Source organism: Calonectris borealis, chromosome 10, assembly GCF_964195595.1.
Source record: "Calonectris borealis chromosome 10, bCalBor7.hap1.2, whole genome shotgun sequence".
Classification (NCBI taxonomy): domain Eukaryota; kingdom Metazoa; phylum Chordata; class Aves; order Procellariiformes; family Procellariidae; genus Calonectris; species Calonectris borealis.
In genome coordinates, this window is record NC_134321.1 from 8608457 (window position 1) to 8896814 (window position 288358).

At 46.4% G+C, this 288358-nt stretch overlaps 3 protein-coding genes across 13 annotated transcripts in view; 1 reads left to right on the top strand and 2 right to left on the bottom strand.

Moving 5' to 3' along the window:
* Positions 1-39306: 39306 nt before the first annotated feature.
* Positions 39307-42636, bottom strand: SNTN (sentan, cilia apical structure protein). Its single transcript, XM_075158447.1, has 4 exons — positions 42527-42636; positions 41858-41892; positions 40954-41093; positions 39307-39488 (listed from the first exon to the last, which is right to left on the bottom strand). Exons 1-4 carry the CDS (start codon positions 42634-42636, stop codon positions 39330-39332), a joined length of 444 nt encoding a protein of 147 aa, XP_075014548.1. The 3' UTR covers positions 39307-39329.
* Positions 42637-48984: 6348 nt separating this feature from the next.
* On the bottom strand, positions 48985-159687 carry SYNPR (synaptoporin). Of its 3 annotated transcripts, XM_075158449.1 has the most exons (8): positions 159351-159438; positions 159205-159270; positions 105150-105222; positions 104019-104117; positions 79443-79567; positions 61061-61259; positions 51747-51938; positions 48985-50999 (listed from the first exon to the last, which is right to left on the bottom strand). In XM_075158449.1, exons 4-8 carry the CDS (start codon positions 104079-104081, stop codon positions 50733-50735), a joined length of 846 nt encoding a protein of 281 aa, XP_075014550.1. In that variant the 5' UTR covers positions 104082-104117; positions 105150-105222; positions 159205-159270; positions 159351-159438; the 3' UTR covers positions 48985-50732. The 3 variants fall into 3 exon arrangements, with proteins under 3 accessions (XP_075014550.1, XP_075014552.1, XP_075014551.1); XM_075158450.1 differs by lacking the exon at positions 79443-79567 and having other exon boundaries at positions 48991-50999; XM_075158451.1 differs by lacking the exons at positions 104019-104117; positions 105150-105222 and having other exon boundaries at positions 159351-159687.
* A 113613-nt stretch (positions 159688-273300) lies between these two features.
* Positions 273301-288358, top strand: part of CADPS (calcium dependent secretion activator) — a 223783-nt gene continuing 208725 nt past the window's right edge. For all 9 annotated transcript variants that reach the window (XM_075158710.1, XM_075158712.1, XM_075158703.1 and 6 more), the window contains exon 1: positions 273301-273672. In XM_075158710.1, the coding sequence (XP_075014811.1) occupies positions 273301-273672 (372 nt within the window). The remainder of the gene's footprint in view (positions 273673-288358) is intronic.

The following is a 288358-nucleotide window of genomic DNA, read 5'->3' on the forward strand; positions in this document are numbered from 1 at the left end:
AATTGACTATTATGAAATACATCATAGTTCCCAAAATAGATGGTGGAACCCTTCCTTTCTCATGGTGATAAACCAAAGCAGTAGAGTGGCAATCATAAGGTTAAAGAAGCTCAGATACTTTTAATATTAACAGGGAGGGTGGAATCTATCCACCTGGATCATCCTGAAGTCCGAGCAGTCTGTTGGGAGGTAGGAAATACGGGTTTCAACCTTCCCAACAGGAGAAGAGAACTGAGTATGCTCTAAGCTTTTCTAAGGCAGGGAGGAAGGAACAAGGGGCAGTAGTAGGTCATGTCACTACCTGTTAGCTATGTTCTAAAACACCTGTTAAATCTGGTCTTCCAGTAGTTTGGGTAGAGGAACACGTTTTGGATCTCGCTCAGACTGAGTCGTAAGCATACGTGGTTGAATTAAAATAACGATGTTATGCAGGATAGAACCTCCTCCTCAAACTAGGTGACAGTTGAGGGGGATTTCCAGGATTGTGACTTTGGACTTCCATAGTCTAAATGCCGTATAATTCCCACTCTCAGTGCGTTGGGCTGAACAGACATATCTGAGCTTGTTTTGCTTGCGTTCCAAGTTTGCTAAAGGCAAGCCAGCTGAACGAGAAGTCATACAACTTCAGTAGTGCAGTGCAGCCCTGGACTAATAAGCTGTCAAAAGTCTTCTGGTTCACAGCTGGTCAACTCAGAACACAGGGGAAGCTCGGTTTTGCCTGACAGAGCCTGTGTAGACATGCAGTACTTCTCATGCACTACAGATTTTGCAGTCCGGAGGAGGGGGGTAAGCAAACAAAAAGGATTTAGTGTTAAAAATACGCTGTCAAAAAGTATTTACTGTTCTGTGTTTTTTCCCCTCCTAACAACAGTGAATAGTAAAATATTTTGTAAAGCAGCAATACTAAATTATTGCCAAATCAGGGAGGAGTCACTTTCATGAATGTATGAATTATGGAGATCATAAATGACAAAGCCTCAAGACACTTTTAAAGCATATTAAAGCATTTTTTGTGGTTGAAAGGCCCTCTGCGAACTACCTGGATTGTATTTTGGTGCAGAGATGGATGACATTTACCAGCTAAAAATGGTCTCTTTAACAGCATTGTCGTGAAAACCTAAAATTTTTCCATTCATTGTTTTACACAGTTCTTTTGGAAATTACTTGGATCACTCAAGTATCTTATCTCAGAACTTGCTCTGCTCTGTATAGAACCCGACCAGAAACCTGACCAATGCGTGAGTTTGTCCCTCTGGTAAGGAATACATACGCAGAAACAAAACTTGTACGGAAGAGAAGCAATACAAAATGCACGACAAAATAAGGAGTATATTCTAGTTTGAATTACAGTGATGCAATCTTGAAAAGAAATCACTGCCCTAGAAAATCAAGTTGCCCTAGCGCAATGTGGCAGCAAGAGGGTGATGTCACCAAACCACCTTGGAGAACAACCAAAAAAAAGTGACATCAATTCATTGCAAATGCAGCCTCAGTGGGACATCCGAAGTCTTTGCTCCTATTTTTTTCAGTATTTATACCTCTAACCTCTTGAACATTAGATTTGTACCAAAAGAGAAACAAAACCAAATGAAACTCTAATACCAGGCAACATTTAACCTGCTCTGTTACTAAGCCCCAAGTTCTAGGTTTGAATCTGCTGCGCATATGTTGAAAACAGATATCTGCATCTCCTTTAGTCTTCTGTTGAAGTTTTCTTTGTGTTGTATTTCCAAGCACAGATGATAGTCACTGTTTGATCCCTGCTTGGAAAGCTGTCCTGCTATGATGCTGCTTACCTGCATTGACTCTAAATGTACACGTATAAAAATCTGTACCTATATAAACTCAGGATCTCAACAACCACACTATTTAAATAAGAAATCTTTCCTCTTCTTAGGATTTGCCTTGTCCCTGTCTGAGCTGAAAGTTTATTACATGCCTAAATGCTCCACCTTAATGCCATTGCCTTGTGGATGCAAAAATAGAAGTGGCAAGAGAGATGCTGAAGTGATAAGCTGACATTTTCTATGGCAGGACTTGTTTTTCTGTCCTCTCCAAACAAGAAGGCAGTAGAGGGAGAGTGGAACATTGGACAGAATTGGTAACTTGGGCAGAATTTTTTAAGAGAGATTTAGCAAGCTCCATGGAGGGATGGAGGAAGGAGGAGAAAGAAGGTCATGGTGACACACTGCCAAGTGATTGATATCTCTGAAACCATGGTAATTTGAAGACAGCTGCTGCCAGCAAAGAAAATTGCAAAAAATACATCCCGAAGATTTATAAGATAGAAGTTATTAATTATTTTAGATACTTGTCATGTAAGTTTTCCAGCTGTCACAGCTGACTTGTACCATTCTTTCCCCCACTTCTTTTCTAAGGTCTCAGAAGGTTCTCCTTTTTTTTGTGAGTTTAAAAAAAAAAAAAAAAGAAATTCAGAAATATAGGCAAGTACTGTTAGTTTTGCTCTGGGAACGCGTGTGATTTTTATTTCCTAGAATATGTGCATTAGGGAAATACTATACTAGTGTATGAACCACTTAAAATATATATACACAACAGACCCCAGGGAAAGCAAATTAGCAATAGAGAAGTGTTTTAGCTTTCATGCTTCATCCTGATTGTCAAACGTGTTCTTGGGTTACCTCAGCCTTCATTTCCCAAGTCTATTCTAATAAACGTTATTATCTGTGTTGCAGAAGTCCCTAGAAGCGCCACTTGGAGCCCAGGGTCCGCGTGTTGCTAGGCACTGTGCGAAGGCAGAATAAAAAGGCTGTTCCTGCCCCGATGTACCAGGCAGCACCGCAACAGGCGGGAGGCAAAGCCAGGCTTGGAGCAGAGCGTCCTGAGCCGGGCACGCACCGCAGCCTGCCTGCAAACACCCCGATGTTCACCCTGGCCTGGCGTGATTCACCTGCCTGCTGGCAGCGGGCAGGACGCCAGCAGGAGCTGGCACGGCATCGCTGCACAAGGCTGCTCACTTACGTGCCGAAGGCGCTTGGGGAATGCGACACCAGGGCTGGGGACCCGGCACATTCCCACCGATGGGCCTCGGCATCCTCGTGTCGAGGAGTTTCCCAGGTATTCGAGTAATCCTAAAGCCGTGGTCTTTGTCCAGGTTAGCAGAGTCCTAAGGAGGAGGATGAGGGGCCTTAGAATCTCTACGCACAGTGAAAAGATGGAGGGCTTGTTTCGTAGAGGGGGGAGCTGCAGGTCTGTCCTCGCTAGAAGCAGAGGGCTGGTTGTGTTGGGCAGTCGCAGCGGGTGTTGCTGGCTGAATGGCTGGTATTAATCGAGGAACCCACAAGGAAGGAACGCTGAAGCATTTTTCTACATTTGATACGTTTGTGTTCCGTGTATCTTTTGTGTGGGGCCACGCGTTTGGATTACATAAACTAGCGCAGCTCCGGGGAGCCGGGCGCTGCCGGGGGGGTGGTGCTGACTGACACCCCCGGGGTGAGGCCCCCGGGCTTACTGACAGCTCTGAAACTCGTACCCGGCGTGATTCATGGCAGACAAGCGTCTACACAAGTGTGGCAGAGGCAGGATGAGTTCGGCAGTGTTCGGTTTCCGCCCCGCTGGCACAAAACTGATTCCAAATTTCCCCATTGCCATCAGCACAAAACTCCACGCTCCCGCCTGTTTGACACACCGTCCCCTCTCCCCGCGTCCCCGGCGCGGATCCCCCCTCCCGAGCAACAAAGCCCAGCCTGAGGCCTCGGAGGACGCGAGGCGCGGAGCGCCGGGCCGGCCGCCGCCGCCCCCAGCAGCCGCCGCGGGCCGGGCCGGAGCCGCTCCCGGCGGCGCGGGGCGGGCGGCAGGGGGCAGCAGAGGCCGGCCAGGCCGCCGCTCTGCCCGCGCGGCTCGGCCTCCCCGCCGCCGGGGCCGGGCCTCCCTTCCTGCGAGGGGGGCGGCGGGGCGGGCGCTGTGACTCGGGCCGGGTGCCGCAGGCCTCGGCGTTCGTGTGTTCATCGCTTCCCGGCCCTGCAAGTCCTTTTTAACCCCCCTTTTTTTTTTTTAGGTTTCTATTTTCCCCGTGCGGACAGCCCCACCGGTGTCCGGAGCGGTTAAAAACCACAGAGGGTTTCCTCCGCTCGCCCCCCGTGCTTGGTTTTCGGATTCTCGCCTCACCTACCCTGATTCTCAAAGCCTCTCCTAAAACGCCCAAAACCACGTAAAACACTGCCAAGGAGCAAAAGGTGCAATGCTGAAACCTTTGCTCTTTGCAACACCCGTGACGTGACACGAGCAGACGGTAACCAGGACTTCATTTTCCTGCTGACGTTAAAGAGCACCGAGCTGCCCTCCCACGCACGGGCAGGAAGAGCGGAGCCTGACAGAGCTTGCAGCAGGGCCAAGCACCCTCCGGCGTGCGAGGCTCTCCTGCCTCCAGCACACCCGGCAGCCCGAGGCCAAGGCGAGAGCCGTTTCGGGATCATTCGATACCGGGATGCTCAGAATTCGCAGCACCACGGTGAGAAACTTGGCAAAAGTTTGCTGAAAGCGTTATACTGCGTGAGAATGCCTAAAATAGACAACAGCCCAGACACATGCATTTTTTAATTGCTCTCACATTAAGGAAAAATAAAAACCAAACCAACTAAACAACCTTTTTTATGCTTTGCCAGTTTGCTTGCAATGAAAAAGTCACCACCGAGAGAGTTCAAAATGATGGTTTATCTCCAAGGAGGAAAGGATTGTGCTCTTCTCGACAAAAAACTGTTTCATCTTAAGTACGTGCTGGAAATAACAGCGTGTACTGCATGTAACAAATAGGCCCCACTAGTAGCCCTTCTGGAACAAAAACCAACATGTAATTTAAGCGTTGGCAGGGCAAGTCGTCTGCAGCCACCTTTCCAACAGCTCTTACATAAAGCAGTATTACACTTAAATCTCCCTATATGAACATAAGTGAAATTCATCTTTACACTGAACTTGCTGCACCAAAATCCCCATGCATTAGCTTCTATTCCAAACAAAATATTTTCCCTAAACCGTTCTATTGTTGCTGAAAAAACTCCCAAACGACACTAAGCTTCAAAGCTGAAACCAAAAGTCTCTGGTTCTTACCAAGCTCAAGAGACAAGTTTAGACACAACACATGGAAACAACCACCACTGTCCAGAGCAGCTTCTCCCAGATACATTCAGGAAACTTTTACAACATGGTGGAAATACGGAGCTGGAGATGTTTTAACTTATTTGACAGGAAACCTGGAAAATAAAATAATGTCTTGATTTCTTTCTTTTTCTTAGTGCCTGTTAGCATCGGTATTTTTGACTCATTCTGCATGAACTCACAGAAACCTTTTGGATCAATTCTGCTTCGCTCTGTTATTGTGACTGCTGGAGACAGGAAGGGCGATGGAGCACTGGGGCCACCACGCCTGCCATCCGTGTCATTAGTGTCCCCAGTACCCAGTGAGGTGCAAAACCCCAGCGGGAACATCTCCCATGGTGGGAGCATCCACTACCTGACTGCACATCCGCGAATGCCCTGGTGTTGGGAGACAGGTTGTGCTGGAGCTTTTCCCCAGGCTGGCTGATACACAGAGGTTATTTTTCAAAGCTTGTAGAGCTGTGTGAGATCTCTGTCCTTCTGACATACCAGCGTGACATTTTATTGAGGTGACTTGAGAAGTGATTGAAGGCAAACTGATGGTCCTGATGACAGAAACTTTCCCTGGGAGACCTGTGCCCCGATCAAATAAAATGTGAGCATCAAAACTATTTGCTGGTACGTAACAGCAGTGGGATTCACTGAAAGAATGAAACAACTTCTGCGCCTCGGGACTCAGCCTGTCAGGGGCACATATGCATTCCGTTTCTCATATATAAAAGCAGGTTCTTCCCAGCACTCTTTGGCACATTGACGGAGAGAACAAAATCCCCCAGACCAACCGTTCCCAGCCCTGCAAAAACCGACAAAGCTAAGGGAAGATTTCTTCCCGTACGTTGCGTGGGCTCTGGCAATGCCCGTGGGTCCCTGCGCTTGTGTACGCGGGGCAGAGGGTGGCAGCGAGGGGGGCGGGGAGCCGGGCTGGCCGCTCGGGCAACGCTCTCCAGGACCTGCCTGGGTGTAAGGGCTGTGCTGAAGAGCTGGGGGAGCAGCGGTGTATTTGGGGTGTGTTTGGTTTGATTTTTCAGTCCTACTCATTCAGGAAGATGGTGTAAGAGACAGCAAATCCCTCTTTGAATAGACAGATTATATTTGTATTTAACTTGTGCTTAAGTTCTCTCCCTTTCTCCTCCTTACTGTCTAACCCATCAAACCTGCCAGTTGCTTCACTAAATACACCAAGCAATGACAAAGGGTCTCAAGGCACGTGAGGAAAAACCCTCGTGTAATCTCCTTGCTCCAATACAGTAAATAGCCAGCATATTTACACCACAGAGAGGTGTAAAAACAGGATTTGTGTTCCACTGCAGCATCTCTCAAGATGCAGATAGAGACGTTCCCTAAGCTTGATAGGACTAAACCCACACCCCAATTCTACAAGTGCATCAGCTAACACTGGTATGCCTATATCATCCTACACCCAATAATGTAATATGCAATAAAACAAAACAGTTCACCTGTATTTCAGGCCTCTCACATGATGCTGATTTGCTAGACACCGTATAACGGCTGCAGCTAGCACCCAACAAGCACTTCTCTTTGGGGACAGAGTGGTGGCAAGTCTTACGAAGAAAACAACATAGCTCTTGTGATCTGGGTAAGGGGCTGTGCTGAAAACAATGCAGGGAGGTTGCAAAACCACTCAGATAAAACAAAAAAATCAAGTGAGAAAGAACAAAAACATCATAGCATGGTTTGAGGGCAAAATCCTAAGGAAAGCAAAAGGGTTGTTTGGCAGCACAGCATTTCTGCAGAGTTTCGACTGCAGGACCAGCAGAAAGGCAGTGTTGTGCAAGCCCAGCCTTGGCGACGCAGCGGGGGACCGCGGGGACACTGCTTGCCCAGCACGGCAGAGGGGTCTGCCCGGAGCTGCCTGCTCCCCGCTCCCACAGGCTTGGGCTTTGCCAGTGTTTACTTGGCCTGTGGATGCTTTTTAATCCGATGTCATGGGTTTTTCAAGTGTGCCAATTCCTGCTGTAGCCTGCTGCCAACTGATTGATGGTTTATGCCATTAACAGCGCCTGAGGATGAGAATTGCTAAAGAGCAGTGGGAATATTTACTTTCTCCTGCTAATGCAAGTAGCAAGCAGAGGACTTCAAAAACCCTGTAACCTGCATGCAGTTAGCTGCAGACCAAGCCTGGCTGTGACCAAAAAACTGCAGGACGCAGCTCCGTAGGGAGAAACAGCTAAAATACAACAAATCCTCAGGGCAGAGTGCTCAAAGACAGACCATAGCATTAAACCACTGCATTGCCTACAGGGAGTGACCATGTAAGGGATGCAAGCCAGTGGATTTGTTTTCTTTGAAGAGCTGAAATAAAAAAAAAGAAGCAAAAAAAGAACGGAAAAGCAAAGAAAATTAACTGTGAGCTGATTGTCCCTGCCTTATTCCCATTCTCCAGGACTAGCCCTTTAGCCTCTCTATATGCATGTATACGCACACATGTGCACACGTACACATGTCTCTGCAACTGGAAACCTTGCAGACTGCTGGGTACACTGTACAAAAGCACTTCTGGAAACTTAAATTGGTTAAATCAACACACACATCTCAATGGCTCCCATTTTTTTTGACCGTGGCTCAAAGCCTTGCACCCATCGTTACCACGGCTTCTCGACTGAGCCAGCCCAGAGCTGCCTCCGCTTCTTCCACTCCCGCGCCTCCACCAGCGACACAAACACAGAGCCACAGTGGAGGAGTAACTACTTATTATTATTTGTCTTGACACTTGGGGAAGCATTGGAAAGTTTGGCTACCTTGCTATTTCACATTGTCCTGTTATTACCCATTGTCAAACTTCCTCCACTTGTTTGCTTTACAATTACTCATCTCTCAGGGGAGCAGCGGGGGAAGAGACCGGGCACGCGGAGCAGAAAGCAGCAATTTCACCCAGAAATAATAGTAACTGACCAAAATGAACTGATTACATGGATACGTCAGTGCAAATGAGACAAAAAAGATTCCCAGTTGTGTTATCTCCAAATTGCTACCTGCCTGTTGCTGTGCCTGTGATTAGCCGCATCAGCTGCAGTGGGCCGGGTTCAGCACCCGGTCCTTCTCCCGCTCATTAATTTCAGCAGCAATTCCCAGCAAGTGCTACAGGAGCAGGTTATGTGTGTTCACTAAAATGCTGTAAAGCTCCTTGGATGCTGTGCTTAAGCCAGAAAGACACTGAATCGCTCTGAGGTGTCTGTTCCTGGGGCTCCATAGCCGAGTAGCTCGGGGTGTGCACTCAAGGGACCTGGTGTGCCTGGGCACACTGCGGGGATGCTGCATGTCCCTCCTGTCCCTTCCTGCACACCAGGTGACCTGCTCCTCTTTACTTTTTCTTAGCTAGCAGGTAAAGGTAAGGCACCTGAACCTGCCTGGTGTACAGGTTCCTTCAATGATTTAGGCTGCAAAGGATCTTTGGAGGTCTCTAGTCCAACCTTCTGCTCAGACCCAGCTTCAGCTTTAGGCCAGGTTGCTCAGAGCCTGGACCCGAGTATCTGAGTGTCCCCAGGAATGGAGGTCCCATAGCTTCTCTGGGTCCCACTTCCAATGCTCAACCATTCCCATTGGGAAATTTTTATTCCTTGCTGTCCAATTGACTTTCCCTCTGACCATTGTGCCGTTGCCCCTGGTCCTTGTGGCTGTGGGACAAGCTGGGCTCTGTCACACAGCTGAGCAGCGTCGCTGGGATGTGACCTCCCCTCGGCAGCCCCTCCCCAGCCCAGCCACGCTCTCCGGAGCTTCATGTGCCAGGATCTGGCCACCAAAGTTAGCATGCAATTCTGCTACTGCTCATTTAGACAAAGCATTGAGCAGGTTAAAAAAGCCACTCTATCGGTGGTGCTCCAGTTTTTTTACAGCAAAATAGGAGATGAAGAGGCAGGGTTTCACATAAGATGGGAACCGAGCTCTCAGACAGCCTTATTACCTCCTTGCCATCAGCGCAGCCACCCCGGCTTTCCAGCAGCCGAGGGGAGAGAGCAACCCCGGCGTTCACCGTGTCAGATCCCACTCTGCCATCAGCCTGGGTGGCTGAAAACCGCACCCCGAAACTTTTCTTTCTGGAAGCAGTTTTGCCTGGAGAGTCGCCTACTGAGCACTCACGCCGTGCATCGCACCAGCACGGTACGTTCCTCCCTCGGCAGACTGACGTGATGACCATATCCTTCCCAATAATATTTTATTTGAAAATCCTGAAGAAAAATAATTACTCATGCTCCCCATCAGAAAGCCAAACAATTACAGTGGTGAATGATGTTGTAGAAGTGCCTATAATTAAGGAACTGCCAACATTTTAATTATAAACTAATACCTTCAGTGACTGACAATCCAGCTGTACAGCAGACCCATTAAAAGCGAGATTGCCAGTTCCAGAGTTATAGACCAGCAATTAAAGTTTTAAGGAGTTTTTTTGTACTTCTTGCTTATTAAGATGTGTTTCTTGCCTATTAAAAACTTTGGGGAAATTTCAGTAAAGTCCTTATGTTAATGAGTAGTGGGCTTTCCTTTAACTTTCAAGGATTCCTCTGCCACAGCATGGGGTGGGGACATCCTGAGGCCAGCAAGTGTCTGGCTAGGCTTTCTCCCATCACACAGTGCTGCTTTAACATTTTCCATCTTCAAAGCACTGGGCCAGTTATTGCCCAGTACCACCGAGGAGCTTTGCTGAACTCTTTAGAAGGTTCCCTAAGTACCAGTGGGGATTTATTTAGTTATTACCTAAAATTTAAAAATACGTTTTAAACAATAAAACTTCATTAAGCAGAAAGAGGCTAAGAACTCACCAGTTTGCAATATCAAAAATATGAAAAACAAGATGAAGTTTGTCCCTTCCCCAGCTTCTGCTTCTGAGCCACTGCAGAACCAAACTATGGTTCACTTTATTTTTTCCTTCATTCAGGAATTCAGCCAAAGCGTTCAAGCTTTGCAGACACGGAGCCCCTCCGGACTTGCCTGTCCCTGCCAGGGCTCACACACTCCAAGCCCGTGCTCGACCCAGCAGCGGAGCAGGTCGAGGGGAGCAGAGCACCCAACAGCACACAGCCAAGTGGCAACCAGCGATGGGCCCTGAGCGTACAGGTACCAAACACACCAGCATCACCTACTCGGTGAGTTTTCTGCTGAAAACTTTCCTACCCTGCAGCAGCCACTGCACATCCCAGGGCTGCCATGGAAATACCCCCTGGTAAGTGGTGCTATTAAGTCAAGCTGCTTCAAGCCAAGTCCAGGCTGAAAAAAAAGGATAACAAAAATGACAAACTCTGATTCAGGGGAGTCTGCACAGACCGTGGCCGTTCAGTTGGCACAGCAGTGATCATCCAGACATACCTCTGCTGACTTGGATTTTGCTGGCTGGTTCTGGGACAGACAGGCTGCAGCAGAAAATGCTCAGGGCAGCCGAGGTTACCTGCCGGCAAGGTAGGAGTGGGCAGCTACCTCTGATCTCCCAAGACCCGGCAGTTATAAGCCGTGCTGCCTGGCTTACACCGCTAGCCTTGCCCTCGCTGCAGTGGGGACAAAACCCCAGCCAGGGCATGGCCCCTTCTCACCTCCCTGCCTTTTCCAGCGCGGGTCTCCAGTGAGGACCGGTGTGCAGGCTTTTCCCTCATCCCCTGCCTGGGGACACACAGGGATGCTCAGGCTTTGCACAGGGACATTCACTGCTTGGAAAATCACCTGCACTGGCATGCATTTCGGAGAACATATTTCTACCCTTCAGGTCTGGCTCAAGGGAACGGTCCCTGCAGAGCTCAGCTGAAGCAACACTTGGGAATAAAAACCTGCTGAACGAGACGCGCCCGTGTCTTAATTACACAGAGCCAGTATTCCCAGCATCGCCGACACTTGCACTGGAAGATAAGGTGTGAAACCTGTCAGGTAGGGAGCTTACCGCAATGCTGCCTGGCGCAGGGGTCCCTCCGGCAGGCGACTCTGGAGCCCCCGCTCTCACCCACCGCCTGCTGCCCGCCACCCTGGGAGCATCACACACCCCAACAACCCGCAACATCGGGCTGGGCGGCAAGAGAAGAGCTGTGACTTAGGCAAGGGCAAGGCATCGACCCCAGCTACGAGAGCTGCCGGGGCAGCAAGTTCACTTGGCCAACTCATTCCCACTCCTTCAGCCCCTGCATCTCAGCTTCATCCACCCACCGCTGGCTCCCTGGCTGGGTGCGCCTGCCCTCCCCGGGCACCGTGCCCCCTTCCCCTCCAGTAGCTCACTCATAAAACAGCAGAAGCAAAAACTGTGCTGTTTGCAGCAGCCTCTCAGCCTCCACCGGCTCACAGGGCAGATGTTCAAAGCTTTTAGATGCTTATGTGTGGAGAGAGCAGCACCTACCGGGACGTTTAGAAATGTCTTGAGAAAACCGTGAGACCTCCCTCCCTCCTTGACCACACTGAAGATCCCGGTCAGACCTCTGCACTCAGGCACTAAAGGGCCTTTGAAAAATTTTGGCCCGTGGGCTGTCATAGGGTGGAGGCAACGTCCTTACACCGACAGCACCTGCGGCGGTTCGGCAGGAGTGCACCTCAGAAAGAGGGGGATGGCCCTTTGCAGAAACAGCTATCGCTGCCTGGCCTCATGTGATTTTAAATGCCACTATTATACTTATTCGTTTCCATTACTTACCTTTTGCATATATATTTTTCTAAACCTCAGATTATTAGCCACGATTTTCTATGCTTAGGTACCTAAACACGCAGGGTGTCCCAGGCTCTTTACCACACAAATACCTGAGTTTGATCCAGGTGCAACAGAGTAACTGCTGTTGGCGTTGTGCCCTGAACAGGGACAACACGTACACGTGCCGTTATCTGCTGTCCATGGACAAAGCTAACCCCAGGGCTCGGAGCTGGACTCCTCCAGGAAAAATGAGAGTCCATCTCCCTCCTGCAGAAGAAACGCACTACAAACGCAAGCTTCTAGCAGGTACTAGTGACGTTTAAGCTACGATAAAATACTTTTGTTTCCTGCTTAAACGTTATGAACCATGATTTGACACCTTTTCCATAAGCTTTTGAGGAGCTGTGCTGAACATTAGCAGGAGGATTAGCCTCAGGGCAGGGCATGAGCAAGGACAGAAACTGGGGCTTGTTCATCACTCAGACGATCGCTTCTCATTCCAGGGCTAGTTATGCGAGATACTCATTTGAACTGGCAGCAGATTTTGCATAAAGACTTCTCGGAACACCAGTCAGCCCCAACATTTGCCATGGAATTTAGTTTTCATATTATTAAAACCTTATAATGAAGTTTTCCAGTGCAGATCTTGGTTCAAGCTTTGCTACAGTGCCATTCAATCTGGTATAGAATACACTCGTTCCAAAGGGTAAAAGGAGGAATATTATTACTGTTAAGTGCCCTGTGCTTGGCCTTAACTTCTTCACAGTATAGGACACTAAGAAACTTTGGGGTTTTGTCCATAGGATTTGCAGCATCTTTCTATTCCATGTAGGAATAGGACTGCCTAGAGCTTTTATGCAGGAGCAAAGCATTTACTGTTGATGATACTGGAACCATTTCTATGACATTTTCTTCATGTATTTATTTTGTCCCTAGCTAAAAGTGTTTCAGCTAGCTCTCTCTTTATAAAGATAGTTCCACCAAAGTGGTTACCACGCTTCAGAGAACCCTCCTTGGACATGTTGCATTTCCCTTCTGAAACCACAGGCACTGCTGAAAACAGCTTCTTCCCATTTTTTTCTAATTAGAAGAAACCATCCTGAACCCTGAAGTTGAGTCTTTAGAAGACTGATGGCAAACCCTGAATTCATTCGCTTTTCGGCACATACAGCTCTTCAGGTGTTACATGGTTCTTGGCTACTTACTTTCAGCTCTTTGTTCAAGCCTCCTATTTCATATTTAAAAAAAAAAAAAAAGTCAAGAACAAACCCTGTGAAAGGACTTCTTTTCCCCTCTGCATGTGTCTCTGCTGTTTGCATAGGGATGCCTTGCAAACCTGCCCTTGGCCACTTTCTCTCCGCTTATATCTCAGCAGTGTTTGGAGCAGAGCTCCTCTAGCATCGCTTCCCGAGGAGCTCCTCGGCTGACTCACCCGCGGCAGCCTAGCAGGTTCCTGCATTTGCTGGGAAGTGACCCACAGTCCTGAGTGAAAAAGAAGAGCAAAAAACAGGAGAAAGATTGCTGTTCTTTGCTCGCGCTGTCTAATTATAGGTAGTACTTTTACACACAGGCACAAAATGTTAATGTCAGGGAAGCACATTTCTGTCCTGTATCTTCCCTTACTTACTCTGCGCTCTCCTTAGGATACAGGAGAGAGCAACTCCTACATGCAATTTATATATATCTGTAGATATGTGTGAGAGATTTTTAATAAAAAGAGGATGGCAGTTGCCACAGGAAATTATGAATACATGCATATATACGCACACGCAAACACGCACCCTGAGCCTTTGAGACTTCAATTTCTTGAAGGAAATACTTTTAAAGAAGGGTGATGCCCCTCTGTTCACTCTTGCTCAAACCAAGAGCTCAGCAGTGAAGAAGGGGGTGAATATGCCCCTGAGCCCTCCTCACGAGCTCTGATCTAAGAGAACATGTCATTTTGTGACGTGGGCATGTGAAAAAGTTGTCTTCGAGTAAGCCATAGCACAGCTACTCTGGAAAATATGCATTTATCCTCCAGTTACTGCAAGGTAGGATGTATGGAGGGGTAACTACTTCACGTGGCAACTGTGAGCATCAGCTTTCCTCTACAGGAGGGAAGAGTGGGGTTTCATTTCTACTCCACCCTAAATGTAGCTACCAAAGAAATGAGGCAGCTTCACCTGAGATCTAGTCACTGACAAAATACGTTAAGACCCTTGAGCTTTTGTTTTCCTCTAAAACTCCTATAATTGCTACATAAATAGTCAGTTTAGTGTAGGATGGTTCAATCAATCTGGCCCTGGGAAAATGTTAAGTAATAACAGTTTTGTGCAAGCTGCAGATTAGTGTCTTTATTAAAAACCTACATCAAAGCCCATGCCTAGTCCGGTCTATTCATGCTACTGCTCTCATTTTAAACATGCTCATACATCGAAGAATCCTGACGGATTGGAGCCGTAGGAGGTAAAACAGCAGATTGAGGAGGTTACATGTATTTCTTTACTAATGGGACTGATGATGTTCAAAGCTCCCATAAAATTCAGCATGAAGAGCTTCCTAAGCTCAGGGGTTTTATAGCCTTCATGATCATTCAACCTTTAAGGAGATACAAAGAAAATTTTTCTCTGCCTCTCTCTGAATATATCCATCTCCTCAGGAGCAAGTGAAAGACTTTTATAGACAACTTGATAAAATTCCTGAGACAGCTCATTAATTCTAGTCACTTCAGCAGTGACTTCCCCACCACTTGTGGCACTCAAAGAGGTTATCGATTGCCTTAGAAAGAATGAATCCTATTCATTAGCTATTTCCCTGCACTTGCATATTAATATTGTCTGGCCTTGTTAAATATAGAAACCTATTCTCTTTTAATCCATTTTTAACAGGCTTTTTTTTTCCTAGGGGTAGCCACAAAATAATTGATAATGAGTTATCCCACCTCCAAAAAGTTCGTGAAATTCCCCGAACAGCCTCCTGTTGCTGCTGGGGAGCTGGGGCGGGCCAGTCAGCTCCGTGGATATTGTGCTTGTACCCCTGTTTTGATGGGGAATTTAGAAACTTCTGCACTGCACACCCTCCACTTTGTGGAGACATAATTTAATCAGCAGAACTTTTAGCTCTGTTACACATGTGCTTATAAACAGGATCCAGTGGTGAGAATAAGAAATAATAATCACAAACGGTGCAAGGGGTAGGTGTGAAGGACCTTGCAGCAACCCCTTATCCTCTCTGCAGCTCAGCTTCACACAGCACAACCCAACCAAACACCACCGATACTCTCAAGTAACTCAAAACCAGAAAGACTTGGCAGCAGCAGCCAGTAGCTTGCTACCAAATATATCTTTATTCTACAGGGTAAAGAGAGTTCTGTTAATTTATTTGACTAAAATGAGAGCTGGTTGAAATCTCTCAGCTGTGTTTTGTTGAATAAGGTTTTTCATGTAAACAGAAATTTTGAAGGACCTTGGGGAGAGGAGGTGTATTGAAGAAAACGTTGCTTTCTTGGCAACAGAAAACTTAAAACTTTGGAGGTTTCCATGAAAATGAGACTTCTTGTGCTGTTTCCTACATAAAGAACAGTGTAATACCCTGAAATAGGAAATGGGATTTTCCAACTTTTTTATCAGCTTCCAAGATCAATAGCTTTACAAGAATCTAACCAGATTCAGAAATCCAGCACAAATATTTCTCTCTTGCATCTTGCAATAGCAAACTATTCAGCCAAAGCGGATACACAAAAACCTAGCAACTAATTTGAGCTAATTTGCTTGTTCTGACGAGGCTGCATGAAAAGAACTGGAGACAGAAGAATTACAGGGGAACTCTCAGATATTAAGTGGCGGCCAAAACCTCCCCCTGGTACTGGCAACGCACCATAAACCAAGAGCAGTTCAAACCCATGGCTGCCGCTAAGCTCCGGGTTGTTGGTGTGGCTGTGTTTTCAATATTCGTTATAGTGAGGAGTTTCTGATGAGCTCTTGGTGCTGTTTATAGCACAAGCCCAGGTATAGCTCATTTTCCGAGAATAACTTTGGCAAAAAATCAGCATCTGTTGCAGCTTTTTTGACAACTTATAATTACGGTTGGAACTGCAGCCAAGCCATTTCAGACAGGAGAGCAAGTAATTTCCCAGAGTTATCCACTGGGGCAGCGCCCTCCCCATCTGAACACCCGTGGAGAAGAGAGCGTTCCCACCGTTCAAGTTCCTGCAGAGTACGTGCATGAGGGGAAAATGCACTTTTTTTTCATTTAAGAAAAAAAACCTTCCCATTTTTCTATCCTTTACAATCTCTAGTCATTTTCTGTGTGCTAAAAATACACCAAAAATCCCAACTCTCAAGTAGTGTTCCTGCACAGCAGTATTCTGACTGTGGAACCTGGAGTCCTCACGTGCCCACTGCTGTGTGCCGGAGCCCCGATGGCGAGCGTTGCGCTTTGGCGTTTAATCCTGCACTCTGAGTGACCGCCACCTTTTTTATACTGACTCGACACAACACAACCATGACAAAAGTCCTTTTCCTGCTCTTTTAGGGACTGACTTGCTTCCCATCCTCAGTACCTGTGCTGGACGCTTGATTCACACCAGAGACTGTTCAAACGCTATCGACAGTGGACCAGGTCCTCTGTGTTTTCAGGAGCCAGCCCCTCGTGGAACTGCACAGTCGGCTCTGGGACAGCAGAGCTGGATTCGGCATCCTTTAAATCAATGCTGACTTCAGCGCCGGTACAGCTGAACCTACCCCCAACAAATTTCACCGCCACGTTGATGCAAGGCTGACTTAAATGAGATCAGAAATGTGATTCATCACTTTTAGAAGCCACTTTGCCATGTTTTTCAAGAATCATGACACTCTCTCAGCTGAATTTTACCAAGAAATCAATTATCTATTAGCTCTCACATTTATCAAAATGGGTTTCCAGTGACGTAAATCATCGTCACCTTACTGAAGCCGGTAGTACCAAGCCCATCTGCACGAGCCGGGCAAGTAGCTTATCTCCTATTAGGATGGATGGCAATATATGAACCTTGTACAGCTGACAGACATTTATGGAGGATAATTATGGAGACTGCAAGAATATCAGTTACTTTGACATGTTAATGGTTTCTTTTTAATTAGATATACAGACACAGAGGTGATTGCAAATAATTCAGTTGTTGCTGAGCTAACGTGTCTTTACCAGGACAGGTCCCCAGATGTACTTCATTCTGCGCCAAAGAGCAGTCCATCAAGTATGGGGAAGCTCTTCAAGCAAGACCAAGGCTGGGAACACCATCTGTGAAGTAAAACTGAGCCCAAATGCCTTGTTTACCACAAACTGCCCCATTCATGGTGGTGTCTAGCCTGACCCAAGCCCACCCCTAGCTGGAAGCAAGGTGGATGTGGCACATGGCAGCCAGTGCCACGGGGCTTGGGTGTACACGGGCTGCAGCAGGGAGAAGAGGAGAGATATTTGGGGGGGGGTGGGCCTGGCAGGTCATGGTGAGCCAATTAATCCCACACATGTGGGACGTACGCATGGGACATGCCCAGTTGTGCATGGTGCACTGTGGGTCCAGGAGCTGTGGCAGTCACGCCTTTAATTATTTAAACCAGAATAAACAGCAAAATGCTTTGATTTTGTGAAGCTGGGGGGATACCTGTCAGTATTTGGCAGGGCTGGAGCAGGCTGCCAGGCACCACCTCTCCTCCGAGGGGATGGGGTCCTGGGTCCCTGTCCGGGGGACAGCACCGGTGGGCACCCTCGCCTCTGCAGGAGGCAGCGCTTGCCATGCCGTGGTGCTCGCGGGGCAGGCGGGACTCCCGCCCTCGGACCTGCCGCTCCTGCCTCGGCACTGCTGAGGATGGAGGTGGCTTTGAACAGCAGATTATTGCTTCTTACATACTATTTTCAGAATGCAATTAGAAAAATAAATAGATAAATGCTCTTTTGCTTTTGAGCTCAGATATGAATACCTCAAAGAATTACCTTGTCATTACATGGAATATATGATTCCAACCATGTATATTTTTAATAACCACCCAGCCTTAGCAGCATGGCTTGCTTTGTCAAGCTTTCAAGGTCACTGAGGAGTTAGTTTATGAGGATCCAACTGAAGTGGCAGGTGTCAATGTATATGAAATGGTGGTATTTGTATATGGCGACACAAGGTCTTTCCGTACAGGAATATTTTTAATGCTAACTCCTTATTTTAAAAAAATCCTTTCTGCAGACCCATCTTATTTTCCTATCCTTCATATCCATAAGCCATATTTCACACAAAGTTCAATCCGCTTCCTAGAAAATTGGCCAGCGAAGCAGCTTTCGGCGCCCTCTCCAGACACTACAGCTGCGATTCTGTGACCGACCATCTTCCCCACACTCCATTTCCCCAGGAATTTCTTCCTTGCGGTCTGCAGTGAATGCCACCGTGTAAAAAAGAGCAGCGAGCTGTGAATTGGTATTTAATCCCTTGTTTCTAGGAGTAGGATGCAAAGTTGGCTGGATTTCCAGAATGGATGCTGGCTCAATTTTCCCAGTGTCCCGTAGCAATCCCGTTGGCCCACGTCATCCTCTGCACAGACACCATGACTGTGCATATATGTGTGAGTGCAAAACCTAGACGTGTTTCAGCTTCTCTTTTTTAACCTAAATGAGGATAATGGAGCATGGCGTGGAAGATCCTGGCTTCGCTGGGATTTAAGGAAACTCAAAACTCCCCTCATCCCCCTGCCTGCCTCCAGCAGTCTCCAGGGAGAGGAGAAGGGGAGCCACTTTATTTAGCATCAGCCATCCTTGCTCAGAAAGACAATTTTCTGTCATCAAGACATACAATTACTACACGTGGCATCCATAAAAAACAATGCCATGTTTAGCAATTTGTAGCATTAAACGTCAAAAGGAATTTTCTCTGATGGAGTTTGACAACTTTGTCCAAAAAAAAAAATTAAATTTCTTTAAGCTGCGAATAGTCTTTAACGGAAGCAGATTTAAATACAAACTAAAGTTCCCTCACACTGTGCTGTAAATCACAAGGGAAACATAATTCATTTGCAGCAGTTTTTCAACAAGAAAACTTGGCAGTCTTTCAACAAGTTTCATAATTGCTCTATTTTAAACTTCAGCTTGAAAATGCTCAAGATAGCTTTTAGTTTTATTGAAAGGTTAATTTCACACCTACAGAAAAATATCAGCTTTCCATTAGATCTAACAGAGTGTTAAATGCGAAAATTACAGTCCCTTCATATAAATGTGCATAGTTTATTGCATTTTTAACCCATCCTGCTTGCCCATTCTTTCCCGGCAGAGCCCAGGCACAATAGGCGGGCGTGCTGCCGCCGTGGGCACGCCGGGCACGGCGCCTGCCTGCCGCGCCGACACCGATTGCACGTACTTGCGTATTATTCCCAGGCGAGAGCTGCAAGACAACGGCAGTTGTCGCAGTAATTCTGGTGCTAGCTATGCGGGGTGGTGGGCCTTAGCAGCCTACGCTTGAAAAACACTCAGTGTGGAGGGCGAATGGGGACATATCCCCGGGGGAAGTGTTGAACAAAAATATTGATTCTTCACAGATTTATGCCAAGGTGCCTCAAAAATCACCATTGCATCTCTGGGCTCACCTTATTGTTAGAACAGTGCAAACAAGGAGGAGGCAAACAAAAAATTTGCCCATCTCCCTTCCCATCCCGTAAGGTGACTTTTCTGCTGGGGCGAGACGTGCCATCGGGGCCAGCCTGCTCCCGCGGCCCCTCTCGTGTGACCGGGCAAGCGCAGCCCCGCTCCCACTGGAGGGGTCAAATCCAGGCGCAGAATTAGGAAAAAAACAATAAAATCTTTCTGGTGACCCAAGCACTCGGTGCAACGTCCTGTCCCACCGAGGTGTGCTGAGCCCGTTGGTCATTCGGGGTGGCGGCACGACCCCCCTGGAGCACTCCTGGCTTGGTTCTCCAGCCCTGAACAGCTAGAGGAGCCCCAGGAGGACACTTCTAAGCATCTAAGGCTAAATATCTTGCTGTAATTATTTTGTGACACAGCCTGAGCTTCAGCCTCCCTTGCCCTAGACCAGGGTTTGAGAAAGTCCCTGCAAACACGACGCTTTCTCGATCTGCATTTTGCAATCTTCGCTTCCCCAAAACCAGCGCTCCCCCCCTGCTTCTCAGCTCAGTGCTTCCCAGGGTTTAAACACACATAGCACTTGTAACAGTAGTTTCAGTTACCCCTGACACATACAGACACTTCATGGCTCCTGAAACCATAATTCCTCCAAGCAACAAGTGCGTGTGTGAGCGTGAGCGTGCACGCTGCCGGAGGGGGCGGAGGAGAGGCAGATACAGAGGAGCGAGTTCTTGCAGCCATATGCGCAAGGAATGCCATTAGGAAAAAACATAGCTTTTGCCTTCAAGAAACCTATGATTCAGTCACTACTTTATGGGGGGAAAAAAAAAAGTCACACTGAATTTCATTTAGGTATTTTAAGTTCAGTCTCACCAGAAACTATTTGTCGAGGGAAGAGGCAAAGGGAGGGGGTTAATTAATCCCAATGAATCCTGGTACCATGGCTCTGTGCAAGGCGTATTTATGATTGCATGGTGCTCCCTTGAGCGTGAAATATGGCTCCATCTTTGCCAGGGGCTCCTGCCTGAGGAAGGCACTGCTCGGGGCAGAGGGATGCTCCCGGGGGGTCAGGGGACGAGCAGAGCTGCCATCTCCCCCCATCCAACCAAGCGAGGTGCAGCGCACGGCCACCGGCACGCCAGGGTGCCGAGCCCCAGCTCAGCTGGGATTACAGCACATGCGTGGGCTGCTGCATCCCAGGTTCCCTGGGAACAATTTAATCACTACTTGCAGACAAAGGATTAATGCAATAGAAGAAACAGGTTTATTGATTGCGAGTTACATCCCCTGCTTCCCTATGCCAGCGCAGGGGGAGGCAGCGGGGCACAGCCCAGATGCGAGCCTCAAAGCACCTTCTCCTCCAAAGTACCCAGTCTCCATCTCATTCAGGAAGAGCTCTTGGGTTTGTGGCAGTTTTGGTAATCAGTAGCAATTTTTGTTGCAAACTTTAGATCCCCAAGAAATAACTGGGGGCATTTCTTGCTCCAGAGCGCTGGCCCCGAAGCGAGTCAAACGCTCCTCCCTGCAATAGCAAAGCAGACCTTGTGCATGGCAGAGACAGCCAGGCCTGCAAATAGCTTGGGCTGGGCTCCTCACGGGGCAGAGGGATTTAGAAAACAGCTTATAGAAGCAGCCTTCAACCAGGTGTCGAGGCATGGAGAAGCCAGTGCTGAAGCAGGGCTTCCTAAGCCGTGCTCTGGGCGAGGTGGCACCTTGCCTTTTTAAGGTTGGCATGTCTGAGAAGTGAGGCACAGCCCTGAAAAGGAACTGCCAGAGAAGGTATCAGTGAAATAACTGGGTTTTCTTTAGCTGCTTGCTTTCTTTTTAAAATAGGTTTCTCGTTCCTCCCCACAATTATGAAAATAAATAACTTGGATGTCTCGGATTCTCTTGTCTAGAAACAACAGGAAAAGTGTAGCTTATGAAAGAAGCTGCTGTCTTTTTAAAAATAAGCTTCCTTTTAACATTTGCAAGTTATCAGCATTGCAAGGATCCTGGCAGCGGGTGAGCCATCCTGCAGGAGATTGATGGGCAATTGCTGAACAAAGGCTTGTGCAATTCGGCTGAGTTAGTGGAAAGTTGAAAAAAAAAAAAAGTTCAGTCATCAGTGAGAGCACCTCCAGGCATCCCTCTGAATGTCCCAGGTGAGCACCATCCCCAGCCAAAAGGCAGATAACCTTTATGCTGCTCTCTGGCATTCAGTCTCTGGCCTTTAGAATCGCTGCTTTTCCGATCTTCCCCATGTAAATCATCACACTTCCCCTTTTTATGATATTCTAATTAAGAAAACTGTGGTAACAGTAACTAATTATGTCCATAACACATTTTGAAGCGCTCTCTCCGCCTGTCAACACTCAGAATGGGAGTCTAAACTTTGGCAAGGGTTCCAGAGCCAAAAAAGGGTCTGGAGCAAGATGCCACAAACCTCCTGTCATTAATCTTAGATAAAGAAGTTCCTATGAACCACCAGCGATTCGTTTGCCATCAATCTCTGGGATCCTTGTTCAGCTTTTCTGGTACAGCTCAGTTACACTCTTCTGATCATTCGCTCTCAAGCATACAGTCACTGTCATTTCACTATCCCATTTTCCTGAATAAATGATACCTGTTTGGAAGGATTGGGTATTAGGGTGGACTACAAGCAGTATTTTATCTTTTAGGAGACTCTGAACTACACCAGTCCTTTAAAAAAGTGCTAACAGATCAGTGTGATTGAAAAGCTTCTCCAAATACACACAAAACCATCAGGTTTTGTCACCTCGCTGTTTCAGCTGCAACATCTTTCTCCCAGCTCGTGGATCTGCTCAGCGCAGCGTGCGTGCAGCAGAGAAAGCACGGTCTGGGGAGCCCTTCTTACTGCGGTCAGAAGGGAGAGCTTCCCAGAGCCCCAGGAGAAATCAAGACAGGGGGTTCCAAGGTTGGGGGAATACAGTTGCATTTTAGCATCATGAGACAGCAAAGCTCTGCAGCCCATTTAATAGGTTGAGAAAACAAACACGCACATCTAAATTCCACAAGTTCCAGCAATTAGCAGAGACTCTCACATCTGCTTTGTTGGGACATCACCAGAGAGGTGGTGGCCGGTACATCTGATGGGAGGCACCTCCAGCTGTTGTCATTACCAACAAGCCTCCTCCGTCTCCAGTTCCTCCATCTCTTCCTCCACCAGCAACATACCCAGCCTGGAGCTACAACTCCAGCCTCCCCCCTGCCAGCCCCCCATCCCAGTCCTAACTGGGATGCCTGCCCCCTGCTTCCCACCGCCTTGCCTCCCCCACCATCAAGCACTGCTGCCAGCTGGAGCCCTGCAGGCATCTCTGATTGCCTCCATAGGGGATTTTCGTATTTAAAATGATGGAGAACAGACTCCTGACTGTCAATCAGTAGCGAATAGGGGGGTTCAAGTCCCCCTATAGCATCTTTGACCAATGCGTTTATACCATTTCCCCCCCCCCCGTTCAATTCATCTAACGCACTGGATTTCATATTGCAACAAGAGATGTAAACCGTTTGAATGCCACAGCCGTGGGCTGTACCTGCATCATCAAAGGAAACCCATCATCTTGACGAATAATGGGTGAAATCTGCAGGTATCTGGCAGTCTAGATGGTAGGGAGTGCCTCTCTAGAGAGTTTTAATATTTTAGCCATGCCAGGCCTGTGAGTTACAGCTGTTTGCAGTGAGTAAATTGATTATGTAGATTCGTGTGGTCTACAGAATACGCGCTATCACAAAAGGTAGCATAAATTTATGTTACAGTGCCAACAGCTTGTTTTATTTCAATGCCTGACAGGTTACAACTGACATCGAAGAGAATAGTGATGAGCAGCCACTTTGCAAGCCCTCTCTGCAAAAGGCAATTGTATCTGACAGCGGTACTGGTGGACAAACCTCCACAGTTTTCAGCTAAGCTGTTACGATAGGGACTTGAGCAGCTCTGCAATGCGGTTTCAGATAGTATCTGGTAATGTGCTTTGTACTCTCCTGAGCTTGCTGCAATTAGAGATGAGTTATCGGTCATTTCTTTTGGATGAACTTGTACCATGTCTGTGTAACACAGTAGAGTCCTACTTGCCATTTAGAAAGCAAAACGTATTAAAAGGACTAGATAATGAGCCTATTAACAGTGCTAATTTCACTTATATTATCAGGGTTAAAAAACTCACAGCTATTGCCAAGCCCACGAGTGCAATTCAGCCTCCGAGAAACAGCGAGGGCGAATCAGATCACAGCAAAGAGCAGTGGCTGGGTTGATCAGGGCACCCCAGCCAGGTGACGTGGGTGCTCCCCACATCTCTCACAAGAAATGAAACCCCATCCTTCTGTGACACACAATGCACCATGGAGAGCTGCAAACTCAGACCCCAAACAGCCTGGTTGGATTTCAAGGGTGTCGCAGCCAAGCTGCCAGCACCGTGCGTGGACTGGGCTAATCCAGGCATCTCAACCAGCCTGTTACACTAAATGCTGTTCTGTGTCCACACACTGCAATCTCTGCTCATGGGCTGTAGCGTTTGCCTGTAAAGTGGCGACAACACTGGGATGCAGACTGACCAACACAAGCTTGCAAAGCAGCAGTGAAAAAATATTAGCCAGCGCAAAAGTGAGTAGTTATTTCCTTTGATGTTACTTGGCACACACAATGCAAATAAAAAAGCTTTTTTATTTCGTTTATGCCATTCCAATGTGAAAATAAAATGTTGCCGTGCTAGAACAGCAGCCCCTTACTCCCACTGCAACTGCAAACGAAGCAGGTTACACCTCCGCTCAAGAAGTTTCCAATAGCAGTGGTGGTGCTGGGCTTGCCCAGAGAAGACAGCAGGTTTGAAGGTTAAACCATGGCCACAGGTTTAACAGGGCCCCGGGCTCACACGGGACAGTTTGGCATGGCCAGCAGGCTGCAAAGGTTGATCTGTCACTACACAACACACCTCGAGGGGTTTCACCTTCTGATCCCAGGCCACAAGAAAAGGAATGACCAGGTGGAGTCTCTCCCAGGGCAATTTTGCACTAAAATGCAGGTATCTCCTACAATGATGTTGGTGGGGGTTGGAATAGAAAAAGTGAAGGAAAAATTAAAAGAAGAAACCTAAGTTTCAATTGAAATGTATTTAATGATTAAAGGAAACTAAAGAAAAAAAATCATTTTTCCCCGTAAAAAAAAAAAGTGCCAGAACATTTTCGTTTCACAGCCAGAAAGTGATCTCTGCTTTTTACTGAGGAGCTAGAAATTTGCAGAATGAGACAACTCTGGGAAGTATCACTTAGTGGAAAAGCAAAATTTTTGCTAAGAAGCCATTTCTAGGAGTTTTAGCCATACAATGGGATGCAACACAGCATCTGCTCCTTTGGCAAACTATTGCCTCACATTTGTTTTGGGACATCAACAGCTTTATTCATTATTAAGGATTATTCACATGCCAAGGAAAGATTGGCATTTCTGAGAGATGCTCACAAAATTTCCATGAGTTTTAGCACATGCCTCCTTGTTCAAAGTTTACACCAGAAATATGGCATCCACCATCCTCTTGTCCTTAAAAATATTTCTCTCATTCATCAGCGCATGGTTTAGATCAAAACCAGAAGGCAGGAACAGTTCCAGTCTGATGGATACACATCCAGAAGTGATGAGTTGTTGATCACTTAGACAAAAAAAAAGCCAGCAAATGCTTTGTAAATGAACTGCTTATTGAGAAGATGATCTAATTTGCAGCTCAACACCTGGCTGTGTCAGCTCCGTATCGATTGCTGCTACCACCTTACTGATGGATGGCACCTCTCCTTGAGGCCACCGTGCTGCTGTAATGATCCCGCTCCTTGCCAAGGCATGCACATGCTGGAGACGCTCCCCCCAGCTTTGTGCACGCGTGGGTAAGATAACAGTCAGAAAGATTATCAAATCGTAGATAAAACCAGACTGGCCCTCGTCTGTGATGAGCTGTACATGAAATATGGGTTTTTCTTAACACAGATGCCCTCGAACTCTTCCATCACACCCGAAGGAAAGCCCAGCTCCTCTGTACACGAGCCCCTGGCTGCCAGCTGCCTGCAAGTTCTACCTACAGCAAAGCTGGGCAGGCACAGAGAGGTTTTGCCCAACCACCATCCCCATGCCTGGCAGAGCTGGCAAGACAGAAGCATCCTCCATAGGGAAACCTGGCCAAAAAACCAGCAGAGTGGAAGAAGTAACTCTTCCAAAGATGATAAGCAGCTGAGCTCCATAAAAGCCAGAACTCATTCAGAAAAGGCAATGAGAGACCCTCCACGAGCAAGCCACAGGGCTGACCCCTTCCACACAGGGTCCCAGAAGGTCCCATCTGCAATAACCCCATCCCAAGAATTCCTTTTAAGTCACAATTTCACGGATCTTTTAAACCCATATATTTGAATATTTTCATGTGTATGAAGGTCTGCTTCACTATCCTTTTAGGATAAGCCAGTTAACTGATAACCTCCACCTATAAAATCTGTCTTCTGGCTGCAGCAAGCATCAAGACATGGACAGAATCAAGGCAGCACGGGGGTACGTCTGCGTAACTTCAAGCTTGAGCCGAAAGCCTGTGTTTGTAACTCTAAATGCTTGTATACACACCTCGGTCTGATTTACCCGTGGAAACAGCTTATTTGGGAACAAATGCAGTGATTGTAGCCTGCTCCCCACACCCATTCCCATGGCTGCTGCAGGACATCTCAGGCATCTATCGAGTAGCCACAGCTCCCAGCTCAGCAAATCGAGCCAACTTGCATCGGCTGTGCTTTAATGTGCTCATCTGCACGCTGCAGCGGCTCAGCAGCTGCTTTACAGCTGATTGAGATGTCTCTGCCTCTGGCAAAGGGGAAAAAAAAGCCTACAAAGCCACCCTTTTTGTGAGTTAGAGCCCAAGCACGCACTTATGTCAGGCTCCAAGTTCATTCACTTCATCCACTATGTAGGCAAGGGCAGTCTTCTCCCCCTCCACGCAAGTAGCCATATTAAGTGTCTCCCTCGACTCACAAGGATGCTCCCTTTGCATCCCTCACCCCCAAAATGTACCTTTTGCCAGGTGACACCATTTATCAAGCACAGTACGCTCCCTCTTTCATCGGGTCAGGCACAGGAGCTAGTATTTATAGGCTTTCATGGGTCTTGGATACCTTAAATATCTTTTTGTTACTATATACAGATCCGAAGCCATTTCCAATTTGGAACAGAGCCAGTTGTAGCACGGCTGCATCATCAGACAGGCTTAAAGTCTGCGTTCAACCCTGCAGACAGCCCTGCCAAAAGCTAAGACCCAGCGGCAGCGTAGGAAAGACGCACGTGCCGTTAGGTCTCTGGAGGTACTCTCTGTGTCGATGACCACCTACTGACGTTGCTTACCAATTATTTACATAAAGGTGCATTTATACAGGGAGGGCTCCTTTACGGAGCAGTGCTATGACATTTGCACATACGATTTATTTAGACAGTTACTCCAGTATTGCAATACAAACAGAAGCTGCAAGGCACACCAGGGGTGCTGGGTGTTTGAGGCCACCGAGTCCTATTACAAATCCTGTCCCAAAGTAACTCCAGTTTTAGTGTGGGGAGCCTGAGACCCTATAAACCAAGACATCATGTCTAAAGTTACAGGGTGCTTTCTGCATTTTTCTAGCAGATGTCTTAAAATGAGTTGTTTGAAGATACAATACTGCAAAACCTAGGTTATTCATGTTTATATTAGGAACCATTTACCCTTCAGAAGAAGCTGTATTACAGAGACAAGGGAAAAAAAAGTCATATATAAGGTGGGGGTAGAACCTGTTGTGCATGAGACACAGATTTCTGCAATGATTTGTCTGGGTAGACATTATTTAATTTAGTGAGATATATTGTACTCAAGTGTTTAAATTAGAAACCTGCTCTGAGCTGAGGATCTTTGATTAGACAAAGAAGAGAACAGTAATCACTTGGAGCACTGCACACAAGGGGCGAGCAGCCACTCAGAATCCCTAATTTGTAACTTATTTATGCACTGCAAAGCCCACACACCTTAATGGTTTAGATATTCTGCTTTATGCCAAGTGACTAAACGCTCCTTGTATGAGCAGACAGCCACTCGCAGGCAGATCATTTATCTTTCAAAACAGCGACAGAGCAATCTTGTCCTCTCTGGTTGGAGGTCTCTCTCTAGGCACAGGCACCTCGAGGTGGCTCCATTTCAATATGCATCATTTGAGAGCCTGCTGCGGGCAAGTTCAAGCAGACAGCAAAGTTGTAAAGTTGCTTCTCAATATGCAAACCGTGATCGTTCTTGTATGCTGTGAAAGCACCAACACGTCACCATGCACAGTGACCGCAGGAGAGCTACTTCTACAAACCCAGTAAGAGTTTCCTTTGTCCCAGCAACGGACCTCTATTTATGTAGGCTATGCATGGAAAGCCTGAGCCCATGAGCTACCTATTCAAATACATCAGGACCAAGGTAGCATCTCCCCCCCCAGGCACTTTAACCTGGCCTCTTCCAAGCCCAGTAACAGGAGCATGGGGCTTCCTGACTTGTCTTCAAATCTAGATCTTTCCCTGGGGTTGAATTGCAGATGCAGGAGCTGAGAGCTTCTTCCCTCAAGCTCCAGCACCGGGCAGTCACAGCTGCTTGCTGCAGGACCAGAGCCCTCGCAGCAGGAGGATGCACTCCTTGGGCAACCAGCGCGGGAGGACACGGCATGCCGGAGGATCACCCTCCATGTCTTTAAAAGAAACCCTCCAGAGAGGAATAGTGTCACCACTCAAGGACTGATAACACACTGGTGAAAACCAGGCAGACTAGGAGAAGAAAAAAAAGTATAGTTGGAGCGAAATAACTCTGCGCCTGTCACCTCTGGCCTAACATCTCTGACTCCACCACAGAGCTGATCGTCTGAGCTTTTTTTTTTTTTTGCTACACTTTTGATAAGATGCACTGCAAAGCCTGTATTGCGCTGAGCTAGAGACACAGAAAAACACCCCCACGATCTCTTCAAGAATGAAAGACCCCTGCAGCGAGCCAGGGACCCACGCTGGGGTCTCGGGGTGCCCGGGCTCATAGGACGCACCTCTGTCCTGTGCACTTGGGAGCAGATTCCCACCAGCCTGCTCCTGTCTCACGAAGATGATTGCTCGCAGTCCTATCACAGAGGGAGAAGAGAAATAAAAAGCCACAAGCATCTTCTTCCGAGGCAAGCACAGATACTGCTGTTATCTTTATGGCGATTTTTAGTGGCATCAGCACGCACCATGCTCAGCAGCACAGTTGAAATCTGTTGTGTCTGGGATCAGCAGACAGATCTTTGCCTGCTGTCTTTGCTGGTACATTAGCATGTCTTACATTAATTCATCAAATTAAGAGCCCTGCAGTAAAGCAGAGAAAACTTGCTGGAAAAAAAGCATGTTAAATATTCCACGCAATTTTGGTTTGGATACTTTGACCAACAGCATCCCTAGCCTGCGGTGCAGCAGTCACACAACAGTGTCCCTAGGACAAAGTCTGGGCAGGAGGCTCCCTTAGCACAACGATCACAAACAGCCAGGAGCTGGGCTTGTGCGTCCTGAAGCGTACGGAAGGAGAGGGCTCAATACAGTGGCTTCAGGCGACGCGATAAGTTTAATGTAAGATATTTGTTCCAAATGACAGGTGCTGGGGCAGTTTTGTGGCTCACTGTTAACAGAGGCAACCACCTATGAGCAGAGCACTGGGAGCTGGGATTTGGCTGGGGTAACACACATTTAAGAAGAGCACGTGGTGTTGTGCTATACTCACACACTGAGATGTAACTCCAGTTACCCCAGTACAGGCACCATTCATCACCAGTCTGTCTCCTCGAGCTCCACCAGCAGCATGGCAGTCCCAGGCAGGTCGCTTCCCAGGGACTCCCTGCTCACCCTTTCTCGCCCCAGACCGCAGGTTTGGGGGTTCAGCTGGCTGGGTTTTTGTTGGTTGCTCCTTGAGTCAGTCCTCTCACCACAGGGGAAGATGTGGGGTTGTGCCCCTCCTTGAAACCAGGTTCACACAGAGCATCTCCAGGACTTCTGTTATTGTAACTAATATAAACCCCTTGTATTTTTGGTCTTGTATTTCTAGACAGGCTCCCAAGTCCCAGCCTTCCCTTCGTCCCCAAGGAACCATTAGCTAATGAATAATTGAGAGACCTGATTTTGGAGCAGTGTCTCGGAGCTCACTTGAGCGCGCATCACGTGGGACCCGGCATTTGGCTCCCACCGCATGCACCTGTGAAAGGGGGTCTCTTGAGAAAGAGCTGATGACTTCTGTGGTAATTAGTGTAACTGCGAGATGCAGTTACAACGCAGCAGTGTGTTACAGACAAAATGGCAAACCAGCAAGTCTCTGCTATCGTCATAGCCCCCCTTCCTCTGCCATCTCCCTGTAAACTAAGGGGCTATATTGAAGTGGAAGAGTTTCTGAACAATGACACACACAAAAAAAAAAGTGGCCCATGCCAGGAAAAACCCAAACCTTCACAAAATTTTTGGTACCTTTTGGATTCTAACTAGCAGGAGAGGAGAGAAGAAAAATATTAAGCTATGAAAAAGGCTGCTTTGTACTCTTTACACCCTTACTGCCAGTAAACTAGTACTCTGATCACAGATTAAAAAAAAAAAAAAGTTTTTTGAAGATCTCCCACAGATGCTAGCCACAACTGCCAGTGGTGGAATGACAACCCCTCTTCATTAACATCAATACCAGAGACATGAGAGAAACAACAAACATGATACCGGGTGTTAAGAGAGAGCCCTGGGGTAGGGGTATGGAGACCCATTAGCTTCAGAAGCTGGCAAACTGGGGGAAAGCTTTGTCAAGAATAGCAGCAGCAGCAGGGAGGGACCAGGATGGCTCCTGGCAAAGGAAGGCACCCTCGCACCAGCACGCAAGAGGAGCGGTGACCAGCAGAGTGATTGCCTACTCCATTTAGCAGCTTTTTAATGGCAAAGGGCTTTTGACAAAGCCCCTCTCCAAGGCACTTAAAGCTGCTAGGATGTCACAGGATGAGAGGGAGGATCCTTTAATGCATTAATAACTAGAGGGATAAAAAACCAAAATCCACAAGGGTAGGAATAAGCCCCAGTTTTTCCACAGAGGAGGAACATACCCAGGGATCTGTACTGCTCACTGTAGTCATAAGCAGCCTAAAAAGTCATTTGGAAGCAAGACAAAGTTTGTAGGTGAGATAAGTCAGGATAGTGAAAACTGGAGGAGATTTTATATATGTATACTCACACAGAGAGATATTTTATAAATAGCTTATATATCAATCACTATGTATTATAGATATTACATACATAATATATTATAGCTTGTGTATATATAAGCCAAAATATATTATTCCTAACATATATATTTTATATATATACACACAAGCATATATAAGCTAATGGCCACCCCCTTGGCTACAGTCTTTCCCTGGGTACTGGGCACCAGCCACTCTCACAGGGCAGATGTGGGGGGAGGCAGTTAGCAATACCGAATGCAACACAGCAGCATGCAGGGCTCCGCGCAGCAATGACAGCAGAAGCATCCTAGCAGCAAGTTCAGTGCATTCCTTCAGAGCAAACTAAGTGCCAAGCCCTGAGCCTGGGCTCCACTATGGTCCCAGAAGCCAACCCCTCCTGTTCTCCCCTGGGGCAGCACACGCAGCCGGGCTGCATCAGCCCGTTTCTATCCCAGCCACGCAGCGAGTCAGGCAGGCAGACAACCAGGACGGCTGCTCTCCGCCGAGAGCCACGCGAGAGTTTCCAGAAGAGCCCGTAAAGGCAGCGTGTGTTTTTATGAGTCATTACAGAGACCTGAGATGTTGCAGCAATTGGTACCATGGAGTTTAAAAACATAACAGTTTCAATTCATTTGTTTATTAGCTAATAATTCAGGCTCTAGTCTATTATTTTAACAAACTGATTGGGTACTTCAATTGATCTTGAAGTACCTGTTGGTCCCTGTGAGCTCATAGGACTCATTAGGATGCATACATCTAGCCAGGAATCTTGTTATGAAATAATTGTCAATAGCAAAACGCTCCCAGGTTGCAGGAGAACACGCAGATGGCGCACGTGGCTTCCAGCTCAAGGGGACAATCCTGCCTTTCCTAAGCTCTTGGCGCTTACAAAAAGAAGCAGCAAGGCCAGACTGGACCTTCTAAAGCTCGCGGGATGCAAGCTTTGTGCTCAAGACAGCTTCACAACTGAGTCAGGTCAAGGACGCCAACAACCCCCCCACTCTGATTAATACCAGCATTTGTTTTCTTGTATATTAATAAATCTCTGATGCAAGGAGACATTTTACTTACCTGTAAAGCAGTACAAACCAGCTCTCCTGTCTGCTCAGCCTGAGAAGTCCAGCACCCTGACCTCTCTCCCAAGAGCTCTGCAGAAGAAGAGTGTTTTCCCTTTATCAGAATTTCTGAGCTGATTTGAAACACTCAGCAGCTGAGAGCTCCCAGTTAAATGCCTAAGAAAGAGCTGCTAAACATTTTTCTGGGCTAAAAAAGGGAGAGAACCAGAGCTAAAACGTTCTCTTTTGAAGGCTCTGGCTATAACAGCTCGGGGGGGCAGCAGGCATGTCCAGAGCATGGCTGCCACCCAGTAAAGTTAAGAGCCAGTTTCCTTAGGATACTTTTTCCACCGTGTTAGATGTATGTATCCAACATCATAAGAAAAATGGTCACTTCAGAGTTCAAAAGTCTCCAGACTCAACCTTGAGCTTCCATCAAGTCCAAAACCCACTCTCCTGTTGTATCAGTGACCTTTTTGCTCCCACCGAGGAGGTAAATCCCCCCAGACCCTGCATCAGGCAGCAGAGACCTGCCTCCTCCACCACATTCCTGAGGTGCTGCCTGCCTGTCCTGGGGCATCAGCATGTCATCCACATCCCAGACCTCCAACAGCCACCCCAGCATCCCCAGCCCCACTTTGCACCCATGTGCTGCCCAGGGTGCAGGGCCACAGCTCTGCAGCACCAGTGCTCCTCAACCTGAGTCCGGCATCCCGAGCTCAACATAGCCTGGGATTTGCTGGATGAATTCAGATGCATGTGAAAGAGCCTTCTTTTTAACACAGTTCTCATCATCCTCTAACAGGGGTAAAAAGTCTGCAGTTCACCCGCAGTCTCAAGGGCTAGAATAAATATTGGAGAAGAATTAAGCGTTGCTCTTTTATTTGATGCGCTTACCCGCTCTTTCCCTCGCATATACTTGAGCACTCCCAGCATTGCTTCTCCTCACGATGTATTCAGCAGAAGGCTTTAGGTGCTCATTAATTAATGCCTAATTTGTGTGGGCCTCTGCTTACAATTCTTATGCAAATTGCTCTCAAATTGTGTTCTGTTTTCAGCTGAGCTGCTTCTCTCTGGCACTAGAAAGCCAGAAGAGGAAAGACAAATTGAGGAGTATGTGTGCAGGTAATAAAGCTTTTCTCTTCCTCAGAGGCTTTGCAATAACCTTGGGTCATGTGTACTAGAAGCATAAATTTAGAGAAGAGATAAAGAGCGCTGTAATGGCTGAGTCTTGCAGAACATGCAAGTTAAGAGCTGCTGTTGGAAAGAAACTACTGATAAATGCTCACTGATGTGTTAGTTATTAATGTGATGTTTTTATATAAACCCTTCTTCCTCTAGGAATATCATAGATTTTTACCAGAGGAGAAAAAAAGAGCTTTTTCCGTATAATTTAATCATTGTGTATGTTGCCCGGTATTAACACAGCATTTGACCACGTCTAGTATGATTTGTTTTTAATTTGTGCTCTTTATTACAGTTTGTTGTAGCTGCCTAATTAAAGTTTGTCAGGGAAGTAATCAACCTTATTTCCATAGTGAGATCAGTTTAATAAGAAGCTAATTTTGCAATTTATTTTCATTAATTAATTAGGCAAAACCCTATAAAATTCACGTAGTGGGGTATAAACCCAGGGAAGCTGTGACACCAGCTACAGTGTCCAAGGAAAGAGGGATATTTACTTGTTGACGTTCTGTCCCCGATGTGGTTTTCGCCCCTGCCAGCTTTAGAGAAGCAAACTCTGTCATATAATGCTAAACCTGGATGTCTCTACTAGTGCATGTTGTCTCCAAACCAACCCCAAAAGAGCATCATGTGGGGATGGAGGCAGAACAAGATCAAGAGAAATCCACCAGCAGATGTGGGAAACGGGTCAACATCTGTACGCAGGCTTCCTCCAACAGCCCCAGATGTCAAAATAAACCAACCTCATACTCCTGGGAAAAGGGACCAAAGAAATGGTGGGAGGATTCTCAGGGCCACTGCTGGAGGAGAAAGAAAGGTCTCAGGGACGGGTTGTAGATCTTTCTACTTGTCCCTACTGTAGGAATACTTGGACCGTTTCCAGTACTAGCCAGCTTTGTTTTTCAAACTCAAGCAGAGACCTAGCATACATCAATTTATCCAGTCAAAGAGTTGTCCTAGCTTTAGCTCCCTTTCCAGAGAGCTCATATTTCGTTTTGTAATATTGACTAATACTTAACAAGCCATGCAGTAATCACATGCAGCAAGGCAAGACTTTCACCAAAGATCATTTACCGTGATGCTTGTTCTCCTTTGCTCCGGTGATGCTAGGGTGCCCAGAGGCCAACTAGCTGCTGCGTGCAGGAGGTTGCAAGGGTGTAAGAGCTCCTGGTACCCTGTACATCACTTATTGATCATCTCAGCACAAGCAGGGGCTTGATTTTGCCCACTGATGAACTTCTGCATCTGTTTGGGCTGCAGGTTTTACTGGAGGGCTAGAAACATGCCCATTTGAGGAGCTGCTTCTCTCTACCCGAGAGGTCCTGGCCTCTCATCAATTTCAGCAGCAGCTTCACAGGAGCATGTGCTGTGGTTTGTGTTTCTCTGGACATCAAGATCCAGCAGATAGCAACCAAGAAAGCTGGATCATGGCAAACGGAATAAGATGAAGAGGAAATCACAAATGGAAATTCGTCCCTTGGCTCCAGGGGTTGCACTGCGGGTGTCAGAAATGTGAAGCTGCCACCCGCCCCTGCAAGGGGCTGCAGCTCGTGCAGGATCGTGAGAGGAGCCATCACCTGGGGGACAGCTCGGGCAGCGGGGGTCCCTGCCGGCTCAGAGGTCCTTGGTACTCTAGGTCTTGTTTGAGACTCAGTGGCTCTTTGGCAAACCATTACACACTCATTTGTATAAAACCCAATTTGTGTTTTGGCCCTTGTGGATTGAGGAGCCGATCACCACCTGTGATTCTCTGTGCAGGACATCCTTTCCAAATTGGCCTTTTTGGGACCTTTGAATGGGCGGAACGATGATCAAGGTACTACACCAGATATACACAACCAGCCTCTGCTACAGACACCCGGCGCTGGGCTTGGGCCAATCCCATGAGTTTCTTTATGTTCAGTTTGGGGGATCAGGGTTTCAGCTCCTCTGTACGTGCCGGGTGCTGGGACTGACTCTCGTTATGGCTATGCATAGCATAAACTCGCTCCTCCAATAACAATGAATAAAAGATGGGTCCCGTGGCTCTGAATCTAAGTCTAGTGGCTGTTTTGTATGGTTGGGGATTAGAGAGACAGCCTGATACATCTGGCTGCTGAACATCATTTGCTCTTCACCTGTGCTGGAGAGGACTCAGAACTAGAACTACAAACACTTGTGGGGTGAGGGAACAGCAGATGAACAAAGTGAGGAGAGAAGACACAACTTCACTGGAAACCTTGTAAACCACTGACCGCAGTAAAAGTCAATGCAGGAATTAAAAGCTGTCAGTTCAGAAAGCCATAAAAACATCTCTTCTTCATCTAGCTTCCCTGACTGAGCTTGAAAGGAAGAGATTTTCTTTTTTCCAGGAGGCGTTTCAGAGTGCTCCTTTGTGGCTCACAAACTATCACACTTCGGAGAGAACATAATTCTGGGACAAAGCTTTTCATCTGCTCTGTAGTGAGCTCCTAAGGGGATGCACCACGTAGCACCTTTCTGAGTCATTCCAACACTCCTGAAGCAGGTTTTCCTACCATGTAGCCACAATTTAACTGCTACCTTGGCGGGCTATGATGCAAACCTCTCCCTCTCTCTGCAAAGTGACCTGCTGCAATAACCACTTGAGTGGATGTAGCAAGCAGCTGCTGAGAAGCTTTCATGGGCCACGACACATGGAAGTACCGAGGTGGGGGTGTGCATCACCAAGTGTGTGCAACCAAGGCAAGTTTTATTTCATGTGAAAAAGTAACACAACACTTACTTTGAAGGAGGAGAAGAGACACACAAAACGTCTCTCAGAGTGCAAGGTTTCCTCAGCATCCAGGCTCCAGTGCCCCAGACAGGAGGTCTTACTGAAGGTGCAATAACAGCGAGGCAGCTGGGGACCGTATTTCTCTTTCCTGAAAGATTTATGCACAATTGCACGCACAGTGCGTGTGGCCCTAGGCTCCCGGCGGAAAGCTCAACGTGCAAAACTGTGCCGTGACTCACCCCTGAAAGTCAGTGGACTGGATGCGAGAGCTCCCCTTGATCTGGGAGAGCACCTTAGAGATTAGACTAAAGCCAGATTTTCAAAACCTTCCAAGTCCAGCCAGCCATAGAGTTAAGGCCAGATATGAAGTAAGAAGTCATGGGGAGAAGCTGTAGTTGTGCTAATTAAAGTATGAGAATGAACCTGCCTTCCTGAGCTGGTATTTGGAAATGGAAGCTGAAGATCTGAGGCTGAAGCTCTCTCTGACCCCCTTTTCTCCTCTGGCAGTCATTTGAAAGCTCAGGTAACTGCAGAGATGACTCAGACTTTTCAGAACAGAACTTCAAACTTAGATCCAAAGTCTGCAGAGCCTCCCAGGGTGGCTATTCACACCTGCACAGTGTAGCTGCACAAATCCGAAGCCAACCCCGAGCCCACAGAGGTCAGGTTTTGACTAGCTGCTCTTCATGCTGCCTTCACTTTTAGGGAGTTTCAGCTATTGATATGATGTTCACACTTGTAGAGGCAGAGGAGCCTGCAGATTTCATCAATTTAGCTGCCTGTTCAACTCCTTAGCACTTGCGTGGGCTCTGCTATGAGAAATCGATGATGAACTCCCATCGCTTCCAATAGGAACAAGCTAGGAACAAAATAAAGCACAACAGTAGCCTTTTAAGCAAGCTTTTAGCCAGCTCCCTGAGGATGCAGCCAGACATGCTGTCTACACCAGATCAGCTTCAAAGCCGTTAGCTGAGAGTGCTCAGGGCAGCCACAAATAGTCTGAGCTAATAAAAGAGCATCTTCCACAGCCGAGCTGCAAACTTCTGCCTACTCCTAACTATAAGAACGTGCTGGGGCTCTTCCAAGTGCGTCCTTCTGCTTTTGAGCATCAGGCAGGACTTTCAAGGACTGATGCAGATCAGGACTTCCAAATCCCATTCACTTTGTTCAGAAACTCTTGCGGAAACCATCACAGTGCCTCTTGGAAAGCCGTGGTCTTCTGTGCGAGAAGCCCAGTGTAGGCTGGCATCCAGTTCCAGCTCTGGTACATGCACTGAGCAAGGCACTTGGTTTTTCTGTGCCTCCGATTCCTTCCCTACCATTTGAGTATTTTGCTATTGAGCTGTTCAGGAATTGCTTCTTACTTTGGATTTTCACTGTGCTTAGCACAAGGGGCTTTTGATTGAAGCCAGGGACTCGGGATGTTAGCTCACAACACACTGCATTAGAAGAAAAAGGGCTTGCATACGCTGAGATGACAGAGTGAATTCATCTGATAAAAGGCTCATAAGTCATTAATTCAAGTCATGCAAGATTAAGAAACATTTCCGCAATAACAGAAACTGTGTTAGGGCCCTAGCAATTTCAACGAACTCTTCCTTAATTGGCTTCACAATACTGTTCCTTTTGGCTTTTTGTTGTGACAGAGGGATATTAGGAAATTTATGCTTTCAGAGTCACCAGTGGCTCCCAAACAAGCTTTTCAGGGCTGTGCTGTGTTTTCTTTACATTAGTAATGGGAAAGCCTTCTAGGGACTCTCACATTCAATCCATCTCTCTACCCCAGAAAAGGAGCATCAGCTGATTTTTTAAGCTTTCACAGATCTTCTGCCTGGCTAAAAACCAAGGGGACGGGGGGAAGAGACTGAGCAACACTAGAGACACGTTATCAATATGAAGCTGTGATACCTGCATGGATGAGGCTACCAGATTAAGTTCTTGTTTTGATCTGGGGTGCTTGGTCAAGGTCCGCTTCCTCAGAGGAGGGATGGTCTCCAGGAGAGGTTTGCCCTCCTCATCCATCCCTGTGCTCCCGTATCCCATCTCTGGGAGGTTTGACGTGCACTCCATGGGGGCAGTCATCCTCACGGCACGGGGCCACCGGTCCCTCAGTGGGAGGTGTACGGGAGGGACATCTCCGTGAGCAAGCAAAGGGACAGGAACAGCTGCTTGCTGGTTTTGTCACTTCTTGCCGCAGGTTTGATACTGCCTATTCTTGCAACCCACCATCGGAGCAAGGGACTTGGCTAATAGGAGTTTTTATTTGTAGGAAGACCATTTGTGAACGTTCAGCCTCCAGGCCAGGCCATGTCCTGGCAGAGGTTCAAACCCCACAGAGCAGCACCTTACCTGCTGAGCTTCATTTCAAAACCCACCGCATCCATTTGCATTTCTTCTTTCAGCTCCATCCCATACCGCACAAAGTCACAGACCTTCCCTCTCAAAACAACTGGCTGCCGGCCTCCTACTGCAATGTGGCTTTCCTTTGCACCAAAATCCATTACAAAACATCCTCTTAGCTTCTGGAAACACTAAGAGCCTTTTTATGTCAAAGAGTTAAATCTTGTTACTCAGCTGGCATTAATTTCCCTCTTTTAACACCAAAGGCTTTGATCCCTTCCTATTTAAAAAATTATGCACCAAAGATAATTCATTCTTGTCTTCTCCTTTCCAGACAAGGAAGAAGAGAAAATGAAAAGGGTTGCGATGTTTTGCTGGCTGGCTCATCTTAACTGTCTTGGTAGAGGCTTGTTAAATTCTTACAGAGGATATTCTGTTCCTGGGGTGTGAGACTACTTTTTGTGCCCCAAAGGGATGTCACAGTGGGCTAAATGTTGGCTCTGAGCCAGGACCTTATAGGTAGGAATCAAAACAAAGATTAGGATGATGAGCATTTAATACTGAGGCTCTGGCCCTAACCAAGCCCATGGCTGGGTAGCCAATATCAGCTCCAATACAAACACTTTATTGGCCACCCTTTTTCCCCACCATCCCTAGTCTGGATCACTTCTTAGCTTCTCTGGTTTCTCCTTTTCACAGTTTCATGAAACAACAGACTCAGCTGACTGCCGTGTTTAACTAAGTCATCCCTTTGGTCACGCAGGCACAGCACTGCCAAAGATGCATTGCAAACGCTGGACTTGAAATTCCTGCCATAGTGATCACTCAATGAAGAGGTCAGCTGGAGGAGGAAATAAAAATAAATAAATGCTCCTTTCAGAAGGGTTAACAGTGGGTTGGAAACCACGCAGACTAAAGTCAATGTTTACCGAAGGCTGCAACAGATTTTGCGGTTGCTGCCAATTGTGAAACCCATCACTGGGATCACTCTGCTCAGGGCTGAAGCACCCTGGGGTAACTGGGAGAGCCCTGGGGAGCTGACCGGCCATGCCACCCATGCTGCTGCCCCGAAGGGAGATGGGGCTGCACATTTTTGCAGCGGTCTCCCCATCATCTCCCCACAATGGTGCGGGAGATGATGGAGAGGTCTGGGAGAGCATGGGCTGCCTTTCCCTGGCATTAAGCTGGGCTGGGGGCTGCACCCAGCTGCTAACTGGTGCTGGGGCCTCGGGACCCACCAAGAGCCAGTCAGCACACCCTCCCAAAGCACGTACGTAGCGAACATGAAGCCCTGAGCACCAACATTTCACTCCACAGACCGTTTCTACAAAGGAGTGAGTTCAGCCAGGTTTGGACAAGACTTTATTCCATTTAAAAGGGACCAGCACAGGGTATCCAGGCACTCGGTGTTATCTCCGTGTGTGGTTCACTCCTGCTTTCCTTATAAAGTGCCAAGCCATTTCTTCTTTTAAAGCACTGATCATTTTGTGGTTTTCACATTTTTGATCTCCTGCAGCAGGTCAGACATTAGGGTGAGACTGACTAACAAGATCATGAAATCTTCAAAATCAATTTTATTCTCCGACTCCTCATCCAAGGCAGAAATTATTTCCTGGTATTTTGGTTTGTTTTCTTGGCCCTATGGAGAATTTTAAATGACAAAAAAAGAAAAATATTAAGCATGAACTTCCTTTTTTATTGCATCATAAAAAAAAAAAAAAAGACAAACACATATGTAAAAATTCATGTATTTTTCTATCTTGCCATTCAGGTTTTTATGTCTACATTCATATTAGTTTTTCTAAAGGTATCCCAAGAAACTCAAACAGAAATATTACTGCAATCAGACAGGAGAACAACCAGTCCCCAAAGTTTCCACCTGAATCCAGAATACATCTTTTAAAAGACACCAGTCATGACTGAAAATCTGGCAGTGATGATGATGTAGCTGGTAACTGCTGGAAAAAAAAATGGAGTCCTGTGCCTTGATAAAACCGGGGAGAGGAAACAACCAACCAACCCTCCTAACCTTAATGTTCAAGACAGGTCCTCAAATATATACTGTGAAGGTCTCAGAAACTGTGGATTTTACAGACATAACTTCAGTAGCTGCTATTCTCTGTCCTGCTGGACATTATTATTGGAATGGAAGGGATTATTAAAATTATGTATCATGTCTGTTATTCATATTTCTTTATGAAAAAAAAAGAAAAAAAAAAGAGTTCCAGGATATTTTTTTAGCTTAATAATCTTCAAAACATCTCATGATTCCAAATTTGATTGGCTATTGATATTTTCAAGTCCTTTTCCATAAGGTGCCTAGTTTCTAATTTGGTACCAATTCCCCCTCCCCAACCAGTCATGTGATTTTGTTATTCTCGGAAGCACAGGTATCGTCAAGAATGTCTTTACTCCTAAACATCTCTCTCATTTACTTAGTTGAGGTCTTTTTACTAGTCCTACATAGCTTTTTCTACCACTTGATAAAACTCTTTTGTTTTTTTTTTTATTTGGGGAGGGGAAAAAAAAAATCTGCAAGAAGTTTACAGCCACGAGTGCCGATATAGCTGTTTTTCACTGACACGCCAGGTGGGTGACTGATGGAGAGGTGCTTCCTGCTCCCCTTCTCCCACGGCCCCACCAGCAACCGCAGTGCATGCAGCTCTGCAGCACGGGGCTGGCTCTCCTGGTGCTGGGTCAGTGCTCTGGCAAACTACCAAATGCTTCATTAAATGCAATGGCTTTCTTCTCTTCATAAATACAGTCTCTTTTCATCATCTGAGGATTTTTTTGTTTGTTTTGGGTGGGTTGTGTTGTTTTTTTTTTTTTTGCAATTGCCCTATTTTCTTTAAAAAAATGCAAGCACCCATGTCAACCGTGATTTATTGCTGTCCCCCCTCCTTTACCCTTATATTAGACACAGGCTCAACATAAAGCAACTAATTTGCCGAAGATGTTTGTACCAAATCACTGACGTCTCACTTGGGATTACACCTGGACTGATGCCTGCCCAGCTGCAGGACAGAGCCCGCGGTGCCATTCCTGCACCCACAGCGCCCGCCCAGTGCCGGCCCAGCGCCACCCGCTCACCCAAACCCCCTCACCTGTATGAAACCCCCAAACTGGGTTTGCAGCAAGCTTTTGGTTTCAGCTTTGCTGAGCTTGCCCTCGGGGTCAGCAGAGTTGTTATACACCAAAGCCACGGTAGCAAAAGCTTTTTCAAGGTCTGAGCCTTTTCCTAGAGCTGGCGGAGGGGAAAGTTGTCAGCCTATCAGAAAAAGTGGCATTTGAGATATAATTGAAAGGAATCTGTCAGAACCATCCTGAGTGGGTGGAAATCTGTGTAGTTTCATTAAAGTTAATGAGACTGAAACTGTTTATACCCACAGAGGACCTGGCCCAGATTTTATTTGGAGTGGGCCAGCAACATGCCTCACGTCCCATGGAAACACACCCCGGGAGGAAGCTTTCGATCGGAGCTGGGGCAGTAACGCGGGGTGACGCACGAGACCCATCTGGTCTACCCCCACCCTGGGCATCCAGCCAGGACCTGCCACGCCACGGAGACAGGCCACGCTGGCCATTTGGACTCCCAGGAGCCTGTATCAGGGAAAACGTGGCCCATTTGGGAAGCCTGGCTGAACAGAAATGCCCACGTCTGAGCATCAGCGCCGCACTTCAGTGTTATGGTATACTTGGGATTTTGGCTGGATTCATTCCCCGCACTCCTGAGCCGCATCCTAAAGACTGCGGACTCACGGCCTTCAGTTAGCATCAGGTACCACAGATGTTTTGGGTTGTGATTTTTTAACGGAAAGGCAAGCAGAAGAGGAGACACGGATCAACGCGGGAGCACATTGCACAGGGACCCACGAGACCCCCTCCTCTTGCACCGGCTGAGGGTCTGCACAGCCTCCGCACCTCTGCTAAATCACCAGGTTTTACTGCACTTGGGCTGTGGCCTTGGAAGACCTGAACCCCCAAAAGGCAACAAATGGGTCCCCTTACCTTTTATTGACGCCAGCTGCTTGGCTATAGGTATGCTGGTAGTGAGAGAGAAGAGAGGCAGAGTTATCACCTGGTGAATTGTGTACATATATATAGTTTCTCCATGAGTGAGCTTGCTCACTTCTGTTTCATTTAATCCCCTTGGAACTCAGGGCTTCCCAAGGGAGACTGGCTTTCCTTTCACAGCGGAAAGGAAAATGGTCTTTACAAGCAGCACACATCATCACACAGCTCCTAATTCTTCAGCTAAGCAAGTAGCCTGCATTTGTTCTTAAAGGTGCTTATTAAATAATTTTAAGAGAGGGGCGTTGCAACATCCTTCAAGTAATTTCTTCAGAACATGAAAGAGCTCCAGAAAGTTGCTCAGTTTTAAGCCCATCCCCAGGGAAGTGCAGAGGGGACTGTCATCCCCCACTCACCAGTGCTCCCAGTTTGGAGCAGACATGTAGCTTTTATTTCCAGCAGGACTCACACCTGTGAAAAGCACCTCCCTGCTTTCTATTAAAACTTAAAGCCTGCTTACTTTTGCTAAAGTGCTGGAAACTAATTACAGAGCAGCCAACACACAGCGGAAGATTTTGCTTGTGATAGAGACAAACACATCCAGATAATAAATTTCAGGACAAATGGCAGATCACCAGAGATGCAAAGAACAAAGTGATGACTTACCGCTTGGGCATGCCTGCTGCAGCCGAAGGGCTTTTTTTGGTGGAAGCAGGAGCTGGCTGATTGACCGAGTACTGCTTCGTGCTGGGAACGCTTGCTCTGCAGCCACACATCTCGAGGCCGGGGTGTTTGTGATCTCTAAGCAACTCGAGTGATAGCAAACAGGTGAATTCAAGCTCTGCCCTGTGAAAGCAGCCCGCTTGCAGCCATGGCCTATCAATAATGTAAATGCTACCTGGTGATCACGGAGCCAGCTAAATACATCGGTCTAAAGCAGTCCCTGTAAGGCAGCACTGCTGGGTTGGCAAGTAGTGTGGCTTTTATTTGAGGTGAGAATTTGACAGAAACAAACCAAACTAATGGAGCCTGAATCCTCTTAGATCTGTAGAGATGTAACTTTGCATCAGGAATAACTAAGACACTGAATCCATTCAGCTATATTATCATTTTAATGGGAAACCTTTCTAGCGTGGGCTAATGTAACTTGCCCCAAGCTATGAAGTGAGTTGTTCCTATAGACAGTCAGAAACCAAGCGTTTCCCAATTCCTGACCCAGCATTTACCCTAGGCGAGCACGCTCCTGCTCTAATATTTATTCCCCCAGCGCAGTGCAAAGAGATCTGTTCTTCCTCTGAGCCGCTTGCAAAGCAGCATCCAGCACGGAGCCTCTGCTTCGGTTTCTACCCGAACAGATAGTGCCTGCTTCCAAAAGCAGCACGGAGCCATATGGCAGAGCAGTCGCGCATTAGAGGAACTGGAAGGGCTCCGATGAACTTTGTTATTTATTGGCATGGATATCGCTATTAGAAAACACACAGCTTGTCACGCTGCCTGTCTCTGTGCATGGTCTCCTTTCTGCGGATCCTTTGCCTAGAGATGTCTAGACAGGATAACTTTGACCTAAAAGACCAAGCGGCTGTTTTAATCCCAGGGTAGCCTGTGAATAGGTAGTGACTTCAACTACCTCATCCAGCTCATCGTTCCTGGTGAAAGGATACAATGCTGACGTTAAAACTACTCAGGATGAGACTTTATGTAACAGGACACGCAAAGGAGACTGCAACAGATGGCCTAGAGAATTAAAATGTTTTCCTCATTTAGTAGAAGCTAAATTACTGAAGGCTAATGAATAAGGATGTTCACCACCTTACTGTTCCTGGATTTTAATTATCTTAAAAAGCATGGGAAAAGAGAACCTTTAATTTTCCATCTGAGAGTGTCATTACTCAAACAATTCGGAGCCTTTTTCTGAGAGGTTTAAGCTGTCTTAGATCTCTGGTGCGTTCTTTAGGACTGGCTCATGAATAAAACAGAGCCTGTAATTGCAATGACGCAGCCAAAACACATATAATCAATGCTCATTATCCCATCAATTAACACACTAAAATTAAACAAGAATTCGGGCTTAGTAATCTGCCATCAGCTAAAAAAAAAGTCTTGATATCATGTTGAAGTGATAATTCCCTTTCACATCTGTTGAACCATACAACACAGCATGAAAGGCCTTACATCCCAGTTAATCCGCAGAATGGTAATGTTTGGTCTTAGCGTCCAAGGTAAAAATGAGAGGGAGAAACAGACTCTGTTGCATGTTTATCAGCTACAGGCAGTGCTGTGAGCTGGCTGCCAAAGCCAGCCCTCTGCATTTTGGGCTCTTTCCACCGTAGATCAGATTTCAGCTCGTTTTTAGTCTAACCGACTTTTGAGAGCCTGAGCTCTAGAACAGGTGATTTGCTTTGCTGGGGTATTAACAAGTTCAAGCAAGCCTGGGGTACATTATCCCTCTAGGATATACTAATTAGTGTATGCAGGAGCGTTAGTGCCTAACAGATAAAGGGTAGCACAAGGATAACCCTTGCCTTTGCAGATGATCGGCTTTGAAGACAGCAAGATTTTGGCTGTATGTGTTGCTCGAGTATTCTGGTCAGCAAGGTATGCAGGGAGCCAGGCCATCTGCTCTGTATCTATTTTGATACACGCTATTTATGTTTGAAATACCCAGGTTCTTTTATCGGTCAATTTTTAGCAAGTTTCACATGTTAACAATATTGTCTGTAAAAAAATAAGCAACCTGACACTTAAAACTGCAAAATCTTTACAGGCAGTTCACTTAAAGTAATTGAACTGCAAAAAGCCGCAGTCTCTACTTCACTTCTGGTCTTTTCCTCAGAGTTTTCCCATCCTTTTTTAAGTACTTTCTGCAATTTAAGATGACTTACGTTGCGAAACATTTGTGTGTAATGGAGCCCTGGCTCCCTTAGAGCTGACCCCAGAAGGCTGGGCAGGGGCAGGCGTGGGCATGCCCGCGGCGGCAGGCAGAGCCCAGGGCGGAGGCGGGAGGGAATACCTAAAACCGAAGATGCGTTCACGCCATTAGCCACTCAGACTTCATTTCTTCAGTGAACTCTTCAGCAGCTGCAGGAGAGGTGCTGCTAATTTGCACCCAGGGAGGTAATAGCTTGATTTCTTTCTGACCTGAATATGGTCATTTTTATCTTAGATGATACGTCTGTTTTTTTCCAAAGGGCCAAAACTGAGAAGCCCCCCACTCCATCTTAGCCCAAAGCAGGACTGGCTGCCACAGCCTTATACTATTTTCCTCCCGCTCTATCCCTTTGAAATCAATTACTTAATGTCAGAAAAGCCAGCAGAAGCAGCAGGTCTAATGTGCTCCCTGCAGTTGGTCTCTCAACACCAGCCACAACCCGTGGTGCCCCTGCACTGTCATTCCCCTCCTGCTCGGGCAAGCGGGCTCAGCCCCCTGGGGAAGGACCTTCTCCTCTTCTGCACGGTGGCATGCAAAGAGGAGGCACCACCCAGCGCGGGTTAAGGGGGGATTTAACCAGCTCAAGGGGTTGATAGCCGTGCTGCTGCAACAAGCAGTCTGCTTTGAATAACTGTAATTAGCTAATGGCCACTGTACCCCTCTGGTCGCAGAGCCAAACCGGCTCCTGCTCACCAGTAGCTGGTTTACCTGTGCTAACATACTGCTAAGCATCCAGAGAAAAACCAAAACCTGAACCCCTGCATTTAGTCCAGGAGGTAGGGAACGCGAAGGATAAGTAAAATCCCAGGGTGAGTGTTTCCTACCCGTTTTTTTCTCCATCACCATGCCTTTTGGTGTGGATGCTGCTGCTGCTGGGGGATGGCAGAAGTGACGTGCTGTGTGTCCCAGGAACATTTGCCTCTTGGCCATCACCATTTTTTTTTTTTAAATATCTCTTCATAGTCGATTGGATTTCACTCAAGGGTGAAAACTGCACCAGTATTTATCTGCATCGGTCGTGCTGGACGCAGTTTGCTGACCGGTGCCTGACGATTAACCGGTGCCCAGCGCTCCTCCGGGCAATGCAGGGCGCTGCCCCGCGGGGCACGCTCGGCCGGTCTGTGCAGGGGTCGGGGTGAGGAGCAGACCCGGCTGGGAGGCACCGACAGGTCAGCCCGTCTCCCCTACCGCACACGCGGGAGATATAACTCAGCTCAGCCTGGAATTTAGCTCTGGGGTCACGAATGATTAAAGTATTCATGAATCCCATTGCTGAGACAGAGCAGGTAAAATGTCGTTTAAGAAAAGCTATTAGAACTGTGGGGAAACATCGTTTGTCATCTCATGTCCAGACATTTTTCAGACGTGGTACAGCACTGTGGCCAAAATGTGCTGGTGCCTCATATGGGGGCTGCCAGGGGGCGGGGGCTGCGGGGATCCCCTGTGTGCAGGCACCCACCTCCCTCGGTTTCTTTGAAACTCTAACGGATAAGGGATAAGCCCAACATTTTTGGTATGATATTCATTTTCAGAAGGAAGCCTGACAATACTATTACCAAATAATTTTTCCTCTGAGAAATGTTTTATTACAGGACATTTAGACTTTAAAAAGGTAGCTATAGTCATAAAAAACTAAAATCTTATTAAAGAAGGACACAATAAAAATGTAAGAAAAGAAGCTGGTAGCTAAATGCAACAAATGGGATGCCCCCCCAGTGAACTATTAAAATTTCATATCAAAATGCTAATACTTTCATACTGAGGATGTATGGCATTGATGAATGATGGGACAATCAGCACCAGATATTAATACTAAAATACAGATTATTGCTGCAGTTAGAAAATTCCAGGAGGAAAAGCTCTTGGGTTTAGTAGCAGGAGGGAATAAAAAGTAATCCTGAAAAAGAATAGTTAAGTCAGGGAGAGCATAAGCTAAGTAGCCCATCCGTTCACATATATAAAGATTTTGATTAAAATCTGGCTTAAAACTAGTAGACAGGACTAAACACTTATGACATGACATAGCATAATATGAGAAGAACTTTTTCAGAAAAGGATGAAACAATACGTGGCAGTTTATGCAGTAGTTCTTTATCTGTCTGTAATATTAACTGTGAAACTCTGGAGATATTGTCAGGAGCAGACTATAGACAAGTGCAATGAGTGTTCCATGCGACTGCCTCTTTCATCAGTACTTCAGAGATTCAGCCAGGAGTAATTCAGGGCTAGAGCCCGATTTACTCACTCAAATTGAGAGCATATACAGATTGGAAATAATTAACCTAATCAGGTCAGGCAATTGCAATATGAATTCATGCAACAGAGCACAAACTTTCTCCAAGTCCTGGCCATCACCGAGGCTCTGTTATGGGCAGGTCAATAGCCACGGTTAAGGAGATTTGATCAGTCATTGGGCAAGTATCACACAATAAAAAAAAAAAACTTGTCAAGTAGGGGCACAGCCCTGTGGGCTGGATTTGCATCTAATTCATCCTCGTCTCCTTGATGTGCTGGGTGGGGAGCAAAGCAGGCTGCAGAGCCACTGGGTACCCGCAGTGGTGCTCCCTGCCCTCTCCACAGAGGGGATGATGCTGCAGCTTTGCAAAGTGCATCCCCTCCCCAGTCAAGAGCAATGGGGAAACCCCAAAACAGCGCGTGAGCATGCCTCTTCCTTGGCCTCTGAGGCACCTGGAGAGAAAGTCCTGTGCTCCCACCTCCCCTGCCACACTCGCAGAGGTACCTGCCTCTCCTCCACAGCTCTACACTTGATAATGCAAATAGGCTCCCATCTCCGGTAGCTGAGAAAAGGGCTATAAAGAGAAACACATGGGAAAACAGGAGGGACAGCACACAAGATCAAGGAACATGTTTTTTCCCAGGCTGACCTAGTTATTTAACTAACTGGCAGAGATACTCACTAATGATGAAGTAGGAAAGCAATCAGTCTGCCAGCAGCAGTTTCACAGAGGATGCTCAAGTTTACTTAGCTATTTGTCTTAGACCCAGGAAACATCAAATACAGTCTTTTCCATCTTGCTGCTCAATACTTTGCTATACAGTCACTATTCCCAGTTCAAATAAACTTCAAATTTCCCAATGATTGCTAAAGGATGTGATAAGACTTGAATCCAGAGGAACACGGAGGAAACACTCCGATACATTTTCTTATATAACACAGACAAGTGCATATATCATTTTTGTTTTCGCTTTTGCTGCTGCCATACTATATTAATCTGAGAAGCTATAGATGAAGAGATTTTTCATCTCTCCTAATTCACAGTGAAGACTACAGTCCTCAAAGGATAACAACCAGCTCAACTGTTCTGCATGGCAGCACGGAGCTAACGTACCTGGCCAACTGGGTAAAGCAAAGGGCAAGTCTTTCATGAAAACATGTGCCTCTTCCACTACTTTTGTCAACTCCTCCACCAGCTCTGCCCTTCATGAGAAAACCTTAGATTTTGAGTTCTGCAAATAACACCCAAAATAAGTCATCGTCGTAATTCTGTCCCCAGTCTTGTATTAGAAACTGCCCTTTCTCCAGGATGTCATCCCCTGAGGGTTTGAAAACTGCAGTTCCTGTGCTCACATCATTACACAAGAATTTCAGCTTCTTTGAAATGCAGGAATGAACCTAAGCAAAACTCAAGCTTCTTACCCTCAGCATTGGATAGAAAAGTTTGGAAATGGGACCCTGCTGATCTAGGTGGGAAAGTTGATGAAGAAAAAGCTAGTTGACACAAAAACCTATCTATTTCTAGTGGAGAGGCTTAGATGACCCAACTTGGGATATTCCTGATCAACTAATACAAAGTGGATTTTGTTTTTTTTTTTTTAAAAAAAAAAGAAGGTAAGTAGGACTATGTGGGCAGGGGCATGAAGAGCATATATCCCATCCCCATCCCTTGCCACACACAGAGATTTCACTTTCTCCTGGCTTGCCTATATCTAACTTTTTCCAAACTTAAAAAAAACAAGGAACAGAAGAACTGAAAGTCAAAATGAAATTTTTCATTGACCCAGAAAATTGTATTTTGCTCCCATTTGGAATACCAGAACATTTAGATATTCTGGTTTGTCCTCTCTACAGCTCAAACTTGGCTTTCCAGCAATCCACAGAACTGGGATAGTTAGCGCAGTACTGGGCTAGTCCTACTGACAGGTGGAAAGAGAGGTAAAGAGGCAGGCAGGTATTAAATTGCACAGTTTTAATATTTTTTTTTAAACTTGTGATACTGACCTTTAGTGACAAGTGTCTGTAGAAGTGTCGTACTCCACGTACATTAAAACAATCCTCATAAAAGTGTTGGAAAACAGTGAGAATATGACCATAAGGTCAAGCACAGGAATAGTTATTTATCTTTAATAGTTTTCTTCTTAGTTATTTTGCAGTGACATTTTACTATCAACATACTCTGAAAACATGCATTGTATGCAATAACTTTATTAGGGTCAAATAGATATCACAATATAGATTCATCCACCGAGTAGCCATAAATTGGTTACAACAATCATAGAAGAGACTAAGCTGTTTTAAGCTAAGATGCTTTCAACATTACAGCTCATACAATAAGGTTATATACTGATACACTTTGATTTAGAAATGCAGATGATCAGTTTTGATTAGTATATTGTGCTTCAGGCTTTCATTTGTGTCAGTGCGTCCCATATGCTGTAGTGAGGAAGGGCTGAATTTCCCAAGGAGAAATCCGAACGGGCTACAAGTCTGGCTCTGGCTATTTTAGGATGAGTTCCTCTGAGCCTGGGTTATTTGGTCAATCCAGTTACATTCTCCAGTAGCACCAAGCTAGCGCTCAGAGCAGCGACAGAACAGAGGGATATCTAACAATCTTGAAACAGCACGGATGGAAAGGTTTTCTTAATATAAGAGGGGATAAAGGAATATTTATGCTTTGTAAGGTCACAACAATACATGAGGTTTTCATATTTTGCTGTATTAAGCAACAGGGCATTTTCACGTGGTTTTGTATACTGATATCTGCACCTCTGTTATCTTAGTTAAATAAATACCTTTGTAAACATATAACACAGTTACTTGGTCCTTATTTTCCACAGCTCACGTTAAAAGATTCACAAAACATCCATAGAAATAGTGATTTATAGAATGAATACTTAGCTGAGTTAAATGGAATAAACATTGGTCAGGTACCATATATGCTACTGAATGCCATTTCAAGGAAAAACATTTTAGTTACAAAGCATTCAGAACTTGGGTAAGCCATATATTCAACTCTGCAAAATATATAAAAGATGCATACTTCTTTTAAAGGTACATTTAACAAAATGTAGTGGCAGAAGTTGAGAAGTTCCATTTACACAGTCCAGACATTTGGTAGTATGAAACTGCTTATCCATGCACTAAATTACGGATGACTCAATTAACGGAAATAATAGTAAAATCTTCTGAAACAAAAAGGTATAACCAAAACAAATGCTCTGAAGAGTCACAGACAGGCAGTTTTGAAAATTTAGGTGCCATGTTACATGCATGGATATAGAGAATAATCTGTAGAAATAATAGTAAACCACTTTTGTTTTTCACCAAAATGCAGAAGGAAATTCAATTATATTATGCGTATTAAATACTACAGACTTGAGGCTACAAAATGCTTCTACCATCTTAACACATACAAAACTACCATAAAGTTATCTCTACAGTACATACTACAACACTGACTCCAGGTCACCACCTGTGATGAGCACGTCCCCTGTATCTGGCTACTCAGGGTAAAAAAGGCCAACTCCAGCCCACCGGCCACCTCCCATCTGCCTCAGGAGGTAGGCTTAGATCTTCAATTGACATTAAACACCATGTTGTAGTATTAATTTATGTAAAACCCTTAAAAACCTGGCGCCACTGAAACTTGAGACCTGTTAAACTCTCTACGTGTGAGGGATGCAAGAGCTTGTGCTGCACGAACCCTAAATTTGATTAGCGAAGGAGGTTGGCCCACTCTGGCCGTAGCTCTGGGACTGGCCGTATTCACCCACCTGGCCGTAGGAGCCCGGCTGGTTGTAGCCACCGGCCGGCCCATAGCTGTCTTGGTTGTAGCCACCTTGGTTGTAGCTGCTGGACTGCTTCTCCATGGTGTCCGGAGGGTGCCGCTGGCCCGAGGAATGCCAGCCCGTCTCCTTAAACACAAACCAAATGTTGCCTGCCCAGAGGATAAAGTTCAAGAAGCCAAAGACCTATGTGGGAGAAGAGGAGCTCATCATCTGGCAGCCGCGGTCTCACAGCCCAGTCTAATGTTTTGGACCCTGCACGGTCCTGGGAGAAGTCAAAGCTGCTCCCAGTCCATCCTTCTCCCAAAACCTGCTCAGCTTTGGAGCAAATTCCCAAATTCACCTCCCTTAGCTATAGCTCACAAGGTGCCTGTTTTCCTTTTTGTTTCCAAAAAAAGGTTGAGTTTTTAGGCCAAAATAATTTTTTTTTCCTTGAAAACATAATCTAGTTTAAAGAAACTGTGGAAAGATAAAATTGAAAGAAAATACTTTAAAAGAGAGAAATCAATTGCTCCGCTGGCCTAAAGTAATTTTTGTTTTTTAAACATTCTGAAGACCAATTTTATGGGTTTTTTTGAGGATTTTTAAAGGAATCTGTAAGGCACAAAACCTTTTTTTCCTAAAGGAGCGCACAGACCCCTTTTCAAAAGCATTGCAGCTGGGGCAAGTTAAAAGCAGACAGGCCAACCAATGCACTTGGACAGACACTTTGCTTTCTCCCCATCCCAACCCTGCACGCTCATCCCGCTGCTGCTCCACGGCAGAGAGCTGTCATGATTCACGCTCTGCCCTTCCCCGCAGCAAGACTGTACTTCCAATTAAATCATTTCAGCTAACTGGTTTACACCAGCCGATTTAGGTCAATACACGGGTAAAAGAGATGAAAATACGTTTGCAAGGTAAGGGTGAAAAGTGGTAATCAAAGTCACTTACAACCGAAGTGTTGAGGCTTGACATAACGGGGCTGCGAACAGGCAAGCATTTGTTGGACTGCTGTTTGCAGGCAGACATCAGTAATAGCACTTCGTCTGGGTCGGTCGCAAGCTTTACATCTGACAGTCCTTTAGCCCAAGCAGATGAGCTCACTAGCCACAAGAATGAGAAGACCACTGTCACAATGAAATCCTAAAAGACAAATTAGTTAGAAGCATTATACTGGTGTGTCCGTTGGGAAGAAAAAAATATTAAAAATCACCAGAAAATGGAAAGCTTGCGTCAGAGGAGAGAAGAAACAAGAGCTTGTTATTTCGTGGAAGGTTGTGATTACTGTCGTCACCTACAGAGCAAATTTTCAGAAGTGCTTGATGTGCCTAACGGGGCAGAGCCCTTCGGTTGCCATTTGCATCTCCGACCCCGAGGCCAGATTCCCACAGGCGTGTGGCTGGTACCCGGGATGCTGAGCTGCCTTGGAAATCTGGTCGTTCATGGCACCTGGCTGATAAGTTGGGATCAATTAAAAAAATATAGATGCCTGGAAAGGAGCTGGGCCCTCCCGAGGACTGGCTCTTGCCCCGGGTGCTCCTACAGACACAGCCGGGGTGGGTTTCCAATAGGAAGCGTTTCCTCCCGCGGCAGCATCTCAGGGAGAACCTGAAACTGGCTAATCCTCAGCTACCAGATGAGGAGTTTTCTCACCAGCTACAGGTAAGGCCAAATGTCCCTGCTCTGCACGAGGCGTGCAGCCGCTAATTATCACGAGTGAACAAATAAACAGCAAGACTTGCCAAGCACAGAGACTCCTCAGCTCCTCTCTGTCCCGCTAAAGAATTTGCTCTTAATTCGCATCCAGGGAAAAGAGGGGGGAAGGGGCGGCGGTACCTCCAGGATCCAGCCCCTCCGAGCAGCTCCGCTCTGAACCACTCTGCTCACTTTTCCCTCGAAAGACTCTCAGGAGCACGCACAGGCATAAACTTCTCCTTGTCTTAGCCAGAACAAGTGGCCAAGTGACACTGTTGTTGTGTGGGTTTGGGGGGAAAGGAGGGAGGAGGTGTGATTTTTCAAGCTTTCTTGCGTCTTGCTAAAACAGAAGAGCCTTTCTGCTGTCATATTTCATCCCATCTGTCAGCCCACAACAGATGGTAGAGGTGCCAAAGTCTAACATACCACTGACTGCATCGCTGCGTCTTGATATCCCACCTCCCATGGAGGCTGCTTCCCCTTCCCCCTTACAAAGTAAAGGTGTACATGGAAGGAAGAGAAAATGCTCATTAAGAACACAGCGTTTCGGGTTGGTATCCAGAGAAATAAGCGATCCTTGGGAAACATCATTCTCCTCTTCTACAAGCACAGCTGACATTTGGGGAAGGAGCATTCCGTGGCACCGCAGGGATGCAGGACAGGAGCTTCTTCCACGATGGAAGATGCACCAGTCAATAAACCAGCCACACAAGCGAGCCATGAACAAAGGATTTCTCCGCTCACGCAGATGGGATTAAATTAACTGTGCTTGGACGCTTTCCCAAAGGATACATCCTTCTCTTTCAACAGTGCCACAATTTGTTTTCTGCAGGCCTGTGTCTGCCGCTGAGCTTTGGGTTCTCTGACCTCCCTTCATGCTGGTCAAGTGGGCTTTCTTGAGGTGCATGAAGCCCAGGAGCTGACAGCTATCTTAACACCCAAAGCGACTCTGGGCAGGCAGAGGCATATAGCCCAGAGTAGTTTTTCTTCTCAGGGAGATTTCCAGCAAAAGAAATTATTGTATCTTATATGTCCTAGCAGTAACTGAATGAGAAACGGACTCCTAGAGGCAACAGTTCAGTTGCAAACATTTCCTAAAAATTCCAGCTGGTAGACACACCAGATATTCACTGAGTTATGGATTATGATGGGATATGGTCTTTATTTGCTATGAGGCTTGACATGTTATCTACCTGGATGCCAAGTCCCCATATAGGTTCTGATTGACACAATAGGTCGGGACACACCAGAGTTTTGGGGAATACATTTTTTAAATGACAAGCAATACTCTCTCAACGCCACCACACTATTCGACTTCGCAAACTAAATCAAGCTCTGCAATCAGTGCATTAGCAATAACAATAAAATAAATGCATAACAGCAGGTAGAAATTTGAAGCAGAGACATATTGACCTAAACTAACACAATGTAGGAGCTTAAACTCGCTAAAAAGAGGGCATTTTTAGAAGTGAGCAAAATTCTTCCAGCAGGTGACAGCAGCAGAGGTTCAGACCTGCCATTGAGCTCGCAGATCCTGACCCCATGTTGGTGAGGCATTTGCACACCTCCTGACACTAATGACTGCAGTCTGCAAGAGTCCCTCACTTTCCATCGCTAGCAGGTCATGTCTTGGGCTATGAAGTACTGCTAGGAACATCCCATACCACTGTGCAGTTGAGGGGCTGGTCCTAAAGAGGCTAAGTATTTCATGTTGTTTCTCAGGTCTTGCCTTCTCCGTCTCACCCATCCTCCAGCCTTTGGCCGATTTCCTCTGCTCCCCCGCACCAGGGTGTCCATACAAGCCCAACCCTGCCCGATCCTGCCCTCTCTGCCTCTACTTCCCCTATTTGAGAGCAGATCAGAGCCTTGGGGAAAGGATCCCCGCTCCTGGGGGGGCTCGGATCAGCCCTTTCACGCAGGAACTCCCCAAAACTGTAAAGCCTGGCTGGGTGCAAGAAACACACCCAGCCAAAAGGGAGAGATTGCACAGCGGGACTCGGAGAAGAACCCACCCAAACCCCTCCACAGCCGGAGGACATGACCGCTCCCAGAAACACGTTACAAGGCCAGCAGCTTGTCAAGAAGACAGGACAGAAAGGCTAATGAAACACAGCGGGTGCTCTCGCCGAGGTTACATGGCCAGACTTGGGCTCTTGGAGGATTTGTTCTGTCTCCTCTGCGCTGTGCAAGGAGCAAAATACACGACTAGAGCAAACTCGTGTCTTCCTATTTATTTTGAATCTTTGCTAACCTTCAGCTTTGGCTGGAACTTGAACTTCTCTTGTTTTCAAGTGGGTTTGGATTTCTGGCTGAACATTTTCACAGCTCTGGGTGGAACAGAGTTACAAGATAATGACATGCTGAAAATAAAAGCGAATTTTAAGCTAAGCTGTTCTGTGGCTTAATGTCTATCTGGGGAATTTCTCCTTGGTAATTAAAGCCAGAGTGTCTGCATACTAAAACAAATCTTGCATTTGAATGTTTAATATCCCCATAGCATGGGTGATTTTTTTTTTTCCTTTGGAACAAAGTAATTTTTGTAGTTGCTCTCTTGAAATGGCTTCTACAGATCTCTTCAGTGTGTATTGTTGTATGCTTACGCTATACTAATTGCGAAGTTTCTTTCTCAGATCTCAACTGAGATACTTTGGTCAGCCTACAGGTGCCTTTGGGAAGGAGGCAAAATAGGAACGTGTAGGAGAAAGTAGAAAACAAGATTTAAAATGTGCTGAATATCCAAGGAGGGAGTTTTTAAGAGCCTGAAGTATGTGTAACAAAAAAAAAAAAATTCTTGCTGCCTTTTTCAAATTGAAACTTGCTATTAGTGAGTTTGCCAAAAATGCCTGCTTGGAACAATTTTATATATTATATGTTTTAGAATAGAACTGTGAATGTGCCTTTTCTTTTCATGGTAACTGAAACATTTCTCCTTGCTATCAAGCTACTGACTTTTGCAAAATGCCCGTCTTTGGAGGGGGCAGTCGCTGAAGTCTCCCAAGCACGGTTTCGGATCCCCCAGTGCCCAGCACAATCTCACCCAGCCAAAAGCATCTGCAGAAGCTGCTTCTTCGCTCAGAAAGGGGACGCGTTTCGCCTGCTCTGAGCCGGTCAGTGGCTTCAGCAACCCCCGGAGTGCTGTAACACACGTGTCCTGGGCGCTCTCCCTCCCGGCCAACGTGGTCCAAGTTTGGCACCATGGCCCTGGGCTGTTATGTTTGAAAACATGCAAAATCTCAGCTCTAGCCTGGCCGGAGGGCGCCTGGCATCCCCGCCGCGCTCGCGCTCCCTCCTCCCTCGCTGAACCGCAGCTGCTGGCCCCGTAACTGGCTTCCACGAGGGCTTTCAGTGCCTCTCCACAAACGTTTCCATCCACTAATGCTCATGCTACAAAACCTTTTCATTTGACAAAACCTTCTTGTACATTTACAGCATACAAGGGAGCAACTCCTCAAACGCCAAAGCCTATAAACCCTCCCAGCCACAGCCTGTCCAGCCCGGCGGCACTGCCAACAGGTTTTATGCACAGCCACGCAGGAGCAGAGGGAGATTTCTTTACCCCAGCAGGGGCAAACTGCTCAGAAGATTTGCTTTCACAGTCACAACTGACCTAAAAATTCAAGAACCACCCCAGCAAGAGCCATTGCCCCGGCCCCAGCCCAGGAAAGTGGCCAACAGCAGGTTGCTGCAGGCAGCAAACACCTTCCTACAGTGGCGTTTTAGCTCTTTTTTTGGTTTGAACAAGGTCCCACCCCAGGTTTTCTACAGAATGAAGCTTTGAAAGAATTACACGCCTCTCATAATGGTGTACGGCTTTGTGACATTGCTTCTGGCAGGGATGTGCGGAACCCTTTGGGAAGCACCAGTGTGTACAGCAGGGTCACTGTGGCTTGTGTTTCAAAAAGGAGATGACAAAAGTGGTCTGAAACAGCTCTTTGAAATGCCAGGAATTATTCAGGTTATTCATAATTTCATTTTTTAACTGCAATGGATTCAGTCTTTGTTTTTACAGATGGCTCTTTATTCTTTTCCTGCCTATTTTCTAGGAAGCAGGACAAAGGGGAGGAAATAAAACATGTTTAATCAAAGCCGTCTCCAAATAACAGACTAGGAGTGTACTTAACGCACTTGGTCCGCAACATATGTAAAGAACCAAATGCCTTTCTGCTTAATGTGATTATTCACAGGACTCCAGCTGCAAAGGAAAGATCTCATCTTCTTACATGTAAGCATCTTTACGCGCTGTAAGAATGAGATTATCAAGTAAACACTATAAAAATGAAGTATCTCTTTTCAGGGCTATGTCAGTCACTTTTCCTGGCTAAATAATTTTATGCTTTTATATTAATTGATTGGAATACTAACGAAGTGATTTACATTTATACATGAATGCATGTGATTTTTCATGGCCAATCTATAACTTCCCAAAGACAAATCTGAAGGCACATAGAGACAGAATTGTCAGAGTGTGGGTTTTAAATAGAGTACATATGGGGTATAGAAACTATGGAAAAAATAAGAAATCTGAGTGATGGGTACTGATACACATCAACCATGACTATTCTTTCCTTTATTTTCCCACTCCAGAGATAGATGGAAGCATCTACCCCTGATCCCCTAAAACTTCAGCACAGAACTAACTGTTGGGTGGGTTACTCTCTGCATGCAAGCAGCTGCAAACATACAGATCTGAAACCGGGCATCAAGACAGAGGTGCTTGGGGTGGCAGTCCCAGGGTGCAGCTCATCTCTGCTCTCACTGCAAACCAGCCATGCCTCCCCAGGGTACATGGTGTTACACAAGTGCAAATCAGCTTAGGTTAGGCTTAGAGATGCAGATACACGGAAAACTGGTGAGATTTTGTACATCGCATTCATTAAAAATCTAAGTCACCATCTCCAATTAATTTCTTTAAAACGTTTCTGGCTCTTGAGCACTAATCAGTCATTTGAGAAACAGGCTTGCACTTGTTGTAAGTGCCGAGGCGAGCCCCCAGCTTCTCGCTGCACACGTGCATCAGGCGGGAGTTTGCAGCGAAATTAAAATCACAGTTGCAGTTTGCAGAGCTCAGAAACACATCGCACATATCTATCAGGTATTTAACCCCAGGTAAACTGCTCCTTGTTCCTTTAGGAAATGGGAATCCAAGGTCCTCTCTTAGGTTTATCTATCTCATATGAACCCCCCCGAAAGATCTCTCCATGGAGCCATGGAGGCAAGCGGAGGGCGCACGTGGCGAGGGCTCGCTGCTGACAGCCCCGTGGGAAGGGGTGACTCCCACCTCCATCACAGACCAGTTACACAACTGGGGCCCCGTGCGACCAAAAGGAAGATTTTTATCCCCAAAACCTGACAGGCAATGTTAGCAACAGACATGGCTCACTGCACAGTGAATAAAACATGCCGGTGCCATCCAAACAGCCGTGGAAGGAGTTAACGGCTTCTACTGGAAATATTTCCTTGCCATGATGTCTCACTTCACACTGAACATTAAAATATTTTTCCACAGTTAAAGTGATGCTTCGCTGAGATCTCAGCACATGCAGTTGGGTTTCCATATATTTGTATAAACAAGGTAAACTTGAAACGTTTGTGACTGAAATTTTCTCGTGACTTAGTGGCCATTAAATTCTTTATAGTCGTATATTGTGCATCCAGTCAGGCCACTGCAAGCTGGTAATGCATTGATGGTGCTCTGACTGCCTGTGCAAGGGTTTTTTGAAAAAATTTTAGAATTTCAAGTGAAAGTCTTTTTTTTTTCCTCTCTCCACTTCTCCTGTCATACTCCTTTTTCAAATCCTGAAAATTTGTCAGGAGGAAAGGCAGCCAGCTCTGAGAGGGTGCCGCTTAAAGGCAGATGTCATCCCAGACTGAGCACATATCAAGCCAAGAGGAAGTACAAGGCTTAAAATGAGAATCGTTTTAAATATGAGATTGTGATCGGGCACTGCAGCAGAAGCAAGGACAGATGAAACTATCATCTTCTAACTCTTCACTGAGAGGCAAAAAACTGGTAGTCTGGAAACGGTGCCTGACACACGGTGACGGGGAAGGAGCGAGGACTGCCCTGCCACCTGCACCGACACGTGCTGCGCGACTGCTGGCTGGACTCAGGCGTGCACAAAGCACCCCAGATTTCTGCAGCACTTTTCTTTGGGAGGAACAATCTCAGGGATGAGACATACTCACACATCTGATTTGATATACGTGTGATCTTGCTGGGTACATCAGCTCAGTGTAGCATCTGCCTGGAGCTGGAGGATGCATCGCCTGCCTGTTACATCCCTTAGGTGAGCCCTGCAGCTATGGGAAGCTGGTTTTCACTCTTGAGTTTCCCTTAACCCTTGAATTCCTCCTGGCTGCAGCTGCTTGCTTGTTCTCTGCCTGGGGCTGTGCGTTTTCCCTCCATCTCCACTGCACAGCAGGACTCACACCCTGTCCCAATCAGGCTGTGATGTTGCAGTCATTGCAGTGGGCAGAGACCAGCAGGGACATTCTCCACGTGAAGAAGAGTCTTTTTTCTAGAAATACCCAACACAACAGAGCTGGCAGTGCAGAGGAGATGCTGGAGCAGATGTAAGCTGAGCATAACCCTAAGCCACTTCCCAACACCACTGACTGGCAGGAGCTGCTTTTGCTGTAGAACACACTCAGAAGCATCTTTATATTTGAACAAATAAGGTCATTTAGGCTTGGTTTAAAGACTGGGAAATTGCAAACAGTGGCTTTGGTAATGGACAACGGTTAAATTTAACCTGTAGATTCAATTACAATCCATTACACAGAACAAATTAAATCAATGCCACGCTAATGCTGCAGCGGATTGAACCGTGCATCCTGTGACAAACACGACTGCAGCAGCTGTATCAGGAAAGTCCTGGACAACGGCAAGCAGCCACATCACAAACTGACATATTAGTATTATTTTTTTTCCTCTTTCCTTTTTCTATTGCTACACAGGTTAATGTGGTTGGTCAGAAGAAAATTATTTTCCACATGAAAATTAAAATGGCAGATCTCTGCAACTAATCCTTTGATGAGACAGTTTGGAATGAGATGTTACTTGATGTCAACTGAATCAAGCAGAAGCAAGGCACTTCGTGTACTGTTTCTGTAGGGACCTCTTTATCTTGCCTGTTCTACCTCTCCTCTGTGAAGATCTCCCCTCCTTTCCTCACCATTTTCTAAGGAGAGAGAAAAGGTCCCAACACCCCCGAAATGAAGAGGATTCGTTTCCTTTGTTATGGAATGAGAATTTTTCCTTCCGTATCAATTCATCAGTTTTGAACTATGCAAACTTAAATAAAACAACTCCCATCTCCTTGCAGCAGGAAAATCTTTCCCTCAAAACCCTGTGATGCTAAGATAACCTTCCCACAGTTTAATCTTTTGCTTACTGTTACTGTAGTTATTTCGTTTAACAGGTACAGCCTTTCTGCGCTCGTGATTTATTTTCCTTTCTATTATATTTTTCTGGTGCTCTTTATTGGCGGCTTTCAGTCACTTAAGGCACAAGTCTCAGCCAAATGTCTGGTTTCCGTCAATCGTAAACTTTACCTTTTTCTTTAGCTTTTCTTTCTTAAAGCCAGAACTAACTCTTTCCTTAAATTGGTCCTCGCTACACTCCCACCGCCTTCCCTTTGAATTGCTCTTCACACCAAGACTTCAGAGAAATATTTCCTCTACCTTAGTGCAACCTTATCCTCGCAGCCACGGAGGAGAGGGTTGCCCGTGGAAGGGGGAGTGTGAGGCAACCCTACAGCCCGCAGATGCAGAGACCTGACCCAGCTTCAGCGCAGCGGAGGATCAGCACACAGCTGCCCAGCAAGACCAAGGGTGCATCCCACAGCATGATGCACTAACAGGTAACAGACACTGGAACCAAATTGCTCTCACTGGCTTTACAGTCTTGATTTATAAGAAAATGAATGCACAGCAGCACTTGCTTTTTATCACAAGTCTTCAGGAATCAGTAAAAAGAAAAATAAAGACATGAACAGCCACAGCTTGATGGGTGCATAGAATGATAACTGGAAAGCGAGGAGCCTCATAAACCAGTGCAACTGTGCTGGGAGCTCAGGGTAATACTGGAAAACCAGCCACGTAATTCCCCAAAGCAAAATCATTTGGCTGAACCCAGCAGTAATTAGCAAGAAGCAATCTCCCTGGCTAGGCTTTGGTCAGGGGCACGTTTCATTTGTCTGCTATGATCATGCCTAAGATCTCCTCTTCCCTTTTTTCCCCACCGATGAGGCTCTGCTGTCACAGCCATGTGGCTCAGACCCCAATCCTGCAACCACCCAGCTACACGTTCATCATCACTGCAGGCAGTGGGAGAGAAGCGGGGAATCCCACAAGTATATACAAGATTGGGACTACACTCCACCTGCATATAGTCCCTGTTACCCGTGATGTTAAAAGTTTAAATCACCATTAAGATATAGAAACAGGTGAATGCAGAGATGCTTTGGGCATTGGGCCACTTGGATGTCCCAGAACATGCCACAGCCTCAACCACCAAAAAAGCAAGGGGTTAAGACATACGCCTGAAAACGCTGCAAATGCACACTTACAATTAGAGGCCCTCTGTTGTTTTCACGGTACTTGTTCTGGAAGAAGATATAAACCACGGTAGCAGCCAGCGAGTAGAGGAAGGCGAAGACTGCGATGGTGACGAAGAACTCTGCCGAGGAGGAGAAGTCCCCTATCAAGGAGAGCTTTTCTCGGCGTTTGCCTTCACAAGTGGGAACATCGAAATTCACTTGATGCAACCTGGAAAACATCCCAAAGAGCAACAGGTGAAGTATAGAAAAAGGAAACTGTTGCCTGAATAAAGATATAAATAGGTTTGCTCTGTCTCCCTATCTCATTCCTGATGCACATTGATCCCCTGCTTGAATATCTGGCCCTATAAGTAGTCTTGTGGGCTGTGCTCTTCAGAGCTGCTCGTACACATGAGGTTACTTCCATGTGAGCATCTAGGTGAGACTACGGACCTGAACACATCTTTTAATCAAGCTCAGAGAAAAGTTGATGTTCCAATGGTTTGGTACAACCCTCCCCTTCCTCTCTGGGGTTTTGCCATGGCAACAACTGAAAAAGGATGACATGAGAAACAATTTGATTCTCGAATTCTGACAATCAAGGCAGCAGAAAACAGGTCTTATCCTCTATATTAAGGCCACAGGATATTTGTATTTGGAAGCTCATAACTTATGTAAAATAGCTTAGTGCACAGCTATCTGTGGCTGTTAGCCCATGGGGCCGTAAGCCATATAGTGCCTCTACATTAAAAGCTTTCGAAACCAAGCTGCAGCAGAAATACACGACTTGGGTCAAAGAAACAGCCCGCGTGCCCTGGTTTAAGCAATCAAAGCCCTAACCTTGTACTCACGCACCGTTTGCAATCAGCGACCGAGCTAATAGATTTGTGGTTCTGTCTGGCAGCTGCTGCCAGACCCTTCTTTGCTCTAGTAATTTTAATTTTGATTCAGAAAGAGAAGGGGGATCCTTGGAGGGGGTACTTTGGCTGGTCCTGTTGCATGGCCCAGATTATCAACAGCGGGGACATGGGGCCCGATGAGGGATCACGCTGTGCTGCTCTGCACAGGGAGAGCAGAGGGGACGAAGCCAGCAGCAAATTAACAGCAGCAATTAAAGAAGTTATGATCTGGTGCAGAGAAAGGATGAAGCCTTCTGGGAGACATTCCTCTGCTCAAGAGCAATTAATGTGTGCAAGAGCGAGCCAACGGCAGCAGCAGCCATGAATATATGACTAAATAAAAAGTTAGGTCCCCAGAGGAAAACAAAGTACTCGCAGTAGAAATCACAGAAGACGGATTAATGGACGCTGGAGGATTGCATGACTTTTTGCTTTTCCTGGTCCAAACTAAATGTACCCGAACACGTAGGCAGAACCTTTTCATCGGCGGTTGATGCATAACGCCGGTTATTTGCCTCAGGCATTTTCTTCCCTGAGCTTCTGTCGCTATAGTAGGGGTGGGATGAAAACAAGAGATGCATCTGCCTAGATTGCGGGGATGAGCAGCGGCTGACTCGCCTCCCCTACGCAAACACAGCAAAGTCTGATGAAAACTGTACACGAGAGAGACTCTAATGCTCATGATCAGACACTTTCCTGACTTGGTTTCAAAGCTTCCCGGCATCAGTGCCCACACACTTTTTGTCAGGGCTTATTGTTCTTTCCTAAAGGGGGGGAAAAACGGGGAAGGAAGATTTCCTAGTGCCTGTCATGCCAATTCTGCAGCTCAGAGAGAAAGTGGCTTTGTTTTATTCATCCTTAGGATTATGGAAAGATTTGAAATGCATGATTTGCATGGTCAGAAAAGAAAGCTTTCCCTGCTTTCCTCATGCACAGCTGCTTGGGCGCTGTATTGACACAGAACAAAACTGGGAACCCAGTTCAAAACCCCCTGAAAACAGTGGCAGCCTCTGTGGAGTTTTGGATCAGGAAGAAACTTAACCCCACCCCTCCTTCCCCAGGGAATGCAATGCTGTGCAGCCAGAGCCTGTGCCCACGGTCCTCCTCAGGTCCTATCTTCAGGGCTTGAGCCTGGGTTCAAGCCAGGTTCCACCTTCTACCCAGCCCAAGGGGCTGCAGCCCAGGCAGGGAGGACACCTATGATGGTGTGCAGAGCCAGAGTTGGGGACCAGCCTGTCCTGGGATGGTTCATCCACTGACAGACTCAGGGTCCCCCAATCAGCCCAGACTCTGCAACTCAAAGGCATTCAAGGTTGGTGGTTTGGGGTTTTTTTTGTTGTTGTTGTTTTTTATTGGGTTTCTCCCCACCCCCTCCAACCACCAAATGCTTAAGTAGCATTTTCTGGTTCTTAAATAATTAACCATGTTTGCTGTGTTTGAACAGCCACACTCAGGTACCGCAGCTGCTTTTTAAGGGCCCCACTGCGGGGTACACTATCTGCTTTTCCAGCTGAGCACAGCGAGAAGGTTCCGGCCCCTCAGGGGAAAGCCAGGCTTTGCTGCGATGGTGGGAGCTCCACGGTTTTATGTTATCACCTCACACTGCAAATGGGCTTTAGGGAATTGCTCTGGCCCTCACATTGCCTTCACAAGCACTATGGAACTGAGCTGAGCTACATTAAACACAATCCGATTACTTTGGGGGAAAAAAAAGAACAAGGCAGTTCTGCATGCATTTTATCGTGTAAAACACGTCTTTAGGGTGGTTGGGTTTTTTTCTCCCCTGAAGTCCTGAAATAGCACACTGGGCAACGCATGGTATTGCAAGTAGTAGTTCAAACTCCTGCGCATACCACAGATGAAATAACTTAACGAATGTTTCTATCAAGATTTAGACCAGGAGTTGCTGCTCACCCCCTGCACCTCCAACTGGCCTCAGTCACCACAGCCCCATCCTAATCACCAGCAGCCCACCAGCCTTTCTGAAACATGGTAAAGTGACTGAGATCACTTTCCCTTTCTATTCCCTGTTTTCCTGACTGCACCTTAGTCCTGAATCGTGATAAGCCAGAAAAAAATGTTCATATATTATATTAACATCTCACTCGCATCTTCCCAGCAGTGTTTTTGTGGCCAAGCATCCGTCAGTGATACCAGATCACAGAAGCCTTCTTCCGTCAGGTTACTTTTATTCGCTTGCTTTTCTTTTTAGATTTCCCCAGCCTCTAGGAGGATGTGCAGTAATTGGTGCCTCTTGTGGCCACCTCACCTCTGCCCAAACAACCGAGGTCTCAGTTGTGCAAAGGGCCCCAAAATAGACCGTGACTCAGACCTGGGAAGAGGAGACGGTGGCAGGGAAGAGAGGTGAGTGAACCACGCCCTGGGGCGGTTAGGGTGGATGCTGACTTCACAAGATGCATTTGAAAAGTTTCTTTAAAGCAGGGGAGGATCAGTGACAGAAAATCCAGTTTTACTAATCGAAACCTCTTTGATCTGGAATGGCATCTCAGAGAGAAAGCTCTGATTTTTCCACCGATGTTGCTGAGTCAGCCTTTCTGGGGGCAGGATGGCTTGGTGATGATTCACAAAAAATTAACTGCCTCTTCCTCTGCCTCCCACTTTTGATGTAATTCTACCTGTTCTGCCTCTTACTTCCTCTGACTTACTCTTCTTTCATCTTCTCTTATTTCTCATTCTTTACACCCCACCTTTTCCTTCAAGACATCCTTGGCCGGTGTGTTCCTTCTGCTGCTTCTCTATCTCCAGCACCACCCCTGCATTTCACCTTTGCCTCTCCATTTCCTAAAGAAAATCAGGAGCCCCGAGAGTAACCCTTTGCAATCACGCCCTTTGCATTTTGTTAACATCTGAGCAATACTGTTGGCTGCATTAGCAGAAGTGATTTTCACTGATTGATGGACAATGCAAATAAGGAACACTTCAGCAATAAATTTACCTAATTAGGGAAAAGTAATGAAAAACCTTTCTCCCCTAAGTTCCTCCAAAAATAAGCTGGACAGTGCTTTTTGCTTTGTATTATGCTAAGTATTGTTATTAATTCAGAAATAAAGCTGATGACTCAGGAATGTGACCTTGCACCCCACGCTCAGCAGAGCGGCGCTGAGGTCAGCCTCTCTGCTCGTCGCTGCCGACACCATCCTCTTCGCCTGCTGCGTCTGTTTGCTAACAACAGCCACCATTGCCGAGCCACCCAGGTCTGAATTCCCTCAAATTCACTTCAATCTGAAGCGAGTCCACCAAAGGCAGTCAAGTTTCACTGATGAAGTCACAGTCATTAAGGGCTTCTGAGGTTTCTTCTACCATTTGGCAAACTTTCCATTGCCGTGGGAAATAGGATGACGAGACAGCCGTATTGTCTAGCTTGACAAGATCAAAAGAGGGCAGGAATGTTTTACAGTGAAAAAAAAGAATTTTTACATTGTTCCACAATAGCGAAGAGCAGTTACATTTTCAGACACTAATTACCCCTGCTCTGAAAACAATACATGGAGCCAGACATGCGGAACAAAGCTACAGCTGTTACATGTGCGTGGGGGAGCAGAAGCTGTGCTCTCTCCATGTAAATGTGAATTTGCCTTCCCTTCCTGAACTTCCCTAGTACAACATTCAAGCCACAATTTGCTTTTAATTATAGCCCCTCTTTTCAGCCCAGTCTACTTGCTGATCCTCGAGCACAAAAATGGTCAGAGCCAACAGCCCCAAAGACCCGTCTTGTCCCATGTCCCACTCTACCAGCAGACACAGAAGAGCCCAAGCAGAAAAGTTCGCACCAAGTGATCTAATCTTGTCTGACTCACGAAACCTCCCCCTTTAGCAATGCACACAGGGCTTAGGTTGAAACCAACAGAACATGCAATTAACGGCAACTATGTGCTCAAGTATTATTGATGAACCGGCACAAATTTCCTCTCCTGGGCTTTGATCAGTGCCTGGATTAATATATAATAGATAAAGTTCTGCCTCCAAAAATTCTCAATGGGGGTTAGTGTTTCTCCATTCCTTTACTAGGACGTGGGGGAAAAACAGGCAAAAAAAAAAAAGCTATCTGTTTTGGCAGGTTGTCCTGTTTTCTGGAAATAGCATCTTGTAATCCACCCCCCCACCTGTCTACGACATGCTTGAGCAAAATCTGCAACACCCACACACGTGCTTGCAAGAATCCAAAGATCCATTATCTTTCCATTGGGCTTTATTTCCCCCTCACTTGTTTCTGGTAGTCAAACTGTCAATTGTATTTACTGTCTGCAAAGCAATGAGAGAAATACACCACTGGAAATTAGTTATTGCAGGTAGCACTCGTGGAAGAATCTGCTGTGAAATGTTTATCTTGGCTGATAATCTCCAAAACGAGGGAAAAATGAAGTTTCAAAATACAGTAGTGAAATGCTAAAATGCACAGGGCCCCTTAGCAAGTCAAACTGCTCTGGCGAAGCACAAGAACACGACAGGGGCTCATCTTCCTTTCTCTGGGATACGAAGGCAAGGCATTTCTTTTCATTAGCCCTGGAAACACTGCGGCTCCCTCTTTTCGGAGGATTATGCTGATGTGCTTTCACACCAGTGCCTCCAGCCAGTCCCTGGGCAAATGCCCCTTCTCGATGTGCCAAATATGGATTTTTTTGTAGGTTTAGTGGAAGAACACTAATAAAGGGGAGCCTTTCCTCTCACAGCAGAGCTCATCATTCCCATAAGACTTCCCTAGAGATATTACCTGCATGAAGAAAAATACTTTAAAAGTAACTTTTAATACTCAGGTGAAAGCAGAAATCTGCCTGAGAAGGAAAGGTCTTTTCTTTAATGAAATCGAGGTCCATTGACTCTTCCAACACTCTTCACAGCCTGTTCTCAAGGAGGAAGCAATGCACACAGTGCTCCTCACTGCAAAGAGCATTTCCTCCGGCGCTGGGCATCCCCACATGCTCAGTGCTAAATCCTGGCTATCTGAAAGGCTGCCCAAACAGCAAGGAACGGGCTTCCTTCCAGCCTTCGGGAGGGTGGATGGAGCTGAGCTCTGCAGCTTTCTCCTCCTCCTCCCAGATCTCCTCTCCAAGGACAGACTCCTGGGGGGGAACCCTGCAGCAATGAAGGCATGCTACGAGCTCTCGTATACACCATGAACTCTTGCAGAGGGAGCCACTGCTAAGCAGGTGCCCTCAGTCCATATTTTTTGCTAATTATAACCATTATCCAGTAATTCCCGTAGGATCTGAATCTTTGCACCCAGGCATCCTCGAGCTGTTAAAGTCAGTTTTTTTGAGGCAGCCAGCCTGTTAATACCACATTTGATCTGCTTGAAGTCATTAATGCTCAAGTTCTCTCCAGCACTTCGAAGTCCAATAGCTGAAATGTTAATAGAGCCCCGGACAGCTGTGGGGATGCGATGGGCTTAGCCCAGCAGTGGGACAGCAGGTACCATGGAGGCGACCGCTCCCTGGCCCTTTTACACCCGTGATGTTCTGGCAAAACCAGAGTTTTCCACCCCTTTGCTAACAGTGACAAGACTGTTTCTCACTCCAAGCCTGCTCTCTGACAGTTCTTTTCCAAAGATGAAGAAATTACCATTTACTCAAGCATTCCCGTCCCCCACCTTTCCCACTGCCCATCTGCCACAATGCACGTCCCAGCGCTGCCTGCATATGCCACAGCCATTCGAAACTGAGGTGCTTATCGATATTTCCTAACTGTCCCAGCCATTTTCCATACCTTACTTTACCAGCCCCCAAAAAGCAACACCAGACTCCCCAGCATTCAAAGGTGCCTTCAGCACCCTCCTTTCCTTGGTCTCCTCCCCTTCCAGAGCAGCCGTGCATTAGTTTCTACCACATACCCATCCCTACGAAATCAGTTTATTTTTCTCTGGAGACAAGAAACAAAATTCTCCAGCTGCCTCAGCAATCCAAGCTTGGTCTTTTGTTTCTTTGCTTTCTAGAGGAAGAAAGAATACAGTTTGCTGATCAAAGAGTATTTGAAAGTATTTCACTTTGAACTTCTGTCCTCTCAGTGAAACCTCTCAATTTTGTTCCATAAAATATCCCAAAGCCCATATCTCTCTATAATTATTCAACACTACCAGTAGTTTCACACAAATACATACTTCATCTTGCAAACATTTATTCCTAACTCCTGTCCTGGACATTTGAACATCCTAAAAATCTCCCCTTTGTCACAGCTGCCTTCATTGGCTTATACCCATCCAAATGCACGTCCAGAGCAGCATCACCAAAATACCTCAGAAGATGCTGCTGGGAAGCTGACCAGGAAAGCTGTAGCAACCTATATTCTTCTCTTGTTTATGTCCAGTCAAAATAATGGAAAATATTCCCCCCCCCCCCCCTTTTCAATTTCTTAACTTGTCAGATTCCCAGTCCTCACTCGCACATAGTGTTGTGCAAACATTTGGCCAGTACTATTTTCCTACAGTACTGTTTTTAATAGGACAAGCTGTCAGCCACAGTTGCTGTCTCAACACACCACATTGCGTACGCCGCACTGGGAGAGGTGGTAATTCCTCCAGCGCCGGCAGCTCGGAGAGGGCACGCTGCGATGCCTACCAGAGCAACGCAACACGCGCGTCCTCTGCCCCATCCCTCTCCACCTCACATCTCTTCTCCCATTAACATAGCAAGTCAGAGACCCTCTGAGGTGCTCAGGTCTCCAGGAAGGGAAGCTACAAAACCCTTCTGAGGATGGGGTCTAAAGACATTACTGCAATAGGGACAACCCCAGCGGTGGTGGGGAAAGGGCACCAGTGCCGCGCCTGCAGCTTGGGATCCTTCTTGCAGGACCTGCTCCCAGTGATTGCGTTCACAAAACTCTTGGAAAACAGCCTGCACAACAGCTTCATCACATTCCCGGAGGAATAAACGTCCCGGACGCGTGCCAGCCGTAGCAATGAACCTCCCCAGACTGTGCGCGTAACAGTAATGCAAACCCTAGTACTCCACCGTAGCACCAAAAAGGAAATAAAACGGCTCATTATAGAACACGCGCCGCTGGGAGCGCTCGGAAAGCTGAGTGGGTGATCCCAACCCCACTTCCAAGCCTACATCCAGACCCAGATTTATCTCCCAAGATATTTTTACAGCTCTTCTCAGAAACACACGCTTTTCCTTGCTGTGCAAGCAGAGCATAGCACTCAAAGACATGCTCCGCTGGTCTTTACAAACCCAAATATCTTCTCAGATTGGGCACTTACATTCTCTGTGGTACAAACTGGTGGTATTGCTCTCTGATTTCCCTTCACCGCACTATTTTCTTGGGGTGAACTGCTTCCTAGTCACTGGGAAGCTTAGCTGCTACCTCTGAAGGAAGGTAACCCTTGACTATCTTAAAAAGAGTCATCGTGTCCAAGGAACAATGCAAATTAGGAGGCGTGGAAATGCCACGGGCATGCATTTGCATTGCCACATACACAACTGTCCAACGTTACCTGGACCCACCATGAGATCCTGACTGAATCCGTAGCTCTGATGTCCCTCCTGCTGCCCTCTCCTCTGGACAGACACGGGAATCAGCTTCCAAACTAACAAGCCTCTGTCAGAGCAGAACAAAAGCACCCATTTGGAGAAAAATCTACAAAGATCTAAACATCTAGCGATACAACATAAGCAATAGAAAGCATAAAGCAAAGACCTAAAAAACAGTCATTGAGTCTAATAAGACTGTTTCTGAGAAGTGGGTGTATCAAACCCCTGGGCAGTGCATTTGTGTGGAGCAACGTGGGACTGCCGAGCCCCCCTTCCTGCACCTCAACATGCTCTGCTGCTGCTCGCATTGCTTCATAGCATTCGCACCACCTCCAATTCACCTTGCCTTCCACAATCAAATGGGCTTCATGAAAAATCAATCCAAATTCTTGGGCATCACCTGATGTTCAGCCAGAACCACCTGAAAGTATAAATCCTTTGCCCTGGGAGAAGCAGATTCACATACAGTTTAATCTAGGTCTATAAATCCTGAAAGCAGCAATTTCACCTCCAAGACCAGCTGAGATAAATGCAAGAGTAATTACAGAAGATGCAGCAACATTTATTCCTTTGCATTGTGTTTTAACATTAACTTTGTATTTTCCCAAGTATATTATCCTAAGGTACTTAAAGCATTCAAATTAAGTCCTCTGCAGAATTTTACAGCATGACTCCAATAAACCCCCCAGTCAAAATATTTTCCTTCGAAGTACACGTCAAATCCTTTTCTCAGGGAGCCCGTGGGCTCACTCGCAGGCTTAGCAGCACACAGGGCAGGAGCCAAGGCAGACCTGCGGGTCCGTTGATGGACCTGTGGACAAACTGCCGGCACCTTCACACTGAACAACCATGAAGTGTCACTTCTGGGAACCCAGAGAGGACAGTGAGAGGTACCTCACTGAGTGGGGCTATGCTGGATGGGGTTGGATGCCCACCCTCTTCAGAGTCTATTGAATAAGAAGAAATATTGCATTAAACTCTTGGCAAATAAATTCATGTAGATGCCAGGTGCGAGAGGAGACCAAAGACATCCCACGTATCCAGTTCCCTATGGTCCCGGGGAAACCTTCAGGGCTGCTGCACAGCGAATGCGCATTTGGGAGCAGGGAAAAGGGGAGGGACGGGTGTTTGATCGTCCCCCAGCTGGATCACCACACGCCATCCGGGGATGGGATCAAATGCCAAACAAAGCAAAACCAAAGGGTTTCTGCTTTGGTTGCTTCTGTACTGCAGCCTGAAAACGTGCAAAAAGAAATTTGCAAGGGAAGTTGTAAAAAGCCTGACTTTTAGAAAAAGCCTTTGCGGCAGGCACAGATAAAACACCATCACTGCACAATACCGCAGAGACTAGTCATGAATATATATTAAAAATTCAAATTGTGAAAAAACTGCATATATTAACAAATCCAAAAGTGACTTCTACTTTAAGAACAATTTCAGGCTAAAGTATTAATGAAGAATTTTTCTGGCACCAAAACAGTGTTAAGCATAAAATATAGCCTCTATGAAGCAAAATAAGCCAGTCTGGATCAATACCATCCAAATTCATCAAGAATCCAATTGTTTTGAGTGCCAAAAGAAAAGCTTCTACAATTTCACAAAGATTTAAGCAGCAGCGTTCTCCCTTCTCTGCAGCAGACACCATCTCCAGAAAATTGCTACCACTTTCCTTCCTCATTTACTTCCCAGCCAGCTGTCTGTCCTTGAGCTCTGTGTTCATGCAATGTGCATGGAGGTTCGTAACAGAAGACAACAGCTGACCAGTCTGAAGAGATGCAAAGCAAGATAAGCCTCCTCCATGGCCCCAGTTCACACTCAAAGATTGCTTCAAGTTTTAAGGGATTAAAAACTACGAAGTAGAAGCTGGAGAACACTGAGGATAGCGGCAACCGAGAAGACCTCAACATCCGGAAAAGTCATCTTGCCTGCAGAGCTGCTGCCCCATGACAAGCCTACTGGCTGGAGCAATCAGCCTCTCCCTGGTTGTGCAACAGACTGGGGACTTTACTTTTACAAGTGTTGGCAGCCAGACCCCCTTCTCTGACCTACTCAAGCAGCATATCATTGCGCACAGCCCAACACACCAGCGGCATGAATGAGCAAAGACTTTGCCACCCTCAGGCTGTGGCTTCTTGGCTGCGCACGAAATAGTTCGGCACAGAAGCTAAGCCATTCAGACCAGCTAGCAAACTGGGGGGGGCGGTGGATGATCTCTTCCGTCACATGACACAGTGCATCGGTTGTGCTAAGGACCATGTGCACAGCCTCCAAGAGAAGGTGAAGATGTGGCTGTTATCACATTTCTGGTGGTTTTCTATAGATCTCATGCAGGAACAAAGCATCAAGTGACTGGAAGCATCTCCCAGTCCCTCTCTTGTACTTGCATTTATCCACAGTTCAAACAAAAGTGCAAACTGGCAATAATAGCCAAGCAATAGCCAAGTTGCCAATCTTGAAGATTTCTACAAAGTGGGTTTTGAAGACTGTAATTGGGGTCAGGAAGAAGCACTCAAAACTAGAAAAGCCACAGAGTCATCCTTATTTTTACCTGTTTTAATCAGACCAGCAATGATTTCATCAAACTCCCTGGCAACAGGAATTAAATTGTACATTGTACTCGTGGACAGCCACTACTGCAGACCATGGCTGTCCAAGTACAAAAGCACAGACATTTTCTCCCATCCTACTATTCTTTTGGTCAAAAAAAAACCCCATCCCACAGGAGCAGAGAGAAAAAACAAAGACAGTATTCCCAGAGCCAGTGTGGTCCTTGAAGACCCATGGACACTGGAGAACACTGATTTGCAGATTTTAATTACTTCAGTAGCCTGTAGCCATGCACAAGTAAACAAAAGTCATATCAGGGCTCTGAATTATGGCATTCACTCTCTAATAATAACTAGAGCTGGTTACAAAAATGTGAAATACTCTTTCCTATTAAGAACTATGTTCATGCAACGCTGAAAAGAACTATATTTATTCTGCAGTCCTAGATCACCTTTTTTCCATCCCAGGAGACAATGTAAGAGCAAACAGCTCTAACTAAGCCAACAGCTCATTGATTACAGCGCTCAGCTTGGCTATGCGAGCTTCACGTTCAGGTTGCTTATGGACTTGCTTCAGTACAGAGATTTCATCAAGGCCTTCACCGCCAGGGAAGCCATGTGCTGGGGCCATACTTTAAATAGCTCAGAAAGTTCTTGCAGTCATGTCACTATGGAATAAAATCTTTTTACTGGCTTTCCATTGGAAAAAAAAGATTTTGAAAAAAATGGAGATGCAATTTTCTGGACAGCCCTATAAATTACCTGAATGTACAAATCACAACTAAAAAAAAAAAGGTCTGTATTTCCTAGTTAAAAATACATCTTAATGCTTCAGTCTGCTTTGCATCATTAGGTCACATTAAATATGAAGAGACTTTTGTGAAGGTGTCACAATTAGAGATATCTGTATCCTGAAGGATTTATTGCCTGAATTTTGCTCAGCAGGATGCAACATTAGGCTCCTCACTCGCATCATTTCCAGTTTCCACTAACAGTAGTTAAAACCTAGAAGTCCTTGTTAGGCAAATCTACTCAACAAGAGGCCAAAATTAGGTATAAAAAACGCACTGCTGAGATCAGGGTTTGAAACTGTTGCGGAAGGAGATAATTAAAGCCATGACCGAGCCCTTAGTGCCCATCCTAAAGAGCCAGTTTATATAATCGGGGTATTGATGAAAATCTCCAGCTTCACTGATGTGTTATTGAACACCTTTCCTTGTCAGTTCAGCTGTTAACCCCAGACAGGCAGTGCTAGATGAGGTGGTCACAGTTTGGCAAGAAAGGGGACTAAATTGATGCAGCTTTCATGGACCGACCGATCGCAGAGCCAGAAGGGACCACTGCGACCATGCAGCCTGTGCTCTTCGCTGCTGAACCTCACCCGACCATCCCTGCGACTCCTGTTTGTGCAAAAGCACAGCTTTTCAAAAGGCACCAAGTTTTGATCTAAGGCGTTCCAGGATGGAGAGTTCTCCCTTCATTAAGCTGGAATGGGTCACGCAGAGTTTAACCAGCACCTCTCACCTTCCCAGGAGCTCTGCCAAATCTGCCTGGGAACCGGGGCATCTACATTTTGACACAGAGCACACCTGGAGCTAGTGCAACTTCTGCTGGCTTGCCTTTGCTTCCCTCTACCCACACAAGTGTTATGAGGCCACAATTTGCCTTTGCAGAAGGGGCATCTTCTGTGTGATGAACACGTGCAAAATAAAACATGAACCTTAGGGAGTTTAACTGACTAGATGACTTTATTCCTTCCTATCTCCCACCCTCAACTGGTACGGCAGTTGAAGACACCTGGGAGGAGAGCCTGCCATAGTTGCCTGAAAGTCAGCATTGCAGGGAACTACTTAGTTTAATGACTTCCTATTTATCAGCAGCTCCTGGTCTCCCAGCCATAAGAGACATTTATAATCTTTTGGCCAAAATGTTTTCCACTGAGTTCTGAAGCAAGATTTACTACGAATGGATAATAAAAAAAAAAGAAGGCTAGTACACTCTGGCACAGAGATGTGCTGATATTAACAGAGGCTTTTTCCAAAGAAAGATAGTTGCAAAGCACAAGGAGTTAGCTACTTTCTCCTTAATTATAATCTGTAGCTTCTAAGTAGGCAATTTCGATCTGGCTGTCATATTTCAAATGAAAGACTAGCCTACCCATCGCATGCAGATGAGGCGAGGCGTACACTTTAAAGGGTGCTCAATGGGAATGTCTTTATTCAAATGAGATGCTTAGAGAGTGAATGAAAAGCTCCCATAAAATACAATTTCCTTTTCCTTCAGAAGCAAGGATTACTTCAAAAGACAGTTTTACTAGCACACTGGAAAGATACTAATAGGTGATTTAAAATAAAATGGAAAACAACATTTGTTTTGCTCACTGCTGTGATACAAAGACGTGCACAGACATATTCTTTCACCAGGCTCTCACGTTAGCACCACCAGGCAATCCCATTCTCTCCCACTAGTAACTATGGCTCAATTCTCCTACGCACATTCTTACCTTAACCATTGGCCTAGGTGAGACTGTGTTTAAAATTTAATCATGTGATCTTCTGGGCCAATATTTTCCAAGTAGCTTGCAGGATGAAAGCCACAAGAAAAGGCAAGACATACTCCAAATAAATTCCCATGCGGCATTTAACTTGGGGATACTCTGTGTATGTAGGCTGGGCTAAAGCACCTCCAAAAGCTAAAAGCAAAGAGCTTCTAGCTCAGGATCTGCCTCCAGACTTAACAGACAGCACACTTATGGGATTGTATTGCCATGCTCCTCCCTCCCCATTGCACGGCAGACCCGTGCAGCCCAAGCCCTCCGCTCCTGGTGCTCACCCCTACCAGCATCACCCTGCAGCCAGGGTCCGAGCAAGGCATTCCTCCCTTGGCCAGGACAGGGATTTGCAGAAGTGAGATAACCACAAAGCAGCAGGTGATGATATTAGCAGATAATATCTCTGGCTGGCAGTGTGCTGCCTGTCAGTGCAGCACAGCATCATGAGAGCATTTCTGCTATGCAATGTTTCATTTAAATCAGTAGCTGAAGTCCAAACATTTCAGTGCAATGCCAGTTACAAGAAAAACATTAAATTTGTGACATGAACAATTATATAGCAAAAATCTTCAGTACAGACTCGGTAAGTCAAGCCTGACAACTGAGCTGGCAACCAAAAAGTTTACTTTTAGGAGGATTGATTAAAAAGCAGCTTACAATGATGAATAGCAGCAACAAATACGTGCACAGCAGGTATATTATTCAACCACTTACTATCAAAGTAAAACCAATAAATAGCAACGTACATGATAAAAATGTTGCTGGGATCAGAAGAAAATAATAAACAAACAAATAGGACCTTCACCACGACCCTCATTACAGAAAAAATATTGCCTCAGGGCACTTGGATGAGTGACAAATATATTCTGAAAGGGTGATGGACTGCAAGAGTAACAAATAATTCCAAGATGCTGATTCCCCCCCCTCCAAAGAATCATTACTGGGGTGAGGGTCAAGTTGATGAACATCCTAACGTGTGCCAAATTTGCAATAGATACTGTACCAAGCACAGATCCTAACGCTGAGAAAAACTGCTGGTGTGGGACCAGAGAAGTTTTTTCCATATATGAACTTGTAAAACTTTTGAAATACATATACAGGTATCCAGAAGAAAGGCTGATTTGTGTTTTAAAGCATGAAGAGGTAAAGAAAACCTTTGCGGTAAAACTAGAAGCAGGCAGAAGAAATGAGAGAAAACTTCAGGTGATTATTTGAAATGGCCTTATGAAGATCAGCTTGGACACGGAAGAGTCTGGCAGGATATGTAGAAAAGCGTGGCAGAGCTCCAGGAGACACTGCTAGGGGGTATTAGGGTTTGGGCTACAGGTTTCTTTGCACGATACAGGGTGACTACAGGGACACAGATCTGGCTTGCAGGAAGCTTAAACAAATCGGTGTACTTGTAGATGGGAAAAGCATCCACCTTGCCTCCTATTCCAGGAGAGATGGTGGGGCCAGGTTTGGGTTCAATTACTCAGCAGTGGTGCTGGAGGGACTCCTCTGCGGTTACTGCACCCCGGGAGCACAAGCCCAGAGCAGGAGCCCCGGCACAGGGTACCCTCAGACGGGGAACGGCTCTGCCTCCCCACGCTCCTGCCACACGACAGCCCCACGCAGGTACCCGCCACATGGGCTTTTCTCTGAAGGGATCGCTTCTGCCAGCCCTGCATAAGCACCACTTCACCAGATTACTCTGATGGTCTCCTCAAGTGATTAATGTACTTATCTGTATTTCCTCACCTCTCAAAGGGCAAATGAATCCAGGTCCAGAGTTAAACTGGGAAGAGAATGTGATTCTGGCAGAAATGAGAAGCAACCACCTTGTGCAGCGGGTTTCTTTGGGGTTTCTTTTTTGGTGCTACACAAGTTCCTGCTGCCAGAGTTACAATGGCAGTAATACAATGCAGGAACCAAGCACAACTATCATCTTACCATAACTTTAATAACATAATATTAATTCTTTCTTGATTTTTTAACTGTACCCTTCAAAACTCCCTGTCTGCTGGAACTAATGATTCCTCTTGAATTCATTTACATTGTTCACTGGAGACTTTTGCAACTTGTAGGTTGCGGCTGAGAAAAATCTCAGTAAGAGGGTACGGAGATGCTCCTCGGTTTGCAGGAGCATCTGGAGCTACCTGCTGGCTGTGGAGTGCAATGCTTTTTCAGTACATTCAGGACTGTCCTGGGGCTACATGAATCACTGGTTTGAAGTCTGCTTGGCAATCGGTATGTTTTAATCACACATCCCCAGACCCCATCAGCACTAGGTTTGCCCTCCTGCATCCTCCCTTTCTGTACCTAAGGTGATGGGCCCCAGAAGCACATGGTCACAAGTGAGATGTCCCCCTCGTTCAGTCTGGAAAACTCCCTCCCCGTTCTGATCTTGCTTTAATGGCAACATTTTCAGGGTCCTTCAAACTAATTTCCAAAACATCCAAGTCCTCTTGCTTTTCCAAGCTGTCCTGTTGAGCCGTACAATTTTGTTTACTTGCTTAAAGCTCTTGACACTTACTCATCAACTAGCCAAGGTCTAGCAGTTCAACTTCTAGGAGAAGAAAACAAAACCTCAAACTCACAGCGACAGGAATGAAAGCAGCTGCTAGCACAGCTGCATGCTTTCTTCATTTCAAGTCATGCTGGAAGGCACAGCTCAAAAAGCAGCGCTCAGGTATTCGACTGCTTCAGTGTCATTGCTGACAGCCACAACAGCACTTCAGCGTCCGATGCTCGGCAGCATCTCTCCTTCCATCTACACCTCCCCCAGCTGTCAGCCAATAATCAGAACTCTGAAGGCATTTGAAAGGAAAATGCCACGTGAATATTATTCAGACCTGGATGCAAGACAACTGGTGGGAAATTCATCCTACCTACACAAAGCCTACATGCCCATGCAGGCAGATGAGCTTCAGGATCACAGTCTTGATGAGGGAGCCCGAACGTAAAATGCGTCTGCCTTTCCCAAGGGTATCAACTGCTCTAATATGAGGTATTACCTTTCCAACTAAGCTCACTTCTGTTTTTAGAGCATCCCCTCTCCAATCTGTCAAAGGAGCAGTGGAGAGAAGTGGAAAGAGCAAATGTATGAGGAAGTCATGGGAATATTTAGATGAAAGAGTAAAATTACACCAAGTTCCACAGGTAGCACCAGGCCAGATTTTCCAGGCACACGTCTGCTACCCCACGTAGTCTGTACATCTTTGGACACTTTTTGCACGTGCCTCAGTGTGCACGCAAAGTGCCAAATTGCACAAAAATCAAGTATTATCATGCTTCTCCCAAAACACCAGCTGGCTAAGTGTCATCTCCTTTCTCACCTGCAAATTACAGGTATGTTGCACCATGTGGCCAGCCATTCTGCCGTACCTGCCCTACACCCAACCTTCAGGTGCAGGTTCCTCCTATGTCCCACTCTGCTCCGAGCACACCCAGCCACAGCTGGGAGCCACAGACAGTTCAAGGGCCAGCTACAGCCTCAGTTGGAGCTCTTCTGCAAAAAAATCCTTTTCTGCACCATCTTTCCAACAGGCTGGAATGCTACAATTACCCAACAATGTTTGCAGTTTTCTAATAAGCAAGACTGGGAAATTGCAGATCCAGCCACATCCTTCTAAACGCAATGGTCGACATGCCTGGTAAAACATCAGAAGATGCTTGCTGGCTACTTCTCTCCATTTTATTAACTTTTTACATAAAGTACTATTTTATAATCATGCAAATTAAAAGCACTTTACTGTATGGTGTATTCTGTAATGAATGCTGGAGATATGACCTATTTGGAAGTGAATCATTACAAATTCACATAACTCAATTTTCAGGATCTATTTCATACATACTATACAGAAATGAAAGAAAATGCAGGCAAGTTCAAGACAAAAAATAAACATTTGTAATACCAAAAAATGTGACTCTTTGGAGTAACAAATGTGTGTCAAGGAAGAAAAACAGTTCAAGGAATCAAATTCAGTTTCCACTGTTTGGAAGATGCTGTATTTTAGAACACATTAAAGAAGTAGATGCTATTACATCTGGTCTGTGCATAGCAATCATAAGCAAAACAGCATGTGATTTCCCAAGGAAGCAAAATAATTTTAGAGTCATAGTGTACTGGGCTTGAGATTGGATTATGCATTCTTTTCTTAATCATCTCAATTCCTTAAAGAAATCACTTATACAGAAGTGAAAGGTTTCTAGAGTGGACTTGACATCTTTAAAAACAAAACTGTGGATGTTCTTTTGAAGCAGGATCCTAAATGGCATGAATATTTATATATATTTATATATATTTTAACCTCACTACAGCTTTCAGACTTACTTAAATAACATAAAATCTGTTTTCCTAAGTCACTAGGCTCCAAGGTTTAAAGTATTCAGGCACCGAGAGATGCAGACAGGCAATTAGTAGACTTTTCAAAAGCATTTCAAAATTATGGTTCAAACTTGTTTTGTCTTTTGCTTCCCCTTCCCCATGGAGTGGCTCTTCCAGGTTCTTGCTACTCCAATGGTTGGGAATCCTCCCTCATTTCCAGCTTAGTTAATGGCTACACCACAGTTAATGGCTACTTTATCTCAATTTTTTTCTTGGGCCAATGTGTTTTTATTCTTTTTCCTTCCCTGCCGTTTTCCAGCCCCTGAGCTGTCCTGGCCTTTACAGGGCTCTGCATGCCCACAACTGCTCTCTTCTCCTTCGCTGAGCTCCCATTCCCCAGCGGTTCCCGCGGCCCCCAGCCACACCAGCTTTAGCCAAATTCATTCCTCCTGCACACCCAGAGCCTGAACAATACTGTGAGGAGAATTCAGGAGCCCCAGACTGATGCTTAACCAAGAGCTGCTATAAGTGATGGGAAACCCCACTGAAAATGGGCTTCACATCAGCCCCCGAATGCCTGCCTCCCTGCAAACGAACCGCCACGCACCAAACCGGGTTACCTGAAGGGGTAGGCAAAGGCTATGTCAATGTTGAGGTCACTCTCTGACTTGTTTGCACAGTCCACACTGAGGCGCAGTCCTCCAGAGTACCCACCGCATGTTGCAAATGCAAAGATTGCAAAAAGCTGTCAAAAACAAACAACATTTTTTATTTTATTTCGTTTCAGCAACCACCACAAGCAGATCCGTGCAGCAGCTCTCGCTGCAGCACCAGCCCCCTCGGGTCAGGTTATCCATCACTCCATGCACTCAAGGCATTGCCATACATTACTCCTGCGCCCTTCCCAAACACCGATATAAAGAACCACAAAACGTGAAGCTCTGTTGCCAGAGGTAGAGAGAAACATCACCATTTGTCTGTGCCAGGCATCTCAGCCCTCCCCTCCTGTCCTGAACCCCATTTGGGATTCACAACCCAGGCAGCTATTTAAATCATTCTCTGACAGGAGAGCTTGGACAAGAGAAGGATGAATATTGACTGAGCATAATGAGTCAGTCTTAACCCAAATAAAACACTGGCAGAAGTATTTATAAGGAGCAACCAGGAGTAGCAATAGTAGACCAAGACAGTTCATGTGGCCAACATCCCATTACATGGCAAAACACAGAATCGTGCTGCCCCTCTTCCATTTAATGTATGACTTGCAAAAAACACAATGATTTTTTGATTATTTTTCCTAAATTACTACCATAACCCAAGATGGATACAGAGGTGCAGTAAACTGACACTCAGCAAAACAGAAAAAAAATCAAGACGTAGGATAAGCTCAGGCAAACCGGACAAGAACAAAGAGCTTGAGTGGTTCTGATGCAAACCTGTAGGGCATCTTAATCTTCCAGGAGAAAAAGATGAAGGAGGGAGTGTGCAGGCCAGAGACACATCAGCATTTATATTTATATCAAGGGTTCAAACAGGAATTGAAAACAGGAATGGGTGTCTTAAAACATCATTGATGCAGGCTTCCTTGACCTGAGCAGAAGTGGGGACAGCTTATGCACTTTTAATTGAAATTAAAGGACAGGCTAGATTTTGTTGACTGTAGCACTATAGACCTGAAGTAACTCCATCAGCTTTAATAGAGTTACTGAGATCTACAGTGGGGCAGATATGGGAAGTGACAAGTAAACCCCTGATCCCAGTCACAATTAAATGAGGTAAAAGCCAGTAACACAGAGGAAACAAACAGTGCACACATCTGGAAAAGAAAATGTGTACTTGGACACTGAAAAAATATACAGCAAGCAAATGTAAATGGCAAAATAAAGGACTGAATGATTCAGTAAAAGCAATATGGAAATATAATAAATAGAAAAAATAGAGCTATCCTTGCTGCACAAGGCTCTGCAAAACATGCCATTAATCTGAGTTCTCCCAATTGACAGCATGAGCAAGGCCAGGTGTTTCAGCAGCCTCCTTGGACTTCAGCTTTGCATGTGCATCCTTTCCCCAGACACTGCCAGGTTACAGGGGCCACTCCTGAGCTGGGGTAGGGACAGCCTCCCCGGCCGCGAGGTGATGTGCTGAGCAGAATGGAGCACGGAGAACAATAGGAGAACAATGCAATCCCACCCTGCTACTCACTTCCAATGTGACTAGGGCATATCATCGAGGATAGATTTGCAAAGGTATTTAGGTGCCCAATGATAAAAAATGTTGATAAAAACTTTGATTGAATCAATTCTTCATGCTGAGCTGGCTGAAAAAAAGGAAGGCTGAACTTTACTGTGAATTGACTTGTTAAATATGTGCCATGAAATAAAAGTTTCTACTATAACTTGAGTAGTGTTCCTTCATCCTAAATGAGACACTTGCTCTGTAAACACAAGAAGTTTCTGCCCTTACATGTAGCACAACACTGAAAATCAGTATTAATCATCTCTGTTTAATTTGTGAGGCAATGTCAGAAAACAATATATTAAGGAGAACAGGAGAGATTAGTGCTGACCTGCTTTCTGGCCTAATTAACAGAGTTGCGAATGCAAGTGTTTTGCAGATACATAGGAAGGCACGAAGATTAATGTCATGATATATAAAGAGGGAACTGAAGGGCTGTGGTGTGAGACAAACCTGCCATAAAGGAAGAGCCACCACCTCTCAGCATGGGGACAAGCAGAGGAAAGACATGCAATTGAAATGCATCTCCTTTAACCAAGTATTGGAAATCAGCATAAATGTGTGCTACCATGTTTATTCACCAAGACCATGGAGCCATGCCCAAAACCACAGCTCAGGCTATTCCTTCTCAGAAAGGATGTCCTCCAGAGTTGCTAGTTTTTCCTCTCCCCTATCGAGAGCGTCTTTGACAGCAGACTCAGGCACTGAAGTCTCAGTCCCTCAGACAGTTCAGATCTAGCCTCTACTTACCCTTTAGCCCCACGTTCTGCTCTTAACCAGAGGCTTTTCAGATGCTTTCACTCATTCAGCAAAGCCTTCAGCCTCCTTCCTTTCCAGCCACACCAGGGCTGCCCACCAGTTTCCATCCTTGCTCAGCACACCCTCTGCTACAGCCACCCAGGCAGCACCCACAAGGCAGCTGGGAAAGGGAAAAAGACCCAGCTGGAGATTTTTATACCGAACTTCAGCCAACCTGAGCTTGGCTCTCTGCCGTGGCTGGATCAGATGCTGCTAACGGCTGGGATCGCCCAGCTGCCAGTAACGCCCGGCCGGTCCCCACAGCTGTGTGCCGAAGCCATGCAGCACCTTTTGGAAGCATATTTATGTTTTGCATTGCAGGACAGCAGGGTGAGGGCTGTAAATCTCTGGTATTTCCCTGGGGTATCTTGGCCAAGCAGCAGGCATAATTCTCCTCTCGCCCAAGCAACCTTCTCCTACCTCTGCATTTTTCCTTTTTTTTTCCCCCCAAGTTTTGCTGCTTTATGTTGTCAGTGGAGCGCCTGGTGCATTAAGCCAAGATTTACTCGTCGGTTTTTGTGCACGCTGTAATTCTGTGGCAGTTGCAGGAATGCTGTAAACACCACTGTATTTTATTATAGCAGGATTTGTGTAAATGGCAGTTGTAAACCCCATAATGGGAGCTTTATGGGCCAGATTCAATAAAACCTCCATCTGCGAGATAATTTTATTGAATCTGGCCTCTCTGAAATTGAAAAGTTTATGGAGAAAGGGAAAGCATTTCCCTATGTTCCTATTTACTCTTTGACTATAAATCCACACTCAGCTCTAGTCCCATCTGCAGCGTGCATGCATATCGCTTTTCCCCTTCATATTAGATAAATCTCCCCAGCACAGTTACCTCCGGTTATCACATGGCTGCTGCCTCTCAAGGCTCAGCCCCGAAGGCCAGCGCTGTGCCCAGAGGAGGAGCAGCAGCCGGGAAAAACACGGTGCCCTTGAGGCAACAAATCTTTGTTGCCGTGGCCGTGCTGGGCTGCTCCTGCCCGCTGGCACGGGAGCAGGGCAAAGCCCAGCCGTCCCCTGCGCACCCCGTCCCTCCTGCAACAGTGATGCAACGGGGACGTCGGTGCCTTTGCTCCTGCCTGGACCCTTGAGGGAAATGGAAAATGCCTGTCCTCCGCCTGGGTCAATGGTCCACCGTCCATGTGGGCTAACAGCCCGCTCGTTTGATGTGCGCTATCGAAGCAGTTACCAACCCACCCGATGAGGCCATAGACCGAAGGGAGGGGGAGGAAGGGACATTATTTGAGGTCCCCAGCACGGACCGGAGCAATGCACATCTCCCATGTCCAGTCCAGCCTGGCTGGAAGATCACCCTTCTTCCACATGGTTTCACACACATCTCTGAAGCTCGCAATGCCTTTCCGTATGGCATCCCATCCCCTGCTCCTGTTATGGTGATATTCCCTCTATGACCTTGCAGCCTTGGCCTGCGCTATTGGTATATTTTTGTAAGGAAGTCAGGTAAATCCCATAGTCTAACTAAATCAACAGAAGTTGTACTTATTATGGTACCGTGCAATAATAAACAGCCTTCACTGTCAAGTCAGATTAGCATGTTTTAAAGATCAATTGGCTCCTTAGCACACTGAGAAAAAACAGCAAGATAATTTCCAGCAGAGCACATGCTTCTCACACCAGCTCCGGGAAGACAAAGGTTCATCAGCTGATTTACAGGATCAGCTGGAAGCCCTCCTTCTTCTGATGCCAGGCTTCAACGCAATGGCAATGGATCCTCTAATTCAGTATTCCGGAGCTGTCATTTATCCAGACTCCAGACTCAAGGCTGGTCCCTTCGTCTCCCAGCCCAACCGTCCTCAGTGGCCAGGGGCTCGGGGCGTGCGATGCCCTGGGGGAGCTGAAGTCCCAGCTGTGCATTAAACAGTTGGCAGCGCCTCAGCACGCAACCTCGGACATCACTCATCCCACCATGGAAAGGAAAAATGGGATGATTTCCCGTTGCTTCTCCATGTTTGGCTTTCCAACAATTCCCCTCAATGCCTGCTGAGCAACAGGCTCGCTGTGCGCAGCAGAAGGCGGCAGAACAGTTCCTAGGCGAGCTAAAAGGCATGTTACAGCTAAAACAACCTGTTAGGCAGATAACACTGTCATTTAAAATTGATTAAACTTTTATATAAGCCATTTATTTTTTCCGAGAGCATGTCTGCCCCGTGTAGCAGCCTTTGGCAGCTCGCTGGCAGGCAAGACAGAGCTGGCCTGGGGATGCACCCCAAATCCCCCCCAGTGCAAAGGGGAGATCCCTGCTCTGCCTGAGGGCTCCTGTGGTGGCCAAAGACAGGCTGCGAGGGACACGCAGCTCACTACATGGCTTGGTCTTCAGTGCTTTCACTTCGGGCTGAGGGAGGAAAATGGCAATCAACCTGCTGGACGCTTTCCTGGAGAGGTCCTCCCCCGCGCCCCCACTCCTGCCCTAACATTGGAAAGACGAGGGGACCTCCTAACACTTTTAAAGAGCCACCTGAAATATTTGAAACGCCTACTCTTCTATTAGTCATTTTACACATTCGAAGTGTTTTACAAAGACCTATTTTTCTGGCATCATTTCTGGATGTCAGACTTCCCTTTCTCCAGATCACCACAATAAAGAGACTGCAAAACGTTTGCCAAATGTTATATTGCTTTACACTTTCTGCCGCTCACTGTGGCCAACGGCGCGTGTGAGAGCGGGGAGGGAGCGCGCCGCTCCGAGGGCCCCCGAGACGTCCCCCCCGCAGCCAGCATCGCTCACCCAGCAGAGTGTCTCGTTAAACTGAGATTATTTATTTATAAAGCAGAACCAGTAATTGAACATTATTATTAAGACTGTAAAGGGAAAGTTCGAAGGCACTAAATGACTGTACGGGAAAACATTTACTGCAGAGCTGATGGCCCAAAATATGTCACCAGTGAAGGATTAGGAAGCACTCTCTCCTCCAGGTCTCTGCCTGTTTCTTTTTTAAAATCTGGCATTTTTCCTGCGCGGATCTGAGCTGCAGACTTCCTGGAATCACTTCTCCTACATACAAGCCTCTGTGCACTGGAGATTATCAGATTATTGACTTTGGGATTCCTAATTATATCAACTTGACTGGTTGATGAATTGGAGGTGGATAGCACCGCAGCCGACGCAGTGCTGGGGGGTAGGCGATGACTAGCAGGAGTCATTTTCTTCCAACAGCTATACAGGGAGAAAGCTGAAATATATTCTGCTCCTGCTGAGAAATAAACCCTAAAGCAATCGTTCACTAATTGCTGGGATTTAGTGTGCCCCCTTACAAATAAACAGCAGCATTGCAAAGAACAATCCCATGCCTGCCCAGACCTGGTCTGCATGGAGGGGAAAGCCCAGGGATGAGGGAACATCTCAGAGTTTGGGGCTTGAAGAACGACATATGCCCCATCTGGGGAACGTTGTACGTCTGCCCAAACATCGACCCCAGCGGTGCCTCAGTTTTAGCACACTGCTGAAGGACCACTAGAGTGACTGTCCCACACCAGGAGGCACTTGCAGACATGGGCACCTCCAGGATGTGTGGCAGCTGGGAAAGGGCTTTTGGTGTCACCGTGCTGGAGACGAGGACATACAACCTGTCCAGCTCTCACGCAAAGCACCTCATAGCTTTCCCTTGGCTATCAGACTTAATGTTTCCAATGCCTTCTGAAAGGGGAATGGAAATGCAGCTACAGTTCTGCTGGAGGAAAATCTTCACATCAACAATTTTGCATGGTTTTACATTGAGCTAAGCACATGAGGCCCTTTCTTATGCATGCTGTGTGGCAAGGACGGCCATTGCTGGACGACCATGTCCTCCAGCCCCCGAGGCCGGTGGGACCCACCTGAAGGAGACCAACCTGCTCCAAGACCTCCCCACTTGGCTAGGGTCTTCGCCAGGGCATTTGCAGCAGCAAACCTCTGTTTTGGATTTTAGGGCACCCCGCAGAGAGCAGCCCTTGATGCCACTGGCTGGACGGAAAGACCTGATCCCGCAGTGGGCAGGAACCCTGCAGCATCCTCTGTTTAAAGCACAGCATTTCATTTAATGCTCCACATTTTTAAAATGAAAAAAAAAATAGTTAATTTGATTCTTAATGGAAAGATTTATGGAAATGAAACTGGGATATTTTTAGTGAGTAAAGATGATGTTAAAATAATTTGGTTCTACAATACTTTAATCCCAAGGAGACAATTTTCTCTCTTTTTCTTTGAAGAAAACCTTTATCTTTTTTATTCATCTTTCATTGGTTATTCTAAAAATCCCATTTAGCTCCACCACATAATGGTATGGTAGCCATTATATAGTAATAGAATAAAACCCAACTGTATATGAGAGGATTAGATAGCCATTCGCTGAGGTAAAGAACATTGTTCCTCCAGATGGCCAGACGGAATCTGTGTAATGCCTTTCCTATTTATTCAGTTCAAAATGTAATGCAAGCTGATGAGATGTGTTTCATCCAGTATTTAATGGGTCAGCCATAAAGTTGAAAGCTAATGCTAAGGTTGGCAGCATGCGTGGAAGAGTTAACAAGCAGAAAATAAAGACATATTGAGAGCATCTCTTCTTGCGTTCAGTGAAATGAAAAGTTGTCGGAGGACAAAGCTAGTTACACATGTGGGGCAGAGATGCTAAGCTCTTCCAGCCCCTCTAACAACTTGTCAAAAGCTTGAGATAATCAAAGACATTTACAAGAACCTGAGGGGTTTTTTTTACTTATTGTATAAATTGCTTTCTGCACGTGGACATTGACAGATTGGCAACAAGTCTTCCACAAAACAAAATACACCGGTACTTGCTGCAGACAGATTTAGGAGTACCTGGGGTAATCACTGGGTGTACGCTGCTTCATTTGGGATGTATCACAGAGCTGAGGTTTCGTTGCATTTTCAGCCTGCAGCCCTTTTTTCCCCCCCAGCTGTAGAGCAGTCTGGAAGCTACAGCTCTTCCTCTGCAGTCTCCACAACTCCACATTTGTAGCCTCTTCTTTTAAGGAGGTGGGAGCACAAGTTGGACAGATTTATTTAGATTTGTACATATGATCCCTGAATAACTCATGTTGTGACATATATCACTTCAGCAGAGACATGTGCTCCTTTTTGGGCCTGAAAACTTTTCCAGTCCTAGACTGCTAGCAAAAAAGACAACCGTGGTGGTCTCTACCGGGATCCACATTGCAACAGTGCCCAGAGCATCGCAAGTGCCAGCCCAGGAGAGCGGCCACCCCCGGCCTGGGTCCCCTTCCTCTTGCCCCTGCCAGCCATCCCCCCGTGTGCCCACATCGTCCCACGAGCTGCTTTGGCATCAATCACCTGTGACCACCATGGGCAAAAAGCAAGGAAAGCCACGGTCAGGTAGAGGAGAGGTTTTCTAACAGGTGATTTTAATTCTTATTTTATTAACAGGTAAGGTTCGGCAACCCAGCAAACACTCAGGTTCATGCATAAATGTAATTCTGTTCCTGCTCCCTCTTGAAAACGCAGATTTTGTGCAGGCTTTACAAGCTGATTATATGGGATTTATTGTGTAAGAAGTGTAAACATTTAATTATAAAATAAAAAAGGTTGGATGGTTGCTCATTTCCTTACTCACTTGGTGGGTTTAAAAACATCTGGGTCTAAAATGGCCCATGATCTAACATAAATGCATACAGAGCATGATCCAAGTTATTACTAAGTAGGATTTACTCCCTCTAATAAACACAGGAATTTACATTACGGCTGAATGACATCCGCACATGGGAAGCACTCTGAGAAGGGAAAGTGCCCCCCGCACTTAATGTCGCTAAACCCCTGATGGTCGATACATCCTCAGGGGCTCAACGACAACCGAGACTACACCATACCTCCTCCGACGCAGCACTGGATGGCAGGGGACCGCAAACCCGGCTTGCAAAAGCAGTGCTGTACACGATGCACACACCGTCTGCCCCAGGCCGGGGCTGGGACAAGGCACCTCTCCCAGCCGGGGAGCCCAGCCCCAGCACTCCCAGCATCACCACCAGGCACCACTGGGCAGGTCGAGGCCCCTGGCAGCACCGTCTGATGACTGCCGCAATTGCTTCATTATCTAATTTGCGTCTTTATTCTTTCCATTAGCTTCAGCTCCTCTTTCCCAGCGCTACCTGGTAGACCCGGGCTCCGGTGGAGCATTTTCCTGCTCTGATGACAGATGCACACAGCAGAAGCAAGAGGTGGGAGTGCTCCTCTGACCAGAAAATGCTCCGACAGCTCCATCCCCGCAGCGCGGCACAGCATGGGGGCTGCAACACAACCCTCCCCGGGTCAGCACCGACTGAAAATGATTATTACAGGAAAGGCTCCTGTCCTTCAGTCACGCTGTATTATTTATGACCTAATGATTGCCCCTTGACTAGCAGGGATTATAAGTTCGCTAAGATGTTTCTGGGTGAATGAAAGGGCATTAACCTCATTACTATCACATCCGTGCTCATCAGAGGCCATTAGTAGCTTCCTCGCAGCTCCCTCTGCCGCTGTGTAGCTATTTGGTGTCATCTGCTGCCTCTCCCCCCGCCCGCCCCACACGCATGCATGCCTGCATTCGGCTCTGTCTCCTTTCTCAAGCAGTTTTAAGGAAATGGGTGAAAATTATTTAGCTTGGGAAGGTATCTCGAAAACCCTTGGGATTAATAATCTGGCGCAACACCTTTTTCCCGTGAGGATTTGAGAGTGCTTTCAAATTGCTAAGCAATGGGGCCTCCAATCCTTCTTACACACCCAGCAGCACTCTTTCAGATGATGTCTGGCCATTTTTTTCCTTTTTTTCAGCCCCACAACACCCGTACAAGCAGGACCACTGGGAACCAAGGCTCTGCTTTTGGAAAAGCACAGCTGGTTTTCTAGGCAGTATGTCTGCAAAGCCTTGCGGGGACCACCCAGCCCTGGCCACTGAGGCCCATTAGAAGTGTCCTTCGTTAATCCAACCATCACAGATGTCCCCTTCTTGCTCCAGACCCAGCCTCACCATGGCACCTTTTACAATGGAGAATGGCTTGAGCCCTCCGTACTGGAGCTCTGCCCAGTGTCCCATGCAGATGGGACCCAAAAATGGGACCCATCAGCTCATCTCAAACCAGTTTTGGATGGAAAATTCCACTGGTGCTGCCTCTGACCTCAGCACCCGCCTCTGTGCAAAAGGCTGGGAGAAGAATTTGCTCCTGGCTAACTATCAGCCTACATGGTAAAAATAATTTCTTTTCTAATAATTAAAATGATGGGCTATAAATGAATGTTTGCCTTGCTGAGCTCTGGGAATTCACAGGGAACATCTTCAGCAAGAAACATTTTTAAAATTAAAACCTCCTTTTCCTCTTCTTTTCCGCCACTCCTCTTATACTCTGTCCTCAGAGATGGCATTGCTTTCCTTCCCTACACTTAATCATAAACAGCAACACCTAACCATGAACATTTTTAGGAAATGCTAGTAACAGTGTCCTTAAATTGAAATTAAAAAATATTCCTTATCTCACTAGCTCTTGACACACTTCATCTGGACAGCTTAAATTGTCCTGTTTCCTCTACATCCTCCCCCTTACTGTGCTCCTCCACACCTCTTGCTTATCTCTTTTTCTTTTTATGCCCTTTCATTCACATTCCCTGAAATCTGCAGCCATACCTGCTTCTAAACACACAAAAAGATAACAAAAACACCTTGGCAAAAACCTTGCCTGAACGTTCCCCATTTCCTTCGTGGTTCAAAATACTTAATTCTGAAAAAACCAGGTGTCCTTTTCTTTCTCTCAACTGCTAGCAGCTGCTGTACATCTTCGGTGCCACTTCCCAATGTACTTCAAATCCTCCCAGACCCCAGAAAAAAGCAGGCACTTGTACAAAACCAATAATGCATCAATATGTTTTTGGCTGTTGCAATCTTTATATCTGCACTGCTGGAGATGATTATCTAGCTTTTTTTATCTGTAGATTCAGGCCTGTGGAATAAAACCAGAGCCAATAAAATAAGGAAGCAGAGAAAACACAGGCAGAGTGAAAAAGCAATTGAACATGCTATAAATTCAGAATCAGGTGAAAGCTAATTATGGCCACACTCACTAAAAAGATGAGGACACAGCGAGGGAGATATAGACTTATTAATTATTTGTGTTATGGTAGCACTTAGAAGCCCCAGTCCTTTATCATGTGCTATACATGGCAAACACTCAACTGTATCTTTGGGTAATTGCACACAGTTTTAAGGAAAATGTGCAAATGCTCTGTTCTTTCACCTTCAGCAGTTTCTGGTTTGTTAATGCTGTTAAAGGAGTCCGAGTTCACCATCAGTCTCATTCTGAGCAGCTCGTGGGATGGTCTCGTGGGTCAAAGGATAAATAATTCGGCATGAGGGCACCCTCCACCCATAGCTGGATTGGGGAAACCACAGCAAACCCCCTAAAGTGGGCACGAGATACATCCATCGGCATCCCCATCCCCTGGCACGGGGGACAGAGCTCTCACTGTTGCCAGCAGGGACGTTTCATCCTCATTGACTCTGTGCAAGTTTGATTGCTTTTCTAATTAAGATACATTTTATGGTAATCTACCAAACCCCTTAGACTAAATCACTCACTTAATCTGTTGTTAGTGCCCATATGTTTACAGCTTTCCAGCCTGCTGCAGCATATTTGCTTTGCCACGGCACCAAGGAAGTTTAGTGACAGATGAGCCGCTGCGCAGCCGTTCAGGTGGTGCAGAGCCCTTCCACCCAGACAGCCTGCGCGTGGACGGACGGACGGACAGACAACCAGCCCCGGCACCCGACGGTTTGGAGAGGAGAGGAAAGGCGCAGCCCTGCGGATACGGCACCCCATGCCGTATCACCTGTCTCTTCCCCTGTCTCTACAGAAGGGCTCAGCACATCTTTCTCATTTTTCTTTCTTTCCTTTTCTTTTTTTTCCCTTCAAAACAAGACGTTGTACATGACAGGAGCGGAAGGCTGAAGAGTTTCACAGTATCGTCACGTCTCTGGCTCCAGAGCTCGTTTACCGAGGAGTTTCACTGCAGGTTCAAGGGCTCTGAGCATCCTCTCGGGCGAAGGGCAACAATCACATTTGCAAACTAAGGACAGGCAGAGTCAGACCCTCCAGCTGCACTGGACACTGAATTAAATAAAAACTGTGCAAGAGCTCCACAGTTCTGCTCCCGCTGACCCTGCGAGCCCGGGCGGGAGTGTGTGTCCCCAGCCCCAACCTCGCCTGCAGCCCAGACACACCGATGGCCCCCTTCCAACTTCTTCATGGCTGGCGCTATGCCACCAGACACCCTGGCGAGGAGCTAAATCTCTCCTTCGGGCCTGCCTGGGCTCTCTGGCAACCCTGCGTCCCGCGTACGGACACGCGTGTGCTGCGCTGGCAGGCAGCAGCTTCATCTCTTCACCTTACCTCAGGCTGCCCACGCCGGCTCTAGATGAAGGAGCAGGGATGCACTGAACGGGGAGGTGGCTCTTGCCTGTCCCCAATCCCTGGCTCTCCTCACGCCCTCCCGCACGCCTGCATCCCGCGGTGGTACCCGCGCAGGCAGAGCTCAGGCAGGGACCCGGGGACCCCAGTTCTGCTCAGACTAGCTGGGCTGAGCCCCCAGTCCACCGCACACAGACACGTTGTGTTTACGAGGGTGTACCATGCTACTATTTGAAGCGACTTGCGCTCAGCTTGCTGAGGGAAAGAGAGCCCAAAGGCAACATCAGGAAAGACCAAACTCTCAGTCAAGTTGCCATCTGCTATCCTATGTTTGGGGAAATATTCCCTGAAAAAAATGGTCATATAATTGTACAGGAACTCCTAATCAAGACTGACATGAAGAATAAAACACCACCTGCCATCACCAGCAGTGACAGGCAGCTGCTATCCAATATCCACACAAATACCTTTCCCCCTGGAGAGCGCCTATTGATCTGAACAGGATTAACAGAGGTGAGGAAAGTATTCATTAAGTCTTCCAAGGACTTGGCTAAAAAAAGAGTATCTGGCATTCAGGAGGAGCCAGATATTTAAGAAATCAATTTTTTAGGAATTTCTCTAAGAACTGTTTCAGCTGCTAGAGGAGCAGCCAAGGAGACAGATCTCAAAGGAAAAGAAGTTCCCCAGGATCCAGGCTTTAAATAATGCTTTAAACTTCTTTCAAACCCTGATGCACCTGCTAGAAAGGGACAGCGACTCCTCCATCTCACTGGCACAAATCTCACATTTCCAGCCCTGGAGCTTGTGAAGCACCATGCTGTGAACCTGTCCCTGCAGCTGCACCAAGCCCTGATTTGCACATCAGCTTGAGGTCATCTTGCAGAGAGGGTGTTACTCCTGGAGAGGTGACGGAGGCTGCTCCAAGGTCTGAGAGGCGAGTGGTGGTTGGGGGGTACTGGACTGGGGAGAAGCCACCCCCAGACCTGCTACCACCAAGTAGCTGGAGATGAAGGAGCAACACAGATTGCAACGCTAGGATGGGCAAAAGGCAACAGATGGAAAACCATGAACACTGAAGATTTTTGTATGGACAACATGAGGAGCAGGGCAAGCTCTCCTGTCCCCCTGAGTTTGTATCCTGTAGAGACAGCATGTAGGGCTGAAGGATCATTTCTGCTCAGCCACAAGCTCCTCTGCCAAGGGAAAGTCTTGCAGCGACTTAATGTGGACTTAACCACATTATTCACTTTGTGCCTTACGCTCCCTTGGCCACTGGCAACCTGCCTTCAGGGACAGGGGTGAGACCTCCCCCTGCCTGCAGTCAGACCAACCTTTCCTGCTTCAAAGCTGTAAAGATGAGCTGAACTGTCTTCTTAATAAACCACAGCATGCCCAGCTTTCAGGGCAGTCTGGCACCCCTGCTATGATGAGTTATGTGGCACAGAAACCCCAGGCCTTTAGTTTTGCAGGGCAGGAAGCAGGAATTGTGCTCCTCAGTTCATGCTACCCAGCGTCTTCCCTTCCAGGGTCACCCAAATGTGCTCTTTGACCATCGTCCCTCTGCTCACCTGGAGGGCACCGCACTGAGCCAGACCCCAGGCTCAGCAAAGTTAGAAATGCTTAAGGCTGTCCTCAGGCACTGTTATACCTAGAAAGTGTGTGGGCTGTGCACTGCTCAGACACCCATGCCCTCCACACCTGAGGAGTTAAACGACTGTGAAAAAGACAATTATTGTTATGTACCATGTTCTCTAACACTGTGTCGAGCACATACATTCAAGTTACGCAGCTGGTATAAATATATATATGGTCCTTATGAAACAGCAATCATGCAAATACCAAAAAGCCACTGAACTGAGTGCCTATTAACTACATTTTCAGGAAGGAAGCAAAACGGAGCCCGTGGGCTTGCCTGTACAACGCCCTGCGCCCGGCTGGCTGCCCGTGGGATGCTGCACGCCAGCACCGGCTCCTGCCCGGCCAGGGCTTGGGCAACCACGGCACAGACCCCAGCAGAGCTCATGAGCCCGCAAAATATTCCCATCAGCTGCTCCTCAGGCAAGTGCAACTATTCCGTTTTGAAAGAACGGTAACAATTAAACTGGTCCAAATGACTAAGCAGTTATTGCCAATCTGAAATTTCTCTCTGGAAGAGTTTAGCTTGGACCGGCAGACACAACATCCTTACCTTCTCCTGTGGGTTTAATAAACCCAGTTACAGCCTTCCAACATCTTATTAAAGTACACTTCATATATCTATTAGCATACCCTGTTATCATGAGAGTAGGCAGATTATTCTGGGTCTAATATGTTGATTTTCTGAGCAGGTATATACTCAAACATGTTCTCACAGCAGCTCCAGCTTGTGCTACAGCTGGAGTTTTTAAAGACTTCTGAAACACCAAAGCGATCGACTCCCATGGATATGATTCACGTACAAAAGAATCAAGGTGCCATTAAATAAATTAACACAGTGCTGCAAATTCAAGTATTTATTATGTAGTCCAAAAGTATTACAGCTATACATCTTGTTTTCCTCAGCCCTACTATTACAATCACTGTCTTGTACTGCCTGGAAAGCACACCAGGAGCTATGACGGGGAGAGATAAATAACTGCACCTCGCTATTATTTACAGGTAACAAAGAGGTCTCCAAGTTAGCCGAGAGCACTGAGGAATGAGGCTGCTGAGCCGTACAAAGCAGAGGCAGGGAGCAGAAAGTCAGAGCAACAGTCTATTGACCTGTATTAATGATGGTACACTCTGAAAAAAAAGCTATTTTCTTAATTACTTTAAAGATTGTCTTTATTTCATTAATGAGGAGCATGTTGCTGCCAACGTGCCATACTTCAGATTGATCTTTCTAAGTAATATGCAGTCAAATATTCATACTTCAGCTTGATCAATATTAAATAGCTCTTACTGATTTTTTTAATATCAAATATTGCTGCATTATTTTTGAGGCATCTTTGATTTAAAATGCCAGAAGGAACATGATAAATTAGAATTCCTTTTCCCTTTAATCCTCACTCTCTACATTTCTGCTGTGAAATGAAGTGCAAAACAAGTTTTCAAAGCAGGCACCCCCCTCTGCAAAGCAAAATACAAACTGAAAATATTTCAACGTATCTAAAAACCATGGAACAGTTGGGCTCAGCATGAGAGTACAAAGAAACCAAACCTAAAAACAATTTTGTGGGCTTCACGATTCCCATAAAACCCCACTTCTCCCCCAAACAGTACATTTACACAAGTAAATAGAGATGCATATAACTTACCGGAGCAAATATCACCATACACATTTACAAAAGGATTTATAATCCAACTTGTGTCTCCTGAAATAAAGCAAGGTTTGTCTCATACTAAAAATAAAGGCTCCCAAAAGCTTCTCAAAGGAGAGAGAGAGGGAGGGAGGGAGGGAGGGAGAGGGAGCGAGTGAGCACCAGCTCCTTGCCTCGCTTTTTATGAAGCAAATAAGGAGAGCAAGAAAATCAATGCCGAGCGAAAGTGAGATGATATACCAATCAGGCAGCAGCCTCAGCCTTATTTGCAGAGGGATGGCAAAATGCTCATATTATTAGACAATGACTACACGCAGCCTAAGTAGAGAAAACGAATGCTTTCCCTCGGTGAGAGGCTGATTGCTTTGTTGTGGTGCAGGTACCACCACAGCAGGCTGGGAGATGCAGCCCCTTCCTCCCCACCGCTAATGCAGCATCGCTTTATTCCTTGTGCGTGCTCTGTAGGAAAGAAACAGTTCACAATTCTGGACTAAAGTTGTACTAAGCTTAAAAAGCCTCTGAACCTCTGGCGCTTACAGAGCGTCATCAGAGCAGCGCGTCTTTGTTGCTGGGTTCGGGGGCTTTTTGGACTCTGTTATATTTTCAGATGCCTTTCAGTGCACCTCAGGAATCTGCCCCGCAGCTACAGCAAGGAGCCCATCCAGAAAGGGGAAAAGACCTCTCAGGCCCCCCCCACTTCAACGTGCACTGAGCTCCTCCTGTGCTCGCACAGGACCAGACCTCCAAAGCGTCCTCCTGGAACTTGAGCTTTTGCCCCTTTTTGTGTATCAGAGAAAATCTATGGGAAACCCATGGGTGCCCTTGCGCCAAAAGGGAAAATTTCTGTGTTATTAATCCATTTACACAAAACCTTTGCTGTGCCCCTATGTGGGTTGGAAGGAGGAGGAGGAGGAGGAAGCAGGAGGTAAGCTCGTTGTCTCCGACATAGAGGCACCTGCTGGCGAATGGGACACACCAGTGGCAAATGCATGCCACATCTTTGGAAAGATGCCACGTTTGCTCCCCCCCGGCAGCTGTACAAAGACACAAACCCCACGCCCTGTCACTGCAAACCCCCTCACGAGAGGGGTTTCAGCCCGGTCCCGTGTCTCCACTCTGCGTTCAGGACTTCAGCACGTTAAGAGCACAAAATGGATCCACGGATCCCTCCCTGCAAGGCGCCGGGCTCTGCGCTTGCCCCGTGAGCCTCCGCCATCACCAGTCCATCGCCCCAGCACTCTTTGGTGTAACCGAGACCGTGAATCACGCTCTATGCTATTTATTTATCAGCCCTGGGTTTATCACTGGTTTACCCTCTTTTCTACACACTGCATCAAATATTTTCAAATATGTGTGACTTAACGGATGAGACACAAGGTGAACTTTCTCTTTTATTTGGAGACAGAAGTTACATGCTGGTATACAGAAACACCTGCTGGGTTCTCTACGCAGCAAAATTGGAGCACAATTGCTTTTCCCCAGCGGCTTGGGATTTACATTGTGCAAGAAGAGCTGGAATTCACAGGGAAAATCCTGAAGACAAAATCAAGGGGTCTGAATTCATCCAATAATTCAATTTATCTCTTCGGGGCTTGCACTTCTAGCACAATCCAGGCACAGAGGAGACTCCAACAGCCCTTTATGAGCGCTGAACCTCCAGGCCCCTCTCCCCCGAGCAGGAGCCGCATCGCCACGCTGACAGATGCCACTGCTGACGATGTGGCCCCGCGTTTCCAGCAGATACAGCCTGATGCCAGCTGATGCTGTAACGAGGAGACATCGTGGTGCTGCGAGAGTTCTCCAGGCTGAAGCACTGCTCTGCTGCTCAGCGCATTTTAACGTACGTGAAAGCATTTGCCAGCTACTGTGCACGCTGCCTGAGTCCCAGCCACAAAGATTAAACAACTCGGTGCCTTTGGGCAGCGTTTGCCTCCCAGTGCACCGTGAGCAGCCCTTTGGTGCCTTATCCACGCAGGAACTGCACTCTGCAGCCACGCTCACACCACGCAGGCTGCAGCAGTGTCTTGGCATTCGCCTGGTTAGCGTTGGCCAACGCGCCTTCCTCCCCGAGGACAGGGCTCACACATCTCACTCCTCCTTCCTTGCCATCTCTGGAAAAGACAGAGCCGCCCAGACAAGGTGTGGAGGAGGTTTTGTAGGAATAACACAGAACCAAAGGGGAACATGAACCAAAAGCCAGCCATGGGCAAAGGTGACTGGGGACCGCACAAAACTTGCCACCCACTGCATCAGCAGGAGGGGTGATGCTGGCTCTCCCACACCCCTGGGAGAGCTCTTCTCCAGTCTGTGGGTGCCTGGGTTACTCATACACATCGGTGGAGGATGGCAGGAGGATGCTCAGCCTGCCTGAGCTCTCCAGCTGAGACATCTCATTGCTCGTGGCCTTTTTCGTTGCATTCAGCTCTCCAGCTGGCACTGAAACTCGCTGTATCTCATGGTGACCAGCTTCTTGCTGCAAGGTATGACAGTAAGTGAAATGCAAACACCTCTCATTTTCATTTTCCAGTGAGATAATTTTATTTTCCCTTCCCACAGCGACAGAAGTGCTGTTACTTAAACTCACTAAAGTCTCCTGAAAACCTTGAAAAACATCCACGAAAATAGTTTTGCAGAGGTGCCCCTGGGAGCTGCTGTGTTTCAGCCCTCCAGAACGTGTGCTCACTTGGGCATCTGCGTGGGGTGCAGGATGCGGTTTTAGCCAGAGCACGATGTGTTGCAGCAGGTGATGACCCACCTTGTTGCACAGCTCCCTCAAACAACGCTGCAACACAGACTCCATGGCATAAGGAGATCAAAGCCTGCTTTTTTTCTGAACTAGTGACAAGCCATGAATTCTCTGGATCAGGTCTAATATTGCTGAAAGCGGATGTGTCGGAGTTTGCTGACAAGGCAAAACACTTGTCGGGCTGCGGCGGACCCTGCAGCACTGCAGGCTGGTGCTTTCCTCAGCTTTATTAGATTCCTTTCCAAAAATTCATCTGAAATACTGGACGGGGCACCCAGCATCGCCAAGCATAAACCAGCTGCTGCCAGTGCCAGCCTTGTTATACCATGTCTCTCTCCATGCTGTATCACAGCTTTCCACTTTTGATTTTTAAGTTGGTAGTTTCGAAACAGACCAAAAAGCTTCACGGGATTTAAGCCCCAAACTCCTTTAGATACTACTGAAAAGCTGTAGACATCCAGCAGATTTCTGCTAGCTTTGCCACATTGCTCGAGGGCCTGAAGAGATTTAATCCCCTGCCCATTCACAGCCAATGTAGCTAAAAGGGATGCAGCGACACCAGTAATGGCAAGGTCTGCAGCCTGGGGAGAGAATTCTCCTCCCGGGTACGGCAGTAGTCACAGGAGGCATCTGCACGAGAACAGCATGAGACAGGGCTGCTCTTCTCCTGGCTCCCCACCGCCCTTTGCCATCTCTTCCCACAGCCCCCAGCCCACCGCAGGGTACCTAAAGCCCACGTAGCGGGAGCTCAAAAGCACTGGCTGCACTTAGACCCTCTCATTGCTGTGTGGCTTTACTCTTAGCATATTTGCTCATATTACCCTGGGAGCCCTGCTCACGCTTGCATGTATGCATCCAGTTTTATAGATGCCTATAAAATCACACACTGCACGGTGGAGACAAAGTTTTATTGGTCCTGCCCTGGAGGACCTGAGCTGGAGTTGTTTCAGCATGATGGTCCTCAGCTCTGCCCGAGGCTGCATCGTGCTCGCCCTGGCCAGGCTAAGGAAGGACCACGCCGCTACATCTGTGCCCATTCCACATTTAATAACATCAGAGCCTCCATCCCCTGTGCTGTAGAGAAAATATCAATCAAGGCAGCAGTGGCTGCATGAGCAGGCTGGAGCCTGGCAGAGGGGCTGCAGCCCCGGCCGGGGAGCAGGGAATGGCCCTGGAGCTGCTGCTGCAAATAACCCGCCAGCCCAGGAAATATTGAGATGGGCTGCCTGTTTGCCAACAGAGATTTTCACATTTCCCTCTCAATCTTTATTTAAATTTGGGAAGACAGAAAATTAACAAAGTCTGAGATATGTAACTGGAAACCATTTGTTTTTCTTGTGGAAGTGGAACCTTTCCTAATGAACCTCCCCTCCCCCTGTGCCGTTCGGCTCTGGATGCAAATATTGCTGCGAGTTTATCAATCTGCGGCTTGTTTCACGCAGTTTGCAATGCTAATGAGTAAACCAATTTTGACATATTATGTAAGCCAGTTTCTGAAACAGAGATTCTTGGCAGGCCAAATGTAAACACAGACACCCTCTTGCATCCTATTTAAATGAGCATGTTGCTGAAAGCACTAAGGGCTTGATTCTGTCGACTTATTCCTGATTTACTCCAGTGCAAAAAAAAAAAAAAAAAAAAAAAAGAAAAGAAAAACAACTAAAAAACACCCTTCAATTCAATTACTAGTGCAGCAGCAATTTGCAAAATGGATCTAATTTTGTAACAAGTAAATGTGCGGGAATAAGCTAATGCAGGGTGGCGACCTGGGCATCAGCACAGCACACGGTCAGGAACACACATGTCATTCCAGATGGAGCTAATGGGGGAGATGACAGCTCTCCTCTCCCTCATCCTCCCAAGCCAAATTTAGATCCAGGTAGTGCCCCATGGGTTGGACCAGCCCCAGAGAGCGACTCCTTTCAGCCTCCCTGCTCTTCCACCGTGGCTTTGCAGGAGCAGAACGTTAGCTACCTGGGCAGCAGGCAAAGCCCAACAGCAGCAGCGGGCGTTTTGAGCCACAAGCTGTCCCTGCTGTGGTTACGCTGGGGGTGGTGGGAACCCGGGGCACAAGGGAATATTTGTCTCAGCAGGCACTGCGGGTCTGCACCACACCAGTGCATGGCCGGGCATTGAGACCCTGTGAACCGCTCGCTACCTCGTCCACCTGACCCAAAACTGGCAACCGGCCCCACCACCGAGACAGTTGGACGCCCTGATTAATGGATTATATCCAGTTTTTACAGACTATGATCTGAGCACCAGAATGACGTGCTGAAAGGTGCATGTGTTGGATGGCAGACTGCAATGACCAGCAGCGCACCTTCCAATGACACAGGGATGAGCTGAAGGTCACCAGCTCGGAGTTAGAGGTAGGTGAAAGGAGAAAGGATGCATTTTACAGGTCCCTTAAAAAGAAAAAAAAAGGATCTACCAGAGAGATGAACAGTATTTATTAAAGTGAGGAAGGTCTGGAATCAAATCTTTCATTTGCACTTTTCCCAGTACCATCTGGAGCATTTGCATCTGCCAAAAGCACAGCGTATTTCTGTCGACAAGCAGAAGCAAACGGCGTAGCGGCATACCTGGAGGTGGCCTTTGTCCCGCTAACGGCTCTGGGCATCTCCAAAGTGTTTTAAAACTAACACACGAGTGCGAAGTTGAACTGTGGTGTTCCTGCCATGGCAGAGGAAAAGAAATAAAATAAGAGACGTGCTCTGCTGTGAGGTCGGGTGTGCTGCTGCAGAGCGTATTTATTGCATGTGTCAGAGATCCCACTAGGCACCAGAGCTGCAAAACACAACCTCACGCTCAACCCCCTTCACAACATCAGCACCAGGATATCATTTGTCATATCTGGCTCTTTTACATTATAAAGTAAAGGAGAGCAAGAGGAAGAATACTTTTAGCCTCCAAGCAAATGTCCCATATCCTGAGCTTTCAATAATGAGAGCAAACCCGAGAGCTCTCTCCTTTGTGCTGCGTAGCGCTTTCAAGCTATGATCATAAGCAGCCAAAACGCCACACACTTCCTGGCTCATCAAGTTTTACCCTGCAAGTTTGGAAATACACAGTTGCTAAAGTAATTCAAGTTTTTATGGCATAAGAGAAAACTTACTGCTGTCTAGACGCAAAAAAAAGAAAAAGGACAGTGCTTGAAAGGAGGGCACCTGACAAGTAAGCATCACTTGGGATGTAAACGACAGGGAGATGAGATGCCTGCACGTCGGTGCACACGGCAGCACTGCGGGGCTGCAGAGGAGCAGCAAAGATTGGGAAGAGAAGACGCCCCGCAGACCTGAGGGACCATGCAGGTTCTTGCCTGAACTAGTACAAGTCCAACTCTTTTCCAGCTGACACACCCCCCCCCCACTCACACTAACGTCCCAGCACGGAGCCCAAGGTGGGAGCGAAGCCCAAAACCAGATCACCGCATCGACTCCCATCCCACAAGGGAGGCGAGGGCAGCGAGCGACTGGGGTGCAGCCTGATGCACCGCAGCACCTCCCTCCCTCCCTCCCGTTTATCTACGCATGGCACATTACAGTAACAGGCAGGCAAAATAATGCTTCATTTCTAACATCTCATTTTTACTGTAATTTTAAATTATTCCAAATAACTCCTGTGGCATAGATGCTTAGAATTCCAGCTGCTATTCAGCGTGAGTCAATTTGGAAAGCCCTCACTGTCCATCCAAGCATCCCTCGGATTTCTGATGCTCAGAAGAGTGTTACTGCCACCCCCTTTTTCTCAGTGCTCTCTGCATTTTCAACATTAAGTCCTGTTCCAGTGTGTCTTAAATACCAGACCCTAAAAACATATGAAATAATAATCTGAAGGCCAAACGGACATGGACTGGATGATGAAAACAGCATGGAATAAAAGAGAATCAGATGACTTTCTATTGTCATTTTTATAGCTATTTAACAGGAAGAATGAAAAAATCTAATTACTGTCAACTGTAAGTTTTCAGCTACCCAGCCAGCAGAGCAGTGTTATTAAACTACCGTATAATTGCCTCTTTTACTCCGCTTCCCACAGAAGTTGTGTTATTTCACTCATAGTTAAACTCATAATATTGGCTTCATAACTAATCCTGTCAATCGAAATCCCTGGGGGCTGGTGCAAGGATAAAAATAGCAAGGAGTTGTTTCTTCCCTCAGCTTTCTTTCAAAGCCCGTTTCTGCAAGTACTGGGGCTGCGGCTCAGCGGTGCCACGGGCTGTTGCACCCACCACTGACACGTGAACGCTGCTCCTCCGGCTCAAGCAAAGCCCAGGAGAGGGACGGGTCCTTCAGCAGGCAACTCATCACCCTGCACTGTGTGTCCATCCTGGACAAGATAAATCCTGTCCGTCTCTCCCTCCTGACACGAGCAGCTCAGGTAAGATATTTGATGTTGCATAGCTGAGCCCCACCTCTAAGCCCAGCTGCGACTGCCTACCCTGGGACTTCGTGCCAGCGCTGAAGTTCAGCTGACGCTTGCAAAGTCTGTGGATGCATGAAAAGCACTTCGGGCTTCTTCCTTCCCCGAACACCGACTGCTAGGATGGTATCTCACACACAAAACCACACCGAGACACCCAACTACGTGTTCAAGCACCAAAGATATCCACCGAGGTAACTGTTGGACTTCATGATCTTAAGGCTTTTTCCAGCCTAAATGATTCTATGAGATGAACACAATTTGTCTGAGCGCTTACTCAGGAGACTACATAAAGCACCGGATTTTTACCCATCCAAGTTTTGTAAGCTCTGTCTGAACCCCTACTTGCACCCTGTGCGTTGGACTGATGCTCCTTACTAACTCTCGGCATGGTCCTTCCCTGGAGACAGCAGTGGATTTGCTGCAGAAGACCCAGGCAGGGTCTCTTGCCAGGGCTTCAGATGGCAGCACGTCCTCCCTGCCTGGCAGGATTGCTCCTCTTGCCCAGGACAGTGCGCACAGTGGTGACAGGCCAAACCCACCGTTCAGCTCGGGTTTGGGACGAGGTGATAGGGCCGGAAAGGGTGAGGGAAGATGGATTTGGCCTCGCACCCAGACCTACCATCCCTGTCTCTGTCTCTCTGGAGACAACAACCCTGTACCGGGGTTGCTCTCTGGTGGGCACGCACAGAAACTGCCGAGAGCCGGCGAGGAACGGATGGGAAACGACACGTTTCCCAAAGCGGTGTCCCAGAGCGAGAGCCCGGGGTGCCCGTGCCGGGAGGGAGCCCGCGCCAGGGCTCTGCCTGCACCCGAACCAGCTCCGGAGTCACTGCACTTGCCTCTACCCTGCTCAGCCACTGCTGACGGACTGGACTGACGGGCGCAGCCTGACAGCACAAAGCGCACCAGCACCCTCGCTGCACCACTGGGTCCATGGGGGAATCGCAGGAGACAGCTTCAGCTGAGGTGTTTTTCCTCCTGGAAGAGCCACCACCCTGCCTACTACAGCCACAGGCGAGTGACGCTGCACCGAGCTGCGGTACTGCAACCTTTGCTCACCGTCTGCAGTGTCCATCAACCCCGGAGTGAGAAAAGCAAAGCAGCAGTTTAAAAATCTGTGCAAAAAAAAATTGCTTACCCTCTCCCCCACGCCACAGCAAGGAGGAACCAGCCCCAGCACAGAAACCATTGCTTCCCACACAAGCCTGAGATACCCTTGCCAGCACTCAAGAGGGATCCCAGGGTTAAAACCCCCCCCGTGAGCACTGTGAGAGCATGAGCGTGCTCAGCACAACCCCCCGCAGGAACACAGCTCTTCCCTGAGCTGCCTCGCTCCTTCCTCCCTCCATCACTGTATTCGCTTTACTGTTTGAGTCGAGAGGGTAGAAAATCTTTTGTGCCATTGCCCGGGCTGCCAAGCGGCACCACGGTGCTTTCAGGAGAGCTCACAGCGAGTCCAGCCTGGAGAGCCCCGGTGTCCCCAGGGGCTGAGAGCCAACTGCCTCCCAGGAGGTGGCCCTCACAGCTTGCAGACAGCAAGACTACAAGAGGACACCCCTGGAGCCAGCAGGACCTGCGGGACTGCCTTGACCGACACTCAGCAGTCCCTCAGGTTCAAAGTAAGCGCGGCCTGATGTAGCGCTCGTTTTCTCACCTATGGTGTTTGTGCAAATGAACCTGCAGGCTGATGGATCCCCTCACCCAGAAAGCTGCAGAGACCCAGAAAAACTGTGTTACAGACCAAAGTTACCCCCGACAATGGCTCCATCACTGAACTGCCAGCCCCTGGCCAGCGAGCAGAGCCCACAGCCTCCACATCTGTGCCAGACATAGAAAGGATGAAGGAAGGAAGCACCGAGGGCTGAAGCAAACCCATTAGCGTGACCAAGAACTATCCCTGTGTCCAAGTACAGGATGAGAGGAGAAGAGTAAAGGACAAACAAGGAAAACTGAAGCTGTCAGGCACAGGGGCAGCAAAAACTCCTACGGGAATAAGTGTTGGTGATGGCACAGCATGCAGAGAAGCTCAAAGCACCGGAACAGATAGGGTGGCATGGGCCACCCTGCCTCCGCCGGAGGTGACAGCGAATACCTCCTCTTTGGATGCTCAGCTAGGTCCTCAAGGAGAGCATGGCAAAGCAATCGCTCTTATAAACACAGGCCTTAATATCTAGATGTATGTCCTTGGGGACCGATTCTTCAAAGTCTCAAACACTGCTGGGGGCTCCTGATCTTCCTCCATCTCACCCAGACTCTACTGCTTGTGGTGTGGCCGTTTAGATTTGTCAATTCTTCACCTCCAAAGAAGAGGAACAAGAGTCCCAGCTACTCTGCGCTCCTCCTGACGTGGCACCATGCATTTCAGCAACTTCCCGTCAACCAACCTCAGGAGGAATCTGGAAGAGGAGAGCACAGGCTGCGTAAGCACGGGGTAAATGAAGGCCAGTCCAACTTTCAAATTTGCATATTGGTCTGAGCATGCATGAAAATGTGTGCAGGGTCTCACTGTTCCCCAAGTTAAAGTACTATAGATAAAGTACTATAGGCAAAAATGTATTTCAACTGACTAGTTGGCCAGGAAAGAAGGAAAAAAGTGCATTCCTGCTTCCGTAACATCTAATTAGGAGTGGGATTTTAAATGCAAAAGCAAAGCATTCATCTTGCCACTTACTTTTCATTTAACAAAGTTTAATCAAAGAGACCATCAACTTTCCTAGATGGAAGTAATTAAGGAATGCAAGTGCCGTTGTGCTTGCAGTTGAGAGGGGAGCCTTTTGTTTGACAAATCTTGCGCCCCTAGATGCAACAAACCCACCGAAAGTTTTCAGCCAGCTGTTAACCCAAGGCTTGTTCCCAGATGTGGGGCACTCCACTGCTCCAGCCATCAACTCCCCACTGCTCCAGCTCCCTCAGATCTGCAATCCTTCCCCCACCACGCCACTACATCCATTATGGGAGCAAAACACAGCTGCTTCTGACAAGCGCATACCATGCGACAGACATGCCCACGTGCCTGGGTGCAGGGGAGAGCAGCTGTCTGCACATGCCCATCGCTTGATGCAGGACACCTGCACTCTGGCCCTGTGATGGACGCACTTCTAGTCATACCCAAAGGAGTAGGTGGTCCCATGTAACAAGACCAGAGACCACTGAAGAACCTCCACATGCAGAAAAAAGCTGGAGGAAGGTAAGGGGTTGGCCATTTGGTGAAAGATTACACCTCTCCAATTGATGCCCAGGCAGACAGAGCAGCACAAGACCAAGAAGGTGGCTACGCCACTGTGGTGGGTACCTGTTTAGTTCTGTCTAAGACATGCTGACCACTGAATGTCGTGAGGGTATCTTGTATGGTCCCAATGCCCAGAAAAATCACTCATGCCCCTAACAGCAAGTAATGCAGCCAATGCAAAACCCAGATAATATCTTACCCGAATCATCAGCAGCAAGGGTCTTCCAAACATCAGCTTCAGGAAGGTCAGGTGGTGAGGTACTGTATTTCCCCTGTGAACGAAGGGGAATGGTGCATTTTTTAAATTTCATGCTAGGCAGCCACACAAGTGCTTTAGGTGGACCTTCCCTGTGGATCGCAGGAGACTGTCCTTGTCCAACCATCAGAGGGTTTCTGTACAAATAGCTCATTGTTCTTGGGCTTTTGCATTTTTTTTTTGCATATAAGATTCATGTGTTTGTTATTATTTCTTGAAGCGAGGAACCCCCAGGAGTACTTAGTGGGTTTGCATGGAAGACAACATTCTTGCACACCAGTCATTTCCAGTCAAGTATTCCACAAAAGTCTGGGTGTCCAGTACATGCTTGTTGGGAATTTATGCAAATGTATTCTACAAATAATCTTGACAAATAATGCTAAGAGTGAATTTGAGCTGAGACTGTCTGAGATCGAAGGTGTTAGTTAGGTTATCAGACATAGTGGGTGGCATGTTAATGAGTTCACTTCTTAACTAGTGGGTACAAGTGAGAGGCTTGATCTACAACTGAAAGAAAAAACTGAAAGAAAAATTGAATTTAGAGCAACAACAGCTATTCCTGAATAGATTCGCATGTGGGCACTTGTTTTATCGCAATGCCTACATAAATATGCATGGAACAACTGTTTCAGAGTAGCCCTGTGTATGGACAAGCCTGTAAAATTAGGTTCCTGGTCTAAATATTAAAATTGGCTGTCTGCAAATAATATCAGGTAATAGTCTTTCACAAAATCACTGTTGCTGTGAATTTTACTGGCATTACCTTTGTTTATCTGTGTAATATGGCAGGGAGGAGGAGGGGGGGAAGGAGGAGAAGAAGCATCAGACAAGCCTGAAAGCCAGCAAAATAAAATCAGAGTATTTTCAGGAGGACTGCTTGAGAAAAAGCACCAGAAGATAGAAGAACAGGTGTAGGTCCTATCTCTGCCACAGTCTGTTTATGGCAATTGTTAAATCCATACATTTTTACATGCTTAGTTCACTCACAGCCTAAAGACTAAAGATTAGTGCCCCAGCCCCTGCCTTGCTGGCCAGGGCTGTGGTCCAAGTTCAAGACATTTCCTGGAGAGTCAGGATGTGGAAAAGCAGGATGTATTTCTTGCACCAGACACAAAGCATTTTCTCTTACTTCATCCAACACTCATTTTTCCTGAGCAGTTACATCAAACCACTTACAGTTCTTTGCATCTTACTGTAGCTTTGTTTTACTGTAATTGTCCTTGTTTTTTTTAAAAAAAAAGAAAAAAAAAAGAAAAAAAAGTACCTTCCCTCTTCCTTAAAGCAATTAGAAATGTCATTCACATTACCCTCTGGATGTGAATTGAGCTATTCCCAACAGCCACTCAAAAAATACATAATCACCATAATTACTGGTGGCATCTAATTAACATTCAACTTTCTCTCCACAGCAGCTACAGCTGGACAACCCATTCATTTCCAACCTAAACCTAATGCTCTCCTAATTATTTTCAATCACACCAAGCAGCCCACCTGTGCCATCTTCACCGATGTCTCTGCCTGGCACGGCGGTAAGAGTGCAGAGCGAGCCAAGCGAGCACCTCCGCACGCACCGCGCGCTCAGCCTGCAACAGGCTCGCTGACAAATGCCCCCGGCAAACACGAGGACCTGCTCCCACTAATCACACAGCTGCTGGCTCTATTAGCTTCCTTGATCAGGACTCACAAAAAAAAAAAAAAAAAGAGGAAAAAAAGGCAAAGGAGCTGCCTACATCAAATGCAAAGTGCCCCCTGCTTGGCACCATCGCCAGGGCAAAAGGTTGCAGCCACCCCGAGGTACTCGGTGCTCTGGGTTTGACCTCATGGGAGAGGGCAGAGGATAAACAAGCCCATAAAACACACGTGCCTCTTGTTCCTGAGGATGCTGGGGGCTATTTGCCCCTTCCCATGTCCGTGGTCCACCCTGCCTGGGGCACCGCAGCCGGGCAGGAGGGCTCTGCCTACGCACGCGCTGCCTGCAGCTGGGCCACCGCCCCGCGCTCCCACCAAAGCCACTTCTCTGTCTGCCAGCTGCCAAAATTTACTCCCGTCAGCCAGGAGGCAACGGGGTCAGGGCGGGCACGCTGATGGCCCCAAACCCCGGCATGTCCTGGTGCTGGGCTCCAGGCTGGGGCAAACCCTCTGCCATCGCCTTTGATCTCCTTCCCCGGCCACTCTCTAGTAGCGACAGGATCAAAACTGTTCAACCCAAACGTGATTTTTAAAACAGACAGGGATTAGACAGATAAAGCAGCCTGGTTTTATGAGCTGCCCAGTATCAGGTACTCATTCTGAATAAACTGAAGTACACATAAATCTATGTTTCAGTCTACTCTTAGTTCTTCTTTGTAGCTCCTTCTACCGCCATCCACTAATGAGGCAAATTTTTAATTCTCTTTTATTCTCCAGACACGTGACATCTCTTGGTAGGAAAAGCAATGCCTGCTGCTGCCATCTAGATGAACTCCAACTCTCTGTTTCTTTCCAAAACCTGGCTGAAAACTTATTTTCTCTTTTGCTCATGCCTCTCCATTTTCCTCTCTCTTTGCTAGTATCTCTCTAATATTTCACCCTGTAAATATTATTTCTACCCTGATTGTAGCACTCGTAAGAATGATGCTCTGCAAAAATACCTTGTATTTGCATTTACGTTTCAGCTTTCATCATTACACTGACTAGATATATAAAGGAACTGACAGTTACCAGGGCAAGCTCTGGCTGAACTTCTCCCCAACTCGGGAATTACCAATGTCTCTTTCTTTCCCTTCTCCCCCGCTTCCATTTGTCATCTTTGGTGTGAACTTCTGCAGGCACCAAGAGATCTCTGCTCAGCTCAGCCACCTGGCGTCACAAAACCCACAGTGACGCAGTATTTACCCCCAGTCAAATTTGATTAGGACAGGCTAACAAAGTTCAAAATCTATGGGGAGAAGGAAGGAGCTCAGACAGCATGATCTTGTAGGCTTCATTTGCTTCTGAGATCAGTGAGAAAAATACAGAAGATCAAGAGTTGTCATGGATGGCCTGAGTTTCAAGGAAGGGAAGGAAAAAAAAACCCACACCAGTGCATGCAGATTAGTGGGCTATTTATGCAATAGTCAAGTAGTTGTGGTTCTGATGCCAACGAAAGAACTGCAAGCCCCAGTTAAACTCAGAAATTCAGTATCTATAAACTCTGCATAAATTTCCCCCCCCATCACCACCTGCCAAGTGGTAAAGTGCCTCCAAATTGAATTGTCCAGCCGTCCCCAAACAAATTTCCAGCTCCACAAAAGATAATATTATTTTGGGTGCTGACTTGTGAAACATTTTAGACAAGGCTATAAGCAGATGATCAAACTTTATGAAAATGCCCTAGCTCTTATCAGGGCAAATCAAGCTAAAAAAGATCAGAAAATTGAAGTCGCAGTGTTTCATAAATCAAAGAGCTGCCTATGTGCTCCGCTGGCTGTCCAGGAAGCAAACCAGAATATTTTTCCTTGCTATTTTTCCAGAAAAGAACTTAGCAGAGTTATCACAACAATGCTATTCTCCAGCCAGCAGAACATTGCTAAAGTTGCCTAGGTGAACCACTTGCATTTCATTTACCTTCCCAATACAGCCCAGGTTTGCAGACACCTGGTTTTTGGGCAGCTCTGCAGGCACCGGCAGCTCACCCTGCACCCTGCCCTGCCCAGCATCCCACCCAGCGGCTCCCGACACCGGCTGGGCTCAAGCCTCCTGCTGCACATCGGTTCTCTTGGGAAAGGCACCCAAGAGCATCAGCAGGGAGAGCGCCTTTGCAAACCCCAGAGGTCCACGACCGGCCTGGCAGGGGATGAGGTGTGAAGGTGTCCGGCACAGAGCAGCTGCCTTGCAGCTCCGCCACCACCACAAGCGCTCAGCAGTGCTGGCAATCAGCCTGCCACCTCTCGCCTTCAGCGGGCTTGGCTCCTTCATGCATGCTCCCACGGCCAAAGAGGAGACGTGGCCTCTGACAGAGGCTGTCGCTGTCAAGCCACGTGCAATTTGTTGTTCGAAAGAGCAGGCAAGTGCTTTTTTGAAGGCAGGAGCTGGCGGTGCTAAGAAAATGGGGAAAATACATCAGAGCAAAGAAAAGCATGAAGCATTAAATCCCCACTCTCCCCAGCCCCTGGCTAGCACTGGCAGCTCTGCATTTCAGCCGATTAGACTTGGCTCTGCAGGGCTCCGCTGACACGCTCTGCCACCGCACACCAGACCTCCTCCCGCTGCGCTTGCCCGTTTTAATTGCCAACGAAGCGAGAGAAGCCAGCTCTTCCTTTCCTCTCGCATTAGTCCTGGACGCGGCACGCTCCGTGATGCAATGCCTCACCACGCAACCCTCGCTTCTCCAGCTGCAGCGGCTTGTTTGTGAGCACTGGGGCTAAGGAAGCCCCGTGGAGCTGCCTCCCCAGTCCTCGCCTGTGGATTCCCTGGTGTCTATAAAAAGTTGCACGTACACCACCTCTGCAAGTACTCTCAGCAGGGGCAATGTGGGAATCGTGGGGTTTCATTTATTTATTTTCTTTTACAAAACTTCCCAAAATGCAGTCTCTTTGAAACCACACCACCCTGTCCCATCAAGTTGAAGCTGGCCAGCGGGTTCAAAATATATTTGTACACCTTGTCGGGCTGCAGGGAGCCAGCCACCACACAAGCTGAGTCACAAGTGAATTATTTCAGCTTAAAGACAGGACGTACAGACAATAAACCAAACATCCCCTTCGAACTAATGGCCCTCTCCAAAAGCCAAGCAGGTAGCAACCTATCACTTCAAACCTCAGCTGGCACTCGCCTGCATTCCTAATTGCTTTTTGTCTCCTCTTGAGGCAATTAACTCCATACTCCCCCTCTGACACTATCTCACTCCAAAAAACAGTTCCCGTTTTACTGGCACAGGGCTCTGCGTTTGGATCCTAAGCTTCCATTCTTATTCCCTTTCCTCCACAACGCTCTGCATGTGTTTGTGTCTGGGCATGTGTTTTCTCACCCTGATGAATTCATTATTTATGGGGCTGAAAGAGCAAAGCTGCCGAAATGGTTGTTCATCATTTAGCTCTTCTACATGTCTCTCAAAGGCATAATAAACATTATGGGAAAGCAAATATCAGACTCGACGGGGTTGCTTGAGTGAAAATACGGAAATGAACTTGCAGATGCTGTGCAGAGGGGATGCCAACATGTGCCACGCTTCCCTGCCGGGCATGGGGCTAAAACCCTCCTACCTGGAAGCTGCCAGGTTTCAGCCCTTCCCAGCCTGCCCGGCTCGATGCCCAGAGCAGCCCCAGGCTGATACAGATCACTGTGCTCCAAGGGATGCTCTGGGTGAGGCATGTTCCCAGGATCACCCATGTGTTAGGTTTTAACAGATTTGGCAAACGGCACTAGAGGGCAGAGCTGTTTACCCTCAGCATATCCGAGACAAGGAAAAAAACCCATGACTTTCAAGCAGCTTCTGGATTCTCCACAATCCTGTCCAATATCAAAAGCCTGTCAATATGCAAAAGCCACCCAACATATTTCCGCTTAGAAGCGACAAGCGCAGGCATTAATGAGCCAACTGAGAGCCTGCACTTCCTTGCTTTGACTGTCTTTACAAGATTGGAAGACCTCCAGGTGCGGGACGGCCTCTTGCCAACGCAGCAGCAGCACTGCCAGCCAGAGCCAGCCCCGGCCTCTTGCAATCCAGAGCACACAGGGCAATACGAATAACCTCCGCAGCAGGGAGAGAGCAAAGCCTGTTTTCTTCCCATCATTGATGTTGATAAAAAGGCTTTACTCATCAGGAAGCTTTGATCACAGAGACCTGAAATTATGGGCCACACTGATACTCTGCTGCCCAGGCTTGCTGCTAAGCATCTCAAAAGATGGGGGGGGGAGGAAAAAATAGCTTCCAAACAGACAAAACCTTCCAGGCTTTGTTCAGCTTTGGTTTCGAGCAGATGACCACAGCCCACGGGAACCCCTGTAGCTGGGCAAGCAGGACTGTTTGAGGGCACATCCACCCCACCTACAGCAGGATCTACGTTCCAGAGAACAACTCCACCAGCCACTGGTACAGCTGCCAGCCCTCAGCTCTCTGTGCCTTGCTCAGGAGGGCTGGTAATTCCCAAACCTGACACACTTGTGCTGTTACATGCAAAGGTTTTTGGACAGTATACACTTGCTAGCTTTTTTAATTGCACTTTGCTGCAGTGTTCCTGGTACCGACAGCTCCATCAGACAAGGATGCCAGCCCCGAGAATCCCACTCCAAACCACTCACAAATCATTTTCTTCTTATTTCCCCCGTCCACACAGTGTGCTTTTCTTTATTATTATCAAAATCAGCCATCCTGCAGGGCTGCCTACTGTTGAGTAGGGAAGCAAAGGAGTCTTGCCTTAGAAAGTCACTGTTTGTTCCAGAACCCAAGGAACTCGTTCATAAAGTACCACACTGCGTTGTACCGAGCACCCAGCTCCGCTGCCTACGATGGCACTTTATAAGAAAATCTCTCCTGGGAGGGAAAGGAAAAGGCCTGCAAAATATAACTCAGAGCACAGTGCATTAATGGCTTAGGCAACAGCATAGAATAATGCTGGCTATCTTGATAGCGTGAAAAAAAAAAAAGGCTATTATTAATATTTAAAGAGAAGAAAGGAAAAAATAATTATATTGCTTTCAGGTCTCAGTCACGTTTTGCCCCTTGCCACAGCTACTTTATTCCACATCTCTTCCTCCTGGGCACACCCTGCATCTTCTTCCTTGCAGAGGAAAGGCAACACATTGACTTATTTTTGTGCAGAATTTGCTTTCAACATCATCATAGCAAAGAGTGTTGGAAGGAGCCTCAGAACAGAGGCCAGGCAGCCCATCGCCTGAGGCAGGGTCAGCTCTATCTTTTCTGGCAGATGTTTGTCTAACTTTTGACCCCCAGTGACCGCAACTCCACAACTTCCCAGGGCAAATCAATCCCAATGCTTCTCCATTCTCATCTTCAAATTATCACTTCTTCTCATCCCAACCATCACAGACATAGAGAACTGCCCATTCCCTTCCTTTCTGCAGCAGCCCAGGAGAACTCAAACAATACGATCTCACCTCCTTGCAGTTCTCTCTTCTTGACAGTAAACAGCCTTAGTCCCACAACTTTTCTCCCCACAGCCTCTATTCTCAGCTCATTTTTGCTGTACCTTTCTGGACTCTGTTTCCTCAATCGTCTGTTTATTTGAGGATGAAGCTCAAAGTGGGATGCTTTCCCAAGGTCTAACCAGCCCAGAGCAAAGCAGGAAGGATTGCCTCACCTCCCCATTAGGCAGCCCTCCCAGTCTGCCATAGCCCCATACCTATTCGGCTGTTTTGCAATAGCATATTTGTTACTTCGAGTCTATGAAGCATCGTGTCATAACCAGACCCTTTCCTCAAAACTCCCCTCCCTGCAGAGTCCCACCCCAGGCCGTACTTACGAAGCTGTTCCTGCACCTCCCCAAAGGATGCTTACGCAAAACCAGATGGCTCCAGATATTTTCTCAGCATCAAAGTCATCCCTTAAATTACCTTAAGGAGCAGCCTATCTCTTTCCATTGGCTACATAAAAAGCCCAGTCAGACTGCACAGCACAATTTAATTATCCTAAAATCTCTTGATCCCCTTACTCACTGGTCACTTTGGCTTGCCTTGTGCACGTTTTCAGTCCTACCCCATATTTCTCTACAGAGGAGTTGTGCTGCAGAAAAAGACAACAGCAAGGACCAGGCAGGTCTGACTTACACGAGCACATCGCCTGTTCAGCTCGCATCTGCACCAGCCATTTGGTCAAATTTGCTGCTTGCTCTCTCTTCCTCCCTTAAAAGCAATGGCTGAATGAGACTCTGCAGATGTGATTAATGACGGTCTCTTAAACTTCCAGTCCAGTTGACCTGAGCTCACCTGCACTGACTTAGGCATTGAGCATTTGGTGATTTAACTTCATGCTCACAAATCCCAAACTCACTGCAGGTGTGGCCGGGCTCCTCCTCAGCTCATCAATCACCGCTCCCTCCCTCCCTCGACACCCGGCTTGGCTGCGCTGAGAGGCTGTTGCACAGCACAGGCAACTTTGGGTTTGTGCAAAACTTGAGCAACGTTTAGATTTGCAGATAAACTTCCTTCACTCCTTTCTGTGTACTGAACAATTTGGCATGCAGTTATCTTCTTTAAACAGAGTTGGGCAGAGCACTAAGATGGATACTGTCCCTGTTCCCCAAATAATTACTAACAAATTACTCCTGGAAAGCAGCAGTAGTATACTAATATTAGATATGTTTCATTCACCAGCTGCACGGTCATCCCTCTAACTGCGACTGTGGTAATCAAGTACAGTGGTGTTGGAGCACTGTGCTGGGCTCATTTAACTTACGCTTTTTCTCCAGGTCTGCTGCAAAGTATCATGACCCGTCTGAAGAAAACCCTTCATTTTTTCATAGAAGCTGACTCTGAATTACAAATCACTCAGGGAAAAAAAAACCTTATTAAAATCAACAGTGATAAACTGTATATGCATATGAGTAATAAATTGAAAAACAATATAAAAGGACTAGCTCCCTACCAAGGAGAACACAAAATACTAGCACCCCTACATAAAATGAAATTAAGCTAGACAAGGTTTAAGCAGCATTACAAAGATAACATCCCTCTGATGTTAATGACCAATACTGAGCCTAGTTCAACCCACCCTCCAGGTTTTAGCATATAGCAATTCTTGACCAAGAATTGACCAAGCCCAAATATACCTGCCAAACCTGCTTATATGCATTTGCAGCAACTCATATGGTGGTTGTGCAACCAAATATCTGATTTGCACATGCAAATTCTCATGAAAATCATAAGCACATGATTAGCTTAGATAATTTTTCAGTGCGTGCTCAGAAGCTGTTCGACAATTTAATCATTTTAAGTGTAAAGCACCCTTTTTATTACTGCAAAACTGTGGCCTGTCATGAGGTTCTAAATGAAACACATACAAATTGCTGTCTGAGGGGTATGAACCATCAAAGCGAAAGAACACCAAGGCCTGGATGGATTTAAAATCAGAGCAGAGCTGATACGAATCAATAGTAGTAAACAAGAGTCTTCAAACAATTTAATGCATGAATCTCTATGTGTGTGCATTTGGCTACATGTATTATCATATTGCACATGATGTGCATAATACACGTTTATGTAATATTTAGGCATAGCTGGCCATCCAGGAGGAGCTCGTGGAGGGAGCGGGCAGGTGCCATTTCACACAGGGGTTTCTGAGCAGACTGCGCCTATCCTTGCCCACGCGATGCTTCCCATGCCCGCGTAGGCTGCCTCTCCCGGCGCCTGCGGACACAGCCAGCACTGCATCCCACGGCGGGGAGGAAAGGGACCCAGCTCGGTGGCTCCAACACAGAGGACCTGGGCCCGTAGGCTGGGAATGTGCCCCTTCTAAGCAGCCTCACGAGGCAGACGGTACCGCGAGGCAGACGGAGCGGATGGGTGGGCGGCAGATGGGTGCGAGCCGCCATGCAGCGGGGATGGGGTGGGAGAGGCGGTGGCCAACCTCCGAGCGATGGCCTGGGGCAGTGGGAGCTGCGGCGCGCGCTCCCCGGCGGGTCGGCAGCCGTCGGGTTGCTCTCCCCGTGCCCCTGGGTCGCTGCCTCTATCGTCCCTCTGCCTCGCACCCGCAGCTCACTTCTTCTGTCTCATACGGCTGCCAAGTCTTTTTGATGAGCTATCTCATCAGTTAGGGAAAAAGAAAAAAGGATTAAAGAATATCGGATCTGACATTTAAAAACTGAGAATCACCTTGTAGCTGCAAATCCACATAATTAACAAACCCATTTACTCCTCTTCTATCGTGAAAGTATTTTTAAATTCAGACATACCAGCTTTAATAAAAACATGTTCCATAGGACAGGAAAAAAAGTCGCTTTATTTGTAATATAACTATTTGATTCTCTTCTCAAATATTTGCATAGTTTTGTTTCATTTCGTAGAAACCCAAAATGGAGACTGAGATCAAAGAGACTGATTTCACTAGAGACAATAGGTTTTATAGAGCTCTGCAAAGTTCTACCACCACCTGAAGACGTTTTAATGCAGGTAAGATCTTTACATTTCCAGTTTCAGTTAAGACTAATAATTACAGGCATAAATGGGACTGCTGGTTCTTACCCGAATTGTGATTTTAACACCCAGTTTGGAGGTGACATCTTATTGTTTGTACTGGGCAATTTGGGGCAGGGTTAGCAATGTTTGTATCAGCCAGGCCACCTACAGCAGATGACACCAGGGCTTATGTTTTGGATTAACCCAAACTGCAAATACTTCACTGTACCTCGAAAAGGAAAGAGTGGGAAATAAGGAAAAATATCTCTAGTCCTATGTTTATTTCAGCCAGTCATAGAATCGTAGAATCATTAAGGTTGGAAAAGACCTCTGAGATCATCGTGTCCAACCGTCAACCCAACACACCATGCCCACTACACCATGTCCCTAAAATGTAGTATTATACTATTTTATTAAATTTTCTTTTCATTGTTTCTAACTAGAGTTTGCTGACTCCTCCGTGTAAGGATAGTCAGCAACAAAATTCAGTAATATGCTGCAGTACATGACTTCAAACACACACAGGCTTAAACGAGGCTTTGTAGACAGTGACACTAAGGGGTGTCAAAATGAGTGCATTCACTCAGCTTTGGGGGAATCGACACTGTGACTAAAACTAGTTGCGTCAAAATCAAACAGAAGTCAGACTCTGCCCTCACTTTTACATCCATTAAGTGCTGGGAGGTGATGAGGGAAACATTATTCGTATAGAATACGATTTCAGCCAGCCTTCTGAAATAACCACAGCACTGCAAAATTAATTACAGTTATTTCTTTTTAAGACATCACAAAAAAAAACCCAAACTTCTAAAAACTGAGCATCATGTTTTCCAAGGCCATGGCTAAAGCTCTCTGCTGCCAGCACATTCCCAAATTAACACTGGGGAGTGAATGCAGTTCCCACGGGGGATGCCGCGCATGGCCAACCTGGGGCCACGTATCCACACGCCAGAAGAAATCTCTGGCTTATTCTGCAATGGTTTTCCTTGTTTCTCTGGAGCTTGATTATCCGGGAAGGGCAGAGTTCAGTCGCTATCCGCTCCAAGCCAGGGCGGCTGTACTGAATCTTCAAGATTTTAGCTAATTAAAGAAATAGAGCACAGCAATTTTGCTCTGTCGCCCTCCTTGAGGTTTGGGCCCAGGAACGGCACAGAAGCTTTGAAACTGCCATATGCAGGACTCCTGGGAAAGCTGGCTTTGCTGCCAGCGGGGTTTATTTTGGTGCCAGCCCGCTCGGGTGCGGGAGCCCCCCGAGAAGCGCTCCGCGGGGTGAGCCGGAGGCACGGCCAACGCTCACTGCTCCACGGGAAAGCAGTCCTAGAGGCGCTTTGTGCAGAGCAATTTGTGCAGAAATTTCACAGGCTATAAAAACATGCAGTTCTCAAACACGCCAACCCCTTTTTGAAGAGATTTTTTGTTAAAAAAAACAACTTATTTGTTCTCCAGCTCTCCGTCCTCCCGGGTATTCAGCAGCCCCCCCTCCCTAAATCCATGCTGGAGCCGGTCAGGTGCAGAGCAGTTTATGGCGAGGAGATCCAGCTCCACCTACAGAGATGACGCTGACCCAGTGGTGAGCAAGGGTCTCCTCCAGAGCGTGGGTTGTCATCAGTCTCCTCTTCTGCAGATCCACCTCGTTCTCCCCAGGTTTCATCTCAAGCAGGTCGGCAGTGCCCGTTGCCATGAGGGTAAACCACTGCTCCGTTAACCCTGGTCCCAGTTTGGTGCCTACAGAGATAATGTCAGACCAGAGCTTCCCACAGGAAGGTCAGGGTGGATGTGTCACCCGGGGCACAGGCCAGCGTGTTTTGGAGGAGGTGGTATACAAAAAACAAAAGAGCAAAGGCTGCCTCTTCCACAGAGCTTACAGCAAGTAATAACATAATGCAGGTTCTTAGCGATCTTGTCATTGCTATAATCCAGGCAAAGTCACAGCTGAGTCCTTATGGTGCTTTGATTTGAAAGCTCAATCCTTGTAAACAAGTTGGCTGAACTAAGGATACGGATAAAGGCAGTGGAAGGCTTTTGCTCTGCAAAGAGCAGAAAACAGTTTGTCTTGAAAAAAATTAATCACAAAAACAGACCTCTATTTAAGCTATTTCTTTCCAAAATTTTGGAAGGGATTTAATTTCCCCTTGAACTCGACATGAAAGCAGACATTACATTTGGGTTAACAAGCACCAGAAGTAAAACTAATTAAAATTTTACTGTCACTGAAGGCAGAACCAACTGAGTATAACAGCTTTCCAGATTCTCGTTGATGCAGTGATGAAACACAAATATTTATGAGCTGAACGCTGCGTCCAACATCATTCAGAAAGAGTTGGTTTTGCGCTCCAACCAACGTGTCAGGATAACGAGAGGAGCCTTGCAACAGATAAGCTCTTCACCTTAGCCCTCCTGCAAGGCGAACACCAGCAGCTGTACTTTATCCCCGCGTGTATCTCTTCTTCATCAGTTAGGAAAAGGCAAATGAAAATGTGAGACAGGATAATACCACTCAATAAAGAAAGAATGAAAAATCTGGAGATAACTTCGAAGTGATGAATCGAACTACTGCACAAAAATATGCCAAAGAAAGTCTTATTTATATCACAGCGACGGGGCTGGTGCATTATTAAAAGGAACAGCCTTGAGCTCCTGAGAGAGGAAAAGAAGATCTCCTCGTTTACAGCCGAGGCACAAGAAGAAACTGCTTGCCAGCATCTCACAGAAAGTCTGTGACCCAGCCAAGAAATGAGCCCAGATTTCTCCGTGGCAGTCCAGCATCACAAACACATCCTTCCTATCAAAGGAAGGCTGGAAGAAATGCCCTGGTAGTGCAAATCCATACAAGAAAATTAAACCTACCTAATTAAGAGAATACTCCTCCGTGTCTGTGAAATCTATTACTACAGGTCAAGAGGAATTCGTCTCGTTGTCTCATAAACGTCACGCATGCCTCACGCCGCTCTGCGCTACCTCTGCAATGCGTTGGAGGAGGTCCAAAGGGACGTGGAGAGAAATATGGCAATCGCGGCACAGCGCCAAGCAGTCACTCCACGGCAACCTCCATAGGGCAAACAGAAACGGCCGGCCGGGGTCAGCCCGCAGGTCCACCTCGCTCAATGTCCTTTCCTCACATTGCACAGCTGCGAAATGACCAATGCCAGCGAACGCTTAGGAAAAGGGGAGGAGAGGGGGAGAAGCGAGGCATGCACAGGCCGATTCTCGCTTTCCCCACTTCTACCAATGAGTGGGTTAAAGACTTGCTGAGCTGGAAACCACCTTCTTAAAAAGCCACTTTTTTCTCTTCTTTTCCTTAAATCTGTCTGCTCCTTTTTGCTTTTCACTTTCATGCCATTCTCAGGCAATGACTCCTACAACTTCACTCAAGTTCCCTCAAATAAAAAGCTATTCATTTATTTAGGACTCAGCTTTTTACAAGACTGTTCACCATTGCCTGCTATTATACACCCAGTTACACCCAAGTCACACATTCGAGTTTAGAAACTGAAGTGTTTGTTTTCTGTATCATTTGAAATCCTACAGCAACAGGCGCAGTAGTACTGCTATGTGGTTATGGCTGTAATGGAATAGTTTTAATTTTTTTGACATACCCTATCACACACTTTTTACGTACAATATAAAAAGCTACTCACCTTTATGTCAAAGCACACTATCCTAAGACTGACAGTCATCTATTTCAAACTTCTATCTTCTTCATAGTATGTTACCCCCATGAAATAAATGGAAATAAGTAGTTGGGGGTACTGAAGTACTGTTGTTATTTTAGGGAGGTAATGGGTCTCCATCACAGGACATACTGGGAATAGGTAGGTTAGATAAATCCCTGTCAGGAATAGTTTAGGCTGATCCTGTCTTGGGGCAGGAGAATGGATGAAATGAACTCCTGAGATCAAAAAGGATGTGAAACAGCTGAATGACATGGCAAAATTATTACAAATAATGGACAAAATTGAGCAATTACTTGATTACCTTTGTATTTCTCTAAATGAGAAGAAATCCTGTAAAGCCAAGTGTGGTCACACCGCTGTGGAAAGAACTGCTCAGATCAAGCATCCTACTCCCAGATTCACTGTCCGTGTCACATACCTGCTCCTATGTAATGCTCACAGAGGAAGAGTAGTTACAAACCTGACAGGAAAGTGATTCACTTACTATCTATCATGATTCGATCTACAGCGTGTCCTCAGAAGGCTGTGGAAGAATATAGCAGCCAGAAAGCAGAATCGGGCCAGTTATTAAGTTCAAGCAACATGTTAATTAAGAAAAAAACCCTCCAAACCCTTAGGAGGGCTGGAGGAAAACCACTCCCCCCCAGTGCCGGGTCGGTTCAATATCCAACTGCAGGAAATACTCTGAAATAGGAACAAGTGCTGCGTTCTTCCCTGGGATGGTGCAGGACTCGGCTTTTGTTTCCTGCCCAGGTCATTCCCTTCTCCATATGGAAGAAGAAGGTACAGCTGCAACTTCTAGAAAATATAAGCAAGAAACCTCACCTTAAACTAATGGAGGGAGAGTCCAGCTTGACCCAAAGGGAAGAACTGAAGGTTAGCTGAGATGCTGAACAAAAAATCCTTTACAATCACCATATTGCTTTTGGCCATCTATCAGTTTGCAGTTTTGTTCTACTTTCATAAATAAGAATTTTATTAGATTATTTTATATATCTATCTGGGTGACGTATGAATCTGAAGGCTGAAGTGTGTCGCAGAGCCATACCTCACCTGCGGGGATGGATGCTCAGCTCAATAACTGCCCAGCCCACGTCACCCCATAGGTGCCAGACAGCAACAGCATGAGTCTCCCTGCAAGATTCAAGGCAAGGTAAGGAGAGCAGCACTTGGGAGAGGAACAGGAATTTTCTGATGATCAGCAATGAGAAAGAAACTCTGACGTACCACAGGAAAGCAGGGAGTGTGCCTGTAAAGCCAGGGAGTTTGTCACAGTTGCTTAAACAAACACAGAACAGAAAACAGATGCTTTGCTTTAAATTCTACAGTAAGGGAGCACCATTTGTGCACTCACTGAAAACACCACACTGAACGCTTGCAATAGCTATGGAGACTACCGAAATAAAACTATGCGGTACGATGTCAAAACATAGGTAACCAGGAAAAAATATTTTCAATTATCATTCCCTTAATCTGAATCGATATGTAATATCCAGAGGCAAGTTTCCCAAGGTGTGAGCGTGGGAATTCTGCAGTGCCAGCCTGACTTCGGGGAGCATCTCCCCGGGTGCCGTTTTGACAGCCGAGCCGTGAAAAGCTGGCAATGCAGAGAGGCACTTACCGTAAAAAGCCCATGGAGCTGAGGAAACGATGGCAGAGAGTTTTGGAGGGCAAACCTGCGGCAGCTGGGATGCAGGCGGTGCTGTCGGAGGGGTGGCCATGCCACCCACCGGACCACGGGCATCCTGCACCGCTGCCACCAGGAGATGCGCTCCCTGCACCACCGGCCCGGGGCAGGGGATGGCCCTGCCCGCACCCCCCTTTTACCTGCTGGGAAAAGCAGCAGCAAGCGAGGAATAGCTGAAGAGTGGTGCCTTCCTTGTGATGGACTTCAGACAAGGGCTTTTTAAGTAGTTTCTTCAACTTATTTCTAACTTTTCCGACTCTCCGGATGCGCATGGAGTGAGGTGCTTTTGGCACACGCAGAGCGCTCGGCGTGGGATAATTTGCTGTAGCCAGAAATGCTGGTGTTCACCTCCTGACGAGGCAGCCTTTTTTGCATCGTCCCTCTGGCGCTGCAGGCAACTGGGTAATTTAATAACTCAGAGCACCAAGCAGCACCGTAAGAAAGTCTATTAAAAGCAGGGGAAGACTCCTAAGTGAGTTGCAGGGCCACTGCTGTCGGGGAAAGCTGCAGTCACCACAGACCCCAGGAAGGACAGACACTGAAGTTCGTTAAAGAGCTCTCAGCAAACATTTTTCGTGTCAGTCCCACTCTAGAGTTATCCTCCAGCCTCCACCTACGCTGGCTGTATGCCTGGTTCCTCTGGGGTATGTCAGAGACGAGCAGCTCTCAGGACAAGGCATTGCCTCCCTGCTCTGCCCAGGAGAAGGGCCAGGCCCAGGACACCAGCACCCTCTACCCGGTGAATCGTGCTGGGGTAAAGCCCATTTAGAAGAGTTTGGTTTTCTCTAAGCTGTCCCTGCTTCACAAGCAGCCGATTCCAGCAGATGAGCCCAGTCTGTTAGCATTTTTCTGAGAAAACAGCATTGGATCTGGGCTTCGACATGCTCGTTCTTTCTGTATCCTCCATCCATGAAGACAGTCCCCTCTGGGCCAGGCTTCCAGCGTGACCACTCCGAATATAACATACACACATCTGTTGAGGAGCGGCTGGATGTGATCCTGCCTTTTAGACACAGTGGCTTATTTGTCATCAGTCCTCGCTGCCAGAGGTCAGGCTCTCTCCTGTCTCGCCCCCGAGCTTTTGCATTGAGCCCCATGCAAAGAGCATCCCTGTACTTGCCTTTAATATCAGGGTGGTTGTAGTTCCCCAGATAAACATAGATTCTGCTCGTATGGAATTATCCCCCATGGCACAGGTTCAGCTGTGATAGGAGCAAGAGGATTTAAATACATTCAATACAAGGCCGAGGCTTCAAACTGCTCCGTATTCCTTTTCTGGTTTTTGTTTTGGTTTGGGTTTTGTTGGTTTGTTGTTTCTTTGGGTTTTTGTTTTTTTTTTTCTATATCCTTACATCGTAGACAGCATGTGCATTGGAGATGGGGATGGCAATAGGTGAACAGGCAGGCAAGCGGGGACTGCGGCATTTCTCACATTTTGGATGTTACAGGAGAAGAACATGGGAAATTGTGGGTTTCTCAAGCCCTTACAACTCTACAGCTGCTGCCACGCACAGGAGCTTGATCACAGCGTGGGGAATAGGAGCTCACCCCAGGGGGTTGTATGCAAACCTCCACCCTCAGCGCCTCACTGTCTCACTGCAGCAACACGGGCTCCTTCCACACTATTTCAAATACCATTAAAATATCACTCTTACCACACTGTACACACAAATATGCACTATTCCATGCACAGGGATGCCTTTGGCTGTCTCTGATACCAAAGTTATAACCAACGGCACAGCAAATGGGGACCATTGCTCTTCATACCAAATGGCTTTTCGCTGTATTCAACTTCATCACAAGTAAGTTCTTATACGCTAAATTTATGCAAACAAATGCTACTTTGGCAAATTCTTTTGTCAGCATTTTTATGACAACAGATACATACATAATGCAATGAATCCATCCCACTGAAGAAAAAGGCAAGCATTTCTGAGAAAATTAAACAGATTTAGAGAAAAAATATTCTGGTCTGGAATGACTGTCAGTATCTTCATAAAATTATTCATTGGTTCCTTCACTGGTGAAATTTATTGCAAATGAAGAAAAAGAAAACACAATTACGGAGAAGCAGATACGTATCTTAATGACCACCCTCTGCAAACCACCCCTCGGAGCTTGCTTGCCATTTACACCACACCAAAGTACGCAAGGATGACAGGGCTGGTTTCTGACGCAAGCTCGTGTAGCGCTCGACCGTCAGCAGCAAAGCCTCCCTCTTTGGAAGCTTTCCAAGGCCCTGATTCACCATCACACACATCTGTAGCACTTGTTATCTCTGAGCTTTGAGAATAACGTCCCCTATCTGACTAAATAAAATCACATTACTGCTTCAAAAGACATCACCGTAAGGGCTCGATACCCAGGCAGATCATCTTGGTGGAGCTCCTCAGTCCAGCACCTTGCAAGAATGTAATCCATTTAAGTTAAGCCTTGAAAGACCAGGCTGCCAGCAAAGTTCAACGTGTTGCACCTGGGATCTGCCTAGGACAGAGATGTTCGGATGCAGTGAGAGCAGGATATCCTTCCCCTGCTCCCCTGCAGTGGTTTTTCCCAGCACCAGCCACTGCTGGTGGCTTTCAAATATGGTTTTCTAAACTACAACTGTAGGCAGAACTGTGGGCTTCAAGATGTCTCCCTCCCTATTTCTGATGAGAGTGTAAAGTAGTTTGCTGCATAGATAAGGCCAGATATCTGTGGGGTTTTTTTTTGCAAATACGCCATGATCTACTGATATGGGTAATGCAGATTACAGACTCTGTAATCTGTACATGTAAAAATGGCCACTTTTTTGGTCAAAATGCCAGTATCACAAGGTTGTCCCATGTCATGAACAAAAAGGCAACATCTTTCCTTAAAAATTTTTTAAAAAGTAATTAAAATTAGTGACCTTCATCAACCTGATGATGCTGGACCAGTTGTTCAAGCTGAGAGGTGTTTTATCAAAAATACATTCTGCATTTGGAGTCCTCCATCCACGTGGAATAACCTCAATCACAGCATTTTTGACCTGGAAAAGTATCTGCAATTATGATCCCATCGCTGTTCCTTCTAATACATGAGAAAAGAGAAATAACTCTTTATTGGTTTGCTTTTAGCAACATTTTATGATTCAATATAAATATAGCCACCTGTGCAAAACCAGGAAACTCCCATTCAAAATAAGCTTGATTGCCAAGATGACCCAGCTGCAATAAAGCACAATGAAACACAAATCCCCAGCCAGAGAAGGAAACATCAGTTTTCCCTCTACTCCACTTCCCTGACACATGTGCATAAAAGGCCATCTTCCAAATTAAAAGAGGGACAAACTGCTAATTAAACATGGGCTTTTATATCTTCATATTCAATCTGAATAATACAGTATTGAAATGAATTTCAACGCGTGATATTTTCACATGTATTGAGATGGAGCAGTAAAAAAAAACTAATACAGATTCAGAACAGTTCCAAAAGTTTACAGCGATTCAAACAAACACCCAATGGATCACAACAGACACACTTAGCTGGTGTATTATTAAAAAAATCACCTAGAGTGGACAATGGCCTTGGTCCATTATGGAAGCCAGATGAGCTCAAGAAGACACCTTTAAGTATTTTAGACCAGGAAAGCTCTTTATTGACTGTTTCTGGGAAGTACACTTGACCTTCACTGGAAACAGTTGTCATCTTCATCCATGTACAGGCTGAGCTGCTTGCCCACTATTATAAATGTGTATATATGCAAAAAAAATAGTATATACTACAATATTTTTTATATATATGTGTGTGTATATATATATATAAAATACCCTGGACTTCATAAAACAAGCTTACACCAGTACATGCCTCCCCATTGGCCTCTGCACCAATAAAACTACACAAGAAAGATGTTGTAAACCTAATAAAGATGGTTACACTACTGTACAGACAACAGCAATACACGCAAAAATGGACAGAAACCTATTTTCAGCCCACCAGGATAAACGAAAAGATCTACTAAGAACATGGATAGAGTGATTTTGATACTACCGTGCCTGGGAAAGCAGGGAGATAATGAGCTGTCACAGCCAGTAACAGTTCGGCACCAGTGATGCGTCTCTGAACAGTCGCAGCTACCAAATAATAATGTTTACTTCAGCATTTCTGTCGAGATCAACTTGACGCCTCAGGCGGTTTGGGCAAGAATCACTTAGTCAACATGCAAAATCCAAATTCAACCAGAGGAAACTAATTAAACTGAGAGCATAAAAGACTTCCAAAACGTTAAACAATGTCTGAAAAGACACCTTAGTACACCTGAACTGACTGGAATTTGGAAAAGTCTCTATTTCTCTGATCTTAAAACGCTGGGTTTTTTAGGCCATCCAAGAAATATGTTTGATAGTTAATCTCTTGTAATAAAGCCATCACTGGAGAAGGACATCAGCAGCAATACCTTCTGAATGATCCTTTCATGTCACACACATGATGCTACACTTATATCGACCAGAAGATGTGATTGTAAAGGATGAAAAGTGACTTTCAAGAAGTCCTCATAAATATTTTAATTGGTTTTCATTTTACAGGGTTTTGGGACTGGAACCATTTTACTCTGAGGCACAGCAAGGATCCCAACTGCAACTTTGCTGAAGCTTTCCCTTTGGCTCTGCAGCGGCAAACACCACCCTGGACGATGGCTGTTGCTCATCCAAAACCTCTGCTCCATACGTGCACCAGCCCGGCGGGCTCCGGGTGCGCGCAGGAAGGGTGCTTGCACCAAAAAGGGTCAGTGACTCCAAACCTCCCCTAGGCAGGCAAAAGTATTCTTCCAAGTTAGACGCTGGCAAGTGTAGCAGATATGGATAAATGCAAGCATGCTATTATCTTCTTTTTAACCGATTCCCTATGTCTCTATAAGATGAGCCAGATACTCGCAAGCGATACAAAACACATGCATCCTAATAAGTAGAAATGGCATTTAGTTACTAGATAAGAAGTTAGTTGAGCTTAACCTCTGCTACAGTCTATTCTTCCCCAAATTTCTCATCCTTTACAGAAAACACACTCCAGGTGATTTGAGAGGGGTGTGTCAGCTGAATTCAAGCAGCCAGAAAAAGGCACGGACCGTCTCGGGGACACCATCCTGCTTGTGCAGGCAGGAACCACCTCAGAGTCGGGATGCTCCCGTCGCTGCACACAATCACTTACCGGGTTTTACCGCTGAAAAACCCTGGAAAACAATAACTCTAATGTGGAGTATTTTGCCCTTGTCAGAAAACAGCAGCAAATTCTGCAGAAGCACATTTAAAGGGCAGTTGTTGAATCTGGGTCAGGCAGAAAAGCCTATGTTTTTCAGCGGCTTTCGCAGCCAGCCGGAGCCTGCCAGCAGGTGTCACTAACTTCTCGATTAACGCAGATCAGATCTGAAAATGCTGCTTTATCAGGCTATTTATTACTCAGGGGGATGATTTTCACACGTACCACCAACAACCAGAAAAGACGGCCACTTTCCCCTCGAAAATCGGATGCTGTTTGTCTCCGTTCTTGTACAAAAGCTTTCAGTACAGTTGCCTCTTATGTTTGCAGTCATTCCTACAGCCTGCCACCTTACAGAAAAGGAAAACCTAACCTGACCATTCAGTTTAACTCTCGTCCCCATAAAGGATGTGGGGGCTTGGGAGTGTCGTGTGCTGCCTCTGAACAAGGCAGACTGAAGCCTGACATATTCTTTGAGGAAACCCAGTATTTCAGCCATTTTTTTACTGTCAAAAACCAAGCCACAGAGCACTTATGGTCCAGATTTCCAGAGAGGAACTGGTTTGGGTCATTCCCACAACTTCAGCTGAGGGGGAGTTAGCCCCCAGATGTGTAAAGCGAAGGTATAAGACATGAGAGTTAGCGAGTACCTTGGAAAAAGGTAAGTGATAACTGTAAAAAGCACAGTTACCTATCCTGGTCTCTGGAGCAAATGGTGCTGAGACAGAGACTTCCTATGTCAATCCAAAATAACAGAAAAGTGGGAGCAATGGAAAGAAAAACAGTTCAGATGAAGGAAATCATCTTTCCAAACAGTCTTGTATCTTCATGTACATGCATGACATTTCTACAATGTAAGAACTAGACAGAAAATATGAGTTACTAATACTTCTGCATCAGTTACAAAACTACCTGAAAAAAAAAAAGTCATCACAGGAGATAACGTATCCCAGGCCCGCAGTGCAAGGCCACGCGTGGAGGCAGGGACACGCAGAAGCAGCACCCAGCACTAGCTCTGGGAATGCTGCCACCATACTGGGTGCCTACAGACATTGCCACGCTTTGAAGATGATCAGTGAGGAAATATTCTTGCAGCATCTTGACACTGACTCATCATGTGAAAGACACTCCCGGAGGGGCTCAAAACTCTCTTTTTATTCTGAGCTGCCATGGATACAAATGTCTTTAACTGGGAACAGACCTTCCTTACTGGTCGATAAGCCCCAGGTCTTTTGGTTGAAGCAAGCAAACCCTTGCAGGCTGACAAAACTTAACAGCAGCCTTGAAACCTTCAAAATCAGATGAAAATTAGGACTTTCTGTTCTTCCTCTCTCTCCCTCTGATTATCCATCCCAATGCCGGTGCCTTGTCAAACACCCCAGAATTTATAGCATCCATCTGGCAAGTCCTCATGTCATCATATTTTTTGAGATTGTCACTATAATGTCCACTGAAGGCACCATCATTGAGGACACTATCACGTTCAGGGAGGATGCTGTCCATATCTTCATATAAGACAATCCCTGGAATCTGATTTTTTTTCAGATGCTTCATTAGGCCATGCAGATGCTGAATTCGAGAGACAGACACAAGACCAGAAATGTTTTACTTTGGTTTTGAGGCATCACTTTATATGACATCCCTTCCAGGAATATCTTCACTTTGGATGGCCACCAAAGCCCTACATCCTCTACATCAAGCTTAAGCTAAGATCTTCATACCAAAGCTGCCAGAAACCCTTCAAGATTTTCAACTGTAATTAAATATCTGAAAGTTTTCAATTAAATGCAAAGCTGTAAGTAAAAACGCCTCCGATCAGTATTGATTTCAAAGATGCTATGTAAAATTTGCAGCCCAGCCTTGCCTGCCAGCAACGCAAAATCTCTAGGGTATTGTACAAGGTATCAAAAAACCCCCTTGTAATGTGGGAGAGCAGAGATTTTGACAGTCTGCAAAGCAGAGGTGCTAACTGCGGTTTAGGACAGGCATATTAGCTGAATTGTTCTGGTAAGATCTTCACTAGCGAGCGACCTCGGCGTATTCAGTTCATTGATCACCAGGAGTCAGAAATCTTGCACCTCTCTCTGGTTCTCTGCCGAGCCTGAAGGATGCTGTATTCTGCACAAGGAAATGCACATCATGCCTTTGAGCCCACGGTACGTTTCACACTGCATATTCTGCTGGGAAAAACATAACGCACTACAGAGATGCGCAGTGAACGAGGCAGAAATGTCCCGGGTTTGGCCCTGCTCCCGCAGTGGATCAGGGCAGCATCTTCCTCACAAGCCCAGGAAGGTCCTTTGCATGAACAGCACTCAGAAACTGCTGAGGAATTTTCTCAGTGAAGGTACCTTCTCCTCTGACAGCGCCTGGCTCAAACAAGCAAAGAGGGCTTGATTTTGCATCTCGTTATCCCACTCTTCAGAGGGAGCAGATGTGAGGAGGCTTTTCATTTTTGGAGCATTGCTGTTATCCAGACCGGGTAGAAAATACTGCACAAAACCAGACAATTGCCCAAATGCATCAAAGTGCTATATCCTCTTACCCCTTAACCTACTAGTTAAACTAGAAGTAATTCCAGACCTCCTCCTCTATTGAATTTTTGTTTTTCTTGCTGTATGATGAAACCCAGCTTTATTAGCAGCATCAGTAGGGGAAGAAGGTTGTTGCATCAATAAATCAGTGATGGGGACTCAGGAACCCTGGATTAAATTCCCAGCTCAGACACCCATTCCCTGCATAAGCAAGCACCAGCCTTTCCTGCCCCTTGCTTTTCCATGCATTAAACAGAGGTGGTGACTCTTTCTCCAGCCATAAAAGCAGGGAGGATGTTTGGCAGCGCTTACAACAAGCCACGTTTCAATACAGCAAAGGGGGAAGTGAATGCCTAACCCATACTGAAGGGTTTTAATTGTGTTTTTATCAATGGTGAGGCATTGCAAGTCAAGAGCTGTGACAATATACCCTAAATCATACAGGATTACTACATTGTGTCAAACAAACATATAATTAAGCAGCTTTAATATGTTAACAGTTTGAAATCAGATTAGTGTTGTATTAGGCTAATAGAGTTGGTCCCCATTAATCCAGATCAATTGCTCAACTCTGTTAGTTTATTTAAGATCTTTTTCAGAAATTTAAAAACATAAATCTAATTCTCAGCAGAACGTGCACATGCTGTAGGGCAGGATGAATTCATCAAGATATCTGGGCACGTGGATAAACCAAGTGCAGCTTAACTGGTTCAACCGCACAATGCAGAACTAAACCCTCTAATCCCCTGTGATGAGATTTTTGTGCTGTACAAACACAGAGGGTACCACAAGAAGAGACGATGTATCTGGGCAGCAAGGTCCTGAGGCACCTCTCCAGGTGTGCAAATGGCACTGAGCCCTGTGTGGCTTCACACACCCCAGGACCAGTATTAGAGCCCAGCACCACCTTACGTCGCAGACGCAGGTGACAGAGGGAATGCTGCTTTTGGAGACAAAAACGCAGGCATGCAAGGCACAGATGCATGTAAAACCCGCTGCCCAGCTTCCCCATGCTATCCCAGCTTTAAATACGGAGCTTTAGGGATCACACACATCATGAGAGCAATGCTGGGATGTCTGCACATGTTCACCATGAATGATCCCAAATGTACTATAGCAGTCTTTGCGAGCCAGCTCAGAAAGGGTCTTTGTTTTCCATCCATAGATTAATTCTTAAGGATGACTACGTGGAAGCATCCAACTGAAAGAAGCTGTGAATACTGGGGCAAGGAGGGGGGCCAAGGGCCAACCCATATTGCTAATGACCTGTACAGCACTGACGAGATTTAATCCATCCTCGTTTAATGCAGCCTACTCTTGGCACATCCAAACACAAATTGCAGCAGAGTGACATCGTGCCCCGTTAAGGTTTGGTACAGATTTCAAACTCAGAGGTGATGCTTCAAATCCAGATTCCTACAGCCACCCAGACATGCACTCTCTACTTAATTTCTATATATATGTGCGTGCACACACGTGTGTGTAAATATATACATATTCTCCCTACATATACATATTTTCTATAATCTATACATAGATGTATTCTATATTGCAGCAGAGCAATGGCAAGATTTTACTGCTTTAGTTAACCTGGCTAAGGCAAAAATCACACGTTATAGATGCAATCTCTTTGAAGCCAATTCTATATTGTTTTATACTCACAAAACATGGAGTAAGTTTAGACAAAATAAATGTATACTTGTCTTAAACTGGATCAGTTGTCTACATTTTTCTATATCACTGCAAACAATTCATTTTAACAGTTAATTTAAGCTGATAAACAACGCAGTTTCTAACAAGACAATTTCTGAAGTTATTGTCTACATTCAAGGTAGCATTCAGCCAACAAGAGAGAGATTTGATTTACATTGCATGAGCGCTAGTGAGTCACCCAAGCACCCGTAAAGCAGACTACACGTGTAGAAGTTAAGTGCCAAAGAGCTAATTCATCATACCCTTTCTGAGACAAATCCCGCGGTGCAGAAGGTAGGATGCTGTAGTCACCTGACATGTGGACACCGAGCTTTTATTCACGGCAAGATGTTATTCTCAGAGTACCAGGCCTTGAGTTACAAAGCACAAATCCTGATCCACGGTGTTTATGCTACTGGGGACAAAAAATCTGCTTAGAAATATTGCCGGGAAAATGTCAAGCAATGAGCTATACGTGATGGAATGACATGGAGACGATGGGTTTTTTGCTGAAAGTAAAATGGCAAAATACAGAATGTAAATAGATTTGGACGGCACTGTTTTTTCCAAAGCCTGAAGCTCAGCACACAACACTAAAAAGAAAACCACTTGCATCTGTTTTGCTTATGATGGAGTCATAAACAGCAGTCAGATATTTTTTGTTTGCTATCAAGCACTTATTGATGTGTAGCTCACTAAGATGAAAATATTTTATGGCAAAGACATAAGCAAGCATCCTTGCACCAGCAGAACACAATACTGTGCCAAAGCACTACGGTATAAACACTTCTCTTCACATATATTGGTATTTACAACACGCAGCAGTAAACAACACATAAAAACCATGGCCATAGGCACTTACCTTCAAGGGTAGCTTCAGTGACATGTCATTAACATTTATTTGCTGACCATTCGGAAAGCAAACAGGAGAGCCTGAGCTGCAGCTATGGTGGCAGACAGCTCACCGGTGCAGCTCTACCTCCCCTCACTTTCACCATTTCTGATGGCCAGGAATGTTTTCTCATTAATATTAGCTTCAGAACTAGTACCGGACACAGTGCTGCACATGGGTACTTTCCCCTGAGGGACAGGAGGCTCCTCTCGATTTGGGAATGCACCTTTGGTAGGGTGCACTCGCTCCTCACTGCTCTGCCCCATAGCTGATATAGAGGTGCCTGCTGCTTTTGGAGGGGAAGAGCAGGACCCATGAGGAGGCACTATGCAAACCCGTACTCCCCAAACCCTGGCATTTCTCCCAAGATGACCTTGTGAATGATATTTCTTCCCAAAAGGTACCAGCCTGACCTTCGCTCCTCCTTACCTTTCCATGTGCAATCAGCCACCTGCACAGAGCCAAGGTTGCAGAGCTGCAGGCTCCTTGGTTTTATCTTTCCATTTCCAAATGCCTCAACGTCTCTTCGCTCTTCAACAGATAAAGCCACATGTCCCACTGTGACAGTGGTGCCATCACCCACGTCCTTCTGAAACCTCCCAGCTCCTGCTAACGGTGGGCAGCGGTGGGAGATGATTCCCTGAGAGCTCCCCCAAGCGCTGCTGGGACAGCAGAAGACCCGTCTTCGCTTCCCATCAACAAGAGACCGGCTGACTGAGCCTCAAGAGGAATTGCCATTGATTCTCAAAATATGCCACAGGTCTATACTAGCCATTTCCTTTTCCATTAAAATTGAAAATATGTATTAAGCGATGCAGCTGGAAAGGAATTTCCCAAAGAACTATTATTGTGCATGTGTCTTTTCCCCTTAAAACTTTGATTTGTCACAAATAATTGTAGACAGAAAGGATGACGTGTTCTGTACAGAAATTTTTTACATTGTCAAAATTCTTGTTCTGAAGTTTTCAAAATGAATGGTTTTGATTGAAAAATACTGTGTTACAAAATTTTAACACACATAAAAAAGAAAGTATAACGGATCAAAATCAAAATACTTCAGTTGACCAGATCTGAGTTTTGGGGTGTTGGTATCTTTTTCAAGGCAAACAGACTTTCAAGATTTCAACATTTCTTCCTGACTCAAAACAGACAAAATTTTGGCAGTCTTGCCTTTTTTCAGCGAGGCGTGAAGGCTGTTTCACACACAGCTTTGCCAAGCATCATTGAGGAAGAAATTACCCTCACGTGTAGGGAGGGGGCAGATTTTTCTCCACCCATGCCCTGCACTCTGTGACAGCCCCTTGACAGCGCAGTGGTGGCCACAGAAGGAAATGCCCAGCTGCGGCGACAAGGGCCACCCTCTGCCCCGTCCTGTCCCGAGGGCATCGCAACCACTGCGCTCTCCTGGCTCTCACAGAGCTGGAAGCAACCGTGAGGGTCACCAAGTCTCCTGCTGCTGAGGAAGCACTGCATCATCACTTTCATAAATTCCTTAGTTTTCTCATAAAACTAGCTTTGCTTCCTTTCTTCCCACCACGCTGGCAGAGGAGCCTCATCCTCCCAAGAGCTTCAGTGTTCCTCTAACCTACGGTGTGCCTATGGCCACGCAAAGTTGGTTCATTAGCTCAAACTAATGTTCTCCCCTTCATGTGTTTAAAGAGCAAAGTTATTTCTAAGGGTGCCCATTACACCAGAAAAACCAAGCCAACCCCTCTTGCACAGCAGTCTCTGTTTCCCATCATGTTTTTTTGCACCTTTCCCTGCTATCAGAAAACAATTTAAAATCAAACACCAGGCAGGAAAGCTCTCCTTGGCCACCTCTTTTGCTCTTTTTGCAATGGCCCAACCGTAAATGTTTATCTTCCACAAATAGTGCCTAACCTCCACAAATATTTCAGCCTTTTCTGTGTGATTGCTAACAGATTTATCGCCTTCATCTATTACCTGGCCTATGACACCATTAAGATTAATTCAGTTTCTAGGACATTGAGAAGCAGACCATGCTGAGGATGGTTTTTTCCCAGAAATCAGACTTCCAGCAGAAGAAAGGGAGGTACAAGGACCCCCGACAAGCACCCCGCTATCCGTTCCAGCGAGCCAGCCGTGGGCACCCCTGCACCCCAGCATCCAAATGGCTCGATGCCCAAGGAGAGCCCAAAAGCTTGTCGATCCCTTACGAAGGCACCACAAACCTCATGGGCTTCACGCTCAGCCTGGCAAAGATGGGTTTGTTTTCCCCATGAGCTTCTCCTTCTGCACTTGAAACACGGAGGAGATGTGGTTGTGCCACTGCAGCCAGGATGCTCATCACGGCGGGACCATGAAACCCACAGCCAAAGGTTTTATCCCACATAGAGGTTGTGGCTGCCATCCCCAGCCCAACCTCCTCCCTTCGGCACTTACGTGTATTGTTTGAGGATAATGCGCCTTTAAATCATTGCTTTTAAGACTTTGCCACTTTCAAGAAATCAGATGGAGTCTTGGTTTGGTTTTATATTTTGGAAAGGAGAAAGAGGGAGGCTCTGATATTGCCAAAACACCAAAAAAAAGAATCCAACAAAGTCAAAATAAACCATTTGCTTATCAAGATCAGAAGCATTTTATTTGTGTTTATATACAGTGACAACATTCAGGTGAGACCAATAACAAAGTACTAAGTGTCATAGGCTCTAGGTAACAAAGCATTTACAAAGACAAATCTGCATCACAATTTCATTCATACTCAAATCTGAGGGAATGAGTTGGCATAATTGACAACTCCATCTTTTTGACATATTTGTAATTTGCTTTAAAAAATTAATGCAAACACAAAGTAAAAATGTTCAACATAGAGAATAAAGAAACACACGATCAATGTCTCCCACTCCCCTCAGCTGGAGGCAACACATTGCCTCAAACACAGTATTTATCTTGGCATTTCTAAATTATTCACTGTTATTACTATTTTTTTCCTAAAGACACGCCAAGGTATTACTTTCCAAATTACTGGCTTCTATTCTTAGTTATCTGCAATTTCCATCTCCCATGAAAGTCAGGGCAGTCACGTGGAGCTGAAGGCTAGAAGCGCGCGGGACTGTTTGCCCACGAACCCCATGGCCTTCAGGATGCCACGGCTCCGAGACTCCTCCAAAAACACACCGTGAGAGCTGCTGCCTGTAGCAAAGGGGTCGAGATCAGAAGGAGAGGAAGGGAAACTGAGTCACGGAGCAGTCACTTCCTAGAAATCACCCAGGAGAAGAGGTGGGTGAGGCATTCTGGCCATCGACCTGACCGACGCCTGCCTTCTCCCACCACCCCAACGAGCAGCTTGTACGATGAATAGACCACCTTGGACCACCTTGCACATGGCTACGGCCTCTACAGAACATATTGCTTAAACAAGTGCCAAGTGTTTGGCACTTGCGAGAAATTTGGCCAAGCCCTGTTAGAAGATGCTGTTTGGAATCATGTTGATGCGTCATCCTCTTGCCACGGTATTTTTAGAGATATCTGTGATTTCTAGCCCTTTCCGGGCTAGAAAAAAATTCCACTTTGGGCAAGATGGGCACATGTCAAGGAAAAGCAGCCACATAAGCACCATTGCACTATGAATATGTAGCAAGCGCTGGTATCCTTTTGCTGTAAAACAGAGGGAGCAGACAACCGGAGCATTTGGATCCAGATCTTCTGCCTTCAGGTAATGACTTTAAACACTTTGCAACAGCGAAAGCAGCACAAGGATTCCACATTCAGCTCTGAACTTCTCCCTAACCTTTGTGGTGGCATTAGCATAAGGCAAGGAGACATATTTTGACTCCCATCTGTGCAAATCCTCCCTGTGCTGCAGAATCAACATTCTGTCAACCAATTATTTTATGCTGTATCACAGCACCGGGGGCGGGGGGAGAGGGGGGGAGATGAGGGGAATCATCACACCTACAATCAAAAGAGCAAGGTTTTGCAACATAGCATGTACTAAAGATGTCTGTCTTAAGTCAAACTAGCAGCCATATTTTATTCAAGAAGCATGTAAACAAATCTGGCACATTCATTATAAAAAAAATTGTGTACCTAGCATGTTCATCACATTTCAGATATTCCATTCCTCCCTCCCCACTGAGCTCCATGGAGACAAGTCAATCACAGTTAACCATCTGGTAATCCTTAGCCCAGGCTGTGCAGCTGCTACCTACCATTTTTAATCAGGGCTATGTCTTCCATTCATGCTAAATAGGAGGCATGAACAGCTGCTTGGCCAACACTTTCAAGCAGGCTCGCTCTCTCTTTAGTATTCCTGGCTTCTCTTCCTTTCAGCTTTACATTTCGCCCATGTTTTACAAGCTTTCACTTAAAAAAAAAAAAAAAAAAGTAATAGTGAAACAAGAGGAAAACGCTTCTGATCGTTAAATCTTTACAGGGTCTATCTGCTCTAAACAAGTTCCTGGGGGACACAGGCTGTAATCACAGTCTCTGCCTTTAGAAAGTAAAAATCATTGTGTCCAAGGAAATACGTTGGTTTTTTACCTAGAGAGCCCCGCAGAATGGCTCTCCATTGCACATTTCAGGTAGTAAAGTTTCAAGCATGTCAAAGGTAAGATAAATTTAAATTATGAATACAGGGATTCATTTTTAAAATGGGCACAGTAATCCTCTAGCTTGGAGGGAAGGTTTCCTGCAGGCTTTTCTGTAGCCCAGCACCCAAGCAGAAGCCTCCCTGCCTCCAGGAGATGCAGGGCAAGGGCACGTGCCAAAGGCTTGATATCCAAAATCACCACCAAATCAGGCTGTCTCGCCTGCTTTGCTTGGATCCAGAGGAGCTACTCCCCCGTGAACCATGTCTTAAGCTTCTCCCATCGTCCAAAAAACTTTGGGTTTATTTTTGTAGGAGGTCCAACTTTTATAGCAACCAACCATCTTTTCCAGAGATCTAAATATTATAGCATCAGCACGGCAGTATCCCAGCTGCGACTGCTCCGGAAAGCAGCACGTATCCTGCTCAGGTGACAGATACCAGCCCAGCTCCACGCTGGGCACAGACAAGCAGTCCCTCATTCTCTCTCTTGCATGCATCCAGAGCAGCGACTGTAAGTGTCTTACCCCAATCACATGAAAAAAAAAATCAACTTTTATCCATTGCCAATGACAGATTTGCTGCTGTCAAGAAGATGCTCGTGGCAATCTATGGTGATGCCACCTCGTAGAAATGACTCAGAGAGAAGCAGTACCCAACCCAGGCATGATTTCCACCTGTATTTTGCAGGTGCAGACACTGAGGTGTTAGTTGAGCCTGTTTGTTGAGGCCAACTCCTCCAGCACAGGCTGCTTTTGTAAAATATTTCTTTCCATTTGTTTTTTCCTGAAATCCTCCTTCAGCCAAGAGACGCGTTACTTCTATCCGCCTTTTCAGAGGAGCGGTATCTTGGAGTACGGAAATCGCCAAACACCTCCATACACCGTGAACAACAATAGTCACATTTTATACCCCAACACAGTTGTTACAGATAGCGTTGTAACACTGCAGAACATTGTTACTTGCTCAACCTAACAACAGACACAACCAACGTGAAGGTCACACTGAAAATAATACTAATAAAAAAAAGACACAATGCTATAGCTATCAGAAAACAGTCTTTATTAACGACATGTCACTGGGAAGGTAAAATTTTGCATAGGCAAATCAATGAGTTTGCTTAACAGAAAATGAACAGAGGACATTTTCAGTACAGAACAATGCATAAAGGTTAACGTAATCACGTATTCCTCCTAGCCCACCATGAATTCAGCATTTAACTTCTAAGAGTTTTCCACAAGTAAAAAAATAAAGAAATAAATTAGATGACAGGATGGTGTTTCATCTTGTGGAGGGAAAATTCCTCCAAAACACAAAACATGTCACAGCAAATTTTAAGAGAAAATGAAAAAGGTCTAGAAATGTGGTAGAGGGACCTTGTGAAAAAATAGCTCTAGGATATTGAGTGCCATCAAAAAGATCAGGTTCACTTCTCTTTATGGTCTTTATGCATACTCACATAAAATTACTACAAACATTCTGCTTTAATGGCATTTTAGTATTTCATAGGGGATAAAAAAAGTCTTCACTGCTGTATCTAAATGTGCAGATTCACTTCAGCTCTTACATCAGCCAGAGTGGATTGGAAAAATCTTTAATCTTTCTCTGTTACAGATTGAAGAATAAAATATGAACCCTATGTTAGCCCTTTTGGGAATTCTTGTTTCAACAAAAAAAATTCTCCTTATGAGTGATGGACCAAGGCATGTACGTCTCTAGGCAATGATCAGGCTGACAGCAGTGAAAATGGGGCACGAGAGGAGTGCAAGGAAGAAAAACGGCCAGTGAAAAGCACAAGTATGGATGATTCCTTGGAGGGAAAAATAATGCATAATACAGTGGAACAGTTTTCCGCCGCAAACTAACTAAACTGAACTGGAACTCTGTGCTGCACATATTAAACTGGCCCTTGCTGAAGGGCTGTTTTCTGCTTTTAGGTCAACATTCCCAGTCCGCAAATTCTGTGTATGTTCTCTGATAACCTCTGACACACCCTCCCCGTTGTGCATCCTTCCGTGTTACAGAAGTGAATAAAATTTAAATTTAGGATAGAAAACACAGTAAAAGCCAATCAAACATTTACATACACTAACAACAGGCAGCACCAAACCAGAGGAATATTAGGAAACCATGAGAGCCAACAGATTCTATGGTACTTGCTCTGATTGTGCCAGCTGCTCCACCCGCTCTACGGACAACACCGATGCTTCTCCAGAAGCGATGATGTGGCAGAAACTCAGGCTCAGCAGCACCACCTGAACAACTTTTACATGAACTACCACATGCCAAAAAAGAGCAGAAAACACCTTCTGCGACTGAAGCAAAGAGCAAGAGATTTCCTCAGTCACTGCAATGCTACAAAGTTGTAAAAAGCGAAGCTTTGCAGCCAAAATACTCTTACATATTATCCTAAGCAGCAATGCCCATGCTGTAGCCAGTGATTGCTATTTCTGGCAGAAAAGCTGATTCTCCGATGACACTACTGCTACACCAAAAGGGACATCTTTTCTGATAAGGAACTGTTTCCCTGAGCCTTTGATTGCACCGTTACAAGACAAGGCAAGGCAAATGATGTTACCCCTTCCCCAAGCCAGGGACATCTCCTATAATTAGGAAAAGCTTATGGCACTTAAAGACCTTGATAGGCAAGTGAAATCAGTGAAGTGCAATTAATTCAGTGTGGAGCAAGCCCTGGACAGACACACATCCACTGCTGCAAAGACTCCGAATGGCTACGTGCTTCCACACTGGCACAGAATGTGCAGCTCTACCTCAGATTTTAAAAAGTCCAGTCTGCAAATACCAGATATGCTGGGGTGCTGAGCACAAAACCCATGCAATGAAGGGTTTGGATTTAATAATTTAATCTTGGGGGGGGGGTTGTCATAAAATAACAGGTTCTCTTTGGGAAAAATCTTGTTTTTACAGAACGTGGTCCCAATAAAAGAATGCATTCTTCCTTAGGTTTACTCCTGAATAAAAACCAGCTTGGCATCTTTGTTGGTTGAGACAAAACCAAATCACAACCGGCCAGATGTGAGCTATAATAATGGTGGTGATGATTTTGAGTTTGGTTTTTTTCCCCCACCAAGTATGCTAGTTATGAAACGGAGACTGAAAGGACTGAAAGAGAATTTCTGCATCTTTAATTAAGAAAACAGAATGAACTAGAAATCTGGAAAAATAACTTGTGACTAATACGCAGATTTTATCAGCTTGTGGATCGGAAGCCACAGTTTGCTGGAAGTTGTCTCCTTTTTGCTAATTTTCCTCAGATGAAAAAGGCACTTGTGTTCTCTCTCTAACTGAATGCTTTGCCTCCATGCCTTTTGCAGCATATGCTCAAGTTTGCAGTTACTATTGATAGAATGGGAAAGAACTACAATTCTTAAGATTTTATAAAAATCCTTTTTAAGCATAAATGCTGTAGAATTTAAATTATAATTCAGATATTCACACTCAAACATCAGTCCTGGAACCTTCCCTTGCAAAATTCCTACTGTAGATGGAATTTAATTTAAATAAAGGTTGCAATGGTGCACACGTTTAGACTGTGGCCTCACCGGAGCCTGCGTACATGCATGAAAGCTGGTGATGACAATAAAACAGTAGAAGTGTTCGGACTATTTAAGGCCAAATGTCCAGTGGGACACCTGAAAACTGCTAATTTGGAAGAGGATAGACTTTAGAGCAAGAAGAGAAGCCTGCTCTGTGATCATTAGCTGAAACCCCGGGAGGGAGCTGGCCTAGCAAGAGGGCGCGGGCTGGGAGAGCAAAGCTCCACAAGTGAAGCGTGCCCACGCTCTACGTACGCCTTCATATCAAGCATTTCTTGAACCCACCAGCCCCAGTGCTAATGGGAAGATGAAGTCATGAATCTCAATCTGCAAAAGGGGCAAAGCCCGTATCACACACAAGATTACTCCTGCAGGATTGGGGCTTATAATGACTCTCAACCAGAGTTTTCTGCAGCGGTCAAACCCTTTGTTCCCTCTCCCCCAAAAAAGCAAAAAAAAAAAAAAAAAAAGGGCAAAAAAAAAAAAAAGCATCTGCAAAAGTGCAAAGGCACTAATGCCGGTGGACTCTGGAGAGCACCTCAGCAGCAATGGATTTGGTCCCCCTGCAGCAGGGACAACCGCTGCCAGAGCATTACCCCTACTCCAGATGTTGGTGCAGCACTTGGACAAAGTTTTGGGGAGAAAGTGCAAGAGATGGTGCATATGGGCCCAGCGGATAGAGCAGCTCTGTTCCTGCCATTACTCATCTCCGAGGCTGCAGCCATGCCACAGGAGGTGGGATGTACAACGGGGAAAGTGGGCATTACACTGCCCACCTCTGCGTTTCTTCCTTCTGCTCTGATTTGAGAATTTTGCAACACGTTTCAATCAGAAAATGCTAACTAGGCCAAACTTGGACCACATCAGTGTACCACAGTATATAACTGCAAATAGGAAAACTGATTTCCATGTTATTAGGCACACAATAAACTAAAGGCACCACAAATAGGAAGTATTTATTCCATGTAGCTATAGGAATGCCTTTGTTACACTCAAGAACTATAGCTATGAATTAGACCTGGAAACAAAATTTCCGTTCCCTAGGCTTTTTTCGAAAGCAGCATCATACGGATATAGACGCAGATATACAAGCCCACACAATCTCTTAGGTGAAGTGACTAAAGCTATGATAATATGTATGACCGGGTAAGAAACATGACACTGTCAGTTGGTTAACAACACGATACATGAGAATGTAACACAGAAAACGTATTCCTAAGGAGTGTGAAAATACGTTAACTGCTTGATGCTCCTCACAATCCATTGTCAGCTACAGAAGGCACGCCATAACATCCAAATCCTGAGCGTCAAAGATTAAAGACATGATACACGGCCATAATCAATTTTAATTACATTGTTTTATCCACAATCACCCTGTAAACAGGTCAAGAGCTAAATGGATCAATAAATGAATTCCCCGCAAGTGCAACGAGCTGCATATTCAGCAGGGTAAGTTATCCCTGCCTATGGCTACAGAAAAAGAGTTCGCTCTCAGCATTATCGGGATGAGATCACATTTAAATTGGCTCAAGCTGTGGATCACAGCATTGCCAGCCCACTGCTTCCCAAAGGCTCGCTGCAAAGGGCAAGGCTTTCGGAGTGGCTGAGGATAGCTTACGTACCCACCACAGTGGTCTTCATTATATTCGGGATTTGAAGCATAAAACATTCAACAACAGGATATTTTAACTCCTCAAACCAGTCGACTATGTTTGCTGAATTAGACTGCATGACTGAGTTGGTAAGCACAACGAAGGAATAAGACTGAAACAAAAGCCCTGTTTAAAATAGGTTGCTCCTTTAGAAATTTTTGTAATTACACACTGCAAATGCATTTGCATGTTCAATGAGTAATACACGTTTCTTGTGATGAGAAAGCCTGGAAAAGCTTAATCAAAGCCTAGCTTATCAGCAAAGGCTAATTGGCTTCCATAGTGCATCATCCGGCAGAATCTAGCATTAGTGCAAGCTTTGCCAACCATTAGTTGGCAGAAAATCCCAATTTATTTTGATAACAGAGGTCTTACCTCCGGGGGTTTCCATGACCACATAATCAGGTGGTGCAGCAGTGGCCCATCCCATGCCCCCCAGTCAGCATCACCCAGTTAATCAACTCGACAGCCAGGAAAGGTGGGAACTGACCATGATGCAAACAGTAATTTGGGAAGGAAGAAAGGTACAAGGGCTGAAGGTACATAATGAGTTGAAATCTTTTTCTTTTAAGAAAAGAGTGTGAAATAGAAACTAATTAATAAACTGCCATGAGTAATGCAACCCAAAAATGCAAAATAATGATGGACTGAAGTTTTCCCTACAGCGAGTCGTCATCTCAGTTTGTGAATTGTAAGGCTGATTTCCCCACTGTTACGCAAAGAAATGGCCCTTTTTTCCTTTTATTCAGACTTTGTATTTTAGCTGCTGAGTCTTCTTTACACTGGGTGGGTTTGCAGGCAAGGAATAAATGTTCTCTTCCTGGGCGTGATCTGCCTGTGCAAAAATGTGGTGATATTCTGGGGAAGCACATCTTAGTACTTCCAGACTTGGATTTCCACCAGGATGACACATGACAACAAATAACAAAAAATCTAAGAAAGTCAGACCTTAATGGGGGCGGGGGGGTTACACACATTTTATGTAAAGAGGATTTTATTCATTTAACACTCCATTTGAAATCATCTTACATCTGTGTCACAGCTTGAAATTGTTATAATCAACCTAGTAGAAAGTATCCCGAGATACCATTTGCTTGGTGCAAGTCAACAGCATACTAAACCTAGTATACAGGAAATATTTTTGTCATTTCAATTCAGTGACTAATTCAAGGGTGAATAATCAAGTCCCACCAGAATCACCTGTAAGCATCTTGTGGCTATTTGCCACCAGGCCACAGCAGAATGGTATCTTCTTGGAGTCTCATATAGCTACTAAAAAAGCTTGTATTGTACAGTGGAAAGGTAAAGAGACAGCTCTGTAAGCATCATAGACTCATCAATACAGCACTTCATTGCTGAGAAGCTGAGCTAATTAGCACTGCCCCATTGATGGCATCACATTAGGACCCAACCCATCCCCTCCACATGGCACTGCCTGATGTTGAGTAGGTCCACCAGCTCATCCAGAGCCGGCCAAGGCATCTTGGGATGACGTGCGGTGCATGTCCCGCTAACGTTTGTCATTCAAATCACCCAGCTACAAAACTCCAACTACAACAGTTAAACACACGCAAAGCAATCTAATTTGGTGCTTCAGAAGACCAACGAAGAGTCCCCTCACTGCCTGTAAATTCAAGTGCCAGACCTGGGCGATTAGGACCGCGTGTTTCCTAGGTGATAAGCCTTTCATTTTTCTGGAAGACATCTGAAATAGAGCATAGGAAGATTAATCCTCCCCAGAGAAGGGAGAGTTCACTGGCTAATTTCTCTTGCATTTAGATGTAATAATTAGGCGTATTGATTCCCCTGCTTTGTTCCTTACCACTATAATGAAATAATTAAGACAACTTCAAGGAAATATTTGAAAGCTCGTTTCACATTGTCTCTTCAAACATGGGCCACCTAACACTTCTGTGCACACTCAAAGGGAAAAGCAAAGGCAGACCTATGCCTTATTTATCTCCGTAATTCATCAGGCACCAACTTCAGGCAGCAAAGCGCTGCCTCAGGCTCCACTCCATTTGCTTCCTATCATGACTATGAACAGGAACACAAATGAGATCCATCTGGTGCAGCCAGGACACACACTGCTCTGCTAAGCTCCCACAGCAGCTTGTTATCACCGGGGACTGGAGAGAGGCTGACCCCCTCCAAGAGTTATGAAGAAAAAAAAGCAATATTTGTAATATTTGTAATTCCCCTTGCAGAGCCTCACGGTAGCATTCTTGCAAAGTATTATGCAAACGTTACTTCCAGTTCAAATTTTTAAGTTTAAGATTCTTGGAAGATAATGCTGAAGTGTCTACACTGAAGAGCACTCATGACCTCCATTCTCTCAGACAGCAGCACAACCAGGTTTTTCAAATACAAGTATGAAATTATCCATGAAGGGCTCAATCTTTGCACTGCATCCACAGGGGGAAAACGTATCCCTGAGACAAGTGGTTTTGGGGCTCCCTGATGATCCTCAGGGATGTACAGCTTGGCTGAATGGATCAGGGCCCGAACTGTATGCATTGTGCACGTCTGCATGGATACTCAGGGAGAGCCAAAACTGGAACGATTATTAGAAGGATGAATGAAGATATTAAACCTGTAAAAAGTTCTGAGAAAAGCCACTTAAGTTGAAAAGGATTTTCTCATGTCTAATTCAACACTACTAATTCAACAGTTGATAAGAGTTCTCTGATCTCTGCAGCATGTCTCAGATTTAAATAATTTTCAGCAATGTATTAAATAGCCTTTAAAATATTAATCTTGTAAAAACACAGGGAAATGCATATGCATTTTAACACATGCTTGCTTCAAAAATACCACTAAGCCCAGCTGATACAAAATCATAGTCTCCCAGCTGCTGAGGGGCAAAGGGGATGACTGAAAAGAAAAAGCTCACTCCCCCAAAAGCATGCAGGTATGCTGTCCTGGAATATGACACCAGAGGTGTTAGATGTGGGTGAGCATTTAGGTCCAAAGAGAGCACCAAACCTTCCAGAAGTGAGGCATTTACTGCAGACTGTCATCACTGGAGTATCTTGACCCAAGAAGTGAAGTCGCAGCCTTCTCCGCCTTTTCCCTTTGTGCAAAGCTCACTCAGATTCTCGTGACTGAGGTAGCTCTGGCACAGTACTAGCTATTAACATTTAATAGGCGTCTCCTGTGTCTAGTGGTCACTCTGACAGCAGGGGACCGATGTTTATGATTGAACACTTCAAACAGAAATCTTAGATGTGGCTACCTCTCAGAAGGAGGAAACATCTGAAGAATGTGTTTCTCTGATATTTATATTCCCTTAGAAATGAACGGTGTTTTCTGTATGACTCACTCCATGTTTTTCACTTGCGATATTTTTAAACCGAGACCCAGCACTGATTGGAGTGCAAAAAGTGTGACTTTTCTCCCATCCTACCCCAAAGAGCCTTTCAGCCAGGTACAAGTGACAGTAGGAACTGGGAATGGGTCATCTCCAGGTTTACTATGGGGACAGAAAGCCTAAAAGAAATAGCTTTGAGATTTATGAACATCAGTCACACATGAAAGCTAAAACCTGGCAGTTTTAATGAAAAAGAAGTACTTGGACCCATTTTCTAGGAGAACATCATGTATATTTGAAAACAAACAGAAAACCCCACCCAGAATAAGGGCTCCTTTCTCTCCCCTCCACCCAAGAGTATCTTTACAGTCTAGATCAGAGCTAAATAAAAAAAAAATGCAATTAATTAAATAAACAATTCGAGGAGATATTCTCATGACAAGTGATCCAATGCAGATTGTTCCCATGAATTTCCTCCTACTGCACATCCCTCCTCAAGTTCAGCATGCTTATTTGAGAGCATCCCGGAAAAACCCGTGCCTGTCATAGCTACGTGGTAGGGGCTGCACCCAGAGTGTCCAGGTCTGAAAGCACTAGTCTCACTGTCGGTCTCAAAGAGCCAAAAGATGCGGAAAAGACATACAACAAATAACGATACAAGAGTTTCAGTGGTTTGAAACTGTTCCCTGGAGTCCAGCTTCTCTTTCAGCTTGGGGAGGGCTGAAGGGTTCCTTGCTGGAACAAGGTTTGCCATGAAATCACGTTGGCTGGGCTAATCTGCCTTTAACATCAGGCGAATGTAAATGCTGCCTTTCTTTAAATACAGTTTAGTTCCTTCATAGCATCGTTCAAGAGACATAAATGCAAGCCTCAAGCTCAGGCAGACACAACTAGCTGTTCAACGGAAAATCACGGGCAAGATTTTGCTCTGGGCAGAAGGATTTTGCTAATGGTTTTGCAAAACATTTTTTTCTGCAAGAGCCAGAAAGAAGAGGAAAGTTGAGGCAGAAGAACCACAGAAGCAGTCAGGACAACAATAAAACCTGGAAACTTGAGAAGAGGTAAGAGAGGGCTTTCTGCCCAGCCAGGGGGGAAGGAGGCTGCGAACGCGGCGTCCCTCACCGGACGCAGGAGCGCACCCGGCTCCTCCGTACTGCCAGTGCAAATAAACACGAGTGCCTCACCGAAACATCTGAAGCAACTTCTTCTTTTAAAAGAAACAACCTGCAAAGGTCTGAAAATCTGGCTAACGATTCAGATCAAAAGGGGTAACATTATCACAGAAACCCATTCAGTCTATACAAAAATTTCTCCAGCTCTCCAAGTGACAGGGAATACACTGTTTTCTTTGCAGTAACCCAGAACTGTACAAGATACAGAGTTTATATAAATTTCCATTCAGATACGTTCTCTCTTCCCCTCCCCACCAGCAGCTTTTAAAAGATGTGTCTTGAACTTACAGCACTGGAGGGCTTTTTCTTCTCAGATTTTTAATTCACTGGCATCATAAAGACCTTTAGCAATTTACAGTGTGAAGAGCACTTTCTCTTCGCATTGCCCTGCTTTGAGCCAGTTTGACCATTACGGTTACTTCATTACTTACATTGCATTACACAGGGGCAAACGAGGCAGCCGCGCTCCTCTCTGCGGCAGATGTGCCCCGGGGCTGGCATGAGCCAGATGTTTCCCAGGGCCCCACATCAGGCGCAGAGGGTGGGCTGCCCGGCTTGCTTTACCCCAACTGCCCCTCCACAGTGCCAAGCCAAACAACACACCTCGTACCCTAATGCTAGCTTGAAAATAGGGTAAATCAGGGAAATACTGCAGAGGAGGCAGCCACATCATCAGGCTACACTACTCAAGGTGTTACAATTAGCAAAACAAAACAAAACAAAACAAATCAACAAAAAAGGACTTGTGGGAGACATCCAAATTCTGCTGAACGATGAAAGGAACACCTGAGGGACCACAATATATTTCTTCCTGCCTCTTGCCATGATGGTCTCAGCTATTTGTCCTCCTGCAAGTCAGTGGGACGCAAGCCAGACTCCTCAAACCCTGAAGCAACGCTCCCCACACATGGTTTTGGCGATAGTTTTGTCAGGGATTGAGTGTCACAAATTTCAGGTTTAGCGACTGTGACCAGCCAACACGCAAAGCTTTCGCCCTGTTACTCAGTTACTAACAAAATGACATCTTAGCCAGAAAATTGTGCAGGTTTTCTTCAGACATGTTCAAAGCAGAGCACTCCTGCAGCTCCTCACCTAATTTCTAACCACTGCTTCTGCGAGACGTCTCTTTTCCCTGGGTCCTTCCCATCCTTACGTGCTACGTGTTGGCTTTAAACATCGCAAACAATACAGGTGGTAAAAACCAGAATAGACTGCAAGAAGCTCACTTTCCTCTTTGAAGGCACCTGTGCTTTCTTGGTAACACGGCAAGCTGATGAAATGCCAGGAGGCCAGTCTATAGGGAATACAAGAGCGCTATACGTGGCACGTTGAATCTGATTTCACTGCGTACCACCATATGGAACAGAATCTCAGCAGCATCAAACGTTTACCTAAACTCCATTAATGTCTTCTCCAAGCCAATATTTATAGCATACACACCAGTAGCTGCTGTCAGAGTGTGTATAAATGTTAAACTGAACTGTTAAAGAAACATAATGACAGATGTAGAGATGCTGAAGAGTGCAATCTATTCTAATTTATGATAATTTATTTCCATCATCTGGAGCCCTATTCAGAAGAGAAAGCTGAATGCATCCCAAAGCGCATCACGGGGTGGAGTGTAAAAATCCCCAGGAAAAAAAAAAAAAATCTCTTTTAAACCAAGCGAGAGTACTCTTGTCCTAACACCCAGGACATGCTTAGCAATCTCTCTGTGCAGAAGTAATACAGATGTGGGGTACTCGAGCCCTGCCTCCCGGCAGCCCAGTGACACACAGGTTTTATTGCAAGTTGGGAATCGCTGGGAACTGTTTGTCCCATGAGAGATGTTTGATCCTTGCTGAGTCACTACTTTTTAGGGACTAAGCTGCGCAAAAAACCATTTATAGCTCTGTCAGAGCCTCTTCAGCTGCATTAACAACCAACACTGCACCCATGGGTGGCCAGCACTAATAAGCACGTAAACAAAAAGATGGAAAACTATTTTTAAAATTGAGTGAACTATGCCATGGTGAGCTATATGGCAGAAAGAGCTTTTCTATTTAACTCCTCAGCAACGCAAGGTGTGCTGGATCGGTTCTGCCACGAGACCTGAGCCCTGTTTCAGTCTCTTGTTGCTGTCGTTCTGCTGTGAAAACCATGATGGAGGGGATGAAAAAAAGAAAAGGAAAAAGAAAAAAAAAAAAAGAAGCAGTGACAGCACTTGGTCCCTGTAGCAGGGAGTGCTGCCAGGCCGCCGAGGACCGCAGGCAAGGAGCTCATTTTCACGGCATCGTCCTTCCCCGGGAAGTGCCGTAACGCGCGCGGCGGCGGCGGGAGGCTTTCTGCCGCGTGGCACAGCCAGCATCCCCTGCATATGTCGGCCCGCCGCGAAGCCAGCTCCTGCTGCCTGCCAGGGCCTCGCAATCTGGACAGGCACAGATTTTGTGCTGGAACGGGCGCCCTCTCCGCAGAGCCGCCTGCCACGAGTGACAGGCTGCAACGGCAGCAGCGGGAGCGTGCACGGCCCACGGAGCCAACGCAGCAAAACAAGGAGGTTCACAAACGCGGCTCGCTGGTTCTCTGCTGCGTGCACTGTGCTGCCTCTGTGCAGCTCTGAAAAACCTCCACGTTTGACCAAAAAAAGGGCTAGGCGCACAATATAAACGTAGACTACAACACCAATATGCACATGCCATCTTAAAAGTCAGATGAAAATTTTCCACCAGGACATTTTCTGCATTTTAAACTTGCTCATCTTTTTCCAAAAAAGTCGTCATCTTCCCTCCAAAAATGTCAACTCTTCTTTGCAAGTCCCAACGCTAAGGGCTTGCAATATCTGCCCTGGGAACACTACTGCTGTGCCTCCAAGGAGTTTGGGTTGGCCCCTCGTGCTGCCCCTGCTCTGTAAATCAGGCTCCACGGCCAGGCTACACCGCCCCGAGGGTCACGCTTGACGTGATCCATCACCGACTCCTCCAGGAGGAGCGAGCCTGGGGCATCGCTGGGGGATGCTCTGGGCTGCGGAGAGGAGGAGGAGAATAGGACCCAACCACTGTTTCTTTACAGAAATATTTTGAGCTGAAATATTGTAGTTTCTGGCAAAAATATTCCTTCATTCACAATCTCACCAGAATGCCAAATTTCCAATGGAAATTTAGGTTAAAAATTATTCTTCCTCCAAGGAAATGAAATTCCTTTTTCCAAGTCAGCTCTACCAATGACTCTATTTGATGCAGCGATGACGGCAGCTTCCCTGACATCAAGGTACAGCCCAAATCGCAAAGGACAAATACTCCACACGCCCCTCAGCCACCCAGCCCAGGCTATAAAACACGAGGGAGCTCACTCTAATACCTTTCCTTGCCATGAAAATACCGCACGCTCCCAGCTCCCTTACCTCCTCCCGTCACCATCGAAGCCCAGCCACCAATAGCGCAGGGGAAACGTGTAACCACGTCTTTATTTGAAGACTTTTCCACACATTCAGAAATCAGCTGCAGTGGGGCTGCCTGGCTACGTGCCGCTGGGTACCCACGTTTTGCATGGCTGCCCAGAAAGCCAGCAGCCTGCCAAATGCTCTCAAACCGGGCGCTTGGCTGGGACTAGTCAATAGATGTGCCCAGTCAAAGCCATACAGCGCTGTGCTTCTGCTCTCTGAGGGATCAAACTTTATTAATTATCCCACTTGAAACTGATTCTGTTTTGCAATAAAAATCTCAGCTCCTGGCCTCAACCCTCTCAATGAGTAATTCCATCAAGGAAACTCTTCTTGCAGCACCATTCACAGAAGGAGATTAAAAAGAGGAAGAGAATATGTTCAGAAAGAAGCTCTATTGAGCCATACTGATGAATAATCTCCCTGTCCATATGCCTTTGGTCACCAATTGGAAAAGTCAGTTTGAGATGCACTCGGTACTTGGCAGCGTGCAGCTTCTGTACTTTTATCCATACTCAAATGCATCCTTGCGTCTGCGTGCAAGATTAGAATAAAACGCTGCTACGATACAAACAGCAGAGACCATGTATATCAGCTCGCTGAGATCAAAGGCACACAGCAGCAAAGAATTTAATTAAAATGTTAAAATTAAACAGGAAGGCATCCATTGTTTAATTTTCTGGCAGGCGTGTTCTTTCAAACCCGGACCTAATTCCGCTCCAGCACGCTGACTGTCCTTGGAGATGGCCATCAGGAGAGCTCTGCCGGATTTATTGGCTGCTGGATTTGGCATTGGGGAATCCCATACTTGCTTTAGTTTTGCAAGGAGAGGTTTTCAAGCACAGTCTGTAAAAGCAGCTTAGAGAAACTGCTCAACTCCAAAGGATAATTATTACAATAGATGTATTCTGCAGTAATAAGCCAATTGCCAGTATCAAACCTAACCCCACGGGGCTGGGCACGATATACACCCACGGGCATCATTCCCCCTTACAGTCCCAACAGGGAGCTGTGACCTTGCCGTGTTCAACCGCTCCCAGGCACCACTCTCTCTGTAAGAAGGTTGTTTTAAATGGGGTAAAAAACAGATGCAGAGCAGTGGGTTTTTGTGTGCAACATCACCTCTGCATGAGGAGTACCAGGCGGAAGCCACTATGTGGTTTTAAACTTGCACACAGATGAGGGGTTTGTCTTGTTTTGCTTCGAGCATACCTCCAGCACACAGCCAGGGAGAAGATTATCCTGAAAACACTTCAAGCGAGGCTTAAGTTTGCTTGTTAAACAACTGTAAGATATTTCCTGGCATCCTGAGGTATTTTGACTTGGATGCTGAAGGCAGCCATAGGCCATAATACAGCCCACATCAGGGAGGCTGAACCAAGGCTGTCTCCTTGGTTTTTGGGAACCTGGCAAGGAAGATTTTGCTTCTATAGTATTATTTGGGGTGCCACAGAGGCTTTTCACCTAATATCAGGAAGATCGGCAAATGCCATGTCAAACATGGGGCCCCAATACAAGTACCCAACACGCAAGTGCCAATGGATTTGATCTGAGGCTTATCACTTCAAGCCAAAGATAGTTTGGATTTGCATCACCTGAGAAATAACACAGGAGGGCACAGCATTAACATCAGAAGTGAAGACTGAGGACAGATGCAATAAACTTTTTTGAAATTCAAAGAGCTACTGAAGAGCTGTTATTATAAATTACTTCCTGATGTATCAACGATCTCGCCAATGTTAGGTAGCATTTTTTTCTGAGATCTTCTGGGCAGAGTTTCACCCTCAGAATTTCACTTCAGGTTCTTGAGCACTTCTAGTGAATATTCAGTCAGGCTGTTTGCAGCAGGCTCTGGTATTTCTCATGGAATAAAGATCAAGCTGACAGGTCAGGAGTTTTGCAAGACAGTCAATCAGATTTATTTCTCACAGTGGGTCTGGGTCTGTACACCTCCCATCTGAAATTTTATAACACTTTATTGAAATCTTCCTGCTCCACAGTTTTTCTCCTGCTTCCTTAACACAGAGAAACAGGAGACTACCTCCCCGCTGCTGTCTGGCACATCTCAGTGCCTAGGATGCCTGTTGGGATCTTCTTAGCAAAGAGACATCCCCAATCCCCCAGAAAAAAACCCTGCGTAGGGTGTCATGATCTCTGACCACTCTGAAAACACCCATGCTAAATTCTGCTTTGCGATGGCACTGCCAAACTGGGGCTGGGGCATCTGCACCAGCACTTATCTGGGAACACAGAGCTCCCTCCGACTTTTATCCCAAGCTCCAGGCTGCAGCACTTTCTGCTCCCCACAGCATTAGCTCGGCAGCTCCCGCAGGCTCTGCCTCTAACACAGCCTTCTCCCCAGGTGCTAAGGCATTTTGGAGAAGGCACAGGCAGAACAGCTTGTTCAGAGAAACACATTTATCTATCCATTAGAACATCACAAAGAAAGGAAAGGTAAAACAATAAAGGGCAACGAGCACATTACTTCAGCCTTTCCGGGCCAGTTTTCCTGGATGGTGCACATACCCCACTGCTTCAAGGACCAAAGTTGGCATTAGGCTCGTGAGACCTTTCTGCTTTCCTCTCCACACTGAGGACCGTAACATTGCTTCATGCCATAGATGGCTGCTCGTCTGGAAAACCCCCTCTCTTGAGGGGCCACGTCAGTCTAATCCTCTGCCGATCCTTCTCCCCTAGCAGCGTTATGAAAATACTCAACCATGGCAGAAACCGAGCTGTCCGGTGCAAGACTCCCTGCCTGGATTTCACTCCCTCTCACCACAACCAACCTCTGAGCCTGACCGACAGGAGTTCTCACCTCACCACGCATTTCGGCTTAGGTTTGAGCAGTTTGCAAATGCATACAAATACTACACAAAAAAATCTTCTGGATTGTGCACCCATGGACATGCCCACATCCATAGGCTGCTAATGAGGCAACACCTAATATTTTTTGTTTATATAAAAGGTTTTTAGAGAATACTTCCTGACTTGCCATTACCAAACCCTTTTAATGCCATAATTTGTATCTACAGTTATAATCATTGAAACCCCCATCATTTTATGCAATTTAAGCATTTCCTTAAGAATGGGGAGCATGGCTTTTCTAACCGAGTAAAGTATTCTGAATGGGAAAACACTGCTTCCAAAGACAAGCCTGAGAAGTCTCTACAATGGCCAGAAGATAAAACTGTGCAAATTAAACAAAGCAAAAGCTTACAGTTTGTCTATATTCAGTATTCTTTTGCTTTTGCCAAAAAGCAAGCAAGCTGTCACCTTAGCAACTATGTCACACTTTGCAGTACATATGCCACTTTGAACAAACACCTTAAAAGCAGCACCTCCACACTGTATGTTCCTTTCCATAATGTTCTTCACAGCACTTTGCAGATCCCCCGTGAGAGAAAAAGCCATTAAGACCCCTCTGGCCAGTTGCCGGGCTGGACAGCCAGACAGTCGGCCAAGTGCTGTTTTCCACACTGCACCCCAGGACCATAATACTACTTAACCGCTTTTATTCAGTGCCGAAGGAGAAAGCTGCACTTGCAGAGGTGTGGCGTGAGCACTTTGCTTTCCATCGCCAGCACAGAGCCCAGCGCTACCTGCTCTCTGCCTCTCCCCTTCTCCCGTGCCAGGAGGAGGTCCCCTCTCCCGGAGCAGAGTGGAGACTTCAGCCAGCGACCAGGAGGTCTCCTGCCCCTTGCCATCACACATAGTGCCCCGAATCCAAGCTAACTCAGGGATCACAGGATCCAAATGGCACCTCCAAGCCTGTCCTCCCCCGACTGCAACATTTGAATCCAGAGATGTCAACATGCAGGGCTCTTACCCGGAGCTCCAATTATGCAGATGCTGATTTACAGGAGTGATGACTGAAACATGTCCCTCATAAAAATTGGCAAGGAGACTTTAACCGTGTATGTCTAATGGCAGAACCCTTTATCTCCATGCCTCTTCTTGCTAGTTTGCAAGTCAGATCATTTTTGTTCTTCCTTTCATAGAAACCTGGTTTGCATATATAATCAAATTTAGCATTAATGAGTCTCTCTCCTCATCCTCTATTCCTAAGGCTTTGAACAGCCACACTCGGATAACGCCAGAGGATTCTGCCATCAAGAAGGTGGCTTACCATAAGGAGATTTTACCAGTTTCACCCAGGGATTTCCACGGAAGCAGTATATAACTCCAAGAACTCCTGCCTCCGGGAGCACTGTATCTCAACCATATGTGCTAATCCTACATAACTCATTTATACCAGGTCCCACTCTGGGCTGCTTGAGAATCACCAGGATTTCAATGGATTGTTTAAATGAATAACCTTTTAAAATCAACTCTTCCATGATCACAACATGAGCCTAAGTGGAAAATGGTAAGCACTTTTCAGATGAAGGATGTCATTTATTTGCAATGTGGTCAGGCAGTGCTGACCTTTTCTCCTTCCCTCCTTGCCTGTATCAACATTCGTACCATTTTAAAAGCAACTTTTCGATGGGACAAGATTAGCACAGTTCTCAGTTTCCAACAAGATATGCACACAGATAAACATGCACGTGAACAGCGTGCAGAACAGCCAGCTCTCTGCAGTCTGCACAAAACCATGGGATCACAAGACAGATTTTCTGCTCTTTCACTTGTGTTCTGGGTTTTCAGTCTTTAGGGCTTCCATCCTTCTTCTACTACCCTGATCTAAAAGCATATGGTTTATCAAAGCCAAAGGTTTCAGAATCACAGGACTCCCAGAAGTTGAGACTTTAAGACCACAAGGTAAAATACCATGTGGACACTGTTATTCTGCTGCTGCCTTTATCCAGTCCCGCTGACAGAGTGACCTATGGCTTTCACATCTGTCTTCGGTGAGACTACAAAAACTTTTCAGATCTTTCCTATCGCTCACAATAGAGCTGATATCTAAGGGCAAAATCCACCTCCCAGTTCTTCCTCATAAAAGTAACTTGTCCAACAGTTTCCTGCCTGCAGATTACCGATGCCCCGACGTGTTCAGAAGTCGTACGTCCAACGACAAGGACGATAAAGCCTGCTCACAGGGCCCGGCTCTCTCGGACGCTCACATCCCGTTGTTTCACTGGGGCAATTTTTGTCTGTACAGAGCTGCAGTATATTTTGCATGCATTATGCTAAGCTGCCTATAAGAAATCATCCAATTAATGACAGCTTACAGAGAAGGGTTAGTTACACGGTAATTACCTTTCTAATATTAAAATACCATAGACATGGATTTACATTTTTTAATTAAGTGGCACATGTTTTATTGACCTGACACTACACATACAAGATCTTTGAGATAGACCAGGTTTTCAAGAACAGCTAGGTACCTACATCCCAAGGCAGACATCAAAAAAATTGACAATACATTTTTTACATGTGTTTGTATATGTACCACGTCAAGATGGACCCAGCACTAAATGCAGCATCTAATCCTGGCATTGCATAAGCAACATCAGCAGGCAGAAAGAAATATTCTTTTTATTAAGACTTTTCTTTCAATATGAGGGTAGAGAAGATCAAACACTCAACTCTTCCAGCCCTGCATCCATGGGGAGCATTAAGCTTCAGCAAGGTTACCCTGCTCCATCACCTAAAGTCTCTGCCCATGCCAGAGTAGACAGCAACTTCTGGTCAAGCAAAAAACAAACAAGCACACCAAACGTGATGAAGAGTCTCAGGCAACTATAAAATATCTCAGGCCCATCATACACTATACAGAGCAAACTCCTAATCACACATGCCTCATGCAAGCATTACCTTCTTAATTTTTTTTTCATTTATTTTCATCATCTCAAGATATCTAGGCTTTTCTAGGACACACTTGAAAGCATGCAGCTACTTATGTCCATTCATATGCATGCAAATATAATCCAACAAAAGTGGTCCATGGCCAGATGAGCAATCAGCATTAGGACAAAAGACAAGACTTATTATCAGTCTTTCAAGATTCAGATTCCCTTTGCCATCCAAATACACATCTGTTTGGAAGGCAAGGGTTGCTAACCCTTTCAGACGCTATACAATCAAAGCAAGCTTGACTCTTGCCAGGCTGGCAACGACCTGGCCTTTCTCCTGGCTCACAAGACAAATGATCACATCGTGAAGGCAAGGAAGCAAAGCAAGGTTAGCTTGGTCCATGCACACATGGAGTTTTGAAACCGCCTTGCAATTCCTTTGTCCGATTTCCACCAGAGACGAATGGGGATTTGTTGTCCAAATGCCCTGAGCTGCTTTGGAAATCTTTGGCACATCCCAGGAGGATGTTCATGAGCAGTGATGATCTGCACTCATGCAAGACCTGGAATGTATTTTTTCTGCACAAAAGCAAGAATTAAAACAAGTCCTCAGACACATTTGCGTTCGTTGAATATCTTCATGCCCACTTCCAAGTTGCCCTATCAAGAAAAGCCTCAGTATCCACAAGATTTGTCCTGCAACATAAATGATTCGCATCTGCCCTGATACAAGCAGCACTGCCCTAGAGAGAGCCACCTGTACAGTTTTTGTGCCCAAAATACCCCTTCTGCTGTGCCCATACCAGCCTAGACAGGGCTGCAAGCTGGCGGAGCAGGGAGCTTGTTGCACGGTATTTTAAAACAACCACCTGCAGATGATCAGCAAGGCAATCGCAGTGCCTCCCAACCTGCAAAACGGTGGAGTTTCTGCATCTCTGCTATTTATTGAGGATTACAGGGAAAGGTGTTATGGGTAGCACTGCAGCTCCTGTTATTTTACACCAAAACTGGACAAATGTCAGGTCGCTTTGGTCTGCAGGAGGAAAGTTGTTTATGGTAAATCACTGTGAGGAAGCAGCAGAAGTAATTACCAACCTCAGCCAAGTGATACAAAGTTTCCATTTTTACAAAAATATTTTTGCAGGTAACCACCTGATGAGGATGAGGCAGTTCATATACACATCACACTGCGATGCAGGGCCCTGCTTTTCACTTGATTTGTAGGGCTCCAGGGAGGCAACGACTGCAAAACGAACAGACCACAACCGACCAACTTGCTTGTCTTGCTTACTTTTTGCGGAGCCCAATAAAAGCAGTCTAAACACATCCAGAGATCCACAGGACTGAAATTAATCCAGGGAGACGAATGAACATATTTCTTCTCTTTCACCTTTCCTTATTCATGATTGTCAGGTGCACGTATAGGACAGTCATTTCTCAAGTGAAGTTGTAATAGTGTTTGTGACGTTGCAACCGGTTGTAGTGCCACAGTAGGTTATCATGAGAAATAAGCTCCAGAAGGACACCCTCTTCTCATGCAAAGGGAATAAAGAGGAGCAAGAACAAACTCGGCTTTTACACAGCTTTTCCCTGCCCCCAGCCCATGCCACAAAGCGAGAGTTGACTCAAAGCTGGAAACACCCAGGGCCTATCTTGTACAGCTGCGTGCAGTTTTCCAAGCCCAGATTTGTGATCCACATACTGTAAGTACACAATCTATTACCAAGAGTTCAAAAAATGCAACTCTTGCTTAATTGCTGAAAGTAACTTTTTTTTCCTTCCCTCTCTCTCAACCTGTCCTGGACCTCAGCCAATATTGTCTCTTGATGGCTTCTAAATGCAATTTCTTGGCTGAAAATAAGATTACAAAGTACATGAGAAATACAAATGAAAACATATTGCGGTGCTGTGAATATTCAGAAGAATCAGTCTTATCTCAGCATCTTCTCTCTGGGTGTCAGGTGATAGTCAAAGTAGATTGAAGGTCAGATAAAGTCCCTGCTGCTCGAGACAGAGGTCCATGTCTCAGACTGATACAGGTGAGCTGGAATTTGCACACCTATAGATTGCTTCTGCAACAGTTACAGTTTCACACTTGAGAAACCTACAGCCACACCAGTTGCCTCCAGACTGGCAAATGTTTGCACTCATTCGTACACAAATTTCAGCAGCACCGTTATACAAGAGGTTTATTAATAAAGACGCGCTGACCCCTGAGCCACCGTGGGCCTAACCAAATTGCCCAAAAGATGAGAGTACAAATTCAAGGCTGGTCTGCCTGAACTAGCTGAGGACATTTTTGGTCTACACCATCTCCACCCTAGAAGCCCTTCTGAGGAACCCCCCCACCTCTGCCATCTGTGCTGCAACACCACAAAGCCTCCCCTCAAGCACCAGAATGCCCAATGCCCAGAATCGCTGCGTCACCAGCTGGGCTATGAACTTTATTTCTTTGCAGATGCAATCTAGGGCTCAAGTGGGAGGTGTTAAGAGGTGCCATGAGTAGCATATGGGCTATAGTACACAAACAACAGGGCAGAAATGCCAGTTTTCCCCTTCCTAGATTGCAGAAAGGGCTTTCCCCACCTCTGTGTCCTACCTGCTTGCTCTTCACACTAGAAATCCAAAACTTGGCTTTCTGGGAAATATGCATTAAAAGAAGCCTAAGTTTTCCAAAATCAAAAGTTAACATCTCCCTTTTTAGATGACAATTAAGCCAAAAGAAGACAACATTAAAATTACTGGCACTTGCTTTCCCAATCCCTAAATTGTAAAGCCGGGTGTTATGATTCAGCTGTCACGTCACTCGCACGACACCGGTCACACCCTCTGGCAGGTGATTACTGTAAAGCTCCGAAAAACTCATCAGCATTAACAAGAGCAGGATTAATAAATTCCACTGTCACCAGCACTTTTTGCATAAAACCCCCCACTCACACATCATTCAACACCTGAAACGAAACAGCTGTAAATCCAGCAATTAGTGGTGTAATTTGCCGGTTCTGATCAAGCTCACTGAGGGCTGCAGGGCTGCCAGGGAACCTGGAAGCGGCTGGAGCATTTGGTCTCTTTTTAAAGTTTAAAATTATAATTAGGCTGATAAAAGGAGTCTGAGGGAGAGACGAACACTTAGTTGAGACCGGAGACAGTAGAGAGAGATGGAGAGCAGTTGGTAGGCATGGTGAGAGGAGAAGGAAGATGGGAGCAACAAGATGAAGTGAATAGAGCTGGAATTTGGGTAATCCAAAAAGCCTTTCAAGTATGTATTTAAAAAAAAAAAAAAAAAAAAAAAGTCTTCCACACCCTGAGATATCATACACTAAAATGTACTTAATTCTACTCACACATGCATTTCAAAAGGGCAAAAAGTAGTTTCTCACACCATCTTAAATGTTAACACACTTTGCACTCTTCTCCCGCATTCCCTTATTGCCAAGGACGGATACATCTCAGCCGTGTCAGCAGAGCTCTGTTTACATACAGCCGCATGTGCATTTATATATATACAAACAGGCAATGTGCAGACAGAGCAGCCAGAAGAGTTCTACATGTGGCTTTCAACCATGACAAAGGCAGCTTTTACATTTGGCTGTTGGAAGAAGTTACAGACTAGGAAACTGCCAAGAGGAAAAGAGTTCCCACTCGCTGTCCCGAGGATGCCAACGCACCGGGGGGAACAGTTTCCTCGAAGGGCACAGCCAGTGCCCCCCGGCCCAGAGCCATTCCCGGAGGAGCTCGCTTCCCAGCCACCACCAGACACAGCTTCACTGGGCAGATAGTCAACGACCACGCTCCCAGCAGCTATTTGCCATAGAAACAGCTTTGCTCCCTGTTCTTCTGCTTCGCAGCGAGCGCTGTAGAATGGTTGAATCACCCCCAGAGCAGTGCCCGGAGCTCAATCCCTGGATGTCCTGACTTCTCGAAGTAAGAGCAGCAGCACCGGGTGGGTTTGCAGGAGCTCTGGGCAAGGAACACAAGGGACCTTCTCCATCCTCTGGATGCGAGTCACCCTGCTGCGGGGCCACCTTGTCCCAAGCCCATGGCACCACCACATTCCCATCACCCAGCTCCGCGGGACCTGGTGCTTAGAGGCGCCCAGCAGAGAAGAGGAGCTGCTGACTGCAGGCAGGGACCAGGTCTGGGGCGAGCAGCTGCCCCCAGCACGCCAAAAAACACCCCCTCGCAAACAGCCCACGGCCGGGCTGCACGCGGCGGGTGCTAACGTGGATAAACGCACCCGCACGGGGACGCGCCCCCCAAAATACGCGGCTTACATAATTCCCCAGCCAGTCGGCGTTAGGAGAATGTGATTAATCCTCCATGACATGTTCTGAACTTTCCGTTCAGAGAGGCTCTCTCCTCCCGCAGACCTACTGGCGACGAATGTCATTTGACCTGCAGACTTCACTACAAATGAGCATCAGAGCAAAAAACAGTGACATTGCTCCGCAAACCAATTATCTGCCTCCTTCTCCGCTCGGCCCAGAGACAAGTTTGCTAAATGCATAATGAGGATTTTTTTTTTTCCCCCCGTTTTAAAAAAAAATCGTTTACAGCACAAGGGGGGGGGGGGGCACTCACAAACCCAGCCCCCAGCCCGCCCCGCCGGCCACACCGCTGTAGGGTGCGAGTCCCCAGGCTCAGCCTCTCGCCCCCAGCCCCCCTGCCCCCTGTCCCCAGCCCCTCCGCAGCCCCCGCCGGCGTCCCAGCCCGGTTCCCACCTGTTCCGCGGGGCGCAGCGCCGTGCGTGCACTTTGGGGACATCCCCCCCGCCCCAGCCCACCCGCGGCCGAACCCCCCCGGGGACTCACCCACTCGAGCACCCTGAGGAAGGCCAGCGGCTCCTTCACCACGCGGAAAGTGCCCGCGGAGGCGAGCTGCGGGCAGAGAGAGGGAGTCAGCACCGCGCCCGCTCCGCGCTCCCCCGCATCCCGCCCGCCCGCGGGGCTCCGCGTACCTGGTCCACCGCCTCCATGGCGCCGCAGCCCCGCGGAGCCGAGCGGAGCGGAGCCGCCCGCCAGCCGAGGATGCGCGGCGCTGCCCCCGCGCACGCCGGGCGGAGCAGCCGGGCGGGGCCCCGCGCCCCCCGCGCCGCCCCGCGGAGCCGCCCTGCGCCCGGGCACCGCTCCGGCCTCCGCCCGCTGCCTCGGCGCTGCGTCCGCCGTCGTTCCGCCACTTCTTTAAATTATTATTAATTTTTTTTAAAATAATTTTTATTTCGGGGCAGGAAAGGAAAAGGAACTCGTCGGGGGAAGAAAAAAAAAAGAAGAAAATACACTGCCTCCCCCACTGCCTGCAAAGAAACTATTAATGTTTTTGTGGGAGCAGCAGGGACAGGGAATGGCACCACATTGCACCGTGTCCTTCTTTCCCCTCTCACCCTTCTGGGGCGAACTTGCGGCAGCAGGGCCACAGCTCTGCTAGCCTGCTCTCTAAGCGCTCCGTCCTGCATTTTCTTGACAGCAGAACAGATTTTGTGTCTTGCCTTGCCATCGTTCTGGCCTCGTTTCCCAACATAGCCTTAATAATTATAATATATCCTAGGTGGCACAGCCTGGCAGGAGCAGCAGTTCCCTGTGTCCATCCAGGCTTGTGTTGCCCTTGCATGCTGACAGCATTTCCAGTTCATTGTGGCATAAAAATATCACCATGAGGGGTTTGTGATGGAGCCAGGTCCTGCCCCAGCAAAGGCTCAGGAAAGTCCTGAGGGCACCAAACCATCACCCTGTTTAACAGGGCATATCCAGCAACCAGATTTAGGCTCCAATTCTGCAAACATTTGCATATTCACTTAACTGCCACCCTGACAACCAGTTGTGCCACCAGAAGGGCACCAGTGCTCAAATAGGATTTCGGCCCTAAGTAGGTCAGAGACTGCAATATCTGCCTAAAAAATACCTGAAGCTTTTATGCGCTGTAAGGAATCAGCCATCTGCAAAAGTTTAATAAGTCAATTAGCTTTGCTCAGACTAAAGCACTATTTAAAAAAAAAAATCTAAATGTATTCTGGGAGTAAACAAGATGCATGTGGGGGGAATGAATTTTTGAAGGTTTCATGGGAATTTGAGGCAGAGGATTTTGTGTCAAAGTCATGGATCTACAACAAACCCAGCTGAAGTCTGTGGTAACAGTGGGACTGGGTCCAGTTTTTTTTTTTAAATAATCCTTTTTTACCCTATCAAAACCAGCTTTGAGGTCAAAATTACAATTACATTTCATTTTTTCAAGAAAAAAATACAACAAACAGTTGTTGTATTTTGTGCCCTCCTTTCTTTCTGCTCTAGGAGAAAAAACAGGAAAGAAAAATGGAGAACTTTTCCTTGCAAAATGTTATCAAGTAAGCTTTTTTATTTGTTTAAATAACAACCTCTAGGAAATACAAAACACTTCTCAGCAATTCTAGTAACTGCCTGCTGGTGGCCTAGTGCCATGGGAGGCAGAGTCCCTTCACAGATGCATAGGGACACAGCATCCCGAAGTCTCCAAAAGGTACAAGCCGGTAGTGAAACAAAATTTGCCCTCTGGCTTTCAGCCACAGCTTCCCCCACTGGTGCAGAGATGCAGGGCCAGGTCACTGCGAGCCATTTGCCTTCAGCTCTTGCGCTTGAAGAAATTAGTTCAGTCCCCAAGAGCAGGGTAACCATGCTCCCTCCTGCAGAGATTTCCAGCTCTGATGTCTGATATCAGCCATAGTTAGTTTGCGCCAGCACAAGTAACCACCAAAATTTTTGGCTGTGGGAAGTTTCATTGCTTGCAGTTTACCATGTCTCTCATGTGCTGTTTCCTTTAATAGGTTCCTTTCATGGAGAGACTTACAGCTGTGGATGTATTGAAGCAGTTCAGAAGCCTCCTGAAAGATTAAAAAAAAAATACTGAAACGTTTAGTAAAGGCATAACTGAGCAGTAGACTGGGGAGATGTGGAGAATCTTTTTTTCCTTAATTTTATGGGTAGTATATTCTGGAAAAAACATATGCCCAATCTCCATTGACTGCCATGGAGAACTGGAAGCCTAGTTCACTCATCTTGTTATTAATTACCTCTTGTTATAATCCTGAGATTTTTAGTAGCACTTGAACTTCAGTTTTCAAAAATTGTCAAAGGCAGAAAAACAAAGCAAATATTCTTAAGACACTGCCAGGTTGGGCCCTCTTGAAAGACCAGGATGGTTTCCCCACTGCTCTCTAGCTCAGCACACTTGGGCTTGCAGCAGCTAGAGGAGCTCCCTCATGCTGCATTTTCCATTCCCTTTCTACCATCCCAGCTGTGTTTTGGCTTTGTGCTCTTCAGTGCTCGGCCATCCCCACCTCAGCTCCCCCTCTGGCTGGAAATCCTTGCAGAACCATGACAACAACCTGATTTTATAGTCAATGCTTGGTGCCTTTTCTAGCCGTTATTAAGTCTTCCAGATGGCTATTAGCATTTGTACTTCAATATGGCAGAGTGTCTCTTTTTGGCTTTCACAGCTGCTCTCTTTACAGACAGTCCCAGTTAGCTCAGAAGAGCATCTCCTTCCCAGTTCTCGAGCCTCTTAGTGCAAACCTTGCTCTGCAAATGACATTAGAGATCCACGCTTTTTTGATACTACATAATAAAACACACTCTGAAACATATGTTCAAAGTAGCAGAGATAATATGTCTGCAATCACTGGAGATACAGCAAGAACCTATACACCAAGATACTAAATTATATTCACTGTTCTCACACCTGGATGACTGTGCTTGACATGCATTAATCAAAAAATGCTATAGAGGTGCAGTTACAAATCTCCACAATGGATGAAAAATAGTCTGGAGAGACCAGAAGTGTTTCACAGGGACAGGACCTCACACCATGAGCGTGCTCCCTAAGGACAGGAATCTCCCACCCTTTCCTTGGAGAGGGTCCACCAGTGCCGTAGGGGAAGCGGCAATGCCAGTCCGGCATCACTGCTGAGGGCCAAAGTCCCCCACAGGACACTATTGCTTTAGTGCTCTTCCCTCTTCACTTTGGAAGAATAAATTTAGTTGGCACAAATCCCAATATGGCAAGTTTAAAAGCTAAAGTCCTCATTTCAGGATTAGCGCCTTGTGCAGCTACAAGCAGTGATTTCTTTCCAGTTTCTAGGAAGCATGTATCCTGATTTTTTATTTGGGTACAGAGGGTGGGAAGCTTCCATGATTAATGGCAAGTGTAAGAACTACATCTGTTAGGTGTTATATATCAGTAGGAAAAGCAACAAGAGGTGCCTAGCTCTCACTCTTACCTTGGAAAGCTTTTCTCCCAGGGCTTTACCAAAAGATATGTGTTAGACTTCTTCTGGCCTGCCTGAACCTATATTCTGGCAAATAATTTCCTACTGTGTCCTCCAAGCAGCAGGCCAACTAAATTCAGCCTTTTGCTCCGCACCTGTGGACTGCAGACCACACTGCACTGGAAAGCAGCAGACCAATGCAAGCAGCAGACCAATGCAAGCAGCAGACCAATGCAAGCAGCAGACCAATGCAAGCAGCAGACCAATGCAAGCACAGCTGTGCCAGCACCACACCTGAGCACGTGGCTCAGGATCAAATTGTCCCTGTGGGAATGGAGAAATGGTCATTGCAAGAAGGGGACGCTAACTTTGGGGATGGTAGAGATGCTGCCCCTGCCCAGCACTGTGGCAGGCAGAGCCATGCCAACCTCGAGGGGCTGAAAGAAGACAGCAGGGATTTGTCTTTGCTTGAGACATCTTTGGTTTAAATCTTACTTCCATATGCTAATGAGGAAATGGTAAGGAATGATCTCTTGTTCTGCTAGACCGGACTTTAAATGTAAGCCAGATATCCTTACCTACATATATACGCACACACACCTATAAAAAGTAAATAGTTGAAAATGCATTTCTCCTCTCATGTGGCAGAGCACAAAGCCTGTGACCCATGGGGTCATCCAGGCTGCAGCAGCGAGGACCAGACGGTGGGGTCACCTAGTTTGAAGCAAGTTTAAGGCAACTGGTGCTATTTTTTTGTGAGCAGTTGGGTGTGGAAATGAGGTCTCGCACACGTGCTAGGAGGACCATATGGTGCTTAGCACACCAGATTTCCCAGCTCCAGCCAGGCCTCAGTCTCGCACTCTACCTGTCACTCTTCTCAAGATCCACACTGTCGAGGGTCACTTCATCCTCTCGGGGTCTCCATCAAATTTGTTCGCAATACATTAGCCCCAGAAAAGGAGAGCTTGGTGCCATCTCTTGGATCTTTCCGTTGGTTTTAAAGCTACCAGTCATTTGGATTAGGTTACAATATTTTCCCCCGGGGCTGTATTCTGCGCCAGGGAGCTTTTAACCTTCTCCTGGCACGGAAGAGTTCACTCTCCGATCCTAATGCCAATTGCCAGTCATTTCATGGCTTGGCTTCGTTTGTTTGATGTCTTCACTCTAAAATTTAGTAACAAATAAGCAGCAAAATACAAGGCCTTGGGATAGCCAAGAATTGCCTTCCATGTGACTAGGAACCACATGTGGGGGTCCGTGGGAGACCAGTCTGTCCCTTAGGTCCCAGCCAGCACCTGTACCATGTTTTCCAGCACCCATGAGCCTCCCCCGCCTTGTTCCATTTTCAAATTCTACATTTGCACTCCTGCCTATAAATAATCCTTAATAAATCTAATTTCCCAAGGAACCTCATTTCCCTATTTTCCTTGTGTCCAGAGTATAGGGCCAAGCAGGGACATCAATCCCCACACAGTGTGTTAAGTCAATAAACTAAAATGCCACAGTATTGCAGAATATTCCACCCTCAAAAGCTGAAAAAACTCTGCATACAGAAACCCACGTGTGCTTGTTTCAGAGCAAAATAGCTTGGGAAAAAATGCATGTCTCAATGTGTTGCCAGATAGACAATAAAAAGTTTTCAGGATTCAAATCAGTAGAGCAATGAGGCCATTGCTCATTATTAAGCTGAGGTACAAAAGTATTTTTAAAAGGAGCTTTGTTGAATCAGCATTTGTTTTTCTAGCAACATGCACAATTTTTTTAAGCAGGGTTATTTTCAGAGTATGGTATGAAAATAATTATGGAACACTTTCTAAAGGTTCAGTAATTAAGACAAGCAGCCAGCTGTTTGGCTGCACAGCTGATGTTGACCAAAAAGTATCATGTCTACAAGTCAAACTATCTTAATAAGATTTCGAGATCTCGCACAAGACTTACAATTATTTCTCTCCTGATCTCTAAGAATAGCTGCAGAAATCATCTTTGGTGTTTCTTTTTGGATTTCAGTTATGTGCCCGTGAAATGAAATTAAAAGTCATATTATTGAAAGTCAAGTTTTCCTGAGTCCAAAAGGTTTGCCTGACTTCTCTGCAACCTTTGTTCCACATAAAAAGAGCGATCCTGATTTGATTTTAAAAATTAATCAGTCATTTTTCTTTTCCTTTTTAATCCTTCACTGACATCAAGTCGTGTCATTTTTGATCCTAGCTTCCAGAGCGCATTGTCTGGCTTTAATCAAAAGCATTCTGTAATTAGGTTCCAGTTAATTTAGCTTAGACTATTTAAAAGCAAAAAATAACCTTGCTTCCTGGTAAAGCCCGGCTAAGTTTCAAAGGAGCTGAACAGGGGTAGCTTCATTTCATAAATATATTGCCGGCAACCAAATCCTTCCCTTAAAAGCATCGGGATATAATTTATCCTGGGAATTCTGAGGGTGATTTTGTACACAGGAACACAAAGAGCACAAATGAGCATGAGAAGCACCGCTGCAGTCATATTCTGTCTCTCTCCAAAAACCTGGGTCTGGAGCTCTAGAAGGGACGCTGTCAGAGCTGGGATCCTTCAAATCCGACCTACTTTTCCATTTCATCCTTTACCAAAGCAAATGTTTAAATGTTAGATTTTTTTTTCTTAAAGGAAGAGGGAAAATGGCGGTGCGCCGGCTCCGAGGTACAGCTGCAGAAACCAGAGCTGCTTTGGGGTAACCACAGAGGAAGGTGCTTGCACCATGACCTGCATGGAGATGATGCCCTCAGCTGTCCCAGCCCCACGAGGGACACATCTGCACATCCTCCTGTGCCCTGGCCCAATGCCTGTTTAGGGCACCAGAGCAATAGCAAAACCCTGAACCCACCCTGCTGCTGTTTTGCATGAGAAAAGCTCTTTTCAGGGTAAGGGATTAGAGGGTCAGGACTAGCCAGTGGTGGAGAGGATTCACCTTGCCAGCGCCGAGGTTGAATGAGAAATACCACAAACCCAAAGTCTGCCCCGAGTACTGGTATAAAGGACGTGCACACCACTTACACCCTTAGGAAGGGATGACGTAGGCATACTGCAGGCACATCTCTGTATCCCAAAAGGTATTTCCCCTCTCCTTCCCTTGCTAGGGGAGCATCTGTGTGCCTCCCTCAGTCTAGATTAAAGCTCTGCAATTTGGCAGCACGGTAGGTGCAAATATCCCAAAACACAAAGTGGGAAAACCAAACTCACCAAAATCCCCGAATTCACAGCCCTGCAAGTTGGAAAACATTTTTCACAGCTGGCTGTGTAAGATAACCAATAAAAATGCAAAGGATGGGAACCATCCCAAACACCATCGCTCTCCAAGGCATACCCATGTACCTCCATGTGCACCCGCAGCCTGGAGGAGCTGGTGCCCCATCACTTCAGAGAGCAGCAAGAGCTCCGTCTCCTTAAAACTGCTACTTGCCTTTTACCCTGCTGCCTGCTATTCTGAGCTCTCACGCAAAGTATGGGAGGAAAATTCAGTCTCTTCTCCAGCCGGGGAAAGTTCAAACTCACATCATCCTTTCCAGAGGGTGCCCCAAGCACAGGGCTGCAGATGAGGCCAGGCTGAGAGGCAAAGCATCAGCTGCTGTGCAGCCCAGGCAAGGTCACAGCAGCAAAGATGATCAAAATACTCAGCAGGCTTCACCGGTGAAAGCCTGGCGATGCAAGGCATTAAAGACAGTGACCCACTTGGATGTTCTTGTAGAAGGCATCTGATTAGTACTTGACAGGTAGATAGAAGAGTTAGGCATGCCACTGATTCCTGTATTCTGCAACAGGATTTCAATTAACTTTTAAGAAATGAGCAGCTCTCTACATCCCACTTTTGGGGATCAGAAAGAGAAAATGGACTAGAGAAGTGTAAATTATGGGAAAGCAAGAACCTACAGATCTCAAAAAGACTGCCTATAACATCCCTGAACATCAGCCCCCACTCTTGCTCTCCTTGCAGGCAATTCATACGTTATCTTTGCTTTCCTCACGCTGACTACAGTTTTCCCAGCGGCGTTCTCAAGCTTTGGGGTTGAGCAAGAAACAGTGCCATAAACTTTCAGGTTTTAACAAGGAACTTTGCTGGATTTAATTGGAAATTTTGCTAAAATAGTTAGCATAGTTTGCCAGCATGTGCTGAAGTCAGATTATCACCAGCACCTCAAACCAGAAGATTTACCTGTCATAAAGAGAACTATTTAAAACAGTAGATAATCATTAAAAATCAACTGGAGACATTCCTTTTCATAACAATTAACATAACATCCCTTTCTCATGCCAAACTTTATCTGAATTTCCTTCAGATCTGCAAGCTGGCTAAAGCTGTTGCAACAGTCGTGCCAGTTGCTGACGTACTATTTATAGCGCTGTTGAGAACACTGAAATCCATTCCCTCCACCCAGGATTGTGTGTTTTGAAATTTGTGTTTCATCAAGTTAGAACTAGTAAAAAATTCAAGGTTTTTTAGGTTTGGTGGAAAGATCAAAATAAAAAAAAAAAATAAAAAAAAAAGAAGCTGCTTTTACTGCCCGTTCCAACAGCCTGTTGAGTTCATTTTTCCTTGCAGCACTGCGCCTCGCAAGGCGCTCGCAGGGAGGGGTGCAGCTCCCCCAGCTCAGCCCCAGCACTCCCCAGCCTGAGATGGGCAGCACTGAAGTCTCCCCTCCCCACCAAGGTCTTCCAGGCCTGCTGCATCCTCATGTTGAAATGCGGGCTCAGGTGCTCGCAGGTAAAGCTGGCTGTGCAGCTTCACAGTGCCCACAAAGGTGGAGCAGAGCCTGGTTCCTCACAAGCAGTCAAACCCTGCCCAGGCTCTCCTCTGCCCCAGGGACAGGGTGAAAGGGGAAAGCCCCTCCTCTCAATTTGTTTCTGAGGGAATCTGGTTAATACTCCTGAAGTTATTATTTAGGCACTGCAAAGCACAGAGAACCAGCCAGCGTATTATTCCTACTTACCAAACAACACCTAGTTCTCATGAGGATAAATTAGCCTCGTTAGAGATATCCTTTTAGAGTTGTCCAAACACCCACAGTCCCTGAAGCTGCAGAGGAAGGAACCATCTTTTGTTTTGAAGAACTTAGACCCTGCGTCTTTGCTGGAAAGAGAAACACCAGGAGACTCCGCAGGACAGAGGGGGTAGAGATCACTCACACAAAAGCCAAGGTGAAAGGGTGTTACCAAACACAAGAAACAGCATGCAAACTGAAGTGGAAAAGTGGGATGGAAAAATAATAAAAAGGAATTAAAAACCCCACAAATATAACCAAAAGAGGAATTAAAAAGAAAACAGACACAGCCCAGCACAAAAATCTCGAATAGCTGCAGTTGAGCAGAAGATAAAGAGGGCTTTGCTGGAGGGAGGGATTATATTGAGTTAACTCCTCCCAGAGGCATCATTAAGTCAATTAACGAGGAGTGGGGAAGGCTGTGTATAGTGCCTGAGGGGTACCCCTGGGTTTTTTTTCAGGGGGAGAGGAGAGAGGCAGGTAAGGCTTTCCATGAGGCAGCAGTGCAGTAGAGGGTTATGTGCTGAGCTGTTCCAAAGGCTGGCTAGATCTGCTGAGCATCTCCTGGTTTAGTCTTCTTTATAGTTATGTGCTTCCTAATAGAAATACATTTTCTTTTCTTGCTGAAGGTCATTTTTCTTAGAAATGAGAGAAGTCTTGAGTTTTGAGACCTTAAAAAAAAAAAAAAGAGTAGCAGAAGGGAATTCTGCAGCATCTCCTTTCTCCTCCTTGAATTTTATCACCTCTTGTTTCCCTTTCTCACACTTTGGCTATATTTCCTGCTGCAGTTTTCAGAAACATTTGAAGTCCTGCAAGGACATCTTTTCAGGTGCCGGAGGAGCTGGGAGCTATGGCAGCTCTCACAGAATCAGTCTCTGAAATAACTTATCTGGGAGAAATTATAAGCTCAGGCTGTCTGAGAGCATTTGGTAGGCCTGAGGAAGAATGGGAGGCTGGAGAAGAAAATAAGGAAGGTTCCTTGCCCCCCAGGCTGTTGTCAACAAAAGGCGGTGTAGTGACATTGCATTGCTTTTCTCCAAATCTGCCTTGGCAGAAGCAACTTCTAGAGCAGCCTGATCTTTATGAAGACCATATAGTTTATTTCAAAGACCTGTGTACACCAGAACTTCCTGGTGAGGCTGGAGATCTGTAGAGAAGTCCAATGTGTGTGTGTACATATATATTCATACACATACCCTAGTGGGTGACAGTCCTAGCACTTAAAAGGAATGGTGACTTCATTGGCAATGTCTCCCCATAGGAGTGCAAGCTATAGGGACACGTGTGACCAAAGGACTAAATCCAGTTTTTCTGGCCTTAAGCAGGGAGCTCAGCAAGTATGACTAGAAGGGCTTGACTATTCGTGTGTCAGAGGACAGCTATGAGCCAATGGTGCGATATGGCCACGAAAAGGCAGACACAGTTATGGACCCTCTCAGGTATATATGGTGTTAAAGGAGTGTTTGTACCCCTGTACAATTTGGGATGTTGTGTGATGTCGTGGCCACCCAAGAACAAGAAAGATGTAACCACAGGGAAAGGTGCAGAGAGAAGAGTGAAAGCGTTTAGCTGCTTATCTGAGCAAAACAAGACCTGCAAGGGAGCATTACTCCTATCCAAGTGTCCTGGGCGTGCAAACATACTGAAGGCTCAAGTCTCAAGCTCAGTCTCTCTGGCCAGGAGCAGCTGTTCCCACACCCCTATGGCTGGCCGCTTGGCCAAGAGGCTCGAAAGCAGCCCCTGACTGTGTAAGTGCATCCCTGCACCTCCCTGGATAGGTACCATGGTGTGGGAGCTCTCAATTAGAAAAAAAATGGGCAAATCAAGGCTTCAATGGGCAAATTTCTGTACATCCCAGCTGGGGAACTCGCCACGTGATTCTTCTCCGCTCCTTTTCTCCGGGCTCTCTGGCAGCTGTCACTGATGCGGGAGCGAGCCCTAAGAGGCAGCGGTTGTGGGGTGAGAGTTTGGTGCTGGGGTTTCGGTTCAAACCTGAAACTGAGCCTGGCTGAACTGGTTCCTGACAGAGGGGTGCCCTGGGAGGGTGTTGAGATCATCTACTGAAAATTAGGCTGTTTCTCTCTGAGGATGGATCTGGCGGTGCTGGTGGTGTTTAGACTGAAAGCTCAATTGTGTTTTGACAACAGCTTTTCCTGGTGTGATGGAGAGGAGCACATCCCAAAATCTGTTTTGCCCAGGTTTGTGTCTCACCAGTATTTAATTATTTGGGTTTGGATGCTCTATAAATAAAGCAAAGGCTCATGAGTCTGCCCAAGACGGTCTCCTTCCTCCCCTCCTGAGTGTAATGCAGACTGCCTGCAAATCTGAAATCCAAATACGTGCATGAGAAAACAGGAGTGTGCACCCGGTGCTCTGCTCCCTGGCCCTGTTGCTGCCCCAGGGGAGAGCAGGGGCTCAGGTTGGGACAGCAGCGACCGACGTGGCCGGGCTCTTTTTGTGTCCATCACATGAGTGAAATGAGGGAAAAGGGGAAATAAGCATAAAACCTGAAGAATACTTTGTTGAATCAACGAATTTTTAATCCTAAAATATTATAGAGGTCTTAAGCAAAGGGGATGAGTATATGTGTGTGTACAAGTACCTGATCCAGTCCTGTTGTGCTGGAGGAAAAGATTTAAGAAAATCCATCGTGGGCAGGTAACAGGTTGAAGGAGCAAAAGAAAAGACTCCTCCAGCTGAAGAGCTGATCTCCCCCATTTTCATTATTCACTGTCTGAGCGTGCAGGTCCAGGACCCACGGGAGTTCCTACATTTCAGAAGTAAAAATCATGGTAATTGATGTGAAAAGGTTGATATTAAATGCCTTATTGGGCCTTATTTGTTTAAAAGCAAGGCCATATCTTTACAGTGCCGTATTAAACACTCTATCAATTTAAATAATTGGATTAATTTAAAAAGGTAAAGGTCAGGCGATTAAAATGCTTTTCAAAAAATATTTCATAACACGTTCCTTTCCTTTGATGTGAAAATGGGGGACAGCCTGCTTTGTTTTACAATAAAATTTCTATTGCCACAACCGTGCCACTAAATGAAGAAAACAATTAAGCCATTGAATGAACAAAAACAGAACAACATTCTTTGTGCTTTTAAAGGATATTTTTTTTTTTGGTACAACCCTTACCAGTAATGAAAATTACGTGCATATAACAACAGGAGGAAATAGATTCTTAGGAAGATTTTCACGGCTCTCAAGCAGGACATCTAGTGCAAAATCTGCTCCGTGCTGTTCAGTGCGAACATGAGTGCAGCAGGATTTGGGGTTGTTTTAGTTGTCTTTCATCTTATTCTTTTAGAGCAACTCAGTTTGTGGTGAGGAAATCCATGATGATATTTCTTTTGTAAAAGCAAAACATCTAGATCATGGGGGAAAAGCAGAAATTGAGGACTATTAATAAGCGATAAACATTTCAGCAATACATGTTAAAGATAATGAGTTTTATATTTTAATGTGTCATTTCTCCAATATTTGAGCTATTTTTTTCTATGTTTCATAATTCAGATGAAGTATAATTCCATTTCACAAATCAACAGTTCATTCCCAATCCTTATTTATACAAAAGCCTTTTTACACCTATTTGGTAAAGCAAAAAGGGCCTAAAAATAAGAGTAATTTGCTGGCACAGCATAAAGAATTCAGCATGAGTAAGAATCAGATCCCTTACCTAAAATGTGTCAAAAAGAAAAACTGCTTGTATTCCATGATGACAGGAATAATTTTTTGCAAATAATGGCCTGATTATATGCATATTTACAAGTTAATCTGAACTTGCAAAAAAATTTAGTTCAAAGTGAAAATCAGAGAAACCTAAATTTTTTATAAATATTAATTCGTTTTTTGTTTTATTGTGCAATTTGTCACGGTAGATATTTTTAGTCAAACTTCCTCTGCATTGCCATCATACTGCCTTGACACGCCTGGCAACACATACTAGTTATCATCTCCATTTCTCTGCTGCGTGGCCGTACCCAGCAGGGCAGAGGGGGAGCTTTCTTCCACCTGCTTTTGAAATTCTTAGTGGGTTTGGGATGGCAAAGAGCAAATAAAAAGTCCAGACACTGATGAAAGGATGGGGGGGAGAAAGCTGTCACTCAAACGCTTTAAATCAGCACTCCAGAGAGGATGATTTTCAAACCGCTGGTTTTGAACCGAGCTCCGGCGCCAGGCTGTTAACTCACTACCCTTCCCGCGGGCCGTTTCCAGCGCGATTTGCTGCTGAGGGGCTGGGATGTGCATCAAGAAGTTAGGGCAAGCCAAATTTCTGTCCGGGGATGGTTCATTTAACCAACAGAAAGTCCTTTCCTGGCTGCATCCGTTCCCATGGAGAGTAAGGCACTGAAGCCATCCAGCCGCCCCGCTCCCACGGAACCCGGAGCCTCCCGGGCTCTCCCGGGGGACCGCTGGCCCAGAGGATGCTGCAGCACCCGCCCGGGGCGTGCTCGGTGCTTCGGGGCCAGCAGCCCGGAGCAGCTGCAGCCGGTCTCGTTCTGATCCGCATGGAGCTAAATCTGGAACAAGCCCTCCGAGATCAGCGGTGTTTCCCTCGCATAAAGCCACTGTACGGGAGGGCAGATTATCCCAGACCAGATGTCACTTTCTGCAGCCGCTGCCGGCTCCTGCATGGTGCAGGTATGGCTGTCTGCACCTTCCTCAGCTTTTATCGGGCTCTTGCACTTACCTTAGCTTCAGCTTGAGGATCCAGGAGAGCTTGCTCTCATTTCTTGTTTGTCTACCTTATTTTTCAGGAGCTCAGTCTCATTGTTCATAACCACAGGCCTGGCACCTTAAAACATGATCTGCTAAAATAAAGTTACGATTCTTTACAGTCAAATGTAGGATACACAGGGATGAACATTTTTTACAATCTTTAGGGCTGAAAACTTCTGTTTCATCAAACAAAAGCCTGAAATCGTTCCTCGAGTCACCACAACTCTAGGTAAATCCCTAATCGCTGCAAGGCTTGTGATTAAATCATGAGATCTGTCAGCACCGGAGTGTGCAGAACAGCCCCTTTTAGTCTCTCGCCCAAACATGATCATTGCAGTTCATCTACCGTCACTAGCTCTGGTGCTGGCCACAGTCTAGCCACATGCAAAACTATTTTCTCCTGAACAGACCCTCCAACAGCAGCAAACCACCCCGAGGTCCCGGGCTCCTTCCAGGAGCATCGCTCTGCCTCTCCCAGAGGACGTGAGTAAACGAGCCTTGTACTGCCCAAAGCCATACCTGGACGATTCATCTTTTCTTCCTGAATAAAGGAAAACCTTGCCTGGTGCTACGTGAACATATGAGTTTCAAAGCTGACTGTGTTTAACTCTGAGCGAAACAGGGATGGGATTTATTACTTGTATTGGAGAGTGATTTACAGTCTCGGTCATGTGCTAGGAGCTGTAGGAATGGAGAACAAAAATGCTTTGTTTGAAAGCTTTGCCAAGAAAATCAAGTGCTGGACGTTTAGCAGATTTGATATTTGATTTTCTTCAGTTGCATTTGCCATAGGTATCTGTGTAGTGGCTGAGGGAGAAAAGACGGTTCTGTAAGAGCTTCTGGCATAGATCACAATACACTCACTCGTGAAGGAGCCCTTGAATTTGCACAAATAAAAGCTTCTTCCTTAACATCTGTGCAGTCAGGCCCTGTCACACACATTTTTGGGAGAAAAGCAAAAGAGAGAAGGTGATCCAAACATGACTACATATCATCAAGATTTAACGATTGCAAATGTATTTGCATCTCATTTGCACACTCTTGGTCCCACTCTAATCAACATCATAACATCCGGACCCGTATTCTTTGGAGGCTTTGAAGAGCAAAGCACTTGTATGTCAAATGAACTTCCTTTTTGCTTCAGTTGCAGACATAGAAAGACATCAAAATAACAGCAGGGATAATAAGTGGCTAAAATATGCATCATTTTTCATTGTATAGACACCTTAATCACACTATGCATATGCTTTCCCTAATACATTTTATATCTGTGGCATGAAAAGCTCTCTTTGGAGTTATTTCATGCAGGTAGACTTTAATTTGGGGGAGAGAGAAACAGAGCAGACATCTGTGCTCCATTACATAGCTTGAGTTTAATTTTGAAGAGAGAGAAATAGCACAGAGGTCTGTGCTCCACTATATAGCTAGAGTTTAATTTCAGGGAGAGAGAACAGAGGTCTAAGCAATGGTTTTTCCCTGAAAGTTCATGGCTATTGTGCCAGCTGAGAGGCAACCTTTTCCTGTGTTCCTCCAATCCCTGCTGTACCTTGACCATGTACAACCTCAGAGGGAAAGAAGCAGGAATATCTGATACTCTCCTCTGGCATATGTTGTATTTCACAGTGGGAGTTTAATGCCTAGCCATAATATTTTTCTATAACCCAGCATGCAAGTTAAAATTCCCAGTGCTTTCAATTACTGGACATCTGAGTGAAGAAACTGCTGCTGATCGGATTAACAGTGGTGCAGGGTAAGTGGCACGCAGTGACCCGTGGGGACCTCGGAGCAGTGCCAGGAGCTGATTTCTGCAGCAGGAGCAGGGCTATGCAGTCGGTGCTGCGTGGACGGGGTCCTGCTCGTCGTACCAGGGTGAGCTGGGCAGTTGTAACTTCTGATTTTGGCAGGGATGGAGTATTGCATGCTGCAGGAGCGGCTGCATGCCTGCATCCTGCATCTAGAATGGGTGAGAGTGAGCCCAGAAACTATTGTTGGTGGCAATAGGAGTCCCATGAATTTCCTGGGAGCAGGGTTGGGTCTCTGATCCTCTGCATTATTTCAAGCAAGATATTGCATCTTCAAGCTGCCACTGAAGGAGACAACCTAAATTGCCTCTTGTGCTTGTAGATATAGCCGTATGACCCCCAGAAATCTCATCTGATGTGATAATATGCTGCTGGTTCTGGGAACCGTAGCAGGTCTCCATACGTGAGTGAGCAGCTCAGTCATACAGCATAAATATCAGGCTGTGCCAGTTGTGGCGCTCCTCTAGAATGATTTTGTATGTCGTGCTATAGATCTATGAAAAACAACCCAGTTATCACTCATCCAAGATAAATGGCATGACTGTAGTGATCACATATAACATACAAGAGCTATCAAAAGGCAGAGCGCGGTATGGCACACACGGTTAAGGCTCTCCGGGTTCATGACGTGTGTACTCATTTGGATGGGAGCTACCTACGCTGTTTGTGCTTCCCAATGCACAGAGCATGATTTCAAGCACAGAGAAAAAAGGATCCTTTAGATGGGCTGATGCCTCTGTACTCTGGATTAAAGAATGAGGACTGATAGTGCAAGTGAATGTACCCTGGAACATTTTCATCGCAAGGAAAAGCAGCATCGATGCTCACCCGAGGCAGGAGGGGCAGAGAGCTCTGCCTGCCACCTCATGCTGTCTGAGGCTGCGGAGAATTTATCAAGTGTTAGCCCCAAGTATGGTTTGGGTATTTGGGGTTGCCTTTCACACAAGATTTATATGATACCTGGTGCAATGGGTTCCCAAGGAGGTGCAGAGAGGGCTCCGAGATGCGGAACTTGAGGGAGGCAGAAGGGGGGAAAGCTGCAACCCACCCACTTCATCTTTCTCAGTGTGTAACTGGCAGAGGAAAAGTCAGCAGAACTGAGAAGCCTTTGCAGCCTTCAGTCCCATATCTCCAGCCAAAACACAATCCAAAAAGCTTTTTATTTTAGTCAGAAATAATCAAAAAAGGCGTCAGTGTGTCATAAGAAATAAAGAAAAAATTAACTTGATGGATGACCCAAAGTCAATAATTGGAATCCAACTGGTAATCTCACCTGTTACTCAGTTTTCAATGGTCATCGCCAAATAAAACACCTGAAAATAACACAAATCCCTAAGTAAAAAATGCTTTTTGAGTATCACTTGCACTGGGGGGATGCACAGAACTGGCAGCCTGGAGCCGGGGGGCAGCAGAGCTGCCATGCATCAGCATCTTCTTCCTAAAACTCCCTACTGCCAAAAAGCTGCTTGCTACCCTTAGGTAGTTGGATGCCTTAGGGGTTTAACTGTAATTACTGGTCTAAAAGCTGCATTCAGGAAAGATGTGATTATAAGAAGTCTGTAAACTTTTCTAATTTCTTAGTCCTCCGTTAGGCTGTAGCAGGCAGCTTGGGCTGTGCATTGCATTTACAGGCATTCCCAGGCTGCTTATCAAGGCTCCTTTTGCCCCTCTTACTTCGATTTTCCTCTTACAAAATGCAAACTTTTCATGAGTAATGGTCTGGTGTAGAATAACTCACCCCTGTTTCATTACAGAATAGCCTGAGCTCGTAACCTCACAACAGGGAGAGTTATGCCCCTGTGTTTAATATATGGGACACTTCTTGTTACCACTCTGTAGGTAGAAGTATCCTTTCAGAAGCAAAATCTGTATTCCCTCGCAACAATATTCAGCAATCAAGAGTTTGACTAGCTCTTAGTGTTTCCAAAATGGATGGCGTAATTAAATGATTTAAAGCCTGCTGTAATCAGGAGTGCACAGTCAATGAATATTCAAGCTGTTCTCATTGTTAGGGACGAGAAAGAAACGTCTTCTCTTTAGGTGGGTTATTTTTTATTGTCTAAAGAGTCATCCAGAAGATGGTGCCACAGTTCTGCCTGTAAAATGAATGCCAGCCCAGAAGAGAAAAGAATACGTGCGCAGAAAATAATACTTCATATAATTTTAAGAGCAAACTTATTTTCAAGGGCAGTTCAGAGCTCAAAACCTGCCATTCAGTCCGTGTTAAGGCTCTTACTGAAAACTAGGGCAATGTATCTCTATTGCTTTTGCTCTGTCACTCCAGGCAAGGTCAGCCAGCACAACAAGGAAGAGAAAACCCATCCCATCTCCCCGTTCCCTTCTGAAAAAGGGCCAAATCTTCAGGTATTTGTTAAACTGCTCTTTCTGGGTAGCAGCAAGCCATCAAAAACAATGAATAAGATGAGGACAAAATAAGCCTCTCTCTGGATGCTTTATGAGGCTTCGGTGGAAGTAGGAAGTGCAGCATAAATATACCTAGCTGTTTCTTTCGGTTAAGGAAGGGAGGCATTTCTGAGGCTTTGTGTCACTGAAGAAAATGATGATGTCAAGCCTGTAGATCCTTGTAATCAGATTAAATAATCTGATTTCCATTTCACAAAGCTTTGCACTAGCATAGAAGGAAAAAGTGAAAACTGAGGTTGGTACGAAGCAAAATCTTTGCTCCTACCAAAAGCAGGCATTTAATTTTTTCTTCCATTACAATTTTCTGTTGTCTGAGGTCTCTTCTCTGTAGCTCAAGCAATTTGTCATCTGATTAGTCTGATGAAGCATAGAGAAGTCATTTGAACTGTAAATTTTCTGCAGGCAAAATAAAATGCAAACAAGAAGAGCTTCCTGTGCCTGCCAAAGTGATGATACTCAGAATACAAATAAGAAAAAGCCATGCTGACAGCATAAGCTATTTTTATATTCTGTCACTGGCTCCCGGGCATGGCAGTTTGAACAGGACCGCATCTGTATTCCCAAACCCAAATAAACCATGTAGTCTTAAGCGAAGTTCATGTCTTACAGAATAGCTGTTTAATCACAGTGAAAGGATACATTGCAGGAAGGATGAATCATGAGGTTGATTCACACTCAAGCTGTACGTTTACCGTTCGGATCAACCCAGCCAGAACAGCTAAAGAGAGGAGGGTTTCCTGCCGCTGACATGAGAAGCGCCGTGCCATGCAGGAGAAGCCAGCAGGGACTTCTGTGCTGGCAGCAGGAGCTGAGGGCACTTCATGTCGCGGTTCAGTCCTGGAAGTTTTAGGAGCCCACATCGAGACCCAGCTTGTTGTGGTGGCTGGGCACGGCCACGTGGGCATGTTCAGGACGTGGGTCCTCTGCCACCCTCCCATGGTGACTTCCCAACTTCCCCAGGGTGGCTGTTTTCATCGCCTAAAGGTTACCTCCAGGGCAAAAGCTCGCCGTAGGACAGCCTTCACTTGGATGGTCTAAATGTAAAGGGTATTAAATGCCGGCGGATGAAGAGGGGTGCTAGGCTAGGTCTGTCCTTTCCCACAGCCTTAGCATCTCTCAACCTCACCCTCACGTGGCTCCTCCATGAAAAGCAGCTGTGGCCTCATTCCCTTCTTTAAAACATAAGGCATTTAGAAAACACAACCTCTTCTTCTCTTAAGCTGCTGAATTATTGTACAGACATATGTCATGTACTCATTACCTGCCAGGATGCACTTAATGACTCTGGCTAATTGCAATAACATCTTGCTCTTATACACCGTTTGCCATGCCTGGACCTCAAAGCCTTTCGGGAGCTCAGTAGCATTAGCAACAGGCAAGATTTCCCACAGAAAGCAGAGCTGAAAGGAGCACTAATAGGACTGTAGCTAGCAAATGGACCGTGCAGTCACACAGAGGCCTTGATCCTCCAAGTTGTTCCAAAATAATCCTCTGGAAAATGTTATCAGAGCAATAGGAGACTTTTGTGATGCAAAGGAACTGCTGCTTATGAATTTCTGGAAAGTAATCTTTTTCTCTAGATGAGCATCAAAGGGGGACTTCTGCCAAGCCAGGGAGTGTTTTACTATCCAGGCACTATTAATTCACCACCCTGCAATACTATTTAAGTAACACCATTAATTCTCACCTCCTGAATTAGAAGGCGACTCTGATCTCTACAACATATCACTTTGCAAAGCCGGGATCCTGCCTGGGTTTGCACAGACAGTCCCACAGCACTTTGCACTTCAGGAAACCATCCTGCCCTGCCCCAGCAGAGCTCGGGGCAACTTCCCACTGGGGTTGAATTCAGCTGCCATCCAACCCAGGCGAAAACTCCCAGTCAATTAAACTGGGGATAATAACCAAGTCTATCATCAAATTTCAATTTAGCTCTTCTCTTAATGAGGGAAAGTGGCTGAAGGCTTTGCTTCTCCCCTCACCATCCCTGGCATTTGCTTAGCTGACTGCTCAGCAGCTGCTTGGGCCATGTGGTTTTCTGGCAACTGCGGGGACGCTCAGTCAAGCAGCGACTTGAGTGACACCAACGGCCACGTCGCGAAGGGATGATTGATAACCTGATCGGAGCCATGACTGCGTTTCCACCCACGCTTGCTGCCAGTCCCTTTCAAGAGCAAGACGCCTCTGTGCCGTGCTTTGCTTTTGATGAGCGAGTACAGCAAAACACGCAGCGAGATGAGTCCATCAGGCTTTTTACAGCTTTGGACAAGCTGGACTATGACTTTATCCCAATTTTGCTTCTGAGCGGCTGAGTATGTTCAGGGATGCTCCCGGCGCGTCCCAAAGCCAGGAGCTCTCTGGCAAACTGCCTCCCACCCTGGATGCCCAGGGTGGATATCAGCCTGGGTATAAAAGACTATGAAAATCCTTGCCCAGCCAGGACTGGGAAAGGGGCAGGAGATGTGTCCTGTGTCCTGGGTGAGTGATGCAAACCTGCGGCCTCTAATACCAGTGCTCTCCCAGGCCCCAGAAACCTTGTAAAAAGTAGCAGAAGGGGATAATTCCCATGCATTTTGAGAAAATGGGTTTGGTGGGAAAGAAGTTGATCTATGGACTTTTTATTTATTTTACTTTTTTATCAGCCATTCCTCTGCAGGAGGAGGTGAGAAGTTGGGAGTTAGGCAGATCCTTGCTGGTGCTGGGGACTGGGAAGGTCGTGCAGTTAGGAGATGTCAATATTGCGGTGACTTAGCCAGCAGCCCGGTGGGGGCTTGCAGGAGAGCTTTGAACTGTAAATCCATTCTTGCTGAAATCCACCTTACTCAGGTTTGAAAGAAAGGAAGGGAAAAATAATACCCAGATTATTAGCAGTGACTTTTGCTTTTTTCATTAGGACTTCACCCTGCAGGAGAAAAAAGGAAGGCAGAGCTAACGTCATGGATAAAATTGAAGCCCAAACCTGATTTTCATGCTCTATTTATTACAGTAGATCAGAGGTTTTGTCTGAGATCCTTGGGAATGTAAAGAACAGTGAGTTTGTTAGAGCAAAGCAGCAGTTGCATATTTTCTCCTGCCTCAACACAAAACTCAGCTGTTTTCTCAGACTGAATTGGGTCCTTGTTCAAAGACTTCAAAAATGTCCTTGATGCTGGCTGAGAATTTGTCCCCAAATGCCTTACACACGTACCAGTCAGCTGCGGCTGGGCTGGAGGGCAACTGCTTTCCCCCGCGCTGGAGGATGCATCACCCCGGGTGCTGCAAGAGGCCGTATCTGGTGCTCAGGCGGTGCCGGTGCCAGCGTCAGGCTCTCCAGCCGCGAGGACATTGGGGGACAGCGCGGGTCACCTGAAGACCCCCTGGCTGGGTGGGTGTGCCATGAGCATCAGGCACCTGCTAGAGCCACGGTCTGGTGCAGGAGCAGGCAGGGACACTTTGCAGAGCTGCCCGCCGCGGGCAGGCATTGTGGCAGTGCGGAGGGGAGGCACCCAGTCACAGCACCCTCTGAGCACCTTCCCTCTTTGCCCAAACGCACCCAGAAACAAGGACCCTGCTTCCTCCCTCCAGACAAGTGATTTCCCCAGCGATGCCATTGTTTTTTGGCTCCTATTTCAGACGCGTGGTAACTTACTGGCTCAGCGATTAGGCGTATGCATCCACTCGTTTTCTCTTTCCAGGATCCAGCTGGGTGCCTTGGGGGCGTTAGAAATCCTCTAACATGAAATTAAACCGAAAATCCCAGCTCTCAGTGAGAGGGCTGTGTTTCTACCCCAAGCTTTGTCTTTCAGGGAAAATGGCCTCACTTAGCAAGTTATCTGTGAGAGCGCGTAGGCTGTGTGCCAGTAACGCTATCCTCTTGCTATCGGCTGCGTGCTGAATCACTCACTATTCAGTGACCTTTTAGCAGATTATCGGAATTATATTGAATTTCCATGGAGGTTGCCGGAGTCTGCATCACTTTCAGGCCCATTCTCTCTGCCCTCTGTTAAATCTCTGAGCCGGCCAGCACATGCTGCTGGAGCCAAGGCAATGGGAAGAGTCCCTCTAGCTGGGTGGCTGGCATGGTGGCTTTCCATGTGTGTGATCCATCAGAAAAGTTGTGCTTTGAATCCAAAAGCAGCAAGACTGTCATGATCAATATTCAACAAAAGTGAGATTTTTGGGTTTTGGTAGCAGAGGTGCAGGTTTTTTCTTGTGGGATACTTCATGCTGAGGCAGACACAAATCAGCTGATCTTTTTTTTAGGTGTCTGCATTCGTTTGCACAGAAGAAGTAGGTTTTAGATTGATATTTCCTTAAATGAACATAACAGAAGGTGAGGAGGAGAGAAAATAATTAACAGATTCAATCACAGAATTGCTTTCAAAGCTCTTCACAGGTACTTGAGAAGGAAAGTACCTAACTGATAGGAAGATTTTGAGTGTGCTGATGGTAATCACAAATGGTCTCAGGTTGGTTGAGTTTAAACTGGGGATCTCTAGCTGGAGATGGAGCTGCTTTCCCAGCTGGACAGGCCCCTTCTAGCGATGCCAAGGAGCCATTTCATTGCTGACTGATCAGCACGTGGAGGAGGGAACACGGCTCGTGAGCCACAGCAAGGGCCGCTGGAAACATTTCTCCTGTGCAAGAGTCTCGTAGACTTTCTCATGACTTTCTGCCCTACGAAGATTTCTTGAGTGTACTTGAAATGGAGCTAAGCTGGGATGCAGGGACTTACTAACAGCAGAGCCCGTTCTCTACTCTTCCATACCTGTGTAGGCAGCATTAGAAATCAGGACATCAAACATCTCAACTATTTGTTGATTCATTATAAGCCCTAGGATTCGTAACCCCAGACAACGCTTCAATGCCAGTAACAACATCATTTCATATCCATTTACTGCTGTGACAACATTCAAGTGCTGAAATACGCACTTGCGGTTTCTAAGCCTGTACTTCATGCGATGGGTAATATATCTAATAATCCAAAATTCATTTTGCACTAAGTTTCCTATAGTGGGAAACTGTATTTGCAAGGTTGTGCTTGTGCCCCTGCCTGGGTTGTGCTGGGGTAAGGGTCAGGGGATGGGGTGGTTTGCAGCCTTGGCTGGAGCTAAGACCAACCACGTTGCCTTTCACCAAAACTGTATCATTTGTAACCCACTTATGCAGCACACAATGTACTTGTACACTCGTACGTGTGAGGCACAGACACATACTGTAATCTTAGCTACATTTCTAAGCATTACACTAAATAATTGCACTATCTTATACTAGAACCTTACAAACCTGACAACACTTTCAGTGAAGAACAGTTTTTATAAATAGTGGTACTCAAAAAAAGCAAATTCATACTTCTTAAATTAACTGACCTTATTGTTGCAAAAAAGTGACCGTTTCTAAGCTTCCCCTTTAGTAAGTGTAACCATTTAAATCGGTGCTGCTAAAAATGGCCAGCACCCTTTTTATTTGCAAAAGAGCAGGGCAATAGGAAAATGAAATATGTAAATATTTAATCCCAAAGTACAACCGATTTGGTTGCGTTTCCCTGCAATTTGCTGAGCTGCCACTTGATGGGGCCGAATGTCGCCTTTTGCGAGAGCCGCTCCCCGCAGTTCCCAGGCCGGGTGCCGGGGAGGCGGCCGGGTCGGGGGCGATAGTTCACCCCCCTCCCTTCTTTTGACTCCATCACTATATTCTGAGTCTGTCATTCTTTTCTAAATCTCACTGTGCTTGCTTTGCCTCTTCCTGCGCTAATTCATGGTTGCACATAAATTACTCTCTGAACCCCAAGGAAAAAGACAGTGGTACCAATCCCGCAGCTAATGACAAAGGGCTGGTGCGGAGCATCTGGTTCTTTTGGACAGGTCAAACGGCCTCACAAAATGCACATGCATGGAGCTGACTTCCCCAGAGAAGCCAGGGGAATTAATTTTCCTAATTTTGCTTGCTAAGCTGTGGCAAAGTATGTGTCCCAAACCTTCCATGAAAGCCTGGCCAACAGATCAAGGGAAGTTATTTTCCCCCTCCCCTCCATGCACCTGGTGTAAATCATCCGGGTTTGGGTCCTCCAGTTGAAAAGAGATGTGGAAAAAGAGGAGAGGGACTCCTGGAGAACTGCTAAGAATGCAGGGGACTGGGGCACATGGTGAGGAGCACGGCAACAGAAAATCATGGCTTGTAAATATATACCTTGGGGCTGCTGCTGAAAGGAGCTGTTGTGCTCGGTTCTCTCTTGCTGGATCAAACAGCTATGGGGTCAGAGGATATCAGCTGAGCTGACCACAAGCCATCCATTTTTAAGGCCTTATGCTTGCTGGGACTAATGTAAAGAAAGCTGTGAGTGTCAAGGGTGGATGTAGAAGGAGAGCATCCAACCCAGACCTTGTACAGCTGTACCTGGGTGGCCTAGGAAAGCCACACACTCAGGGAATGGGGCTCCACTTCTGCTCTTGTTATTCCCAGGAGAGACATAGTTTCCTCACCTTGAGTTGAGGTTTGAGATGACCTCCTTTGGTCTGCTTTCCTGCCATTCCTGTACCAACTCTCAAGTATCAGGAGGGTTGGGGGCTATTTTCTCAATTCAGAACCAGTTTGAGTTCTTTCAGTCCTTTGTTTTCTGCTGAAGGAGATGAACAGGCTGCAGAAAAGGCACAGTGGCACTTGGAAGTACCTCTGGCTGAGCTGGTGGGAGAGTCTGAGGCAGACTCAATACTCAATAAAAACCCAATATTTCATTACATGTGCTCTAACCTAGAATCTCCTTGGCTGAACTGGCAAGTATATGAAATGTTAAAAGTATATGATATGTTAATGAAGAATAAGCGTCTGAGGACTTGAAGGAAAAAAGAAATTACACCAGTGTCTGTGCACAGGTGGGGTGTATAGGCTTTGGGAGAGGGACTGATTTTGCAGGCTATTTTAGCATTTCTATGCTCCTGAGTTCCCATGCTGCGCAGCGTTCATGGTCTGGTTGAGGGTGAGGGCTTCAAACTTCCCACTCATTACTTGGCATTGCTTTTGGAGCACGCCACCCAACTGGGCTATCTTAATACTTCCCTGTCTGTAAAGAAACTCCCTTACATTGTGCAAACATGCCGTATGCTGGCAGGCAAAGGAGTGGTGCTAAATTGCATCAACTCTGAATATGAGTTTAAACATAGAGCTCTTTTTATAACACCAGAACCATCTTCGTGTGATGAACACGGAGAATGTAGCTCATTACCAGCCCATGGGAGGAACGAGGCTGGGCCAAGGGACCACGACTTGCTAGGGATGGGCTAAACACGGGCCTTTTCCTCCCTTACATGATCACAGCTACTTGCAGCCAAGCGCTTCTAATTGCTTCCAAGAAAGTTTATTACCTTGAACTACTCAACAGTGAATTGCACTGAAGTCTCCAAGGATTTGGGGAAAAGAGGCATCAAAGAGGTGTCAGTCAAATCTCTGTCAGTCAAATCCAATAGCTGATTTGTAAACCAAGAGAAGTGGGGCAGATTTAACAGGCTTGGACATCTGCAAATTTCTTGCTGATGATGTCCCCAGGGGAGATTATTGGTTATGATAGTTAAGAAAGGACTCGGGTGAAAACTGGCGATGATTTCAAGAAGTTGGGTAAAGGTGAGAAACCAGCATCTTTTTAGCACAACATCAGGCTAAAGAGATGGTAAAGGGGCTCTTCCTCACACAGCGGCCCAGGCTTGAGCCTGTTTAATGTATTAACAGCCTTTGCAAACAGCACGTGCTAATGAAGTTTAGCAAGGAAAGAAAGCTGGAGGCATTTTCACCACAGAGAAGATCTGACCACTGGGAAATAAATATGGGATGTAATTTAGTAGAATCAAAGCATCAGGTAATGCACTTAACAAGCACTTCTGCTGTAAATCGAGGGCTTATTATTTGGAAATGATTGTTCTCCATGTATCTGTTGCTAACAGACTGGGAGACATGAAGTATGGATCAGGGAAATGGGATCCAAGGATGTAGCAGCAGAGAGCTTCTTCTAATGCTAAGATGGATCTAACCAGGCACTGGTGAGCCCTCATCTCAAACAAAGATGTCCTGAGTGGGCGTATTAGGGTGCTGGGGGTATATCAGAGAGGTCTGTGAGAGCTTGGCTGCTTTAGCTAAGCAAAACCAAGGCTGTGTACAGTGCTCGAGGGAAGCACCTCACCCAGTGGTCCCAGCCGCAAGCGGCACAGCGCCCGTGGGACCTGCCGAGCTCGGAGCATGGCTCCCTGCCTCAGCAGGTGATGTAGGAGGGGACAGGCAGCGTGGCACAGCACGGCACAACACGGCGTGTCACCTGGCTTTGCCCCACCAAGCACGCCTCTGAGTGATGCTGAGACCTGAAGGCTTTGCTGGCCACGGGGCTGCGTGTCCAACAGGGAGGCTCCTGGCAGTTTGTCAGCACTGGGGGGTGAGGGGGAGCAGGAAATTAGGAAAATTGGCAAAAGTAAGCAGTTGTAGCGTAAGTACAAAAGAACAATATTTGGTTGAGTAACTTTCTGGGACAATGAGATTGCTGCAGCTGACGGGGCAGAGCAAGTGCCTCTTCCAGACCCCTTGTTTCCAGACCCCTCGTCTCCATCCCCAGGTGACGGACACGCTGTAGGGCCTGCAGACGCCTATTGCATTTGCAGCTGAGACCATTGCTTTGTTCTGCCGGTCCCTTGGTGCTTCCCTTCCCTTCAAATTGTGGGGCTGAGAGGGAAAAGCCTCTGCAGAGGGGTGAGCACTGCTGCGGTGATACTGCATGTTTGCATCCAGCTACAAAAGCAGTGCATGGAGGGCTCCAAAAGCCAAAGCCCCTGTGATGGTGCTGCTGTCTCTGCTGCTTCCTCCTCACACTCCTCCTCACTGTGAGGGCAGCTCTTATCGGCTGGGCACTGCCTCGGGGAGCAGGAGGGATGCAGGGAGCCTGAGAGCAAGGACGGATGGCGCTGCCAGCAGAACTGGAGAGGCTCTTATCAGCGTAACGCAGCACCCAGCCATCCATATTCATTTCATCCCCAGTCATTTTGATTTTCTCTGGGTTTGAGAGGGCTAGCAGAGGGCTCCCCCCTTGAAAGAAAGACTTAATCATTTTTTTCCATTTCTTCTTTCAAAAGTGCTTCAGAAACAAAGGATTTTTGTAGATATTTTTATATACACAGTGATTTGCTTGGTACCATTTCCGAGGCTGACCTGGTAATTAAGATAGTTTGAAAGGTAACTGTTCTTGACCACGTTATTCCAGGGAAGGGCCACTGGGTGCCTGGTCATTGAATGGGTCCCAGGTCTCTGACTGGCTTGTAGTGCTTTGGGGGCAGCACGCCCAGACTGAGGGGGTGTCTGTAGGGGGGGAGACTTGAATGACAGCAAATCTCAGCCGCCTTCGTAGCACATTCCATCAGGGGAACTTATAGGGCTTCCAGAGTGTTTAGTGAAAAAGGCTATGTTATCAACCCTATCTTAATTAAATATATGTAGAAACCTCCAAAAATTATATCATCTTCATAGAAGCTTCGCTGAGCCTCCCTGCATCCCTATCATTGACTCTGCCAGTGCCGGTGGGCTCCCTTAGTTGCCTGCAAACATTTTTCCTCCTTCAAAATGTTCCTAAAATGCCCATCGGATCATATGCCTTCAGAAAGCTTAAGAAATTTCAGACAGAAGCACTCTGCAGCAGGATTGGAAAATGAAAGAGAAGAGCACCAAGCTTGGCTGTTTCTCCAAGCGCCTCGGTAGGGTACAGCTCTTGGGATAGTCCCTGTCCTCCTCCTCACAGCAAGCCTACACACAGTTGGAGAAGACCTTTCTTGCCAACGAGAAGGACACATCATTTTGTTGGGTGCCCTGTAAGGGTAGAAAATGGCAGTGAAAGAGAGCAGATGCCTATTGCATGGTGTGCAACTGGTTTTGGCATAGTGTGCAACTTGGTTTTGGAAGACTTGGCACAGTACTCAAGGAGATATTAATGATGGGCAGTGCCACTAGGGCCCGCGCTTGCCTGCGCCAAGCTATGGGCAGGGCATAACGCCAACCGTCGCAGAGCAGCCCTGCGTGGCTGATGCTAGTTAGGGATTTATTGTCAGCTTGACATGGGGCTCTTCTTTTGGTGTGCCTGTGCTGATTATTTTGAATATTGAAGCATGTATTTTGAGGCACATTTACCATAATATAACTGTGGGATATTTGTTAAGTACCCTGTTACCTACAGTACTAACCCGTTGATTTCAACAGCAGTTGAGCATAAAATGAGTGGAATATTTTTAGATCTTTCTATACAAGTACCATTCAAATAGCTGCACATTGTCCAACCGTTTGTAGTAATGTTGTGCTGTGTTTAACGAAATGAGAGATTCATGCACTAACGCACTGACAACTTGCACAAACTTTCCTGCCCCCAACCTAGGAGCTGGGGTCCAGAAAACTTGCTTCAGCTTGGCCGTCCCTTCAGGGCTTTGAGAGTTTCATACAGGAATGGGGTTTTTTTCTGACTGTTTTAATGAAGCATCACTAAAAAGTCAAGGGAACATGAGCACATACCTGGTTTAAGCACGGCTTGAGTCTGTTGGTTAATCAATAGTATGCTTACAAAAATAGCAACAGCATGACCTATTTCCCCACTCCTTTTTGATTTGTGTTTCCTCCTGCTCCCTCATCTGTCAGGAACCACCTCTTGACACTTGTCAGCTCTTTGGACTAGGTCCCTTTTTGCTCTCTATTTTTGAGTGTATAGTGCAGTGAGATCCTACTTGTGCTCAGAGAGCAAAAAAAGCCCTTTTTGCATGGAAACCTGCCAAAATTTCCTAGAAAACTCTCTTATCCAGGGCAGGTTCATGCTTCAGTTCCGAGAAGGCAGCTTGTTTAGTTTGCCCTGGTTGAGTGAGTGCATGCTCCCGTGTGTCTAGCCAGGGATGCTGCCCGAGACAGGGATGCAGGAACGGCTCCGCATCAGAGCACTGCAGAAGTTTGCCCTGGCCATGTATCCGGGAAAGCCAGTTCTCCACTTCTTCTGAACTTCTTGTAGGAGATTGCTGTCTTCATGGAAAGTGGTGTTGCCAAACAGCTTCTCATGCCTGCTTCACACAAAACACAGGCTAAAATCCCTTTAAAAAGACCTCTCCACGGCTGTTACAGAGAAATGAGGAACAGGGGACTTCTGAAGGGTTGACGTGATTTCTCTCTCTGAAGCAGAGCAAAATTTGAAATGAAGGGGAAATTCTTTGACCATAAGAGACTGCATTGATTTTAAACACACTGATTTGTTAGTGGAAAGTAGAAAGAGTCTGAAGTTGGGAGGTGAGAGGGTCTCTCTGTCTTGCATCTGTAAACTAATTATTGGTTTTGCTTACCAGAAAAAAAATGCATAGGAAGGATCAGGAAATTCAGATTTGCTTCAATTATGCCCTCTGCTGCTACGGACCCAGCATAATTCAGAGTAACAGCATGCAGCATCTGATTTGAAAGCTCTCCTTTGGCTTGGAAGCTTGGAGAGCTAATTAAAACCCTTTTTGCTTAGAAGACTTTTCTGGCTCTCTTCTGCTCTCTTCCCTCCATCTAATAAGTGACGATCCTTCATTAGATCAACATTATGCAAGAGGTAGCACTTGACTACCTTGCTCAGCCTGATAGCAACTGCTGCTGCCATCAGTATTGGCACAGAGACTAATCCAAGCCATGATGTATTAGTGAGGGGCCATCAGAGAAATCCTTGCATAATTTATTTGAAGTAGTGCAGGAGAGCAGCTGGGGAGGAGAGGGAAAAGAAGAACTGCCAAGGCCTGATGAGGAAGACATCTTCATCTGGAAGGGGTCTTCTGCTCAGACAGTGCTTACAAACTTTCAGCCAAAAAAAAAAGCTTTGGGCTTTGTTTACCCAAGAAACCCATTTACTCCTCTCAGAGCGCAACTTATTTGTGGAATTTTCATTTACTTTATTTTTCATGTATTCTTTGATGTATACAGGTGTTCAACAAGCATCAGTGGGGAGTTTCACAGGGAAATGGCCCAATATCCCACATTCGGGCACATTCAGGCTCTGCAACATTGCAGAGCAATATATAACGTTACAAAAGCCCACATGGCAAGGGAAGGAAGGACTCCACTTTTGACCTGCAATTTCTATGCCTCTTTGGCTTTTCATATCCCAAGGCTCTCTGAACACTTGGTTCTTCATATGCTGTTGTTGCTCTCCAGAGTACGTGAAGCTGTTGAACTTGTTGCTGTCTCTCTCTCTTGACAGATCTCAACACCAGCAAGTTTTCTTATGAAACATTACAGTACAAAGAGAAGCCAACTCAGAAATGCTGAAATACCACCCCTAAAACCTGCAGGAATTTAGGAAGAGAAACGGATAGACACACACGGCGTTACAACGAGCCCCAGCCATATGAGCTGTGACATGTGAAAGACAACTGAAGGGAAAATTGGGAAGATGCATTAAAAATACTCTCAAAAATGACGAGGATGTCTGAGATAGTGAGAGTCTCTTGGAAAGGAAAAAAAAAGGAAATATATGATAATAAAAGATGGAAGAGAGAAGCAGTTTACCAGTGCTGCTGGCACGGCTGCCCTGCCTGAGACGACCAGGACGTGTTTCCCCAGCCCGTGCGATGCTCGGGCACTCGGCGCTTTCACAAGCTGACGACCAAGGGTGCAGATCAGGGCAGAAGTTTATGTAACGCAGGAACACACAGCACCCGTTTTCAAACCTAAGGGGACTTTGGCGCCTGTCATCGGCGTCTAGGAGAAACGTTTCCCCCTTAACTGGATGATTGCATTTGACGTGACATGGATGTGACAGCTCCATGTGTGAAATAGCACTGGCTTGGCTGAATCTTGGAGAGGCTGATACAATGGATGCAGCTTGGATCGTATCTGAGCAGAAAAGGAGAAAAGATAATTGTGTCATTAAGTCCTCTCAGTATTTTACACTTAACAAAGATCTTAGAAGGTTCCTGGTCTTACATGTTTTCAGTTCATCTCAAGGAAATGCCTCTAGAAGGACAGATCAAATATGACAATAGGTGAAGAGCTCTTTTTCTAGCAATGATTTAGCAGTGTAGGAAGCCTCTCGGAGCCCAGAATGTGTTGAGAGGTGCAGGGGAGGGATTTAGCTCGTGAAAATTGTGGGCTTAACCAGAGAGCAGTTACGGAGAGATGAGAATGAAGCCGAGAGCAGTCTGGCATTAGGCAGGATCCAGGCTGCGCCCTCCCCTGTCCCTGCAGACACGCAGACAGACACACAGCCGCTGCCAGCACAGCTGTGCCGTTAGCTCCTGATCCCCCTCCTCGCTCCTGCAGGGTCTTTGGGAGGAGACAGCCCAGCTCTGCAAAATTAATAGGGAATCAGGGTGCGAACGGGTGGCGTTTCTCATAGAAGAAGCAGAAAAGAGGGGAAAAAATTAATGAAAAGCCGTAATGAATGGCACCTCTCTCTCCCACGTTTGCACGCAGGTGTTAGACACAGACTCGGTGCCAGCGATACGCTTCCCGTGGCCGGCAGACAGGGTCTGGGTGGCAGGTGGCCGTGGGAGACGGCCACCAGTCGTGTTGCTGCTGCTGCTGGGAGGTATCAGGTGCTGCTGAAATCCGGGAAACCGAAAGCACCAGCAGAAATGGGAGCACCACAAGAGCAGGCAGGAGACGCTCTGGGCGAGCAAAGGCTTCTTGTAAAAGGATGCTGGAGACTGTGGGCTTTAATCGCCTTTGCATGGTGGGTGCTGGGTGCTGGGCTGAGGGGGAATGGCCACGGTGGTGAGGAGCAGAGCCCTGGCATCCCCGAGGCACTGGGCACGTCCCTGCAGCAGGGGACGATCAACTGAGGTCACGAGTCTCTTGTTTGATTCCAGGTAACATTTTCCCATATAAATCTGAATCCTGCTTACCTTCCCAGGGTGGAGGAGGTTTGTCTCTGCCAATATTAGGCGGCAGGAGCCGTGCCTGGGACTCACCGGGGCTTAAAGTCAGCAGAGAGATGCAGGCTCCGTGGGGATGCTTTATGCAAAATCCACCGCTTCGGCTCGGACGCAGCCCAGACTCCCGGCGCTGTGTTCCCCTGACCTGCTCAGGGAGCTGAGGCTTCCTCCAGCTCCCACCCACCAAAGGCAGAATTGGGCCGGGGGGTCGTTTCCTTGCACGAGCTGTTTCTGAAGTCTGGGAACCGGAGGGGGACGTGCTGATGCTGCAGGTTGCTGCACTGTGCTCGTGAGGATGCCCACAAGAAGCACCGTGTACAGAAAGGTGCCGCGCGGCCACCGCCTGCATCACCCCGGAGGCTGCACAGGCGCTAACAGGCCACGGTCGTGCTAGTGACTGCTTGTCAGCTCTGTGAGCAGCCGTCGTCAGGTCTTCATGATGGACTGAGCTGCAGTGTGTTACAAAAAGCACTCTTAATTTATTTTGGTGTGTTTTTCCTGCATATCTCTGCTATTTTTCCTCAAAGTGCATCTTTTCACACTTCATATTCCTGGAAAATACAATGGAAGGATAGCTGCTGTTTTATGAACGGACAGTGCTGTTGAATTAGTTTTAAAAAATCACCATTTGGTTCATGGCATTTTAAGAATTCTGCAGTTACCTCAGGCGATTAAAATGCATGGGCCTCTCCTCGGACTTGCTCTGTGCTCCGTTTTCCCACAACCTGTGAAAGAGCCAAGACGGTCTGTGATGCCTATAGAAAAATTATGCAGTCCCTTCAAACGTCTGCAGGTGAAAATGAGCCGATTTCATCTGCAAGCCTGAGAGCCTGGGAGCGGCCTCAGCCCTGGCTGAGGCTCATGCTCATGGCTGGCTCACCCTCATCTGCAAGCTGAGATAGCAGCATTTCAGAAAACCAGAATACAGCAGATGTGTCGTAATCTGCAGGAGAAGACGAAATGTCTTCCAGCGGCTGATTTTCACCACCCAGCTCTGTCCAAGTTTGCATCTTCCTGGGAGACAGAACCTGGGTGCCTGAAGGGGACGGGCACGAGGCCGCAGCTCTGGTGATGCGCCTGGGTTTGCACAGTCTGCATTTCCCTGCCGGCGGCCGCCACATCCCCAAAAGCAGCGATTCTGTCTGCTTATCATCTCTGCCTTAATCACCCTGCGACATTAGAGGCGTTATTAATATCCATGCACCCAGATGGCTCCCAGCTGCCGTCCCCGGCTCCCAATCTAAGCCGCTTGCTCAGACCAACTGGCTGCACTGGGTATTATCTCAGAGACACCAGAGAACCAGGGAGACGCAGCAGACATTTTCCAGCAGCAAACACCCGGGCTGCAGGCTGCTGAAGTCCATGCAAGCACTGCCCTTACTGGCAATAATCTTGGGATGGAGGCTTTAAGTACAATAATTACTGAAAAACAGGGATTTTTATTCCAGAACCACATTTTGCATGTGATTCAGACTCTCTCTGATCCAATTCATATTTTATTTATTTACCTGAAAGAGAAAAGCTTCGGGAGGAGAGCGTGCGAGGGTGGGTAGCGTGGCACGAGGGCCAGGCAGCCCAGCAGGCAGCCAGTCTCCCAGATGCGATTCCCGTCTGACGGACCACGTGCCTCCATCTATTCAAGGCAGTACAGCGAGTCTCACAGCAGGGCAAATATGAGCAGATGGGGAATCTTGCATCATCTGAATTTCAGGAGAAATGTAAGGTTAGCTGTGCCTTCGAACATGCAAACTTCATTCTCTTTAATCTTCTACATAGCACTTGTGAACAAGAGATGCTTTGGCAGCAGGCTGGATTCAAATGAAAACCTCTTCGATGTCACACTTAGCTTTGTGAAACGGTTGGCCTTAGTTACTGTTTAGATGTACAGTTTGCAAACTATTTTATCGGTAGATGTATTTATTTTGCCAGAGCAACTCCTTGAGTATAGACATTTTCAAATCACTTGTAAAAATTGTGAAGCAGAGCTCTGCCTTCCAAAGATGCAACCCACCTGTTAGGTCTTGTTTTGTTAGGTACTTCTTTTTCTGAATCATCAAGTCTCCTAGCTTTTAGAAGTGTCTTTACATTTTACTTTATGGATTACAGGACTTCATAGTTAAAGTATTTGATCTCATATTTTAAGTTCTACTACTCACACAGCTATTAATGCTGCAGTTAACATCTGAACCACCTTAATGTTGCTCTGGTGGTTTCCTGTCTCGTTTTGCCACGCTTCGAGAACAGCGGCGGCTGCACTGCTGCAAGCCTGCAGATCACAGGATGTTTTCCTAATTGACAGTTGACATCTCCGCTCTCTGTCTTTTTGCTTTGGATCAATTTGTTCACTGGTTTTATCTGTACAGTTAATTATTTTATGAGCTCTTATGATAATTGAGGTCCCCGTTCTGACGGTATTTCTTGGCAATGCTGAAGATAAGGACGCAAGTGCAGGTGATGCTCTGTGGATAAAGCCCGTCTTCTTGCCATCTTCTGCCACTGCTGTCCCCAGCTGCCAGCACTGGTCTCGGCTGAGCAGGAGCTGGTACATGCAGGTGGATTTGGTGATCTACCCAAAGCAGAACTGAGTGTGCCATACCTAAACACGCTTCACACCATTTTCTTGGGCTTGGAAATATGAAAGGTCTTCAGGGCAGGGTGGTTAAGGAGAAAGAAAAAGCCACCATTGCAGGAAACGTTAACGTGGCTGAAAATGATAACGTGCTTCAAAAATTACAGCTTTTTAGTTTTAAACTAACTAATATTTTAGTTTTAAAATATATCCGAGGAGGAGGGACCATCTATTTTGGAAAGGGCCATGATTTCCATCCCAAAAAACAAGTACATCAGAAAAAACATCAAGAAAGAATGGGGAAATGTGCAATGCACCAAATATTTGCATTTAGACCCCATACTTCTGTAAATGACTTGCCTTCAGATTTTCATTTCTATAACCAATGCACATATTGCGAAAAAGGGGAACATTAGAGACTTTAGATAAAGGGTCTTTGTACTTTTTTTCCCCGAGAAGGTCAAACCGCTCTGACCTGGACCTGCACGTTCCATTTAACAAATCCATCAGGGAGGAGGCTCCTGCCCCACTGGGGACCTGCAGAGGAAAAGCTTAGAGGAACAGGCAGGCAGCTCCGCAGAGCTGCCGGTGGGATGAGGTGTGTGGGCAGCGCTCAGCCCTGCCTGCCGTGCAGCTCACGCCTCCCTCCTCTCCGATCCCGGCACGCGCCTGAGCCAGGAGCTTGCGGATATTTCAGCAGCGCTGAGGAACGTGCAAAATATTTCCCAAACTTGTTCAGCCCCGTGCACAGATAACACAATTGCAAGCACTTGTCTCCCAAACTTTATTAAGAAGTTTCTTAAAATCTGTCTGCAGCATCCCATCATTAGATGTAATTAACGAGTGTGCTGTGGGCAGGGGTAACCGCCCAGATCAAAGCTGGAACAATTTATTTTTTCTGTTGCAAACAGCAACAATCTCCAGAGCTCCCTTGAGTCGTTCCATCTTTATTAAATAGGCAGAGCCTTGGCTGCTGAGATTTGATAAATCAAGGGCCAAGATGTGGGCCGAGGTGCAAGCGTGTATCTCCAAACATTCAATCAACCACCAACATAATGAAAGGAGGGTTGATAATTATAGAATCCTAGTACATTAACTGGCAGAACATTAATGGCAAAGAACAACATACAAGCTTATATTCCCCCCGGCTGAGAAGGTAAATTGCATTTTCAAGTTATGACAAACTTGACATTTGTTATTATCTATTATTATATTATTTATCTCCTTTAAAGTATCGTTTAGAGGCCTCAGCTGTGGTCAGAGTCTGACCGTGCTCTGAAAAGGTTATATTTTAAGTCCCTGACATTCAAGATTATCTTTCCTGCTGCCTTGGTTCTGCCAGCTTTAGCAGAAGTTAAGCTAATTGGGAAAATGTCCATCTGAGCGTATGGAGGAGCGTGAAATGCAAATGTGAAAGACTTCAGGTATATATTAGGCAGCATCCTGCCTAATACCCATCTCACGCACTTGCAGAAGGGCTCCCTACAAGGTCCCCAGGGTGTGCTCCGCAGCAGGGTCCTCCCCACGCCACGGGTGAGGAGCGGGGGCACAGTCGGGTGGGTTCCTCTGCCCGGCACCACGGTCTCCTCTGCTCGCCCGCGTACCAGCCAGCGGGCAGCGGAACAGGCTGGGTGTACAGGTCCCACCTCTGCATTGCATACGCACCCATGCCACCCCGAAGGCGGGCAGGTGGGAACGAAGCAGCCCACACACCCTGACTGCGAGTGGGGGGCTGTGCACCCCGGTTCTCCCTGTGCACCAGCCCTGGGAGGAAAGGTTCTCCTCTCCCTGCCTCTGCCGGGTTCTTCCCTCCGCGTTCCGGCAGCTCCCTGCCTGCAAGTGCCTTTCTGCATGCTGGACCAGTGGTCTCCAACCCATTACTCCTCATCAGCACGTGCCACCATAATTAACAAATGTGATTACGAAGTGCAGATGTGCTGGTGTTGCACCTTGTCACTGTGGCAGCATTTTCTTTTCTCACTTGGTATTATGAGCTAATAATCAAAGCTTTATATTTTTAGCAGCTTCATGTAATTTAGGGCCAATTTGTTGTGGCATTCCCTAATGTTTGCTTCATCCTCATGGTACCTAACGCAGGCTGCTGCCATACCAATCAGTAGTGATTTTGTTCTTAATTACTGCATCTTAAAATGACAATTAGGTTTAAAATTATATTGTATAAAAACAAACTTATGTTGCAAATACCTTTCAGGCTAATAGGAATGGATGAACTAGAAGTCTATCCTACTCATTTCTGGTTTTACAAGGTTCTTGTAAGATTTTTTCATAGAACCATAGAACAGCCCAAGCTGGAGGGGACCTTGAAAGATCATCTGGTCCAGCCTTTATTCCTCAATGCTGATCTTAAAACAAAGAGCTCCCAACCTGTCACGATATTTTGGTTTGCAAACAGGACATGGACATAAGAATAAAAATGCTTTAAATAATTATTTACAGAAATAAATAATCTGAGGTCCTACTTGACTGGGTAGCTGTAAATAAGAACTCAGCAGAGGAATTGCTGAGAGGTTTTGGGGTCTCTTATTTAAGACATAAATTGGGGGACAGTGAACTGAAGTGAATAAAAATAAGAGTGGGTACCAAAAAGCTCCAGAAAGCTGCCTCAACTGAACTTATAAATACGGTGATTATTGCACTGGCCAGGAAATGCTGCCCTGCAGAAAAGGAGTATCTCACTGCCGGGAAAGAAATCAGTTGACTCAGGTGTAGTATAATATTTCAGCCTAATTTATTTACAGGTAGGTACACTCATGGACAAGTATTAGAGTATTAGAAGGCCAAAGTGAATCACGTATGGAAGCTTTCCAAACTCCAGAAATCAACTTTTTTCTCAGTTGCAGAAAAGATACACCTACACTCACATCTTAGCTGAGGTACGACCTCACGCCTGAGCCCCCCTGCCCATATCTTAGTGCACACACCTAACCGGGTAGATCCAGGGCTGCTGGGCCAATGCACCCATCCTGCTCCCCAGCCTGTGCTCAGGACTCTCATCGTTGACTTGGACAGGGATATTTGGTCCAGGCACTCAGGTGTCTGCTGTTACTTAGATTTAACTTAATGAGATGTTAGCAACACCTTTGAGTTTCACTTCAGATATTTCGTAAGGAAATAGTCATTGATTACCCAGCTCTACTGAGTCTGCAGGGACCTCCATGGAAATCACCGGGCAAGGTGCCTACGGCAAGGTAGGTCCTTTCTTCTAGCAGTGCCATCATTGCGCCAGGGGGTTCACTATGGGAAAAGCTATGGGAGCCAAAAGTGTAAACAGGTTCAAGCTGGATCAGCTGCATCTATGGAGGAGAACTTCATCTGTGGCTACTAAATGTCATGCTTGGGTACAGCTTCCAGCCAGGATGTCTTCCCAGCCGGTGTCCCAGGAATGAACAAACCCCTGGCATGCACTCCTTTCTCTAAGTTTTCCAGGTGCAGCCAGGACTGGGTGTGCTGGACCTTTGGTCTGGCACAATAAGGCCATTTTTGTGCTTTTCAGGAGAAAAATGTTGCAGCAATAACCATTTCTGAGGAAAAAAGCAAGTGGCCTTGATGGCACAAGGGGGCTGCTGTGGATCAGTCACTTAGCAGCAGTCTGCACTCTGTCTTTTCGTCTGCGAGTCCCCTCTCCCCGCAGGTTGCACTCCAGACAAGGGGGTTTATTATCTCCTGCAGTCTGATGAAAACAGCTGACAGAGCACTGCACAGGACCTTGTGGGCCTTAACCTGAACTTAATTATGGCTCGCCCCAGAGAGCAGCTCAGCCTCCCTCCTGGCAAACATTTGCAATCAAACACCGCGACCAGCCACTCTCCAGCCGGGTCTGCACATTGCAGCCACATTTTTGTGCTACACCAGCAGCTCATCCAGCACCAGCCTTCCACCCCGCTGCCCTGGTCTAGTCCCGTTTAGTTACAAGCTAAGCCCAGGTTGCCTGTGAGGTGTCATTTAGCTTCATGCATGGAGAATTAGGGGAAAAGGTCCCTTCTCCTGCAAGTGTGTCCTTTTGAAAACCCGGGATGAACTGAAATGCTCGTACTTTTCCCAGTTTTCAATCATACCATCAGCATCTGCTTCATTTTATGGAAAGGCAATGGCTCGTTGCACAATGCGGATTAGTGAAAGCCTCCATTTATTATCATTACGTCAGTAATGTACCTCATCCACGCTCTTTCTAATAGCTCCAGCAATCATCCCTGGATGAGATGCTTGCTTGGGACAAAATGGGTTTTGTGGGTGTACAAACCCTTTGGGACCCTGTGACACCCAGGGGGTCCACAGCCTGTGGGTGGGGAGAGAGGCTTCATCAGCAAAGCTAATCATAGCTTGTTGACACGCAAAATAACTTGTGTATTAGCACATACCGTGCGCTCTCCTGTAGAATCCAGTATAAGCTTGTGGATGAGCATAGCTGCAACTACAGTGTGAACTTCGCTAGTAAAGTGTAGGAGGGTGGTTTTGGTTTGGTTGGTTTTTTCCCACCATGTGCACATTTCTAGCTTATTTTGTCATTAAGGGGGTTTTAGTTTATGGGCTACATGGCCACGCCACATGGCTATGATGATGCTGGGCTCACATTGAGGGGGCTGTTCCTCACAGCTACTCTCCCACCACCACTGACCAAGTATCCCTCACCCGAGAAAGACACATGGACAAAAAGAGAATGTCCTGTGTGGCTTAATTGTGTTACTAGTGCATTTAATACACTGAATTTTAGACAAAAACAAACTGGCTTAACTTTCATCTCCATTTATCAGGACTCCAATTCTTTAAAATGAAAAAGTAATGATATATGGGTCAGGTGAGGCTCCTGGGCTGTGTGGCTCCAAGGCTGGTGCTCGTGAACCCATGGGGTTGCCCAGGGTTGGGACATCTACACTCCTCTCTCCCAGGACCAGCAATGGGAAGCATCTGAGCAGCTGCCCAAAACACCTTGCACAGGGAAGGGAGCAAATCCAGGCGCCAGCTGGCTCTGGTGGCACTGCCGAGCCCCACTCTGTGACAGCACCATGATTAAGGACTCAATCCTACATAAAACTTTTAAAATGCAACTCAGCCCCTTGCTCCACTCTATTTCCTCCAGAAATCAGCCAAAAAAAGCACACAGTACATCAACGTGGGCTTCACAGCTTCCCTGTCTTCCCCAAAAGGGCATAGAGCCAAAAAGCCAACAAAATCCATCATGGCCTTTGGGACGTGCTCAGATATTCTGTGTTTTGGAGGGATGATTGGGACTGGGAGGGGAGATGGGATGGGGCAGGGCTCTGATGGGTGCAGGACTGGGCTCACCACACAGGCTGGCTCCAGCTGCACCCAGGTTGCGGTAGCTGCTGCACAGTGCCCGTTAAAAGACACTGCCTAATTCTTGGTCTAAAAGTCTTTCATTTGAGACTGTTAGTCCTTTGTTCTCAGCTGACGTTGTTTTAAATACTGTGTTTTGCAGGGGCTTTTTATGAAACTCCTTCAGTGACCTACTTTGAGTTTAAAATAACCTTATTAGTAACAGAGTAATGATGGTTAGCCTTCCTACATACGATTTGTCTTCAAGGCATTGCTCCAACTTTAGGTAATCTTCACAGTGGTGGTGAGAGGCAGGTGCTCACTGCAGTATTTTGAGACAATTCTGTTAAAAATGGAGACGATGCAACAAAAATTGATTGATTCTTAGACCTGTTTTCCGCCTGATTTTTTTTAAAGTCTAATACTAAATTCTGTTGGAAAAATTAGGTCATTAAAGGACAAGGAGATAATGGCTATCCAACATTTACTCAGGAGAAACTTTCATGTATGAGCAGCTAGAGTAAGCATAAAGCATCTGCTCAGCCTTTACTGCACCAAGACCATTCTCTGCATTTCAATCCATCAGAGGCTCTTTTGGGTAATTTGACATAATGAAGCAGGCGAGAACGAGCTGAAAGCCCGGGAGACCATTTCCAAGATACACTCAAAATATTTGAGAATGTGGCTAAGTCCTGAACAGGTGAAAAAATTGTGTTGTCCTTTGGCTGCTTGTTCTTTCCAAGGTCCCTTGCTAAGTCCTAGACTAAACCACCTACCTTGTTTATGGGACGTACTCGGATCCGTTGCACATAAACCTTCCGCAGCCACCTCTGAGCTGAACACCAAGTCTTGCCAGCCTCTGTGCTCTTTTGGAAAGAAGTTAGAAAACATCCGGAGGAAAGCAACTGCTATATTTTGCTGCTGTGCCGTCACTGCAGTTAGGTCTGAGTAATTCCCTGAGCAGCCAAAAACCCCTTTGCTGTTCAGTTTTTGGACGATGGTAAAGCATTTGATATGCTACCATAAGTTTTAGCCTAGAGACGGGTTTGAATGTCAAGCCAAAGGGGATTCTATATGTAATTAATGATTCATATGAATAGACATTGTATTGGCACATTTTTATAGCCGTAGGACCTGAGTCTCACGGAGGAGTACTTGAATGGGCAAGAAGTGAGAGGAAGAGCTCCCCTAGGCTTGGTGTTGGTCGATTGGGCTCTCCAGTTTGAAACAACAGGTCATCTTTTAACCAAAAAGAGGGTTTTTTATGCCTCTATTGCAAAGAAAGAAATCTTAGTTTTGTGTATTTTCTGTACACCCTGCCTCAGGGCATGGGCTGATCTTAGGAAAGATTTAAAACTGGGGGAACTCATCTTTCCAAGTTGAAGTTAAGGTATTGACATACTCCCACAGCAATGAGCCGGCTTTCCTCCGCGCCTGTATTTCATTTGAATTCCCTGGAGGTGAAACTTAGATAAGAAATAATATGCCTTGTGATTCACTGCTGCTTGTGAGTGGAGGAGAAAATACCGATGCAACACGGCACCGCGCAGCTTCACTCTGCGCCAGCGAGTACATGGGGCTCCCGGGAGCGTCTACCTGAACCAGCTGTAATGGGAAGGCCAGACCGATCTTCTTCCATTTGCTCAGCAGAGACTCTGTAATGACTCCTTATTAACAAAAAATCCTTATTGCATTTTTAAATGCTTCTTGGGGAGGTCGGCACAACATGGAGGCAGCCATTATTTGCTGCAAATGCAGATGCATTTGGGATTTTCCTACCTTTCACTTGATCAATTCATATCCATTTTAATTCTTCTAATCTCCTCCTGGTCCTTTGCCACCAGCCACTGCGGGAGGTGGACCTCAACATGACTCACCCCGCACTTACGGGGAAGGAAATCGATGGACAAAGTGATTCCCATTTTGCAGAGCCAGGAAGTTGTTCTCCATCTCATGATGTTTTCCAAGTTTTCATCCAAATGAAAACATTTTTTGCTTGTCAAACTGAAAGCAGAAGTCAGCTCAGGGCAACTGAGTTAATTCATTTTCACTAAAAAGAAATCCTTTTGAAAAGATCTTTGCATGGAGAAGAGTGAGGTGAAAAATTACGTGGACTCGAAGAATGAAAGTTGTTTCAAAATGAAAATCAAGGTTGCACTTTGTTCAAAGACAATATTGCAGCATCTACAAACCCATCTTTTCATTATTTTTGTTGGAAAAGCTTTTTACTGCAGGTTTCAGTTTTGATTAATCAGTTGAAAAAAATCCCAAGATGATTTAGTTGGTCTTTTGTCTCATTAAGTTTAACAAGAGGTTGAATAAGTGGACAAATCCGGAGGGGACATACGTGAGGGCGCCTTGCCCGGGCTTCTGGAGACTTGGCCCATGCACACTTCCAAAACTGAGTGCATTTGTCATGCATTCAAAGATTATCTCAAAAGAAGGGAACCTGATACTTTGCAATTCAGCTACTCGGAGACATCCATCACTGCAGGGTTCCCACTCATGGCCGTGGTGGCTGGCATTGTCCCTCATGTGGGCACGGGATGTACCCCAGCCCTCGGCATGGCAGAGACCCCCCCAGACTGTTCCGTGCTTGGAGGGAAGAGGCAGGCTGTGCAAGCCACAGGTGACCACCCTGCTAATCTATGGCCTGGATTCTTCAGGCAGGTCCTGTGCTATACCTTCAGAAAAGCTTACGCTGCATGCGTCACCGTACTTAAAAACAGAATATGGCTCCGTGACTCATTCCATATAAACCTGTTAGTCCTAAAACACAAAGAAATGCTTAAAAGTGTTTGCTGGAAAGTTTATTTCTCTGTTCACAGAGCTGAAGCAAATGGCATGGCACTGCATAACCCTTCCGCTGTTCTGTGCATTCAGTTTTTCCTCACTTTGCTCTGCCAGTAACTTAAAATGGAAAATACCTGCAGGAGACCTGGTATTTTTAGTTGTGCCACGGAGTATCGAGTGCATTGGAAGGCTGACCTCTGAGACTTCCAGTAATATCAATAAATTGTCCCTCTTTGAAAATCCTCTTAGCGCTGCATTCCCATCCTTGAAGAGTTGTTGGAGTGATTTCTACATAATGAAAATTACAGCACCCCATAGAGCTTAATGAAAACACCTGGTGCCTGCCTGGAACTGCTTTTATTGTAGACAAACATCTCAAAGTATATTTACAAAGATGGGTTAACACTGAGATTTTCCTTGACAGAGAAATCGTCAGGGAGTGAAGGCAAGATGTATGAAGCCAGGCTCTCCTCTCTGCTCGATAAAAAGCAGCAGTTGTTTGTTTAATGAAGGAGAGCTAGGGTACAGCCATGTGCCTTGAGGCATTCACCCACAGAACAGCTTATACCAAAATGAGTTGGGAACCACATGAGTCTGTCCCACCGCCTCTCTGGGTGGCACCTGGGAACCTTTGGGAAATGTACCCAAGGGGTCTCTGTAGGACGGTCTTGGTTTCAGGACAAGAAACCTGCTCACGCTTGCAGGAAGGGAACCAAATCCCCGTTGCGAGGGAGGGCTGGGGCCTTTCTGCTCCCAAAATCAGGGTTTGCAGAACCAAAAAGGCAAAGCAGCGTTGCCATCCTCTCAGAGCACGACACAGACATGCTGGGAAGGAGTGTGTACCTCTCTGGTGCTCAGCAGGAGTTAAGTGTGTCCGAGGTCCATGGCCCCTTGCACAGCGAAAGCCAAGCGCCCGATGCCCCGGCTCTCCGGGTCCAGCAAGAAGGAGAGGGAGGGAGGTACCCGTCACCTCCACACCCTCCTGCTGGCAACATCGCCCAGGGACCTGCTGTCCGAGGACACCAAAAGCTGCAGAGCTGCCTTCAGCCTGCTCAAGGCAGAAATCCCAGAGAGCCTCTATGGGAGAGAGATCGCTCTGAGGCAAGCACAGAGGAAACAACATTAATTTAAACAGAAAATGAAATTAAACAGAAAATTTGAAATGAGGGAGGTTGTTGGCTGTCTCACCAGGAAATTACTGTCCCTTAACGTAGTTAAGCAGCCAGGCCCCAGGGCAGCTGGGCAGATCGCCTTAGACGCCCAGAGCACAGGGAGGTTTGTAAAGAGGGATGCTCAGGATGAGTCCAAGCACTTGTGAAGGGATAACATAAGCAGGCACGGTTGGACAGTGAACTATTGAATGCTTAGAGGTGGCAGACACCTCCAAAGCATCAGATCGGCCTCCTTCTGTTCATTTGCAGGAGATCGGTGGGAGAGGGCTGATGTTCCAGCATCAGCAGGTAACAATCCCTGCACAGCCCCAGGAGGCTCTGATGTATGCAGACCCTTCTGTCCTGGGGCAGAGTTGGCATCTTCCTGCAACCCTCCTGGATGCAGTCGGGTTGTTTCTGAGCCTCAAGGACAGGCTTCAAAAAATCGGGATGGCTTCCCCTCTGCAAACGTGTCTCAGCCCTTCATCACCTTCTTTGCAATTGGCTCCCCTCCCTGATGCTTGCTCAGACTGGCACTTTTGGGGCGATCAACGCGTGCACTTTCTCCTGGCCATCTCTCCAGGGAAGGGGCTGCAGGATGAGCTTTTCTCAGCCCAAAAAGGGAAGGAGCTAGCACAAGGCAGCACTTTGCACTAGCGCTTTGCCAGCTTCATCCTCCTTCATCTCCCCATGGGCAGCAAGCGTCACCTCACCCAAATCTCACACTGACCCTCTCTGCAGGTGAGGGTCCCTCCAACTCTTCAGCTCTTCAGCAGTTTTAGCTTTGAAATCACGCAATGGAGCATGCTGCTGAAAGAAAAGGGCTTTCCTCACTCCTTCCTGGGAAAACTGAAAGAGTTGAAGGCAATGGAGAGAGGGCATGAAAAGGCCCCTGAGTGGAAATAACCATAAAGAGAAATAAATGGCTATAAAAAAAGAGCTAGACTTGTTCATCCAAACTTGCAGCACAGCCCAAGCTCAGAAATTCTCCAAGGACAGACTAGATTAGTGATAACCTTCGGGAACATGGAATAAAGTGTATAATTGAAAACAGCATGATCTCCATCACAGTTAGAGAACAGAGCAGAGTTAACTCAACTGGTAAAAATGTCAGCTAAAATATCTCCTCCTTTTCATCCATAGGTCGATGTTTAATGCATATTTCCTATTAGAAATGGCAGGAAAGTTGGAAAAGGTCTTCTGGCAGGTTCCAAGCTTTCTGTACTGCTTGAACATATTTCACCAGTTTAAAGCTATGTTCATATTTATGCTAATAATCCCTTTTAAATACCAATTTAAACACAAATTCCTGAAGCTGAAATCAATTAGATATTTCTGTAGATGAGTGCTGAAGATCTGAGAACTTGCATAGTACATATTGTAGTATGAGAAATAGCAGCAACCTAATAATACTTACTGCTTAGTAAACATAATGGAAATGAGCAGAGAGCATTGAATACTTAATACAGCTCCTCTGGAAGTGTTAAAGACTGCCTTAAAACTGTGGGTAAGGAGGTGAGGGCTTGGCAGTTTCTTTTAAAAGTGGTAAAACATAAGATGTTAAATTATGCATTTCAAGATCCAGAGAAGTCAGTGAAAACATCTTCAAAAGAAAGACTTAAGTGTCAAGATTCCCTGTTTGCTGCCTTCTGCCTCTACGCAGGCAAAATATATCTTCATCCCAGCCTTATGTTTGGTGGAAATTTGGATTTATCATACCTTTGCTGAGTTCATGTTGAAAGGCAATTAGTGAAAGAGCTTGAGCAGAGGCCATCAATATTGCTCTGCTTGATTAAAAAACCCATCTGGAGCTGGCAGTGAACTAGCCTGCTATTGGCAGGGGTTATTTAGTGCATCACTGTTCCTCCGCAAAACTCTGCGTTTCCTCCATCATCACAGGGTGAGATCCCCGTGGGCAGAAACTTGAGAGGTGGTTTAAAAAGTGAATATGAAATGGTGTGAGACCGTGACACTTGTCAAAGGGTCAGACCTAGAGGCTGCTGGCTCCCTGGGTTTTGGTACAACAGATCCAAACGAGGGGCATCCACTGGGATTTAGCTCATTGTTTACTCCTTTATATGCTTATCATGATAATCAAGGGTGAAGCACCTGCGCCTCCTGTGTTGTAGCCCCAGTGGTCTAAGGACGTAAACAGGACCTGTGGGGAGGTAACAGCTTGATTTACATCATCTCTAATAGCTGGGAAAAGGGGCAACACAAGCTCTTTTTCAGCTCTGAAATCGTACCGATATAGGGCTGTGTGGGCTGAGCACTGCGAAGAGAACAAAGAAAGGTAGAAAAAAAACCTACCTTAAATAAGCCTTTATTCCCACATTGTTCCTTTACTGGGTCCGGTTTGTCTTTGGAGCTAAATCTTCAGCCCAGAAGAAAGGGTTGCAGGTCTGAAAGCATGCCTGCTTGTTCCAGCTGGACCAGCTGCTCCAGTAAAGGTATTGCCTCTCCCTACTGGCTTTCTCCTCATCACAGTTTTGCATGTATGCAGAAATCAGTCTAAAATCTCTTGCCCCATTCCTCTTGATGGGAATTTCATATCTGGTCAAAGGGAAGTTGAGTCACACATGAGGCACATGGGAACCCCTTGCTTATGGCTAGAGAATGGAGGCGCAGGCTGGCCAGGAGTTTTGCCCAGTGTTATGTACTGGGCCTAGGGCAAAGCTGGGAATTGAATGTATTTTCCCAGAGCCTACAGTTGGGATTTACACATGCCATCCTCACATGGATCGTAGCTAGTATTTGACATGTTGCATGTTCGTTCCCTCCGGTCCCTCTTGTTCCTGTTGTAGCTGCGGGACAAAAGCCACAGTGAAAATGTGGCTGCAATTTGTTTCACCAGTTTATTAGCATTACACAAGACTGGGGGATCACTGGAGCTCCATGCTTCCCAGGCAAAGCAGGTAGCGTAGAGGTGGTGTGGTCAGCATTTTGAAAGGGCAGTCAAGAGCCAAAGGTCTATTTCCCCTGGCAGGGGGCTATTAGTGACTGAGAAGGTCTATGGTTGAGGAGGAGGAGGAGAAAAAGGGGAAAATAAGATCACCTAAGGAAGTTAGACAGAGTGGATACAGTCTCATCAGTACTGGTTTTAGATGCATTTCCCATTTTCATTCAAAACAATGGATTCCAAAGAAAGCTACTCCCAGGAGTGGAACCCTTCAAAGCTGAAATGCTTTATCTTGGGTGAATCACTGAGTCATTAACAAAGGAAACCAGCTTGATTGCTTATTTTTAAACCTGCTTTTCTCAGGCTCCTCTGGAAGTGGAATTTCACAGCTCCTGCAGCCCAGCCTTTGCTCGCTGCCTGCAGCCACCTGCCTAGCAGAGCTGTGTAGCAGCACCTCGACCACCTTCCTGTGCTCAGATGCTGGGGAAGGGCTGCATTACCATTCACAACAATATATGGGCTATTTTTCACCAGTGCTAGGGCATTATTAAGTCCCTTCCAGCTCGAGGCTGGTACATTTCCTTTGAAGGTTCAGAACGTGAAGATAAAGAACTGTGGAAAAACTCGCCTTCAATCACTGCTGGGACAAAACCCTTGGATTTGTTCAAATACTGGGACACAGATATAGCTCTGGCATAAGAGAGCATGGCTACTGTTCAAGTCACTCAGTTTGGATGCAGGATGCTATCCGTCCTAACGACTTCAGGCTCAACTCTGCTTCTTTGGCCAGTGGGGTGGGACTGTGAGGACAGATGTGTCTCCTGTGTGTTATTAGTTGTCACAGTCCATCCCTGTATTATTATCTGTACATTACTGTGATTTTTAATGGGCAGTATTTTAATATGTATAATACTTTAGACTCTCCTGTAAACCTGTTGTAGACTGCAAGAGCTGAGAGAGTATGCTGCAAATAAAAAAGAGACTATTTTCTTCCAGGGCATCTCTAACTGACCATGAGTCAGCTCCTGCTCGCTTTCAGTGTCCTTTGGCCATTTTAAGCTCAAATATCTTAATGAAGGCTTGGGGTTTCAGGGAATTCTTGAGTGGAGCAGAATTGAGATCCTTGAGGTGTCCTGGCACAGACGCTGGTCCCTGTGCCCAGCGCCAGGAGGGATTCTCTCTCCAGCTATCACTTGTTTGTGAACGTGATGGACATGGTGTTGTGCCATTACAAGAACGTTCTTTTCAAATGCAGGATTTTAGTTTTTTTCATCTCTCAGTCTATAGCACACACAGCCATAAAGGGTCACGCTGCAGCTTCGAGCTTGTGCCCGGAAGAAGAGTATCACTGTCCTCCTTCTGTTATCACCCTTCTCCTTAGTGTTTGTTTTCACTAAACGCTGATAAAAAGAAGAGAATCCCAGTGCCACAGAACAACTTTACAGAGCACCTTAGTCTTGTAAAGAAGCAGGAGAAGCAGATGTAGAGCCTGATACACAGTGACTGCACGTCTGTGTTCCTGCATTTGTGTGCTGGTTTGGATTGGACCTTTGGCTGTATTGGGAGAGGAGTTAAATGTTTCCACCTTGCGAACCCCACAGAGGTGGGATGGCTCAGCCAGGCACGCCGGCGTGGAAATCAAAGCCTGATGCCACGAGACCGTCTCCCGAGGAAGGGAGTAGAGCACACCACTGCGAGGGCCATTTAATAATAGATCTGAGACAACAGTGGAGGATGTCATGTGGAGGGATCTTCTGCACTGGAGAATCATGGAAAGAGAACTGGCTAAGCCTTTTCCCCACCATCTGTTATTAAAGCATCTCAGTTTTGCCAAGATCCTTCAGTTATCTGCAGAAGCCTCCCCACAATGCTGCTTTTCTCTCCTTGAGGGTGCCAAGGATCCTGCAGGGCTTAAAATCTGTCTGAACCCTTCCACTTTTGCTCAAGATCATTCAAAAAATGCTATAATAGGAGCTTTGTACCAAGCCAGGGTGTTGATCCTGCTGCCCAAGGACACTGAAACGCAGCATGTCCTGTGTCACAGGTGAGGGGACTCAGATGTTGAGGGAATGCAAATTATGATTTAAAAAAATAGATTTGAGTTAACATTTTAACTGGGAAAATTACCTGGAAAATAAATATTTGTTCTTCATCTTTAATCAATTTTAAAAGGGATAAAAGTTCCTGCAGGTCATTGGGTCCTTTATAACCCATGTTGGTTTGTGAACTCAGATGTCAAATCATTTCCCTGGGTCAGATGTCACCTTGCCTGGCAACGCTGTGGCGAAGTAGAACAGCTGAAGGAAGGCCATTATTGTTAGACCATGTTCATGTAATTTTTACCCCTAGATAGAAATAAGTCTGTTGTTATTCTTTACCTTTGCGGGTCAGGCCAGGTTCATCCCATGTAGGAGGACCATTACAGACAGGCCTATTAAAAATTATTTTCACCTGACGATTAGCACTTTAAGACACAGATAATCAATATGTTAGAGTTTGGGAGAATTAGGAAGCATGCTGTTAATAGAAATTGAATTACTTCAAACTACCAGAAGGGAAGTACCTGGGTAATTTCCCCCCGAAATTTGCTATACTCCCATCAGCTCCATTTTCATTTTTCTTTAGTTTTCATTGACTCTCCCCATGCTTTTCATTAGCAACAGGTGACCCTGTTTCCACCCTTCAAAGACCCCACTGGAGTTTGTCGACAGACACTGAGGTACAAACATGCAGAAATGCAGTAGATATAAAGTGCATCACGGAACCCCTCTGGATCAGACTCTCACCAGTGGTTTTAGTGGAGCGATGCCACCTCCCACCAGACAAGAATATGACCCTGCGTAACTTTTTCTTCTCATAAGAAAATACATCTAAATGACACCGTAAGGTTGAACAGCAGAATATGCAAAAAAGGGGAAATTACTGAAACGCAACTGGACTGATTGCCAGGATGGTATTACAGAGCTGGCAATGGAAATGGCTTCCTTGAGTATACTTATAATCAAAACCAACTGAAAGGCATTGGTCACACTGGATTTTAATTCGTCTAATGGTCATACCTAAAATGCAGTCAGATTTATCAATTAGAAATCCCTTTAGTTTTTGTGAAGCACTAATGCTAGAAGACCGTTCCAAAACAAAAAAGACATTACTCATACAGTATATGTCATTTAAATATAGAAATTGCTTCAGGTCTTAACTACACAGAAATTAGCAAGATAATTTCAGAAGTATTATTTGACCAATTTATTTTTATTAAAATATTTTTTTAAAGATCAACAAACTGCTTCAGCAGTGAGCGCATCTTTGTTGAAAACCTCTGGGATCATTCCCAGGACTATTTGCAGGGGGAGCGGACCTGCCTTTTCCTTTTAAGGGTCATTGACTTTGTCTAATTTTCTTTATTTGCTTATTTTATAAGGCACAGTTCCTCCCTCGACCTCTGCTGATGTTTATTATTTTCAAATCAATGGCGTATCTACCCATACCATCCATACTGGTAGCAAAAAATTTTATTCCTTACTACAAGGTTTTTCTCTACCAGGCTACCTTTTTGCTTGTGTTATATGTCAATCGTAGTCAGGGAGATGTGGTAGAAAGTACCATAAATTAATGAAGAGCACTAACCAGATTCAGTTCTGGGGGAAGGTCCCTAAAGGCCACCTTTAGACGAGATGCTGGTGCTGGGGCTTGGCAAGATGCTCTGCGTTTGAAGAATTCATCTAGCACGTCTTCAGCAGCTGAACCTGTGCACGTGGCAATCTCTGGGGACACTGGTCAGGTTTTCAGCTCTGAAGAAAATCCTGAGGTTTGTTTTTATTCTAAATGGAAAAAAAACCAAGAATTTTCCTGTTAATGTGTTTTTTGTTTTTATTTGGTTTGGGAACATGGGAGTGTTTCTTTTCACTAATACTGGATCACGTAGTTCTGATACAGCACTAACTTTTGTTTCAATAACATGAAAACAGCTATAGTCTAGTACTTATCCTATTATTACAGCTAATATTCTACTATATCAAAGCCCAGGTGAAACAGCTTCGAGCTATTATGAAACAAAGTATTTTGACACAATAGAGAAATGAGTAAGTCACAATGATTCACTTCAGGTTTCAAAAACTTCATCCAAAGCCACTCTTCTTTAAATGAGCATTTCTAAGGCAGAAACCTGCTACTTTGGAAATGTCTTTTATTAGCTTGTTATTTATCAGCATAAAATCACAGCTTTCTTTTGCAAGTAGAGCCTAGAGGAAGGGAGCCGCATTTCCCAAACTCCTTTTTCTCCTACGTCTGCCGTGGAGAAAACCAGCCCTGAGCTGAGGAAGTCAATAACTTGTGGTTTGGTGATTCAGTAGCCGTAGCTCCCACGCTGTGACGGGGCTGCTGGCCCGAGGGACCGTGCAAGCACCACGCGCTGCCGGGTGTGCTTTCAGACTGCAAGGCACCACCCCACAGTGTTTCCAGAAGTCGGCTGTGCAATGGAGGTGAGACGACTTGGAAAATAATAATGAGGTGTAATCTAATTGAAAAGACTTTCTTTACCTTTGGAAAGGTTCAGGTCCCAGCTCAGCCGGTGACCTTCAAGATCTATGGTGGAAAGTCCAAGAGCACTGACGATCATTACATAAATTATCCTCCCTGAATGCAGAATAATCACTGCAGTTAATACAGTTCACTAGTTAAATTTACTTTATTGTATTTCACACAGCCCTATTTACACTTTAAGACCCAATTTGTTCCTGTCTATTAGAACACATATTGATTTTTTCAGTTTTAGCGTGCTGCAGAGCCTCTTGTAGGAGTATTTACATCTGAGAACAAGGCCAGCTGCCCTGGAAGATACTCTGTACGGCTGGACCTGAAGGACTGAATTTTATAATTGTTAATAAGGCCAGAACAACATGAAAAATGGCATGTAAAGAGCCAGCAGCCAGTCTATGCATTAATGGTTCGTTTTCTAAGCATTTTTGTAAGGGATTCATTAAATATTTCAATATTGCAGAGAAGGATAAGGGGTGATTCCCTGGCTTTGAACCCCCCAGAAGTGACGCAGTGATGTGAACAGGAGCGCATTAAAAGACAGTGACTTTCAAGATGTAATTTGGGGGAGTGCTTTCATATGCTGTGCTTGTTCACTGTCATTAATTATTAACATTGCCTTCAAACGGGAGATTTTGGAACTGAAACATACTAAAAAATTCAAGGTTTTTAACCCCAACATCAGTTCAAAACAGAAGTAATTTTTTTAGAAATGAGTAAGTAAACTTAGCCCAAATCTTATCCAAATTTTTAAAGCCAAGACTACATGTTCTCCAATAGACAGCATATAATTTACTTCTATCCTTATTTTGTTCCCCGTCAACTGGATGATTAGATGTTTGGAAATACCATTATGATCATTAAGGAGCAGCATCCACCTATGGTGGATTCTTCTGATGTAATAAAGATCGGGAAGCAAAAAACACTGAGATACCGGCCCTGCCTATGGAGAGTTTGTTGATTGTTGATTGGAAACCATTGCCATGCTTCCTTCTGCGTTTTGCTAGCATTTTAGCATTTTGCATGCAGCAAAGGTTATTTTTTTGGATAATGATCTTACTTGTTGAAGTAACTATTTAAATCTCTGCACAAGGTGCATTTCAGAGGGACAAAACTATGAATGTGAAATTTCCAGCTGAAAAGAACTGGAGGGAAATAAATCAGGGGAAAATATGGTATTTTGTCAATTTTAAAAACACAAAGTTTTTGGAAATGTAAAGCATTTTGTCTCAACACTTTCAAGCTGCTATCGGACTCTTCATTTGAAAGAATAGCTTTTTTCCTTTTAAAATCTGACCTGAATTTTTAATGAAAGAAAATCATTAAATTGTTTACAGTGAATCACAGCTTTTCATCCCAAGCCAAACAAAGTTTCAGATATACTCAAACAATTTTTTTCTTTAATTGTTTCATCTAGTGGTTATTATTCTCATTTTGGTTAAACCTGAATTACTTTGCTCATGGGAAGAAGGGTGCATTAGTCTCCCGTTTCCACCTGCAGGGTTTCAGAGACGGCACATGGCAATTGCACTTGCTCTATGAGGGAAAAGTAAAGATGTGACGATGATTTAAAATTAGAGATTTTAGCCTGGGAATAACAAAGACAACAGACTACGTTACAGCAGACATTACTAGTCCCTCCACTTTTCTCATATTAGCTGTTTAATCCTGTGACTATTAATGGCTGTCTCTTTTTAAATCTTTAATTTTAAGCAACCCAGGTACCCATGGGACTGGAGCTGTGTTAGACCTGTGCCCCTTCCCCTGGCAGTCCTTTAGTCTGGGCTCCTGGTGTCCCGCCAGCCCCGCACCATGGGTGCTCACTAAGTCACGTCGTGTAGTTGTTTTCATGCACCATGCAAAGGTAGAAATGATAGGTGAAATACAGATATTGGGATATATGCAACTGATTGACATTTATATATCAGCATATGGCACCAAAATCTTCTTTAGAATATAGTAACAGCCTCGCCTGACTATACTGGAAGATGTATTTGCATACTGAAGGGCAGTATTCAGCAGCACACTACAGTTTCTATGGAAATATATGGCTTTGTTTGCTTGGTATCTGAAATACAATGGCAGACATTGCAAAATCCACACCAGAGGCTTGGTGCTATATATGGCACTGTGACTGTGTAATCCCCTGCCCTGTGGAAAGCTTTGTTGTGTGATATAAGGGCTCACTGGTGTTCACCGTTTAATTTGACTCCAGGGAAGCGCAGAAGACTAATGAGCCCCTGGACAGCTGGATGCTTACAGTTGCTATTACACAGCTATTCCTTTCCCTAAAATGTAAAGATTTACATTTGTACATAAATTGTAATCAAAATTGGTTTGCAATATTGCTAATAAAACATGATGATCCTTGCCACAAGTTGTCTACAATTTTAACATAAGATGAGATATGGAAAATGAGCAAAAAAAATGAAGAAGAAAGATGACCAGAAAGAAGAAAAGAGACAATGAAGTTTTATCTGATGATAAACGAATTTCATGGTCAAGTAATCCACGGGTATCACACCTCAGGAAAAACCTCATTGTTGTGCGTGACTCAAATCTCTGTGCAGACTGACATTGGCAATGACCAAGGCAAAATTCCTATTGAAATCTGCAACGCTGATACGGATTTAAAATAATCCTGTTGCAATGCACAGAAGATGCCAATTCATTTCCAAAATCAGCAAAGCAACTCAGCTTTCTAGAGTGCATAAAAATGTCTGTGTGGGGACAACCCACAGAAGCTACTTTGCTAAATGAAATGGAATTGAAGAAAAGAAATATTCTAAAGGATCCTGGCCATAAAAATAAATCCTGTGTAGGAAGCTGCACTGATAGAAAAAACAAAATTGTCACAGATGACTCTTCCGCACTATCAACACTAAAAAACACTTGAAAAAAGGAAACCTCAGCACAGCTCCCAACTCTTCTCTGGAAATAACAGCAACCGTAAATTTTAATCTCATCGCTGATTGCATGGGAGAAAACAAAAATAAGAACCCTTCCCAAAGCTGTTAGAAAGCCTGGAAAAGCAACAAGGTTTTGCCATCAGTTCTAGACTTTCTACTTCTATCAGTGTGCAGGTCAGGCCCTGAAAGCTGCTGCTTCTGCTGAGCTGCCTAATCCTAGAGATAAACCAAGAAATAAGGGTGACGATCACCACTGTGCTGTGCCCCAAGCAGGACTGAACCCTGAATGTCCCATCTCAGCTGGAAAAGCGAACTCGACGTTGAAAAATTGGCCAGTTTTCATTCATAGACGTTGCAAGCAAAATTATTACGTGACTTTGATCCTCAAAATTAGCACTCCACTTTTTTTTACTGTTTTTTGGGGGGGATTGAACATTTTGCACAAATTCCCTGATGTTGCCAGCAGACTCATTACCTTGTTTAAGACACCGTTGGTTGTGGGGTGGCAGGTTGTCCCAGGGGCTTGCCATGGCCTCCTTCCCAAAGAAGACAATTTCATAAATATCATGCCAAATATTTTTGGGTTTCCCTTGCTATCACCCATCAGTTACATCACACCATGGTGTGTGTGGCCCATGCATGCCCTTCTCTCCCACCCGTGTGCAGCAGCCCCCTGCGGCACTGCCTAAAATACAGCAACGTGCTGCAAAAATCATTCTGAATATCAAGTAAGTCCCAGAAAAATCTCTTCCCAGACCATTCCAGATGGGAGAAAACAACCAAAAAAGAGGAGGAGGGGTTTGGATAAGCTCAGAGGGGTTGGTGCTGGCTTTCTCACACCCATCCCTGCAATGGGGAGCATTCCCACACCAATCTTGATCCTCCAAATTTCTGCTACCCACATGGGAATGAACTACTCACGTGATTGAGAACTTGCAAAAAGATTTAAAAATAAATCCCTGCGTACGTGTGCTGATAACACTTAAAATATGTCCCCAGAGCTTTATCTGGAGGAAGTCTGAACAAGCCATCTTGTGGTGACGAGGTAATGACCACTCTGGTCTTCATTTCTGCATCCTTAGTCTGTGTGACCAGCCGTGTCCAGAATACAGCAGCGTGCATCAGGCCTCAATACAACAAAGCATCTGAGAACATTTCACTCTAAGCAGACACTTAAATCTTATATTAGTATCAGTAGGACACAGGCAGTTGCTTAAACACTTTATTGAACAGGAATAGACTTAAGCAGGCACTTACATGCTTTGCTCCATCAAGACATAAACTAGCTCTGAAGCAAATCAATGAATTTTCCCTTTCTATATGCACATACATAAAACATGCACCCAAGCTGAACGCTAAATCAGAGCATACTTTCTCCCCCAGTCTAATTCTTGCTTGCTCCAGACTCAGTTCCTGCCAGATATTTTTCATTTTGGCTCTACTAACAGGCACGGCAGGCTCAGCTTTGGTGTTTTTTAACTAAGTTATTCTGATGGGCAGGATAGAGCACATTCTGCATGCGGCGCACAGACAAATAGGTATGCAGGGCCCATTAACAATGACAATACCAGTTTGCCATAGCAAGTCTAATAAAATAACACAGATGGAGAAATTAGAATCATTAATCTGTCTCTAGATCCAGACTTTTACCAGTCTGAAAAGTAAGGTCTCCGAATTATGAAACTTTCAGAAGTGCACCTAGCTAATAACAATAAATCAGCTCTCCCCCTATCTGTTTTTCAGCCCAGCTGTCCGGTGGGTATACACAGAGGCACCTACTAGCTTTGCTGCGGCTGAGGCTTTGTCAGCATTACCATTATTAAATCCTGTTTTCAGAGTTTTATAATGTGCCTGTGAAAATTTACTCCAGGCTCAGAGCTGACATTTAAAGTGTCAGCTAAGAAGAGATTAATTCTTGAAGTGTATTTTTGAATGCGTATGGCTGGGTTTTTTTAAAGTTGCATGAAAATAAAGGGAATTGGAAGTTGACAGGTTGGGATGCTTTTCCTAGTAATATTTTCAGCCCCTCAGGGAACCTTCTAGTTTTGTTTTTATTTAAGGCATAGACTTTGTTCTCACTCCCCAAGGGCTTGACTCAAACCAGCTCATTCACTTCAGATGAGCCGTTCTGGGGGGATAAAAACTGGCCCGATATGGCGGATTTCAAGAGAGAATCACTCCACATGCAATGTTAGCTCAATCTTCTTACCTAGCAAAGCCCATGCAGAAGATGCTCCATGCAACCAGCAGGGATTGGATGGCAGGAGGGAGACGAGAGCCCCATGGGCAGCAGATCACAGGTCAAAGCCACCTGGGAAGTTTGTGTCAGGCATCTGTGCTCTCACAAGGACAGAGGAGCAAAGAGCACCTACAGGCAAACCAGTGTCCTTGCACGGGGGTGTAGGTAGCCTCCACTCCCAACCTGAGACCTAACCCTGTTAAGCACGCATGTGAATACTTCTTACTTTTACTCTCCCAAAAGTGTAAAATCAAGGATCTGAGATACAATTGCTTATGAGGCACCAGCAATTAACATTTCTGATGCATGCAGGAAGGTCCTTTAAACATCCAGTTGATCCTACATGCTCTAAGAGGAGTATTCCCTTTTCCTGTACATCGCTAATAAAGCCTAGGCAGTCAGACCCTGCTCCTGCTCCCACAAGCGGTTTATAAGCTGGTGCCCCTAAATCAAGGAGAAGGTTCCTCTGCAAACTGTGCAGCTTCACAAGACCCTGACGTGGATGCAGCATCTCGGTGAGACACTGTGACGCTGCTCCTAGAGACTGCAGCAAGACCAAGGTTTCATCCCTCCCTTGTTCATTGATACCATCCTCCGTCTTTCGCTGTCCTTGTGATGCAGCCTGGACTCGTGTGATGTGCTTGCTGGGTATACATCTGCTTTCCAACATTACCTTCCTGCCCCAAATTCTTCTCTAATGGTTTTCCTGGATGTGAATTTAAATCCACCTTGTAGCTGCTCTTTATGAGAAGCCCCCTCGCCTCCCAGACTAGCGTACTCATTTTTTGTCTTATGGTTGCTCAGGAATGAACTAATTTAGCCAAGACCAATCTAAATGACAAACTAAGTTTTTCTCTAGCGGACATTTAAACTTTTAAAAAAGCAGAATGATTGTAAAGACTGTTTAGAGCCAAGTGTCTGGCAGGCATTGCGTTTGTCACTAGGGAGACAAGGTCCATCAATCTAACTAAATTGCTGTGTCTATATGAAATACTTGGCAATAATCAGGCAGCGGAAAAAAACAGAAAACAAGCACAAACTGTAGGCTTTGCACCCCCAGCCTTGCAGAGCGAAAATGAGAGATTTCTTGTCGCGCCTTTCCCTCTGGCATTTTGGGCTGTGCACTGCCGCTACAGTCTGACATTTGCTACCCACCCAGGCAGCAGGGCGAGCCTGCACAGAGGCAAGGAGCATCGCTCCCGACCAGCCGGCTGCAAGAGAGCCAGGAGGGACCTTTCCAGAGCCTGTAGCCACTGGTAGCAGCTTGGTAGCAGCTCAGTAGCCACAGGAGCTGGAGTCCACTTGCAAAATTGTTGCACAACCCCCCAGAAAGAGACAGTCCCACTCCAGAGAGCTTCCTGCCCTGACGAGGGAGACGAAGGCTGAGGAGCTGATCCAGGTTTCCTGAGCTGCAGCCACAAATAACTCCCCAACTGTGTGTCTTCAAGGTCCTAGGAAATCAGCAGCTCCCTGCCTCCCTCTTCCAAGCGATCTTTCTTTGTAACGCATGCTGGACGAAACTGCCAGCTGTTTCCAGCCAGAACAACTTCAGCGATGCTCCCCTGCTGCCCCTGGCAGAGCCTCAGGAAAGCTTGCAGGTGCTGGTGAGCATGGCCTGCTCACCTCAGTGCACCAGAACTACTGTGCACAAGTCGTGCCATGATTATGAGGGTTAGGTGTTTTGTTATCCTGACAGCAAAAACATCCCTCTTCCCCAAATACTGCTATCGGTAGCCTGATTAAATCCCCCTCATTTACATTTGCCCAGTACCTCCCTCTGCTGAGATGGACTTTGTGAGTGGACCAGCTCACAGCAGACGTTTTTGCAAAATGCCCCTGTGCCAGGGAGCAGGCACCCTTCAGCCATGCCAGAGACAGTCAGCCACTTTGGCAAAGCCTGTTTGTAACAAGGTTTTCATACATACCTTTCAGTAATCCAGTGCTAGGCTATTTTGCAATAGCAGTGTACTCCCTCTGTTCCTATTTACTGGTCAGCCTGCTCCCAGCAGGGTCAGAGCAGTCCTGTCTCTGATGCAGAGTGGCTGCAGGGTCCTGTGGGAGTCTGCTATGCTGAGTCGCTCTCCAAATTAAGTTTTATTGGAGCTTGTGGAGTATGATTCTTGACTGCTTTTGCCTTCCATTCCCTTGCCTTGCTGAATATTGGAACGCAATTTCATTTCAGGCCAGCTTGCTCAGCTTCTGCACATTTGCTTTCTCTTTTCTCCTTGTCCCAAGTACTCAGGGTGATTAGATTAGGGTTACTTTAAGCATTATTCAGAGAAATCCAGCCTTTGTCCAGCCTTCTGCTTCTGCTGTATGTCCCATCCCTATCCTCTCCCTCAAACTGTCAATCTGATTTGTAAGTGATATCAATAGTTTCCTTATACCATTTTTGTCTTACTTTGTAAATCATATTCCGTTTGTGGCACACTGTCAAACGCTTCCCTGAAATCATGATAGATGGTGTCCTCTATTACATACTTATTTGGCAATGCCCCGATGTGCTCAGAGAATTCAAACACATTTGTCAGGCAGAAGCCTTCCCGCATGAATGCAGCAGTCACTCAGAAAGTTCTGGTGATATCTGCTCCAAGCTTGGAGGGCATCAATTCTGCTGCAGATTTGCTCCGGTTTTGGTGTCTGTTATGTATCATGTCATGGGCCTCCATTTCTCAGATGGTGAGAAAACAGAGCAGGAGAGGCACTTGGAGGATCAGAATTCTTTAAAAAGAAAATAAGGACAAACCCCCAGGTGCCAAATGCTGCTTTTCCTTTTCCCAGCAGAGACAAATTACCATTTCTGTCACCCAAACTGTCCTTTTCATGTAGAAGACTTGTACGTGAACATCTCACTAGCGCTAGTGGCAACGTGTTCCCCGTAAAGCGTGCAACACCTGCAACCAGGAAATGTCAGCATTCAGTGTGGAAAGGGACATCTTTGGGGGGACGAGGCCCCTGCAGTGCTCTGGGCTGGACCTCAGCCCCCCAGGAGGTCCTGATGCCAAGGAGCCCATGGGAGACCAGCAGGGAAGTGGTTAAGAAAAAGCATCTCCGAGATGACAAACAGCAGAGCTGGAAAACCTCAAAAGCCCTGCAATATGTAGGTTGGCATATGTTGGCTCCTCATATGGTTGGTTAGGTTACCCTGTCAGTGATGATGCATTCGCCTGTAGAAGTCACTGTAGACATTAGAAGTGCCATCTGTATCCTCGTGAGACAACTGTCCCTTGTCAGAGCCTGTCCCCCATGTACTTCCTGAAACTACCCATGTCATTTATGTAGTTGTTGCTCCCTGGAAACACTTACCCTAACTGTTCTGGAAATTTGAGCAGAAGTTTAGTCTTGCAGTGCTTTTCTGCTCCTTTTCCCTCTTAGAGGAAGGAGATTTGACCCACTTGCAGATATCATAATTTGGATCCAGTATATTGCAAATCCTGAAGTATATTACAAAATAACTTCCAGTGCCCCATTTCATATCTGCCAGGCCCACTTTCATTTCATCAGCAGGTTGATTTAACTGATTAGGTAGAATGAGGTCAAAAAAAATCAAAGCAGCGTATTCAGTGTAGCTTCCTTGGAGACCTCCACTGATGCTTAGCAGGAGAAAGGATTGCGTCTATCCCTCCAGAGAGGGGAACTGCAGCGACTTCCCTCCCAGCCGTGGGAGGAGGGCGCAGCAGAGACGTCTTGACTCAGAGATGTGTCCTCCAGGATGGCTTTTGGTGTTGTACAGTTTCCCCAGCACCTCTCAGCGCAGGCTGTGCCTGCGGACAGATTGACCTCCTGGGTATTCCTGAAGGACAAAAGCGGGAGGGTTTGGCGCTTCACCTGTCTGATCAGTCCCGTTGCCTATTGCGAGCACAAGGCAGAAAAGATAGATGGTAATGCAGACCACACCGACTGCCTCTCACACCCAGTATTATTTTTATTGGAAACAAATAAATACCAGGGCTCTCCACCCAGCTGGAAAAGGTGTGCTGCCAGCATCCATGGTGCTTACAGAAACTTCCCAAAGAAGCTCTTAGCATGCAGCTCAGCCTGCCCAAAAGAGTATCAGACACATAGATCAGGTATACGTGGGACGTGCCCAACCTGCAAGCTACCTATTATTTTTTATGTGTGTTTTGCCTGGAAGTCATTGCCCAAAAAAACAAAGACAAAAATAAGATGTGGTCTGGATTGGCTACACTAAACCTAAAGGGAATTCCAGACCAAACCTGCACGCGGTCTTGGTATAGATAACTGCTCCAAGGTCAGGGCAGAAAGGTTTGGTGGCACTCTCTTAAGGCTGGCATGGGAATTCAAAACCATCTGATGTTCTTTGATCTGCAGTGAATATTCCTTAGTAAGAGCGGTAAGGAGCAAAAAAGAAAAATGCTTTCCCAGGAGGCTTCTCTGTGAACCCCCGTATAGGGCTTATGTGGGGACCAGCCCAAGGACAGCATCCCACGGGTGGGACACGGACGGATGCTCTGGCTCTGCTCCCTGCCAGGTCTCTCAGGAAGGCAGCTGAGCCCCCGCAGCTCAGACTCTGCTGCTTGCTCTGCCCCGCGATGTACTGCCTTCTCCATATACTTCGCAGACATCCAAGGTGGGCGCCAATTATTGTATGGAACAGGTAGTTACACATAGCTTCTGGGACTAGTTGATTTGGGAACAGAAGAGTATTTTAATGACAGATTACAAATTGAATTTTAATGGCAAACAAATGGTGAGCTTTTTCACCGCATCAGCGGTCTCACAAACAGGCTCTTGACCCTATAAATAAATGCTGGTTGATACTCTGCATTAAACCAGCTAATCACCAAGGAGCAACTCCGTGTTTTATACCCCCTCCCCACAGATACGCCTTTTTGGCGCACCGTCTCCGTGGTGCATCTGAATGGATGTCACTCCTCTGACGGACAGGGTATCCTCGGATCAGCGCACGTATCGCTTAAGCTCTCATCAAGTGACAGAAGCAATAAGAGCAGTTAAACAAAGAGGTCTAACGGGAATTTTTCATCTTCTCTCTTCTAAATGATGATGGATGTCAGCGAAGGATATGTGGAAGAGAATATTTGAGTGAGCTCTCTATGCTGTGTCTATCGTTACAAACAGTTTTCTGATATAAAGTTTGTCTGATATAAATAAAGCACAGTACTTAGTGGGACCAACCAACAAGACCAAACATGTCTCCAACTTTTCACTAGGTGCAGTGAGAAGGTTTCATCTTCTCATCTTTCCATGTGCGATTGATTTCCTTTCCTCTGGTATCTGTCTCCAGTGTTTACAACCCAGGGAAAAGCAGTGTTAGGAAACAGTTTCATTACCTGTGCCCAGAGCAATACTGAGACTGGATTTTCAAAAACACTTGTTGGCTCGGGGCGTGGTTTACTGAAATCATTTGGGTATAAGATTTTAAAACTGGACTTTTCACTTTCTATGTAGAAAGTTATTTACCTCCTCCTTGCCAAAAGAAATTTGCTTCCACAAATTTGTTAAAGCTTACTAAACATCTTTTTATTTTAAGTCAGCAGTTTGTAGCATACGAAGTGATATCATCCCACCTCTGGATCAAAGGCCTGAATAGACATTTTGGTGACATGCCAGTTACTGTCATCTCATTCTAGTGACCTTGTGAAAATCAAATCCAAAACTCTCTGTTTCCTCTAAGAACAATCCCAGCTGGTGATTTTCTGGTGGTCGAGTAACAACTGAGGAAGGCCGTGGTAAGGAGGGCATTGAAGATATTGTTGTGGCGGAAAGACTGAGCTAAGCAAGGCACTGGAATAAAGGCGATGTTCAGGTACAAAATTAAAGGCAAAGCTGATTAGTTACAGAGGAAATCTGTGCAGGAACTTACAGGCAATGAAAATAAATTCAGAATGTGAAATGTAGAGAGTCTATTTCCAAATTGACCTGAAAATATTACTTTCAAAGTGAGTAAAGGCAACACAGTCCTACGCCCAGACAGAAACCTCAACAGCAGAAATGGCTCAAGTTCAAAGAAAAGCAAAGATGAGAACAAAAAACATGGACTCTAACAGAAGAAGATGATGTGAAGTGTCAGACAAAGTGTTCGACAGAACTGCAATACACACCAGAAAGCTTGTTACGTGAGGAATTAGCCCACTTAAAGTCAATCAGATTGAAGAATCCCAAATTGCTAGGGCTGGGTTTGGGGGTAGGGTAGCTTAAACGAGTCTGTGAGGCTGCATATCACCTTAACGACTGTATGTGTTCAGCAGAAATCTCAGAGACTTGTTGACGAGAGCCAAGATGTGTATAACTTAGCCGCGTTGGTGTCAGATCAAAACAAAATGCAACTCAGTTTTTATTTGCCCTGATCTTACACACAGAAGACCTTCACTTCAGTGATTCATCAGACACCCTCTAGACAGCTACAAAATATGAAACTTTAAACAATTTTTGCTGTCACTGCTGCCATTAGCATACAAAATTTAAAGCAAAGGTTAGTCATTCATTCAGTCATGGTCAATAGCCTGCCTGGTACGTGGTGCCGTGCAGGGACCACCATACGCTGACGTTCCCTCAGACAAGGTGTTTCCACTGGGACCTTTTTCCGTTTCAGAAAAATCCAACAAAGGTCATCACGCACAGGATTTGGGAGAGCAAGGGTGAGTCTATCTGTCCAAGCTTAGGTACCTAAAATACATCTCACATCTGGGGTTGTGGTCTAGGATGCTGGAGTGGGATTCAGCATGCATGAAAGAGCAATTTATTCCAAGTGAAAAAAATGGAGTAATAATGCTACAAAAAAATAAATTCTAGATGAAGTGAACATTTTGGAAATAGCAGATTTCACTCAGCAATGGCAATCTTCTCTTTCATTCTTCTTCTTAGAACAATTGCCATTCAACACCGAGCAAAGCCATCATCCTTATCTCCCAGGTGCTGTTTCTAGGTGTTCATCTCAGCACTCTGCCCTGTCCCTCTTTCCAAGTGGCTCCAAGCCATCAACAAGTTTTCAGCCAACTTTAGTGGTTTTCCATCGCTTCCTTCATTGCTTATTTAACTCCAAAGCCTTCCCTACCCCCTTGCAAGTTTTCGTTCTGGGAAACAATTGTTTCTGGTATGACTCACTCTGCAAATAACTCCTCTGATTTCTGCCATCTTGACTCAGCCATGCCACTGGCAATCACCAGCCCCCGGCAGGCAGTGATGGAGGGGCTCGTGCCGCCGTCCCTGCAGCCCACGAGATGGCTCTGGGCCTGCAACATGAAGGGTGCTGCAGTCAGCCCAGGGAGCTCATCCCTCTCGCACGTCGCCAAAGTCTATTCTTCCTCAAGTACTCTCTCCTTGTGACATATTATGACAATTTTGTGCTGAATAGCAAGTGCACCAAGTTTAATAACCATTGCAGAGCTCATAAAAATTTAAACAAAGTCATGAGCTGGCAGTGGGGCAGCTGTGGCTGGATTTAATACCTCAGCCCAAGAAAGCTAATTTGTAATTAGCTGTCTAAAACACCCATATGGCTGGGTTTTCTACAGCAGCTGAACGTGCCACTATTTCCGATGGCTGCTCAGAGCACCTCTGCACCCTGGTTTTGGGCTGGCATCCCCATTTTATGAAAGCTGCTCCCAGCCCAGCCTGCTGGTGCCAAGAAAACCTCCTCGAGCCAATTTAAATCACTGAGACTAATGAGAAGCCAGAGCTGCCAGCAGAGAGCTGCAGGGAGACGCTGCTCGGTGGCAATGCCATTTCTGTACTTTGCTGTGCTCCGGAGCGGGAAGCCGGGACACAGCCGGGGTGGCAGCCACAGCGGGGGCAGCCGGGGCTGCGGCGGGTGCGTGGGGGCTGCCCCCAACCGATGGCCCTTCTGCAGCTCCCTGAGGCCAATGCATGTCTGGTTGCTCATCTGCTCTCCGGCAGAGACCAGATCCAGTCCCTAAGGAAAGGGGACTTGCATCCAGGCAAGGCTCTCACTGCCTTACAGGAAAACAGTTCCTCTTAAAGTCGACACCCAGCCTCAGAGGTTTCAAGGCAGCAAAAAATCTTCTGAACCCATTTCAGTAAATAATCCTAGTTCTATAGAAGGATGTATTTTTAAAATTTCTTGGATTTTCATGCATGGTCATGCTGTAGGTGTGTGCACAGTGTGCTATAGTTATGTGCATTGTCTGCTGCAGGTGTGTACATGCTCATCTTCTTTCAGACCATCCATTGTAATGCCCTGATAATTCCTGGTGGCAAGAGGAGCCTGCTCTCGGGGAAAGGCTCTTCCCGAGCTCCAAGCTATGTCAGAGCAGGGACTGCATGTGGGAGAGGTTCCCTCAAGGCACGGACCTGTAGAAGAGACGGTGTTGATTTTGCTGGCTCTGCAGCTGTTTGTGTTAATTAGGCACTATGCCTAGAGGATTGGAAAGGTGGAGACACACACATATCAGCTCAAAATGTCTCTTATCTGACAAAACTGAGAAGTACTTGTGATGTGATATAATAAGAGGAGGAAGGTGCTAAGGGCTGAAGGGGAAGGCAGAGAAAATGTCATTTCCTTCTTCTCCACTTTGACCCTGAGCAAGTCACTTGCTTGTTTGGCCTCCTCATCTGTGCTATGGGGATGATATTTATTTACCAGTGTTACCTTTAGCACCAGAGGGAAGATGGATGGAAGATGTCCTAAAAGCCCTATTTGGATTCTAGTAACTGGGAGGAAATGGTGGGTTTTTAGGTCTCCAGTTCTTGCAGAGATTTAAGAAGGAAAATGCTGAGAGTCTGAAGAGGAACTCAGCTCAGCTTCCAGGGCTATAGGGAAACTTTTCTGCAAGCTATGAGGAGGTGAGTCTTGGAGGACTTCAACCCAAATGCAGTGCTGTTTCTTTCATTTTTTCTGGGAGATGCGATGATGTTACCTTTTCCAGAGAGAGAGGCGCTGTAGGGGCAAATAGAGAAGCAGAACATTTTCTGCAAGACCCCTCTGTAACAGTACACCCTCTCAAGCTGTTTGGAAATAACCCAGGTCTCTCACCTTCATTTTCTTCGCTGCCTGGGCAAGGGGCTGTGCGGGGCTGTGCGGGGCTGTGCCTGCAGCGGGGGATGCCGGAGCACGGGGCAGTGCTGTACGGGGCTGGCTCTGCTCCCAGGCCTCTCCCCTCCCATCAGGACAGCTCGGAGGGAAGGTGTTACGGCAGGACAGCAGAAGAAGCCCTGGGTTACCTGAGCCCTGGTCCCGAACATGAACCTCCTTCCCATTAGGGGAATTAATCCAGGAAATTGCCATTCTTATGCATTCCTCACTTCTGTTTTTCAGCTGATCATGAGAAACACTCCAAGGTCATACCTAAAAACTCAAAGGACATAGCTAACAAATTGGTTTTTTGACAGAGTAATGGGCTGATCTTTAAGGTCTTAGTGAAATTAAATGTGTTAACAGCAATATTTATAAAAGCCTTTAATCCCCCTTTATCTTGTGACATAAATCATAAGCACTTTTATGGTAGGTCCTACTTCCTTTGTGTTTGGAAAGCACCGAAGAAATTTTAATAGGGACATGACTAATAACTTTCTAATCACTTATCTCTTGACAAATTCGTAGTGACACAGCAAGAGTTATACATGTCTATGCTCCATGAATATCCCTACTAAATAAGTCCTCTAAAGGATTATATTTCGTTTTTCTGAACATATTATATAAGATTTCCATAGGGGAATAAAAACACATTCCTAACAGTCCGTGAAGCAAGGCAGTTCACTTGCAAATGTGCCACATGGAAGAGGATGTGGGAGGACAAGGAAAAGAAGAAAGGAATTGCTCGAGGAGTCCGTTTTGCCTACTTACATCTTCACAAGCCTCAGAAATAGTCTAGTAGCCTGACCCAAAACTCAGTCTGGTTTGATGGCAAGATATCTGAAGGAATTTGCATGCTTAAATGGCATGGATTTCAGGGGGATTTGAGTAGCTAAGGGCACAGAGAGCCCATAACCCAAAGTGCACAGAGACCCCCTTGCACAACTGGCATCCACATGTGGCAGCCCAGCCCCGTGCAGGATGTGCCCAGTGCCCGGCTGAGGGTCTGGCGGTGCCCCCCTGAGCTCCCGGGCAGACGTGCCTTGTTGCTCCCAGGGCTTATGGGCAGCACAGACCCTGCAAGCAATGTGCCATGGGGAGATGCATGAGGAACCATCACAGACCTGTCAACTTCTTCACATGCAAAAGTTGCAGTCACAAAAGGTTATTTGTCTCAGCTACCAAACAAATTTCATATCAAACCATTTTTGCCTGAGGAGGGCAAGGAGGAATAACATCTATCCTTTTGGTTTTGATGTTGGGAGACCATTGATTCCCTTAGGGTAACTCGTGGCAGGAACCCCGACCAAAAAGGAGAGACGTCCAGCTGTTGATTCAGTAGTTTTTGTGACCTTTTTTTCTATATTAAACAGAATGTTTTCTTTGGAAGCTCTAGTCTTTTTATACTGAATAATGGCTTAGCAACACCACATTCTTCCAAGGAAAGTGGTATTGACAGCTCTATTTTAAGCCTCAGACCAACAGGCTGGTAGGAGCCTATGAACAAGGTAAACCTTTGTGGGGAAGTCAAACCACTGAGATGTACATCGCACTACTTGAACTTGTCAGCTGCGATCAGAGAAGCCCAAGATTTTAGAGGGATATTAACTAGATAGTCAATAAAATTCTTTGTTTCATGAAAAGTACTATTTTAGTTTAATTTTGCAAGTGTGATATTCTTTGCACAATGGTATGACAGGGAAGGAATGGCAGAGGGCAAACAAATTATTTTTCATTTCTAATTAATCAAAAAGATCCTGTATGCAGCTGGCACAAGCCCCACTGATTACAAGCTGACAGAGCGCACTTGGGGTCTTAGGACAAAAGGGAGTTGCTGTCACCCATGGGAGAAGGATCCTTACAGACCATTTCTAGACAATTCCACACGTATTTACAAAGATTCTGTAAATGTTCAGTTTTATTTGTAAAGATAGTGATTGCATCTTGTACTCAAAGTTTCTCTAAATCTGACTGCGGAACAAAATACTTGCTGTGCGTAATGACTTTGATTGCTTCCACCATGAAGCAAGGGTGAGTATCAGGAGCGCTATTAAACAGTTTCCAGAATTGCTAGTTTAAATTTGTGATAAACTACCAGAGCTGAAAAGATCATTTAGAAGAAAAGCACATACCTGGCTTTTGCCAAGTCAGGTAATGAAATGAAAATTTTAGGCAGGGCAGCATTCCCATGGAGGGGTAGAAAAGAGTTCAGGCCTTGCCTACAGCTTAGGAAAGGAGGAAGGATGAAGGTGATGTTTCTCCACCATTACACTGGAGAATACACCACTGCGGTTGGGGTTTAAAAGCTCTTTTAATGGAGCACTAAAAAGATGGTCTGTAAAACTTCATGAAGAGCAGGATGATGATGGTGACGGTGCCACTGCCTGGAGGTCGGTCGGAGATCCCTCAAACCCTGGGGTCTGCAACTGACCTTGCTCTGTCCCACTGGGATTTAATCTTCCAACCGCTGCCCCATCCATCACTGCATCACCCGTTGACCAAACAACCCGTGATGGCCATCAGCCGTCCTGCCTCCCAGCGTTTCTGCCTTTTCCTGCTGAAGCTGCAGTGGGCATTTTGTCCCTGGGAATATTATGTCAGCTGAGTCATTCCCCAAGTTACTGCAGGAAAGGTCAGCTGTGCGCCAGCGCTCCCCCGGCACGGCTGCGCGAGCTCTTCATCAAGTGCAGTATACTGCACACCACACACGGTGGCCAGTCACTTCGGGGTTATTTGCTGCCATGGCCGTGGTCTTGCAACTCAATTTAAAGAGAGGTTAAAAATTCATGTGTCCACAGATGCTAAATGAGACAAACGGTACAGATTTGACATGGCTGCATGTTCCTGGCAGTGGCCTTTCGCTGTCAGATGATGCTCATGGTGTCTCCACTCATAAACCTTTTCATGCTTGCAAAAGTGTGAGCGACAGACTCCCTGCCCCCAATTAGCTAAAGTCCAAAGACTTGATGGTTAAACAGCAAGGATAAATAGGAGGTCAGTACATTTTCTTGATTTTTAATATATCCAAATTTTTATTTATCTTGCTTCTGGTGTTATCTTTTGCTAGCCAGCATGTCACAAGTGAAGAGATGGCACAGGCCAAATATTCTTCTTTAATGGGAGGTGTGTGCTGCCGGCTGAAACTCTGCTGTTCATGTGGTCAAACTGGACATGCATTGCTCTTACAACTGGCCACGCTTGGACACCCATGGAGCAGGGGAGAGAACAAGCAGAGATGGGGGCAGCTCTGATTTCTCCAATGTTCAGTTTTGGTTCCATCCGATTTCTCTGATGTTCAATTTCAAACCTTTTCCAACGAACATTGCATTTCAGTTTCTATTTCTGCAACTTGCCTTTTGTTCCTCCCCTCCCATTTCCCCAGAAATCCCATCCTCTTGTTTTTGTTTGGAAGTGGATATTTTGGACATTGGTACATCAACATTTACAGGCAGCACTCGGAAATCCCAGGTCCCATCCGTGCCTCATCCGAGGATTAGGCCAGTGCACGCCCAGGCCCCCTCCCACCGCAGGGACCCCTCCTGCAGCTTGGCTCAAAGCCCAAAGCATCCAGTTGGTTTGGGAAAACAATTCTCCCCATTTCCAACCTAACTCTGACTGATTTTTAGTTTCTTCTACCACTGGTTAATAACATAAATCCAAAGGTGCCTTCTCTTAGAAAGTAGTAAGGGAAGTTTGTAAAGCTTGGAGAAATGAGCATCTGTTTAAGTAACTACAGACAGATTTCTCTTAAAATTAAGTCTCGTAAGTGCTTGTTGAAAGCTCATTAGAGCCATTCCGGGCCGTGCCAACTCCCACTGCTGTCAGGGAAGGTCTTTTGGTGGACTTGAACAGGCACCAGAGACTAACGTTGCTGCTGTTTGCGTACTCAAATACAACAATACAAATATTGCCCAAGCAACAGAAAGGACAAATGCAGCGAATGTGAGGGAGGTTTCAATTTTTCCATTTTTTGCTCTGGGGGAGGCAGGGTTATGGCCAGGCTGGCGAGGTGCTCAGATGGATCTGGTGATGGGGGAGCTTACAAGGTTTTTTTGGAAAAAATCAGTTTTAAGCAACTCCTTTGGAGCTTTGCATCCCAAGTTAGTAAGAAGCGACGCTTGCCTGCCGCTGCGGCAATCAAACCGATCGCTTGCTCTCGTGCTGGTTATGAAAAAGTGGGGACAGAGCACTTGAGCTTGGGAGCACCAAGTATTGCCAAGTCATTCTGCTGTCTCTAGATCTCTCCGCACCTTGCACGCAGTATTTTTTAAAAGCGGGGATTACAGGGTAGTTCCAGGGGATAATTCAAATAATTATTGAAATGCACATCAAGACAAGTTGATAATCAAAGTGAAACAAGTCCTGTCATATGAAGGGAACGTCTAAATGCAGTATAAGGGCAGTTATCCCTGACCTATTTAAATGTTTCTGGCCTTGGGCAGCAAAGCTTCAGAAGAAATGAAATGCATAACAATACCCAAATGAGATTCACCTCTACAATGCTAAATATGCTTCAGAGCTGGAATTATATTTATTTTAATTCTAGTATAATCCCATTATCTCAAGTGTATGATATATTGAAAAGAAAAAAAAATCCAACAACTTTATTACACATGCCAGCAGCGCATGTTAGGATAAAAATCTACATATATATAGATACGAATTATTGCATTAATGATATTTCTCTGAATTTTATCTTTTCTACCTTACTCTTGAAACACCATAACTCATGAATATATTGCATTTCCTGGATAACCCTGAAGATTAACATTCCAGTTCAGATAAAAGGAAAAAATAAATAAAGGATAATGTAAAATTCAGCCCAATAGTGCGAATGCTCTTGGTCTGAAAGTCTGCAAGTGGGGCTTCTGCCTCTCCCAGCAGCTGTGGCATCCTCAGAATTGGCGATACAACAAGCAGCACAGTGACCTTTCCATGCAAAGAATTAGAAGGATATTTTCAAAAACTGACGTCTAAATTTTACATCCTAAACTGATGCCTAGGCATCTGAATGCTAAATAATAATGAGGGATGCAAATAGCAATAAGCAGAGCAGATTTTCCTCAGCTGACTGATTACAGCCCCAAAGATCAGTGCCTGTAAATACCATATATTCATTGCCGCAGATATTTTAGGATGTGGCTACATGATTATCAGTGGTCTGTGGCTCCAGTCTAAATGTCAAACAGATCTGGGGCATTTCTATGTCATCCACAATGCATAAGTCAAGGTCCTTAAAGAGAAGATGCTTAAAATATATATTCAATATAAATTAAAGGGTGAGTTTGTGTGTGTATTATGTTGTGTTATTCCCCCTGTGCTTGGGACCTTGACACATCACACCTTACCCCACAGCTTCTGAGACGCTGTAACTGCCGGTGTACTCTTAGCTCAAAGAAAATGTGAGATAAAAAGGCATTATTGTAACCTTTGTGAAAGAGATCTAACACTGACTCACCAAAATTGTATTTTAAATTACACATTTTTGGAAGTCTTGTCATGCTTCAGCTAAGTGCCCCAAAACAGAGCAGGCACTTACTCAGAACTGGATAAACCACAATATTGAATAACCGCTAAGGTTTAGGGAAATCATCTCCCCTCGGGCTGTACCGTACTCATCCCATTGACGAAAAAGAGCTCAGAGCAGCAGAATGACTTCTGCTCCCAGCGCTGGGTTTCCGATCCGGCTCCGCGCCTCTGCGGGGCACGGAGGAGTCACTCCCTGTTTCACCAATGGAACGGGCACTTCTGTATGCACAGATGATGTTCAGAAAACTGCGTATATTTACTCACTTCTTCACTCCTGGCTCAGGATGGGGCTTGAGAAACACAGTGAGAAAAGCTTTTTCTTTGTAGACGTCCTACTGGCAAGTGTAGGAGAAATCTTGTTTGAGTTTTCATATCTGATTTTTCAAATTTCAGATTAAAGTTAGAGCTGAGCATGAATTATGTGTTTTGATTATACATATATTCCCTGGAAACAGTAGGTCTTCACAAATTAAACTGGTCATGGGAATGGACTAGTTTTGCTGGATTCCTTAGCTCAAAATAGAGGAAAAAGTCTCTGAAACTGTCCAAATGTTTTGGCGCAGATGTTTATCATCCAGTACAAAATCCTGCTCTTCATCTTCCAAGCACTATTAATGTCAACTGTGAAGCTGGTTATAGAAAAAAAATTTAATAATAGTTGATACTGAGATGGAGTGCTTTCAATAATCTAAATTAATAACCAAAATAGTTTGCCTAGTTTCACCCGTAATTGTGTCCAGGTTTTGACATTTAGTCCCAAGGTTTGCAGTTTTTTATATATATATAAAAATATATATTTATATAAATGTATAATTATAAAACATATATCTATATAAATATATATGTGTTTATATATATGTGTGTGCATGTGTGCATGCATGTGTGTGTAAATATACACCTACATCTACATCTATATATAAATATATTAAAAAGTGCTCTCTGAGCAGATGCAGTCTCCTGATGAAACACCTGGATCCTGAGACCATGCCCACATCCTACAGGGTGCCGCTGTGATGACAAGGTGACGATTGCCACTGCTGACCCCCATGGAGAGTAGAGGGGACATGGGCTCCAGGCTGGGACTGGCATACGCAGCTCCCAGACATTTAACTCTGAGCACACGGTCACAGGGGTATATGAAATGGTACTGAAACAATGCATTTGTGTTAAATATAAATGCTAGCGCTTAATGAGCCTCATCTTCTGTGAGACAGGAGTGGAGGAACACGAGCAGTGTGTTTATCACACTGAAGGCATTGCAGGCTTTGACAGGAATGGAAATGAGAGGAAGGGAGGAAAAAGGATGGAGGTAGAGGAACAGTATTCAGAATAGGGAACAGCTTGCCAGCTTCCTCCGAGGGTAACAGGGGAAGAGAGAGATTTTCATTAATGGATAGCTGGCATTCCCCTACTTTTCAATTTTAACAAACCTTCTAATGATAATTACAGACTTTCTGTATTTATAGAGACCCAGTGCGTGTGTAGACAATAGCGTCATCTACCATTGCTTCTGCCGCTATAGAAATTCAGCCATTATCTTTCATGCCCTTCATTAAAATATGAAAGGAGATAAGCAATATATAGCTATGTCATTTCCCAGTAGTAGGAGGGGAGGATCAGAATTAACTCTAGCTAAGGAGAGCCAAAAGAAAATCTGAAGAAAGAGTTAGAAAGAAAGGTAGGCAGAGATGTGCTCGCACAAATTCCTGCTGTCATCACTGGCTAATGCTTACGGGAATGATCAAAGGTGGAAAAAAATGAGAGAGGACTATAAAACCACAAGGTTAATGCTCCAGAGAAGGAGACATATGGCCCACAGGGCTCTCGTCTGCACTGGCCGTGCCCAGCCAGGCAGAATTCCCAGATAATCCTTTTCCTTCTTCAACAAACGGACACCTTGGTGGGTAAAAAACTGGACATTTTAAACCTCCTTTGCTCAGCAGAATTAGTCAAGTGCCTCCTGTTTGGATTTACAGAGTAAGAAGGGGCACAAAGTATAGATTTCAGCCCAAAGGACCGTAGCAGGTGCCAATCATAGCACACATAGCAGATGCCTGAGCCAAATCACGCGTTGCAGAAGTGCACATTTCTGATGGTATCTACATTTTTTTTGGACTTTCATTAAAAGAGATTTAAAGAAACACTTTTTCCCCCATTCTTATCTAATTGCCTTTAGTGACTTGATATTGGTGAGATTAAAAAAAAGCTTAAGAAAATTGATTTTAAGGAATTTCTCCCAACAACAGGCATCCTCATGTGCTTTCAGATGCCATGGACTCACACAATTAGTAGGATTCATAGAGCAAGGAGTCTTATGCCTGAAATGTCTGTCAGTCTTGTATCTCTACCAGCATACCAGAACATTTTCTGTGGATCCTGGACATACTCTCCAAAGCTCAGGCTCCTGGCTGTCTCGGGGTTGTAAACCAGAGCAGTCATCATTAAAAGGCACTTTAATCTTGGCTGTAATTTTTATACTGCAAAAAGCATTTGGATGATCAATTTGCATTAATAAGTGATCCAAAATATGGCACCTGCAGCCTCGGAGCTGTATGGGAAATTCACTGCACCCGACGAGCACTGCGAGGAACATGTCTGGGGAGGTCACCCCTATCCCAGGCTACCCTAAGGGCCCTCTAGCATTTTTCTTGTGTTTTTATCTTTTTACTGTCCTGTTATAAAACCGTAACCATCTCTCTGCTCCAGCCAGCCAGAGCACATCTCCAGATCTTCCCCCTTCTGTTTACCTAAAGCAGCCGCCTCCCCTTCCAAAGCACAAATCATGGTTCTGGGTAGAAGGCACCCAAAAAAAAAGTCACCATAGCATTTGAAACATCAAATACTTTGCTTGCTTTGTAAAATCCATGAAAATAAAGGGAAATAGCTTACCATCAACTTTCTATGTGCTTATAGACTACCTATAGTATTTTTCAGAAGTAGGGAAGGCTGAGAGGCATTTTCTCTCTCTGGAAAGCAGTAATATGAATAAATTCATACAGATGATGTCCTATAGCATTGAAATTGCTTTTCCAGCTCTGAAGTGTAAATATTTTCGTGTTCCCTGAGTGATCCCAGCCATGCATGGCTGTTTATTTTGGAGTGCTGAATATTTATTGCTGATACCTTGGGAAGAAGATGCAGCGAGTGATGAGAACAACCCCTTTGCTGGGGGAAGGAATGGGAGCCGGAGGGAAAGCTGCCCTGTTTTGCTGAAAAGCCTCTAGATTCTGACGGTGACAAATCCACTGCAGCAGAGACGAGGCAGTCTCGTATCCTCCAAAAGTGCTGTAGAGGTTGCTTTGCAGTCAGTCATCGTGTGCCACGCTCCGGTGACGTCGTTCGTCACCTGCCCTTCAACAAGGTTATCTAATGATAGTGCTTTTATTGATATTCCTAATGGTCACAGAAGAGGACGTTTGGTGGCAATTCTTCAAGAACCGGTTAAAAATAGAAACAGTGCTACAAGGGTAGGCAGGAAGGCTGAAAGGGATCTTGCAGACAATTGCTAATCCACATCTGCAGTTTCATTTCTCAGCCTTTGGTGGCTGAAGTGTTGTTGCCTTCTCTTGACTTTATAAATACCATCACAGTGAAAAATTTGATGTTCAAGTTAAGAAGTCATGGGACAAGGGGGAACCTCGACTGCAGAAATGACCATGTATTTTCCGCTTTCTGCAAATCATAAGTACTTCTAGAATTAGTTTTCTGTTAATTTTGCCTTTCTTGGAAGCTATGAGTGCTTTCAAGCTAGCCAGCATTTCCATTTTTATTTAGTGTTTGACCACTTCGTCATTCCTCAGTTTGCATTTTAATAACATTTACCAGAGGAGGCTATTTAAAATGAAAAGTAACTCATGTTCTTTCTTCGCTAAGATAAAAGCATTAAAGGAATCCAAGCAAAGAAAGTGAATGCATTATTAGGGGATGACATTTCTGAGCAGCAAATAATGATCGTTGCGGCTGTGTCTTACTGTCGTCGGAGGAAAGCCAGAGTTGCCAGTTCACTACCGCCATAGTCCAAATTTTTGTGACCCCGTGGACCACTCAGCAAACGTGTATGGCTGTTCGCTGTCTTGTCCATAGGGTGAAGGGGTGCCTTTGTTTGGTCCTTGGCTTCCTCCACCCCTGCAACGGCACCTGTGGCAGATACGGAGCAGAGCATTGCAGGGAAGGTGGACATGAAATGCAAAGGCAGGCATGCCTTTTGGAATGCCCAGTTCATGTAACAACTGTTGCTTGATGACTTCATTTTACATTAATTTGAAAATGTGAAAAACTGTGTTTCCTGTAATGCTGTTGTACGGTGATGCGCTGCAGTACCCTGGCCTGGGAGCAGAGGTCTGGATAATGGGGAATTGCCCAATGTGGAGTGAATATAGATGTTCACGTCACCCAAAAAGAGCAGAATGTTTTTCAAGGGCATGAGTGTCACAGTGAAACACTGTTCCTGAGGCTGCCAGGGGCGAGGCAGAGGCAACGGTGGTTATTCCCCTCCCTGTATTGCTGGTCTGAGTCTGAAAAACCTCAGGCAGGAGACTTCAGCCTTTTCTTTCTGCTTCTTCCATGCTGGCCACAGGAGCCCTTGGGCAGCAGGCTGGATGCCGTGGCTCTGAGCAAACCCTGCCAGCTCCCCGGCAGCACCGCGCATCTCCTCCGGTGGGGCTGGGAGGCTCAGCCCCAGGAGCGCCGCACACCATCGCCTGCTCGGCTGCCTCAGCCCTGCCAAAAATAACATTTCGGCTCAGAAAAGCAGCAACGAGCAACATTTCCTCTGGTAATGAGACCCACTGCAGAATGAAAAACACCCTTCATCGTCCCTATCCCTCGCATCATTATTTTTTAACTGTTAAATGTTTGGGGGTTTTTTTCTATATATTTTTCTTCCTTTGCTCCTTTGTGCCTGGCGCCGGGCTGTTGAACTATAACGTTACACAACCACCGCCAGCCGTCTGCCTCGGGGAGGCTCACCGTAACCCAGATGTGTCACATGAAAGGAGAAGCTGGGCTTATGACAGTCGGAAATGCTTTTGCCTACTTCTTAAAAAAACCCTTCCTAGCTTCATCCTAATAGTAGAGCTCAGAGTAATCCCTGCGGTGCTCTGAGCTGCTGAATGAAAAGGATTCTTGTTGCTGGTTTACATTGCTTTTCATGTTGCTGTTTTATGTTGCTTTTCAAACAAGATTTGGGTAATTAGGAAGAAAGTTGAAAACTACAGCACTTGGAAGACTGAAGCATCACCCCCTGCCCAGTGCCTGTCGCCAGGACTTGATCAGTTAAATTGATCAAAGTCATTGATCTAAAGTGATTTTGGTTGGGCTCTCCCCACAAAGTCCCTATCAAAACACTCGCAGGGCTTGATCCATCTTTCCTCATACAAGAGAGAGCTCTCTTTATGACTCTGAGTATGGCAACCCATTCCTGTGTCCAAAGCAAACTAGAACTGATACTAAGAAAATACCAGTATGTATATCCCGAGGCATTTGGCAATTCAGGCATTAGATATATAGTACAATGAATGATCCAGGAAAAAATAACCCTTGAAGTGTAATGCATAAGCAGAAGAAACGTTAGAATAAATGGCCACATGAGCCAATAAAATTAAAAGTCAGACTTAAACTTATTTGAAATCAATGAGTCTTCTCACTGATTCACTGAATAGGCTTTGAATCAGACCATAAACGAACTTCTGTGGCAATCTTGATGGATATCAGAAATAAGTCTGCTAATGAGAATATTAGAAGAAAAATAAATCTAGCTTGAAAATATCTTCCTGTGATTAACTCCCCCATGCCGCTGTATAATGCAAACGAGTATTTTTGCTGTTTAGTAAGTCTTTGGCATAGTCAAAGGTACAAATGACTTTTAAGGAAATTATGTTATCACCGGCTCCAGCTCTGCATCTCACTGTGACTCTCACAACGACTCCTGATCCTGTTAGCCTATAACAGACAGTCCATGCCCTTAGGGCAGATCTCCTTAAAAAATTAACTAAAACCCAAATAAGGTCTGTCTCTATTACGCGGAAGGGAAGTCCGTGCATGCACAACAAAACCAACTAGTTTAAATGACCATGCGTCGTACTACAATTCGGGTCATGTTCAGATCTGTTAGCTGGTGACATTTGCAGTGCAGATAAGAATGGCTGGCAATTATTGCTTTTGCAGAATTGGACTACTAGCAAATATATTATTTCAGCTTCTTGTTTTCTGATATCATAATCAACGGTGTCACTGTGAATTTGCATGCACAGAAACACTTTCAACTACTTCAGTTTCTTGAACAGAAAAAAATTCCTTGAGCTTCTCAAGCTGCCAGTAAGAGGAGATCTTTAGATGTGGCCTCCACTTTATTCCCCTGAAAAAAATGTCAGTCTTGTTGCTCCCTCCATTTCCTAAGGATCAAGCAAGGGGGTTGGGGTTGACAGGGAGAGAGGAATGCTCTGAAGCCACCAGGCACAAAGGTAAAGCACAGATTATGCCTGTGGTCTGACATCCTGCGAGCATCCGTCTTTCAATCCATTATGAAATTCTTCCGCTTCACTTTGCTCTCAGGACCAGGGGACACAGAGCACATGAAAAAAAATGGGTAAGAACTTGATTTCCACCAGGGTATGGGGTTCCAGGGGCAACCCTACAGGCAGGAGAGGCTTTGACCTTCCCAGGCTAGGGTCTTTCAGTGGGACACGGTGGTGGGCGATCAGGCATGGTCAAGTCAGCTGAGCTCCACAGGGTACAGCACATCAGCCGTCCCTACACGTAGGCTTCATCTGAGGCAATTTATCTCCTATTTTCGGAGGGCTGAGGGGGTCTGTGTGAACACCGAAGGGGACCCAGGCAATCTGCCATAACTGAGTGCCTCTGGCAGCGGGAGGCGGGTGCTGGCGGTCCCAGCGAGACCGAAGCCGGCGGAGATAACTCATCGGGATGGCAGGATGCCTGTCAGCACCGGCGCTGCGAGGGGCTCTCCAACCACTGCACCACATCTACGACTCGGTCCAGGAACCCCAGGAATCAGAAAATCAGCCTGACGTGTTTGTGAAACGTTATCTGGCACTCCCTGGCAATAATTCAGTGGCGTCCCCTTCACTCCGCACCATCAGTTCTGAAAGGCTCTCTTTTTACTCCTTGAAAAGCTAGAAATCCGCGTTTCATCATGTCACTGGGGAGTGCAAGGAAAGCTGGTGTATTAATTAGACTTCCCTGCAGTTTAATCAATCATTGCTCCAGGCTTGGGATGGAAATATAGCAATTAATCTTTTTTTCCTTGTTTTTTTTTCATCAAAAGATAACCATTTGAGTATCCCTTGTTAGCAGGAGAATAATCTTGCACTCAATTACCGCAATTATTACCATTATTTACGGCTTTACAATGTACCCCGCAAGTGACTGCACAGTCTGTACAACAAAACAAGCGGTATGATTAGGCCAGCTAAGGAAGGGCTGCGATTAAATATCAACTTTAATTCTAGTCTTATAACCAACGCTATGTAAGTGATGAGAGAAGATAGTGCCGTCTGACTTTAAAACTGAGACAATTCATGACTTATTGCAGTCTCATTGACTCTACTTATTGGGGTTTTTTAAATCAGAGTAGTGTTAAACAAAAACCTTTGTCCAGCAAAAAATGAGCAAAGAGCCCAAGCCATATGGTGAGATATCGGCTAACGCATATACTTAATCACCATTCCTGCAACTTCAGCCCTGTGGGAAGCCCTTTATGTCCATATGGATTTCATGGGGGTTTTTTATGTTCTTCAGTCCCCTTTTCTCCGGGGAGCTGTTGTCAGGCAATCTTCTCCACATCGGCCATAAGGACTGCTGGGTCTGAAGTGCTCTGGGAAGAGCTAATGGTTATGGTAAAGTTTTACATGTCTCCTTAACTTATGGAGAAGAGAGCAGCTCGGCTGGCCCCACGCCAGCTCTGCTGTACGCCGGAGCTGTGATGGATCTGCAGCCACATGCAAAGTTCAGTAGCTAGTTTATTCGGGCTGCCATGCTAATGCGTTGTCTTGACACTACCACAATATCCTTGAAATTACTTCTATGGAAAAAGCAGAGTGACTGATAATTCCAAGGAGGAATTATTTGAGGTTTGGCACCTTCAGTCCATGCAATTTCCAGCTGCTCAGCCGATTAATATTTTGCATTTTAACATTTACATCCATCTTCAGATACCATTGTATCCAAAAGAAAACGCTTTGAAGGAAATTGCAGACCTAAGCTGGGTGAAAGACTTTAAATAATGTAAAGCTCTTAAAGAACAGAGTTCATTATGTAGGTTTAAAACTGTTCATTTATTTGTAACCAGGTCCTTAAAGAAAAATCTGTCAAAGTACACCCAAATATATCACTGCCTGAGTAGCCCTAACAGGGGAGGATTTTGTTTCCCTTCCAATATTGCATCAAGAAAGCAATCTCGAGCAACCAATGAAGCATTTTTGCAACAAGATTCCTAAGTACTCTCAACAGATTGAAATTAGAAAATGAAAACTGCTGATGAAAAATGAGAAATATAAGTATTGTAATGCATAATTCGTATTTGCTTTTACTTTTTGAGGCATTGCTCATGTCTGGGATAAACAGCATATTTCAGCTATTTATTTGCAATGTAAACATTTACAAACTGGAAACCTATGAATCAGGCTGTTGTTATTGCTTTGTCTTTAACATCTGATTACTTCAAGTGATGTTTTGTTCTAGGTAGGAAGCAAAGCTGAGGTCTGTATTCTACCAGTCTGCCTGTTAATCTGCCTAATCTCAGGCTTCGCTGAAGCACCCATTTCTTTAATAGGAGAAGGTCCAACACACCCTACAGCTCTGGAAGCTGTGACAAAATTGCTGTAATGAGAACGCTTCCCTGGGTGGCCCCGTGCCCATGTCCACATACAGTTTGGTGAGTTTGGGGCCACATTGAGAGATGTGCAGCAATTAGTTTAAAACACAGTTATTCATTTTAATAGAATTTTGTGTTAAACACACAAACAAGTGGGTCAGAACCTGCTTACTGCCATGAATTTCTGAAAGCATCTGGTATGGCAAAATGTCAGAACTTGGATACAGGTAACAGATACTGAGTTGAGAATGGTTAATAAACGCAGTGAACCTGTCTCGGTGTGCAGGATTTGGGACAGAGCCGGGGCTGGGCTAGCTCAGGCAGTGGCCTTGGTGGCCCTATGCTCCCCGGGGAGCACAGCTCCGAAAGGTCCCAGTTATACAGACAGCACAGATTGGGCTCTAATATGTTATAATTTATTTGTAATTTTGTTACCACAAGAAGCCGTTAGTTGTGCATTAGCTTACCCGATATCTTTGCAATGCTGTCATTTATTAGGTACTTCTCTGGATTAATATTTATTGTTATTGCTGTGTTTATTATCATTCTAATGGTTATTGATATTGTTGTGCTTATTTTGCGTATCATGAACTTCAGTATAATAGCATCTGGGGTAGGACTAGGCAAGGTCTAGCATGAAACGACTGTGAGCTGCAGGTTTTTCAAATGCTGCCTGCCCCGTGCTTTGCGTTTGAGGGTCTCGGTGCGGGGATGAGAAAGTCCTGCCCCACGGTCAGCTCGCGGCAGCCAGGACATGGCCATCAGGAGACACCAGGAGGGATTTCCCTCTGCTGCAATCTCTGCCCAAGGTCCAGAGGGAAAACTATCCCATTTTGCATGGATGCTGAGCCCCAGGGTGGCGAAAAGGCATCCTCAGACTGTCGCTGGGATCAGGCTCCTTTGGTCCGTTCAGCAGCCAAAAGGCAGCATGGAAATGCCCATTCGTGGTTGCATTATTCAGAATAACCCTATTCCCACTTGCCCATGGCCATCTGAACTGCAATACATCGCACCCAGACTGCTGATCAATTAGCTCTCCATAATTGATTCTTGGCTCTTCTCCTTAGTGCTGTTTCAGCCAAACCTGCTGCAGAGCCCGAGATGCTGAACTAAATGACGTCCTTATTACAACCCATCAACACCAAGGAAAGTCCTGCTTGCAAGACGAAAGGATGAAATCACTCCCTGGTCTTAAATCACAAAAAATGTGTTTGATAACTTTTAACTATAATGATTTTCCATTGTTCACTGCCATAAATGATCTTGACAGTGTCACTCAAACTTATTGAAAGCTAGGTCAAGCAAAACATATTAAACCAGCAAATTAAATTTCCTTATGAGGAGACTGATGGAACTGAGCTCTGCCATTTGTCCTCCTTTTCCCCTCTTCCTTATCAGACGGCCACTGGTTTTGTGCTCTTTGCTGGCTTCTTGGAATGACCTGGGGGAGCAGTCACTGGATGCTTCAGGCGGTTTTCCTTTTTACTTTTTTCCACAATGATGCATTAAAAAAAAGCTTGAAAAACTTCAGGTCAGAACATGAGGTGGAAGTCCTCAACTTTCTATCACAGTCACTGTTCAGGCAAAATGTTCTGTTTTCCTTGGGTTTATGACTAAAGCAAGCAAAACCTCCAATATTCAGATACTGGCCTGTCTCATTCACAGTATGAACAACCTTTTTAGAGAGTTTCCATCAGCTGTGACTTTCACAGGAGGTTTCATGTTCTCCTATGCATTTTTCAAAAGCTGTAATGTAAAATTTTGAAGAACAAATGCCCAGCACCGTGTAAATATGAGACCAAATGACCTGGCTCTCCCAGCCTGCACACTCAACCCCAGCTGCACACCCCGAGGGTGCCACTGGAGAAGATTACTGTTAGATGACACAGGTCTTCACAACATGGTAATTCCTGAATGCTTTTCTGGCGGTGAGATAAGGACAGGGCTGATAAGCACGTGGCTGGGCTCTGGCAGCATCCTTGCCCCTTGGAAAGAGGTCAATGCCTTACCCACACTTCTGCTCCTGGACCGTTACCTTCGGGCCCTTGCAGACTCAGGCATGTGCTAGCGAGGTTGGTTATCTATGGTTTATGCTCAGACGTGTGTGCCATTTGTACTATATTTGTGTCTTCTCCGTGATCAATACATGGGAGAACAAATAGATCTGTCAGTTAATTTCAGAGTGGGAAACATTTTGTTCCAGCATCTTTCCTTCCTTGAGGCGGTTGGAATAGTGAAGGTATATTATTTTTATTCAGTGCTTGAGGTTACAAGACAAATTAAAATAACAGCGCGTTCCAAATGAGATTGCAATATATGTATTGGGTTTCTTTCATTTGATTTCTTTGACTGGGATATTAAATTGAATTGAGTAGTCACATACTTCACAGGGCAGTGAATTATTCACAGGAAAGCTTGAATTGCAGCTAATTTAGCCTCCTGCAAACCCCAATTAAACTGGCGTTTTCATGGACTGTGACTCAGGGTCTGGAGAGCTGCAGCTTTGGATCTTCTGGACTGGATGTCTGCAACGTTCAGCGCTTGGGGGTCCGGGGCTCCTGCAGGGACGAGCTCCTGATGCAAAGCTGAGATGGGATATTCCCGAAGGGTGCACAACGGGGGGTTAGCCTGCCTTGCAGAAGTATGCAGGTACTAGGTCTGGCTAGAGTTTGGCTAAATAAAATCTCCCAAATAGTATCTTGTGTACTAACACGCTCTCAGTGCTTGCAGAAGCAATGAGAACTGGAGTTAAAAGTAGCAGATGCTCAGCTCTGCTGAAAATGAAAGACTTTATCCTCCGCCCAGACAGTCCGATACAAAACAACTCCTTGCTGTAACGGAGACAGATTTCAGTCTTTTTAGAGAAGGCCAAACCCTTCCTGCTCCACGCTTGATACATCTCACTCCAGCTTTGCTCTGCACTGTCGGTGCTGCTAGACCCTCCGTTTCTGTTGTGTACATAAGAAAGCAAAAAATAAAGCAGTCACTTTTTGCAGCTCCAGTTTTAGCAGTATTTTCACAGTTACTGTTGTGCCAGAACTCCACACGACACAAAGAAATCTAGTAGGTCAGCAGCTTGAAAATAAAGTCTAATTTTATATTTAGGCAAGTTATATAAGCATTTGCTAATTAAGAAAAGTGTTTGCCTATCATTCTCCCAGAAGAGAAAAACACACACTGTACTTGAAAGGTCCCTTCAAGTTAAAACCAGAATTGCTCAGAAGTGCCCCTTCTATAAAAGATTTCTAAGAAATTTTCACAGGCCACATCAATATTTAAAAATAAAATCAAGTGTTATGTTTGAAAACATAGTGAGAAATGTGTTGGGTTTTAAGTAGCACAAGACGATAATGTTAGCACCTCTGCTAACAAAATCTCTGAAGCACTTGAAAGGACCCAATTAAATTAACAGGGACTTTTTGTTTTCTGCTTTTCATGTTGTAAAAGTAATTTGGCTGTCCTTGGCTGGTGATTTCAATGGAGCTGAACCAGTAACCGATTTGCCAGCAAGAGAGAGGCAGTAAAATTTTAAAAGGCCTCCGGTTTTCACTCTGCATGAATAATTAGTGGAATTGCTTTTGGAAAATAAGCTAAATTCTGTGATGCATCTTCAGTCAATGGGGGAAAATACTGCTCATGACGGGAACATATCTGCTCCTGGCTGGAGGTGGAGCACCAGACCTTACGTTTCTCAGCAGGATTGGAAAGGTGCTAGTCAGAAATCTCCTTTTCCTCATGAGAGATCAACCCAGGCAGAGCGAGGGGGACGATCGCGGGGTGACCAAGCAGAGAAGCAGGGTTACACCATTTTTGTACACAGTGGTGGTGCGGACGCCGTGGCAAACAGCGGTTGTCATTCCACTTAATAGTAAAGGTGAATTTATAGATTATAAAGAACCAGCTGCTAGTTTATGAATGATTAATCAATCAATTTTACAGACTGTCAGAGTTTAACAACTCAAAACCTTTTTTTAAAATCATAGTTAATAGTTACCTGTATTGCATCCTATTGATGGGCTTTAATAACCATCGATACCACACACCCGTTGCCTGGCTGTGCTTTCAGCTACAGGATTTAGCTGCGAGCCACAGAGTGAGTAACATGCCCAGTGAGCCAGCTTTCATCCAATACTGGTATCTGCTTTAACCGGAGATCTTCATTAGCTGTCTGCTCATAGCAAAATATCGGCAGGGTTGCTGAAAGTTTTCTTTTGAAATGGCCCTGCTGAATTAGCACAGGTTGTCTTTCTAGTTCAATAATTTTTGTTGCTTGCAGGCTTGGCTGAGCAAAAACGTTGCTCTCCTCCTCCCTTTGTACCACCACTATCGTTAGGGACTTCCAAACCCTTGCACCACTACTGACAAATCTGGCCACCTTCACATGTTTTAGAGCCTTTTGTCTTTCCTCGAGGTTCCTGGTTCACTTAATGAATCATCTTTGTTCCAGTTCATTCTGCTTGATAATTAAGTCCATTTATTCTAACCAGCTTTCTTCAAACACGGAGAACTCGTATGCATGAAGGATACCTCTCAGCAGTGAGGAGAAGAAGCTGCTGAGTGCTTTGGCCACATTGCCAGCAGTGAAAAGTCATTTTTGATTGGCTTGCAGGTACCGTTCAGAAGTCATCAACTAAGGAAATTCTTCTCAGACCTTCATTTCAACTAACTCAAATCTTTTTTTAGGTGACTTTACTAGAAGTAACTGACATTATTATTATACTTTCTCTTTCTTCAAAGACAAAAACTGCCTTTCTCAGAACATCCTGAATTTTCTCATCCCTCCAGTCTGCTTGGTCTTTTCTTCTCCAAGAGATCCTCAGCCTGTGCCACCTTATGCCTGTGGAGCTGATTTCCCCTCCCGGACCTATCTGCCTTCCTGAGGCTACTTCTGAAAATGAAATTTTCACAACAAACTGCTCACAATGAACAAACTTCAGTATCTAAAAGGGTATTACTGTTAACTTTCTCCTGTTGCTCTGTTTCCGCTATCAGAGTCCAACAACAATTTTATGGGGATCCTTCTTTAATGCAACTCTTTTCCATGTTTTGCTGGCTGGAGGCTGGAGAGAGCTTTAAATTAGTATGAGCTATAGATAATCTTCCCCTAAGGACCTCCTGTGGCACTCCTCATTTGAATGCACCCTGCGTCCATCACTTAATTTCCTAACCAGATGAAGCACAATGGCTTCTGGCCCGCCTGGCTCTGGAGCTCTCATTACAATAGCAGCCTGGGTATTAAAAAAAGACAAATACCTCTGAGATCCTTGTCAGTCTAATACATTCTTACTAGAACTAATAAAACACACGTGGATTAATAGATGAAGACTTACTCATTCTCTGAAAAATATCTTGGTGGGAGTGATGATAAAACTATTCACATTCTCCCATTTTGTGCTTCGCATTATTTGTGTAGCTATGAATCACGTCTGCAGGACACGGGAAAGCCGGTCCTGCAGGCAAAGACTTTAGCTGGATTTGTAGAAGGTTCTCTGTGTTTTATGGTTTTCTGGGAAGTATTTGTATTGCTGTCATTTTTACCGAGTACACGGAGGACTTGAGTGACAACAGGCATCCTATCAGGTCTGCAAAAGTGAACTTCAATCCATGCTTCCCACAGATGACAAAAAGAATTTATGAAGAAGACCTCTGATTTATAGTGAGCAATTCTGTCCTTGGGAAAGTGGAGAATTAATAATATTCAGAGAAATTATGCAGATTTAAACCAGTGGTGATATAAATCAATAGACAGGGCTGCATATTCTGAAGACGCCCTGCCAGTTCTGCCTGCAGCGGTGAAGAGAGAGACCTGAAGGGAAAAAGCAGGTCAGATAGCTTCAAGCTAGCAGCCACAGCTAAACCTAGTAGGGTCTGTGAATCAATCAGAGCAGGTTTATGACTTAAACCCTACAGGAATACCACCACCAACTGGGATGTGGCGAGTGAGTCTGCATTCCTTGTCCCTTGCCATGGGCAGCCTGGCAGATTAGCCTGCAGTTAGGACTGAAGATGTGACACCATGAAGGACAAAGAAGAGGACATCTGTAGCCCCTTTACTGTTCCTGGTAAATTCTGGGGTCCATCACCGCCATCCTCACTCCAGTGGAGCTCCTCCACCCTAGCAAGGCTGGGAAAATCTCAAAGGGCTGCATTCACTGGAGACTGGGAAAATCTCAAAGGGCTATATTCACTGGAGATTGGAAAAAACATTTTAAAAAAAAAAAAAAAAGGAAAGTTCATCTCCATAATCCAGTTTGTGATTGAAGAAGGTGGCAGCATTTCTGGCTGATTAACATGGCCTTCTTCCACAGTCCTGAGGAGCAGAAAGCCCAGTCTATCACACAAGAACTGTTTTAAATTTAAAGCCAAATTGTTTGATGTTTGTGTTTGGAAAGGCGAGAGCTAAGTACTTTATTTCAATAGGGAAGCTGAGTTTACATTCAGGTATTTGAATGATAAAAATATTTTATTATACAATATGCTTAAATTTTGATTTATGAAACTCTTGTTTACCATCTCAACACTTCTTTTACCCCTTTCAAGCTTTCATCTCACATTCCTCTGGGAAATGTTTTTTTTAAAAACAGGGAAACCTCTTTAAAAAACATTCCGCCTCCACTTCTTTGACTCTTACCTGTAACTGATATAAATAGAGGTATAATTAGACATTAAAAAGTCAACACATTAAGCTTCTTAATTAATTACGATTTGCCTATTGAGTTAATGTCCTTGTAAATTATTCTGCAGGAGATGTGATTGTCTTTTTTAAACATAATTGCATTGTTTATCCTATAGAGGCTTGCCTTAGAGTTCTGTAAAGCCAAAGGTACTTGTTAGTTGTAAGAACGGCCCATGCACAAAGCAGTCATTTGCACTGTCCTTTCTTGCTCACAACTTCCAGATACGCAGGCAAGTCACAAAACCCCACAAACTGTCCATTTGCGTCTCAGGCATATTTATTTTCTTCTTTTAAAAATCTAAATATAAATATCTTAAAATCAGGTATGTAGACTTATGAACATATTATCATATGCCATAACTAATACCCTTTGTATCTCACATTTTTAGGTGCAGTATCTAGGCTCCAATGTTTTCGTAACTCAGGCCATAGGTTAGGTAAGTTATATTACAGCTACCTGTAGCTACCTAAAAGCGGCACTACCGAATTTTAAGCTATTTCCTAAGGCCACGAGAAATAAACAGGCCTGATTATACACTTCCAGAAGAGATTATACACTTCTAGAAGACAGCAATATTCCCTGTGAGCATACACACATCATCCATGAAGAATACTAATTAACAGGGCACATATTGCTGCTACCTGATACTGCACAGAGTTTTGCAATGAGTGATTAACTTTAAATAGCTTGATAATCAAGCACAAATTAGGAAGGGGTGGGACTGGGATGTTGGAATCATTAAAAGATCAGGCAAGCTCCATTTCCAGCCCATTTCCTAGAGACAGGTGCCCCAATGCTCTTCTCCTGTGGCTGACCATGCCATGCTTGCAGGAGGGTGGGCGAAGGAGCAGGGCAAGGAGACAGCACTCATGTAGGCATGGGGCAACTGTCCCTTATGAGTCCCCACCTGGTGTTCTCCATCTCCCTGTGCTGGGCTGCAGAAGCTGCCTGTCTACCATGGCTCATATAGGAGGAGATTCCTTTGCCAAGCTGCCAAGAGATTCATCCTCTGGGCTCTCAAGATGTGGCTTTGGTTTGCTCCTGAAGGCCAGCAGCTGTCAGGTCTGTGCTCCACCAGGGTCTGGGACCATGCAGGGCCTGATGGGAGGGTTCCTGGTGCTGCTCGGTGGGAGGCTCTGCTTCAACCCAGTTGCTTTTTCCACATGGGAGTTCACATACGGTTGGGTTGTACGCACTACTCAAGGGGGAATTCATTGGCTTTAATCCAGCTGTTTGGATGTCTTTGTTTGGTGGGTCTTTGTATACCTCTTGGGAAGGAAGCTCCCACCTGCCCTTGCCTTGCTGAATCAGGTGGTGCAGACAAATTCAGGTGATTGCTTTCCCATAAATTAGGCTCCATCTCAAAGGCATGATGGTAGCTCCATAGCATTGATCTGGGGGTGTGGAAGGGCTATAGTAGTATCTGTTAGCATTTGAGGTTCTTTCTGCATTTTCTGCTATGCTTTTTTTTCTCTGAAGAATATGTGGTTTGGTGATGAGAAACTTTAGAAAATTTCTCATTGAAATTCTCTTTATTTCAGCTGTTCCCCCTCCCCATTTCCAAGATTTGGCAGGTCTGCTGAACCCTTTGCTTCTTCCAGCTGATCCCTTCTGCCTCTCCAGTGCTCTCTTAGCAGGAAAATCCTCCTCCTCAAATCCTCCTCCTCTTTTCTCGCAATGTTCAGAAACCACAGTCGTGGGCAGAAGACTCACTCTGCTGAGGTTCGTGGGCGCTTTCTGTGGTCTGAGTTATTTCTGAAACTAATTATCTTATCAGCTCTTCCTGACAAGATTTGTTAAGTGCCTGCTTAAAGAAAACAAACAGCAAAAGTTTGAACCTTTAGAGAGATATCAAATTGGGGTTCAAGCCCAGGTAACTCCCTTCCTGCAGTTTGGCAAAACCCCCCTGCGGATCAGCTCTTCCTCCGGCACCTGCCTTGTCTCAAATTGCTGCGCAAGACGTGCAAATGTTATTTTCCTTTCTGCTGTCAGCTCTTTTCTCCACATCATTTACTACTTCAAATAACACTTTGAAAAAGGAACTCTGATGTCTGCTTTCAGCTGAAAAATGACAATCCCTGGGTAACCTGTTCAAGCACATTGACAGGAAAGCTGTAATTTCAGGATGGCATCTTTCTCTCTACAGTCATGAGATTTATTGCAGATGAATGGAGCAATGGAGAAGTAATTTCTTAGTCACAAGTTTCAATAGATACGCAAGGAAATGCCCTGATAGTCCATTGAGGAGCTACATTAGATGTAATTTGTGCAAGTGCTCTCATAGCAGTGTATCTACCTTCCGCCTAGCACAAAAAGATACCTTCACAAGTGTATTTTTCCAGGAAACCTCAACGGGTTATCTTATTTTGCTTTGGCTTTGACAGATCTAATTGTTTCACTTCTTTTTAAGTTGAACTACTGTGTTCAGAAACAGGTTTTTTTAGACTGTTTGTATCTACGTGCCTTTAGGTAGGACTATAGACACCCCTGTGCAAAGGAGAGAAGGCAATTCCTGCTGTATTTCTGCAGCAGGGCATTCAGGGGAAACCAGAGAACTGGAAATAAAGCCTAAACATGTACTGAGGCCAGGGAAGGTGGAAAGCTGTCGTGAGCACGAGTGTGCACATGAGGGTTCTTGTGCAGCAAATCCAACCGGCAGCAAGTGTGGTGGCAGATTTCAATTTGACCTTGAGGATTTCCCTAATTTTTCCGCTGGGCCAAAGTCCTTTCAAATAAGTGGAAAGAAGCCTTTGACAAAGAAATGGTGCCCAAAGTGTACGCAGCCTTTTGGCTGTTTAAAAATAGAGATTGTCTCTTAAGGGGCCATGATCAGCCAGGTGATTTTATTGAAGAGCTGATTGTCATCGAGATAAGACTCCACACAGGACACAATAGAAGTGCTGGCAGCCCGTGAACATGGTGCTGTTTATGCCAGAGTTACGATAAACACTCTGAAAAGCACTTCCAGTTATTTTAAATTACTTTATTCTCTGCATCCCCGAACTCTGATCACTTGCAAATTGAAGTGCTCTTAAAAACTTTAAGTACTCCATTAATTTTAAATTGCTCTAAACTGTACAAGCCCAGAAACCCAAAGCACTCTTGAAAATCTGAAGCGCTACAATTACTTTGAATCACTGCAAAAATGTGGGTTCAAAATCCATTTTGTGTTTATTTTTTCACGTTGATATTTTCCCTTGCAGTGCAACAAACAGAGCAGAGACATAATATCTTCAGTCCACTAGGAAAAAAAAAAGTAATTCTAGGAACAAGTCTTCACCCAAACTGTTAAAATAAAAAAGGAGCAACTTTGAAAAAATTCAATAATGCAGAAGGATTGCCAGAAAATGTGTGTGCCTTCACACACTCCTATCTACCCCAAATCTTAGATGCAGGCAGACATATGCTATGTTGTTTCCCTGTTACTGATGACTTTATTAAATTCTTGAAGAGGCTGGTGCTGCTTCCCCATGCCTGCCAGCAGCACCCTGGGCTGCTCCACCGGTGCAGCATCTGATAGCAAAGCTCCTCGGGGGCTGCTGTCTGTGAGCACAGAAACCTTTCTGATTTCTGCCTGGATTGACAACAAGCTTCATCCCTGAAAAGTGGCACAGAGATTCTGATAAATATTTTAATAAATCCTATATGAAAAGAAAGGCAGGGTTGAAAACACACCGCTGGCACAGCCTCCTGCTGCGGCTGAGATGCTCGATCTCCGTTCCCATCACATCCCTGACGGGTGAGCCCGGTCAGCTCGAGCCCCCAGACCAGCTGCCTGTCCCACAGACACCGGAGCTGGTCGTGGCCATGCAGGTGAGCACACCAGGGGGGATGTTCAGCAACTTTAGGGCTGATAGAGGCTTTCAAACGTCATAGATTTTGACACTGTAATGTCACTGCATTGTGTCTCTCCCATCCTGCCTGTGCACTCCTTGTCATCCCCCCACCCCGATGGTAAAGCCCCAAAATATGTCTCTGATTTCTAGTCTGGAGGTATTTGGTTACGGAGAAGAAAAGATTTCAAAATTCCTAAAAGTTGTGATATTTTTATAAAGGGAGGGGGAACACCTTGAAATAACTTTGTGCAAAGTTTGCCCAGTTCCTGAACTCTTTCTGTTCCTGAAATGGGGGTTACAGGACCGTGATGTTGTAGGAGCAGATTCAGTCTGCACTTGAAGCTACTGCCATGCAAGTACTTACACTGCCTCATTGACTTCGGTGGTGCTATTCCCACGCACAAGCGTCTGCCTGGTAGTTTTACCGCGTGAGAGTTGTGACCTTAACCCAGACACACAGATCTACCATCAGCTGCACGCCCCACCGAGCTGCTCTGGGTTAATATTGCCGTAGCGCCCATCAAATCCTGGTGCTTAGGCTGTGTCTGAGCCAGAGAGCCCCAGCACTCACACCCGTCACCAGGGTGATCCCCACAAACCATTCAGACTCAGCTGAACGTATGTATTTCCATATATTTCTTTATGCTATGAGCCTTTTATACTTTTGCATCAAATATGTAAAATATTATCTCTCTTTATACATTTCCTGCTCTGCTCTCAGAATGGGAACAAAACTGTGGTTTACTGGGTCCTGCCTGACTTCTGCGCAGGTTTTCTTTTCTCAGCATCTTCCACAGGGGACAAAGGACGTAGCGTGCGGTACTGACAGTCTGAGTGTCGGCCACCAGCCATGACAGGCAGGTTTTGGATTCAGTGAGCAAAACTTAATTGCAAGGTTGCTACAGAAAAGACACTTAAAGGTAAATGAGCTCCAAAGAACATCTGTGACAGGTTCCTGGCGTATGCTGGGAGCCCCTCCCTGTAAGTGGGAGAAAACAAGAAGAAATGCAGCAGCTCGAGTGCAGCTGAATGCAAAGATGAGATGGCTGCAGCTCCGTCCCACCTGGCTTCATGCCCACGGCTGGACTGCATAAAAACCGGGGCAGGGGACTTGCTTTTTTGTTGCAGATTTTCTGAGGTCACAAAACAAAAAGGGAACCTCCTCCCAGAGCACCAAACCAGGCTTTCACATCCCAGTGAACCTAGTGCCACCTCCGACCCTCCTGGGTACCAGATATTTGGGTAGAGTTCCTCCCGCAAAGTGTATTCCCCACCTCCATGGCAGGACACTTGGGCATGGGGTAGAGAAGAGCAGAGGTGTCTCTAGACCAGCTCAGGGACAGGCTTTGGTTTGCCTCTTTGGGGAAGGAGGAGGAGTGGAAGGTGCTCCCCTGTGACACTTGTAGCTGCTTGGGGTAATAAAATGAGCTTGCATTAATTGAGATACTGGAGAAGTCAAGCTGAAAGGTTGACGTGATGCCTTGCTCTCCTGCGTTTCCAGCTCACGCTGTCCTCACCCATTCGCTCAGCAGCGGGAGGTGGCGGTGCTGCCCTCCCCAGGGGACATGGCGTTGCAGGAGGGCGCTGGGTCCCCCTCTCCTCTCAGCCTGGGAGCTGAGACTCCTCGCCTCACTTGGCTTCATGATGATGGAAGCTGAAGTGACGCTTGTTCACATACAAATGCTCAGCAGCAGAAAGCTTTCCACAAGAAAGAAGAGCAGCATCTAAAACAGAAGTTAGTTTTGAGACGAGCACCTCAAGAGATTGGCCAGTGCACCAGGCTGGCTGCTGGGCTGGCTGGGAACTATATATGTTTCTTATTACTTACGTATCAGACCACCCCCCCGTGAGAGCTGGGGCTCTATTTGAGACTCCCCACCGTGCACATCAGGCCCCTGGGCTGGTCCGGCGGAGCAGAGCCGGGTGCTGTCCCCCCTCCCCGGGGCAGCTGTGCGCTCCCCCGCAACCTTCTGCTTCGTTAGCGCAGCAAGGGCGACGTTCCGGAGCATCCTGCAGACGAGCTGCTTTCAGCTAATATCTAATCAAAAGGAAATACCCTTTTGGCAAGGCGTGGGAGGAGCAGCACGGCGCTGTGCTTCACTGGGGACAAGTCACACTGTGATCTTCAGCTGCTGGAGGAGAGTTAGGGATGACTAATATGTAATAAAGCAGCACAACAGGTTTGGCCCCCTGGTAAAGCCTTTGATTTCAGTGGCAACCATTGACAGATGAAACTAAGAAATACTTCACATGCTCAGATAAAGCCGTCTGAATACTATCATAAATAGAAACTGTAAATAGACTTTTCCTTGCAAAAAGGATGAGAAACAATGCAGGAAAGCTTTTGGGGATCTCTGTTAAGTCACTTGTTTTGCATTTGTTTTCCCAGAATTTTTTAAAGTAATATTTATCATAAAATAAATAATTCAGCATCTTTAAAAAATATAAATAAAGTCTCTGATCATTACTTCCAAGAAACAGTATCAAATATTTAGGTTTTCCTCCTTTCTAAAGTAACTCTTTCCATCGCAGGATTGTGGCCTCCTGGGTGGCTGAGCAATGCAATGCTTTCATCTTCAGTCAAAACAAACATCAAATACTTTTGCAACCCTCCCTGTCACTGGGAAATCTGCTGTTTCAAAGCTCTCTCTACTTTTAGGGTCTGAGCTCTCTGCTATGTTCAGCTGGGGAAAAAAATTTTTTTTTAAATTGGAAAAGCAATTTTTCATCTCTTCAGGGAGATTTTCTCTTTGGGACCTCGGCATCCTCGGTTGCCTTTGGCACAGCCCTAATACATCAAGGTCCAACCTGGAGCCCGTGTGCCTTGCAGGGTCCCCATGACTGCATCTGGGGAAGGATGTGCCGTCAGAGGACTCATCTCCAGGGCACCCTGCGTGGGATGCCACGTAGCCGGGGGTTTGCTTGGAGGGACTAGTGGCAGTCCCAGCCGGCACAGGGAGCACAGCACGTCCCCGGTGGGTAAAAGCAAAGGCAGCTGGGTCGGTGCAATACTTTCATCGCTACTCCCTCCTTATTAATGCCATGTAATCAGTCAGCCCACAAGTGATTAATAATGGCTCTAATTGCCTTTCTTCTCCTCCACCCTCCTGCTGGCAGATGCATCTGCACAGACCCGCCTTTGCCGAAATCCACACGTGTGCTCCAAGACCGTGAGCACGTCACCTCTGCATGGGTCTCGTCCCCTCACTGCCCGGCTCTGCGCTGGCACCCAGCACGCCATCAGGAGGGGAGATGAGCACCCCATTTTGTTTCAGAGCTCCATGTTGTCACCAAGGACATTTGGTTTATTCGTCAGTGACGGTACAGGTTGATTTATTCTTTAATTCAATTTTAGTTAACAGGCCCTCACCCCAAAAAGCTGTTTCCTGGTATAAAGGCTGTGCGTATGCATTAGAAATGCAATAAACATCTGCACTTGAGCATTTCTGTGCCCAAAAGAAGCAACTAAGTGAAGGCGGGTTGGATCCCTGCACAGCCCTTGGCAGCACGAGAGGGCAGAAAGCACGAGCAATGCAGCCGTGACGGGACCGCAGCCACCGCAGTGAGATGGCTTCCCAGCTTGGCCAGGGATTGAGATGCAGCAGCTCCAGCACTGCTGTTTTTCTTACTGAATTTAAATCTGGGGGGTCCAGCAGACATTATGGCGTGGTTTAATGTGCCAGAGCTCAAATGCTCGTTCTGGCCACCCCAGCAAATCAGGTTAAAAATGGGCATCTCAAAGCTGCTGCCGGACACATGAACACAGCAGGCCACCTCCGGTATTTTGGTGTGGCTTTGTTTGAAGGGTAGCAAAAAGAGAGGGGAGAAAAAGGCTGGGGAATACTTTTAAACTATGATTAACATGTTCAATCCAAAAAACAGCTTGCCGACATCAGCTCAGTTGTATGAGGGATGATCTGGCTTCAGGATAGGTCTGTGACATCCAGACCTTCATGAGAACTGAGCTCAGGGTACTTGATTTTTACCAGCTCTTCACAGCTCTTGGTAGCTTAAGAGAAAAGATTTGAAGAAATATACGGAGACATGGATCCAGAGGGTACTTTGTAAATATTTTGTGTTCCCGAAGGAGCAATGTGCCATGTTGGTGTGGAGAGCAGGCTGTTCACCTTGTCCGTACCAGCAGTGCATCACCCAGGCGAACAGCAGCCGAGCCTTTGGTGCCAGGGTGCCTGGACCCCCCCAGCGAGGATCTGCAGTTAGTGATCCAAAGGCTGCGCAAAATGAGCTGCTTGGATGCGAATACATCCTCAAGCACTTTAGCCATCATCAGCTACTAGAAAGAAAAATAACCCCAAATCCATCATTACTTTATGGAAGCCAAATGACCGAAAAATCATTACATGTGCCAGCCATTAAGTGATGCGTGAGGAGGTGCTTCAGCAGTTGATCATGGAAGAGATGAAGCCACTCTGAAACAGGGGGGAAGGCGGAAGACAGAAGAATCTTCCTACACCAAACTGAGCCCTCTCCAAGAGATGAGACACTGGTTTTGTTGCACTGAGGGAACTGCTAAAAAAGAAAACCATTGAACTTGATGTTGGAAAAAATAGAGATCTCGGCTCAATAGGTAGAGTCCTGATAGCAGGGGCTACAGTTTCCAGCTGTGCCATCGCTCCAGTAAAACAACCTGGTTTTCACTGCAAAGCCTGATGAAAACATTTCCACTGCAAGCAAATCCACCTCAGCACTTACGAGCTTGCGGCCAGTGGCCCTCCCACTGCACAGTATTTCAGAAATAATCGTATCAGGACCCAGCCCCGTATTAGCCCTTTAGCCATTTTAAACCTAATTACTCATCCTCAGACCCAAATCTCTCCCTCAGAGGCTGATCTCCTGGGCACAGCTCCACCACGTCCCCATTCTTGCCAAGCGCAAGTGCCACAATCTCTTCCAGCGCATGACCTTACCTATAGCTAAAAGAAAATGTGCGCGGTGTCATCACATTCAGCTAAGCAGGACACCCACCCCTGCATCAGGGACCTCACCGCTCGCCCCAGCACGGGTCAGCGACCAGCCAGACCTGACGGGATTTCATGTGGTTTTTTTCCAGGTGACCAGTAAAACACTGCCTGGCTTGGGGCCACAGAGGGCTTTCTGTGGAGATCCCGCTTGAAACATACCCACATCAACTGGTCTTTGACAGGCAATTCTTTTAGCTCGTATTTAATTCACTTTGTGTGCTGTGTTGATTTTGTACGGAACTGGCTTCTTGAATGTTACATTGTGGGATACCAAGTCAAATATTTTACAGAAGCTTAAATCAACACTATTTCCTTTATTAAGCAAAATTGTAACCTCATTATAAAAAGAATCCAGTTAGTTTTAGAAGACCTATTCCTCATCAGCCCCTGTTGATGGGCATTAACAATATTATCCCTTCCTATTTTTTAATTTCTGCATTTTTTTCCCATTATCTGAGATCCATTATCTCCCCAGGATCAAAGCTCAACAGGCCTATCGATATCCAAATCATTCAACTTTCCCTTAAATAGCAGCTTTTCTTCTGCTGCTGTAATTTTGCCTGTACTCCGCGATCTCTGCAAAAACAGCATTAGCAGTCCAGAAAAGCCAGTAAGTCCTCTTCAAAACACTTGTATGCAAATTATTTAGACTGCTGATTTGAAGATGCTTAGCTGTTGTAACTATTGCTTGCTACCCCCTGAACTTCTGCTGTTATGCAAATTGTTGTATCATCATCATCTGATGGGAATGCATCATTTGTGCTTGTTTTTCTCCCCAGGTTCAGAACAGCAATATTTGTTCATTAAAAACATTTGCCTTTTTGCATAATTATTGCCATTTCTATAATTTCAATTTGGTAATTGTCCAAAGACATTGTTTGGCTTCTCTTCATCCCTAATATATTTTAAAGACTCCTTCTTACTGCTCTTTTCTCTGTAGCTGTAGCCTGTCTCTTGTATTCTTTTCCTTCCCTTATCTAATTTATCCAGTTTCTAATTTCCAAATTACAGTAATTGCAACTTTCCTCTTTTCTGTTTGTTTTCTATTTAGATGCAAACATTGCTCCCTTCATTGTTTCTCCGAGACACGTCCGATTTCTGTAACCATCTTAGGGATCCTTTGCCAGTGGAGGGACTGGGGCTTTCAGAGGCTTTGGTTGCAGTAGCCTACAAAGGTATTTCTGTATTTTCTGAGTTCTGTTTCACAGTTTGCCCTGGTACAGAAATGTTTTGCATTATGGACCTGGGGGTGCTGATTGACAGCCGGCTGAACATGAGCCGGCAGTGTGCTCAGGTGGCCAAGAAGGCCAACGGCATCCTGGCCTGTATCAGAAATAGTGTGGCCAGCAGGAGCAGGGAGGTGATCGTGCCCCTGTACTTGGCACTGGTGAGGCCGCACCTCGAATCCTGTGTTCAGTTTTGGGCCCCTCACTACAAGAAGGACATTGAGGTGCTGGAGCGCGTCCAGAGAAGGGCAACGAAGCTGGTGAAGGGCCTGGAGCACAAGTCTGATGGGGAGCGGCTGAGGGAACTGGGGTTGTTTAGTCTGGAGAAGAGGAGGCTGAGAGGAGACCTCATCGCGCTCTACAACTCCCTGAAAGGAGGTTGTGGCGAGGTGGGTGTTGGTCTCTTCTCCCAAGTAACAGCGATAGGACGAGAGGAAATGGCCTCAAGTTGCGCCAAGGGGGGTTTAGATTGGACATTAGGAGAAATGTCTTTACTGAAAGAGTGGTCAGGCCTTGGAACAGGCTGCCCAGGGAAGTGGTGGAGTCACCATTCCTGGAGGTATTTAAAAGACGTGTAGATGAGGCCCTTAGGAACATGGTGTAGAGGGCATGGTGGTGTTAGGTTGACGGTTGGACACGATGATCTTATAGGTCTTTTCCAACCTGTATGATTCTATGAAACCAGCTTTTTCAAAGGACCAAATGGATGTGTGACTAGCTGAGATTTTTTTCCAGCTTTCCATGAGTTATGATCAACACTTGATCTTTTGCTGCTGGAGGAATGGCTACACGTCCATCTTGGAGTTAATTCCTCTCTGCCCGAGAGAAAATCTTGTCTTGTTGGATGCCATTTGTTTTTGCATTAGTTAACTGAAATAAACTCTAGATCTTCAGTGGGTGCTGACAGGTATACAGAGATACCTGCTTTTGGCCAGCCCTCCCTAGACACTTTCTCACGTTTTCATCCCCAGCTTCCACCTCCATCAGAGGAGCACCCCGAGCTGCACACATTTGCTGGGCTGGGAGAATAAGTGCGCCCACAAGAGCAGAAGTTTATTGCTGAAAAGAGGATGCCCCAAAAATGCAAACAGTTTCTCATTGCTGGGATAATCGGGCCAGGGCTTTCTGACTTTGGCTTTTCTGCGTGGGGTTAGTTTGACAATTGATGAGCATTTTCTGCTGGACAGGCAGCATGTTTTCTCAATTATTTCTGTTTCTGCCTTTACGTAACAGACCGAGATTATCAGAGGTCATCCTATGGACATTTTTAAGGATGTGAGTCTGGCCCAGCTGCTGCTGTCAGAGCCATGCAATGTTCTCAGTGGTAGGATTTTGAAAGAGGAAGAAAGGTTGACAGGAACCTCTTGACATAGGTGACAATTTGGTGGTCAGGAAGAGTGTTCACCCCCATGGTAGCTCTACCAAAAATTAGTGAGATGAGCAAGAAAACCTGGCAGCCCATCCAGGGCTCAGATGGGTGCCCCAGGGCTGCTGCCTTCCTCGGGCCACCTGGGATCACAGACCTGGGGCTGGGTTTGCAAGAGTTGGCATCTGTTGTCCTGAACATTTCCTCTCTGGGATGCCACCTCTCCTCTTGTGTCTCAGTCAGGCTCCAGAGACTTGTAGTCCACACACAGTGCCAGCCTTGAGGGAACTCCCTTTTTAACCACCTCCTCAAATACAGGCACTCCATGTTTTCTGTGCATGTCTCAAATAATGAGCTCCCAATGCAAAATTCAGCACGTCTGGATAGCATGTGAGTTGGTCATGCACTCTGCTGGCGATTTCAGCAGAAGACAAAGGCCAGCAAACCATGAAGATAACACCCTCTCTGATGGAGGTGCCTTTCTTTGCTTTTTGCTCGGATTGTTTAAAATAAATTGCATCAATTTTCTTCACACTGCACAGTCTGAATCTTAAAAAATAGCACTTTGGGGTATGAATAAATGGAGAATAATGTTATATTCCTGAGAAGTTTTAGTCTTCCAGGATACGGCTACCCACTTGGATAACTGCTTGTTCCACACAGGAGCCAAATAAGTAGTTCACTAATTTATGTCACTAGGTTGTAATTATTTTCTAGTAATACTCTTGTGTGAGGCTCTGCATAAATACAAAATCTAAAAATAGCCCCTGTGCTAGGAACTTGCAGTTCAAATGACATAGAAAGTAGTGCTACATGAACAAATATAGGATCATGGTGGGCCTTATCCACCCATAGTTAGCCATCAGATCAGGCTGATACTAGATAAAATACAATTACTTCACAAACATCAACTCTGATTGCTCATGTTAAAATTATTATAGAAAGTCACATATTTACTCAAGCAAAAAAAAATCCCCAGAGTCTGTGTTAAGTTTACTTTAGTGTTAAATACAAAAAAAGCATTCTATTAAAGGAAAGCCTTGCTAGCATCTTCCTCTTCTTGCACAGCAGTCCATGCATTTCCCAAGCATTATGCTTCTCAGGAATGCCGCTCTTCTCTATTCACACCAAAACCTTTCATATGGCCAACCATAGCTTGTTCTGAGGACGGTAGTGTTGAGTGTGCTCTCTGCAGTGACCAATTGCCAGGTGAAGGGATGCTCACGGTACCCAGGGGGCAGGGAAGAAGCCACATTTCCAAAGCACATGGCACTGTGTGCATCTGCAGCATCAAGGTCCTTCCCAACAGGCTCTTATAGGAAGATATTTGTTGGACATTTTGCATTCTCAAGATGATACTGGGATCTAAAATCTTCTCTACAGAGAAGAAGTAACTGAACAGCATCTCCAGGAGCCCACTCACAACGATGACCTCTACATACATAGCAAAATTGATTAAATGTACACTTACTTCCCTGCAGCTTCAGCAAGGCCAGCAGGTCAATCACATTAATATCAGATACTCTGTTTTATTGAAAATTTCTTGCGGAAATAAATGTCAGCATGGCTGCAGTCCAGAAATGTAAAGATTCACTGGAGAAGTCAAACATAAATAGATCCTATCTTGCGGTTTGACAAAGCTTTTTCCATTGATGTTTCTCCCAAGGCATCTCAAGCTATGGATGCAATACAGGATGTGCTCTGTGATTAGGAGAAATATTTTGCCAGATAAAGTGTCTTAGCACGACACAGAAGCAAGTGAAATGCAGTGGCTTTTGGGATACAATACATCTCCCCTGACATTGGAGACATTATTATAAACATCTCCATCTCCATTAGTGGCATGGGCTCTGTTCATAGCTAAGGAGACAAACCAAGACTGCTAAGGCAGGAGCTATCAGACACATTTAAGACACCTATCATAAAAGGAGATGGACCATAGCCTGAAAGTGTTATGTTGTGCCGCGGACTCTGCAAAAGATGGTCCTTGTGTGTAAGGAACCAGCAGTTTCGCTGATAGATGGCTCGGAGGGTGCTTGCAGCAGAGCTAACGGGATGGCCGTGGCCCGTCAGCCCTTCCACGCTTTCTCCTTTTGCAGACTCCTGTCTGCAGTTTAGTATCTTGCTTCCTCCATCGCTTCCCTGCCCTGAAACAGTCCCTGTGCTGTAGTCGGTGTCACTGCAATTTTGCCACCATGGGCACATGGGCTGGAGACCTGGAGCAGGGAAGGACGAGGATTTCTTCTGCTCTGCTTTATTGCCCCAAAACAGCCTACGGATTCGACTTCCGTACTGGCTGCAAAATCCAAAATCTCCAGATTTTAAAGTTTGCAGTGCAGTATATTAAGGACACACCACAGATTCAAATTCATAACTTCAAATAGCATGGTGTTATAGAATAAGGTGGAAATCAAAGGGAAAGAAGAGGTGAGTGCTTCAGTGGTCCTGTCCTCTCCTGCCCCAGCGTCGCACAGGCAGTGTGACACCGAGTCTGCGCAACCCATCAAAAAGCTCAAGGACCTGTTGAAACCAGTGAAATGGCTAAGACACGAAGCTACCAGCACAGGGGTGTTTGTATGACTGGCAACTGCTCGCTAAATTTCATGTTTTGTTTACTCATATTCATCCTTGTCAGATGAAATTAGGTTTCAAAACACTTGAAAAATGTTGGACAAACTCAGTATATCATTAAGGAAAGATTCATTATCTGTGTAGCATTATTAAACTTACATCTTATACCCTTTTTAGCACCAGTTTTTTGTAAGTTAATTACCCAAAGCATTTCTGCACCAAGAACACTAATGAAACCTCTAACGGGCTGCAATCAAGCAATTTTTTGTTAATATAGAGAAGTGCTTGGATTTATGTTTAAAAGCAAAAAATGAAGAGTAGTGCCAGATCTTTGAAGAATATACGTTGTATTTGCATTTTCAGAGGCTGGCTCATTCCCTGATTACTGTGTCCCTTGGTTACTCTTACAGATGGGGTGAATGTGGCTGTACGAAGGGAGTGGCTTGCCAAGGCCCCCACGGTACCTGTAAATCACAGACAGCAGCAATTACTTTTTTTTTTCCCTGCGGGTCTCAGAAATGTTTGTGGTCTCAGCTGTTTCCACGACTGGTCGAGTGCCAAGCTGCCGTTACGAACATCGTCCTGCGCCCAGTCCCGAGCAGCTGAGCCGGCTGGTGAGGCACGGCCAGGCGAGGCACGGCCAGCTGCATTCGGGGGGATTTGCGGGCAAAAGGAAACATATAAAAAAAGGCATGCAAAAATAGAGAAATGACAAGAAAAATGGCCCAGTGCTGTTTGACCAGAGCAAAGCAGAAATGGGAGAAGCTCTCAAAGTAGAGTACAAGAAGACACATGTTTTGGAAAGAAAATAAACTAACGAAGACTGTAAATATCAGCACTATGGGGAATGTATTGCAGTTCCCCATGAGGGAAATGGTGGCTCCCATCTTTGTCGCGGCCACCTGGAGAGCGTCAGCATTGAAACGCTCGCCCCATCTCCCCACGCAGGCTGCACATCCCAGCGGGCACCGATCTCCTGCGCATCACCCCGAAAGCGTGAGCACGTGAAAGAGAACATCTCAGAAAATGCTGGGGATGGTGACGTTTTGGAGCCCTCCCTCCAAAACCAGCCTCCATGGGGCCGTGACGTTGGGAAGGGCTCCCCAGGAAGCCTGCCGCTCCCTGCTCCCTGGCTGCAGGGACGATGCTCTGCCGAGGGGACCAGGAGCAGCAGCTCCTCGGCTGTGAATTACCATGGGAAATTAGATAGCAAGAGGCAGCCCGCTTATGGATGCTGTGACATATGCTCTCGGAGGGCTTGATAAACCGCAGCAATATTTACCTAGTCATCCACTTTCTATTTCAGAGGGAAAAAGGGCAGCAAACATTAAGGAAAGTGGTCTTGTGAGAGCTTTCTTTCTCTCACTTGTCTACAACTGTCAGATTTTTAAGAGATGAAGGACAGTAGGAAGGCTAGAAATAAACATGACACCTATGTTGGTTTATATATTTTTAGACAGAGAAACATGCTTTCTCATATGGAGGAAATATTATATAAAAGAAAGGTGTATTTGCAGTGCTGTAGAGCTTTACGTAAAACAGTGCAAGGAAGCCAGGCAAGCATTCAATGAACAATCCTGAGCTTAGCATCTTTGGTACTTCGGTATAATTTATTGCCTCTTAAGAGGTGACTTGACCAGAGCCTACACGAGTCTATGCAGGGGGAGTATATGATGCTGTCACCCAGCAGAAAATGGCACAATGAAATGGGAGCCGAACCCAGACAAAAGGCTGAAAAGATGGCACAAAATGTTTAATAAAGACAATATTTAATAAGCTGTGTAGATACGCCAGCTTCCCCCGCACTGCAGGGCTTTGCATCGGGACTGGGGATCCTGAACTAAGGCACTTCTGAAGGGCAGGCGTGTTCAGTCAGGAATTATTGGGTGAGATTCAGGTTTGGAGACTGCAGTCAACCTTCAAAATCCATTCTCATCACTTGTGGCCAAAAAACATTTGATTGTATCCTTTGATTTCAGCTTGGGCAGAGTCATCACAGGGCAGGGAAGGTTGGGCATCTTCCCCCCTCTCTGCAGGGAGACGTCCCTGCCTACCTGCCCCTGCTTTTCTGATCACACAGGAGCGTGTACAAGCCCAGTACCCGCTGTGTAATGGTGGAGCAGCCCTCTGGGGCTCGTCCTTACTGTCTGCGGTGACGGACACATTCGTGCACTCACAGGACAGCACCGAACAGCAGTGGGATCCTGCAGGGAAAAGGCACAAAGCCTGCTCAGGGACAGCTTGCCTGGGTGACACAAGGGCTGGCTCCTGCTGTGACTGGGGACTCTGCCGGCAGTTTTTTGTAGTTATGGTTACTCCCACTGAAGAGCTCCTTACCTCCCACCCCGTGCTTCGAGCTGCAGGATTTAGCTGATATTAGCCTTTTTCCAGCTGTTTAAAATCCAGCAAGCAATGCTGCTTTGTTTCTCCCCTCTGCCATTGCTGGCCTCCTTGGGGGAAATATTTTGTCTGTTTTCCCATCCGAAGATGTGTTTGGAAATTTGGGTGAGTCCAGGAAGCAAATTGTCTCTTTCATTCTCATCACAAATACCACTGGAGTTATTGGACTTCGTCGTTATTTCCACCTCCACATACTGCTGGTAAAACACTGCCCTGCCCTCAGCAGTGGTGCTAACCCCCCTATGGCTGGTCCTCATTAGCACGAGCTGTTGCTTGTGGTTTTCACATTGTGTTTTTGCCAGCCCCGCTTCCACAAATGCTCACAGAGGCTAGCTGGCCCTCGGTGTGCTGGCTGGGCACCGAGCAGGGGCGGCTGGGCACCGAGCAGGGGCTGCTATGCACATAGCAGACATGGCACGGGCAGTACAGTGCACGTACAGCTCGGTACCCGTACAACTCGGTGTGGGCACAACACAGTGCATATGCAGCATGCAGCACAGGGCACATATAGCTCAGTGTACATAAAATACTGTGCATGTGCAACACAGTGCAGACAGCACAATGCACATATAGCATGGTGCATGTACAGCATGGTGCACAGACATGCCATACTGCATGGGGCATGTATGGCACAATGCCCAAGATCACCAGCCTCCATCAGGTCCCTCTACAGCCTGGTGGGGTGACACCTGAGGGGCTCTGAAGGAGCTGAGCTACCCAGTAGATTCGGTCCTGATGGCTCTGACAGAGCCAGCCTGCCCTGTGCAGGTGGGTGTCTCTCCACCTCGCTCCCAGCCCATCTGAGGACCACATTACCTTGTTCGTCCTTACCTCCCCGGCTCACCGTAACGGCATAGGGCTGACCGGAGCTGTTTTCTTCTACCCATGCAGCCCGAATTGCTGCCGGGGAGTCATACAGGCTTGGTCCCTCTGCTCTGCACACAGTAAAACGGCTGCAGTAAATCAGCTTGCCAGAGATGATGCCAGCGAGGCCAATAAAGCAACGAGTGTTCAAACAGTGTTTCAGCCCTGCTCTTCAAAACCTGCTGTTTAGAAGAAATAAACCTGTCGGAGAGACAAAGCCTGGCTCTGCAAAACTGCCGAAGTTTAGGACTTGTCCTAAAGATCTGTGATTGATTGACACACAGAGGGCAAAGAGGCTCCAGGTGGAGAAGCTCCCACTAAGACTGACAGGGAGCTGGTGGGTGTCCTGAAAACCCAGCACCCGTGTGGCTGCAAGCTGGGATGCCCTTGTACCCGGAACATGTGCAGCCCTCAAGGCAACGCCAGATGGGGAGAGATGCGTTACCACTGGGAGACCGGGGCGGTTGTCCCTGTTCGATACCAGGGCTTTGCCGGTATCACAGACCAGCTGCTGCAAACCACTTGCTGAAATAGGATATTTCTGTAGGACGAGCCATGCCCTGGCTGAGGGTGGTGGTAGAAGCAATTCGGCAAGTCTGCAATCTGAAAAATTATGTCCTGTGACGCTGACTACCTCTTGCAGTTTGATTTGCTGTTAAACAGGATCTTTTCTGTTTCTGTGTAATATCTCTGCAAATGGTGTTCAGCTCAGAGCACTGCCCAAGACCAAGGCAGGAAGATGCTCCTGTGAATCACAGACACCATGATACATGAGAATTATTTTTGTTAAGTGATCTGACCATTCTTACAATTTGGTTAAAATTAGTGGTGTCCTAGGATCATTACAAAGAACATAATCTTTTTAAGTAATAGGCTGAGACAGTACTATAGCAATTTTACTGCTATTACCCTCTTAACCACCACTTACATGTAGAAATATTCATTTGTGTGTATATATATGTATATATATACCGTGCTTGATTTCACCCCAGGATCAAGTTTCCTAGTGAAGGAGAAAAATTTGCATCTAACCTGAAAGATATTGCTTGCAACAAAAATACTTGGGGAGTAATGGGAAATGCGAACGCTGCACAAATGCTTGGAAGAGATCCAAACCGATGCTTTTGAAACCTACATCAAACCTTCCTGTTCTGTTGCTGCTGCTGTGTGATATCATGTACAGAGATGTCAGATCACTTAGAAGGCTGAAATCTGTGCGACTCAGCACCTTTCCCATTAGTAAATTAGAGAATCAAAGTGTAATCAAACTATTAGAGGAGGTTTCCGTGGTGTAAAGAAGCATATTTCCCTGCATTAATGTGCGTTTAAGGGACAAATTCACCCAGCAGTTGCTTTACCAGCTTGTAAAATGTGCTGCGTGAGCACAGCCAACACACACGGCAGTACAGACCCAGACCTCTCGCTGCTCAGGAAAATCGCTTTCTCTGTGCAAACTTCAGGAGCTTTATCAGTCTGTAATTTTACCGGGGCTGTATTTGGGCTGTATTTCTCCATGAGCCTGGATCAGTTGCATCTCATTTGGGTGAGCACATCCCTGACTCAGGGCCGGTGGTTGCAAAGAGGTATTTTATAAGATAGAGCTTTCTCCTTTGCCTTGCCCAGGAAGGCAGAGCCTGGAGTGGGAAGGGTGAGGTGGCAGCAGGGCTGTGCCTGTGGGCACCAGCTGGGCCCCCGTGGCAGCCCCTCGTCAGAGCTGGCTGCCTGTAGCAAATGGAGAGGAAAAAGTCAAGCATTGCTCTTCACTGACTTTCCAAAGTCGCCCCAGGTCCCCTGAACGCAGCAGCCCCCACCAGAGAAACCGCAGCCACGGGCTTCTGCAGATTTACATTGTAATGCCCTGGTTCTGCGTTTCTAACTCGTCCATAAAAATGTGCTCGTAGCTGAGACATTGAAATACCTAGGCGATTCAAAGTGAAAGGCATGAAGCTGAGTTTCTTTTTTTTGTTTGGTCCAGCTGAAGTCTTCCTTTTTTCATCAAACTTGGCAAGGAATTCGTTAAAAGCAGCTTTCAAACTCTTTGAATTGGTGGCAGCCTAAAACTTTCCCAAGGGATCTCCTCCAGAATTTCAAAGGGATCCTGGCTGTGGTGTTGCCCACGTGAATAACTAAAAAATGATCATCTGGAGTGGTCAAAAAGGAATTCCTTTGGAAAAAATCAACCAAATTCAGCAATTCCTGGACAGCTCAGGAGGGGACCCAAGAGCTCTCCTCCCAACAGTGTCAAGATGCTCACCATCATTTCCAAAATAACCATAGGAGAAACAGCCCCTTCCTAGGTGTGCGAGCCTTCAGTTCAAGTAAATCCCCCACCCCCGACCTCTGCAAACTCTTGCTCTTGCCAACCATGGCCAAGCTCCTGGATGGGACACTCAACGGGCTGGATGTTACTTGCATCCTGTCTGATGGCAACAGCAAAGTCCTTACGAGCAGCATCAAGTCTGCTCGCTGAGCAAGAGCCAGTCCTTTGCTGAATCAATAGCAGAGAAATTTGAGTGCTGCGAGCCATGGCCGTGCCACCGGCGAGGATGCTCTGCAGCACCCGAGCGGTATCGCCGGGAAGCGCGCAAGCAGCCGGCTGGTATTTGTGTCAAATTGTTGATATGTAAGCAGGGAGCATGCTGTGCATTTAAATCACTTTCACACTAAATTTGGAACAGAAATCATTAAATATTTATTCTGTGCCTAAAATAATGCTCGAGCGTCCTACTTACTGATATTACATATTAATTCACATAGATTTTGCAGTACTGATAATGTGTTTATTTTAAAATGGTGACTCTGAGGCATTCATTATGATTGGGCTGTTTAATAAAAAGTGAGATGCATGTCCCCAGAGGAATCCCATCTTGTCACTTCTGTAAACCTGAGGAAGTGGCTCGTGCGAAGGGAAATTCAAGGGCTCGTAATTACCGTGAAAAAAACACTAGCTGGAAGTTTTTAGTGATCTGTTGAAGACCAGAAAAATCAGCCCTTCCAGAATAAAGACACTTCAAAGCCTAGTAGAAATTAGGAGTTATTTCCTTAGCAGTGGGAGTACTGTACATTCAGAGAAGCAATCACTCAACCAGAGCATAACTGCTACAAATCGATTGCTAACTTCTCCCTGTGCTTTCCTGAAATGTGAGGACCAATTGAAAAACTATCACAAGAAACTTAAGAATAAGTAAATAGATGCACCTGGACTTGCAGTGACCCCAGGGATGGCAATCAGGCACTGAATGGCAGCAGTAATCCAGCCCAGGTTTTGTAGGAGTCCTGTGCATGCTGGAATAGATCAGCTGCAATTATTTCCAGGCTCTGGGCTAGCAGAGTAGGGTGCATTTAATAAATCTCCTGTGGTCCTCCTATCTGCAATTAATTATAGACGCCTCGAAAGCTGGGAGCCAGTGCTGATTGGGCAGCAAAATATTGCTACAATCCTCTCGGTAGTGTTTGGAAAAGGATTTCGGTGCTGAACCTGACACGGATGTGATGCTGCCAGTCTGGTCACAAAGCCAAGATAAACAGCTCGCTTGTGGATTTTGCTGAGTAGCCGCAGACATCGAGTCTGCCCTCTTTCAGGGTCTTCTGGGTCAGGCTAATTCGGTGTTATTTATTTTAACACCTGGTGTAATAAACTCTAGGAAGAGGCTGCAAAGACGGGAGCCGGCGCCAGGGCCACACGCATCCCTAACGGCGAGCGGGCTCTGCCCAAGCCCAGGGGAGGAGAGCAGGGGGCAGGGGCCCCAGGGCATGCAGCGTATTTCCCACCATGCTGTGGTTAAATGTCCCCACCTTCTGCCCTGTGTCATCAAAGAAGGCAGTTCAACCTCTCCTCCTCTGCCCCTGCCCTGATGTGCCTCTCATCCTGCATCGCCCCTTCGCTCCCTGCAGCGTTTGCTCTCCCAGCGCCTTGGAGCAGCAGCAGGCACCTGGGAGAAACACAGGAGGAGGATCATCACAAGCATCAGCCTCCAGGCACGGGAGGGACCAAGGATGATGTGCTGGCTACCTCCTTCCCGCAGAAGGACCGCAGGAGGCGGAGGGCTGGGGAGCAGCAGCATTGCCTCCGGAGGCCAGGGCTGCTTCAAACCCAGCCACCAGCACTCCACACACAGCAGCAGCTGCGGCGTGTCTAAGTCCAGTTACAGGGTGGAATAAGCACTCCCACCGCAGCACACACGGCTATTTCTGACTCTGGAGCCTGGCTGCTGTGAGAGCTCTCATTTCCCTGCAGATGCTAATCAGGTCTGGAGAGCAGCACCCGGCACCTGCAAGGCAGGGAAAGGTAAGGGAAAATGATGGCTCAACAGACTTTTTCGAGGGACTGACATGCTTTCCCAAAGTGTCTTCAAACACACTACCCAGAAATAGATTAGGAGATCTCATTGCAAGCCCCAGTTTCCCGGCGGCATGGGCGGTGCGGGGCACTCCATCTCTCCTGGCAGGGGGGCTCTGCCAGTCCCCAGCGGGCAGCTGCTGCCAAGCAGGACACAGATAACCGGTCCCACCATGGAGGAGACCCTCAACCGACTGGAAGCTGCCCTCTGATATGGCAGGTTGCTGAAGAGAAGGAACTTTCTTGCCCAGGTTGTAATTCAGGGAGCCCTGTGCTGTAAATACTCTGTGTGCAGGGCAGGGAGGAGGCTGAGCAAATGCTACAGCACTGGTAAGAGAAATGCCGAGCTGCAGCAGCGGCACCCCGGCTCTTGCACCGTCCACAGCTGCAGCGGCTGGGCCTCCTGCGGTGCCTCCCTTCCCCATCCCACACTTCCCCGCTGCCGAGGGGTTAAGCGATGCCAGCAGCCCTCACTGGCCCCTGCTTTGCTCCTGGCGCAGCCCTGATGCAGCCAGGATCCCAATGTAAATATTAGCTGAGCGTGCATTAAGCCATTCTGTTTGGAAGACACAGCAATCCATATAACGCTGTTACCAAGAAACAAGGATTGTTTTCTGTGCTATTTTAGGAGACAGTGAAACAAATGGAGCCTAGGACACACCAGGATTTCTCTCTCCCCTCTGTAAATTAGTGTTATTACCAAGCGGCAGCGTTTCACAGTGGCACTCTGCAGCCGGACTCTATTCATGCCTAAAAGAAAGGATGTGTTACTCAAACCTGCCCACTCACCCAGTCCCGTTATCCAGTGTCGTAACTGCTGTTCTTTAATCTGCCCAGCTGCAAGGTGCAAACTGTCCAGCCCCTCGCAGCATGTGTCCAAGGACATCACAGCGAGTCCTCCGGAGAAGGTACCACTTACTCGGCACTACTTGTTGCACAGCCTAAGCCGGGCTGCCCTTCAGCAGCTCCTCTGCTTCCTCTTTCAGTTGCTGCTGAAATTTCTCATTTTTATGAACTGGAAGATATTTTTAAGTACACTCCTTGCCACTTACTTTGTGTCTTTTTTTTTCGTTCCCTTGTCGCCTGCCACCATACAAAATTCAGACTTGTATTGCAAAATTGCTTTTCCGAAATGAGAGGTACAGCTGAGCAAACACTTATTTCACATTTTGACGGCAAATTGCCAAAGGGCCGGGGTTGCAATGAGTAACAGCCAGAAGAACAAACGATCACAGATGTTGGACTCCTATACGCGCCGAGAGCGGCAGCCAGCGGGCAATGTGTGATTCCTGGGTGGCTGAGCCGGGCGGCACCGTGCCCACTGCTACATCACCTGAAATCAGGAGCTGCTCTGCAGTTGGTCTCAAAGTGAGGGTGAACCCCAGCTGAGGCCCCTGCACACCCCTTCAGCATTTTCAGATCCCAGCGTACGGCAGGTATAAGGCAAATCATCCCTGGCTTGTTTAACCAACACCACCCGAGCTGGGCTAGGGACCAGAGCTAGCGGGTGCAGTAGGTGGCCGGCGGGGAGAAGCAGTGGGTGCCCCAGCACCGGCAGCCTGCACCCTCACCTCGCTTTCCTGCACCTCATGTTCAGCGCAAACAATTTTCTGTGGCCATGAGGGACCTCAGGGGAGGCTAAACAGCACGAGAGATGCGCTTTACCCTCTCTTTTCCCTTCTGGACCGTCTGCGTGACTCGCTGCCATCGGTCTACATAGATTTTACAAAGGCTCTAATTGCTTCCAGCTTTCATAAATATTCTGGTTTAGGCCTTTAACCAGGATTAATAAAAAGAGCACGGGTTGGTTTGTTTTTTATGCAAATGTGAGCCTCCCTGTGGGAGCTATTCAGTTAAGCTCTCCCAAACGGCTGCTTTAAATGGAGTTTACTCTTTCTGAGGGTTTCTTCCAAACCATTGGGTCCTGCCAGCCTGCTTTCAAAGGCAGCGCCGCAGCACCCGGTGCCACGTACACAAGCACTCTCTTCCCAAAGCCTCTGCTTCAGCTCTCCTTTTCTTTACAGTCATTTCCACAAATCATTATCTACACTGATTTCCTCCGTCTAATGGGAATAAATGGAGAGGAATACGACTGCTACAGCAGTGATTTTTTCTAATATCAGCAGGTTCTTCCCTATGACACCATACAAAATGGAAACAAATTTGCGACATTTAAAAAATGCTTTTAATATTCTTCAGCCGACGCTGCTTCCAATGTCTGAGGCCACCTGAGATCTCCTTTACGCAGCTGCAATCGCTCCAGCCAGGAGAGGTGAGAAGCGTTACGCTGTCCGCAGGAATGGCACAGGCGCTGCCGGACGGGTGCATATTTGCTGCTCCTTGTTTGTCCTGTAAACACGAGCAGGCACGGAGGTCAAGTAGTCCCGCATGGCGTGCATTGCCTCTTACTGGAAGCCACAAGAGAGCTGGCAATGCAGGCACTTTGGATCTCATTAGATAATTATTCTGGAAAGTGTTTTAGAAGAAGCAATTAATTTGTGATGCTGGGAACAAATAGGTAGGGCAGATTTTTTGAAACCTCCTGGAGCCTGCACCGAAGTGATAAGCTAGAAAGAACCATGGATTTTCCAGCTATGTTGCATCTTGAAAAGGAACTGCCCAACATTACGCATCCTTTTAACCCAAACAGCCTCTGTTTTAGTATCCTGAGCAAACAGTAATATACACCAATATAATATCAAAAATGACTTAGCTAATGCTCTCATTTGTCTACATTTACCCACTCATAACGGGTAATTACACAATTACCCACCATAAAATATTACCACTGGAAGTTACGCACACATAATTTTCATGATCGCTCCACTTGCGCTGCTTCCCTTCCTGCATGGTGCCGGACAGTCGTGCCTGTTGCGCGGCTGCTTTGCTGGCTCACCCAGCCATATTTCAGATCATCTTTCTAGATGCAAAATTCAGGGTTCACATGCCATTCATGTTTTTAACAGGCAATATTCCTTGGGATGTTTCAACACCACGGAAGCCCTCGGCTCCTGCAAAAAGTGTCACAAAGACGGGTGCAGGGAGGCTAACGTTGAAAGCTATTGAAAATCCTACTCTTCTTGGTGTCGTCAGAGGGGATCTTTCCTGCAGCTGGAGATGCTGTAACAGCGTTGCTTTGCAGTAGGATGCAAACAACTGTAAGTGGGAGATGTTTTAAAGGGAGCTGGATACACCTCTCTGGGCAAAAATGGCATTTGGAAACAGAAAGCAAGAGGCCTGAGGCTTTTTGACCTTGTTCTTTCCTTTACTCAGGAAAAAGCATTAGTGTTGTAACTGTACATTCAGACATAACCACTGGGAAAACACGGCTGTGTGAATTAAGGAAAAAGAAAGTGTCGAACACTCTGAGGGCGATGTGTCCCTGCTTCTCTGGACCAGCAGCACTTCCAGATGAACCTTGACTAATCCATGCCTGGATGTCTAGTCAGGCCCTCTCAAGCATATCCAATTTCAAAGTTCTCCAGTGAGCAAAATCACACCCACTAAAGGATAAATATAATTCTGAAAGCTCCTAAAGAAGAACACATTTTTTGGGTGGTTGTATGTGTCTATTTTGCATCAATCAATTTAAGAAATCTTTTCTGACAATCTGTCAGAAAAGTCAATCTGTGTCTATAGATAGATACGCAATGTCTGTGATGTTCCTACCAGCAAAAGTTGCTTCCGTCATCCCCAGCTGCTTTCCTCTAATGAATCCACCTCTGCAGAGTTACCTAAACCACTCAGAGCAATCACCACTGAAAGAAAACCTTTCATAAAAAATGGTCCGATTTTCCTCTGATCACCTTAAAGAGTTTCGTGGCTGTCATGTCTGGGACAGGGAAGACAGAGAGCTGCATCTTTCGAACATCTACCTCCTCAACTATGAGGGAGAGCACCTGCAGCCTCATGTCGCAGAAAGAAATTTCTCCATTCTCCAGTACGATAAATGGCATTTCTTTCTTGAAAACCCCAAAGACAAAGGCTTCTCCTCTGTTGTGGGATTACCTATAGATAATATCATTATAAATAAGAGAACTTTGCTGAGGAACAGATCTTTGAGACGTTCCTATCACCCTTGTGGTAGTCATCCTTGCGTTAGTCATGTTAGGGTCCACATGCCAGGCAAAATGGCACTAGGAGGTGCTGTACGAGCCGTCCCCATCGCAAGGGACTGGCAGCACAACTACATGACATGCCCCTTGGGCGAGGAGGGGTAGTTGCACCACAGCAATATCATGGTACTTTTATTTGTTTCTTTGGGGAGATAATAAATAGGGAGGCATGATGTGAAATGATACTAAGGAAGGCTGAGAGGGGCTGAAAAACCTTTTCCTAACCTCAGCTTGGACCAGCCTCTGTATCCCAACACCACACTGTGTGTCCTTTCCTTTCCCAGACTGCAGACGTAGGAAAATGCCCCGCACTGCCAGCCGTCCTTGCCGTCCTGCCCTGCAGCCAGCACTGCCGCTCGCACAGCAAGCGCCCGCCAGCGCCAGCACCGTGTGCTCCGTTCATGCTGTTTATCCCCGAATGCCAGCCGGGCTGCGGGTTGTCCCGGTACGATGCTGGGGTGGCTTGTGCTGGCTTTTGTCAGCCCGTGGGCTGGATCGACAGTCCTGGCAGCAGCTCCTGAGAAACTGGGCAGTAAAGCACCGTTTCTGGAGGTGGTCTCTGGCTCTGCCCAGGCAGAGCAAGCTGTGCGGCTGTTCCAGCTTTAGCCATCTCCAGTCTGATGTGCAGTGTTTATTTGACTTGCTGACTGTGCTGTCGCAGAAAATGCAGCCAAGAGTTGCAATGAGTGATGAAAACAAGAAGGGGGAAAGTTATTCACTGGTGTGAAGGTGAAACAGGGCTGGAGCTGTGTCTGCCTGGTGTGTCGGTGCAGCACCTAGCACTTGTAGGAGCCCATCCACACCGAGTGGGGTCCAGGGCTCCCCCGCAGCTGGCGTCCTTGCAGGGGGAGAGGGCTTGGGGCTGTACAAAGGGCAGCATTTGTGCCTTGCAGAGCTCACCCTGACATCCTGGGCAGGACACCCTCCTGGGTGTTGGTCTCAAGAAGGCTGAGCCACAGATGTCCCCGTGCAATGCCAGGGGTGCGAGGCTCCAAATCCCAGCCTTTTGAAACAAGATTCCCAATGGGGAGCTCGGGGAAAACTTTGCTTGCAGGAACTTGACAACTTTGCTCTTCCTTGCAGAGAGCTCAGCATCCCCAGGACTTCCTGCACCGTGGGCAGGACACACGCCATGGCATGCACAGCTGCAGGGCTGCAGCCGGCCACTGGCCCCCCTTGTGCTGCTGGTGTCCCCGCTGGAGAAGTGAGCCTGGTCGGCGAGCGTGGCTCTTCCTGCACGCAGCCCCGTGAGGCGTGCGGGGTGGCACAGCTCCGGCAGGTAAGGCTAACAGAAACGGGGAAAGCCATTTTTCCCCCTCTGCGCTAATTTTTCAGCCACTTCTCGTGGCTTTCAGAAATGCAGGGGCCTGAAGTTTTTCCAGACTCATCTGCTACGCTGAGCTTTTAATTAGAAGTAGGCAAGGAGCTCAGAAAGCCCAGCTGATATGAAAATCCCGAAACACGTGGTCTGAAGCAGCACCCGTCTCCCCTCCCGTGAGCTAATCTCACAGCCCCATCACCAGGAATCGTTGTTTACCTATTCTCCCAAAAAGTGAAACAAACATTGATTAACATGTATAACAGGTGACAGGTATTTTGACATTTACAAAAGAAGCACTGCTAATTGAGCAGAAAAAACCAAACCTTGGAAACACCCACCCACCACAAATACACACGTATGCACAAATGAAGACTCAATCTGATCTGAAAATCACCAGACATTAAAATATTGAAAACACACACACACACGCACACACACACACACGATGTCTTCACTCATTCATCCCTCAGAGCTGCTCCTGAAATCCTCGGCTCGCTACAGGTAATCTTCAAAGCAGAACACCACGATATCATTACACATGTAATAATTAGTGACTCGGGTGAAATATTTATTAGCAGTATTGCTTTTCAATTAAGATTTTTAGCTGCATCGAGGTGCAAGAAGAGCCGCTCGGCAGAGAGCAAACTTGCCGAGAGCCTCAGGTCTGCAGGGATCCGTGTGGCTCACGCGGCTGCGGGGACACAGCGGTGCCGGCGTGGGGCTGTGGGGACACTGAGAGGCAGCGGTGCCGGCGTGGGGCTGTGGTGACACTGAGAGGCAGCGGTGCCGGCGTGGGGCTGCGGGGACACCGAGGAGACAGCGGTGCCGGTGCGGGGCCGTGGGGGCACTGAGAGGCAGCGGTGTCTGAGGGGACACCGCGGGCACGGTGGTATCTGTGTGTGGCTGTGGGGACACCGAAGACACAACGGCGTCTGTGGGGACACTGAGGACACAGCGGTGCCTGTGTGGGGCTGCGAGGACACCGAGGAGACAGCGGTGCCCCAGCGAGAGCACACCCGGGCGCCGGCCCGACGACCCGCACCTCGCGGCCCTCCTCAGGCGGCGACCATGGCGGCGCCCCCGGCGGCGGCCGCGGCTCGCCGGCCCCCAGCGGGCATGCGCGGCGGGGCCGCTCTCTCGCGCTCGCTCTCTCCCTCGCCCCCCGCCGTGCAGCACCGCGGCCAGCGCCCGCGCGCAGGGGGCGGGGCGGGGCGAGGGCGGGGCGGGGCGGCGCGGGGGCGCGCGCGGGCGCGGCGGCGAGCGGAGCCGGAGCCGGAGCCGGGCAGGGCAGAGGAGCGCCGCGCCGAGCGGAGCGGAGCCAGCGCAGCCCAGAGCCGGCCCGGCCCCGGCCGAGCCCAGCCGCCGCCGCCGCGATGCTGGACCCGTCGTCCAGCGAGGAGGAGTCGGAGGAGCTGGTGGAGGAGGAGAGCGGGAAGGAGCCGCTGGCGCCCGCCGCTGCGCGGCTCTCGCCCAGCCGCCCCGGCGAGGGCCCGGGCGGCGGCGGCGGTGCCGGCGGTGCCGGCGGCGGGGGGCTGCAGCCGGGCGGGCGCGGCGGCGGCGCGGCGCGGCCCGCCAGCCCCAGCCCCTCGGTGGCCAGCGAGAAGGAGAAGGACGAGCTGGAGCGGCTGCAGCGGGAGGAGGAGGAGAGGAAGAGGAAGCTGCAGCTCTACGTCTTCGTCATGCGCTGCATCGCCTACCCCTTCAACGCCAAGCAGCCCACCGACATGGCCCGCCGGCAGCAGAAGGTACCGCCGCGCGGGCTGCCCTGCCCTCCCCTGCCCTGCCCGCCAGGCCCGGCCTCCCCTGCCCGCGCCCTGCCCCGGCGGCTCCTCTGCCTGCGCCCCATCGCCCGCCCCCGGCTGCTCCCCGCCTGCCCCGTCCCCCTGCCCCCTGGCAGCCACTTTCCTGCCTGCCTACCCCCGGCCCGCTCCCCTGACTGCCCTTCTGCCCCCTGCTTACCTCCCCCCCCCCAATGCTCCCCTAAATACCCTCCTCGCACCCCTGCCTGCCCCCCTGCCTCCATCCCGCTCCTCAGCAGCCCCAGGCGGGCGCTCCCCAGGCCCGCAGCCGCCCGGGCACCCCAAGGACAATCCTGGCGCCGGGCACCTTGGGCCCGCACGGGTGGGGTTTGCTGGCAGCAGCCCCGTCCCCGGGCGCGGGGAAGCCCCCTGCCCCCAGCCACCTCTCCAGGCTCCCGCACGGAGCCGGCGCGCTGACATGTGGCTTTGCTCCTGGTTACACAACGTCGGGATTCGGGAAGTTTGGGATGTTGGCCGTCTAAAGGAGAGAAATGGGTTACATTGCTGGAAAACACCAGGCGCGTGCCCTTGCCTCCTGCAAAGGGACTCCACAACTCCATGCTCGCTGCAAAGTTTGCCTAACTGGGAGTGCCGGCACTGACTGGGGGAGTTACTGAGTCTCATTTCAACTTCTTGGGATTGTTTATGCGCGGTGAGCTCCCCAATGCTGGCTTCCTGGCAAAACGTGGCAGCAGAGCTTTGTGATGAAGTCGCTGCCACAGTCCTGACTCTTCCTCCCCGAGTGCGTCAGGGCCTCCAGGCAGAGGCTGGGCAGGAGCCCCTCGCCTGGGCTCCCCCTCCCAAGGAGCCATCTTGGAGCTCGTTTCTCCACCGAGGCACGAGCTCATGGGCCAGGGCAGAAATTAAGTTTCTCTGGGATGCAGACACGGGAGCCTTTCAGTCAAATGCAGCCAACTTTTTCCCTGTGGCAGCCAGAGTTAGGTCCGTGATGGGACGTGGCTCTCTGGAACAGCTGGCTGATTTTTTTTCTCTGTTTTCAGTTGAGTTTCTTAGACTGCCGTTTTAGCCTTGATACCGTTCTGTGTTCACAAATGACCTTTACAAATCAGGCAGGCTCCTGGATGTATTGATGCAAACACAGGACTATTATTAGTCATTGCAACATACGGAGGTAGGAAAGTGTATCTGTACTGCACGTAGTTTAAAGGCAATATAGGACAATCTGGTGTTGCTGGAAGGTTGAGTGATCTGCTTTTGTTTGCTGAGCAAAGTGCATAGCTGAAGAAGTAGCTAGGTTTGGAGATTTTTTTTTTAATAGTTTTTTTGCCTACAACCCTTTTCAATAGATTGTGGATTTTCAAAGTTGTCTTGGCTTTTGTTTCCTGTGCAACTTCTTTGCGTTAGAAAAAGATGATGGAATTTAAGTAACTGCTAGTTTTGCAGCAATGAAAACAAGCAAACAAGCGAGCCCTGCAAATGTTTCTCACATAAAAGTGAACTGAGATTGAAAAGGAGTTTTTCCAAAGGAGCAGGCAGCATCTTGGCGGTCTGGAGAAGAGTGGCTGGGAAGAAGGGCGATTCATAGTCCCTGAAATCAAAATACTGTGCTGTGAAGGGACAGAAAGAGGGGAAGGAAAGAGAAAAGGGGGGAATAAAGTACAGGTGAAACAAAGAAATGAGGAGTAATGAGAAAAATTATAAACTGGCAGCAGTACTTGAGGGAATGGGGAAGTTACACGGGATCTTGGGAGGAAATAATCCATTCTCTGTGAAATGAATAACGTTGGGAAATGCCTCTGGCTTATTTATACAAATAGCTAAAATAGGTGTGTCTCGGGGGCTTACCGTCTCCCCTCAAACTTAGCAGTGAGATGGAATTGGGAAGACTAAATTTAACTTGACAACACATGTCAAATTGAATTCACCCTTTTAAAGGTGAATTCATTCTGCGTTTTCGTCTTCTGTATATCACTACATTCAGTTGTCATGCAGGTTCCTGGGAGTAAATCCTTGCCCTTTTTCCTTAGCCAAGACTCCTATTAAAGTCAATTAAAGAACTGCCAGAGCCTGGAGTTTGTTGCTGGAAGCCACGTGTTCCTCTGCTTTCCTCGCGCATCCCTCTGGGAAAGCCCACCCTTCCTTCTCTGGCTCAAGGGGGGGAAGGTGTGGGACTCGTTCCCTCTTGGGCACCGAGCTTCTGTCATGGTGGCTCTGCCAGGTTGAATGGTCTCTGTGGGGACTTTGTGGTGGGCCTGATGGAAATACCAGATGCTCCAAGACTCATCAGGGTGGAGCGAATGCATTTTGCTCCTCAGGGGAAAGGTGGGAGAAAACCAGGTTTTGGTCGTGCTCTGGTGGGAGCTGTTGCCTCAGTTTCCCCATCAGCAGGGTGGGGGATAAACTGCTTCTTTCTCCGTGTGTCATTTGCCTCTCCACCCTCACAGCCTGCCATTTGCAAGGGAAGGGTTTCATCCTGGGAGAAATGGCAAGGAGAAAACCCCCAAGCGTTGTCGTTTGCAGTCCCCACGCTGGTGTGCAGGACCGTGCTCCCGCCTCTCCTGTCGGTGCCGGACGGAGAGGCTCCGGAAGGAGGTGCTTGATCCACGGCACGCGTGGGCACCCTGGAGATGTGAGGGCCTGGCCCTGCCGATCTGCTCACCGCGGTCGCTGCCCGCGGGCGGGATGCCTGGGTGCCCCGCTGGGGCTCTGCCGAGGCGTGGGGACCAGCCAGGCTTCACGTGGGGCTGCTCGGAACCCACGCCTGCATCGGGGAGGTGCCGAGCAGCCGCCGCAGAGGTGCTTTGGTGGAGCTGTGCAGCAGCGAGGACTGGTGACCTGTCCCCAGCCCCGCTCAGCAGGTCCTGCCTGGTGCTGGAAGAAGGAGGAGGATGAGCTCTGGCTTCACCTGGCCCACAGCTCTCCCCTGTGGCACGGGAGATGCTGCCACCCCCGAGCACAGCCCAAGCAGGGTGACCGTGGCTTTGCAGGTGAGGCGGCAAGGCTGTCGCCCTGCAGAGCAGTTGCCTGGCTGGGTTACCTGATAAGAGCCAGCCCATCTCCATGGGAGGACCACAGGGCCTGAAACAGGCTGCGTTGCATGCTGCCCCTGCCAAGCTCCCAGAGCCCAGGCTGCTTCTGCAGCTTCATCTTCTTCTTTGCAATTTTCTCAGAAGAGAAAGCAATTGATTTTGTTGCAGTCGCAGCACAGAAGTTCTTGCCTGGGCTGAAGATCCCCGCAGTACCTCCCCTGAGGTGTGTAATCCTCCCTCCTTGATCCTGCAGCGCTGCTGTATCAGAGCTGGCTGGTACCCTGAGCCGCGGGGGCTGCGCGTTACAGTGGTGTGATGCACGGGCACCGCGGGTACCGGTTATGTAGCAGCACGCCTGTGTGTAGTGCTCCGGAGCTGGAAAATGCAGCCTGGTGTTTTACAGCACTCGTGAGCCGCCGTGGAATAAAGAGAAGTGTGTACTTAAGGTACTGTTGCAACAGAAAGATAATTACATGCGGTTTGATAAATTATAATGTATATGAGAGCGAACAGAGCAGTGGAAATGTGTGAAAGGATGACATAGCCGAGTATATACTGCACGTGGGCATGACAGCATTGCTTGTTTATACCAGTAACAAACTCTGTTTCAGATTTCAACATGAATTCAAGCAAATGCCACTCAAAGCTGGTATTTTTCTGCTCCTGACACCCCAGAAATTTCAGTAACAGAGTAAAAATTGTTTTTTAGATCAGTGTGTTCAAGCCTACACCTCTTGTTTATCTCCATGTTTATGTGGTAAGGCGTCACTTAAGTAGCTACACATCTGTGATGTCTACCTGGAAGTTCTTTTATTTACGTCTCACTAGCATTCTTTCCTAAGGGGGAAAAAAAGGCTTATTAGATACCTGCCTGTGCTGTCTTACTTCCCTCTTGGATTTCTTTTTTAAGCCAATACCGAATTCCAGGCACATTTGACAGGCAAACAGTGGTCTGCAAGATACTTGCCCCTTAAAAGATTGGTGAAAATATGGAGATCCATATTTATCTCCTACCCCAGGTGGGAGGAAGGTGGCAGCGTGTGGGCAGCCCTTACTAGACATGGGGAATCTGAGCAAAAGACCTACTGAATGTGTGGCCCGGGAGGAAAAGCTCCGTTCAGAGCTTACACCTTGCTGGACACCGAAGGCTCCAGCCTTGCGATGCAGCTCAGGAGGAAAGCGGCTTTGCCAGCTCTTGCTCTCAGAACAACGTGTTTTAGTACCGCAGATGGCACTTAGCTTGGTAATTGCTTGCCCAGGATGTATTTAGTCTTTTCTCTAGCTCACGCTGACTTGTTGGAAGTAGAATTGAGACGACTGGCCACGCTCTGTGCCTCTCCCCGCTTGAGCCCCACTGTCTGAAGCCTTTGGGAGGAGAGCTCAGCCGCAGCCCGGGGAAGTCAGGCAATGTGTATGTCTCTGTAGTGATGCAGACCAAGCACCCTTGGATGTGGGTTATACATCTTGCTAAACATCTCCAAAACACAGCAGCCAAAAGACACAGGAATTGGCGTTTGCTCATTCAAAACAGCATAAACTGGGAGATCTTCTCCAGATTACCACCAGCCCCTTGAAAACACTTGTTGGGAAAAGGGGCAGCAGGAAAAACTCATTAGGAGAAAAAATGTGGAGAGCACATTAGGTCAGGCATCGCTGCAATTGTGGTTGCCATCACCTGTTTTCCATCACTGTTTTTCCTCCCCGCAGAACGAGGGAGCAGGCAGGCAGCACATAGGAGAGTAGTCAGTTCCCAGCGGGATAAATGTGGGATGAAAAAAGTTCCAGCTTAGCTGCAGATTACCGGAGCTACTCCTGGGAGAAGTGACTTGTGATTTGGGTCCTTGTGTAAGCCTGTGGGATGACGTGGGGTGCATTAGCAAAATTCTCTGTCAAATTCAGCAAAGCGCTTAAGCTTGTGCTTTGCTGAATGGTGATTGATTTAAGTGCAGTGCTTAATGCAGAACAGGTGTGAGGGATCAGAAGCTCGGTTAAATTGGTTACGATGCATCTTAAAATATCAAATTTCTGCCATTTTGGCATACATGCAGATGCTACAACAGTTAGGAACGTAGTAAAGCTAGTGCAGCCTTCCAAATAATCACATACTTCTTCCCTATCATGGGTTGGGTTTTTACTCTCACACCGTATGTACACAAGTTTCTCTCTTAAAACCACCAATACGTTGTTCTTCTGGGACAGACCGTGACTCAGGTTGGGATTTGTTTTAGCAGCTTTCTGCAGGAGGAACTGTGATTTTATGGTCAGATTCTGCCCTGCTGGCCCCAAGAAGCCCTTGCAGGTGTGGTTTTCTCAGCTCTGCAGGAGAGGAGGGGAAAAAGATGATGCTCTGCTTGTTTTCTGTCTGTTCCTCAGTGGCTCCCTATTGCTGTTTGAGAAGGAGACGCAAGGTCCAGGCAGGTCTCAAGCGTGAGCTGGACCCCATGCACAGCTCTGTAGTTGCAGCAAAGCTTGCAAGATGATTATTAGTGCTGCGCCCATAAAAACCTAGAAAGGTAGTTAGGGGCTGCCTTTGCGGCTTAGCTGGCTCAGTGTGGGCTTTGGCCACTGCCACTGTCAGATGAGAGCGGTGTGTGGGGCTGGGCTCTCGGCTTGGGCTGTCCCCGGGCCAGCTCTGTGCTAACCCCAAAGTGAAGACGAGCCTGCCCGCGTTTCACTGCTGCTCGGAGAGCATTGCCGTGGGGAAGAAGGTCTGGCACTCTGAGATGCGGTGTTCCTTAGCAGTGTGGAGTGCAGAGTGTGATTGTTGTGCTCAGATGGTCTGGAATCTGCAGAAAATGGTTATTTTCAGTTAAAACGGTTATCATTTATTTTGCCAGTGCCTTATCTTAATTTAATTCTAGCAGATATTAAATATTTGTCATACTTCGGCTATTTATATACTTGCAGCTTATTGGATTGGGAAGCAGGTAATTAAATAGGCTGTGAGCTCGGTCTTTGGCTGTTGTAAAACTTTGCAGTTCCTGATCCATAGCCTGACGATTCAATTATTGCGGGTGGCACCTCTCGGGCCAGAGATGATGTGAACTAAGAGTAGGGAAGACTCATCAGATCGTGCAGCTCCAACCCCTGCTAAAACCCGTCGTTTCCAAAAGGTATTATTTATGGCCTCGCTTTGCGTAGTCTAGACGCTCTCCCTGAAGCACTTTGCCTTTTGCACAACTTGTAATTCCTTCTGCTGAATGATGAGTCACTCGTTCTCCGTTCACCTAAGCGGGAAGCGGTCAGCAAGTCATTTCCCTATGTAATTTTTTGTTAGCTGGAGAAGTATTTAATTTGTTTTTAGTGTGCTTTAGCAGTAGGAACTCAGCCATCACAACACTGCTACTAGCAGTGAATGCATACAAACCCCTTACAGCTACTGCTGATGCTTTAGTCCTGGGGGGTACAAGGTAAACACCCTATTTCTATTTAATTATGTAAACCTGATTAATATGTTAAGACCAATCAATATAGTATAATCCATAAAGCTGTTGCTTGGTTGGTGGTGATGTGAATTCAGCTAGTGGCTTCAGCAGCGCCAGGGTTTCACCCACAAAGTGATCTCTAGGAGCCGCGTATGTTTTAGTGTGTCTTTAAAAACTCAGACTAATTAAAACAGTAGAGTTCCCTTAAAACAGCAGATGAGGGGACCTTCCCTGGTGGTGAGCAGGTCCTCTCCATTTGTCACCCAGGAGGATGGGTGGCTCCTCAGAGGTGGGGTTTGATGGGTGGCCCCTCAAAGGTCTTCCCTTTCTGGAAATAGAGCAGGGTGAGGTGCAAGGGAAGGTGCCACCTTGCTCCCCAGCTCTTGGAGAGCATGGTGCAGGCACGGGAGGACAAGCGGAGTTCGTCTTCTCACCTTGGGTGCTCCAGACAGCAAGTGGCACCACCGGCTCCCAGCGGGTCAGAATTGGGCCACACTTCTCGTAGGGCATGCTTTGAGGTCCAGCAGCAGGGTCCAGCTGTGTCTTCATGAGGGTGGGAGAGGGGAGATGCAAGAGATGGCAGGTTCCTGGGGAGTTTCCTGTGTCGTTACCTTGTAGGTACTGAAAAAAATACAGGGAGCATCCTAACCTGGCGCATGCTTTGGGAAAAGTTATTTGTGGGTACAGGATACTTGGGGTGCTTTGACTGGGTTTTCTTTTGGATTGGGTGGGCATCGTTCTTAAAAACGATGTAAGTGCAGTCGCTGAGTGTTTGATGTGAATGTGTGAAATTGTTGTTTGAAAAGATGCTTTTAGTGATAATATTTGGTATTGTTTGTCTGTGATTCAGGCTGATAAAGTCAGATGTTTTCTAGAATTTAAACACCTGAGTCAAAATGTCATGCAAATGTTTATTCAGCCTGGGATAAGTGATGCCGTGTTTGTAGTTGTCATAGTTCAAAACCAGTCTGTCTATCTCACAGTAAGGTTGGGAGCTTGGACTTTTAGTAGCGTGAGGTATATAATGACCCTTGTGAGGGGACACTAGTACCAGGCCACCTCCAGCCTGGAAAGGTTGGAAAACTGCCCCGACACACAACTCAATGACTTGGGCCATACAACTCAATGACTTGACCCATGTGCTTCAGGACAGTCGTGTGACCATGACTGCACAAGTGCTGAGCATCTGCCCGTACCCAAATGTTAGTGTTTGATGAAGAAACTTGATGAAATCTAGATTTAGTCATGTTTTTCCTAGCCCAAAGGGTGGCATTTTTTTTGTAATGATGGTGCTGCAGTGTTTATCTTTGGGGACTGGAGATGCGGTGTGCAGATCTTGAAGGAACCCCACTGACTTTGGTAGGACTTTAGGTTGATGCCACAATGTATTTGCACAAATACCCTGGCAAACAGGGCTGCCCACTAATGGTCCAGCAGTGGCCTTTCATGATCTTGCGTGCTAAATTAGGGTGACATTCACCCAAGGACAGGGTGCTCTTTGTCTTCAGAATATGATGAGACAGTCTTCAGGTCTAGCTTTGTCTGTAGACCTCCTGTTTCCACCTCCCATTCCCTTTTGAGGTGGGATTTAGATCCACACTTGATGATTTAGGATGAGCACCGGGTATGAACTGGATCTGATCCTGTACAAGCATGGAGCAGAGTGACCCTGTCCCTGCAAACCCATCACCTGCTGTTTTCAGCCAAGGGAAGGATCTTGGGGGGAAAAACTCAATAAACTTTTTGGCAGTGGAAAAGAAGCCCTTGTTTTGGATGTTGTCATTGCCTAACGGACTTCTACAGCAGAAAGAAGCCCTGCATCCAGAGCAGCCGCAGCACCGTGGTGTGCACGGGCTCAGCTCGGTCCCTTGGAGCGGGGCTCGAAGGGGTTGTTTGGCTCCCAATTGCCTGTCTGGTGCAGGAGAGGAAAGTAGTAGGGAGGAAAGGCTGTCTTCCAGGCTCACACCATGAGGAACTACTGATAGAAGAAGCTATTTGTTAAGAAATATCTTATCGAAACAGTCTCACACGTTGCCTTGTGTGTGAAGAACATCAGCGGTGTCTACTCTAGCATCTGAATTTGATCCTAAGCACCCGCTGAGCTGGAGAGGATGGTGCTGGGAGTTTGCAGATCCTGTAAGTTTGTAGTAACCACTGATGTCTGTTAGTTGCAATACGTGTTTGCAATCGATGAGGTTGCAGGGCACGGCAACTCCTGTAGGGAACTATTCTCCCTTCCGTGGGGAATTTATCATGTTACCAGTCCAGATGGTGCTAAGTTGGTGTTGCCCTGAGATACAGAAGGCTGTGTGTTGGGGTGCAGCTGCAGCTGCATGTCGGGGTGCTTAAGATGGTAAAATCCTGCACCCCAATGCACAGCCTTCCCCACCTCCGTATCACAGGGGAGCAGCCCCTTGCTTTCCTTGGAGCCACTCGGAGAGGATGGGGATGCGGGTGTACATGCACGAGGGTCGTTTCGGAGCCCAGGGAGTCATAGCTGACGTACAGGCTCCGTCTGGGAACAGGAGGGGACAAGCTGCCTGGCAGGAGGCACTCTGGTGAGATAAAGGGACTTGGGTTTGATATTTGGCTGTCAGAGGGAAGATAAACTGATGCTCCCACATACAGCACCATGCTCACTGGAGTGAGATATGATGTTAATTCAACGAGGAGGCAGATTTGGGGTCAAAAACTTTTTTTTTCCCTCCTATATAGAGAATGCATTTTTCTTTACGTGTCCTCACTGTCTTTTCTACCACCCATCTCACTTCCAACTGGTGCTTTGCTTGGAAACAAACTCCTATCCCAAGGAGAGATTTGGGGGAGCCCTGTCCAGCCAGTTGGCCAAGTAAACCAAAATACTGCAAAGGCACTTTGGGAAGAGGTTTTTGGGCTCGCTCTGGCCAACCTTGGCACGTGGCCGGTGCAGGTGACTGTGGAAGGGAGAAGCTCCTCCATGAGCAAGCCAGCCAGATGCAGCCCATGTCCCCTCGGATGTCCCTGTCTGATGGGTGGGAGCCAGGAAGGAGAGGGGGTTCGGGCGTTATGTTTTAGGCACAGAAAATATTGGATGATTTGGGAGCAATTAAGTGAAGCTGTTCAGAAGCTCTGTTGGGACTGCTGTTGATGCTGACAGGGACAAGAAGGGGGTTTCACTTTGCCTGGTGTGCTGTGGGGAGGGTGAGCTGCTCTCGCACCTCAGCAGCAGAGGATTTAGGCAGCTGGAAGGTGATGCGGGCATCACACCAACAGAACATCGAGCAAAAGGCAAATTTCCTCAAAGATACCACATATCCTTTCCTGATTCAGCAAGAGGGCACAAATGCTTTGCATATTGCACAGGCCGAGTTTGCTTTTATTGCCTACGCCCCTAGATTTCCCCTCGCCCCTAGCAGACTGCTCCCACCTTTCTTGCAACCAGAGACAACAGACTCCTCGCTGCCTCGGAAGGAAGCTAATGGGGTGACGCAGCAGGAGCCAGCTGCTCTGCTACCTGCATGGTGACAATGCAAGGATGAAGGAAGGACGCAGCCAGCACTTCTTCAGCCACAGGCGAGGCTGCGTGACCCGCCAGCGGTGCATGCTGCAAAAACCAGCACCGTGCCTCCCACTCCCGGCACCGCAGACCACCCTCTGCCAGCGAGACCTCTAGGCAGAAGCCATCTGCTGCTGTTATCTGGGGACGTGCAGCTGTCTGAGCTGCACGGGGTTGTTTTTTGGTGCATAGCCAAGAGCTAGCTGGAGTTAGGACTGCAGAGACTTTGTGTGTGCTCAGTCATTCACGAGGGCAGAGCAGCTCCCGAGCGTGAATCGGTACCGATGCTCTGCGGTGGGAAGGAGCGGGGAAGGGCACCAGGCCTGGCTGAGGGAGTTTGGAGCTGGGAAGTGACAGCTTTGCTCCTTCCCTTTCTCAGGCCTTTGGCGCTTCAGTCTGCAAATTTTCCCCCTCCAGAAGGGTATCTGTGAAGGAGCCGGGGCAGGGGGGAGGGATTGCTCACAGCTCCGATGTGTGGCTGCGTTTTCCTTTTCCATCTCCCATTTGCTTTGCGGCAGGCATGGCCTGGGGCCCTGCAGAAATAGTGGAGAATAGTACTTTTCTAGCATCTAGCTGTCTCAAGAGAGATCTGATGTCCTCAAAAAACTGGAGTTGATCATGCAGTGGTGGTTTACATTGGCCAGGGATCTGCCTGGTACAATTTCTACACGTTGGTGGGTTCCCTGGACTTCAGTGGTGCCTTCTGCTCTTAAAGATGTTGATCACGATGCTGCAAAGACCCTGCTCCTACCTTCAGCTGGGGTCTCATGGGTTTTATCTGCTCTGAGGGCTCCTTTTTCCCCAGGATCTCTCTTGGCACATTCCCCCCCAGCGTGAGCCGTGTGCCTGGCAGGGAGAGTGCCTCGTGGAGGTCTGTGCATTTGCTCCAGCCTAGTTGGCCTAGGGAGGGAAGGCTGGGCAGGGAACGGCATCAGAGAGCTTGTTCTTTAAACAGCGAGCTAGCTGCTTGCACCAGCTACCATGAGTGTGTACCGACAAGACACGGGCATCCCCTGAGGGGTTACACCAGCCCAGGGGAGAGGGTTATGTGTCTGCGGAGAAGTTGCGCTCCTCGCTGCGGAGCAGAGCAAGCACACCTGAGGCACAGGTAGGAAACAGAATGAGCATGCTGGTGGCAGCCTGAGGAGCATGCTCAAGTGGGTTTGGCATTTGAATTCCACTTTTAAACCTCTCTCTTTGCTTGCAGTTAAATGCTGTTACAGGTGCATGTGTGCACATGCTCATGCAAGGGTTATGAGCTGAGCAGGGCAGGGTCTCCGTGTGTGCTGGAGAGCAGTGTGGTCAGGGAGTCTCTCCATCAATACTGGCAGCCACTGACCTGCTCGGACTCCAGTGCCATAAATGTTGCTGGCTGGCATAAAATGGATGTTTCTTTCTAAGGCTATTTCACATCTTTGCTGCTGAACTTTTGTTTGGAGTTCCTCAAACTCAGATCTCCTGAAGCCTCTGTTGTAAAGCTCCTGCTTGGTGCGTATTTCATGCAGAAGGATGTGTGCGACAGAAATTCTTCCTGAAATCTTATCTCTCTGTAAACTCTCTTCTTTCAGCTTCTCTCTCACACCAGAATACTCCTGTCTGCCCAGAAGTCACCCCAAAAGTGAATCAGATCCTGCTGAGCAGGACAGTCTTCCCACCACCTATTCATAGTGTGTGCAATTACCCTCCATGCATCTCAGAACTCTAATTGCCTTTTTATTGCTGTTTAGCAGTGTGTTAAAGGTTTTTGAATGCTCATGCCTTGTTTTCTCATTAGCTCTATTTATTCCTACTTTGGCTCCCTTCCTCAACCTCATCAAATTTAGTATCTTCTCCTTGCCTTCGGGGCCTTGGGCAGCTCCGCCACTTCTTACTTGTTCTCCCGTGTCCTTTCTCATGTTGCTGCTCCAGATGCTCTGTGTTCCCCGGTCTCGCTCTGATGTGCTGTGGGGACCCATCTCCTGGAAAGGGCTCTGCGCCCGCTGCGATGCCCTGCCGGCAGTCCCTTTGCTGGGCAGGGAGGCTCAGGCAAGATGCCTCGACGTCTCCTAAGGCAGCTGCCTTGCGTCAGGCAGGGCTGGTTGGCGTGGCGAGGCTGCCCGGGCAATTAGGGCCAGGTACACGATCCGGGAATGGAGAGCAATGGTTAGAAGCTGATAATGGGGACTGGGAGGTGGTAACCAAGGCGGGAGGCAGGCACTGTGGATTTGTTTTGCCAGGGTGGCCCAGGAGCTGCTGCATCGCCAGCGGTCCCCGCGTGGCATGGCCCCTCTCTAAAGCCACAGTGTGTTGGGCTGGGGGCACTTACAACTGGTAATCACTGGGATTGCATTTTTAATGCTTCGTGTGTGTCCTGTACCTGTTTTCACCTATCTACTCTCTCTGATGGCCACAGCAACGTTTGTGCTTGTACAGCGCCTGGCACCCTGCGTGGATAACTGGGAGCAAGGGTTTGTCTCATATAGTCTCCGAGTGCAAAGTCCTTTTCGATGTTATTTGCTTTATGTTTTAGCCTTGTTGTGTGGCATTTCCATAGCTCAAATTAATTTAATTATCACCCGAGGTGCTTGCTTGCTCACAGTTGTCCCGGACTTTATTGCCCTCCTCTTGTGTATTGAGGAGCCCACACAACTCTGAATCATCAGTAAATGTAATCACGGTGCTTGATGTTTGTTCTTCCAAGTCCATGATATACACAGTAAATGAAACTGGTCTTAATACCAATCTGTGCCTTTCGGCACCTGTTATGTTCCAAAACGCTTCCTCGCCACGTATGGCCCTGCCACTCAATCCTAACAGCATTCGTATTGACCAGGGAGATTAATATTTTATGTAAAATTATATCGAAAGCTTTCTCACCCTACAGGTAATTTATGGCCAGAGCTTGCCCCCAGCAACCTTAGCACATCTGCTAAGCGTGGTGTCAGCTCGGCGAGGACTTGGTGGCCGAGTTAAGCAGCCTGCGGCGCTCTGCGGGTCGCGGGCTCAGGACGGGCGAGTGCACCGCGCTGCCAGCCTGCATCCCTGCCCGCGGCCGCCTGCCACCGCGGGGACTTGTGACGTGGGCTGTGCAGCGCTGCCCTGGGCGGGCGTCCTCACCGGTGGGCTCCGAGTGCGGGGGTTCATGAGTCAAAGAGCAAATTACTGAACTGGAGCGGGGACCGGAGCTCCCGGTCTCAGAGATGGTTTGCTGTTTCAGGTTCCTTGCGCTCTGGGGTGAAAGTGGAGGCAGAGCTCGGCTGTTTGGGTGCTGGCTGGGGGCTGGGTTTGGGCTAGGTTACAGGCTCAACTCCCTGCTTGCTCCTTCAGAAGCTCACACAATTCTGCAGATTTTTCTCAAGCTGCCAGCAATAAAAAGGTGATGAAAATATTTCTCTTTCCTCCATAGAGCGGTGGAAGATGGTGAGGGTTTACGAGTTACCGAATTAATTGCTTAGTGCCGGACGCACGGAGCACTAGGACTGGACCTGGTGAGAGCGGCCGTGCTGTAGCTCAGACAGACGCAGACACTGAGCATCCATGGGCTGCCCCTTCTGCACTTGCTGTGTCCTCCGAGCAGGCTCTACTGCTGCTCCCTCTTACAATAAGATAGTTAATAGTCTTGCATAATTCATGCTTACAAGTTGTACGCACTTGGTGATAAAAGGAACTGATGTTTAATTTACACACGTGGGGCTTCATATAGATCTTAACAACTCCATGCACAATAGCCGTTCATCCTTTCCTCCTCTCTGTTTGCATTTGGGAAAGTGGGCAGCAGGCTGCCCGGTGTTTCCATATGCAGGGGAGTGCATGGCTTGCCCGCACCTCGTTCCTCTGTAGTCTCCTGAGCTTGTCACGGGTGCTGCCATCCCTCAGGAGGGTGCAGCAGGGAGAATTGCACTGTAATGCAGAAGCAAGACAGGAAGGTCTTCAGCCTTATTGCTGCACTTTTCTCTTTCCTTTTAATGCTCTCAAAACCCAACTGCTGTATGAAAGGAAGGCAGCCTGGAGCACTGAGCCTGGTTTTGCATTGCTGGGAGTCCGCGAAGCGAGGCTCTGCTCCAGACGGGCGCTCTCTGGATGCATATGCATGTGCTCTGGCTGCCCTTGCTTAGGGCGCTCTCGCTGCAAACTGCGGCCGAGTCCGAGGCTTCCAGATGTTTGTCCGGTGGTGATGTCTAAGGCTTGCAGGGACAAAGAAAATGGGACCACCGAGGGGGAGGGGCTTTTAAACTAGCGTAATGGCTCAGGTGCCCCCTGTTTAAGCCCATATGAGCCAGAGAAGAGTAAGACCCGTGATTCTTTCCTATCAGCCGAACGCACAAGATTCAGTGGCCGGCAAGAAGCAGATGGCTTGCTATTTCTGTGCCCTTTCATTTGATTGCTGCAGGTCTGGGAGGGAGGTACAGCTGCCCCAGTAGTGTGGCAAATCGTCTCTACTTATCTTGTGGTGTTATGCCTCAATGATGTCAGATGGTCTCTTTACATTGCGTATATATTCAGACTAAGCAAATCGCAGTGTTTTTTCCATGAAAATTTAATGATGAAAGATGACGCTATAAGTGATTTTTTTTCTTTTTTTCTTTAAACAATTGTTTCGTTTGCTGTATAACCCTCCCACTAATGGTAATAATCTTTCCTTGCTGTGGCTCAGGAGAACAGATGTGCCTTCTGAATTTATTTTTTTTACCTAGACAGAATCT

Bases quoted from the DNA above. Each gene is read 5' to 3' on its own strand.
- SNTN (XM_075158447.1), bottom strand. From the start codon at position 42,636: ATGTGTGGCTGCAGAGCAAGCGTTCCCAGCACGAAGCAGTACTCGGTC. The intron at 41,893-42,526 runs GTAAGTCATCAC...TCTCACTACCAG, and splicing joins GCAGCAGGCATGCCCAAGCG to CATACCTATAGCCAAGCAGC. The intron at 39,489-40,953 runs GTGAGGGGGTTT...AATTCTCCATAG, and splicing joins AGTTTGGGGGTTTCATACAG to GGCCAAGAAAACAAACCAAA.
- SYNPR (XM_075158451.1), bottom strand. The intron at 79,568-159,204 runs GTGAGTCCCCGG...TGTTTTTGACAG, and splicing joins TCCTCAGGGTGCTCGAGTGG to CTTTTTGCAATCTTTGCATT. The intron at 51,939-61,060 runs GTAAGTGTGCAT...TTTGTCTTTTAG, and splicing joins ACAACAGAGGGCCTCTAATT to GATTTCATTGTGACAGTGGT.